The sequence below is a fragment of the Pelobates fuscus genome, chromosome 2 (assembly GCF_036172605.1).
Source record: "Pelobates fuscus isolate aPelFus1 chromosome 2, aPelFus1.pri, whole genome shotgun sequence".
Classification (NCBI taxonomy): domain Eukaryota; kingdom Metazoa; phylum Chordata; class Amphibia; order Anura; family Pelobatidae; genus Pelobates; species Pelobates fuscus.
This window is the reverse complement of record NC_086318.1, coordinates 79,622,543-79,910,900: the sequence shown is the minus strand read 5'-3', so window position 1 is coordinate 79,910,900 and position 288,358 is coordinate 79,622,543. Positions and strand designations below refer to the sequence as shown.

At 41.2% G+C, this 288,358-nt stretch overlaps 1 protein-coding gene across 1 annotated transcript; it reads left to right on the top strand.

Moving 5' to 3' along the window:
* Window positions 1-46,814: 46,814 nt before the first annotated feature.
* SPHKAP (SPHK1 interactor, AKAP domain containing) lies at window positions 46,815-287,590 on the top strand. Its single transcript, XM_063442305.1, has 11 exons — window positions 46,815-46,939; window positions 168,400-168,517; window positions 172,394-172,504; window positions 240,472-240,531; window positions 243,112-243,246; window positions 250,981-251,233; window positions 254,666-258,257; window positions 266,135-266,305; window positions 277,860-277,909; window positions 278,511-278,695; window positions 285,793-287,590. Exons 1-11 carry the CDS (start codon window positions 46,917-46,919, stop codon window positions 285,934-285,936), a joined length of 4,842 nt encoding a protein of 1,613 aa, XP_063298375.1. The 5' UTR covers window positions 46,815-46,916; the 3' UTR covers window positions 285,937-287,590.
* The last annotated feature ends 768 nt before the right edge of the window (window positions 287,591-288,358 follow it).

Sequence of the window (288,358 nt, the reverse complement as noted above, 5' to 3'; positions counted from 1 at the left end):
CATTTATCTGTGAGATTTATTCACTTTGCCCAAATGTATCCTGAAATTAATCCCCATACTGACACCACTGCTATTCAACTTCTACAGGCAATCTCAATGACATCTGCTCTCCGAAAACCAATGTCTGCTTTAGTTGATCCTCAATCTGCAACTTCTGTTCTACTAAGATCTAATTACTTCCCTTCACAGAATATGATTTTCCATCTGTCTTAAATAATTTCTAAAATTATCTTAAACTCTCTAACCACTAACTCCAAATTGTTTATAGTCCCAAACAGTAATTTCTCTGCATCCCCTCAAATTCTACGATCTTCTTACTAATGCTCTAGTTTCTTTCTATCCCGGTTATCTACCTTAAAAATCAGCAAATTATTAGTTATAAGCTCAAACTCTGTATTCTCAATGAGAGGGGTATTTCTTTTCTTTTATTGTACTGTTTGTGACTTGCTATCACTTATTTCTGTAAAGCAGTCTGGATAAGAGTACTGTTTAAGATATACAAGACAGACAGATAGATAGAGATAACAGTTATATAGTGTTATTGAAGGAAAACTCAAAGCACAATAACCTTCCAGAGTAATCTGTGAAACTGGTTTAGAACAGTTTGGCAACTTACTTGGGTCCCCAGCCACCCACAACACATCCGATCTTATCCTGCAGGAGAAGTAGGGTGTCTTCAATGAGCTAAATCTGGCCGATCTAGGACAACACTCACTAGCCAATAGGAGCTGCCCTGCTTGGCCGTGCTAAGCTCAGTGAAGCTAACCAGATCCTTCTGCGTGGTCTACAGTTGCCCAGTAGAAATCAAGTAAGTTGTCAATCTGGTCTAAAGTAGCTTGACTAATTACACTGGTACTGAGCCAGAACCAGTCTTGTTTTTTTTTTACTATACTAAAAGAAGGCATAGACCCATTACAGTACATTGAACTGAAGCAAATACCCTGACAAGATAGTATTCTTACATTACCTAAAACCAAGAGTTGCTATGGTGATAAATTGCACAATAAATACAGTTATAATGTAGAGTCTGTGGAAAAAGCTGAGGATTGATGAAGAAACAATGATCTAGAAAAGGAGAATACAGGAGAATTGGGTTATGTGTTTAAATTTGGATATTTTATACATGTGCCCATATGGGCAAAATTGTACAAAATACAGCCTTTTCTGTAGCACATGTTTTAGAGTAAACAATTAAGTAACCTTTAGCTAATTTGCTAAACTAGAAATTCAAGATACCTGGAAAGGAAGTGTAAATTTTATCCAGACTAGTCGAAGGGTAAAAACTCTCCATTACTATACGTATATATTTATACGTATAGCCTCTATGTACTGTGCTTTAGTCAAGACAAGTGTAACACTCACATGCATTTAAACTAAGCAGGTTGTGGGTTCTTCATCATATAAAAAGATTAAAAATTATCATTGATGTCTCCATCCCAAACACTATCTACATATTAAATAGTTATTAGCTCTTTAGCTTTGGAAGATTGATAGTGCTCAGTTTTATAGTCACCTGCTCATCTTTTCAAGCTACAACACAGATCAATGGTCCCAATCATTTAATGGTTTGCAACCAGAGAGAGAAACAAAAAAATAAATAAAGTGCCCATGGCTTTGTTGCAGCCTGTCCACGTGAAGCCATAAATTGTTTGCAGATTCCTAGACGTTTTCTGAGTTTTGATACCGTGACTGTCTTTGGCATCACATGCCTTTCTTTGCTCATATCTTCCATACTTCAAGAAAATGCCTACATTATATAATGTTATAATCCTGAAGCCATATTGGAGTCAGAAATAATAAGAACAATGTCAATGAGTGGATGCATATTAATAATAGTAACAATTTCTTTTATTTCTCCAGCAATTTTCCACAATATCATGTCTTTTAGGGTCTCTTTCTGTTTACATAATTATTGGGTACATTAGAACACTAGTAAAGTTTTTCCTAGTGCTGGTGCACGTTTGTTTAGTTTTACCTTCTACGCTCGTATGGATGATTTGATCATCTTCCAGTAAGAATTTTAGAACTGCAATTATTTGTCTGTGAATTCCATCCTATTAAGATGGATTGACTGCAAGTATATCTTAATTTTATAATTTTTGCGTAACAGCATTTATAATCTAAAGTGCACATGTCACACAAAAAAACTATCAGGCTGTCATTATTTTCAAGAAAATGCAATTTTGTTATACAAGCCAAACTGCTTGCAGATGTACACTGATCAGCTACAACATTAAAACCACTGACAGGTGAAGGGAATAGCATTGATTATATCATTACAATGGCACCATTCCAACAAAGCAATAAGGAACTGCACACAATCCCATCACTCTGGGCCAGTGTGCAAACAAACCAGGACCAAGCACCAGGTCCCAATAACAGTAAGCATGAAATACAAAACGGTTTAGGCACTCCAAGGTTCAGAAATGGAAAATGTATTGAAGCCCAATGTACCACAATGTTTCGACCTACACGGTCATTGTAAAGCTGGTGTAACACAACGTTTTGACCTACACCGTCTTTGTCCTGTCAAGGGTGGGATATACAAACAAACAGAATATGTGAACACAACCCCAGTGAAAAATAGTGATAGTTTGTAAACAAAACGGAACTTCCCTGTATAGGGTAAAGTATCCAGAAAAAGGTCCCCAAAGACTTCCTCTTGTCTTCAATACAAATACATAATAGAATAGGGGATCATCTGCTAAATACAGATCAAATGGAGAAACATAGCGTTTAACTGTGTGAGAGTAAATGAAGATGTATAATTTACAATTGGCCACTCACAAATTATCAGATGTAAAACAGCCTTGAGTGAAATCTTTTTCTTCAGAATCTTCACACTCCCATCAGTCAATCAGAATATTTGCTCAAAAGAGAAAATATATGGAGAAAATAAAGTGCAATTCCAGAGTAAAGTACAAAAAGATTTTAATAACTTACATATAAGTTAAAAACAATGAGCATATCACTACTGAGCGTCCTACGCGTTTCGTCCTAAAATGGGACTTCCTCAGGGACTTGGTGCATCAATAACAGCAGAAATGTGTATAAAAAACATTTCCCCCCGCCGGTTCTTATATATCCCCTCCCGGAGTTCATTATTCAATTATTCTCGGCCGGTGTTTCTTCTCTATTCGGGCGGCACTTCCTGCTTGGACGCGATGTCGTCATCACGCACGCCCCTTGCGTTCCAAACGTGCGTTCCAAATACCCGGAAGTGAATGACGGTCATGAGTCTTCAGTTCTCCCGGAGACATATGGGCAAATAAAGGCATATGAGGGGGAAAGAAGTTAACTTAATAAAGAAGTCACATAATTTATACAAGTTACAAACTTCTCCTCTGTGCCTGAGAGATAATTGAGTCAGGAACTGTACTAACTCAATTATCTCCAGGTACAGAAAACCAAACATTTTTCAGACACCCAAAAAGTACCCCCAAAACACATGAAAACCCAACAAAATTTACATCCCCTGATAGTCCCGATCTGGGTGACCAACATATCCAAAAATCACCCAGATCGGTTCAAAGGTTCAGGATTTCTATGGAAGTCATAATTTGACTGACTGTGCACATGGCCCTATGCCCAAAACAGTTAAATGAAATCACTGCTAACGGTCGGTCAAGTTCGGTAGTTTAAAAACGAAAAAACTCCCGAACGTAGTCAATATTCATACCATGGAGCTTGTTCCCCTCATCCAAACAAACAATTCCACTGAACAGTGCCCTTCCATGATGTACTGAACCAAATGCAGGCGGTGTTCGGGAGTTTGAGTGTCTGATTTCAGTTCCATGCACTCAACGTTCAAACACCGCTGTCTGCGTTCGTGGGAACAAGATGGCCATCACCACGTGTTCTGCCATATGAATGGCAGCCACCCAGACGAACAATTAGAGCACTGTGGATAGAATCCTTATGAGGTGATGATAAGGCTTAACAAGCTCCTGGGTGGTCCATAGTTCATGTGGCTGTTCGGTTGCCGAACCAAATATAAAATTCCACACACCAAGTCTGTTCACATAGTATTTTTAAAGGGCCCATGGTCTTTCGGCAGGAGGCTGTCCAGCAGGCCCCTCCAGGAGCACGTGGCAGAGTCATTTCTGCCACAATGGCTTTTCAGCAAACAATATAGAGCATAAAAGCATGCAGAGAGAGGTCAAACAACTTTTGGTTTTAGACATTAATGCAAGTATAAATACATTTACCCATAAATCAATATTGTATAAACAGAAAAATAATACTCCTTCTCTGCTATAATAAATATAAGAACAGAACTTTTACCTTTCCATGGATGAGGTTTTTTAGGGTTAGTTGCAGGACCTTTTTCTGGGTAAAATGTTGGACATACTGATATGACACTGAACACAGGACCGCTGGGGAGTCTGCGAGAAGAGCAGGGGAAGTCACGCCGACTCCTTCTGACATCATCAGGAGAGGTCGACTTCACTGGCTGCTGTATGCTGGCTGTTGTCTCCTGCTCCTTGCTCCAGGCTCCTGCCCACCCCTCCCTAGCCTAAGGTAAGACTCAGCGACTTTAGTTTTTTTTGTTGTTTTTTTATCCCCCTCCTCAGACCATGTCCCCTTCCTCAGCTCACTATCCCCTTCCTCAGCCCTGTCCCTTTCCTCAGCCCTGTCACCTTGCTCAGCCCTGTCCCTTTCCTCAACCCTGTCCCTTTCCTCAGCCCTGTCCCCTTGCTCAGCCCCTGTCCCTTTGCTCAGCCCTGTCCCTTTCCTCAACCCTGTCCCTTTCCTCAGCCCTGTCCCCTTGCTCAGCCTCTGTCCCCTTGCTCAGCCCCTGTCCCTTTGCTCAGCCCTGTCCTACTTCCCCTGTTCCTTTCCTCATCCACACCACAGCCCCTTCCCAAAATTGTAGCCATCAACCTACTTCAGCCCCTATCCCCCCACTACATTTCCTAACCCCACAAATTACAGCTCATACCCTCCACTACAGCCCCTGTCCCCCACTAAAGCTCTGTCCCCTTACTCAGCCCCTGTCTACTGGCTTTAAAAGTGTGTGCACCCCTTACAGACACGCACACTGCATCCCTTACATACACAGATACATACCTTCCATCCCTTACACATACAAACACAGATTCACACAATGCATCCCTTACACACAATCAGAAAACACAATACATCCCTTACACACAAACACACACACTGCTTTCTATCCCTTACACAAAAACACACTGCATTCACCACACACACACACACACACACACACACACACTGCATCACCTACATAAACTGGTATCCCTTTACACTACATTCCATAAGCACACACTTTAGATCCTCTACAATAACACATAACACATCCCCTACACACTCCACTCCCTGTGAGCGAACTCATGGGTGGAACATGTAGGTGGACTTATGGGTGGGCCTTATGGGCATACTCACTGTCAGGGGCCCAGACCTTGAGCTGTGTAAGGGGCCCCAAAAAATGGAGCTGCTTCCCGTTCCACTAGGACATTTGTTTTAGTGACCACAGTTACAAACAGCCTCCAGAGAGCCTGTTCTACACCAGACCAGTAGAGTCAGACTGCCATCAGAGCCCATCATCATCCTCATCTGGTTGTAAGTAGGCAATCCAGTATATTATTAGTGACACTAATCTCTAATTTACCTCACATTAAAGGGACACTATAGTCCCCAGAACCACTGCAGCTTAATGAAGTGGTTCTGGTGTCTATAGCCTCTCCCTGCAGGCATTTTAATGTAAACACACACTGTGTGCAGCACTGGTGTTGGTTCATATGGCAGATCATATGGGTGGAGCATTGTGATGTCACATGGGGGGAGCGACACATTTTTATTTTGCCTAGGGCAGGAAAAATCTGTCTAAACATAGATCAGACATTCACACTATGAAAACTGATAAACCAGTGTCAGCTCATTATTGCTCCTTTAATCATACACTACACTAACACAAATAAAATGGCAAGCTATAAATTATATACCCATAGAAACCAACCCAGGGGAAACGGGGGAAGTAAACAAATATGCTCAAAAAACATGAGGTGCTTTGGATCCATAGGTTGGATTGCTTGAAACCCAAAAGATTTAATAATGACTTTGATCTTTCCTTTTTTTTATGAGTTTGGGAATAATAGCATCATAGGTTTTTCTGTACAACATTTTTTGGTGGTGATAATCTTTTACTATTTTTCCTTTTTTCTCCTTAGAATACCATACCAACAAGAGACTCTGTTTTTTTATAAGGGTTTTCTCTTATGTAGCAACTATGTTGCACTGTGTACAATGTTACTAAAGCCAAAATGTGTTTTTGTACCTACGTTCCTTGTGTTGCCTGAGAATGTCATTTATCATGAGTGCTTCTGAGTATAACAAAATATTTGTCTTTTTTTAAAGAAGTCTTCTTGTTTAGACACATAATCGCTGTTGCTACTTTATAAATGTGGTTATGGTATACATGCTACCTTTTCTATGTTACGTCCTTTCTTGGCGTGGTATTATGTAGAGAGTTAACTTTTATATCTAATTGACTGACTATTAAGGGGCTGTCCTTGCACTGATTGATGTAATCAACTGGGTATTTAAACTGCATAGTGTTAATTGGATCTCTGGCTTGACAAAGACACTGTGTTTCGAAACGTTGCTGGTGGAATAAATCACCATTTGCAAACTTTGCAGTGTTGCTGCTCTACTTTTATTTATTTATTTTATTCTGCTGTAATGCTGTGGGTCTGCACCTCCAACAAGTGCAGGCAATGAGCAGCTGTATCCCGTGCTCCAGGCCAATCAGAACAATGCTGCGGGTTACAATGGCAATTTCTTACACTTGAGTGACAGTTCCTCATGGTCTGTACCCAGGGCTGGTGCAAGGATTTTTGCCACCCTAGGCAAACAAAAATTTGCTGCCCCCCATATGTTCTGCCCACCATGTTACATCATAAAGCCCCACCGATATGATCTGCCATATGGGCCAACGCCAGTGCTTCACACAGTGTCTTTTCTCTGAAAAGGCAGTGTGTTTACATTAAAAAACCTGCAGGGACAGGCTATAGACACCAGAACCACTACATTAAGGGATGCAGTGTGTGTGTAAGGGATGCATTATGTGTGTGTGAGGTTTGCATTGTGTGTGTGTAATGGATGCATTGTGTGTTTCTGTGTGTGTAAGCTAAGCATGGTGTGTTCTTGTGTGAGTGTAGGATGCATTGTATGTTTCGGTGTGTCTGTATGTGCATGTGTAGAGATGCATTGTGTGTTTCTGTGTATGTGTAAGGATGCATTGTGTGTGTGTGTGTGTGTGTAGTGTGAAAGAGAGGGTTTGTGGGGTAGTAGAGGGGCTGATAGGAGAGCAGCTCTCTGTTTTTTATTGTTATGTTTAATTTGTTAATATACTTTAAGTATTTTTAAGTTTTGTGTCTTACACCCCCCTTTAGTTTATCTCGTACAAGCCCCTTGTCTGTCTCCTACCTCCCCTCTTTCTATGTCTCTTACATCCTCCCAACCCCTTTATGTGTCTTACTCCTCAAACAACTTTGTGTCTTACTCTTCCAAGCTCCTTTGTGTGTCTCTTTTCCCCCCCCCAGTTACTATGTGTGTCTCCCTCACAAGTGACTGTGTGTGTCTTTCTCCTGAGCCCCTCTGCGTGTCTCTGTCTCCCCTACCAGCCCCTCTGTGCTTCTCTTTCACCCCTTCCTCAGCCTCTCTGCTTGTCTTACACTCCCCCGTCCCTTAATGATCTCTTTCACTCCCCCCCAACCCTTAGTGGTCTCATCTTCTCCCCCTGTAACTTAGAGGTCTCCCCTCCTGTCCCTTAGAACTCTCCCCTCCCCTCCGGTCCATTAGTGCTTTCCCCTCCTATCCCTTAGTGCTCTTTCCTCCACTCCTGTCCATCAGTGCTCTCCCCTCCCCTCCTGTCCCTTAGTGCTCTCACTTGCCCCCCTGTGCTTAGTGATATCCCCTCCAGTCCATTAGTGCTCTCCCCACCCGTCCCTTAGAGATTGCCCCTCCTGTCCCTTAGTGATCTCCCTTGTCCCTTAGTGTTCTCTCCTCCCCTCCCTAAGTGTTCCTCTCCTCCCCCCAGGTGGTCCTTTCCCCTCGTACTCCCTTAGTGGTCCTCTCTCTGCCCCCCCCCCCCATAGTGTTACTCCCTTTCCCCCATCACTTTATTGGTCCAGTCTCTCCCCCCCCTTAGTGTTTCTTCCCCTACCCCACCCCCTTTTAGTGGTCCTGTCTCTCCCCCAACTTCTTAGTGGCCCTCTCTCTCCATCCCTCTTAGTGGCCCTACCTCTCCCTCACCCCTTTAATGTTCCTCTCCCTACCCAACCCCCCTTTAGTGGTCCTCCCGCTCTCCCCCACCCCCCTCTTGGTGGTCCTTCCTCCCACCACCCCCCCCCCCTTTTAGCTGTCCTCCCTCTCTTCCACCTATCTTTGTAGAGTGGCCAGGTGGTGCGGACCGCTGTACAGGAGCTTCTGTTTCCTGTACCCTTGCCTGACTGACAGGAAGTGCTCTCTCAGTGAACACTTTCTGTCAGTCCGGCCGGGTACAGGAAACAGATGCTCCTATACTGCCCGTGCTGCCCTGCCACGCTACACTGATTGACTGGCAGGAGGGAGCACTGTGCTCTTCCCTCCTGCCGGGCCACTCAAATCTTGCACCCCCCGGGCCTTTGCGCCCTAGGCAACTGCCTAAGTCACCTATAGGATGCGCCCGCCCTGTCTGCACCCAGTAGCTAGCATTATTCAGCACACTAGCCAAGCAGAACACAGAATGTCCCTCTTCCTGCAAAATAACAACACAAAAAGGGAATCAATATTTTACTTAAAAATTTAATTAATATTAAATTAATAAAGCTCCTATATACATGCACACCAGACTGCACTATACATTCACACTAGACCCCCATATACACAGTGCACCTCTTATACACATAAAATACATCACACACACACACACACACACACACAATATATATACCCTATACACACATGCTACACCCACTGTACACATACTCTACATCCCAAAACACACAATACCACTATAAACACACTACACCCCCTATACACACAGTGCACCTCCTACACACATAAACTGTATCGCGCACACAATATACCGCCTATACACACAGTGCACCTCCTATACACATAAACTATAATACACACAATATACCCCCTATTCAAACAGTGCACCTCCTATACACATAAACCATATTACACACAATATACCCCCTATACACACAGTGCACCTCCTATAAACATGAACTATAATACACACATAGGCTACACATCCTATACACACAGTCTACACATCCTGTACACACACACACATACTACACCGCATAAACATACACACTAAACCCCTGGCAAGCACACAACACCCCTTATACATACACACGCACAGTACCTCCTTTAAACAAACATTACAGCCCCTGTGTGCAGCTCTCACACAGACAGTCTCAGGTCTGGGCAGCACGTCTACTATTTGTGTGCACAGAGGGAGAAAAGTGTGAGGTATGTGAAGGGAGGATCGGGGGTGACAAAATGCATCTTTACCTGTGGAACCAAAAATCCTGGGGTGGGGTACTTTGATCTCCCTTTGCGATTGTCGGTTTGTCACATTTTCTATGAGAAGCACTGAACTGGACCAAAGATCATCAGATAAGGAATGGCTGCCCAATGGAGTGCATCCTGGTGCTGAGTGTAAGTTTTTAAATATATATACATTATTATTAATTTTACAGTGTTCCTTTAAAATGTTCAGTTAGTCTCAGAAAGTCTTCAGTAAGATCATTTTTTCTTCCCCTCATTTAAAATCTCTGTCTGACAGGTACACGGATCACATGGTCTGCTTACACCCCTCCCATAATGCAACAGGGTTAGATATATTTGCGCTTAATGACTGACCCATCAATCCCTCCATCTGCACACTCATGGCTTTCTCTCCCTTGCTGTGCTCTGCTGCGGACTAGATGCCCAGTAAGCAAGCTCATTGCTGCTGATTCTCCAGAACAAACAAGTTCCTACCCAGCAGAATTTATTATAAATTTGCATTGTAAGGGGAATATATTCCTAGAGGTTGAGGATAGACTCAGCCAATCAGTAAGGAACAGGGAAGAAATCAATGCCAGCCTCGGCTAAACTTGTGTGAGCAAATGACTCACAGCTTATGGACGTGTGGAAGATTGATGGAGATGCAGGACAATTCAGAGCTGTGACATTTGGACCCCTGTCCTAAACCGCTATAAGAAAAATAGATCATTCATCACGTTTCTGTTACTGTGTTAAGGTTTATACCAGTTCTGACCCCTGCTTAGATCTTTATGTCCAGATCTTGGTTTACTGTTTGCCCCTTTGACCTGGTGTTACCTCTAAGTTGATTACTGCAGCACTGAGGAAATCTTTATAAAAACCAGTATATAAAGAAAAGAAACAATAAAAATTGTATTTTCTGTATCAGTCAATTTTTACTTGAAGCTTAGAAACTGTCCAATCCAATCAGCAGAGTCACAAAAAAAAATAATAATAATAATAATAATTAAAATATATACATATATTATTAATTCTTTCAGTGCTGATCATAGCTATTGTACTGAGATTAGACCGATCAGTACAATTGTACTGTTAAATACTTAAAGGAGGTTTTTCTTTTTTTTTTCTTTTTTTTTTTAACATTTCTTGAAGGTAAAAAAAAAAAATAGTTTTCTTTAAGATTGTATCCCTACTCTGTGTTTAATATTGCTTGTTGGTGATGTGTTTTAATTTAACCCTTTCAGTGTCTTTTAGACCTGCTCGCAACTTTTTTATCTTATCTGTTAAATTGTCCTGTTCTGATTTATTTTTGTTTAGGGGTAACCGTGGTGGGTGGAAGTGAGAATTCTGGGCCGTGTTGAGGAATTTGGTATCAGTTAAAAAAAAAAGGTGTAAGTGGGTGAACACAGCGCATTACTATAACATAGAAGATGCTCACACTATTCTTTCTAGTGATTCAGGGAGAGACACAATTCTCTGATACGGACCGGTGATTAGTGCCCCCTCTTTATCACTACATCAAAGGAGATGCTAATAGCCTACAGCTACCCTTGATTAAATATGGGCTCTTCCCAACTTGATGGTTCCTTAATATTTACAGCAACCTTGGAAAAAATGATCTAAACCTGTTTTGATAGACAGACATGTCTGATAATATACACACGTAAACACATTTATATGCTGGCCAATATCTGACAGCGAATCTGAATTCATACTACTGTTAGAAAAACATCTGGCATACAGTGACCCTGTAGACATTAAAGGTTATGTGCACTAACCATGGTAATTTTAGAAAAATAAAAATACCACGCATTATTATTGGAACAAGCACCCCATCCTAACTACCCCTCTGTTCTAGGATCTATGAACAGGTCTAGGTATCTGTGATTTCTTCATTTTAATAATGATGATCAAAGCCCCCTGTGATAGATTTTACATGATATGGCCCTTATGAAGCATTGGTCTATAAAGGTTTCTGAAAATAATACCCTGGAGCAGAACTTCTGTTAATTTCTTATGAGATTTAAGGGAAGAATGCTTTTTGAGCAGGATATTCCATCTGTGGATTCATGCTACGGAATTGTATAAATTATGTGACTCCACTACAGGCTGTACCTGAGCATTGGGAAGGGGGGGGGGGGGGGGGGGGTAGCCATCTGAACCATTGCCTGATACTGTGGGTACTAATGGCAAGATTTAAAAAATTGTGTGACTGCACTACAGGCTATTCCTGGGCATTTACAAAGGGAAAAATGGCCATCTGGACAACTGCTCTGATTGTATGGCAAGATTTTATGCAATCTCCTCCTACCTCTGCTGAACAAAAGCTATAAGGATAATGATATTCACATCAAAAATGCAATTATAATTTTGTGTTTGGATTAAAAAAAAAATCTTAATTTTTTAACATTATTTACATTTTATTCATATTAAATTCCAATATATATGTAAATATCTCCTGTCCTGTCCAGGAAGCCAAATAAAAAAAAAAAACAATACGTAAGATGCACTTAAAGGGACACTCCACTGGACAAATATTTTTTTAAATCACGGTTTAGTAGATATACCCCAAAACTTGCATGCATTTAATTATGCATTTTTCATTGGGCGTATATCTAAAATAGCTTGAAAAAGTTGCAGATCTCTTGTCTGAAGCGATTGCAAGCCCTCCCCCATTTGCAAACCACGTTCCAGACTTTATGTGGCTGTCCAATCACGGGCTTTCCCAATGCAGCTCAATCAGATGTCTTTGCCAGGCAGGTATTCTGGGCAATTATCTATCCACTGAGCTAACAAAACCAGGAAGTAACATAAAGTTGAAGTGCTTTAGGGGTCTACCGTGTCAGTTTGAATGTATCCTATGTGTTTGCTTAGGCTGAATCTGCCTCTCTTACTGAACTAATATTAAATAATATATCCAATAATTACCGTATTTTTCCATGTATAAGACGCCCCCATGTATAAGACGACCCCTAATTTTTAACCCCAAATAAAAAAATACACACTTTAAACATCTATAGCACTGAAGGCCAGGTTGGCTGATCAGGAACCCCCACCAGTCCCGGTCCCCCTCACCCTCTGGTAGGCTGGGTGTCCTCTGGACACTGGTTCCCTGCACCGCTGTCGTGCTGTTGGCGGCAATGATGCCCTCTACCCACAGTACCCTATAGGGGATGTCCGGGCACGGCCTCACCCTGTGCTGTCTATCTGTAGTCCAGAGCCTTGAGGTCTTGGCGTGGTCCAGAGTGATGCAAGGAAGCATGCGGTTACGCAAGATCTCCCAGTCCCGCGCAATTGCCCCCCAAGCCGTCCTAAGCTGCATTCTTAGTGAGAGGAAGGACAGTGTAGCTGCTGCTGATTTAATAGGGAAATCGATAGCTAGGCTAGTGTATTCAGTGTCCACTACAGTCCTGAAGGACTCATCTGATCTCTGCTGTAAGAACAGCACCCCAAAAAGCCCTTTTTAGGGCTAGAACATCAGTCTGCTTTTTTTTTTTTCTGTGTAATCGAATTGCAGTTGCCTGCCTGCCAGCGTGTGTGTCAGGCTCACAGCGTATACTGTGCCCACTTGCCCAGTGCCACCACTCATATCTGGAGTAACAGTAGTGTACATTAAAAAAAAAACTAGAAATTTGACTGTGAAATAATAGCAGTCAGTTTCCTTCACACGTGTGCGTTTCAGGGCCTGCCAGGGCACAGTATCGCACCAGTGCAACTCATATCTGGTGTAACAGTAGTGTACATTTAAAAAAAAAACAAAAAAACTTTTTTGACTGTGAAATAATAGCAGTCAGTTTCCTTCACACGTGTGCGTTTCAGGGCCTGCCAGGGCACAGTGTCACACCAGTGCAACTCATATCTGGTGTAACAGTAGTGTACATTTTAAAAAAACAACACTTTTTTGACTGTGAAATAATAGCAGTCAGTTTCCTTCACACGTGTGCGTTTCAGGGCCTGCCAGGGCACAGTGTCACACCAGTGCAACTCATATCTGGTGTAACAGTAGTGTACATTTAAAAAAAAAAACAACACTTTTTTGACTGTGAAATAATAGCAGTCAGTTTCCTTCACACGTGTGCGTTTCAGGGCCTGCCAGGGCACAGTGTCACACCAGTGCAACTCATATCTGGTGTAACAGTAGTGTACATTTAAAAAAACAACACTTTTTTGACTGTGAAATAATAGCAGTCAGTTTCTTTCCCGCGTGTGCGTTTCAGGGCCTGCCAGGGCACAGTGTCACACCAGTGCAACTCATATCTGGTGTAACAGTAGTGCACATTAAAAAAACAAAACTAGAAAAATGACTGTGAAATAATAGCAGTCAGTTTCCTTCACATGTGGATTATGACTTAATAGATTGAATAGCAGTTAGTTGTCTGCAAGCGTGTGTGTCAGGCCTACAGCGTCTCCTCTGCCAACTTCTGCCAGTGCAGAGTGCAACTCATATCTGTTGTCACAGTAGCTTGCACGCATAGTACCACTAATCGAAAAAAAAATGACAGGCAGAGGCAGGCCACCCCGCAGGGGCCGTCGTGGTCGTGGTGCTGTGATTCCCTTTGGCCCTAGAATAATGCCCAGTGTTCAGAGGCCACGTACCCTGAACTCGAAAAGTTCTGAGGACATAGTTGACTGGCTAACACAGGACACCCAATCTTCTACAGCTTCCGCTCAGAACCTTGATGCACCATCCTCCTCCAGCTTAGCTTCGGGCACCTCTCAAGCTACCACTCGCCCGCCTGCCGCCACCACCAACACTAGCACCACAGCCGCTTCACTTGATATGTCAGAGGAGTTATTTACACATCACTTGGTAGAAATGAGTGTTGCGCAAGCATTATTGCCAGAGGATGTAGATAACAGGGATATGTCTCAGTCAGGCAGCATTACACACATGGACGTACGGTGTGATGATGATGATGTTGTACCCGCTGCTGCTTCCTTTGCTGAGTTGTCAGTACTCGATTGTGCAAAAGGAAGTAATGGCATGTCTGGCACACAGTGTTGGGGTAAGGGTCCATCTGACCACTGATACCTGGTCTGCAAAGCATGGTCAGGGCAGGTATATCACCTACACTGCGCATTGGGTAAACCTGCTGACGGCTGCCAAGCATGGAATGCGTGGCTCTGCAGAGGAGTTGGTGACACCGCCACGACTTGTAGGCAGGCCTGCTGCCACCTCCTCTACTCTTCCTACTCCATCCTCTTCCATAACCTCCTTGGCTGAGTCCTCTTCTGCTGCTGCGTCTTGCTCCACATCAACGGCACCCCCCCAGCTCCCCAGGTACTATTCCACATACCAGATACGGCAGTGTCACGCCGTCTTGGGGTTGACTTGCCTGAAAGCAGAGAGTCACACCAGACCAGCAATCCTGTCCGCCCTGAACGCACAGGTGGATCAGTGGCTGACTCCGCATAAACTGGAGATCGGCAAAGTGGTGTGTGACAACGGAAGAAATTTGTTGGCGGCATTGAATTTGGGCAAGTTGACACATGTGCCGTGCATGGCACATGTGTGTAATCTGATTGTACAACGCTTTGTGCACAAGTACCCAGGCTTACAGGACATCCTGAAGCAGGCCAGGAAGGTGTGTGGCCATTTCAGGCATTCCTACACGGCCATGGCGCACTTTTCAGATATCCAGTGGCGAAACAACATGCCAGTGAGGCGCTTGATTTGCGACAGCCCGACACAATGGAATTCAACACTCCTAATGTTCGACCGCCTGCTCCAACAAGAAAAAGACGTTAACGACTATTTGTATGACCGGGGTGCTAGGACAGCCTCTGCGGAGCTGGGAATTTTTTTGCCACGTTACTGGACACTCATGCGCAATGCCTGTAGGCTCATGCGTCCATTTGAGGAGGTGACAAACCTAGTCAGTCACACCGAAGGCACCATCAGCGACATAATACCATTTGTTTTCTTCCTGGAGCATGCCCTGCGAAGAGTGCTGGATCAGGCCGTAGATGAGCGTGAAGAGGAAGAGTTGTGGTCACCATCACCACCAGAAACAGCCTTATCAGCATCGCTTGCTGGACCTGCGGCAATGCTGGAAGAGGATTGTGAGGAAGAGGAGTCAGAGGAGGAATGTGGCTTTGAGGAGGAGGAGGAAGACCAACCACAACAGGCATCCGAGGGTGCTCGTTGTCACCTATCTGGTACCCGTGGTGTTGTACGTGGCTGGGGGGAAGAACATACCTTCAGTGAGATCACTGAGGACGAGGAAATGGGACATGAGTAGCCAGGGCCGGTGCAAGGATTTTTGGGTACATAGGCGAAGATGAATTTTTCCGCCCCCCCCCCCCCTCTAAAATTAACATCTTCACCTATGTGCCTCCTAACCAGCCCCTCCCTCTTCCCCGTCCCTTAGTGTTCCTCTCCCCTCCCCCCTCTTTTCCCTGTCCCTTGGTTTTTCTCTCCCCTCCCCTCTCTGTCCCTTGGTGCACCCCCCAACCTCTTAGCGGTCACACTCCCCTTCCTGGTGTGCCTCCTACCTGTCTTGTAGTGTTGAGGAGCAGACCCTCTACAGGAGCTTCAGTTTTCTGTACCTGGCTGGACTGACAGGAAGTGCTCTCTCAGTGAGCACCTCCTCTCAGTCTGGCCGGGTACAGGAAACAGAAGCTCCTGTACTGCGCTCCGCTCCGCCACGCTACACTCAGTGGTGTATACACACTAACAGCCACACACACTCAATGATAAACACACAGACGTCACTGACAGACACAGACTCACTGATCTGACACACACTCATTCATTCATTGACAGACACACACTCAATCACAAACATACTCTCACTGATTTGACAGACACTCACAAACACACACACACACACAGACACAAACATTCATACATACAATCATTCACAGACACACACAGACACATACACACACTCACATACACAGACACACACACTCACAGACAAACACACACAAACACATACACAGACACACTCACAAACACATACACACACTCACAGACAAACACATACAGACACACACACAAAGACAAACACATACACACACTCACAGACACATACACACACACTCACAGACACATACACACACACTCACAGACACATACACACACACTCACAGACACACACTCACAGACAAACACACACTTACACATACACTTTCAGACACACACTCACAGACAAACACATACACAGACACACACATTTAGACAAACACACACTCACACATACACTTTCAGACACAGACACACACACAAACTCACATATACACTTTCAGACACACACTCACAGACAAACACATACACAGACACACACACATTTAGACAAACACACACTCACACATACACTTTCAGACACAGACACACACACTCACACACACACTTTCAGACACACACACTCACAGACACACACACACACTCACAGACACACACACACACACACACACACATACACTTTCAGACACACACACTTTCAGACACACACTCACACATACACTTTCAGACACAGACACTCACACATACACTTTCAGACACACACAATTAAATATTAATATCCACCCAGCCTCCCTACCTGGAGAGCTGGTGTGGATGTGTCCCTGGGGTCCAGTGGGGCTTCAGTGCGGCGGGCGGCAGCGTTCTAATGAGAGGCTGCGAGGGAGCTCTAACCTGTCTGCTCTGCTCCCTCGCGGGCTGTCTGCTGATGCCGGGAGCCGGAATATGACGTCATATTCCGGCTCCCGCAGCATCAGCACACGGCGCGCGAGGGAGCAGAGCAGACAGGTTAGAGCTCCCTCGCAGCCTCTCATTAGAACGCTGCTGCCCGCCGGGGGGTCCAGAAGGTGACCTGGCAGGAGGGAGCGCTTCCCTCCTGCCGGTCACTGAAATCTGGCGCCCCCAGAGCCGGTGCGCCCTAAGGCGGCCGCCTGTGCCGCCTTATGGACGCGCCGGCCCTGTGAGTAGCTCGGCATCCAACCTTGTGCAAATGGGGTCTTTCATCCTGTTGTGCCTGTTGAGGGACCCTCGTATAAAAAGGCTGAAGGAGAACGACCTGTACTGGGTGTCCACGCTACTAGCCCCCCGGTATAAGCAGAAAGTGCATGAAATGTTACCGAATTACCGCAAGTCGGAAAGGATGCAGCAGTTCCAAACTTAATTAAAAAGTATGCTTTACACAGCGTATAAGGGTGATGTCACAGCACAACGGGAATCCAACAGGGGAAGAGGTGAAAGTAATCCTCCTCCTCCCACGACCACGCCGGCAAGGACAGGACGCTTTACAGTTGTATTGTTGATGGAGGACATGCAGAGCTTTTTAAGTCCTACGCATCGCCACAGCCCTTCGGGGTCCACCCTCAGAGAACGACTCGACCGACAGGTAGCAGACTACCTCGCCTTAACTGCAGATATCGACACTCTGAGGAGCGATGAACCCCTTGACTACTGGGTGTGCAGGCTTCACCTGTGGCCTGAGCTATCCCAATTTGCGATAGAACTTCTGGCCTGCCCCGCGTCAAGTGTCCTGTCAGAAAGGACCTATAGTGCAGCAGTAGGTATTGTCACTGAGAAGAGAAGTCGCCTAGGTCAAAAAAGTCTAGATTACCTCACCTTTATTAAGATGAATAAGGGATGGATCCCGAAGGGACTGACAGTGGGCGATACATTCGACTTAAAAAGGCCTCATGAGGGGGACGTAACAGGGATTAAACTGATAAGAATAGTACTACTTAACACACCACTCCTATCTGGTGGCACATTAGATTGCACGCGCAGTGCCCCAAATTTGAAGTAGGAGGACCGACCAAGCATCTTTTTCCGTCTCCCAGTTCCTAAAACCGATGATATATACACGTCCCCTTTGAGGGGACGTAACATGGATTAAACTGATAAGAATAGTACTACTTAACACACCACTCCTATCTGGTGGCACATTAGATTGCACGCGCAGTGCCCCAAATTTGAAGTAGGAGGACCGACCAAGCATCTTTTTCCATCTCCCGGTTCCTAAAATCGATGCCATATACACATCCCCTGATAGGGGACGTAATAAGAATTAAACTGATAGGAATAGTACTACTTAACACACCTTATAATAACGCAGAGAGAGGCAACGCAGAGAAAGGAGTCTGAAGAAGAGGAGTCAGAGGAGGAAGGTGGCTTTGAGGAGGTGGAAGACCAAACACAGCAGGCGTCCCAGGGGGCTTGTTGTCACCTTTCGGGGACCCTTGGTGTTGTATGTGGCAGGGTGGAGGAATAGACCTTCAATGACATCAGTGAGGACAAGGAACGGGACATGGCTAGCTTGGTATCCAACCTTGTGCAAATGGGGAGTTTGCGGTTGTGTAAATGGACTGTTTGCGGTTGTTTGCGGTGCGTTTAACGGGAGTTTGGTCTGTCACTGTGAAGCGGGCGTAACCCTTACACTACCTGATCGATACAACATCATACCTGATGTTTTAAAGCACGTTATTCCAAACAATTTAGGAATGTTAGGTGATTTATGCCCTTTACGGATTAAAACCAGACTCTGCATCAACTATGTAATTTTCCATGGGAGTTTTGCCATGGATCCCCCTCCGGCATGCCACAGTCCAGGTGTTAGTCCCCTTGAAACAACTTTTCCATCACTATTGTGGCCAGAAAGAGTCCCTGTGGGTTTTAAAATTCGCCTGCCTATTGAAGTCTATGGCCGTTCGCCCGGTTCGCCCGTTCGCGAACATTTGCGGAAATTCGCGTTCGCCATTCGCGACCAGAATTTTTTTTATTTTATCTTTAATTCTTTATTTTTGTTGTGCAGGAGAGTACAAAGCGCATTTATACGCCACAACAGTGTGCATACATATTTATACATAGATAGATTAAACAGTGGCTTGGAAGATTTTGCACATTTTTTGTTTTTTAACCGTAATATGCTAAGCTGACATGTCTAGACAATATCTATTTGTTTGTGATCGAGCTTGCTTGCGGCATCCAGATATCGCTGACATGCAGAGTTTGTACATAAGAATAGAAATTTAAAATAAAACAAAATTAGTATAACTAGCTTGAGGCGTCGCGTGATATCAACATGCTTTTAACTTATGATAAAAAACTGCGAAATAGGATTCGCTTGCCGTGTTTTTACACCATGGTATAACATAGTAAAGTAAACAGCTATTTGCGACACTTTGCAAGTTGGATTGGTATAACCAATGTGTATAGTCGTGATGATGTATCCACCTGCATGTGTCTTTAAACAGTTATGCTTGTTCAAAGTGGTGTACTTGTAATTGTAAGTAGATTTAGCAGAATTAACAGAGACCCACAGACCAATGCACAAGTGTGAATATTCTTAATTTGCTGTGGAATGAATCAGAAAAGCTAGTGGCTGTAGTTAAAGGGGCCTAGCGTGTTTCAGCCGGTGCCCAGCATGTTTTGTACATTATCCCAATCCTGGGGGACCGCTGATAGAGAGAATAATAGAGGGTATCGGGTAAGCAACCAACAATCCTAGCTAGGCTCAGAGAGCAGGTAGGGTGGGAGGCAAAGGGAGACAATAAACATTATTTCCACGTCTAGCTAATTAAGGCTGATGAAACCTCCCGCAGTCCCCATACCTCAGTCCACAGTCACCCTATGCCTTGTATCGGCAGAGCATAGTCCCTGCCCGTGTTGGGGCATGCCAAACTTTGAGGTTCAAAAGAGAGGCAGTATGTTTCGGCAATCAGGGCTGAATCCTTTCCTGGCTTGTCAGGCTGGAGCTTGCACCGTGCTGCTGTTAATGTTGTTGATTGCTTCTGCGGCTTCTCTGGTGAGGTCTTCACCATGAGTGTGTGTTTCTGCGCGGTCTTGAGCTTGTGGGGTGTGCGGTGTATGGTTCGCCGCATGAACGGAGTTTCTGCCGCTGGTGCCTTTGAGGACCTTGTCTGGTGACCTCGGGGTAAGCGCTTACCCGATCGTGGGAGGGCGGTTGTGCATCGTGGGTCGGTTTGGGTTGGCATACCATGCATTGGACAGGTGAGGCTGTCTGGGGCTTTAAGGCTTCCCCTTGCTCCCCTTCTCTGCGGGGTCCGACAGGGCCCAGTCTGGCCTGGTCTCGGCGCCGTGGAGGCGTTGCTTTCATGGGAGGAGGCAGATCGTTGTGGTGCCGTTTCTTGTCCAGCTCCGAGTACCAGCTTCTCGTGCAGCCTCTTCCAAAAGTTTGCAAACAGTTGGTCGATGCGGGCTGGCAGGTCATCGCTTAGCAGTTGTGGGTCAGCGTGGCACCCTTGTTTCTTTCCCCTGCATGCAGCCGCCATTTTGAGTAGGTGATGTGACACTGTGCTTTCGGCTTGTGCTCCTGTGGGTCTGGAGCTGGACCGGGATAACCCCCTCTGGTCCGGGGGGGGGGGGAGGGCAGCTGTGTTGCAGCAGTTGCTCAGTGGCTCCGAGAGCTGAGAGAGCGTCCGTCTCTCTTAAGCACCATGCGGTGTAGGCCGCAAGCCTTGGTCCGGGGATTCCAGTGTCTTAAATGCTCATGTGGGGTATCCCCCGGTGCACAGATGCTTACTGAGCCGGGCCCTGCCGGTTCGGGTCCAAATCGCCAGGTTGGCCCGTGTTTATAACCCAATCAGCTTGTTTAGGCCCAGGAGTTCTTACAGTGTACGTCCGTTTAGCTCCACAGCCAGGCTCCGCCCCGCGAACGGAAAATTTTATGTTCGCGACATCTCTAGTACACAGCCCTATAAACCATATACATATTATCGTTACATCGATGATATTTTCAAAATATGGACAGAAGGAGAAGAAAGCCTTATAGACTTCCATAAATCATTCAATTCATTCCACCCATCAATAAACCTTAAAATTTACTTTTCAAATCATATTGTGAGTTTCTTGGACTGCACAATGTCACGATCCTGGGGAACCCAACACGCTAACACACACACAGACACACACACAGAAAGTGTGCTGTACCGGTCCTTAGAGTGGCCGGGCTAAGCACACAAAGAATAGTCAGGAGACAAGCCGAGTAAGGGGAACCAGAAAACAGAATAACGAGAAACAAGCCGAGGTCAAAGGGTAGGAGAAAGTCACAAAGTCAGTATAACAAGCCAGAGGGTACGTAACCAGAAAGCACACGTTCACAATCGATACTATAAAGCAAAGACCACAACAGGGCACAGATAGACAGGAAAGGTAAGTATTTAAATCCTAGCCTGAATCCTGATTGGCTAACCACCAATCAGTATTAATAAACACACGTGGGGGATATCTATACCCCCCACTGTGTTTGTTGCACTGTAGCTTTAACGCCGGGTCACGTGAGTGACCCCGGCGCTTAGATAATAGTGCCGGCTCCCAGCGTGCAGCGTTAGACATGCTGCCGCTGGGAGGAGGAGAGGAGGACGCGAGCGGCGTGTCAGGAGGAGAGGACGCCGCTCGCTTAACGGTAAGGGGAGAGGGGACCGCGGGCGGCGACGGACCGAGGGTGAGTGCTGCGAGAGGATTGCAGCCTCCCCTCACCGCCGCCCGCGGAGCCCTGACATAACCCCCCCCTCGAAGACCGCCCAGGGGGCGGGAAGCCGAAGGCTTCAAAGGAAACCGCGCATGAAAGGAGCGGATCAAGGAGGGGGCGTTCAAGTCAGAGACAGAAACCCACGACCGCTCCTCCGGGCCATAACCCTTCCAATCAACCAGATACTGCAACCGACCTCGAGAGAAACGAGAATCAAGGAGAGCAGCCACCTCATATACGTCACTAGAGACCGCGCGGAGGGCATCGGAACGCCTGAGAGAGCCAGAGAACCGATTACAGAGCAAGGGCTTCAAAAGGGAGGTGTGAAAGGTGTTAGGTATGCGCATGGAAGGGGGCAAGGCCAGGGAGTAGGATACAGGATTCACCCTACGCAACACCTTATAGGGACCAAGGAACTTGGGCGCGAACTTCATCGAGGGAACCCTAAGGCGGAGATTCCTAGAGGACAACCAAACCCTATCACCCGGAGCATAAGAAGGAGCCGCACACCTACGACGATCAGCAAACCTCTTTTGAGTAGCAGCAGAACGACAAAGAGCAGCATGGACCTGATCCCACATCTTCCGTAAGGAGGCGAGGTGCTCGTCCAAAGCGGGCATTCCCTTGTCGGAGAATACACCGGGAAGGACAGCGGGTTGGAACCCATAAGCCACCATAAAAGGACTTACGCCAGTAGAAGAATGAGACACAGTGTTCCTGGCAAACTCAGCCCAGGGAAGGAGACGGGACCAGTTGTCCTGGTGTGCATTCGTGAAACAGCGTAAATACAACTCCACAGACTGATTTGCTCGTTCGGCAGCTCCATTAGATTGCGGATGATAGGAGGAAGTAAACGATAAGGAGACCCCCATCTCAGCACAAAAGCCTCTCCAAAACCGAGAGACAAACTGAGGGCCCCTGTCAGATACGATATCTTGTGGTATACCATGCAAGCGGAACACTTCTTTGGCAAACACCTGAGCCAACTGAACCGCAGAAGGTAGCTTCTTAAGCGGAATGAAGTGCGCCATTTTGGAGAACCTATCCGTTACAGTCAAAATTACTGTCTGCCCATCAGATGAAGGAAGATCCACAATAAAGTCCATGGATAAGTGTGTCCACGGTTTCTTGGGTACAGATAGGGGCATAAGGAGTCCCAGGGGTTTAACATTAGGGGACTTACACTGTGTACAGACACGGCAAGCCTGCACGTAATCTACCACGTCTTTTTTGAGTGAGGGCCACCAAAACTGTTGGAGAAGACCCTTGTAAGTCTTGGTAACCCCTGGATGACCAGCCGTTTTGGCTGTGTGAAATAAAGTCAACAACTTCTTTCTGTCTTTTACTTTCACGTACAGCTTACCAGTAGGGGTCTCAGAGGGTGCTTGGGGTTGGTATGACTTGATACCATCAAGAAAAAGAGACGAGATAACCAAACGGGTAGTAGCTATTATATTAGTTGTGGGTACAATGGGCTCAGGAGTGGAGGTAATAGAATCTACAGGTTCGTACTGGCGGGAGATGGCATCAGCCTTGACATTTCGATAACCAGGTCTGTATGTGATTATCTACTGAAAACGTGAGAGAAATAAAGACCATCTAGCCTGACGAGAGGATAACCTCTTAGCATCTGCGATATAGGATAGATTTTTATGATCGGTTATAACCAAAATCTTGTGTCTAGCTCCCTCTAACAAGTACCTCCATTCTTTAAATGCCATCACTATAGCTAATAATTCCCTGTTCCCAACGTCGTAATTCTTTTCAGACTCTGACAAGCGTTTTGAAAAGTAACCACAGGGAAGGAGGGGTTCGTCATACGATTGTCTTTGTGACAACACTGCTCCTATACCTGATTCAGAGGCGTCTACTTCCAGTACAAAGGGAAGGGAAGGATCAGGATGGTGTAACACAGGGGCAGTGGCAAATGCCTTTTTTAGAGTCTCGAAGGCCACAATAGCATTAGGATTCCAAACCCTGGGGTGTAAACCCTTTTTTGTCAGTTTAGTGATAGGGGAAATAATGGACGAGAAGTTTTTAACAAACTTTCTATAATAATTGGCAAACCCTATAAATCGCTGTATTGCCTTAAGTCCTTGGGGAAGGGGCCAGGACAGTATAGCTTCCAATTTTGAAGGATCCATGCTGAATCCTTGTTCAGAAATAACATAACCCAGGAATTGTACAGAGGTTTGGTCGAATAAGCATTTCTCTAATTTACAATAAAGACCATTCTGCAACAACCTTTTAAGCACCATCCTAACATGAATATGATGTGTCTTCAAATCTGGAGAATATACAAGTATGTCATCTAGGTAGACTACAGCACAGACATGCAGTAGATCTCTAAGGACATCGTTTATGAGGTCCTGAAAAACGGCAGGAGCATTACACAATCCAAAAGGCATGACCAGATACTCGTAATGCCCACTACGCGTATTGAACGCCGTTTTCCATTCATCATTCTCCTTAATACGAACAAGGTTATAAGCCCCCCTGAGGTCTAGTTTAGTAAAATATCTAGAACCTTTGACACGATCAAACAATTCGGTAATGAGGGGAATCGGATAGGCATTTTTAATCGTTATATTGTTTAGGGCTCTGTAGTCTATACACGGTCTCAAATCGCCCTCCTTTTTTGCCACAAAAAAGAAACCAGCACCAGCAGGAGAGGAGGACCTTCTAATAAAACCTTTACTTAAGGCCTCTCGTATGTACTCCTCCATTACCTGGTTCTCTTTTTCAGAAAGAGGGTATACCTTACCCCTAGGCGGCATAGTACCAGGTAAGAGGTTTATGGCACAATCATATTCACGGTGCGGGGGTAGTTTATCTGCCTCCCTTTTTTCAAACACCTTAGCTAGGTCTGCATACACAGGAGGAACATAAACAGAAAGTGGCTTGGCTGTGGGTACATTAAGCAAGCCAACAGGACAAACACGAGTCATACATTCCCTTTGACAAGATTTCCCCCAGGAGAGAATCTCCAAACAACCCCAATCAATCATCGGATTGTGTTTAACCAACCAGGGAAAGCCCAAAACGACAGAGGCTGTAGGGGAGTTGATTATTTGAAAGGACAATCTTTCCTTGTGCAAGGCACCCACAGACATAACCAGTTCTTTGGTCTCATGGGTCACCAGAGGTTTCTCCAGTGGTCTACCGTCTATGGCCTCCACAGCCAAGGGAGTAACCTTTTGGATCAGAGTCAAAGATGCGGTTTTAGCAAAACTCTCATCCATAAGATTGTCAGCAGCCCCTGAATCTATCAAGGCTTTGGTAATCACGGTAGTATTACCAACAAAAAGGGTAACCGTAATAAACGGTCTAGTAATGGGGACGTGAGGGGTAAACGACATAACACCCGAGGTCGACCCCTCTTTAGGCCTTGGGTGCTGCAGTTTTCCCCGCAATTCAGGGCAGGTTCTTAGAAGATGTCCCCTTTTCCCACAGTAAAGGCATAACCCTTCCCTTCTTCGGTATGATTTTTCTACCTCAGTTAACCCAGTAACACCCAATTGCAAGGTTTCAGGGGGAGGTTGGCTAGAAGGGGGTAATGCCAGTAACGCAGTACTGGGTAAAGCAGGTAACATCTGTGTATACATACGCCTCTGACTACGTCTCTCTCTAATACGATTATCAATACGGATGATATAATCTATAAGATCATCCAGAAGGACAGGCAATTCCCTGGACGCTATTTCGTCCAGGATGTAAGCAGCCAAACCCTCCTGAAAGGCTGTAACGAGGGCATCATTATTCCAAACCACCTCAGCTGCTAGAGTGCGGAATTCGATAGTGTAATCCGCTACAGATCTGTTAACCTGTCGGACCCTAAGCAGAGCTTTGCCAGCAGAAGCAACCCTACCGGGTTGATCAAATGTGCGTTTGAATGCGGTCAAAAAGTCTGCAAAGGACATTGGGGAAGCATTCTCCCACATGGGATTAGCCCATGCTAAAGCTCTCCCTGACAAGTGGTTTATCAAAAAGGCAATTTTAGTTCTGTCAGTGGGATAGGAACGTGGATTCATTGCCAAATGGATGTCAATTTGATTGAGGAAACCACGACACAAAGCTGGGTCACCACTATAGCGCTGTGGCGGTGTCATATGGACTATATGAGCAGGAACGGGTACTGGAGTGGCAATGGGTTCGGACACAGCAGCAACCGCCTCCTGGACGGCAGGCTGCAGGTGTGCAGTACGAGCCAGTATGGTCTGCAAAGCTGGAGCAAACTGATCCATACGGTGGTCCAAGCCATCCATTCTAGCCTCCTGATTAACTAGGAGCTGTGGTATGTCAGCAGGTTCCATTATGGCCCTGTTGTAATGTCACGATCCCGGGGAACCCAACACGCTAACACACACACAGACACACACACAGAAAGTGTGCTGTACCGGTCCTTAGAGTGGCCGGGCTAAGCACACAAAGAATAGTCAGGAGACAAGCCGAGTAAGGGGAACCAGAAAACAGAATAACGAGAAACAAGCCGAGGTCAAAGGGTAGGAGAAAGTCACAAAGTCAGTATAACAAGCCAGAGGGTACGTAACCAGAAAGCACACGTTCACAATCGATACTATAAAGCAAAGACCACAACAGGGCACAGATAGACAGGAAAGGTAAGTATTTAAATCCTAGCCTGAATCCTGATTGGCTAACCACCAATCAGTATTAATAAACACACGTGGGGGATATCTATACCCCCCACTGTGTTTGTTGCACTGTAGCTTTAACGCCGGGTCACGTGAGTGACCCCGGCGCTTAGATAATAGTGCCGGCTCCCAGCGTGCAGCGTTAGACATGCTGCCGCTGGGAGGAGGAGAGGAGGACGCGAGCGGCGTGTCAGGAGGAGAGGACGCCGCTCGCTTAACGGTAAGGGGAGAGGGGACCGCGGGCGGCGACGGACCGAGGGTGAGTGCTGCGAGAGGATTGCAGCCTCCCCTCACCGCCGCCCGCGGAGCCCTGACACACAATAACTGTCACCAATGGCATTCTTCATTTGTCTGTATATAGGAAAACCACAGACAGGTACAGCTACCTCCAAAATTCCAGCTTCCATGTATAGCCAGGCTATCAGATATCACCGCATTTGCTCTGACACAAAAGACAATATTAGAGTCATTTAGGCAAAAGGGCTACAAGGAAAGGACAAATCTGCCCTAAAAACACCAAGGGAAAGGCTCCTACAATACAAAGATAAGGAAAACAAAAAAAATCCCTATAGTAGTTACTAACAATCAAATTCTAGAATGAGTAAGTAAAAGTATTAAAGAGCTACAACCATTAATATTTCCTGAGCCCCCCATACTAGCATTCAAACAACCACCTAACCTGAGACAGAGATTGGTCCGCATCAAATTTACCACAGAACAGGAGCTCACACAGAATAGCACTATACAATACAACAAATCACTCTGCAAACTGTGTCAACATATATGTGGCAATAACACAGCCAGACACAATAACAACTCATACAACATTAAGGGATTATTGTGACGAAAGTAACTTCGCCACTGGGTCTTGGAGGGGACTACTGGCCAGCCTTTGACCCTGTGACTATGGCCCCTTTCATTTATTTTGGCTGAGAGACCCTAATTGTGCCTATTGGCACTTTAAACATTGGTTCTTCGAACTCCCGAACATTCGAACACGTGGTGGCGGCCATCTTGTTCGCATGGACTAAAACCGCGAATAGACTTCAGGGTTCTTAGCCGCGAATGCCCTGGAACTATTTTCAGCATTAAAACCTCGCGGTTCCCGGTTGGTCCTCCAGCGGCACTTAGCCACGAATCTATGGAACTGCTTTGGGCATAAAATCTTGGGCAAAAATATGACTTTCATAAAATTTCTTAACCCCTGATCTGATCTGGGTGATTTTGGATATGTTGTTCACCCAGATCAGAGCTATCACAGGATGTAAGATTTATGGGGATATGTTATGTTTGGCGTGTTTTCTAGACTTTGTTTAAATGTGTGTTTTTTCTGCCTGTGGATAATTAGGTTTATGCATGAACTACCTTAATTATATCACAGGCAGAGGGGAGGGATTGTTTAATGTATGTGGAAGTGTCAGACATTGTTATACCATTCTTATTGGTCTGTACAGTTTGTAATGCGGTGTTCCATCAGGTCCAGGGGGTATGCCTCTGGCCTGAGGAATTGTATATAAGTCAACCTGTACCAATAAAGCTTCAGACTTGTTCTACTCTTCATGAAGTTTCGGCTCATGTTTGGGGGATTGGAGAACTACCTACACTCTGGGGATTGCTTTAATCACTTTACTCCCCAGAGTATAATCACTAAGCTCTTGTAAGAGCTTGTTCCTGTTCCTGCTCTCTGGATTAAGATAAGTCTACCTACTGGAAGCTGGATCCTGGTCTTGGGTCCAGAGTGGGTGGAAGACGGCGAGACCCCAAACAAGCTGCGGTGGTTTGTGGGGTCTGCCGTGGTTATGGTGTCTACTTAAGTGCTTGGATCCCTCGGAAAGTACTAGGAGCATCTGTCAACGGAGGTACCCAGTCGGGGTGCCAGGCGATCGGTTACAATCATATTCGTGCACATATGCGAATATGCTGTACATGATACAGTGTACAGTGTGTGACAAAGGCTGCTACATTGGAGAAACTTGCCTTAAGCTGCATCTCAGAATGAATCTACACAGACACTCAATCAAGAACCACAAGAAAAACGGATATTGTACCCCTGTTGGTCATCACTTCACCTAGACTGGTCACTCCATCCAAAACCGCAGGATTAAAGTTCTTAAAGGGAAACCTGTGCTAGAGCGTCGTTGGACATCCTCGTGCTGTGTGAGGACCTCCAACATCGCTCAATTCCCCATAGGAAAGCATTGAAAAGCCTTTTCAATGCTTTCCTATGGAGAGCTCTAATGCGCAGGCGCATTAGGTTTCCTCAGCCGGTGGGCGGGATCAATTTCGCCCACCGGCTGACGGAATCACTGGGAGGAGCGGTGGCGAGCAGAAACCACCACCGAGGGACATCGGCGGGGTCTCAGGTAAGTGACCTGAAGGGGTTTTCACCACGTCAGTTACCGGGGATGGGAGGTGGGAGGGAGAGGGGACCTGCAGTGCCAGGAAAACGGATTGTTTTCCTGGCACTGGAGTTTCCCTTTAAAGGGAATTTCAAAGACTCTCATGATCGAAAGACTTTTGAGATAAAAATGATCACACATTTCAACACCAGAGATGAAGGACTTAATGTAGATTCTGGCTTTCTCACACACTACCAAAACTTTATATAAACACACATCTTAATGTCTTATATAGTTCTTTTTCAATATTCTCGCTTCACCTTTATTGGATCAATTTATATACATACATATATGCAGCTATATACTTGCATGCTCTGCTCTGCTGGTTATTTTTGGGGGGTGTTTTTTTGTTGTTTGTTTTTTTTGGTTATTTTTTTCTTTTTAATTAGCTTATTGACTCTCCTCTTTTTATTTATGTTTTCTAGCTATTCTCAGCCAAACTGCACCTTTCACTTTCAGGCACATCTTCTGCTATTTATGAGACCCCACTCACCCCCCTCCATCCCCTTCTCTAACATCAGTTGGTTTACGTGTTAAACTCTATCAGATTGATCAGTATTGCTTCAGACCTGAGGAAGAGAGGAAAACTTGTCTTTGAAATATTATGTTAGTCCAATAAAAAAGGTATTATTGCATACTGCAATATTCTGGTATTTTGGCAATATACAGTTGCAAGAAAAAGTATGTGAACCTTTTAGAATGATATGGATTTCTGCACAAATTGGTCATAAAATGTGATCTGATCATCATCTAAGTCACAACAATAGACAATCACAGTCTGCTTAAACTAATAACACGCAAAGAATGAAATGTTGCCATGTTTTTATTGAACACACCATGTAAACATTCACAGTGCAGGTGGAAAAAGTATGTGAACCCTTTGTAACGGATCACCTGGCACCCCGACTGAGTACCTCCGTTAATGGATGCTCCTAGTGCTTCCTGAGGACTCCAAGCACTCTGGCAGACACCACAATCACCGAATCCGAGAAACCTTTTAAATTCTCCCAAGCATATGAATGCTGTAGACCATTGAATAGGAACCATACGAATAGGCTTGTACTCCTAGCAGTCAACTGGAACAGCATGCAATAAATCCTTCCCCCCAATAATGAGACGACACATCACTTTGAGGGTAAAACAGGAACTCTGGACTGGCTCATCCAGCCTGGCTTTTATTACAATAATCCACATACAGGCCACACCCAGGGGGAGGCATAAAATAACCAATCACATACATGGTTCAGCCCACACATCCCCTCCCCTCAGATAACATTAAACCCAATTATCCGGTACACTTTTCCAGCCAAGTTCTGGATGTACCCCAAAAACAGGGGGTACACCTTTAAATCCAGCATTGCTGGATAGCCCTTATTCAGGGGGGAAACATATCCAAAATTCAAGTCATTCGGATGAACAGTTCGGGAGATATGGGGTTCCAAAGATTTGACCGACCGCATGGGTAAAGTATCCGAAAACAGTTCCATGCATTTTGGCCCTGCGGTCGGTCACAGAAAAGGGAATGAAACAGACGAATTACTGGTGTTATAGAGACTAAGGGGGATTCGCATGAATCCCCTAGTTCGTGAGTTTCTTTCTACCGAACGGCGGGCCGTTCGGTAGTTTCCTCACGAAATCCTGGAAGTCTGGAGGTCTCAGCGGTGTTTGCCTAGTCGAGTGTCCGATTTCAGTTCCAGACACTCGACGGCAAAACACCGCTGTTCGGTAGTTTAAGATGGCCGCCGCCACGTGTTCGGCTCCCGAATGGCGGCCACCCAGAGGACACAGACCACACTGCACTGATTGCCAATTACCCGTTTGCAACATTGTTGCAAACGGTAATTGGAGGCACACTCATTCCTGGGTGGTCTGGTTGTTCGGTAGTTTCACTCAATATACTGAATGGAGTGATTCTACCGAACAATCAGATGCATGCTGCATACAAATCACCCAGGATAAACTTAACACACAAATACACATATAATATTACAGGCAGTACACTAGAATATGTATCACAGTCTTAAAGGGACAGTAGTCCCAAAAGTCCCAATGTGTCCATAGATGCTGTTAAAAGGGTCAGTAGCAGCAATATACAGTACAATATGCCCCAAATAACCCAGGGGCCATAGTCAGTAGGTAGGAGGCTAGCAAACAGGCTTCTCCAGGGCCCAGTGGCGAGGTTGGTTTCGCCACACCCTTGGATTTAATAACTGGTTGAACCTCCTTTGGCAGCAATAACTTCAACCAAACATTTCCTGTAGTTGCAGATCAGACGTGCACAACAGTCAGGAGTAATTCTTGACCATTCCTCTTTACAGAACTGTTTCAGTTCAGCAATATTCTTGGGATGTCTGGTGTGAATCGCTTTCTTGAGGTCATGCCACAACATCTTAATCGGGTTGAGGTCAGGACTCTGACTGGGCCACTTCAGAAGGCGTATTTTCTTCTGTTTAAGCCATTCTGTTGTTGATTTACTTCTATGCTTTGGGTCATTGTCCTGTTGCAACACCCATCTTCTGTTGAGCTTCAGCTGGTAGACAGATGGCCTTAAGTTCTCCTGCAAAATGTCTTGATAAACTTGGGAATTCATTTTTCCTTTGATGATAGCAATCCGTCCAGGCCCTGATGCAGCAAAGCAGCCCCAAACCATGATGCCCCCACCACCATACTTCACAGTTGGGATGAGGTTTTGATGCTGGTGTGCTGTGCCTCTTTTTCGCCACACATAGTGTTGTGTGTTTCTTCCAAACAACTCAACTTTGGTTTCATCTTTTTCATATTTTGCCAGTACTGCTGTGGAACATCCAGGTGCTCTTGTGCAAACTGTAAACGTGCAGCAATGTTTTATTTGGACAGCAGTGGCTTCCTCTGTGGTATCCTCCCATGAAATCCATTCTTGTTTAGTGGTTTACGTATTGTAGATTCGCTAACAGGGATGTTAGCATTTGCCAGTGACTTTTGTAAGTCTTAGCTGACACTCTAGGATTCTTATTCACCTCATTGAGCAGTCTGCGCTGTGCTCTTGCAGTCATCTTTACAGGACGGCCACTCCTAGGGAGAGTAGCAGCAGTGCTGAACTTTCTCCATTTATAGACAATTTGTCTTACCATGGACTGATGAACAGCAAGGCTTTTGGAGATACTTTTATAACCCTTTCCAGCTTTATGCAAGTCAACAATTCTTAATTGTAGGTCTTCTGAGAGCTCTTTTGTGGGAGGCATCGTTCACATCAGGCAATGCTTCTTGTGAAAAGCAAACCCAGAACTGGTGTGTGGTTTTTTATAGGGCAGGGCAGCTGTAACCAACACCTCCAATCTCATCTCATTGATTGGACTCCAGTTGGCTGACATCTCACTCCAATTAGCTCTTGGAGATGTCATTAGTCTAGGGGTTTACATACTTTTTCCACCTGCACCGTGAATGTTTACATGGTGTGTTCAATAAAAACATGGCAACATTTCATTCTTTGTGTGTTATTAGTTTAAGCAGACTGTGCTTGTCTATTGTTGTGACTTAGATGATGATCAGATCACATTTTATGACCAATTTGTGCAGAAATCCATATCATTCCAAAGGGTTCACATACTTTTTCTTGCAACTGTATATATATATATGTACAGGTAATACATTGCTAAATACAAACAAACACACCAGTCAAGCCATAAGACTTTATATCAATATATATTTTTTATAATAAAAAAACTATCAAGTTTTGAAAATAAATAGTTATTTTTTTATTTTATTTTTTTTATAAATCTTTATTAGACAAAACATTTTTTGATTTTTTTAACATACAACAAATATGCAAGAATTAATACTTAGCAGCATGAATGCACATCTATCAAATAAATACATAGATCTTTTATATTTAACATGCGTAACACGTATTCACAAATAGTAGTCACGTATTCACTTATAATCCAGCATATCAATACTAACATACATTGGAAAACAACAATAGGACACACAAAAAAAAAAAAAAAAAAAAGATCCACCGACTCAGAGCGCATAATCAAAATATGTTCTCTTCCACCTGTACTGGGGTTATTGACTTCTGTTTTCAGTTTAAGAGATCTTTCTCTATTTATACCGATGTCGATATGTCTCTTATAACTTAAATTGGGAGATAACCATCTATGGAGTAGTTATCCAAATAGTAAGCTGTATTTATCTAACCATTCACAATACCAATTGTTTTTCCTAGAAGTGAAAGTCGCATTTTTGATCATCTCATATTCCATTGATATTTGGTGCCTTACTTGTTCTATCAGTAGTCGTTTATTAAACGGCATAGATATTTTCCAATTTCTCGCAATAATAATTTTAGCGGCGACTAAACAATGGATGGCAAAACAAATCTCTTTTTGAGAATCAAAAGGCAAATTCAGATGTAAAAGGGCCGAAGCGGCATTCTCCGGAATTCTATCTACGGACATAGATGCAAAAATATTGAAGGCCCAGGACCAAAGAACTTTAACAACTGGACATGACCACCAAATATGTATGTAGGTGCCTAAATGGCTGCCACATCTCCAACAGGTTGGCTCGGCAGAGTGATACATTTTGGCTAATCTAACAGGAGTATAATACCATCTGTAGAGAACTTTGAAGTGGCATTCTGACAGATTCAAACAATGGATATATTTATTTACCCGAGTTAAAGAGGAGTTCCAGTCATCTAACGAAATTTGCAATTTCAAGTCTAGTTCCCACGTCTTGATCATTCTATAAGGCGACTCCTTAAGGGATTCCAACATTAATGAGGCAACGGACATGCTCTTTTTAATAGATTGAAACTTAAACATAACTTCCAGATTTTTAGCAAAAATAGAAGTCGATTTGAGCACGTTTTTGTGTATACAATTTTTTATCCGCAAATAAGTGAAAATTTCTCTAGATGGAATGTGAAAAATATCAATTAAGGTCTGAAATGACAAAATATTATCGCCTTGCATAATTTGTAATAACTTAATTTTATCTGCATTAGCCCAGTTCTTTAGAGACAAATCTTTTATAAGGATTTGCAGTATATCTAGTGTACATGTCTTGGGTATCTTATTCATTAGGCCTAATTTTTTCTTAATTATTATCCACTCTTCCAAAACTTGAAATAATATCGTGGAGTTCTTAAACGTATTGATTAAAGAATTGTTTGTGACTGTCCACATCGAAAATTGCAATGTGTCTGTTTGCACCATTTCAGACTCTAAAATATACCATGGTTCAAGGGCCTGCACTGGGTCCTGAAGGAGATAGATATGTCTAATAATATTTGCATAATAACTGTAGGTAATACTAGGGTAATTTAATCCACCATTGGACAGTTTTTTAGTTAAGATCTTTTGAGCAATTCTGGGTTTTTTATTATTCCAAATAAAATTGTTGAAGCTGGATTGGATCCTAGCCAACCAAGACCCCGGGACTTTGAGTGGCATCATAGAGAACATATATAGCCATTTAGGCAAAATATATGAATTAAAAATATTTATTTTACCTTGCCAGGAGGTTTCTAAATTTTTCCATCTTTTAAGTTTGAGATTCATATTTCTCATGAAAAACATTGTATTCCTCTCCATTATGTCTGTCACATTGGCAGTTATAAATAGTCCCAGATAGTTTAATTCTGCATCTGTCCATATAAATTTATAGGAGTGGGTTAAGGTATTTACCAGATCCTTGTTCAAATTCAAAAACATTACTGTGGTTTTAGTTACATTTAATTTAAAGTTCGACATATTGGAGTACCTTTTAATTTCAATCATTAGCGCTTTTAAGGAGGACTCTGGAGATGTAAGAGTGAGTAACGCATCATCCGCGTATAGTGATATCTTGATATCCATCATGTTCGTTTGGACACCTTGGATTAGGGGATTATTCCTAATATTAATTGCCAAAGGCTCTATAGACAGTATATACAGCAGGGGGGAAAGAGGACAACCTTGTCGTGTACCATTTTTGAGTGCAAACCACCCTGCTGTAATGTTGGACCCACCGTTCTAGCAGTGGGGGAGGAATATAGGGCCATAATGGCGTCATGTATCCAGCCAATGAACCCAAAAGCAATAAGAAGTTCGCTGAGGTAGCCCCACCCGACCCTGTCGAAAGCTTTTTCAGCATCTAATGACAGGGCCAGGAAGGGCTTCCTATTTCTATTAGCCCAGTCCAAAGTATCGATTATTCTCCTAATATTGTTGGACACTTGCCTACCCGGCACAAACCCTATCTGATCTGGATGGATCAGCGTCGCGACAATAGTCTTGATTCTATCAGCGATAATGGCCGCATAGATCTTCATGTCCACATTAATTAAGGCTATAGGTCTATAGTTACTAGGATTGTGGCTGGGTTTATCAGGTTTCAGTATCGGAATAATATTGGCCTGTAATAATTCAGTTGGAAAAGATTTGTTTAAAGCTATTTGATTAAACATATCTGTTAAAGGATTAATTAATAGGGACTGCATTTGTTTATAATATATATTCGTGAAGCCGTCAGGGCCCGGAGTTTTGTTAGTAGGAAGTCTATTAATTTGAAATTTGACTTCATCAACCGAGATGATCCTATTTAAGGTTAGTAGATCCTGAGGTGTGACTTTTGGGATCTGGATATCGGCTAGATAGTTTTGAATATCTTTTAGGTTGGGCGACAATTTAAGATTATACAGATCTTCATAGAATTGATTGAATCTGTCCCCTATTGCAGCAGGTGTCGAATAGATCTTTTGGTCATCAATCAGTTGTTCCACCCTGTTTTTTGCATAATGATTTAGAAGTCTTTTAGATAAGTTCTTATTGGCTCTATTACCAGTATAGTAATTTTTTAGTCTTAGTTTATGGATATTTAATTGAATTTTTTGTTCCACTTTGAAATTAATTTGTTTTTGTAACACATTTAACTTAGTTTTTGTTTCTGCAGATGGGTTTTGTTTATTTAATTTAGATAGATTATAAAACTCAATATACAAATCGGTTAGGGTCTTCCCATTTTTAGACCTCATTATATGTGCTAATTTAATTAAGTAGCCACGCATAACTGATTTGTGTGTACACCAATTATTTGCCGGCGAAGTATCGGAGGGATTGTTTTCTAACCAAAAAAATTTTAATAATTGGGTTATTTCTTCCTTATTCTTCGGGTCATTTATGAGAACGTCATTCAATCTCCAAGTATTGTAAACCCTTGGAGATTTATTACCAAAGTCTACTAAAATAAGGCTATGGTCGGACCATAGACTCTCTTTGATTTCAATTGAGTTGCATAAGGGTATCGCTTTAGCCTCTAATAAGCAGAAATCAATACGAGCGTATGAACCATGCACGCACGATTGATGGGAATAGTCTTTATCAGTTGGATGTAATAATCTCCATATGTCGTGAAGGTTATATTGTTTACAGATATTATTTAGTTTCTTAGATTGTTTGACAGTTCTTTTATCAATTGTAGTAGCAGAGATATGAGTCTTATCCATTTTGGGGTCTCCCACACAGTTAAAATCTCCCGCTATAATTAAATACCCCTTAGATACTTTATCCACTCTATCCATTATTGATGCAAATTTTGTCATAGGGTCGACATTCGGTAAATAAACATTTACTAAGGTATAGGTCTTTTTATCCATTACGCATACAATAATTATATATCTGGCTTCTGGGTCTAATTCAATATATTCGATTACCAATTCAATATTAGTATTGAAGACGACTGCAACTCCTCTTTTTTTCTTGTCTTTTAGAGAAGCATGGACAATATTGGTAAATTTATCCCTACCCCATCTTTGTTTAAGATCTTGCAACCAATGTGTTTCCTGTAAGAATGCCACTTGAATGTTATGTTCACTAAGGGTATCGTATAATCTACTCCTTTTTTTGTTCGTGTTTACACCTTGAACATTTAAAGATAATAATTTTAACATCTGTGACTATCAGAAAATTAATCGGGTATATTTATATTTAAACCCCCAGTCACCCCAGATGGGAGTACTATTATCCTTTTTTGCCATACTTTTGTCAATGAATTCATGTGCTCTGAGCGCGGAAAAACACACACAACATAAAAAGAAGAAAAACCAACAAAAAAACAAACTACAAAAAACTCTTTCACATTAAAATTGGATCGGAAAAGATCCAACATGGTCATCCAGCATACAGCTAGATTAGAGAGAAGGTGGTTCTTTCTACTCTATTATAACCGTAGATTTCCGGTAGTATTAGAAATCAACGGCAACAATGTAGTATCACTACACCAAGAGGGGCGAGCCTACCAAAGGGCCCAGAAAAAACGCCTTGGAGAAAACCACTATACCCGATCGAAGAAAAGAGGAAAAAAAAAAAAAAAAATACAAAAAAAAATAATAAATGGATAAATAAGATATATAATTATACATTTTCTATACATTCTTTGATGCCTACATTTATCACTTACTTAGGATGTTCCTTTATGAACCATTCATGTACATTATATATTAAACCTTGCTAGGAACACCTGTCTATTGGCATTATAAATCCAAACCATAATTTCCCCCCAAAAAGAGAGAGAAAAAAAAAAAAACCCTTTCCCCATTTTTCTCTATTCTCCTCTTACGGACATATATCGTCATATGTACAGAATTTAAACCAGATCCACTTTCTCAAGTTATTCTATTAATGAGACTATTGTATAGCGTCTATTTTGTTGGTAATAAACAGAAAATGTCAGTTAGCCTCACGAGTCTGACAAATCATATCATCTATCAAAATATATATGCACTGTATTTTTTTGTGTTATATCATTATTTCAGTGTGTGTCAAGTATACCCCTCCCTATTGGTCTACAGAAAATTGACCTACATAGTGTATGTATATGTAGTAACCACTTATGTAATATAAAACTATACAAGCAACTATTTCAAAAATTATCAATTAGTGTATGTATCCTATCCCAATTGCAGAATATTATATCCCCATGTGGAGTTATATTTTATCAATATGCCTCACTGAGGTCTTTCTTATTTCTCAATACTATATCTCTGTGTTGTATTAAGTTGTATCTTTATATCCGTGTATATCAATATATTTGTGTTACTCCCGAATTTGAATCAAACCTTACTGTGAAATAGTATCGTTCTAAATTAAATTAAAATATGATACAACAATTATTTACTTATACACACATGGTTGTCAAATTATTGTCAAATTATTTACCATCGCCTTAGTGTTAAAAACCCGTAGTGCAGGCTATTATTTACAGTAGCCCTTTCAATAGGAGCCCTTTCCATAAACTCCTCACAAAGTGAAAAAATCTTTGCTACTTAACAGTTATAATAACAAATAGTTATTTTTTTAAATGAAGTGTATGTAAAAATTTAAAAAATAAAAAAACTCATCCCATCCTTTGGAACATCACAGGATCCTAACCCTAGGTGCATGTATACGGCTGAAGGATCCTGTCATATACTAAAAGTAGGGATATGTTTTTTCTATTTTTTTTTTTGCATATACTTCATTTAAAATATATATATATATATTTATTTAAACAAATTTCCTTTCAATACTTGATGATAGGATCAGTATATTAAAAAATAGTTTTGAGGTGACAGTTGTCCTTTATAGAGAAATAGGAAAATTTAGTCTGAACAAATACACAGCATACATTCACCGATTTGTTTTGGTTCTGAAATTGTACAATTACCTTAGCTCCTTGGGGATTAACACTTTTATCCAATCTATTGATCTGGTTATCTTAGACAATATACTGCTTTCAAATCCTCAGTTAAAAGTCTTATCCTTCCAGAAAACACTGCTTCGATTCCCTCAACTGGACTGCTTGCCGTATAGAAAATGCTACTTTAACCCAATCAGCTAGACTTCTTCAACTAAAGAAAAAAATGCTTTAATTCCATCAACTTTCTTAATTTTCACCTGTGTGACTTTGAGGGCACCCATATAACCCACAGTATCAACTCACAGAGCTTGCTCACTAAGAGGATCTCTGTCAGTCTAGTTTTAACCCACAGAACGTAGAACAACCTTTTAACTTTTGCAATTGTTTTTCGTGGGGCAAGTATGAGTGTTAGCAAGATTGGAAATTTGACTAATCGCACAGTCTGCTGTATGCGTGCATGCCTAACAGAGTATTTTTCGGGGTACATACCTCTTTGGCAAATGTGGGCCAGTGGCTTTCTTAGAAGCTCAGAATGGAGATCTAAAGGAAATTGCAACACTCAGGAGGATTGACAACCTTGAAAATGACTTTCTGCTCGTTGAACAGAGATTAATGGAAAAAGGTAGTGGAGTGAGAGAAGATAAGCCAGCTGGGAACAAACAGGTAGCTGGGCGAGGTAGCAGAGGGACAGGGAAGAGGAAGGGTGTTGCTGTCCTGATTTTGTACACCCCAGCAGATTTGCCCACTTGAGTAACGATGTTGGGAGTATCAGCTCATGGGTGGCTGTGCTGGAAGCTGCTCCTTCTAACAATGGGGGGGGAAAGCTCCTCTAGTATGGATGGGATCTAGAATGGAGGATCCAGAATGACAAGACATTCTTGTTCATGGAAGCCTACCACCCAACTAACACATTCCACTTAACCAAAAAGGCCCTCATCTAACTCTGCACTAATATCATTCTCAACTTTGCAGTCCCTCCTATACATCTAGATTGTAAGTTCCACAGGAATAGGGCCTTCAACTCGTTTGCCGAATTTTGTATTTTCTCTTAGTTATATTGTACTGTGTCTTTTTACTTGTACTAATTGTACTCTAGTACAGCACTGAGGAGTGTGTTGGCACTTTATGAATAAAGTATTATTATAATTATATGAATTTCACACTTCATTTTGATAAGCAAAGACATGTTAATGTGATGTTAGCAAAACAACGGAGGGAGAGACGTAAAAGTGTAGAAAACAAAAAATGTATTCGGTAATTTACAAATAAAATTGTCAGAATGAGAGAAAACTGAATATTTTTAAGACGTGAGAGTGGTTTAAAAAGATGTGGAGATTTGGGGAAGGTTATGCTCAGTATTGCCTCAGATTCGATATTATCTTAATGTGTTTGGGGAATGCCCTTATTGAAACTAAACAGTAATTTCACTTACTTGAGTTGCTGTGGAGTAAACACTTTATTTTGTGTCGATCCACAAATGTATGTTCATTGCATGTTATATCAAAAACAATGTTTATTTTTATCTTATTTAGCAAAAATGTTATAATTTTTTTTTTAAAAATATTGTATGTCCACTAAAAGATCGGTACCCTGGTCGACAGCACAAAAAGACAAATCCCTTAGCCACTAGGCTACGGGGGAAAGATGCAAAAAAAAAAGCTCTGTTTCAATGTCAGTACTATGTGTGTCTGTTCCTAATGTGTTAACCAATAGGGACACTGTCTGCCTTCTAGAAATGTCTCCCTTGTGTCAGCTCTGTGTGTGCCTGATGTGTTCCATAAACACCAGCACTGTGTGCTATGTGGAAATGTTTCCCAAAGACTCACCACACTGTGTGGGTCTGTTGAAGCATGCTGCCATACTAACCGAGTTTCTACTCACAGTTTAATCATTGTCTCATATCCTGTATCCTCAATTATTATTCTTTTTTTTAAATTGGATTTTTCTAGGCTGACAATTGTTATAATTTATTTTTATAGCATCATTTATTGTATCAGAGCAGGAATGTTGTAACTCATTAACCTAAGCAATTCTCGGCATATTGAGTAATATATCATTATATTTGTTAACGTTCTCAGTGCCGGGGGTGTGCCATTCACATTTCTATGCCATGTGCTGGTGATATCTGCAGCAGTCAAAGGGTTAAAGGGACACTATTGGCACCAGACAAGACTTTGTGTCTTAGCTGACAGTAAGTGTATGAGTTATCATTGACCTTGACCTATCAACAGCACAGCACTCCTAAAAACACAGAGAAAATGATGAAAATAGTACCTCCATCAGGATTCCATGATATAAGAGAACACATTACTAAATGTCCAAAATGATGATCATGTAAGAAACTGGATCTTCCTCATCTGACTGTCTCTGTCTGCCTTGTCGATCCTCTGATTTCACAGAACGATTTTTCTTACAGACTGTTGGCTTTGGTCAGTGTCTAACCTGCCTAATTATTTTCATGGTATATTTATTAATGTTAATGTGATTATTGTTTCTCTGTAGTTTTCATATGTGTATGTATCATGCCTCAGTGCTGAATAAAATGTTTAATTACTAAGAAAAAAAGTAGTTGTAGGGGTGTTGCGTATAGACAGAAAGGAGTCTTGGCAGACACATTTGTATCTCAGCAGGGTGTAACACAGTTCTGGGGCAAATGACAGAGTCAATGATGCTGTGCTGATTAGATTTAAAGGAACACTATATTGTTAGGAAAACAAACCTGTATTCCAAAGAATATAGTTCCTGTGTGACTGTTTAGTTGACTGGCCACCCTTAGATTGCAATGAAAAGGTGAGTTTACTTATCTTTTCTGCTGTGACACACCGGCCTCGTCATTGCTGTCCCCTCCTACATGGCTGGGATCATCAATATTGATAATCTTATTCAATCCAATGCTGTCCCGTAGGAAAGAATTGGGAAGCTGTTGTGCATGCGCAGCAAAACCCTGCACTGCACCAATCAGCATCTCCTCAGAGATTAACTGAAACAACGCATCTCTATGGGGAAGTTCAATGTCTCCATTCAGAATGTAGTTGTTGCACACTGTGCAGCACTTAAAGAAATAATATAGTGCTAGAATACAAATCTTAAGTTCTAGCACTATACTTCCCTCTGACCTGCCCCCATTGTTGGCAGGAAAGTGGTTGTGGTGTGAATAGGATTGTTTTAGGTGGATAATAAAATCAACTTTATTTTTGTGAGTATGTGTTTAACCTCTTTAACTCACCTCTTGTTTATACCCAATTGCCACAGTATGTATTCATACCCCGCAATCATGTGTACATAATTTGCAAATTTGCTAATTAAATTAGTTCGATGCAAAAAATTTCATTTGCAAATTATGCCTTCAATAAGCCCTGAAAGTCACAGCTCAGCAGCACTAAAAGCCAACAAGCTGTGACCTTTACATAACTGAACACAGAGTAACTCTCTCGGTGTTAAGGTCAGTCCTCTAGCAGTCCAAGCAGCAGAAACACTGGAGGGGATGGGGGGAATGGGAATGTGGCCAGCAGCTCATTCTCCCCTGTCTGTTCTGCATTTACACAGAGAAAAGCGAGCATGAAATATGATGGCACAACCTCGCTGTGCTGTGTGAGACACAACAGGGGCAAAGCTGCTGGCAGATCCTGGAGAGACAGCCAATATCGCACTGAGCAAATGGAGGGTGGCTGAAGGAGAGAACTGAGAGAGAAAAGCATCACACCTCACCTACAAATAAAACAAGCAGCAATGTGTAAAGAAAATACAACCTACCCACATTAAATCTACTCCTTCGAACTCACACACACACACACACACACTCTCATGCTGTCACATCACCCTCCTCCATCACACACATTCATTCACCCTGTGATATCACACCTCCCTAACACACACTCTTTCATCCTATCACATTACCCCACCCTTTTTTTTATATTTTAATATTTTGCAAAAGTCATTTCAAAGTTTATCCAAAAATTTAAATCAATGTGTAAAATCAGCAGCCACTCATTTCAGAAAAATTCAGCAACTCTATTTCCTGTAATATGAATGATTTTAAGCAGATATATTTTCACAAGAAGCCAGTCAAATTACATGTCAGCTTGTGAATCTGTCAGGGGCCTAGAAATCCTCTCAATGCTTAAGTAATAGCCCTGTCTGGTTCTGAGAACCATTTGAATCTGAAAAGACTGTGTGACCGACCTGATGCCCAGATACCCATAGTCTGAGCCAAAACTTAACTTCAAAAACAGACACCTCAGTAGTATAAATGATGCAAAATAGAACAAAAAAAGGTTGCGCCTAAAATATACAGTAAAACATATAAGAGTGTATATAATAAATAATATAAAATAATACAATTTAATATTAAATATTAAATGAAATATAAATGGATAATTGGCAATAGTCCAAAGCACTTATCATAAGTCCATAATGGTAGATGCCGTGTATAAGAACAGGGATCCTGAGGCGTAAAATGGGGTGTGTCTTCGCAAAGGTGTCCTTGAAATCCAGTGAAGTAATATGTGAAGAAAAAAGCAAGAGGAACTCCAATGGCACAGTATATAGATGAGTAAAATGGTAAATAAAATAAAAGTAGTCTGACTCACACTTTTCAGAGCTAGAACCTAGCTCTGATATAACGCACGTGAAGTGGAATAATAATAATAATTCTAGATATTAATTTTATTACTTTACAATAAAGAAAATACTTTGGCATAAAACATTTTATAGCCATTTTGATTTCTTTTTCACCGGACTATACATATACTATCTACCTGACGAGAAGCCTAAATAATCCTTAGGTGGGGATGATACCACCCAAGCGCCTACATTGAGCAGTACAAGCCTGCTCTATATACTGTGAGTAGTATATTTATTCTCTTTTTATACCTTTTAATTACTATACAGAGAGCACTATATACTTTATTTTATCTCCCTGGGTCGAATAATACCAACTTGGACGTTGAATCTGAGCCAGATACTCGCCAATCAATATTACTCCGCATATCCTTGAGTGGGGATTATTCCACTTCACGTGCGTTATATCAGAGCTAGGTTCTAGCTCTGAAAAGTGTGAGTCAGACTACTTTTATTTTATTTACCATTTTACTCATCTATATACTGTGCCATTGGAGTTACTCTTGCTTTTTTCTTCACATATTACTTTACTGGATTTCAAGGACACCTTTGTGAAGACACATCCCATTTTACGCCTCAGGATCCCTGTTCTTATACACGGCATCTACCATTATGGACTTATGATAAGTGCTTTGGACTATTGCCAATTATCCATTTATATTTCATTTAATATTTAATATTAAATTGTATTATTTTATATTATTTATTATATACACTCTTATATGTTTTACTGTATATTTTAGGCGCAACCTTTTTTTGTTCTATTTTGCATCATTTCTTATCATTAGGGGATTATAGGGGACTCCCCTTTAAGGATTGCAGCCTTACTATTATTATTTTCTTGTGTGGCAATCTAGCGCTGATTTTTTCTCTTTCCATTTACCTCAGTAGTAGAGTTTTTATAACATGACAACACACAACATAAAAACACACAATTATCAACATAACTATAGCACTTTTCACTTAAACCATAAGCTACCAGAGATGGTTCTTATATATCCTGCCAGGATAACCAGCCTGCAGGAAGTGCTCACTGAGAGCAGCAAATAGCTTCCTGTGAGACCGGATAGGATACAGAAGATCATCTACCCACAGGGAAAGCATTGGATTGGCTAAAATCGGCAAGGAGGCCAGATGGGGGTGGGGCCAAAAGCCATTTTGGCCAATGAGCACCTCCTCATAGAGATGCATTGAATCAATGCATCTCTAAGAGGAAAATTTAGCGTCTCCATGCTGAGCGTGGAGACGCTGAACGGCAGTGCTGCCTACTGTGCAGCACTAAGCCAGGAAGCACCTCCAGTGGCCATCTGAGGAGTGGCCACTTGGAGGTGTCCCTAGGGGGCAATGTAAACACTGCCTTTTCTCTAAAAATGCAGTGTTTGCATGAAAATGCCTGCAGGTAATGATTATACTCACCAGAACAACTACATTAAGCTGTAATTGTTCTGGTGACATTAGTGTCCCTTTAACCCCTAAAGGACACATGACGTGTGACATGTCATGATTCCCTTTTATTCCAGAAGTTTGGTCCTTACGGGGTTAAACATCACCGTTTCTTAAAAAAAAAAAAAAGAAAAAAAGAAAGGCATATCTAAAAACATGGTATTTTACAGTTAAACAGATAGGGAATCTGCATCTAGACCACTTAACTAAGACAAAGTGGTCTGAGTGACTAACTATAGTCTTCCTTTATAGTGCACATAAAGGGGTCTGTTTCCTAAACTCTGAATGACAAGCTAGCTAGTAGTCAATTTGAAGTATTTTTCACAGCAGCTATTTTAGCCTAAATTTGGAATTCCGGTTATATTCACTTTTAGAATGCAGTGTTTATTGAATAACCCCTAATCCGTTATTACAAATTATTAAAGTGAATTCAAGCTGAATTTCTAAGTCTAGGTTAGAATAGCAAGAATTTGGCAATTTGTGCCTAAAATGTTAAATTTAATTTAAATTCACTATGGATTTCCAGCATTGCACACTTTGTTGTATAATTCTGAAGGTAACAAAGTTAGGATTTTTATTGCATAGAGTAAAACAGAATTCTGATATCAGACCATCTACAGTTCTATCAACAATAATCTAACTCATTACATGCTTGTATAAAGAAGCAATTCTATAAGAGTTATTTATTAAATAGAAATTTCAAAGGGAATTTAAATTTAACGGCAGAGTAGCCAAACTGAAAGCATAGCTGACAGAGATTTTTCCAGCTTGGCTACTTTGACAGAAATATAGAATTTGCTTTGAGTTCACCTTGAATTCTACTTTAAAAGGACACTCTAGACTTTAAACCGACGTTAGCTTAATAGAGCAGATTAAGTGTTTAGATCATACACCTGCAGTTTCACTGCTCAATTCTTTGCCATTTAGGAGTTAAACCACTTTGGTTTCTGTTTATGCAGTCCTAGTCACACCTCCCTTGACTCACACAGGCTGCATGAACATAAAAAATGGTTTCATTTTCAATCAAATGTTAACTCGTTTTAGAAGTTTTTATCTTTGTAAATTGAACATTAATCCCACACAGGAGGCTCCTGTAGGGTCTAGAAGGCTATTTAAGGAACAGGAGATGGGAAATTCTAAATTAAACAGAATGTGCAGAAAAGGAAGTTTAAACATCAGAACTCTCTTAACAGGAAATGTTTAGGAAGGCTGTGTAAGCCACATGCAGGGAGATGTGCCTAGGGCTGTATAAACAAAATGATTTAACTCCTAAATGGCAGAGAATTGAGCAGTGAGACAAGGTATTTTACTGGGATTTGCTGGGAGTTGCATTTACTGGAAGCCAGTCAAACTCACTCGAAAATTGACAATCAAAAAAAATCATCCCATTAAAGGAACAGACTGATAAAAAAAAACTAAAAAAAAAAAAAACATATCTTTATTTCATCGTATTCCATTATCCATCTAGATTTATGGCCCCCCTTAAAAATAAATAATTTAAAATCACAATGAACATTACCTGCATTCTAGTACCTACAAACTCCTCACTGCAGTCCCTCCTCTGTCCAATCAGATGTTTCGGACATGTGGCGTATGTGTGGCTATCGCCACGATCCACCAATCCACTAGTTCTAAATGAGAAGTACTGGACACGCATAGATTGCATTCTGATTCCTGATAGATTCAAATATATGTAATCATTGTATCTATTGTAGTTCGAAGTCTAGTGTGGACACTGCAAAAAAACACAATCAACTGTAACAGGGCAGGGGCAACATATATGTCTCAGATCATCAGTCTTAATTCAGATGAAGTGATTTTGCTGCTCAGACAGTCTCTGAGGAGGGAATGACTATACATCATCTTATCACAGCTAGTGCAAATGAATGTATGTTACAACCACTCAGGACAATATTATACTGTATGCATCCAATTGCCAGATCAGGGGAGGTATGCAGACTCCCTAACTGAACCTTTACTGTATTTCTAGTCTGTATGGTTAATAAGGGGTTAAATCAATGTGCCTCTCTGCCTTACATCTTCTCTGACTCATCTGTGTGTAGATAGGAGTGGCTTTGGTGGTGTAGCTGAGGATTGAATTTAGCAGCTAGCAGAGAGAGTGGTTTGATGTGATTCTGTCCCGTGTTCTCTGTACATTCCTGATACAGACTTAGCTGGAGGATAACCCCCATGCCGGACGGCACATAGACATGTGGCCCCATCTATCTCACAGGTAAGGCCTTTAGCTCACCTTTGTGACATTTCCCACTGCTATACACTCAGCTATGTAAATATTAACTCACTAAACTCCAAACACTACATAGTCCTACTTCACTTGCTCTGTTAGCTGTTCTCTATGTGTGTATTGTATGGCTGTATGTATTAATAATGTGATAGATAGATAGATAGATAGATAGATAGATAGATAGATAGATAGATAGATAGATAGATAGATAGATAGATAGATAGATAGTCTTGTTTCTTTTTAAGTAAAAAATTATTGTGGATAAATATACAGAAGAAATACCCTATGAGATGTTCCAATTCCCCCTGCTTATCAAATGGCATATTTAGTTTTTAGAATTGATTGATGTAATCTCAGCTAACTAGAACGAAAAGAAATTGAGCAATGAAATCAATTAGTGAGGCATACATTCACAATGACGGTTACTTTACATACATTGTTGGGAAGAGAAGCATGAACTGATTGAGGTGAATTTATTTGTGATCTTAATTAAACCTCTTGTGCTGTAAACTGATCTAGCATGCCTACAAATCTGAGAAAACCACTCAAAAACCTAAGCTGGTACTGTTCCTAATTTTGGTTTATTTTCATGTTTAGAATCCTTGTCCTATAACTGGCATATTGGGAAAAAAAAACTCAAAACAGATTTTTTTTTTTTTTTTTTAATGTTTCGTTGATGCTTAATTGAAATTAGAATGTGCTTTTGTTTAAAAAAAAAATCAGGCTTAAAAAAAAAAATTATTACCATGTACAGTATGTCTATATTAAACTATTTCCATGTTGGCTCATTCAAATGCAATGTTTAACCTCTTCAGTGCTATTGTAAATCTGTTACTGTAGCACTGAGGTGCTCACCCAATTTTCTTTTATACCTGAAATGGTTAACCATCTAGAAATTCAGGCATAGGCAACCTTCGGCACTGCAGATGGTTTGGACTACACCTCCCATGATGCTTAGCCAGCATTATGGGTGTAAGAGCATCATGGGGGATGTAGTCCACAACATCTGGAGTGCCGGAGGTTGCCTACCCCTGATTCTAGATCATGTATGTCTCTTTGCCTGGCACTAAAAGAGTTTGTCATTGAAGTTCCCATGAATAGCCCTATCCAGCTCTCAAAGAAATGATTTACTGCCATCTACCTGTGTGCTTTTCTTTTGATTAAGTATTTGAAACAGTTTCTCTCACTGTCCTATTTTAGTATTTCTGCAATTTACCTGCTGATAGCAGTAAATAGAATAGCGTGAGTCCTCGCTGACCTTCTTCTTTCGCATTAGATAATGAATGAAAATAATAATTTTGAATGTTTTATTAAACTGGTCAGCTATTTGCTGTTGCTCACCCGAATAGCAGTGTGCTTGCTGATTATTGCTATAATTGGACATTTTATGTAGCTGTGTTCTGCAAGCGTTGGAATTAAGAGGGTCATATCATGCACCAGGAACGACGGAACTCTGTGAACATGTAACTGTTAAATGGGGCTATTTATTCTCAGATTGGAAGATGTAAGAAAGAATTGGTAAATCCCTAATTAACCTATTTCCTTCCGACTGGCTAAAAATATATTGCCGAGGGGTGAAATGGGGTACTGAAGCATATTAAATCCCAAGTAAACATTCTCCACAATATTCAGTAAATATATATCTGTTCCCTCAGTGCCTGGTTCCATTTGGAAGGCGTGAAATGTGATTACATACCCAAAGGTAGCTGAGTCTGAAGGATGGATGAAAGAAATAGATGAATGTGCCATGAATCATTTATCCCAGGAGCTGATAGGAGCTCTAAGCAAAATATAAATAACTCTTTTTCATCTTGTGTTTTTTACTTTGAAAATTATTCCTTTGTTTTCCTGTTCAGGAAATGTCTTCAATGTACTGCAAATACCATTTAATTCCTCATATTATCATTGTTGTGGCACTTTCTATTACTTTTTATAATATCTCTTTTTGTATAACTCCTCCTATTACTCCATATAACCTCTCCCTATAACTCCTCCTATTACTCCATATAACCTCTCTCTATAACTCCTCCTATTACTCCATATAACCTCTCCCTATAACTCCTCATATTACTCCATATAACCTCTCCTTATAACTCCTCCTATTACTCCATATAACCTCTCCCTATAACTCCTCCTATTACTCCATATAACCTCTCCCTATAACTCCTCCTATTACTCCATATAACCTCTCACTATAACTCCTCCTATTACTTCATATAACCTCTCCCTATAACTCCTCATATTACTCCATATAACCTCTCCTTATAACTCCTCCTATTACTCCATATAGCCTCTCCCTATAACTCCTCCTATTACTCCATATAACCTCTCCCTATAACTCCTCCTATTACTCCATATAACCTCTCCCTATAACTCCTCCTATTACTCCATATAACCTCTCCCTATAACTCATCCTATTACTCCATATAACCTCTCCTTATAACTCCTCCTATTACTCCATATAACCTCTCTCTATAACTCTTCCTATTACTCCATATAACCTCTCCCTATAACTCCTCCTATTACTCCATATAACCTCTCTCTATAACTCCTCCTATTACTCCATATAACCTCTCCTTATAACTCCTCCTATTACTTCATATAACCTCTCCCTATAACTCCTCCTATTACCCCATATAACCTCTCCCTATAACTCCTCCTATTACTCCATATAACCTCTCCCTATAACGCCTCCTATTACTCCATATAACCTCTCCCTATAACTCCTCCTATTACTCCATATAACCTCTCCCTATTACTCCTCCTATTACTCCATATAACCTCTCCCTATAACACCTCCTATTACTCCATATAACCTCTCCCTATAACTCCTCCTATTACTCCATATAACCTCTCTCTATAACTCCTCCTATTACTCCATATAACCTCTCCCTATAACGCCTCCTATTACTCCATATAACCTCTCCCTATAACTCCTCCTATTACTCCATATAACCTCTCCCTATAACGCCTCCTATTACTCCATATAACCTCTCCCTATAACGCCTCCTATTACTCCATATAACCTCTCCCTATAACTCCTCCTATTACTCCATATAACCTCTCTCTATAACTCCTCCTATTACTCCATATAACCTCTCCCTATAACTCCTCCTATTACTCTATATAGCCTCTCCCTATAACTCCTCCTATTACTCTATATAACCTCTCTCTATAACTCCTCCTATTACTCCATATAACCTCTCCCTATAACTCCTCCTATTACTCTATATAGCCTCTCCCTATAACTCCTCCTATTACTCTATATAGCCTCTCCCTATAACTCCTCCTATTACTCTATATAGCCTCTCCCTATAACTCCTCCTATTACTCTATATAGCCTCTCCCTATAACTCCTCCTATTACTCCATATAACCTCTCCCTATAACTCCTCCTATTACTCCATATAACCTCTCCTTATAACTCCTCCTTTTACTCCATATAACCTCTCCTTATAACTCCTCCTATTACTCCATATAACCTCTCCCTATAACTCCTCCTATTACTCCATATAACCTCTCCCTATAACTCCTCCTATTACTCCATATAACCTCTCCCTATAACTCCAATTACTCTATATAAGCTCTCCCTATAACTCCTCCTATTACTCCATATAACCTCTCCCTATAACTCCTCCTATTACTCCATATAACCTCTCCTTATAACTCCTCCTATTACTCCATATAACCTCTCCTTATAACTCCTCCTATTACTCCATATAACCTCTCCTTATAACTCCTCCTATTACTCCATATAACCTCTCCCTATAACTCCTCCTATTACTCCATATAACCTCTCCCTATAACTCCTATTACTCTATATAAGCTCTCCCTATAACTCCTCCGATTACTCCATATAACCTCTCCATATAACTCCTGCCATCACATCCTGCTACCAATAATGACTATTGATTAATTTAACCTTTCTTTATAATTGTTGCTATTGCTTAATGTAACCTACCGTTTGTATCCAAGCTTTTATTGCTCCGTACAACCTTTCTGTATGATCTTAACTATAACAAGGTCACTGCGTTTCAGGATCTGAACCCTTTTAATTCTGCAGTCCCAGGATCCCATTTGTGGTTGAATAGAAGGAGTCGATATCAATATCTGCTACCTTGCGAGCCCCCTGAGAGCACTAGCCGATCCCACCAGATAAAGCAACCTTTTGCCCTCAGTCACTGCTCTAGCAGAGCCTGGGAAAGGATATACCGTATATACTCGAGTATAAGCCGAGTTTTTCAGCACATTTTTTCTGCTGAAAAACCCCAACTCGGCTTATACTCGAGTCAATTGTCTGTATTATGGCAATTAACATTGCCATAATACAGACAGGGGGCTGTGGGGGCTGCAGAGAGTTTACTTACCTCTCCTGCAGCTTCTGTCAGCTCCCTTCTCCTCCGCGCCGGTCCGTTCAGCACCTCTGTCAGCTCCCAGTGTAAATCTCGCGTGAGCCGCGGGGTCATAGTGCGTCTCTCGCAAAACTTACAGTGTGAGCTGACAGAGGTGCTGAACGGACCGGCGCGGAGGAGGAGGGAGCTGACAGGAGCTGCAGGAGAGGTAAGTAAGAGCTCCCTGCCAGCCCCCTCCTACACAGTGCCCATCCACTGGCCAGCTAGCAAGCAGGGAGGGGGGAAGGAAAAAAATAATAATAATAAAATAAAATAAAAAAATAATAATTAAATAAAATAAAAAATAATAATAGAAAATAATAATTTAAAAAAATTATTAAAATAATTTTAAAAAAATAATAATAAAATTGCCCACCCCCCACCAAGGCTCTGCAACACACACACACACACACTGCATTCATACACACACAGCACTCATACACACACTTCATTCATACACACACACTGCACTCATACACACACCGCATTCATACACACACTGCACTCATACACACACTGCACTCATACACACACTGCACTCATACACACACTGCATTCATACACACACACTGCATTCATACACACACTGCACTCATACACACACTGCACTCATATACACACACATACTGCACTCATACACACACTGCACTCATACACACACACTGCACTCATACACACACGCTGCACTCATACACACACGCTGCACTCATATACACACGCTGCACTCATACACACACTGCATTCATACACACACTGCACTCATACACACACGCTGCACTCATACACACAATTCACTCATACACACACTGCATTCATACACACACACTGCACTCATACACACACACTGCACTCATACACACACTGAATTCATACACACACACACTGCATTCATACACACACTGCATTCATACACACACTGCATTACACACTGCATTCATTATATACACACACTGTAAATAAATATTCAATTAATATAATTTTTTAGGATCTAATTTTATTTAGAAATTTACCAGTAGCTGCTGCATTTCCCACCCTAGTCTTATACTTGAGTCAATAAGTTTCCCAGTTTTTTGGGGTAAAATTAGGGGCCTCGGCTTATATTCGGGTCGGCTTATACTCGAGTATATACGGTATATAAAATTATCTTACAGTAGATCTCAGTAGCTCTACCCTGCCTAAAACTTTACTTGGAGCGTTATAACAGAAAAGCTCTGGATACTGAATATGCTAATATACAGCCATTAAGCTGTGTGCCACAGCAGGAACAAATACCCTGAATGTACATATATTAATTAGTGTTCTGCTAAAATCATCAGCAGTTATTCAATGCCATTAGTTAAGCTCCACTTTTTTGGATGAAAAGTGCTTAGCACATTATGTCAAAATAACGTTATATTTATAATCTAATTATGTACACAATCTTTATGGACCCTATTAAAGTACAAATATAATCACATTTCTACTTCTTGAATATTAAAAGATTATTATGTTTAAAGAAACAATGATTTTTGTAAATGATGTATATTGATTTTTTTTTTTTTTTTGGTTATCTGGCTGAGCAGCCATTTTAGGTTAGACTTAATGTTATTTGACCACCTGCTGTTCTACCTAACTTGCCTGCCGCTGTGATTGCTAGTTAGCTTGAGCAACAGGTGGTCAGATATCAGTATAATCTGACCCAACATGGCTGCTCAGCTCGATAAAAACAAAAGTGACCAATATACATCACTTACAAAAAAAAAATCATGAACGAAAAGTGAACATGTGATGATAGTTGTCCTTTAACCCCTTAAGGACCAAACTTTTGGAATAAAAGGGAATCATGCCATGTCACACATGTCATGTGTCCTTAAGGGGTTAAAGATGGGCTTTCACTTCCTAGGGTTTTTTGTTTTTTTTTACAATTCGTACTTTATCAAGTTTTCTGTTTACAATATTAATGCTAAGGGAAAAGTACCACAGTGCAAGTTTGTGCATACTTCAACCAGCACACCGCTAAGTGATGGTACCCAGAAAGTCAAATCACAGCATAACATAAGAATAAAAGATAACAGCACAGACTGAATCACATGCATTTGCACTGACAAAACACACGCAAAAAAGCACACTCACACTTCAATGCACACACAGAAACCCGTTCATGTTGACATGCACAGCTGTATTGACCAACAGGCCTACTGCTGGGGGACACGCTCGTTAATACATTCAATAGGCTCATCAAGGGCATACTTGTCCTCAGCTCAATTTGCTATAGAAAACATGAAACCAGGTGAATAAAAGTGAAGTAATTGTTGTTTCCTACTGGATTCTGGTACTTTCATCACAGGGGGTGAGAGCAGATTGAGCAGAAGCAGCTGTATTAGGACTGCTGGTGCTGCATGTAAATAATGTAATCATAAATTGAGTAAAACAAGCATCACAGAGACGGAATGTGGTCAAACAAGGCTCCTTCAATGTGACCTTTTTTCCTTACAGACTCTTTTCCCCACATTTCCCGCATATATACCATGTGCACTAAATAGATTTACTGCCTCGTATCTATGCATACATATACACAATAAGAGACATTTGTTTACAAATGAAGGAAACCTAATAAGACCCACTGTGTTTAAAGGAGCAGTCCTGCTTTTTTTTTTTTACTGGCTGAATAAATCATAAAGACATTTTTATACATGTCATTTATGAGAATAATGCAAAATAGTCCCTTGCTCCTAACATTAATGTGATCTACCACCTTAACCTGCCCATTACGTGTTTATTAGCACCCAGGCGACTGCAGCTTGTACTAATAGTTTATGTCTCTCCGTATTGTAATTTTTGAACAAACAATTTCTTTTAACACGCTATTGTTTGCAAGCAATATGTTCTGTTTGCATTTTTCTTCGGTATTTGTCAGGGTACATTAATTATATCCAATATGTATTTAGGCAGATAACACATACATATAAGGAAAACGATACCGAATAATCATTACTGCAACTATTTGTTCCGCACAACAGTTCATTATTTAGATTATGTATTCAAATGCGGCTAGTTAGTGCACGCCACCCTTATTAGCGTGACCACAAGGTAACAAAATCAGATTGAGAAAACTAAAAACAGAACCACAGCTGAAATCAGACATTTAATAATTGATAATGTCATATTTAGCTCTTTTATAAGAATGAGAGTGTTTTTTTTTTTTTTTTATTAAAGCAGTGTAACTCATTGCAATTATCTTGAAGCATGCCCATATTCAAAAGCGCCATCAAATGTAAGGTGTCTAGGAAAAGATAAGTATAGCAATATTTTTACTTTTGACTCATAAGAACAATCGATGGCCACTTAATTAACTAGATCTATTTAGTACCAAGTTTGATCCTCTTTTAACGCTTTTTTTATACCAGGGATTTAACAAGAAACTGGAAACATTCCTTAGGGATTTTGATCAGCAATCAAGAACGTCACAGTTCCTGCAGACCTTTCCGCCACATATTCGTACTACAAGCCCTCCCTATATTCAAGTGTATTATAAAAGCATTCCGTTTATTTAGCATACCTCCCAAGATTGTCTCCAACTGGAATTAGAAAGAGGGATGGACCTTCCAAGGGGGCGTGACCAGTGAAACAACTTGTATCAAACAATGCTTAGCTGTTATTATGGTGTCAAATGTGTGCCACGAAAACATTCCCCATATCATTTTACCATCACCACCACCACCACCACCAGTATGGCTACATTTACTTGCATGTATTTTGCTTATCAAAACCAATTTTAGCAAACATTATAGGCTGAAGGTCTATAATGTGAGATACCACAAGAAATAAGCAAAATACTAAAATGCTGTATCGACCAAATACGTAGAAGTTACTTAGAACACATATAGATGATAATCTATATGGACATCTGCTTTATAGAAAAACTGTCCTAATCTTGTTATTATTGAAAACAAAACATTGCACGTGTTATAACCTCTTTGTTTATATTGCTTTAATGCATATGTATAGCTTACTTTTCAGTGCATCTAATAACCTTTGCTGTTAGAGAGCAGCCATCTTTAATGTTTCTTTGGTCAGAAATACTTGTTATATATCAAGAAAATGTTAAATTTGACAGGCTTAAACCATCCTTGAGTACATTTTTGAGAAGCTTGGCACTTCCATGTGATTCTGGATGATTTATTTCTTGCATGGTCTTGGGTCAGATAAGCAGTCCTTTTGACCAAAGTGACTTAAAGATGTCAGCTCCAATGGACCAACTATAATCCAGGCGATACATTTACTTATACGTGTGCATTCTAGAATTATGCACACAGAGATTAGAACACGTCATTTTTTTTTATTATTTTAAAAGATGGAAACAATTAATGACAGTTTTCCTTGTGTATGTCTGCTTGGTTTATATTGTCCTCAAATATTTGTCGAGCCTTACTTAGAAATAATGCACAATATTTCCCCATTATTTAAACATAGAAGCAATCTCAAATGACCTGTAACATTAAGTGCGGCTACTTAATTAAAAGCTTGAATACATCACTTAGCTTAAACAGAAATGAATATATTATAGAAATGATGGAATGCCTCATTTAAGCGCTTGTTGCTGGCTTGTAGGCTGTTTTGGTCCTCAGGCTACATGACAAACAAAGTGTAAGAGGCATTCACTGCAAACAGGCAAAAGCTTAATTACTTGTCCTATGGGTAATCGCCCACTCAAGAGATTTCAAATGAGTTTTATCTCACATGTGTAAATACAACGAGAACATATACTATTAGTTTATCCAATGGGGCAGTCTGTTCTGAGCCGACATTCCAGGCAAGTGTCCACAATATGAGAGATTGAGACATCACCAAGGCAGAGTCAACCTTAATGGATTGCTGTTTTAGACTTGGGAAGATCCTACAATTATAATAAGCCTCATAAGTGCTTATAAAACAAAATCAGATGTTCCTCGCTGATAAATACGTGTGCAGAGCAGGCGTTTTATTATTTAAATATATTGCATGCTGGCAATTGATGACCAGTGGCGGCACAGTACCCCCACCCTGGGATGTCACTCCCCATGCAGTAAAAAAGGGTGGCATCAAACAGGCAAATGTTTGTTTATTTTCTTTAAGAGGGGAGGAACAAGGCCAGCAAAGGTTACTCTTACCAAAAACAGGATTTTATTAATACATGATTTTTAGTTGGAGTAACGCTTTAATGATTTTTATTATTCTCCATACTTTCATAATGGGAATTTTACTCTGTATTATGAAACAAATGTGGAATAGCACTGTCATTTATCCTGATTCTGCCTAGCAATCAGTGTGATAGGTACACACGCTCTGACAGCCTGCTGCGTTGCTCCACGGAAGCTGATGTTTGGTTTTTTTTTTTGCAATGAGAGTTCTTTGCGCTAAATAACAGAATCTAACAGTGTTCAGGGCAGCTTGGTCAAACCTGTCTTAGTCCTATAGACTGTAATGAGCTTCATTCTTGGGTATATATATGCCTTGTTAATTATAGAGACGTGCATGACAATTAGTGAAATGTTGCATTTCATAAAAAACATAAAAAACAAGATTTCATTGACTCTGAAATTACCTGTCACAAAAGAAGATTGGATTTGTTTTTCATTAATCATAAAAACAAGAATAATTGATTTCAATTTATGAATATGAAGGGTTTTAGTGGGTCTCCAGATCTGCTTCCTGATGCACCATCTGTCAATCTCTTGCTGGCTAAAATGTATGTTTCGCGTGTGGCCTAAATCTCACTCTACCTTGTCATGATTTAATTCATTTGAATCCACATCAGAAATTATTCCAGTCTCTTAGAAAAAAAAAACTTTTTAAATTATTTACTTATAAAAATTCTCGTAGACTTTAATGGTGACTTCTATAGATAAAATCATTTGAAAAGTTTTTTTTTTTTTTAAAATAACATAGAAACATAGAAACATAGAATGTGACGGCAGATAAGAACCATTCTGCCCATCTAGTCTGCCCAATTTTCGAAATACTTTCATTAGTCCCTGGCCTTATCTTATAGATAGGATAGCCTTATGCCTATCCCACGCATGCTTAAACTCCTTTACTGTGTTAACCTCTACCACTTCAGCTGGAAGGCCATTCCATGCATCCACTACCCTCTCAGTAAAGTAATACTTCCTGGTATTATTTTTAAACCTTTGCCCCTCTAATTTAAGACTTTGTCCTCAAAATGTAATAATTTCTAATGCTAATTCAAAGAAATGAAATCAAGCCCGAAAATGGAGTGTTGCTATATGAGACTAACATCATGATGTACTATTAAAATTAAAAAATGTGTTATACACACAGAACACATTACACTAGCTATTTGTGCAGAGAAACTAAACTGAAAGCTTGTTTGTGCAGAGCCTTTACCACTTTCTGCTTCTGTACATCCAACTTGTTTTGTTCCAACTATTTGTGTGTTAATTCACCTGTTATACAGCATTGGGGAATATGTCTGACTTAATCGCTAACAGTTATAATAAAAATATGCAGTCTTAGAATGCTGCAACAAAGGTACCATTAATATACAAAAGATGAACTTCTCAATTGCACAATAGTTATTTTTTAGTACCATTTATAAGGGTCTTTTCTCAGCTCAGTATTCTGCATGGTTGTTAGTTACTATCAGTATAAATACTTTACCTTATGCTTTTTGTTTCATCCTCTCAAGTTTGCACTTTCTCTCTATTCTTTTGTCATTTTTGTGGATCATCTGTCTGTTTTCATTTCTCCTCCTCTTCCTGTCTATCTATCTTCTCTATGTCCATTTTCCTTGCCTCAGCTGACCCTTTTATGGTCCCCCCCTTTTCTTCCTATCCCTTTGCAACTTTTCTTTGCTACCCTCTTCCAATCAGTTGCATTCTCCTGTGTGCTTTTAATAAGACCGAATATTGTCCCCTGCGTAGTTCATGAATTTTCTTACTCCATCTAGCCTTACGCTGTGTTCCTTTTCCTATCTTTGCTATCTTCCCATAGGTCTCTCCCCGCCAACCTCAAATAGGTGTATTTTGGCCTGAAAATTATAGTCCTTTTCACTAACATACCTTACATCATTTATATGTTCTAAGTAGATATCATCTCATGTAAAAAGCAGGGCATTGCTGTACATTTTATCTTGCTACTTAAGAGTGCGAGGAAGATTAATTATGTCTAGAGCGGTGATATAATTAAACCACATTCTCTCTGAAGCCACTATCTGATATTCAAAACCACCACACTAGAAGAATATGTTTGTTGGTACTAAGGTGTGCAGCGCACAAGGAGTGCGCAATTGTGTTCACGCCCATTGGAACCATCCTTGTGTGCTTTGACAATCTCCAGATACTAACTGTTTCTAAGACTTCAAGAGAGGCTTGCCATTTCTCATCTATTTATTAATGCCAATGTACAATGAAGAAACTTGTCCAATCATTTATCCTCAACCTCCATAGACTTCCATAACCATTGGCTGCCTTCGCATACTGGGAGTCCTAGTCTACACTTGTTAAAGTGACAGAGAGTGCCCATCTCTGCTGATGTGATATATATTGTCAGAACAATAACTGTTCGGTTCAAGAATAGCAAAGACAATATTTTCACATGACTTCCATGTTGCACGAACTCCAGCTCATCCCATTCGTCATTTTTGACAAGTTGAAGGATTTGTGTACAATGAATTATGCAACGAGGGGCGACCCAAGTCAATAAAAATGGTAATAAAACCTAAAGAGGGACAGAACGTGCTGAGCAGAATTATGTTGTGAATATGTGAGTGAAATAATCAGCGCTTTCTGTATATTCCCTGACCTTTTCATGCCGAAAAGGATTATTTCTGTTTATCTGCTACAGGGTGAATTTACCCATGTGTCAGCTCTTAGTACTAATAAAAATATCTGTTTTGTCAGGGGAAAATAAACAGGTGAATTGAGTAGCTTTATATTACGTTAAACTGTCGTCTCTGAAGAACATCAGTGGTTTGTAACATAGCCTGGAACTTGGTTTCTCTAGTTGGTTTTTCACAGGCTTCAGAAAAGCCTGCAGCTCCCGCTCACGGCCCGTTTGAAATCTAGAACTTGTATAATGCATTGTGACATGCTTATTTTTCAGTAGCCTTATATCTTATCCTGCCAGAGAGCAAGGATGAAACACTGCATCCTCTACTCAGGTGCAAGGTGAAGGTAAATGGTCCAACTTGAGAAGATACCAGTAGTCTAGTTTTGATAGATAAACATTTTTCCCATAATTGTTCAATCTATTTTTTTTTTTTTCGTAGATGAATATTTGTTTCCAACATCACAAACATTGCCTTATACAGGCCCCTCAGATGACTGAGAATTCTAGAATATTAACTGTATTACTAAATTCATTAATTGTCTCTGCACTTTTAGAATTTAAAACATAGGAAATCCATATATTAAAGGGAAAGGAAACTTCACAGTTTAAAGGGAACTAGTATGAAAATAGAACTTTGATATTTTGTAACAAATATTAAACAAATATTAAATACTATTTGGCAAATTTGCAATGGCTGTAACCATTTGGTTTAAAATACATTGAGGTTTTTGCTGATTATTTCTCCTCCCTCCAATGTGAGTTGCTGCGGTCCCTGATTATTCTACAAAGAGCAATCAGCCTGGCTAACTTATTGGAACACTAGTAGCAGGCTGATGTATACAGTGCGGAGGAGGCTTAGTGACCATTGCTGACTGATGGGTTTTCCTTTAGTGATGTTATCAATAGAAACTGGAGAAGGGCATAAAAATATATGTTTTTTAAACTAAAGGACTATTGTAATTAGAACATCACATAGTAATCTATATTATTAAGTAATTTATAACACCAAAGTTATTCTTTTATGATAGTTTCCATTTAAGGCATGGAAACATGGTATTACTGCTTAGAAATGTGCTCTGAAATGTGTCCAACTGAAAGGATAACTATAGGGTCAGGAACACAAACATGTATTCCTGACCCTATAGGGATAAAACCACCCTCTAGCCCCCTGGTCCCCTCATGCCTCCATAAATATAGTAAAAATCTTACTGTATTCAAACCTGAAGCTTTGACTCTGCATGCTGTTAGATTCAGAAAAACAAGCAGTCTGCTGACATCATCAGAAGTGGTACCCTGATCAAATCACAGTGCTTCCCCATAGGATTGGCTGAGACTGACAAGGAGGCAGATCAGGGGCAGATCCAGCATGATTCAAACACAGCCCTGGCCAATCAGCATCTTCTCATAGAGATGAATTGAATCAATGATTCCATATGAGGAAAGTTCAGTGTCTGTATGCAGAGAGAGGAGACACCGAATGTTTGGATGCATTTTAGGCAGCCATGACCCAGGAAGGATCTCTAACAGCCATCTAAGGAGTGACCAGTGAAGTTATCACTAGGCTGTAATGTAAACACTGCATTTTCTCTGAAAAGACAGTGTTTACAGCAAAAAGCCTGAAGGTAATGATTCTACTCACCAGAACAAATTCAATAAGCTGTAGTTGTTCTGGCGACTATAGTGTCCTTTTAAAATCAAGAATAAAATAAAATAACAAAAAGCAACATTGGCCAAATACTAAGGAAGGTTGAAGGCAAATACGATAGCACAAAATGTCTAGTTCTGGAACTGTAAGTTCAGGAATACTCAACTCACTGGAAACTTTGATTCTCTGTTCAATGCATGACACACAGCAATTGGTTATCGCAAATCATAATCATCTAACAGCTGCATGTCTTTGCATTTTTGGCTAGAAGGTTAGCATATTCTTTTTATATTAAATTGGGAAATATTTCTACTGTAGTGATATAAAGTCTAGATTTTATTAAATACATCTAAATCCATTTATTGAACAGCCCAAACACCTTTACGAACGCCCAAACAGCAAAATCAAACACAATTGAATAAACATAAATCACGGAGAAGAGCCTATTGATAGAATGTTCATTATCAACAAATCATATTTAATCAGAGTCTATAACATCTCTCTTGTGGGATAGATATGTGACACTTAAAAAGGAAGCAGTATATTTCATTGAACAGAAGATAGGCAACAACGAGGAAGATATATGAAAGTGTTCTGTTCTAAAAAATTTATCTAAAGTAATAATTGTAATGCAACCTTATCATTTTAACCAGAGGGAACTAAAACACCAGAGCAGGTGATGATAGGGAAGTAGTTCTATGATTATATAATTCTTGCATCAGGTCTTCAAAGAGACAAGCCCTCTGATTTAACTGCTCATGTGATAATGAACCATTCTCCTTCTTATTAACCATCCAAATATTTGAATGGCCCAGGCACACAATGCAGTCACAGACTCTGAACACTAGGGCATAATATAGATACACAGAGTCACATTAGTCCAACTGAGCTGCAGATGTGCCATTGGTTTTCGAAAGGTCAGGAGATTTTGTGGGGCAGGAAAGGCTTCCATAATGAAATTAAATGGAATGCATGCTTATTCCATCCAAATATTTGGATTGTTAATTACATAGTTACATAGTTACATAGTTAGATAGCTGAAAAGAGACTTGCGTCCATCAAGTTCAGCCTTCCTCACACCTGTTTTTTGCTGTTGATCCAAAAGGCAAAAAAAAAAAAAAACCCCGTTTGAAGCACAATTTTGCAACAAGCTAGGACAAAAAATTCCTTCTTGACCCCAGAATGGCAGTCAGATTTATCCTTGAATCAAGCAGTTATTACCCTACATTGAAAGATTATATCCTTGAATATTCTGTCTTTGCAAGTATGCATCTAGTAGCTGTTTGAACATCTGTATGGACTCTGATAAAACCACTTCTTCAGGCAGAGAATTCCACATCCTGATTGTTCTTACAGTAAAAAAACCTTTCCTTTGCCTTAGACGAAATCTTCTTTCTTCCAGTCTAAACGCATGGCCTCGTGTCCTATGTAAAGTCCGGTTTGTGAATAGATTTCCACACAATGGTTTGTATTGGCCCCGAATATATTTGTATAATGTTATCATATCCCCTCTCAGGCGACGTTTTTCTAAACTAAATAGGTTTAAATTTGTTAACCTTTCTTCATAGCTGATATGTTCCATTCCTTTTATTAATTTTGTAGCCCGCCTCTGCACTTTTTCTAGTGCCATGATATCCTTCTTTAGAACAGGTGCCCAAAATTGCACAGCATATTCAATATGTGGTCTTACCAGTGATTTATAGAGAGGCAAAATTATATTCTCGTCCCGAGAATGAATGCCCTTTTTCATGCATGACAATACCTTACTGGCCTTGGCCACTGCTGATTGACATTGCACATTGTTGCATAGTTTGTTGTCTATAACAATTCCTAAGTCCTTTTCGTGTGTTGTTATCCCTAATTCACTTCCATTAAGGGTATACGTTGCTTGTGTATTCTTTACGCCGAAGTGCATAACTTTGCATTTTTCAACATTAAATTTCATCTGCCATTTGAGTGCCCAGTCCTCCAGTCTATCTAAATCCTTCTGCAGCAAAGTAATATCTTGCTCACATTGTATTATTTTACAAAGTTTTGTGTCATCTGCAAACACTGAAACATGACTTTCAATGCTGTCTTCAAGATCATTTATAAAAATGTTAAATAGAAGGGGTCCCAGAACAGACCCCTGAGGGACACCACTTGCCACCTCTGTCCAGCTTGAAAATTTACCATTAACGACAACTCTTTGTATTCTGTTTTTAAGCCAATGTTCTACCCAAGAACAAGCATTTTCATCGAGACCGATTTCCTTGAGTTTGAACACTAATCTTTTGTGTGGAACTGGATCAAATGCCTTGGCAAAATCCAAATAGATCACATCCACTGCAACACCCTGATCTATACTTCTACTTACTTCTTCGTAGAATGCAATCAAGTTAGTTTGACATGACCTGTTAATGAGGAAGTTATATTCTTAATTATCAATATGGGTGGAGCAGTGAGTAGGACTGCAGGCACTATAATAATAAGGTGACGTTGTTAAAGTGCCTACAGTGTTCCTTTAATTGTGGATTACACTTTTGCTTCATATTTGATCTTTTTCAGTCTTTTTACTAGATTAATTTTTGGAATGTGTGTTTAAAATTCCAGAAGATAAAAGGACAAGCGTTAAGCTGCCACTGTTGGGTAGCATGTACATGTTGTGATTTCATTTGTAAGATATCCCTCAATGTCGCTGAGAATACCACTGCTATTGTAGCTCAAACTTTAAAACTTCAGTAACTGTCAAGTTAAATTAGACTCAAAGAGGTCTACACCAACGGTCCATAATTTTTCTGAAAATGTCAGAAAAAAAACATGTTAATCTTGTTTCCAGTCTCTCTGTAAACTGCTATATACCTTGAATTCTAATCCCCTACTGGGTTGGAAAAATCGGGAAGTTACTCTGTTTTCTCAGTTATATCACAATCCACTGCCAGAAAAACTTGCTGTTAGTTTTTTAATTTTTCCCTTGGCAGTTGATGTATCAAAGTGTTGAAATATTTTCCATTGCAGAGAAAATGCTACAATTTATTTTCTTTTGCTGAGAAATTTAAAACAAATAATCCTGCTTGTAACTCCAGAAAAATGGTGTGAAGTTTGGTCTGTAGATCATTTCCCTCTCGTGGTCTTGCACCCATTTCAGACATCCCACACTACATGACTTGCACCTGAGTCTATGACCCCATCTGAAACTGATCCCAAAAATGGATTTCTCATTCCAAACATGGATGTGCTCCAGCAACCAAAGATAACTTTCTTGTTCATCCAACAAAAAAGGGATAACATCGGAAGAATTTGACTTTCTTATTTTATTTGTGAACATTTTTATCATGGAAACAATAAACATACATTTACTAAACCAAACAGTTAAACAAACAATAGTGGGAGAACTTTGTAAAACCCATGGTGTCAAGGACAAGCTGAATGGAAGTCATGTGTCGTTTATGCATCTATTCACTCTCACGGTGTCATCCAATTGGCTAGTATTCGAAGATTTCATAGACAATGTATCCTTCCTTCTTGACTTTTTTGCATTGACATTTTTTTTAGTGTACAGTCTTTCTTGGACGCAACAATAATATTGATGAGTAAATTATCTTAATTTTTTTAGGATTTAAATGTTCACCTCTTTTAATAACTCTTTTATTTCTTGATCTATTAACATGATCTCTTCCTTTGTAAACTGGAATTTGGTTGGCAAAGATATCCGTGTTGGGGTATTATGCACAGCAATAACATTTGATAGTGTTGTATTGGTATTCAGTATGCATTGATGTGATGAGAGTGAGTGTGAGTTTGACACAGATTTTGGCAAGGGGTGAAAAACGAGTCGTTATACCAAAAGTGATCTAGAACAAAATGCTACTTGACTTCTTGGTCTTTCACTTCTTAATTTTAATGGAAGAGAGGGTACTGGGTTATGAAGGCCAGAGATAGTCAACCTCTGTAAGAAAAAAATGAACTTTTGTTGAATGTTTGCATATGTTTGTTTTTTAATGCAATCTATGTTTTCATTGTATCAGATGATACATAATTTGCAATGTTAATACAATAGCTATACACACTGCATTTTTGAGCTCAGTAGAACAACAATAAGCATACCATGCATATAATTTCAATTAGGGTTAAACAGATACTGTGTGTTAATTTTAATCTTCTTGTCGTAAAAATTATAACAAAAGCAACATAGGGAAAGGTGGGACCACAACTTAAATTGGAGATGAGAGGCATAACAATATCACCATGGGCCTAGACTAAAGGCCTCAAGGTGGCTGTAGGTTAGCTGCCTGCTGGGTGGAAAGGCTGGACCATATCCATGTACCAGTGTGTTCTGCGAGGGCTCTTGCCATGCTCTGGAACTGACAGGTCAGGTAGCGAAAGATTCAGTCCTGAGACAAAAGTATTGACTTTTAAAGAATTGGTAAGCTGTAGTTGTTTTCCTTCATGTTGCACACTTAGCCTGTGCCCTGGTCTCTGACATTGCCATGCAAATGGTCATGGTGATGGGTCCCAGATGACAGTAGAACAGAAAACGTCACAATAAAAAGCAAGGGTTCCTTTCTCAAGAGTATGGGTAGGAAATGTGCTAGAAACAGCCATTATTGTAGCTTTGTCCGCCTCAGTGTGACACCAGACCAAAATGTCCCAGGGGATATCAGGTGGTGCTCTAGTGAATCTTGCCACTCTGGTGTGTAAGACAACAGCAATGGCCTTAGCCTTAGAAGATGACAGTAGGGCAGTCCATAAACATCTCAACATATGAGGCATTTTCTTTGAGGGTATAGACTCTACCTCTAATCCTATGTAAACCCATGTTAGTCAATTTTGTCTCAAACAGATGTCTCTTCTGTAACTATGCTATGACAATAGCCACAGCATCTTGTTTGCCACTGTAGGCACCCACATCTTCCTCTACCACCCGTATGCAGCCTTTAAATGTAGCCATTTCTTCTCTCACCACAGAGATGTCCACAAATAAAAAGCTAATTGGTACCAGAGAATGAATAGACCATTGTGCCCCTACCCCAAATATAAGAGGAAATCAAAAAATGGATAATTACTCACTTTATCTGTACTATCTTATATGCAAAGTATAAAATTTTGCAAGTATTTACGAAAAGTAAGCCTTTAGCCCATAAGATTTGTGTCAATTGTGAATTAATTGTTTTTAGGATAATTTTTCTTCTCTCCCAGTCGCTAGAACTTTAATGGCATTGCCTAACAAACACAACACTCGTTAAAATAATTATATCTACAGGGGAGTCAATATCTCCAGCTTCTTAGACTAAATTAAAAAGTTTGAGAGCTTCATTTAATAAGGAACATGTAGAAACATGCAAGTAAAAAGAAATAAATTCAATGAAAGAAAAACAAATTTAATAAGCAAGTGCAGAGATAAGAGAACTATCCTGTACACATTAAAAAGGAAAATGTGTTTAAGCAGGAAAAAGTATCCGTAATAAATAAAACAATTACACAAAAATCAAATCAAAACTTGTTTAGAGAAGCAATTAAATAACAAGGAAAAAAATAAATAAAACAGAAGCGATAAAAGTAAGGACAATTAAATATATTTGTTTAGACTATTTAAAGAAGTTATTTCAACAAACAATTGTGGGTTTTGGTTTGGGTTTTTTTTTAGTAAAAATGTTCAGCACATAGTTGTTCACTCCTATCACTCCTAGTCATACAACATCGAGCTAAGAAACCATGCATGGGCGTAAGATGATCCTGAGGATAAACCAAACACATCACTGTACCAATGTGTCAGGGTGAGCGATGGCTAAAGTAACTTTGCCAGTGTCCATGCGATATCTTTGTTAAATATTTAAATGATTTGAGATTCCTGTTTAACCTATCTGTAGGGGATATCATATAACACAATCAAGATCTTTTTTAGAGGATATGCTTTCAAAGCAGAGAGGGTTTATACTGGCCTTCGTCTCCAGAAGACCATCAACTTTATTTCCGAAAATCCTAGAAATCTGAAAAAGGCAAAGAATGTAAGGTTTATTTACTAAAGTGATAATTCAAGGTGATTCAAATTTAAGGTCAGAGTAGCCGATCTGGGAGCATAGCTGACTTAGAGAATATTTTCAATTCAGCTAGTTTGACCTTAAATGTGAAATTCACTTTGAATCCACCTTGAATTCTCACTTTTAATAAATACCCTGCTAATGACAAGATAGCTTTCCCATAGCATTCCTTGCTGATGCTGCAGGCTCTGCTTTCTGTGGAGCTTAGCTTGCCCTTTTGCTAGCTGAGCATTGTGGTAAATGTAGTCTTCAGCAGCTGCAGTGCTAAAAATTATCCTTCATGGTTCTAGAGGTGTTCTTAATCTCTGTGATGCTACCAGTCAGTGGAAAATATAGGGCCTGTCCTGTCACACACTACATGACCTTGGTTTGATCGATTTGTCATGGTGATATATACCAATAAAAGAGAACAGACTATAGCGCACATTTCCTTGGTCGGTGAACCGGTTCAGTTTTGCTGGTCATAATATTACTCAGTTTCAAGGTCCGTCGTAGCATACACAACTGAACTGCGTCTGAGTTAAATTAGCCCAATTAAAGGAAACATTTTTTGGTTCGTTATCTCATTGATGACGCCAGCTTTTGCCATTCCCTGGGGCAATTTACCTGGCATAGTGTGCACATTTGGATGCTAATTCCTGGAGCTGTCACTGCATGTACAGTATAGGTCCTATTATAATAATAAAACCGCATCTCTACAGCCAGGTCTGCTATATCTAGCTGAGGTGTCAGATTTTTCTTTCTACATAGGATGTCAGCATAATTTAAAGGTGCAAGATACCATTCAAATCCATGATAACTACAGAGCCAGGGAGTCTCACAGTTTGTCATGTCTAAAAGAGAATTTAAGATTCTGGTGCTTGCTTACAAGTCCCTACATAATGCTGCTCCAACCTACCTATTCTCCCTAATACACAAGTATGTCCCGTCGAGGCCCCTGCGCTCTGCCAAAGACTTATGCCTATCCTCTGTCCGTACTCCCACATCTGATGCTCGCCTCCAAGACTTCTCCAGAGCTGCACCTTTTCTGTGGAACTCCCTTCCCTTTTCCTTTAGACTTTCACCCAGTCTCCACTCCTTCAAAAAATCTTTGAAAACAAACTTCTTCAGGAAAGCACATCATCTAAACTGTTAGCGGGTTTTCATCCCCCCTCCTCCCCATGACTCCTCTCCTGCAACTGTCAAAAATAACCTACTAAGTTTTCAGTGATTACATTTCTAGCAACCTATTGCATTACCCCTACTTCTCAGTGATTACTTTTCTAGCAACCTGTTTCATTACCCCTACTTATACCCTTTGTGTCACTATACCCCACTCCCTCTAGTCTGTAAGCTCATTGAGCATGGCCCTCAACCCCTCTGTTCCTGTTGCAATTACGTGTCTGTTAGTCCACCCATTGTACAGCGCTACGGAATTTGCTGGCGCTATATAAGTAATAAAATAATAATGATAATAATATATCACTTTTAAACCATTGAATAACACTTAAACAATGATTGACTGGGAGCTAAGATGGTGGCGCACAGATTTAAGATAACGATGTGTGTAATCTACATTAAATTTTATTTTTGACACCTCAGAAATACATAGTTGTTTAATAGAGGGATAAGTAAACAAAATATTACAACACATGAGTAGTGACAGTTCCCCTTTAAGAGTTTTAGGCATATTTACTGGACAACAATAAACTAAGCATGTAATGTCTTATAGAGCCTAACTCTGAGTGACTGGTGTGTGATCACTTGGCAAACTCAAGTATGTTGCTGTATGGATTGGTGTGTTAAATTAATTTAAAAACCACGTTTTCCAATGGAGTATACATAAATTGTGCTAATAAAATATAAACAGTGCATTGAAAAAAATCTAAAAATATCATGAAATAAGACAATTTGTGCAAAGTAACTGTATGTTCATGGACTCAAATGACAAAACAAATTACCTGCTATAGTGTAATATATTTTAATAATGTAAAAAAAATGTAAATAAATAAAATAAAAATCCACTAAAAGTGCAGAAATTATGTACTATATTCACTTTGACCTATATTGCTGTCGGGATCCCATCCTGACAACAAAGATATTGTTTTATTTTTATTGCTGCAATACCTGTTTCTCGCCTCTAGTCAATCCTCAGTTGCTCTCACCTGCCTCATATGATCTTTCAAGTCTGCTATAAAAGGCCACACCCAACTCTTCTCATGGCCTTTACATTGAAGTCAGTGTTCTGACGTAAAACCATCCTGTATCCTGGTTCCTGAAAACATTCTGATCCTCTATGGAGACTTCATGTGTCCCGTCACCGGAATCCTCCTGAAACTCTTATCTTCAACTACTGAAACCATCCTGTATCCTGGCTCCTGAAAACATCCTGATCCTCTATTGAGATTCCGTGTGTCCTGTTGCCAGAATCCTCCTGAACTCTTATCTTCAACTACTGAAACCATCCTTTATGCTGGCTCCTGAAAACATCCTGATCCTCTATTGAGATTCCGTATGTCCTGTTGCCGGAATCCTCCTGAACTCTTATCTTCAACTACTGAAACCATCCTGTATGCTGGCTCCTGAAAACATCCTGATCCTCTATTGAGATTCCGTGTGTCCTGTTGCCGGAATCCTCCTGAACTCTTATCTTCAACTACTGAAACCATCCTTTATGCTGGCTCCTGAAAACATCCTGATCCTCTATTGAGATTCCGTGTGTCCTGTTGCCGGAATCCTCCTGAACTCTTATCTTCAACTACTGAAACCATCCTGTATCCTGGCTCCTGAAAACATCCTGATCCTCTATTGAGATTCCATGTGTCCCGTCGCCAGAATCCTCCTGAACTCTTATCTTCAACTACTACATCTCTGCAAGATCCTGTAAGCAACCTGTATTACATTATACTGGAATCTACTTACCTGTCTCAACTGCTGCAACACTGCATGATCATGTGAGCAACCTGTACTATATTATACTGAAAGTACTTACCTGTCTCGACTACTGCTACTCTGCATAATCCTGTAAGCAACCTGTACTATATTATACTGAAAGTACTTACCAGCTTTAACCATTTCAACCCTGTATGATCCTGAACCTGGCTGCAGTGTGACATTCCACAAACGATTAATCTACTTGGAAATAACTTCAAACCTACTTGTATATAAAAGACTTTATTAATCTACTTCAAGATATCCTGTTTGGGGCATATTCCCTTTATTCTGTTTTAACTCTCAAAGTATCCTTTTAGTGGCATATTGCCTTAATTCTTGCTTTCAAGTAAATTGTTATGTCTAAAAAGAAAGATAAAGTTTCAACCAATAACCCTGGCAATTGTCTCCTCTTTGACCTGATCCTGAGAAACATGACAATTGCCCTCAAACCTTGCACAGTGGGGCTTAGCTCAGACAGAGATTCCATGTCTCCATTATCAGTAATAGAAGCAGGAAGTGGCTTGATGCAGATCCCAGGTAAGATGTTAAACCATTCTGAAACGGTATGATTACCTACAATGAGGGGAGGGAGCACCAAGGCACTCCTGGCAACATAACCACTACAGCTTCCATCTTGAATCCATCTTGAATTCTCACTTTTAATAAATAACCCTGCTAATGATGAGATAGCTTTCCCATAGCATTCCTTGCTGATGCTGCAGGCTCTGCTTTCTATGGAGCTTAGCCTGCCCTTTTGCTAGCTGAGCATTGTGGTAAATGTAGTCTTCAGCAGCTGCAGTGCTAAAAAATATCCTTCATGGTTCTAGAGGTGTTCTTAATCTCTGTGATGCTACCAGTCAGTGGGAAATATAGGGCCTGTCCTGTCACACACTACATGACCTTGGTTTGATCGATTTGTCATGGTGATATATACCAATAAAAGAGAACAGACTATAGCGCACATTTCCTTGGTCGGTGATCCGGTTCAGTTTTGCTGGTCATAATATTACTCAGTTTCAAGGTCCGTCGTAGCATACACAATTGAACTGCGTCTGAGTTAAATTAGCCCAATTAAAGGAAACATTTTTTGGTTCGTTATCTCATTGATGACGCCAGCTTTTGCCATTCCCTGGGGTAATTTACCTGGCATAGTGTGCACTTTGGATGCTAATTCCTGGAGCTGTCACTGCATGTACAGTATAGGTCCTATTATAATAATAAAACCGCATCTCTACAGCCAGGTCTGCTATATCTAGCTGAGGTGTCAGATTTTTCTTTCTACATAGGATGTCAGCATAATTTAAAGGTGCAAGATACCATTCAAATCCATGATAACTACAGAGCCAGGGAGTCTCACAGTTTGTCATGTCTAAAAGAGAATTTAAGATTCTGGTGCTTGCTTACAAGTCCCTACATAATGCTGCTCCAACCTACCTATCCTCCCTAATACACAAGTATGTCCCGTCGAGGCCCCTGCGCTCTGCCAAAGACTTATGCCTATCCTCTGTCCGTACTCCCACATCTGATGCTCGCCTCCAAGACTTCTCCAGAGCTGCACCTTTTCTGTGGAACTCCCTTCCCTTTTCCTTTAGACTTTCACCCAGTCTCCACTCCTTCAAAAAATCTTTGAAAACAAACTTCTTCAGGAAAGCACATCATCTAAACTGTTAGCGGGTTTTCATCCCCCCTCCTCCCCATGACTCCTCTCCTGCAACTGTCAAAAATAACCTACTAAGTTTTCAGTGATTACATTTCTAGCAACCTATTGCATTACCCCTACTTCTCAGTGATTACTTTTCTAGCAACCTGTTTCATTACCCCTACTTATACCCTTTGTGTCACTATACCCCACTCCCTCTAGTCTGTAAGCTCATTGAGCAGGGCCCTCAACCCCTCTGTTCCTGTTACAATTACGTGTCTGTTAGTCCACCCATTGTACAGCGCTACAGAATTTTCTGGCGCTATATAAGTAATAAAATAATAATGATAATAATATATCACTTTTAAACCATTGAATAACACTTAAACAATGATTGACTGGGAGCTAAGATGGTGGTGCACAGATTTAAGATAACGATGTGTGTAATCTACATTTAATTTTATTTTTGACACCTCAGAAATACATAGTTGTTTAATAGAGGGATAAGTAAACAAAATATTACAATACATGAGTAGTGACAGTTCCCCTTTAAGAGTTTTAGACATATTTACTGGACAGCAATAAACTAAGCATGTAATGTCTTATAGAGCCTAACTCTGAGTGACTGGTGTGTGATCACTTGGCAAACTCAAGTATGTTGCTGTATGGATTGGTGTGTTAAATTAATTTAAAAACCATGTTTTCCAAGGGGTATACATAAATTGTGCTAATAAAATATAAACAGTGCATTGAAAAAAAATCTAAAAATATCATAAAATAAGACAATTTGGGCAAAGTAACTGTATGTTCACGGACTCAAATGACAAAACAAATGACCTGCTATAGTGTAATGTATTTTAATAATGTAAAAAAAATGTAGAAAAATAAATTATGTACTATATTCACTTTGACCTATATTGCTGTCAGGATCCTATCCTGACAACAAAGATATTGTTTTATTTTTATTGCTGCAATACCTGTTTCTCGCCTCTAGTCAATCCTCAGTTGCTCTCACCTGCCTCATATGATCTTTCAAGTCTGCTATAAAAGGCCACACCCAACTCTTCTCATGGCCTTTACATTGAAGTCAGTGTTCTGACATAAAACCATCCTGTTTCCTGGTTCCTGAAAACATTCTGATCCTCTATGGAGACTCCATGTGTCCCGTCGCCGGAATCCTCCTGAAACTCTTATCTTCAACTACTGAAACCATCCTGTATCCTGGCTCCTGAAAACATCCTGATCCTCTATTGAGATTCCATGTGTCCCGTCGCCAGAATCCTCCTGAACTCTTATCTTCAACTACTGAAACAATCCTGTATCCTGGCTCCTGAAAACATCCTGATCCTCTATTGAGATTCCATGTGTCCCGTCGCCAGAATCCTCCTGAACTCTTATCTTCAACTACTTAATCTCTGCAAGATCCTGTAAGCAACCTGTATTACATTATACTGGAATCTACTTACCTGTCTCAACTGCTGCAACACTGCATGATCATGTGAGCAACCTGTACTATATTATACTGAAAGTACTTACCTGTCTCGACTACTGCTACTCTGCATAATCCTGTAAGCAACCTGTACTATATTATACTGAAAGTACTCACCAGCTTTAACCATTTCAACCCTGTATGATCCTGGACCTGGCTGCAGTGTGACATTCCACAAACGATTAATCTACTTCGAAATAACTTCAAACCTACTTGTATATAAAAGACTTTATTAATTTACTTCAAGATATCCTGTTTGGGGCATATTACCTTTATTCTGTTTTACCTCTCAAAGAATCCTTTTTGTGGCCTATTGCCTTAATTCTTGCTTTCAAGTAAATTGTTATGTCTAAAAAGAAAGATAAAGTTTCAACCAATAACCCTGGCAATTGTCTCCTCTTTGACCTGATCCTGAGGAACATGACAATTGCCCTCAAACCTTGCACAGTGGGGCTTAGCTCAGACAGAGATTCTATGTCTCCATTAACAGTAATAGAGGCAGGAAGTGGCTCGATGCAGATCCCAGGTAAGATGTTAAACCATTCTGAAACGGTATGATTACCTACAATGAGGGGAGGGGGCACCAAGGCACTACTGGCCACATAACCACTACAGCTTACTGTAGTGGTTATGGTGCAAGGAGTTTTCCAACTAATTTCAATTAGTTAGTAAGTTAAGATCCTATGCCAATTTGATGGTTTACAGGTAGTTAATGTTGCCGCAATAAAGCAGCATATTCATAACTAGGCCTTGTTAACCTCCTGTCTTGTATAGTGGACAACACAATCGTCTTGGATTGACTGTGAATTAGTATAAAGAAGCATGGCATATGAAACAGTTGTTGTAGATGAATATCTGAAAATAGTGTTGTAGTCTGGCTCTGTGAAAAAACGATAGGGACTGATCCTGTCAATGACAAGTCTATATAAATCAGCAAGACTAAAATCTCTTAAGAAAAATTTAGTCCTCAATTCTTTTGAATTTGACCAAGATTGATGAGCAAGAGACTTATCTTTATAAAACTTTAACAAAGTTGCATCCCTTTTGCTGAGTGAAATAGGTAATAGGAATGATATAACAACGTAGGACAACTATTCATTTGTTATACATTTGCTCTATCTAGAGATGTCTTATTAGCTATTTTTTTGTTATCCTTTCACATGACAATTTTACATCACTAGGAATTGGCATTTTATCTATATCAGGGGTGCCCAAAAGATAGATCCCCAGATGTTTTAGATCTACAGCTTCCGTGATGCTTTGCCATTCTAAAAGGCATTCTGTCATCATGCAAAGCATCATGAGAGTTGTAGTTTCCGCAACATCTAGTGATCTGCCTTTTGGGCACCCCTGATCTATATTATGACCAAGTTATAAAGTAAATTAGAGGCTCATGTCCAATATTTATTAACAGGTTAATGGATGATATTGATTAATTCATGGATACAGTGAATTTAACACCTAAAAACACCTAATTAATAATTATCAGACACGACAAAATATTTTTGGCACATGTGGTGAAAACAAAGACCTGTTTAGCAACTTAACTATGACTATAAGTCAGACAATGTTATCAATGATGCTAGATTGACATTATCTCATCAAACGTTATCAGATATGGGGTTTCTGTGTTTACTAACTTCCAAACCTCTCTGGAAAAGTAATTTGTCACAGTCAGCGGTTTATGAGGACGCTCTGAACCTGCCTTAAATGGCCTATTCTAAAATTAAGCATTTTGGTAGAACCATACTTATTTTATTTCAATTTTTTCTAAAAGAACATAACATTATGTTATTGTCTATATTTGAATGTTCCCTTACTTGAGTGTATTAAATTGAGTGTATTAAATTGTTACTTATTAGCAGTTCCATACAGGCTTCTGTTCTAGTTGTGACTACTAAATGAACCACAAATCTGTAATATATTAGGTTTGTACTGATCCCCACTATGTTATCATTATATACCTCCCCCTTTTCTTTTTCTGTACCCCATTCACGCTTCATGCTTGAAAATGAAAAAAACAGTTATTAAACAAAAAAAAAAGGTTTGAAAAAAATCTCAATCAATGTCAGTTTAGTTTAATTCCCCCCCCCCCCCCCCCCCCAAAAAAAAAGAAAAAAGAAAAATCCTGGCCTTACCTGGTTATTAAGAAAGGCTAAACTAAGTTGCTGTATGCTATGCCACCTAGCTATAAAATTATTGTATAGCTAGGATATCATCATGTACAACTTGCGATATGAAATTAATGTACTATTATGCTAACCCCACCCTCCCCCACTACTTCATTCCTTCTTTACTCCTTCCCCCTTCTTAAACGTTAATAAAAAAATAATACATGGGGGGAAAAGAATGGCTAAACTAGTCGTTTATCCTAGAAATAGCTAGGCCATAAGGTGAAAACAACAAAAAGCAAAGACAGATAAACTAAGTTTTATATATTAACTGGACATCAGGCATAAGACCTCTAAAAATATATGTATATTCATATCTGTCCAATTGCATATGTCTATATGTATATGCATATTATTGCTTGTCATTTATTGTGTTTGAAAGTGTGATTACATTGAGTGTATGCCGCTGTGTGAAAGCATGCTGGGTCAAAAATAATGTTAGAAGTTTTCTGTTTCTGTAATGTTTCCTGTTTGAGAGAGTGTTAGTGGGCAGATGGGAAGTGATCCCTTGAATGCTGGTTGCAAAAAGTCTGCTTCATGCTATTAAGTTTTATTTTTTTATTTTATCAGAAAATATGTTGTTGTTTTTTTTTTATTAAGTGTAGAGACTGGGGGTGGACCCGAGCCCATAAGAGCTCAGGGGCACCAAGAAAGATTATATGAGTCTACTCTTTGTGGACTGAAAATAAAAAACACCTTTATTATAGGGTACAAATTCCCCAAAAGAAGTAAAGGAAACTTATAAATAATGCTAACACATCTAATAAATCAGTGGGAGGTGGTAATATGTACATCAGAGAAAGGAGTGAGCAATTGAATCTTACACAATCCACTACTTGAAACCATATAGTCAGGGCTTTCTTTTAAGTATATATGTGGTTAGTGTAGAAGATAGACAATAATCACTGCTTTAGCGGACTGCAAGGCCTTTAGAAGAGATAAGAAAAAAATAGTATCCCTTATGAGTAGACCTGTCACTAGTAGGATTGATACAGATAGACATTGAAGCCTTAGACAAAGTATCAATTATATCCAGAACTTGCAAGTCTTATGTGATAGATCGCTATTACTTCTAATTATTGAGCTTCACCACAGTGCCTGAGATGAGCTTGTCTATGTAAGGGGTTAAATGCCCCAAAATGGCTTAGTATATTGCTTTACAGACAAGTATATAATAATAAAGTTATGCAGAGCTTTGGAACTTGTGATCTCTCCAAGTGATTCTGTAGCATAGCTTAAGAAAACTGATATTCATGCTATTGCTTCTATTGAAAGGCCACTAAGTTTCACCATAGTGTCTAAGTTAAGCTATCCATATAAGGAGCTAAATGCCCCCAAATTGTTAGTATATCGCTTATATAGACCCTAGAAAGCTCATTCAGAAATTAAAGAACTAATGATCTCTCGAGAAAGATCCTGTAGCACAGCCTAAAGGAGCAAGTATTAACACTGTTACCCCTATTAAAGAGTTACTAAATGAAACATCACGGCCATTAGCTATGAGAAGCACCAAATTGCTCTAATCTGATATCGACATCAGTCTCCTATATTCTCATCCACCTCCCTCCACCTAGTGAACACACACAAAGTGCTGGTGATCGTTAAAAAAGCATAACCTAACGCACGTTTCGGCGCTATGCAAGCGCCTTTCTCAAAGGTAAATGTGACACTGCCGCCAGCTCGTTTTTATATCTCTTTACTTTTGGCCGGTAGCCAATCACAGGGCGCATCTATTCGGATTCACTCGCGCCAGAATTAGGATGGGCGGTCTATGCGTCATAGCTCCGCCCATCCACGTCATTGGGGGCGTGTATAGATGCTGCCGTCCATGTGATGCAGTTTATGTCATGACCTAAAAAGGTATGGGGTTACGGGGCATCCTTCTTGCGCTTAATGCATCTATTCTGACGAACGGATTTCATCCCAAATATGGGATTACAAAGTATCCTTGTTGCACATGATGCACTTATTCGGAGGAGCAATACAGGACACCATTTCGATCCCTGAGATATAGAGGGCGTCTGCATATATATATAACTAGCACTCCCAATTGTATGTCAACTTATTCATATCTTGAAAACCCAGTATTTTACCGGGAATAAGCAAAGAGGACAATCACATAATTGTTGTCCTAGGGATATGATATTATATAAGTGGTTAATTGAGGTGCAGTATGACTAGGGTGTGATTACATTTTTTAAGGGTACAGTCACTTGAAAGAATCATAGTGACTGTACAGTAACTTAAAGGAATCATGGAGACCTATAGTTGTTAGCCCTTTGTGATATCAGAATCACAAAGGGTTATGGCCATAAGGAGAGATATTCTTCTAAAGAAGGAATGTATAGAGGTAACAGAGAATAACATAGGATACCAGTATATATATTAATTATTATTAATGTTATAAACGGTTTTGTTATCCTCATATCTATCTGTCCTTATCTTGTTATGGTGCATCTCTGTCATATGGTCTAGAAATAAAAATATACACTTAATGTAGGTCCCCATTAAGCTCATATACTGCCCTATTAGATAATTGGGAGTGTAATTAATATGCTAAGAAAGTGTCACAATATGAGTTAGCTTGTGTTAAGTATTGTAACCCTAATATATCTTTGGTGTAAAGTTATGTCACGAGTAAACAAACTCTTTATAAAATTATACATATTTACATATTTACAAATTTACAATTATGGATATCCTTAAGGTACACTCTACATTTATTATATATTCAAGGGTTATCCCCTATCTAAGATTCTGTGGACACACTATAGATCCTGTTCATCAGGCGTCTCATTACTTTATAGTTTTTTTTTATTAAGGCCTCAATTTAATATTGTTGGATAAGCATACCAAATTATTTAATATTTTTGGATCACTGACAGATGGCGAAGTAAAAAAAATGTGTAAATCAACTATTTTTAAAACAAATGTTTTAGTTAATTGCAAAAAAAAAATACTAACCTTAGCTATAGTTAAACAAAATTGGTCAAAATGGATGAATTTGCCAAGCAATATTTTTATTAACACGCAATATAAATACCAGCACTACTATCAGTACTCATGTAATATGCCAACCTTTTTCACTTGGGTTTTTCTGTTTGTCCAGTTAGCTGACTCCCTTTATTTGAGTGATAAGTACAATGTCAGTAGCTCACATTTTTAAGCTTTATAAATTGGTATAGCTGAAGAGTCTGTCTGCCAGACATTTATTGACAGATAGTACTTGATGGACTAGCTCTGTAAAGACAAGAATTCCGACACATCCTCTATGCATATAGCCATTTAGACATTTCTTCTGCTCTAGTTTGTGGCAAATATCATTCTAAATTACTGCAAAGCATCAAGATAAGAAACAACTTGCTTTCATTTCAACTTGTGATGTTGCAACCCATTGTATGTGGTGGTCAGTTCAGTTCCTGAGGTTCTTCAGATTCCTAAACTATATATTTTACTTCAATTAACTATTTAATGAAGGGGAGTTTACAATTGTATCAGTTGCATTAGATCAATGGCACCTAAAGTCATTTTCTTAAATTTTACAATCAAATCTATTTAAGTTATTCTTGTGGCATACTCGGCTAAGTCCAAAAAGAGGGGACAACCTGCAGAAATGCTCAAGAACATGTGGGTTCAAAGTTATACTGATCATACTGATCTAGTGCAGATATGACCAATGTTTTTACATGTATAATGTGGATCGTCCCGAGTAATCACTGGTCACACTTGGAATTTGGTCAGTATTGTTCTTCTCTAACTGAATAGCAGACCTCAAAGAGCCATATGATATTACGTAACATTATTGGCATATATCCATAGCCTTGGTCAGAAGGAGAAATCAATAACCCTCTTAGATCTAAATTTTGTTGTTTGTCAATGTTTTATATAATATTTAAAGTAGGGTGTTCCTACGTGTCCCCAAAGTAGGAGTTCTGTCTATGCAGTCTAGAATCTTATGTGTAGAGGGGTTGTCTATTGTCCCCTACGACTGAGCTTTATTGACTTTTGTCTAGATTTTCTAGTAGCTTCATAATAGCATGGAAGGAGGAGGAAATATTGCAACATCTAAAACATCATAGGCTTGATAACTATTTATTGAGTTGGAGTCACTGTTTGATATTATTCTAAGACCATTGTCTTTAACTAGTGACGGTGAAAGGCTTTGAAATAATTTGGGTAATGTATTTGTCCTGCAGAAGATATGTTGTAGATATTGTTTAAGTTCAATCTGCAGCTTCAGCAGGACAGCAGAATACTGTAGCTTCAAGCTCAACAAGATTAGTCTCACTTATTGAAAAACTCAAATATGTACCTGGCTTGTTAATGGTTAATGCCGGGAAACTCTTCCTCATTATGTTAAAGAAATATCCAGGGAGTTGATGCATTCAGTACATCCCTTCATTATGAAGGTGGCAATTAAGTATCTCTGTCTGTCACATTGTATTGCACAGCATTCAAAACTCTAAGAGTGTCTTGAATCTGAACTTTTAACCAGCAATATCTTACATGCATCAAGGACAGCATTATATATGGGTCTTCCAAAACATATGAGATCAAAATTGTTTGGCAATATAACAATTTATCGGTGCTCCAATCCAGAAACACTGGGTTTCAAACACAATCAAAGATAAATCAGCTTTCTGTGATCTAAAGGAGCCTACATAAAGAGATGCCAAAAATAACTGTAGTTATAATATTACATATACAAAATAACACACATTAAGAGACATCACAGTAATGAAGTGTTCAAACTAGAAAACAATCTTAAGTGGTATACTTAAAGACAATACAACATGAAAATCAAAATCGATATTTAGATTTGAAGACTATTCAAGTCAGCAAATAGTTGAATCACAAAGATATGTCAAATTCCATCAACAAAACTTAATTATAGATAAATGCAGAAAAGATAAAATAAAACACATGTAAAAGGAACATAAATGGAAATTAACTAAAAATATATACTCAGTGGCCACTCTTTAAGTACACATTTCCAACACTGGGTAGAATCCCTCTTTGCCCCAGAACAGATACTTGTGACATGTATTCAACAAGGTGTTGGAACCATTCCTTAGAAATTCTGGTCCCTATGGACATGATAGTCTCATTCACTTGCTGTAGGTTTGTAGACTGGATTTTCAAACCTTCCATTACATTAAATTCCAAAAATGCTATACTGGGTTGAGATCTGATGATTGCTGTGTTCATGGGAGAAAATTGTGATGACTTGAGCATTGTGACAAGGTGTGTTATGCTGATGGAAGAAACAACCACACATACCATTCTACACTCAGAATCACTTAAATCACATTTCTTCCCAAATCTGATATTTGGTTTGAACGTTTTGATCCTGTCTGCATGCTTCTGTTTATTGAGTTGCTGTCACACAATTTGCTGATTTGATATTTGCATTAACAAGCAATAAATAGCCCACCGTACATACAGGGAGTGCAGAATTATTAGGCAAATTAGTATTTTGACCACATCATCCTCTTTATGCATGTTGTCTTACTCCAAGCTGTATAGGCTCGAAAGCCTACTACCAATTAAGCATATTAGGTGATGTGCATCTCTGTAAAATGAAGGGGTGTGGTCTAATGACATCAACACCCTATATCAGGTGTGCATAATTATTAGGCAACTTCCTTTCCTTTGGCAAAATGGGTCAAAAAAAGGACTTGACAGGCTCAGAAAAGTCAAAAATAGTGAGATATCTTGCAGCACTCTTAAAATTGCAAAGCTTCTGAAGCGTGATCATCGAACAATCAAGCGTTTCATTCAAAATAGTCAACAGGGTCGCAAGAAGCATGTGGAGAAACCAAGGCGCAAAATAACTGCCCATGAACTGAGAAAAGTCAAGCGTGCAGCTGCCAAGATGCCACTTGCCACCAGTTTGGCCATATTTCAGAGCTGCAACATCACTGGAGTGCCCAAAAGCACAAGGTGTGCAATACTCAGAGACATGGCCAAGGTAAGAAAGGCTGAAAGACGACCACCACTGAACAAGGCACTCAAGCTGAAACGTCAAGACTGGGCCAAGAAATATCTCAAGACTGATTTTTCTAAGGTTTTATGGACTGATGAAATGAGAGTGAGTCTTGATGGGCCAGAGGGATGGGCCCGTGGCTGGATTGGTAAAGGGCAGAGAGCTCCAGTCCGACTCAGACGCCAGCAAGGTGGAGGTGGAGTACTGGTTTGGGCTGGTATCATCAAAGATGAGCTTGTGGGGCCTTTTCGGGTTGAGGATGGAGTCAAGCTCAACTCCCAGTCCTACTGCCAGTTTATGGAAGACACCTTCTTCAAGCAGTGGTACAGGAAGAAGTCTGCATCCTTCAAGAAAAACATGATTTTCATGCAGGACAATGCTCCATCACACGCGTCCAAGTACTCCACAGCGTGGCTGGCAAGAAAGGGTATAAAAGAAGAAAATCTAATGACATGGCCTCCTTGTTCACCTGATCTGAACCCCATTGAGAACCTGTGGTCCATCATCAAATGTGAGATTTACAAGGAGGGAAAACAGTACACCTCTCTGAACAGTGTCTGGGAGGCTGTGGTTGCTGCTGCACGCAATGTTGATGGTGAACAGATCAAAACACTGACAGAATGCATGGATGGCAGGCTTTTGAGTGTCCTTGCAAAGAAAGGTGGCTATATTGGTCACTGATTTGTTTTTGTTATGTTTTTGAATGTCAGAAATGTATATTTGTGAATGTTGAGATGTTATATTGGTTTCACTGGTAAAAATAAATAATTGAAATGGGTATATATTTGTTTTTTGTTAAGTTGCCTAATAATTATGCACAGTAATAGTCACCTGCACACACAGATATCCCCCTAAAATAGCTATAACTAAAAACAAACTAAAAACTACTTCCAAAAATATTCAGTTTTGATATTAATGAGTTTTTTGGGTTCATTGAGAACATGGTTGTTGTTCAATAATAACATTAATCCTCAAAAATACAACTTGCCTAATAATTCTGCACTCCCTGTATCAAGTAAACGAGGTACAAGTAGAGCATTCATTAAATAAGTAGGCACACCAGTACCCACCAACCTCTTAGTAACCTTTTAGCAAATACTGACTTCATCAAGGGAGTTTCAGACCTTGAGAAAGACCCACACCTGCGATCGAAATATTGGCTTTATTTTTTTTGCATGATAAAATTATATTTAGATACAATATGAGGAGTGCTGAGCTTATATTCTATCGAGAACTAAAACAGACAGACAGCAGGATACTGAGAGGAGTGTTTACATATCTTTTGTAAAGTATCAAAGCTTTGTGACACAGCAATAGCTCTGTGATGGTATCTCGCTAGGCTTTATTACAATTACAGCTCGGAAATTCGACAGTGTAGACTCGGCTGGTGCTTTATGCATAGTTTAGATTGTTTATGAAGATAAGCTCATAATCCTTCCACCAAACAAGGGAATATTTACATTCTCCTGGGTCTGTTCTTTTATTTGTTTTCAAACAGAACAAATACTAATGTATGCACACGACTGATGAAAAAAACTACCTTCTACTGACAATAGACAGCAGCAGAACCAAATGTTAGATTGTAACATTGCTTCTGCATACAACTGACTGAGTTTTAATTCTGATACAGTGAAAATTGATACAGCTACGCTCAGGGCCGGCCTTAGGCATTTGGGCGCCCTGTGCAAAAAATCTTCACCGCGCCCCCCCTCCCCCACACCCTGTCACACACACACAGCCATACACATACAGGCAATCATACACAGACAGCCACACACACAGACATAGAATGTGACGGCAGATAAGAACCATTCGGCCCATCTAGTCTGCCCAGACAGTCACACATAGGCAGTCACACACACAAACACAGGCAGACAGCCACACACACAGGCAGACAGCCACACACAGGCAGACAGCCACACACACACAGACAGTCACACACACAGACAAACAGGCAAACACACACTGGCAGACAGCCACACACACGCAGACAGCCACACACACACAGGCAGACAGCCACACACACACACATGCAGACAGTCACACACACATAGGCAAACAGTCACACACACACAGGCAGACAGCCACACACACACTAACAGAAACACACTAACAGACACACACACTAACAGACACACACACTAACAGACACACACACTAACAGAAACACACTAACAGACACACACACTAACAGACACATACACACACTAACAGACACAGACACACACTAACAGACACACACACTAACAGACACAGACACCCACACACACACTAGCACACACACACACACACACTCACTGTCATGACAGTCACCGTGACATCCAGACCGCCAGACGAGGTCGCCCCAGAAATACCCGATGAGGGATTTGAACCCAGGTACCTTGCTATCCTGAACCTGCTATTTTGCCTCTGAGCCACCATATCAGCTCTAGAGATAGCCAGAAGTACATCTTGCCTTGTATCCAGCACTGGGGGCTGGCCATTATCTGTGGCTGCTCCAATACTCTTGCACACCTGAAGCTGATGGCCGTTAGCCAGGTATTTAACCCTGCCTCTCCCAGAAGGCAGGGTCAGTTCATTGACTCTGGTTCCTGCTATTTCGAGTTCCTGTTGTCTTGTTGGTTTTCGGCTTCTGACCTTGGCTTTGTTCCTGTTTATCCTGTATTCTGGCATCCCCTGACCTCCGGCTTACCCACGACGATTCTCCTGCTCTTGTCCTTGTCTGTACTTCGACCTGGTTATCCTGAAATCAGCCCCCGTGCACAGACTCACAGGCCAGGTGAGTTCTTCCCTGACCACCTCGGCCTGTGTTTAATTGCAAGGGTAAGCACATCTCTGCAAACTGGACTCCCACCAAGGTAAGCCGTGACAGAATGAACTGACCACAATGGAGTCTGCAGAGATGTCTCAATTGCTTACCCAGCAAGTATCCAGTCTGGCCCAGACTGTCTTGGAGCTGCAGCGAGAAGTCAGTTTTCTTAAAGGCACGGTACGCCCAGCCCTGGAACCTGGTTATCCTGAACCATTTACCGTTATGCCGGAGAAATTTGATGGTAACCGTGCTTCCTTCCTGTGCTTTAAAACAGATTGTGAATTGGTGTTTTCCCTGAAGTCTCGGACTTATGCTAATGACTTCATAAAGGTCCGAGCAGCTATTAACCTGCTGTCGGGAGAAATCAAACAATGGGCACATGAAAGGTTGCAGTCTCAGAGTCCTGTCCTTGCTGGATGGGATGCTTTCATGACTGCCATGGAGGCACAGTGCAAGATTTCTAGCAAGGCCGCTGTACCTAAACCAGCACCACGTCCCAGAGGATCCCAGATTCCAAGAAACAAAGGGAACCTATACCATTACCACAATCCCGTGCTGCCTCATTATGCTCCTGTTCCTAGGGAGGCCCCAGAACAATCCTACCTTCCTCTTGATTCTGATGAACCTATGGAAATAGGATTGGTCCAGCGCAAGGTGACTACTGAAGAAAAAGACCGGCGGAGAAATCATGGCCTTTGTTTTTATTGTGGTGAAAGAGGGCACCTTATCTCACACTGCCCAATTCGCCCACATCGGCCAGAAACCGTTCAAGTTGGGGTTGTGCATACCCATCCGGCCAAGTCTGCACCTCTGCCTGAGACACGCCAAAGTCACTGTCAGTCTGGTCCACGCTCCGTGACACATATGAGTACTCAGACCACGGTAGTTAATACTACCTGTGTTTCACTAAAATCGGCTACCAGTGCCTCTGAAGTATCTCTGCCTCCAGTCCCGGAGACTTCTGTACCTCTTCTTGAAGAAACTGCTGTTCAAGCAAGCACCACTTCCTACCTGCCCAGAGGAGAATTACCTACCAATGCACATAAGGAAAAAGGTACAGAGAGACTGACTCCTGGGATCAAGGTACTTACAGCATCCTCCAAGTCTGGTACCATAAAATCCCAGGATGTAAAAGGACTCTGCTCTGGATACCTGAATGATAAAGACTACCTGAGTGACATTGAGACCAATGATGAATACGATTTCCAAGAAGAGCCTGTTCACGCCCGGAGGGCGTTCTTGAGGGGAGGGTACTGTCATGACAGTCACCGTGACATCCAGACCGCCAGACGAGGTCGCCCCAGAAATACCCGATGAGGGATTTGAACCCAGGTACCTTGCTATCCTGAACCTGCTATTTTGCCTCTGAGCCACCATATCAGCTCTAGAGATAGCCAGAAGTACATCTTGCCTTGTATCCAGCACTGGGGGCTGGCCATTATCTGTGGCTGCTCCAATACTCTTGCACACCTGAAGCTGATGGCCGTTAGCCAGGTATTTAACCCTGCCTCTCCCAGAAGGCAGGGTCAGTTCATTGACTCTGGTTCCTGCTATTTCGAGTTCCTGTTGTCTTGTTGGTTTTCGGCTTCTGACCTTGGCTTTGTTCCTGTTTATCCTGTATTCTGGCATCCCCTGACCTCCGGCTTACCCACGACGATTCTCCTGCTCTTGTCCTTGTCTGTACTTCGACCTGGTTATCCTGAAATCAGCCCCCGTGCACAGACTCACAGGCCAGGTGAGTTCTTCCCTGACCACCTCGGCCTGTGTTTAATTGCAAGGGTAAGCACATCTCTGCAAACTGGACTCCCACCAAGGTAAGCCGTGACACTCACCCACATTAACACATTTTTTAAAATGTATTTAAACACCCCCCCCCCCAGCCTCCTTACCTTTGGGAATTCCTCCCTGGTGGTCCAGTGGCTGCTGGGCGAGTGGCACTGGCTGGCGGGCGGCTGGCGAGGGAGCACTTCCTCTGAGCTGTCTGCTCAGCTCCCTCGCGCGCCTCAGAGTGAGGCTGGGAGCCGGAATATGACGTCATCTTCCGGCTCCCAGCCTCACTCTGCGGCGCGCGAGGGAGCTGAGCAGACAGCTCAGAGGAAGTGCTCCCTCGCCAGCCGCCCACCAGCGCCGCCCAACCACCCAGCATGCCTGTTAGCCGCAAGGCTAACAAGACATTTGCCTTGGGCATTTGGGGGCGGCTTTTTTTGCCGCCCCCTGGAAAATGCCGCCCAAGGGGCTAATACGCCCCTGCTGTGTGAGCTATGCGGCCGCAGGGCTCGCACACCCCTAAGGCCGGCCCTGGCTACGCTACAGATCTGGTACAGAAGAAATGCCAATTTCATCAATTTCACAATTCAGTAGCTATGGTAATGGCCTGCATGTGGACCCAATGGGAATCTATCATTCTAGTCCCTGTCATTGCTTGTGTAAATGCCATTTGACACAGAAAGCTGCAGGACAGGCTTTTATTTAGACAGCCACCCCCATTAACTTAAGTACCTCGATCAGCATAGTCATAAGAACAACTACAGCTTAATGTAGTTATTCTGGTGAGTAACACTATAGTCATAAGAACAACTACAGCTTAATGTAGTTATTGTAGTAACTATAGTCAGTCCCTGCAGCCTTTTTGCTGTTAACAAATGCAGTGTTTACATTAAAGCCTAGTAATACCTCCAGTGGCCACTCCTCAGATGGCTGCTAGAGGTGCTTCCTGGATGAGAGCTGCACAGTGTGCAGCACTGCCATTCAGTGTCTCCAACTTCTGCTTGAGATTCAGTACATCTCTATGAGGAGATGCTGATTGGTCAGGCCAATGTTTGGCCCCGTCCCCGCCTCGCCTCCTTGACATTCTCAGACCATCCAATGTTTTTTCTATGGGAACACATTGGATTGGCTGACATCATATCTGATTATGTCATCCAAGGAGGTGGATCTGGGGCGGGGGCAGTGCCAATAGTCTGGAAATAAGGTATGTTTTCTTACCTGTTAACGGGGTTAAAGGGGGCAAGCCACCTAAATGGTGGTTTTAACACTATAGGGTCATAAATACACATTTGTGTTCCTGACCCTATAGTGTTCCTTTAAGTTCCTTGCACTGAAGCCATTATTTTATTTTGGTTGCCCTTCCTTACCCCTCAGCTCCCTTTTCCTGCTCTTTGTTTGCATGGGCTTATGGCACATACTATGAAGATGGTCCAGCGGTGGAGAGAAGCTGTGTAACAACTCAGAGTGGGTGGGAGATTACATGTTGATGCTCAGAATATAGAGTAGCCGCTGTGGCCTCTGTGGAATGCTTTAACAGAATTCAGCATCTTTTTTCCAAATATTATGGATGGTCCAGAAAAGTAATCAGAACCTCCCTAAATTTTTAACAGCCAAAAATCCCCCTCTCCATCTACATTACCGGATACCTATTCATAATACCTCTCCCATTTTTTCTTTATTTGTATTCCTACCTTTTTAATCACTTCACATTATTTACCCTAATCATGTCATCTCCTCATCATAATACCCATCGGAGGGATTTGTATATATTTATATATTTTATAGCTGTGCTCACTGTTCTATCACTTAAGGAGTTATTGCACATTGTTTGAGGACCAACACTTTATGGCAACAACAAATTGGGAAATGTGGAAGAACATTAACATTAACATTATGGAAGAACATTAAGCCATTACTCCTGACACAGACTTCACACAAACACAGGCTCACACAAACTTATAAACACACAGATTCATGTACACACATACATTTAATTTTAATTTGATTTAATTTAGGGGTGGTCCACCCAGCCTCCCTTTTCTTATATTGAAAGGTAGATGAGGAGTGGATCAGTTTCTGTTGATTTATTACCCAGCTCCCTTTTTTACTGATGCCAGAGCTGGGGTGACATCATATCCCGGCTCCAGCATCACTACAATGAGCACAAGAGAGCCAGGTAATCAGTGTAGTAGAAAGATCCCTGCAGCCACATCTCTGTGCCCACTCCACAGCCAATGACAATACAGCGGCACAGAAGACACTTTTTACAGTATTTATTCTACATAATAATTTTTATTTCACTTGTGTTCAATATTTTAGTACTGTTAATTATTGCAGAGGTTTGCGCAATATTAATGTTCAAAGTCAAGTTTAGAATGTTCAGCTTACAGTCAGTTATAGCAGAACACTGTGGAGTACATCATTTGAAATTGTGCAATGCTGTTTGCTGTTTTAAGGTGAGAAGTATCATAAATATATATATACTGCTAATATTGGTGATCATTCACACTCCCCTGAGGCAGAGAGTGCAGACTCATGAAATGCATAGGAGCAGAATGACCACCTACTTGCTAAAGTCTGTCCCACTTGAAGCTTGCTACGTAAATGTATTTTGAGTATTATAAGCATTTAATGCACTGAACAATGATTTGCAGGGTTATTTCACTAAAGTAAATTTCAAATATAAGGTCAAAATAGTTGAACTGCTAAAAATTCTCTAAGTCAGCAATGATCTGGCCTTAAATTTAGATTTGATTTGAACCTCTTAATTTGATTGTGTTTATGCTTGACAAAGATGGGATGGATCTTACTGTGCTATCCAGAAAAGATATCATAACAGTGTTGCAAAGATGATAATTGTATTGGCTAACTGAGAGGTTGGCGATATGTAAGGTCCCTTCTTCAGGCGAGGCTTCTAAAATAAATTTTATTATAACTAATTCTTTCATCCCGTTTGCACGTTGAGTGCACATTGGGCTAGGTAAAATGGATCAGTTTACAGTGAAGAATGCAGACATTAACCAAATACTCTACTTATTATATAAACAAGAGAGAACGTATATCAGTCGCTGGCTCCAGATTGGTATGCAGCAAATACTCACATCTGGAACAGGCAGGAAATATCCTCAAGACATAAGAAGGTGCAACAGAGAAAATCTAAAATAAACCGTTTATTTGAGATTGTTCCATTGCTTTCCTAGTTTGTGCAAGAACAGATCTCTATTCAGGACACAGTCCGTTAAACATATCGGGCCTCCAGTTTTAAAAATAATCAAGTTTTAAGGCTGGTTTCAACTCTACCATGTTACAAATAAAGTTTGAAGCCTACATTCTCTGTTCACTAAGCAAATTACTATAAATCTTCAACAGATTGTGAGGTTTTTTATTTTTTTTTCCTGTTGGCGCTGTCCTAACTGGCAATACAGATTACTGAATTCTACATCAACGGAGAACTTCTCTCCTGTCTCAGCAAAGTCTGGCAAGGAACAATACTCAGAGAATGACATACACTAATGCCCACATAATGACAAGTAACAAGTGTATCGAAAGACTGTATATTACTAAACTGTCTTCCTCAATGCAGTACAGACCCCTCTGGCATTGGGAGAGTCTAATGAAGGCGGTTTGCAGAATTAATTTAGTTTCATTTCACGTAACATAAAAATAAGTCAGAGGCAATTTTAGAAAGAGCTAATGCCATATCTGTTATTTTGTTTACCTGTCAAAAACTGCGTAGAACCCCTGTTCTTCCAAAACAATTCATTCTTTTTGTTGCCGTCTGATATTTGTGATTAGTTATTTTAAAATCTTTATAAAACATTTTCTTTTTTCTTTTTTTTAAATAGCTATATGTGTCCTTGTGAATTCCTTGTACAATGGTGTTCTTTGCACATTTTTTATAAAAAAGACGTATAATTGTGGATAAATGCTGGTTCTGGAACACATAATACAACATGTTAAGAGCTTTGTCCTTGACTTTGTTCATAATTAGTGTAAATGCTGCTCTGTCTCATCTGTTGACCCAAACGCTATTCTTCTTCTGTAATTCTGTGATTTTCTTGAATACTATTTACTTATTACTGCATTCGTGGCATGATCTGGTAAATAAAACCAATTTGTATGATTCTGTGATATGTGGATTGTCTGTAGACTCACCTTGGGTCAGTTGCTACTTCTGCCTACTCACTACTATATCTGCAGATTGTCTGCTCTTGTTGAAGATGTGACACAGTTCTCCATAGACTTGATTTATCCAGCAAAGGAATAGTCTCCTGTCTGCAATCACTACGCCTCTGATTAAGTGATTTATTCTAATGGTTTGTGAGCCAAGGGATACTGATACATGTGAAGGAATTTTCAAAGCCATACATTTCTGTAGCTGAATTGTATCCTTTCCACATCTCATTCCTCTCTCTTTATACATCTGCTCCTTTTATATGTCCCACTCCTTTATCTTTACGTAGCCTGAAAATGAGTCAATTTTAAAAATGAAGAACCGGTCACAGAGCTAATGACAAATCTGTTATTTTGTTTACCTGTCAAAAGAGGTTAAGAACCAGTGTTCTTACAAAACAATTCATAGTTTGTGTAGCCTTCTGATACTTGTGATTAGTTGTTTTAAGAGATCTTTAAAAAAAAAATTTTTATTTGTGCAGCAAATGTCCTTGTAAATTCCTTGTACAATGGTGTTATTTGCACATTTTGCAATTTATAATTTCTGGTTATTAATGATGATAGTTAACCATAGTACTACAGATGTTAGTGAAACAAACTTTCCATCCTAAGCAAGCCCAAGGTGCAGATTCCGTATAAATGTGTGCAATGTGTATGATGTGTGTATGTACCTGAACATAATGTATATTGGAAATGCTTGGTGGGTAGGTGAATTTGACCATGTTGATGGATAAATACAGGTTGTTGGGTACAGAGAGCAGTGTGATTTGGTGGGTTGGTTGGTGTTGGTGTTGGTGACTAGATGACTAACAGTATATTAAGATGGTGGTGGAATATGGGTAAGATATGACAGGGGAATGAGTGTGACTGTGGGCAGGCGAGTGACTAGGAGAGGGAATTGGACTGGTTGCTAAATATATATATATTTGATTGGATGAACGCAATAAGGTGAATGGCTGTATGTAACTGTATGGGGTGTGTCTGAGTGAATTTGATTGGGTGACAGTGTGCGACAGGCAAGTCATAAATATATTACAGGTTCATATGCTATTAAGCTTGTAGGGTGGGACACTGTAAAGATAATCAACCTTAGTTGCTGACAGAGTAAACACGATTTCAAAAGTGAGAGCCCAGCTTTACTGCACCTAGTACAGCCCCCTTCAATAAGCCATAGGCACATGCGTAACATTTACCACACTCCACTCCCTGCTCAAACAAGGTTACATTCTAGAAGTATTCTATGAGGAGGGAGTTGGGTAAAGGGGCACACGAGGTAAGAAAAGGATGTATTCCATGTATGGGAAAAATAGGTTACTAGAATAGTTTACAACGAAGGGTTGCTTTTTTTGGATGACATTAGCTGCATTAGAGAGTAATCAATGTGGTTTACCAAGGTGCAGGGAGGGAAAGCTATTTATAGTCTATAACAAATAATGGATGTGTTTGACATGATCATGATAATGCCGAATGTGAAAACCTTCAGAAATTGAAGATGTTCATCGAGGAAGTGTCTCTAGTGGTTGTCAGTCACAAAAGACTTGGTTTGGGGAAATTTAAACATTGCCATTTCTCAAAAACAGCAATGTTTACACTGTCAAAGATTAGTATTGAATCCAGTGCATTAAGGTGATGTGAGTTGGCTACTTAGAGCATCCCTTTAATATGATTTTGTTTTGCCTAAATTTTTCACTTTGGTTTTCAATTCACACCCTTTGATGTTTAGTAAATGATCTCCTAATGACCTGAAAGGTAAGTGGAGAGGTTCTATACATTAGCTTTATTTCACCATTTACAATGTTAAACTCGCCAGGGTTATGAAAATCCATTGTTATCATGACGACTTCTGACTTTTGACCACGTCTTAAAGAGTTAGGCAAGGCATAGCAACCTGCAATATTTCCTTTGTATTAGACAATGGGAAACAGTTAATCAAATTATTGCTTTACAATTAGCAACAGTATACTGTGTTACTGCATTATAATTAGCATTCTTTGCTTGCTGAATGAACCAGCAGTGGAGAGGTTAATTTCACTATACAAGAAGCTAATTACAGGTGTTGCTAGTTAAAACACTACCTGTCTCACTGAGCTTAGTCTGCTAGACAAAGTGTTCTCTGAGTAAGTAATCTCCCGCAGAGCCGGAATACTAGGTGAACTCAGAATTGCTGTTCTCCTTCAGGTTAAAAATAATGGTGTTTTTTTTTGTTTGTTTTTTTCTTATTTCACCCCCCAAAGATTTGAAAATAAATCTGTCTACTCCCTTCAGAAAAACTGTACATGCGGCCTTTTTAAATCTTGTGTTTGAAATATACAGGATAAATAGGGTAAATGTATTAGTGTAGCTCATGCAGTAAGGCAAGAGGCATCCCTAGGGGCACTTTAGGAGGACCTAGGGTTATGGAAATGTTAGCATTTGTAAAATTTGAAGTAACATTTCTACCCCAGAACTAGTTACGTTTAATTTATTATTATTATTTTTTTTTTTTATGGAAGCAGGAGTGTCTGGGCGCCTTATTGCCTAAATCACTGGTCAAGGGTTATGCTCTCTGCCTATCAATGGATGCCCAGTGAACCCTTTCTCATACTGCAGCACAGGAAGGAAAGAAGCTGGAGGGTAGAGGGGCTTCTACTACTACTACCTCCAACTTGAATGAGCCTACAATATTATATGGGTGAGATTGTTCTTTTAAGATTAAGAAGTAGGTGCCGTCAAGGTGCTATCGACTGAAACCTAGATCACACCTACCCAAGCTTCAACTGACTGTTAGTAATGGGAGTTATAGCCCACCAGACTATAACTCTTGCTGTTCCTGTGAGTGTGAGGTGCTATCTGGGAGTTGTGGGAGGTTCTGCCGGATGTTAATTGCTAACATTGTCATTACTTATCACGCCCCTGGTTCCCCTCTCCTCTTCCTTGATCACTTTGCTGCCTGGCTACCCTACTTCCTCTCCTCTAACATACCATCCCTAATTCTTAGGGACTTAAATATGCCCATAAACCCACCCCTGATCTCAGCAGCCTCTATGCTACTTTGAATTACTTCCTCCCTTGAGCTATCGCAGTGGGCTACTTCTCCCACCCATATAGCTGGCAGTACTCTCAACCTCATTTTCTCTTATGTATGTACAGTGTCTAATATCTCCAACACTCCATTTCCTCTCTCTGACCACCACCTCTTATCATTTGCTCTTGAGTTACCTCTCACCCAACAACCTCAGCCTAACCCCCCTCAACTCAGGAGGAAACTTAATTCTATTGACCTCCAGCAGCTGTCAGCTGATATTGATTCACAACTCCTATCCATCCCTTCCCTCTCCTCTCCCTCACTGGCCATCTCAACATATAACACTACCCTCACATCTGCCTTGAACACTGCAGCCCCGCTCCAAACATGCACCTCATGCCTCCAACCATGGCATGCTAAATCAACACGCTACCTGCAAAGATGCTCCCATTGTGCTGAACGCTCCTGGAGGAAGTCTCGCACCCAGTCAGACTTTTTTCCATTATAGATTCATATTATGTTCATACAGCGCAGCGCTTGCCCTCGCCAAACAGTCATACCTTTTCTCTCTCATTAGTTAATGCTCCCACAATCCCAGGCATCTCTTTGACACTTTTAACTCTCTTCTTCGCCCTGCTGTGGCCACCCCCCAAACTAACCTTACAGCCGATTTGCATGCTACTTTACTGACAATATTGAACAGCTAAGGAAAGAATCCTCACCACCTTGCCATTCTCTTTCTCAACTACACGTAGATCATGCCTTTCCTACCCTTCAGACTTTCTCCCAGGCTACTGAACAAGAGGTGGCTGTGCTTCTCCTTTCCATCTCACCTTCTCAGATTTCTCTCCCCTTGTCTTGTGCCTCCCTTAACACACATATTGAACTACTATCTGTCTTCTGGCATTGTCCCAGCTGACCTTAAGCATGCCACTGTAGTACCTATCCTGAAAAAAACATCTATTGACCTGTTCTCCCCCCCTAACTATCGTCCCATATCCCTTCTTCCTTTCTCCTCAAAGCTTTTGGAAAGACTTGTCTCACTTCCTCAATTCCAACTTTCTTCTTGATCCTCTTTAATCTGGCTTCCACCCCCTCCAGTCTACTCAGACTGCTCTTATCAAAGTTACTAAAGATCACTACTCTATACTAATTCTTCTTGAACTCTCTGCTGCCTTTGACACAGTTGATCATGCTCTCCTTCTTCAAACTCTTCAATCACTTGATCTCTGTGACTCTGTCCTCTCATGGTTTTCCTCTTCTCTCCCAATGCTCATTCAGTGTCTCCTTTTCTAATGATACCTCCTACCCTCGTCCTGTCTCGGTTGGTATCCCCCAAGGCTCTGTCCTTAATCCCCTTCTATTTTCTCTTTATACTACCTCTCTCTGCAAACTTATTACCTCATTTTGATTCCACTACCACCTGTACCCAGATATATCTCTCCTCCCTGGACCCCTCCCCTGCCGTCCTGCAACATGTTATTGCTTGCCTTTCTCCCATCTCTGACTGGATGTCCTCCTGCTTTCTGAAACTAAATCTCTCTAAAACCGAGCTCCTTGTCTTTCCTTCTCCTAATACTGATCCTCCTCTTTTGCTCTCCCTTCAAGTTAGTGGTATCCATATCAGTCCATGCTTGCAAGCGCGCTTCTTGGTGTCATACTTGATTCTGGCTTCACCTTTGAGCCTCACATCCAGCATGTTACCAAATCCTATAGATTCCATCTTAAAAACATACCCTGCATCCGCCCCTTTCTTACGCAAGATGCTACTAAGGAGCTTGTCCATGCTCTAGTTATTTCCTTCATGGGTTATTGTAACCCTCTCTTAATTGGTTTTCCCAAAAACCGTATTGCCCCACAACAGTCTGTAATGAATGCTGCCGCCAGACTGATTTTCCTCTCTAGTCGGTCCTCTCACCCCTCTGTCTGTCCTTACATTGACTTCCTGTATCCTATAAGAGTCCATTCAAAGTACTAACTAACCCAGACCAATTCTAGCCCATCTTATATTTGTTCACAGATCCATACGTATGCCACCTTATTTGATTGCTATTTCCTGTCCTATTGTGTTTTACACCCCACCTCCTATAGACTGTAAGCTTGTTTGAGCAGGGTCCTCTTCAACCTATCGTTCCTGTATGTTTTCCTGTAATTGTCTTATTTATAGTTAAATCCCCCCTCTTATAATATTGTAAAGCGCTACGGAATATGTTGGCACTATATAAATGGTAATAATAATAATAATAATAATAATAATAATAATCTTGGAGAATATAGATGAGAGGTGCCTGTATTCCACGTATGGTGGGACATTGACCTGGTCATAAATGCTTTTCAGCTGGTATGAATGAATCAAATTTCTGTTAATCTGTACCTAAAGAAATCGCCTCTTTCTGGGATTTACCTCTGGAGTTTTTATTTATTGAGTTAGACTTCATCGTAAATGACCTATAGTCTTCCTTGATGGTAAGTCAGCTGGCAGTTCATACAGCAATAAGATGTTTCTATATCTGACTGTCAAAAAGGGCTGATCTGTCGATGTCTAGCTTTCTGCCAATGGCCTACAAACTCGGTGCACAGTATATTAAGGCAGGTGCAGGGATCACTAAGCAAAACAAAAATTTTACATTCAAAGAATATGATTAAAAACAAAAAGTCTGCTCTGTGAGGTGGATTTTACTGTTTGTTCTAATAAAGTTTGATGGAAGCCAGTTCCTTCTTAAAGATAAAGATATTAAAGATATCCTACTACCACTCTAATTCCTTTTGCATATGTTTTGCAAGAAGGTCCGCTTTAATCCTAAATGCTGAAACTTAGACCTGAGGTGATTTGCAAAACTGTTTGTATTTGTACCGTCTGTAATATAGATTGTATCTGATGCATTACATTGGTGATCAGCCCCACCCTGGAGTGTCCCCTTAATCACGATCACCTCACCTTTTTAAATGGTCAGGTTTTTCCAACTGGTAAGCATTTCTGGGGTTAAATAATGGAGGTCAGTGAAATAATACTCATGGGGATTTTATTTCATCCCTTTTGTTTAGACACATTGCCATTTTAACACTTGTTTGTAAAAGCAGAGATCAGTCCTGCCTTATCTATAATGACTGGATGAAAATGATAGCTTTTTATAATAGAAATCCATTGACTGGAAATCACTCTGTTTAGAAAGTCATTTTCAATTACGTTCTAGTGAATAGGAGCTCACATCTTTTGTTTATGCATAGTGAAATTTAACTTCCTACCTCACTACCTCAAATATCAATAGGCTTTGTGTGATACTGAAACACATTACAAATAAATTCAAACATTGTACATAAATTCAAATAAAGTAAATTAAAGGAACACTCGAAGCACCATAACCACTAAAGTCCACGGACATCAAACTTTTTAAATGGATAGTGTGGGTTCTAATGATACAAATTGTGTGAAAAATGCACAATAATGTACAATGTCTAATTTTCCTTATTTGCACTTATATGTCGAAAACCATTAGAGTGAAAACATTTTTTATGCTACTGTGATGAATATTCAATTAAATGCAGACAGTAAAATCACTCGCAAAATTGTGCTTAAAAAACAAATTAGTATGTATTGTTTATGTGTGCTCTGTCAACATGCTAAAATAGTTCTAATGTTTGAGTATATTTGTGCATTGAATGTATTTCGGTTTGATTATTAAATGAATTGCTAATTGTGAATTACAAAGAAACAGTAATCATTTCTGATATATATTATATACATAGGGCTTTTGCAGTTTATTCGTTCAGTTCTCTAGATATACAGACAAACGTGGTTGGTCACATGGCTTATCACATCTGACAATGTTCCCAACTTTAGTCTATCAATGTTATTCAGTAAGCCCAGAAGAAAATAGGAAATGTCATAGTTTATGTCAAACAGAAAAAAATCTTCCAGTGTATTTATTTAGCTTGATTACTTTGGCGTAAAAAGTGGAATTCCTTGGTCAGTTCGTAAAAATCCCTTTAATGAATAACCAGAGGGATTTTTCCATTGCCATATCTTTAAATACACACACCTCATTTAAGGAACTTGGTTTAAAAGCAGAGTCATTTCATTTTGTCACCAGTCAGGGATTCAGCACCATGGAGAGTGCTCCCAGCTCTGATAAGCAAGTTTCAGAGAGCAGCACAGTGTGTAATTACAGGGTTCTAGAGCTGTCAGGCTCGGAAGTTCTATTGCCAAATCTATCTGACACATACGTTTGGAAATGGACTACTATGTAACATAGAAGAGTATTGAAAGCAGCTATTGGCAGATAAGCAGGGCTGCGTTTGGAGATTCTCAAATCCCAAAGCAAATCAGAGAGATAAGAATATTTGTTGCTTTAAAAAAAAAGTAATTTCCAAGGATTTAAAATGTTAGAGGTAGATTTATTAACAAAGCCCGCTAAATCCTGTAAAAGAAAGTCTAAGGGCTGGAATATACTTGATTACAGAGGGGAACCAGACAGCCATATTAATGTCTCCTGTAAACCTGTAACCTATTGAGTGCCATGGGGATATATACCACACATTTACTCATGTTTTGGGCACACCATGGACATCCTTGATTACTCCACCTGCAGTATAATATTTTGTTTGACATATTAGTCAAATTGGTGCAAGGGCTGTAGGCTAACACCATAACTATTCGATACGCTGAAGTTGTTATGGTATCTAGTTTGGTATACACTGCTCCACACAGGGCAGGATTGGCCATTAGGTAGAGTAAGCAACTGTTTGCAGACCCACAACTTCTTAGGGTGACTTGCCTGATTGTGTTTCGTTTTATAGTTTGATATACTTTTCCAGTTGTCAGTAACGAAAATGCATGTTTTAGTTGAGGAGGGAGAAAGTGAGAGTCTGTGCTTCCTCCAAATCGTGGTGGAAGCAACACAGATCTGATTTTTTTTTGGCTGAGAGATGGGAATGCCTATATATTCCATGCCTACAAATAATTCAGTCTCACACCAACAACATAGAATTAGTTATTGTATGGATACTAAGGGTAGACTAAGGAGGAAGTTGTGTGATCAACAAGTTTCTTTGAAGTCCTTCTAGCTTAATGTGCGGTTGGATTTTCTTTTCCCCTTTGAGAATACAGTTTAAGCACTGTTTAAGTGATAGTGTACTTATAATATAGTTTAATGACTGTCACTTGCTAAACATCACAGAGGTAGTTGACTAAGCTACTTCAGAAAAATATTAATTTTGCAGTCCTCTCAATTAGCAAGCTTGTCTCATTTCTCTACGGATTATATTTGCTGAACATCAATCCAGCATTTTCAGCAGATAAAAAGGATGCAATAATAATTATTGGCTCATCTGAGTCCTTTTAATTAACTCAGCTAATGGTAAACAGGAAAAGGATTTTGGCGTAGAAAAATCTTCCATAAAGAATGTACTCTCAGAGTCCATTCCACATCACAGAAAGAATGTCTGCATTTATGAACCTCTTAACTGATCATTTTTTGCTCTTCAGATAAAGCATTCGTCTACCTTATCTTGGTATTACTATATATCAGATGGCTGTCATTATGTATGTTTAGTTCATATCATTGATATAGTGCAGGGGTAGGCAACCAAGTACATGGAAGCCTGCAATGAACAACACGACACATCTGTACATGCACCTAAAACTTAAATCTCAAACCCAGCCAGACCAGTTATAAGCTACACTGTTAACGCTTGGTTCAGCAGTACCTACCCAGATCATTGTTGGTCGTAGGTAGACCCCAGTTATCCTAGCTTTCTGAGGTATTCAACATCTTGGAGGAACATGACCAGCACAGATCTACATATACACTATATGGACAATTTCCATTACAGTTCATCCCAGTTCAATGGTATTAAGGTCAGGGTTTTGCGGGCAAGTTCTTCCACACCAAACTCATCTCTTTATGGATGTTGCTTTGCACACTGGGGTGCAGTCGTGCTGAAATAGAAAAGGGCCACAAAGTTGAAAGCATAACATTGTCCAAAATGTCTTGATATGCTGAAGCTTTAAGATTTACCTTCACTGGAAGTAAGGTGTCTAGCTTAAGCCCTGAAAAATAGCCGCGTACCTCCATCAAATTTTACAGTTGGTACAATGCAGTACCAAGGCAGGAACTGATGTCCTGGCATTTGGCAAACCCAGACTCCCCCATCAGACTCCCAAAGAGAGAAATGGGATTCGTCACTCCACAGAGCACATTACCACTGCTCCAGAGTCCAGTGGCGGCATGCTTTACACCGCTCGATGAGGCGCTTTGTACTTGGAGTTGGGGGGCTTGCAGGCAGCTGCTCAGCCATGGATACCCATTCCATGAAGCTCCCACCACATAGGCTTATACTGATATTAATGCCGGTGGAAGTTTGGAACTCTTCGGCTATAGAATCAGCAGAGCGTTGGTGACTTTTATGCACCATGCACCTCAGCACTCAGTGACCCCAAGTGGTTTTCACTTCGTGGTTGAGTTGCTGCTGTTTCTAAATGCTTCTACTTTCCAATAATACCACTTACAGTTGACAGTGGAATATCAAGCAGGGATGAAGTTCACAAATTGTCTTATTGCATAGATAGCATCCTATCACAGTAACATGCTTAAATTCGCAGAGCTCTTTAGTGTTTGTAAATGCAGACTGCACGGCAAGGTGCATGATTTTTTTTTTTTTAAGATTTTTTTTTTTTTTTTTTTTTTTAATTCTTTATTTTTATTGTGCGTAAGTGAACAAGTCGTCCCGCACCGTCACAATAACGAATGCAAGAACAGGTATAAAACACAGTGAAACAGATTACATAGGGTATTGAACATCATGAGTTTTCGCTGGTTTCATTTCGCTTCTTCAGCACATTTTTATATTTAGGTGTACAGCTGCTTAGCTTGTATAGATTGACATTTATACTAGATATGTTTACAAAACGCAAAACAGAGAGCTTATTTCGCCTTGTAGACAGACGCTAGGGTCCTATTGATGCTTAAAACAAATATTAAAACATAGTTTAAGCAAGATGGTAGCTAGTAAGCTGTTAAGTAGCATTTAGGAGGCATGCACATGTATACATATAGTGAGAGTAACTAAATCAAGCTGGGTACATGCTGGTTGGTCATAAGGGGTTCTTCAGTCGTTTATCAACAATAGCGTTAGGTTAGTCAGTGTGTTATATGTCGTCGCTTTAGCCTCAGGCCCTAGGATTAGTCGCGCTTTATCATGCTCGAGTGTGGCATAAGTACTCCGAGCATTAACAGGCTGTCTAACCAGTCATGTGTCAAGCATTGTGTCTGTCGCTAGTTAAGTCACATTGGTACGAGAGATTAAGTGAGTTTATGTAAATCCTGCGTTTGTCGGGTTAATCTACCATACTTTAGGTATCCAGTAAATAACTTATATTATATATAACTTATAATAGTTATCTAAAGAAACAAAAACACATATATAAAAAAAAAAAAAAAAAAAAACACATCAGAAAAAAAAATGACTGGTTAGGTTAACAAGCTGTGTGCCCGTGTGTACAGTGTGGACCATAGGTGAGTATGTTGATGGAGGATATCTCCAGGCATCGGATCTCATGTGGTGGTGGTACATAGTTCCAGTGGAAAAGATGGAGGCAAGATAGTGTCAGATTTAAAAAGTCCTGCTTTAGATGAATAAGAGGTGTCCCCTGCAGCTGCTGATCTTTGGTGTCAGGGAGCATGGTCTGTGGCTGGTTGCTGAGTGCTTGTCAAGCCCTCTGCTATGCCCCTTCCGCCCGTGAGCTTTTCTCCGACAACAGGGGTGTGGATGATCGATTTTAGCTTCTCCACTTGTCAGGTAAGCCCCTTAGTGCAGCGGTGGTTGTGGGGCACAGAAGTCCCTGTGGGGCGATTCGGTTCTCTGTAATGAGGGTATACAGGGATCTTGTGGGGGCTGTCTGAGGGTCCTGTCTCAGTGAGGGTGGGAGGCTTCCCAGGGTTCAAGGGAGTTTGCAGTTGGATGGTTGCTGTATGGGTCTGTACCTGCGATGTATGCATTCCGCTCTATATACTGCTGCAGTGGTTAAGCAGCTCAGCGCCATCCCGCATGGCCTCCGCCATTTTGGAGTCACTGCCTGGAGCGTGGGTCCTAGCGGTCCTGCTGCTTCGCCTGAAGTACTTGTAGGCGATCAGGTCTCGAGGGCGTAGACCGGGATCACCCCCCCGGTCCAGAGGGGGGGAACGGGACCGGTATCCCAGCGGGCCCGACTTTGAGCCCCGAACAGCAAGCGGCAAGGCAGCGGCCGTCCGCCCCGCCCGCCTCCGGAGTAGGCCTGTAGAACGTCGGGTAGGATTCCTCCTCCAGGGGACTGTAGCCTGTTGGGCCAGCCTCACCCTGGATCCTAGGGCTCTCTGCCCGGCGAGGGCCACCGGTGCCGGTAGGTTTTGTGCCCAAATTAGTGGTTGTAAATCTGCGTTTAAGCTTATGCTGCAGGAGCTGGTCCTGCATGCGACCAGCCAGCTCGGCGGTCCGGCCCCGCCCCCCGGCAAGGTGCATGATTTGATACACCTGTGGCAATGGGTCTGATTGGAACAATTGAATTAAATAATTAAGAATACTTTAAGAATACTTGTATCCATATAGTGCATTATGAGATGACCAATTGTATTGTTCCATTGCAGTTCCTATTTGTTTAAATTACCGTCTATACTCGAGTATAAGCCGAGTTTTTCCAGCACATTTTTTGTGCTGAAAAACCCCAACTCGGCTTATACTCGAGTCAATTGTCTGTATTATGGCAATTTACATTGCCATAATACACACAATGGGGCTGTGTAGGAGGGGGGCTGGCAGAGCTGTTACTTACCTCTCCTGCAGCTCCTGTCAGCTCCCTCCGCCTCCGCGCCAGTCCGTTCAGCACCTCTGTCAGCTCCCAGTGTAAGTCTCGCGAGAGCCGCGGGGTCATAGTGCGGCCGTGAGACTTACACTGGGACTTACACTGGGAGCTGCACGGACCGGCACGGAGGAGAAGGGAGCTGACAGGAGCTGCAGGAGAGGTAAGTAACAGCTCTGCCAGCCCCCCTCCTTCACAGCCCATCCACTGGACGGACCACCAGGGAGTGAGAGCCCCCCTCCCTGCCATGTATCAAGCAGGGAGGGGGGACGAAAAAAAAAAAATAATAAAAAATAAAATATAATTAAATAAAATAAAAAAAAATGTAAAAAAAATAAAAAAATAAAAAATAATAATAAAATTGCCCAACCCCCACCAAGGCTCTGCAACACACACACACACACACTGCACTCATACACACACACTGCACTCATATACACACACTGCATTCATACACACACACTGCATTCATTATATACACACACACTGCATTCATACACACACTGCACTCACACACACGCTGCACTCATACACACACGCTGCACTCATACACACACGCTGCACTCATACACACACTGCATTCATACACACACACTGCATTCATTATATACACACACTGTAAATAAATATTCAATTAATATAATTTTTTTAGGATCTAATTTTATTTAGAAATTTACCAGTAGCTGCTGCATTTCCCACCCTAGTCTTATACTTGAGTCAATAAGTTTTCCCAGTTTTTTGGGGTAAAATTAGGGGCCTCGGCTTATATTCGGGTCGGCTTATACTCGAGTATATATGGTACTATTCAATAGCTGATTCAGTTTATGGTAGTTTTCTATTTTCTGTGGTTTTAAATAATGTGCTGACTTCTTTTTATATCTCAACTGTGCATGCTGATGACACTATAACCTAAAAAAACGTTCACAGCTTGAGGCAATATTGTAACAGGAGATCTCTGAGATAGAAAGATAGCTCTCCAAAAAATAAATAAATCTGTTCCGATATATGGACAGATCGTTCTCAGTATTGCATAGAAAAAAATACACAAACAATCTCAAAGTATCTTTCCAAATTACAGCTTAGCCCAGGTATACTAAACCTTACAGTTTGAGTTTAACATTCATAACGATCATCTAACAGAGTATAAACAAATCCTGTTTCAATTATCTAGTAAGAGAAATTGTGCAACATATGCCAATACCAGTAATTGACTCTGGGGATGTTATACATGCATGAACACTAAAAATACATCTCCATACGCTCTGCACGCCTAATGACCCATCATTTCACTTTGTTCTTAAATGTTACTGCATATTGTACAGCACAAACCCCAGGAACATGTGGACATAAATCTCACTGTTTAACAGATATACCCCAAATGAAAACATGGATGCATTTAATTATGTATCCTTTTCATTGGGATACATCTAAAAAAAAAAAAAAGCTTGCAAAAGCCGCAGATCTCTTGTTTGAAACCTTTGCAAGCCCTCCCATTCTAACCCCGCCCAGACCTTCCATGGTTGCTCAATCACAGATATTCTCTGTGCTATTTCTGCCTCTTGTATTCAGCTCCACTGAGCTGACCAAACCAGGAAGTAACAAGACCAGCTGTCTGACAGCCAGGTGGGTGTAACAAGGGTAATTTATAAATGTTCCAGTTTCCGTTAAAATCTGCAATTGTTGCAAGGTAAAAAAACAAACACACTCTTCACGTATAGAGCACTTCAGCAAGCTACAGTGATTTTGGGGTCTGGAGTGTCCCTTTAAGCCCTGCCTTGTGTTGCAGAGGGAATACAGTATTAGCTTTATATCAACCTTCCCAGCTCTCCAAATCTAACTAATATCTGCTAGAATATCTTATGAAAGGTTTAAGTCAGAACTTGTGACATCCTCTCAAACTTGTATTAACTAACTTCTACCTTATCTGGCAATTCTAAGGCAAGAAGAGAAACTCAGAGGAGATAACTGAATTACAAAAACATGTGAATTGTGACTGTATGGCTTATGTTTCTGAAAAACTCTGTTGCAAATGCAAGGACATGCATTGACTTTTCATGGTATTTCTGGTAGCAGAGTTAAGACACAAATTATTTTTCCTATAATAAAGGAATAAGCTATGTGCCAGCATTGTCTCCTATTAACCCTTGCTTAACTATTGTTGCTTCCCTCTGTGTCCTATTAACACTCTTCAGATGGCTAATAGAGGTGCTTCCTGGGGTAGTGCTGCACAGTGTTGCTGATATTCAGGGTCTCCACCCTCTGCACAGAGACACTGAACTTTCCTCATAGAGATGCATTGATTAAAAATAAATAAATAAATAAATACAATTAAAAACAATCTAGGTACAGCATTAAAAAAAAAATCATACATTTTCATGAAATCTAATAAACTTCAAAAATGAGAAGTGTAAATCTGATGCTGGTTGTCCTTAAATTCAGTCTCTTTCACATTACAGATTTTTCCTGGGCAGAATATATTATAATGCCAATTGTGTGTTAAGAATAACACCGTGTAAATTGCACAGCAGTTTCTTCTTGCATCATGTTAGTTACATTATTTGGCTCTCAATCACAGTCACTCTCATCCACCATTATATGATGTTTTTATTTTAATCTTCCCATTCTACAGGAGGCCCAGCTGGAGTATTTAAGTTTACTTAACATGATTAATCTTAAACTTGTTAAAGGCTTCAAGCCACCGCTAGACCAGGGTTAATAAAGATGCTATAAACAGGCATTTACTGTGCAGCTGATGAGATTTGTAGAATGGATTCTGTCACCAAATCCCCAGTATCTAATTTCTTGATAGCATTCTAAATCTGTTCTTTTCTTTCATATTTTCTCGCATCCAAGACAATTCTCTTTTTAACATCAAGTTTACATTCTTTTTAACATTCAAAAAATTCCACTTTTTTACACTTAATTTTCATGTTGCCCTCTTTTTTTTCTTCTAATTTCTATTGTTATTTCTTTTATTTAAAAAAATAAAATCCCAGTACTCTACTATCACATTCTGTATCTCGACTGTGTCATTAGTGTTCTTGTACCACGTCCTCAATCACTATCTGTAGAGCAATGATGTTTTAGAACCCACATGGAATTTAAAAGTGCCCTGAGCATCATGTATAGCTAAACCTCAAAAAAATTGCTTGCATCCGACCCTACTTAACGCCAGATGCGACTAAGGTGCTGGTCCCTTCCACTGTCCTTTCTCACCTTGACTACTGTAATCCGCTTCTCAGTGGTCTTACGTGCTCCCAACTTGCGCCGTTACAGTCCATAATGAATGCGGTGGCAAGGCTCATCTTCCTGTCCGCCCGCACCTCCCATGCCTCACCCTTCTGTCAGTCCCTACATTGGCTTCCTGTTAGATATAGGGCTCAATTTAAAATTCTGGTTCTTGCCTTTTAAATCTCTACATAATGCTGCTCCCACCTATCCTCCCTAATACACAAGTATGTCCCGTCTAGGCCCTTGCGCTCTGCTGAAGATTTATGTCTATCTTCTGTCCGTACTCCCACCTCTGATGCTCACCTTAAAGACTTCTTGAGGGCTGCACCGTTCCTGTGGAACTCACTTCCCTCCTCCATTAGATGCTCACCCAGTCTCCACTCCTTCAAAAAATCATTAAAAACCGACTTCTTCATAAAAGCGTATCAATTAAACTGTTAATAGCTCCCAACTGATTCCTCTCTTGCAACTGTCATTAGTCTTATACTATCCTTACCTTTTTGTGTCACTTTACCCCACTCCCTCTAGCATGTAAACTCATTGAGCAGGGCCCTCAACCCCTCTGTTCCTGTGTGTCCAACTGGTCTGGTTACAACTACATGTCTGTTCGTCCACCCATTGTAAAGCGCTGCGGAATTTGTTGGCGCTATATAAATAATAACATAATAATAATAATAATAATTTATAAAACTCACTTTAAAAGTCAAGAGGAGATCAGCCCCTTTTGAATGGCATCTCCTCTGGGACCATGTTATCATCACTGGATGTAATTTTCTTCAGGATACTAAAGTATTTAAAAGTAATTCTCCTTAAATCCTCATTGATACAGAGTTTATCTTGACTATATGTCTTATTATATAAAGTCCAACAAGCGTAATATTTTAGAAATAGATGAGGTGGGTTCCTGTATGAGGTTTCCCAGCAATATAATACCTTCTAATGACGCCATTTGCAGGATGTGTTTCATGTGCTAGAACATTGGTCTATGTGTCCTTTTAGCAGCTCCGTGAATGTAAATTGCAAGGGTGTCAAAGATGACAGCTGTCTCGCTATATTGATAAAAAAACCAAACCTTAGAATAGTCGGATTCAGTGGAATTCTAGTGAAATTTATTTAGACTTTATGATTTACCTATAGTTATCATTGTTCATTAAACTACCATTCAGTAGTGATCCTTATGCCCTATCTGTATATCTATGTTGCCCCTATTTGCATTCTTCTTGTTGCTTCCTCCTAGTCTTTGTCTTTCAGTTCTTAATTTTGGTATCCTCTCTCCTGGTCACACTGGCAGTCTCCTCTCTCTCCTTTTCAAATGCCCTGTGTCCTATCTCTGTTACCTCCCAGACTCCTCTCTGCTTTTCACATACCCGGTTTCATCTTTCTAGCTAAAGCCCAGTCTACTCTCTTTAACTAATTCACAGTCTCTCTCTCTATTTAATGCGCAGATTACTCACTCTAATAAATGCACAGTGTGTCTCTCTATTTATTGCCCAGTTTACTCTCTCTAATTAATGCCCAGATTACTCTCTCTATTTAATGCCCAGATTACTCTCTCTAATTAATGCACAGTGTGTCTCTCTATTTAATATCCAGTTTACTCTCTCTAATGAATGCCCAGTTTACTCTCTCTAATTAATGCCCAGTTTACTCTCTCTAATTAATGCCCAGTGTCTCGTTCTATTTATTGCCCAGTTTACTCTCTCTATTTAATGCCCAGTTTACTCTCTCTAATTATTGCCCAGTTTACTCTCTCTATTTATTGCCCAGTTTACTCTCTAATTAATGCCCAGTTTACTCTCTCTAATTATTGCCCAGTTTACTCTCCCTTTTGCCTGCCCAGCCTTTTCTCTTGCCTACGCCCATTTTCTCATTTTCAAATACACATTTCCACTTTATTTTTTAAAGCTTAGTTTTATTTCAGTCATCCTGTTTCTTCTCTCTCTCTGTCTGTCTAACATGTCCCCGTATCCTTGTTATTTCAAACTAACTTATTATTTCCTCACTGCTTCATATTTCATCATTTATCTTGCATTCTTATTTTGTGTATATAATACTTGTGCCTTTTAATTTTATTTTTTATCAGATTCCCTCTTGGCTGTTTGCTATTTTCTCACTGTTCCTCTCCTATTTATGTTTGCTTTGCTTTCTTCCATCCCCAATAGAAAATAAATGGAAATTCTCGTACATCCATTCCACATTAACAATAACCCTGCTCCCGTCACTGCATAGCATCTAGCTGTATCACATTAGCCCCATTCTATGCCATCCCATCACAATATCTCACATTCAATGGACTTTTTATTCTAATGGTCTTTTCCAAGATGCTCCGGCGTGTTGCCCCCCGCCTCTCCCTCCTTAGAAACCACTGTAATCTCCCCAATAAATGACTCTAAAGAACACAATATGCAGCATACTCCTCATCATTATGTTCCAGCACATATCACGGCATTAATATTTAAAGTGTTTTAATTAAGATTTATTTATATTTAAACTCTTCGTAAATTGATAGGCAAAGCAGGCACATTGTTTAGGGAATTTGTAACCATAGAGAGAACTAGTGCCATAACTCTGGAGGGGTCATAGAAGGTGTGACTGTCCAAATTTATAAATAGTAGTAGTAATAGAAATGTGTAGTCGTGCTTGCTATAAAAATGAAATTGACTCTTTTACTGCCAGAAGCAGACTAAATATTAAAGATAAAGCTCTCATACCATAAAGTTCGGGAAGAATCAGATTTTCTATCATTTAGTATGATAAGTCAATCCTTTTTGAAACGACTCCAATGGATTTTCTGTTTCACGCGCTAGAGGTTAGTCACTTCTAAGAACTGTATAATTTTCCTAGTCGTAAAAATGGATTTTCGACTAGCTACTCCCATAAATTCTATCGAGAAGAAATCTGCATTATTAATTGATGTCTTCTATCCCAGGGAGAATTTTAATAAGTATTGGCAAACATGGTACTTTACGGTATTCACTGCTCAGCAAACTTATTACCTAGATGAGATTACTCTCTCTAATTAATGCACAGTGTGTCTCTCTATTTAATATCCAGTTTACTCTCTCTAATGAATGCCCAGTTTACTCTCTCTAATTAATGCCCAGTTTACTCTCTCTAATTAATGCCCAGTGTCTCGTTCTATTTATTGCCCAGTTTACTCTCTCTATTTAATGCCCAGTTTACTCTCTCTAATTATTGCCCAGTTTACTCTCTCTATTTATTGCCCAGTTTACTCTCTAATTAATGCCCAGTTTACTCTCTCTAATTATTGCCCAGTTTACTCTCCCTTTTGCCTGCCCAGCCTTTTCTCTTGCCTACGCCCATTTTCTCATTTTCAAATACACATTTCCACTTTATTTTTTAAAGCTTAGTTTTATTTCAGTCATCCTGTTTCTTCTCTCTCTCTGTCTGTCTAACATGTCCCCGTATCCTTGTTATTTCAAACTAACTTATTATTTCCTCACTGCTTCATATTTCATCATTTATCTTGCATTCTTATTTTGTGTATATAATACTTGTGCCTTTTAATTTTATTTTTTATCAGATTCCCTCTTGGCTGTTTGCTATTTTCTCACTGTTCCTCTCCTATTTATGTTTGCTTTGCTTTCTTCCATCCCCAATAGAAAATAAATGGAAATTCTCGTACATCCATTCCACATTAACAATAACCCTGCTCCCGTCACTGCATAGCATCTAGCTGTATCACATTAGCCCCATTCTATGCCATCCCATCACAATATCTCACATTCAATGGACTTTTTATTCTAATGGTCTTTTCCAAGATGCTCCGGCGTGTTGCCCCCCGCCTCTCCCTCCTTAGAAACCACTGTAATCTCCCCAATAAATGACTCTAAAGAACACAATATGCAGCATACTCCTCATCATTATGTTCCAGCACATATCACGGCATTAATATTTAAAGTGTTTTAATTAAGATTTATTTATATTTAAACTCTTCGTAAATTGATAGGCAAAGCAGGCACATTGTTTAGGGAATTTGTAACCATAGAGAGAACTAGTGCCATAACTCTGGAGGGGTCATAGAAGGTGTGACTGTCCAAATTTATAAATAGTAGTAGTAATAGAAATGTGTAGTCGTGCTTGCTATAAAAATGAAATTGACTCTTTTACTGCCAGAAGCAGACTAAATATTAAAGATAAAGCTCTCATACCATAAAGTTCGGGAAGAATCAGATTTTCTATCATTTAGTATGATAAGTCAATCCTTTTTGAAACGACTCCAATGGATTTTCTGTTTCACGCGCTAGAGGTTAGTCACTTCTAAGAACTGTATAATTTTCCTAGTCGTAAAAATGGATTTTCGACTAGCTACTCCCATAAATTCTATCGAGAAGAAATCTGCATTATTAATTGATGTCTTCTATCCCAGGGAGAATTTTAATAAGTATTGGCAAACATGGTACTTTACGGTATTCACTGCTCAGCAAACTTATTACCTAGATGAGGAATCTGGGGGGTGTTTAAGAAATCAAGTTTTTGTATTACTTTAAATCTAAAAAGGGGGCAGTAAATGGGAATAAAGTACAAAAGACAGTGCAGGCTAGCCACTCCAAAATAGGGATCACTCCCAATCCCAAATGCAATGCAAATAAATATATAGTATAGTTAAAAAAACATATATCGTGGCGCCCCCATTGGTATATGTTTTTTAACTATACTATATATTTATTTGTATAACTTTATCCTTATCTGTGAACTATTTTTGTTTTTGAATGTTAAACTTTACTGAAATAAAAGCAAAACGTCCAAATATATCAGTAGTGAAAACAATCTAAACATATTTATAGCTGTGACCACCTTTAGTGGAGTAATAGGGAATTTTAAGGTCAATATATCATTTCATTGGGAGCAGTGTGCTTCCTGCTGATCAGTGTCATATGGTAATAGATTTTCTGATTTTATTTTAAAAGATTGCAGCGTTTATACATTTTTCTTCCCACAAACAAGGAGAAAGACACTAGCAAGAATAGAAAAATAGTGACGGCATAATTGCTATGTATAATTAGTAAAAGAACACTCAAAGAACCATTACAAATGAAGCCCATTGCAGCCATCATTGTGGCGCTGACCTCCCCACCCCCACACCCCACCCACACACACGCAGTGTAAGTAGGCCAATAATCTAAGAAGAGATTGGCAAAGTATCTGGCTCCTCAGGGGAGTTTATCACTGTTCCCCCTTCTGACACATTTCCGTTAGCTCTCCTGAGCAAAACCCTCTCATTGGTTGATGGCGTCTGCAGAGTTTTCTGAGCCAAAAAGCACGTCCATTTCAGACCAAAGTAAACTGAGTACGCAGAAATTCTGGCTGCAGGCGAACCGCGGTGGGAAACACAGGTTAGTTGATGTTGTTCCACAATGACTTGTTTGTTCTAAATGTTGCAACTATGTTACTAGTAAAATGCAGATAGCAAAATGTTTGATGATTAGACTTTAACACTGATTCCGTTTTGTATTTAAGCAAATCTGGGATGTGTATAACAATCCATATGAAATTTAAGTCATTCTGAATGGTTAGGCTGAATAGCCCATAGTCCTCAATCAATTAAACAAAAATAAACCAAAGATTGCTTCTGTCTGAGGTCAATGGGTGTTGTTCAACAACAGTTGGGGGTTCCACATCTTGCTAAGCTCTGAAGTAGAGCCTTATGCTATGTGTGGAGAGAGGCAGATTGAATATGTTCTCCTGTTGGATCCCACTGGCAGTGACTCCAGTTTACAAGAGGAAATTGGCAGATCTGCCTTTTCTCCTCATATAACATATGGTCCCCTCAATATTTTATGATGGAGATATGATTTCATTGTGGAAATGACTAGAATTAGATTAACTAGTACATCAGAATGGAGTGAGCCAGACATCACATAAATCTACTCTGAAATATGAAGTACACAAAATTATTATGCTATAAAGAATGCTAAATTAACAATTTGAAGAGAAAGTAAATTATGACAAACATCTACCCAAACCAATCAAAGGTTATTTGGGGGGAGGGAAGAGGGTTGTATCCAGTGACCAGATGACAAATGTCTGGAGTATTCAGTTTGTGTAATGCAGTTAGACATCATGCATGAGCTAAAACAAAAATATGAACTACATCAGATTGGAGGAGGATAATTCTTGAGTTGATGTGAACTATACCCTAAAAATAATTATTTCTGATTTTGAGTTAATAAATAAATTCAAACATTTACAATTCCTCAAGGATACATGTAAAAAAAAATAAAGAGAAAAGAGATTTAAAACATTTGAAATTGAACAGATTTCTTTGTTGTGAGAGCTGTACACTCACATGGTTTTGAGCAGATGACCCTGCTCTAGTAAATCAGTGTTAGAAACTTTAATCATCATGTAGGAGAGTCAGAAGGATGTAGGTTCCAATCCAGTAATGCCAAGTCTGCTTGTGAAATATATATATATATACAAAGTTATCAAGAAACTTGGAAAATGTTCACAAGGATAGAGAATAGACAGGCTTAAAGCTTTGGAAAAGGTGAATACACTTTAGCCTTCAAGCATGGTAACATGGTCAAAACAGGACAAAAACCAGAGGTCAACATGGACCTTAGCCATGGTCAGGATTCCAGAAACCAGAATGGATTAAACACTTGCCAAGGTTAAAAGAGAAAAATCAGCCCATCATTACTTTAGCCAAGGTCTGCATCACACTAATACAGAAACTCAACTCACTTGCTGGCAAACAAAAATTATGATACCACCACTTCTGATAAGCCAGAACGGCAAGTGACCTGTCTATAGAGACCCCAACAACAAAATTGAGATGGGCATTCTCTTCATTTTATTATCCCCATCTACCTCCACAAATGGTTTGAGGGAAATGGAGGAAAGACATTCCAGGTAGACATGTGCAATTCGTTTCGTTCCAAATGTAAATTCTGGCGAATTTCGTCAACTCGTACATTCGGATGCTTCCAAATTCCTGAAGTACTGAATTTCGGAAGTGCTGAACCTAACTGAAGTACCGAATTTCAGAATTGCCGAAGTGCTTCGGATTTCTGAAAAGTGGCAAAACAAGAGAGGAAGAGAAAATTACGTGAATGATGACAGGAATTTAACCCTAACCCGAAGGTAGAGGTAGGGGTAGGGTTAGGGGTAGGGTTAGGCTTAGGGTTAGGGGTAAGGTTAGGGGTTATACTATACAGGACACGTGCAAACCCAAGAATATAACAGTTTAACCGAAGTGTACTAAGCAACTACAGCATTTTACCCGTCCCATTGTTGTACACAAATGTGCAAATCTGGCAGCATATTCAGCTTTTAGAAAGTAAATCACGCCCCAAAAATTTTATAAAATCACATAAATTGTTAGCCAATCAAGTCAACACGGGATAGTGAGGGTATGGATGGATGCTTAGAGATGTCCATTATAGAGAACCCCATTTAACGACTTCCTTCCATAGCCCTTGTGTACATACTGTAAAATTAATTTTGTATACCACAGCAGTGTAAACACCTTTTAGCACAACAAGCTTACTTTTCCCTCTGCTTCAGACATGGCAATCACCCAGCATAGACATAAATTCCTCTGCCAGGAACCTGATCATAGGCTCTGACTAGTAGAGACAGCTTCAGAGCCACTGCAAGGCTTCCGCGCTGTACTAGAAGTCTGTAATACCCTGTATTGTATTGTATTCACACTTGTTTTTAGCTCAGAGACTATGCATACTGTATGAGGGTATTATGTGTACTTTCTGAATATATTTAAATAAGTTTTTTTTAGGTATCAGTAAATAGCAATCTGTACACTCAACTTCTCAGCTATTCTTTCCATGTTTTACATAAAAGTTATGATATTTTTGTTTAACTTGTTTTCTAATTTGAACCCACCAGATTATGTGATCTAATTACCCCAGGAAGTATGTAATCATATCTGCCATTTTTTCCGTGCACTGTATACATCTCAAGATAGCCCCAATCAAGTCATGTGAAATCACCTACACATGGGTTGTCCCAGATCACTAAACGTTAGACCTGTCTGCCCAGACTATGAAATTATTTAAATATCACACTAAAAGGAGATAGCAAGGTTTCTCAATTTTTAATGAAATATTTTATCCTAGATTATAAGCACACGCCTATTACAGGCCTATGTATTGATTTTCATTTATATGGAACCTGTCATGCTATCGTTTATATGTGTTCCAATATACTTTCATGGTTTTCTAAAATTTAGAAAAGTATGCATCAGAAAACTAGTGCAGGGGTAGGCAATCTTTGAACTCCAGATGTTGTGGTATCCCATAATTATTAGACAGGCAACAGAGGGTTGTAGTCAATGGAGTATATTCGAAGCTTGGGCTTGTCACCAGTGGGGTACCTCAGGGATCTGTACTTGGACCCATTCTCTTTAATATTTTTATTAGTGATATTGCAGATGGTCTTGATGGTAAGGCATGTCTTTTTGCTGATGATACTTAGATATGTAGCAGGGTTGATGTTCCAGGAGGGATAAGCCAAATGGCTAATGATTTAGGTAAACTAGAAAAATGGTCAGAGTTGTGGCAACTGACATTTAATGTGGATAAGTGCAAGATAATGCATCTTGGACGTAAAAACCCAAGGGCAGAGTACATAATATTTGATAGAGTCCTAACCTCAACATCTGAGGAAAGGGATTTAGGGGTGATTATTTCTGATGACTTAAAGGTAGGCAGACAATGTAATAGAGCAGCAGGAAATGCTAGCAGAATGCTTGGTTGTATAGGGAGAGGTATTAGCAGTAGAAAGAGGGAAGTGCTCATGCCATTGTACAGAACACTGGTGAGACCTCACTTGGAGTATTGTACGCAGTACTGGAGACCGTATCTTCAGACGGATATTGATACCTTAGAGAGAGTTCAGAGAAGGGCTACTAAACTGGTTCATGGATTGCAGGATAAAACTTACCAGGAAAGGTTAAAGGATCTTAACATGTATAGCTTGGAGGAAAGACAGGAGGAAGAGATATGATAGAAACATTTAAATACATAAAGGGAATCAACACAGTAAAGGAGGAGACTATATTTAAAAGAAGAAAAACTACCACAACAAGAGGACATAGTCTTAAATTAGAGGGACAAAGGTTTAAAAATAATATCAGGAAGTATTACTTTACTGAGAGGGTAGTGGATGCACGGAATAGCCTTCCAGCTGAAGTGGTAGAGGTTAACACAGTAAATGAGTTTAAGCATGCGTGGGATAGGCATAAGGCTATCCTAACTATAAGATAAGGCCAGATACTAATAAAAGCATTTAGAAAGTTGGGCAGACTAGATGGGCCGAACGGTTCTTATCTGCTGTCACATTCTTTGTTTCTATGTTTCTATAATGCTCTCACAGCAATAATGTTGCCAAATCATCAGGACTGGTGAAGGCTGCCTAGCCTTGGACTATTGCATGAAACATTCCACTTTAGAAGATCTTACTTGTCTCCATGTCATGGTAAATATCCTAAATCTTTCAGTTGTGTTCTCTCTGCAGCCCTTTGGTGCATATACATTTCTCTCGTGATTTCAAGAAGACTGTTCTCCGAAATTGAATATTGATCACTGAGATGTACTATATAATCAGCCTTTTAGATAGGAAATCTATTAATGGCTGATCATCTAAACAAAACCTCAAGAGGCCAAAGCAATTGTTTAACAGAAGCAAATCAATGATGCTATTAATTCCCTAGCTCAAGACAAAATCATTCACGGGTCTGTCAATATCCTGAGATAATACTAGTGATCTCCTGTGTTCATATAAATGACAGATTTTGGCAGTGGTCGGTTTAACCATGTCAGGGCCAAAGAACTGTGCAGAGCAATGAAAATGTTGGCTTATTCTTTTGGAAACAAAGTGGCTGGCTTGCTTGAGTATTGGTGTTGCTGTGATAGGAACTACTTCTATGAGAGTAGTTGGTGACTCTGTGGATTACTGTGGAATACGCATTCGTAAAGTTAATTGGCTTTAAAACTACTTAAAGTATACTTTGCAAAAATAAAGTAGAGGAGAGCAACTGATGAATAGTTTATCATGTTGTTTAATGACAACTCGAAAGTGCCCAAAACAAGTTTGCTTAGCTACATATTCTAATACAGTGTGTCCAAAGGGAGAGCCCCAGATGTTGTGAAACAATAACCCATAAAATTGGCAAAGCATTGCAGAAGGTGTCATTTTCCAAGACTCAATATATTATGTTTTACATACTCACCAGGGCTGAATTTCTACACACTATGGTAAATTTTCATTTGCTGATAGCTAGTTGGTGGAAATTTTGAGCCCTGATTTTACAATTGCTGGGTGTCTCTCACTGCATCTTATTTCTAAGAGCTTTTTCCAATTGTTAAGGGTAAATCCGAGGCAGTGGCACAACTACAGTTGGTGCAACCAGATAGGCTGCACCAGGGCTTTCAAGCTCAAAAGGTCTATGCAATTAGGGTCACCCGATGGTCATCTTTGACCAGGGGCCCGGTCATGCGCCCTTTAATAGAGCAGCCAGGCCCAATGCTCAGTGTGAAGATGCAGTGCTGGAAGGAAGTTAGTTTAAGTCACTTCCTCACAGCTTACCAACAAACCGTGCAGGAGTGTGAGAGAGGGGATGACCAGAGAGAGGAGAAAGAGCCAGTAACAGAGAGGAGGGAGAGCCTAGACCAGACTCCCATCAGTCTCAACCAGATGCCACTGGACCCCAGGTAAGCCACCCCTGCACCACAAATGTACTGAAGCAGGGGTGGCTTAAAATATGTAAGTTGTGATCTGTGTGTGCGTGTGTTATCCTTGTGTATTGTACATGTATATGTGTGTGTTTCTGTTATCCATGTATGTATGTGTTATCTCTGTGTGTATATGTGTTATCACTGTGATGTGGAATTATTAAAAATTATTATTGTACTTGTATTGAATTATTGTACTAACTCCATTTTAACTTTATACTGTGACTTCTTCCTCCATTTTGTCCTCCTAACCTGACTTCTTCAATCCTCCATTTTGTCCTCATGACTTAACTTGTTCATTTTAAAACTACCTTACGTGACTGAACTTCTCAACCCAATTAGTATAGTAGACAAAGACTGTGTTTCCTGCAAGGACAAGCACCAGGAGGTGCTGGCTACTCCTTAAACCTTGCTGGCTACTCCTTAGAACTTGTAAGATAATGTAGTTTGAAGGCCACGAGAACACAGTAGTAATGAAATGTTCTATTCATAAGAGACCTTGCACCTGGACATGAAGCCTGATATCATTGACCGTGTAAAATGACGCTCAAGACCCCCTTATCCCCACCCGTGTCCAGAATAATCCCACCTCTGATGGGTGGGCACGGGACTAACCTCTTAATTTTTCGAACCAATAGGTAAGACACTAACCCCGACACTTAACAATTAATCCAATTGATGATGTTTATTTGCTGATATTCTAATAATCAATGATGACGCAAAATGCCTCTTAAAAGGGCCTGCGCGCCCGCTTTTACTTCACTTGCCAATAAACTTTCTCGAAGTTATTTTAACCTGAACCTTGTGTGTCAGACTTAATTACTTCAGCGTATATACGCAATTTAATTTTATTGATTTGGACAGGAACAGATTGACATTTGAACATTTTGGTTTACTTTCAAAAAGTACCATAACAACTTGGCGCCCAACGTGGGGCATCGGGCTATGTCCGGCCGGTGAGCCGTCCTAAGGAAGACAAGGGTGGACGGAGGAATCCGGGGGGAAGGAAAGGAGATTGATCACCTCCAGGTACACGGTAGAGACTTCTGCAGAGCCACCGGTATGTTCCGGCCCCTTTGATTGACCCGTCCACGTGTCTGTGACTGCTTCCCGGGAGGACATCAAAGACAGGTAATATCTTGCCCGGTGCCTCGTTACTCACTTGTTTACCTGCATTTTAGTCTATCTGTTGCCTGGGTGTGTCTGAATTGTTTGCCTGTTTCCCCATTTTGGGATAAAGGGGGGCGGACCTGAGGGGACTTGCCTGGGTCTTCAGTATATCTGTCTATCTGTTTGTATTTTACCCCTTTTGGGATAAAGGGGGGGGACCTGAGGGGATTTGCCTGGGTCTTCTGTTGCCTGTTTTACTCCTTTTAGGAACCACGGTGCTGTGGTTGTAGGGAAAAAGGGGGGTTGACCTGTGGATGTGTTCCTGGGGGTCTTCTTTGCCTGTTTACTTCTTTTAGGAGCCTCGTGGCTGTGGCTGTATGGAAAAAGAAGTTTGTGGAACTGTGGGATCTGTGTAGAATCATAGTTTCCTGTGATCCAATTTTGTGTCACTTTGATAGCCTAGCTAGCTTCACTGTGCGCTTTCGGACCATCCAGCTCTAGTTGAGTTGGGGACGTCCTGACCCGGACCATCCAGCTCTAGTTGAGTTGGGGACGTCCTGACCCGGACCATCCAGCTCTAGTTGAGTTGGGGACGTCCTGACCCGGACCCTTCGGCTCTAGTTGAGTTGAAGGTCCACTGATTATTTAATTGTGGTAGGAGACTTAGCCTTGTGGCAGGGGACTCAGTTTCCTGGGGGGATTCAGGCAGGCATTGCTTGTTTTCCGCATCACGTGGTAGTGAGACTTATAAAGTGGGTTTTATAGGGGCACTACGGGAGTGAGGGTGGCGCGGCCACTTTAAGTGGACTGCTGTAACGAGGGAGGCTAGAAAGGATTTCGGACCGGTGTTAGCTGTTATCCTTGGCCGCTGGTAGTGAGACTTGAGGAAGTCATTCTCCGAGCGGGGACACTACGAGGTTGAGGGAGGTGACTTTGGAGTAAGCACATGTAGAAGGAAAGGGATTATTGTTGATTTCATTCGAACTGTAATGCATGCATTGTATTTCAACTGTATTGTTGTCCTGTTTGTTTAATAGGAGTCTTATGAACTCCTGTGTCTGTCTCTAAGGATTTTCCTTGCCTTTCATCTTTTCTGTACTTCCTATATTATTATACTATCCACTCCCATTCCTCTTAAAAGAGAAGTGATTGGTCACACACTTCTCACCTCGCTCCAATCCGTGTCTACCACCCCGGGTAGGCGGATTCAGTGACTAGTCTACGTTTTGGGAAGACGCATCTGAGAAAGTCCTACGGTCTCAGGTGGCAGTCGAGCATTGTAGACGTTCTTGTTCAGTTTTCTCTCTCTCTCTCTATATCTAGGACGCTGGTATAGGGGTAGGGGGATTATGGGGCAGGATTTAGGTAAGCCCAGTAAGGGCTGGTTAGCATATGATTTGGTAGAAAACAGAGAGGGTGAGGAGATGGTTAAAGGTGTTGTAAAGATTGCAAAAGTATGTAAAATTACTGTACCAACGGGTGGAAGATTGCAACCAGAAAGTTGGCATAAGTTACTGGCAGAAATGAAAGGCAAGCTTACAGATAATGGTTTATTAAAGACTGCTGAAGCATGGTACAGAGTAGCGAAGGCTATTCAGCTAGAAGGTTGGGTTGAGGAAGAAATAAATCACAAAGGTGTGAAATTGTTTGTGTATCATAATAATTGTGTTACTGGGGTTTACCCTCAGCCAGCGCCCCAAAATGGCGCCCAGGGGATATCTATCCCCAAGGTTCAATCAGCTATAAGTGATAGTCAGCTGACTATGTTCCCCACTCCCAATCCTCCCAATACCCTTCCCATCACCTCCCCTGTCTGCCCGGTCCTGAATTCTGACGGATCTTTCTTTTCCCCTTCCCCGTCTCTAACATTCCCATCATCCTCATCCATCCCTACGCTACCTACTGTACCTTCCCCTAACATTTCATCTGCCATTCCTTCCCTACGCTCCCTCTCCGTTCATGATCCCCTCCCCTCCTCATCCGCCCAGCTAACCACCTCTTCCACCCTCGCCCCGGCTCCTCCCTCTACACCCACCCCTACCAATCCCTCTCCGTCCCCTCCCATCTCCACCCCAGTCCAATACCCCACCTCCTTCCCCTCCCCAGCCTGGCCCTACCCCTTCCCGTATCCCATGGCCCTGCCCTATCCCGGATATCCACTACCCCTTCCCCAAGCCACTCCCCAGGTTCCGGTCATGCCCAGTCCGGCACAGTCTGCTCCGGATGTGCCCACATCCAACATGGCCGCCACTTCTTCCCTTAACCCTAATACAGTACCTTTTCCGGCCACCAATATGGCGGCCCCCAGTACAGCCCTGATGCCGGTAATTCCCGGTGACTACCTATCCCCCGGTTATGACTCGCTAGCCACCCCCGCATCTGGGACCCCCGCTCATCCTCCGGTCCTGTCACCTTACCCGGGCCCTGCACGAAAGAAAGCTCAGATCATAGAATTAGATGAGAGAGATGAGGATAGTTCATCCCAGGACTCGTCGGAGGCTGCAGGAGCCGCTGCAGGAGCCGCTGCAGGAGCCTCAACTCATCGTTCCATCGATGATCCCTTTGGACACAAGGGCCGGGGTGAACGGACCCCTCCTAAATATGTTGCCTTTAACCCCACTCAAGCTAGCGCATTAATGAAATCGCTCCCTGACCCAGAAAAACAGCCTATGCCTTTTTACCGAGGGATAGTTCAAATTCAAAAGACCTATTCCGCCGCATGGCGTGATTTGCTGAGCATTTGTGCTATTAAAGCAGGGGATGCATACTGGCCGAGCATGGCCCGTCACCTCAGTACAGATCTGCTTTCCAGTGATGTTGATTACCCCTCCGGGGTAACCTTTTGCACCCAATTAAGAGAATGGGCTAAAGACAAACTTGCAGATCAGGCTGCTGGCCTTACTGATGTTATTCAAGATAAAGGAGAATCAGTAGAAAGGTTCCATGCAAGACTGTATCAAATGTTTACAGATTTAGGATTTGATCTTACTGACAAAATTCATTCACAAATGCTGTCAGGTGCGTTTGTCCAAGGTGTTAAAGACTCTATACGTAAGGGAATCATTGCTGCACGCCCTGAATATAAGGTTGTTCCCCTGGATACCCTGCTTTTAGTTGCTAGAGGTTTGGAATCTGTTCAGACCCCAAGGAGACCCAATCCAGCTCCCCTCATGGTGGCCCGCGCTACCCCCATCACCTCTGGCACCAAGGGAGTCAAGTTAGAGGATGTAATTTGTTTTAATTGTGGGGCTCAGGGACACTACAGAAGTGACTGTCCGGAACCTAAAAGGGAACCAGGGGCACCCAAAAAGTTCTCCAAGCCTGCCCCAGGCCCCAAGACCGAGAAAAAGGTTCCAATTGTTGAAGAACCAGATGATTAGGAAGCTGGCAAGCCTGTGTCTGTAACCCCTGTAATGGCAGTGTCTACAGGGGATAAAGGGGGGCCACTTGCCACAGTGACTTTGCCCATTGAAGGCCACCCTACCACATTCCTTGTTGACACAGGTGCAGCCCGTAGTGTTCTGCGAGAACAAGACCTGCCAGACCCATCTTTTCTGTCAAATATTGATGTCTCTTGTGTTGGAGTGGATGGCCAGCCGAGACATAGCCCTCTAACAACTCCACTACGAGTTGGTTCTAGCCTGCTCGCTCGCTTTGTAGTATCCTCCACATGCCCAATTAACCTGTTAGGTGCTGATGTTCTCTCACGCCTGCAAGCATCCATCACCTTTACCCCGGATGGGCAGGTAGAAATGTTTACACCTCTATCTGTATCAGACACTTCAGCCCTGTGCTCCTTGCCTCTGATGCTGCATTTAGAAAAGCCCCGTGAGGAAGCAGCAGAATTAAGGTCTAATTTCTCAGAGGAATTAAAAACACAGGTGCCCGCCAAGTTATGGTCCTCAGGCCCAGAGGACATAGGTCACCTAAATGTTCCCCCTGTGGTGGTAAAGCTCATTCCAGGAGCTAAGCTACCAAGAAAACCACAATATCCCTTAAAACCAGCACAGTCTGCTGCCATTTCTATCCACATCAAGGCACTCTTAGAGAAGGGTGCCCTGGTAAAATGTAAATCTGAATGCAACACCCCATTATTTCCTGTGAAAAAGAAAACTCCAAAGGGTGAGCCAGAGAAGTACAGGATGGTCCAGGATCTCTGTGCTGTCAATGAAGCTACCGTCCTGGATACCCCTCTTGTACCAAATCCCCATACTCTGCTCTCTGGAGTCCCACCATCTGCAAAATTCTTCACAGTCATTGACCTGGCCAATGCCTTTTTCAGTGTCCCACTGGACCCTTCCTGTCAATACCTGTTTGCTTTCACTCATGAGATGCAACAGTATACCTGGACTGTCATGCCCCAAGGGGCACAAAATTCTCCAAGTCAATTTGCAAAGGCCATGGGTACCATCCTTGATCCATGGCAAGCTGAGCACCCAGAAGTTGTTCTGCTCCAGTATGTGGATGATTTGTTACTCTGTGGAGATGATATACCCACTACTGAAAATTGCTCAATTAGTCTCCTTTGCTATTTGGCAGAACAAGGATGCAAAGCTTCGCTCATCAAGCTACAATTCTGCCAACCTTCAGTAATTTTCCTCGGACATTGCCTATCTCAAGGTACCAGACATCTTACTCGGGACCGGGTGAGAGCTGTGCTGGACATTCCGCCTCCAAGGACTTCAAAGTCTCTTCATGCCTTCCTAGGCCTCATTTCCTACTGCAGAGCATGGATCCCAGAAGCCTCTCTGCTTATGCAACCTCTCTATGATGCTCTTAAGTCTGACCCATTCTGTCTGACCAATGCAGCTCTGGACAATTTCAATGCTCTCAAACGTGCCATTGCTTCTGCTCCTGCCTTGGGCCTACCTGACTACTCCAAACCTTTCAAATTATTTGTCTCTGAAAGACAAGGCCATGCAACAGGAGTTCTCACCCAAACTAATGACTTAAGAGGCCGCCAGAGGCCTATTGGATATTTCTCATGTCAACTGGACATTGTGGCCAGAGGGACTCCTTCCTGTCTCAGGGCTGTTTTTGCCGCGAGAGAACTCATCGAAAGAACTTCAGACCTGGTCCTTGGCCACCCTCTGGTTGTTTTGGCCCCTCATGACATTTCTGCTATTATCAACCAAGTCCAGCTTAAGCACGTGTCTCCAGCCAGACACCTGCGCCTACAGTGTCATCTTCTTTTGCCTGACAACATTTCCATCCAAAGATGTCAAGTGCTTAATCCGTCCACTCTTCTTCCACTCCCTGAGGGGGGTATCTATTATGGGTTTATCACGGATGAAACCTACATCTACCTGCTCTGTGGATGTATCAAGAAAGTCATGCATCCACATTTGTCATTTTATGAAGATGAGACACCTCTTTGTGAAGGCCCGGATTACGCCTTCTGCACCATGTGGTACAAGCCGAACATTACTCCTGAACCTTGCTATGAAGATGAGCTTTACCACTGGACCAATGTAAAGCTCACTGCACAAGACTTCTATTGTGACTCTGAAGGCAATAGCATGGTCTTGGTCCAGCTACCTCAACAACTTAACTACCTTTACCGTCATTGGGATACCGCTATCCCACATATTCCTGTTACCAAGTTGAAGACAAGGTCATGGAATGATCTTGGGCCCATGGCAAAACTATGGGCCACCATGAATGAAGAACAGCTACAGGAAAATGGTATTGTCAAATACCCAACAACTGACCTTCTAGAAGCATGGCCACGCCATTTCCTGGAAAAGGAATTTCAAGATCTGGTCATAAAGAATGATTATGACCCAGAAACACCTCATGACTGTTTTGAACAGATGAAAATGGAAACAGTGCACTTACCAACTGTGCATGAGAATCCATTACCAGATCCGGATTTTACCCTGTTTGTGGACGGTTCAAGATATGCTGATGAAGAAGGAAGATACCATACAGGATATGCCGTAACCACAACAGATGAAGTTATCAAATCATCATCCTTACCGCCAGCAATGTCTGCGCAAGAAGCTGAATTACAGGCTCTGACTTCAGCATGCAAAATTTCCGAAGGAAAACGTGCCAACGTCTATACAGATTCAAGATATGCTCTGGGTGTGGCACACGACTTCGGCCTAATTTGGAAGACAAGAGGATTCCTTACCACCGCCGGTACACCAGTCAAGCACAGTACTGCAATCAAGGAGCTAATGGATGCCCTCCTACTCCCCAAAGAGGTGGCCGTTTTAAATGTCAAGGCCCATGGGAAATTGGATACAGATGAAGCAAAGGGCAACCATTTGGCTGATCAGGCTGCTAAGCTAGCGGCCAGGGATCTGCAGGAAGTGGACGAAGAAGTGTCCGGACAAGAAGAAGAAGAAGTTCCTATTTTTGCTCTGCAAACTCTTCCTACTGATTTACGAATTTTGCGAGAACAGCAAGCTGCAGTCACTCCTGAGGAAATCCAGAAATGGAAAAAGAAAGGAGCTGTCCAAAAGGACGGAATATATTACAACAACTCCAAATTTTGTCTTCCCAGAAATTTATACCCAGCAGTGGTCCAATGGGCACATGGGCCTGCACACCTGTCAAAAGAACTGATGGCCGCCCTCATACAGAAGTATTATGAAGCACCTGGAATCACAACATTGATCAGCAACTTCTGTAAAGCCTGTGTCATTTGTGCAAAATGCAATCCAGGAAGACCAGTCAAGGTGCCTGCAAAACACCTGGCAAAGCCCATGTACCCCTTCCAGCGAATTCAAATTGACCACATCCAAATGCCCAAGAGTGGGCCCCATGAATATGCACTAGTCATAGTGGACATGTTCTCAGGATGGCCAGAGGCATACCCAGTGGCCAATATCACTGCAAAAACAACCGCAAGACGCCTACTTACCGAGATAGTATGTAGGTTCGGACTTCCAGAAGTCATTGAAAGTGACCAAGGCCCAGCCTTTACAGCAACAGTGACTAAAGAAATTTGGACTGCTCTAGGGGTGACTCTAGCCTTCCACACCCCTTACCACCCACAAAGTAGTGGTAAAGTGGAGCGCATGAATGGCACTCTAAAAACCAGAATGTTAAAAATGTCACAAGAAACAAAGATGCCCTGGCCAGAAAGCCTGCCAATAGCTTTATTTAGCGTTAGGCACACACCTAGAGGGAAGCATTCACTGTCCCCATATGAAGTTCTATTTGGGACAGCACCCAGACTAGGTTGTTATTATCCGCAACAGTTGCAGCTCCAATCAGATGTTTTAGTAGATTATGTAACTGAACTTGCAAGTGCCTTAAACAAAATACATGCCCAAGTTTTCTCTTCAATTCCAGATCCCGAATTGGATACAGGTTCCCATAACCTGCTTCCCGGAGATTGGGTCCTGGTCAAGAAGTTTGTGCGGAAAAATACCCTGGAACCAAGATTTGACGGTCCATTCCAAGTTCTCCTGATTACCGCAACCTCCGTCAAATTGGCCGGTAGGCCAAATTGGATCCACGCTTCCCACTGCAAGAAATCTCCTGCCCCAGAGGAAGCGAATATCGCACAAACATGTATCTCTGGTACATCTTCTCCTTAATTAGCCTTATGAAGGCCCAGCAAGTAGCCATTACCAAAGATATTAGTGGGTACACCTTCTGGTATAATTCATCGTGCACCCAGGTGGCTACTTATACCTTTGATTACTGTGATATTGTAGAATGCCCATTTCCCACACCACAAATCCAGAGCATCTATAGAGATATCCCTCATTCGAAAGACCCATATGTTTGTGTAGTTGACAAGCAATGGGGGCACAATTGTGACCATTGGGGGGCGGCGGGATGGAATGCCGGGCCTGCCTGGGGTTACAAACCAAAAAGTGCCGTAGCTAAAGTAGATGATCATGGTAGATCTCTTCTCCAGAGAATGACTTTAAGAAAGCCTGGGGGGAGTACACCAATGAAATTAATCCTTAACATTGAACATCCAAGCCCAACAGATGCAGACCAATATGTGATGGGAATGTATTGGAAAAAGGGTTCCTACCAAAAATTAGGGCATTTCTACCTCAAAGATATGTGCAACTCTTCTGAGTGGCAAGGGGCCACCCATATGGTCCCTAACCCATTAAAACCTTATATCCAGACCTTTCAAGACATGATGGCCATTGCTAACCCCACCTTTGAAGATACCATGGCCGCTGAAACAGGTTTTAATGATGTAAATCTATGGTTAGAATGGATGAAATATAATGCTAATAAGCATAATAGAACTGCATGTTATGTGTGTGGCGGTGCCCGGCCTCACCTGGGTACTGTGCCTTTAATCCTGCCAGTAGATATAGAAGAATGTGTTTTAAGCCTTTTTGCCTATCACCATAATTTTAACAGGTCCATATGTATTGCATGGACAAAAGAGTATCCTCTCCTAACCCAGGATGTCAAACCCCCAGATGGTATTACTGTGTATAAAGGTAACTACACTTGTTATGCTAATTACGATGGAATAGGTAAATTCTTGGGTAACTTCTCCAAGGGGTATTGTGCTACCTACAGAAATGTCTCTATGGACTTGTTGCAGTTTCACACCAGGTCATTAGGGGATATTTACTGGTTGTGTGGGGATTTACAGCTAAGATCCAGAATGGACAAACAGTGGTGGGGGGAGTGTACTCTAGCTAAAGCTATTATGCCTATACATATCATCTCTGACACACACCTCGTCACCCATGGGTCCAAACACACTAAGGTTAAACGTGACGCCCCAGTGAAAGGAAGTTTTGATCCTCATGTGTATATTGATGCCATTGGAGTGCCTAGGGGGGTGCCCAATGAGTTTAAAGCAAGGGATGAAGTTGCTGCAGGATTTGAATCAATTTTTACCATAGTTACCGCAAACAAGAATTTAAATTGGATAAATTACATTTATTATAACCAACAGCGTTTTGTTAATTACACTAGAGACGCCCTCCAGGGGTTGGCCGAACAGTTGCAGGCCACATCCCAAATGGCCTTCCAGAATAGAATGGCCCTAGATATGATCTTAGCCGAAAAAGGAGGGGTTTGTAAAATTTTGCCCGACACCATGACATGTTGTACCTACATCCCAGAAAACACAGGCCCTAATGGTAAAGTCACATTAGCCATAGAAAAATTAAATGACCTGTCTGAAGAGTTAAAAAGGAATTCTGGGATAAAAGATCCCTGGGAAAGATGGTTTGGTTGGATGACAGGATGGCAAAAGGCTTTAATGCAGATTGGTATGGCTATACTAATTTTCCTTTTTATTTTTGCTCTTCTCTTTTGCTGTATCCTCCCATGTCTGAGAAAATCCCTCATGAAGACTGTTGACCAAGCGGCACCCACTTTCACCCATCTCGAAGTTGATGACCAAGATTTCCAAGACGTCAACTCACCCTGTCTGCCGCTGCAAACAATCCCTTTTGTTGATAAAGTGCAGGAATTCTAGGAAGGGACTAGCTTAGGGATAGCATCTGTCAGTGAATGGTAAAGGCCCCGTGTGGAGAAGTGGTGGGTTAGCTGCCATGGGACACCCATGGGTGTGAAGTGTTCGAGAGCCATACTGACGGATGAGTTAGCCTATTAGGGTCAGCTCTAGGGACAGACTTGCACTTTGCATTAACACCTAGCTAGCGGCCACGGGGTTTCTGTGCCTTTGGGTTAACACGTCTTCTGATACTAACATAATAAAGTTTTATCTCTTAGAATCTAACATTTCATAGGGGGGACTGATGTGGAATTATTAAAAATTATTATTGTACTTGTATTGAATTATTGTACTAACTCCATTTTAACTTTATACTGTGACTTCTTCCTCCATTTTGTCCTCCTAACCTGACTTCTTCAATCCTCCATTTTGTCCTCATGACTTAACTTGTTCATTTTAAAACTACCTTACGTGACTGAACTTCTCAACCCAATTAGTATAGTAGACAAAGACTGTGTTTCCTGCAAGGACAAGCACCAGGAGGTGCTGGCTACTCCTTAAACCTTGCTGGCTACTCCTTAGAACTTGTAAGATAATGTAGTTTGAAGGCCACGAGAACACAGTAGTAATGAAATGTTCTATTCATAAGAGACCTTGCACCTGGACATGAAGCCTGATATCATTGACCGTGTAAAATGACGCTCAAGACCCCCTTATCCCCACCCGTGTCCAGAATAATCCCACCTCTGATGGGTGGGCACGGGACTAACCTCTTAATTTTTCGAACCAATAGGTAAGACACTAACCCCGACACTTAACAATTAATCCAATTGATGATGTTTATTTGCTGATATTCTAATAATCAATGATGATGCAAAATGCCTCTTAAAAGGGCCTGCGCGCCCGCTTTTACTTCACTTGCCAATAAACTTTCTCGAAGTTATTTTAACCTGAACCTTGTGTGTCAGACTTAATTACTTCAGCGTATATACGCAATTTAATTTTATTGATTTGGACAGGAACAGATAGACATTTGAACATTTTGGTTTACTTTCAAAAAGTACCATAACAACTGTGTGTGTATATGTGTGTATGTGTCAGTGTGTACATGTGTTATCTGTGTATGCATGTGTGTCATTGTATGTACATTTATGTGTGTATGTATCTGTGTGTATGTGTCAGTGTGTACCTGTGTGTGAGTGTGTGTGTCTCTGTGTACGCATCAGTATATGTGTATCTATGTGTATATCTCTGTTTCAGTGTATATGTGCAGGGCAGTTTATATGCACATGCATGTACATCCCAGCAATCAAACGCCAAGTCTACAAACAAACACATTGAAACACTAAACACAAAACACAACACAACACTGCTTTCAAATAACAACAGAATATACAAACAAACAACTGCATTTAAATGCCAACACTACACACAGATAAATACATGCTTACATTCAAACACTGCTCACAAATACAACTCTTCAACGATGGACAGATTCCCAGTGAAAAAGCCTTGTGGGAGTTGTGCGACAGTTAGGGATCTAACTTTTGGCCATGCTTGGCTAGAGGGAGCACCAGGGCCTCTCTACATTCGTTTTGCCACTGTTCGGAGGGAGGCACTCTTAATGTTTTCCCTAGAACGAGAGCAAACATACTTCAATAACAAGACCTCTAAATGGCTGGAGTCGCTGTGTCTTTTGTGAAAATGTTTGTTGAAACTTAAGGATCTGTACTACCTTTACGTGTGAGACCAGTCTAATGTGTTAATGGGACTGCTAACTCTGTAGTAATATAAAAAACAGTTAATATGTTGCATGATGGATATCATCTATATTTATTTGCATATTTGAAAACAGAAGGATTCTACTCTGGTTATAGTGCATATCACAGATCATTCACTGTGGGCAGAAAATAACATTTGATTATCCACGTGGCAATTATTAACATTTAGTTTGTAGCTTTGGATTCTAATGAATGTAAATGAATAAAATATGGGTTGATGTAGAAACATCCCTTTAATGCGGCGGATCCATCTACTGACAGCACTATAGTTCTTTCACTGACACCTGTTTTTGGCTTATTGTGTTTGTCACAGATTATTTTGTACTTTATTGAAATGAATCTATACAGAAGCACTCATTAGTGGCCCAAATGAAAAGATTGATTTTATTATTAGGCCTATTGTTCTTCAGACAACAGCTGATTATAGCTATGTTTAGATGTAATTCAGGAATGAAGATCTGTGGTTTGAAACATTCATGGCTATGGGTTAAAAAAGAAAAGATTTTTAGTCGGTAATAGGTGACAGAAATTATGTAAGGGAGCTTTCTGATTCTGTATAATTATTTTCACTTCATCAGACTGCAAATTGTATTGCTTGTCCATGATTATCATAGATTATTATGTATGTGTTACCACTTTGGTGACAACTCTAAAAGGAAATAGTTTAGATGCAATGCTTTAATTTCAGTTAAACTAGAATTCCAAAATTCCAGAACTATATATAGCTATCGCCCTTCGGTGCTTTTTAATTGAGCACTTTGCCATGCTGTTATGTTCTTGCCAGTAAACTATAAACCTTCCAAAGCCATAGAAGAAAAATGAAATCGAGACACAGAAATGTTATATCGACATTTGAAATTATCTTCCTGTATTGCTTTATGTATTGCTGATACATAAGAAACAAAATCAGGAAAAGCAGTGGGTTAGGTTTTTTTGTGTGTTTTGTTTTTTCCTTTTTGAAATCATGAAAACAGACATGTAAACAGGGCCGGTGCAAGGATTTTTGCCGCCCTAGGCAAAAGAAAAATTTGCCGCCCCCCCATGTGACATCACAATGCCCCACCCATATGATCTGCCAAATGAACTAACGCCAGTGCTGCACACTGTGTTTACATTAAAAAGCCTGCAGGGACACGCTATAGACAACGGAACCACTTCATTAAGCTGCAGTGGTTCTGGGGACTATAGTGTCCCTTTAACGTGAGGTTAATTATAGATTAGTGTCACTAATATACTAGATTGCCTACTTACAACCAGATGAAGATGGTGATGGGCACTCGCTGCAGCTTCGCTCCACTGGTCTGGTGTAGAACCGGATCTCTGGAGGCTGTTTGTAACTGTGGTCACAAAATTCAATGTTCTGGGAGAACAGGAAGCATCTCAAGGTCTGGGCCCCAGGGCCTGACGGTAAGAATTCAGATAAGGCCCACCCATAAGTCCACTTATAGGTTCCACCCATTAAATTCGCTCACAGGGAGTGTAGTGTGTAGGGGATGTGTTATGTGTTATTGTAGAGGATCTAATGTGTGTGCTTATGGAATGTAGTGTATAGGCATACCAGTTTGTGTAGGTGATGCAGTGTGTTTGTGTGTAGTGGAAGCAGTGTGTGTTTGTGGTTGTGTGCAGGGCCGCCATCAGGGGGTGACAACCATGACGGTTGTCACGGGCCCGGCGGTCCTGGGGGGCCCGGACTGCTTTGGCAGTCCAGGGCCCCACAATTACTCTCTGCACCTATATATAGCGATGATCGCTATATATGGGTGCAGCCGCGGGCCCCCCGGCTCCCTGTATCTGCAGAGGGGGCCCAGCGAGCTGCAGCTATACTTTCCAGCATTTCCTCGCTCTAACTCCCGCAAGACGTACGGCCGTTAGAACGTTGCCATGGGTTACCACGTCTCGCGGGAGTTAGAGCGAGGAAATGCTGGAAAGTATAAATGCAGCTCGCTGGGCCCCCTCTGCGGGGGGCCCCAAATGGCAGCGGACCGGACCACCAGGGATCAAATAATCTTCCCCCCTCCCTGAACCAGGTAAGAAACAGGGAGGGGGGAATAACTTTCATTACATTTACATGCATCCACAACACTAACACACACTGCATCCACAACACTAACACATACACTGCATCCACAACACTAACACACACTGCATCCACAACACTAACACACACACTGCATCCACAACACTAACACATAGACTGCATCCACAACACTAACACACACTGCATTCACTACACTGACAAAAACACACACTGCATCCACTACACTGACAAAAACACACTGCATTCACTACACTGACACACACACTGCATCCACTACACTGACAAAAACACACACTGCATTCACACACACTGCAATTATTACACTAACACACTGCATTCATTGCGGGGGAGGCCGGCCGGGCATGGGGGGGGGAGGGGCCCAGACCTTGTGCTTTGTCAGGGGCCCCAACATTTCTGGTGGCGGCCCTGGTTGTGTGTAAGGGATCCATTGTGTGAATCTGTGTTTGTATGCATAAGGAATGCAAGGTGAGTGTCTGTAAGTGTGTGCATTGAGTGTGTGTAAGAAATGCATTGTTTCTGTGTGTATGTAAGAGAAGCAGTGTGTGTGTGTTTGCATGTGTGTGTTTGCATGTGTGTGTAAGGGATGCATTGTATGTTTCTGTGTATGTATAGGGATGCATTGTGTGTGTGTGTGTGCGTGTCAGGGCCGGACTGGCCCACTGGGATACCGGGAAATTTCCCGGTGGGCCGCGGCACCTGGGGCTGGGCATGTATGTGCCACCGGGTGGCCGGTCAGGTGGCACACACTCTAAGGGGGCCAGTCGGCGGCCGCATTCCACGCTGGAGCCGCCGGACCGGGTGGCAGCCTCGCCGGTCCGGCGGCACTCCTGTCAGGCTGTCTGTCACTAATGCAGACTCGCTGGGGGCTGATGGAGGAGGGAGGAGCATGGCTCTCTCTACCATGCTCCCTCGCGGTTCCTGTGCTGGGAATTGTGGGAACCGCTCCTCCCTCCTCCATCAGCCCCCAGCGAGTCTGCATTAGTGACAGACAGCCTGATAGGAGTGCCGCCGGACCGGCGAGGCTGCCACCCGGTCCGGCGGCTCTAGCGTGGAATGCGGCTGGCCCCACTCACTCGTCTCAGGTAAATGGGAGGGGAGGGGGGAAATAAAACAGAGGGGCACAGGGATAGGATGGGGGAAAGAGACAGAGAGGGGAGAGAGAGAGACAGAGGGAAAAAAGGGGCAATAGAAAGATGGTGAAGGGAGGAAAAAGAGACACAGGGGGAGAGAGAGACACAGAGGAAGAAAAGGGGCAATAGAAAGATGGTGGAGGGAGGAAAAAGAGACAGAGGGGGAGAGAGAGAGGAAGGGGGAGAGAGATGTGGGGGAGAGAGAGACAGAGGGGAAGAGAGATGTGGGGGAGAGAGAGAGACAGAGGGGAAGAGAGATGTGGGGGAGAGAGAGAAACACAGGGAAAGGGGGAGAAAGAGAGAGAGGGGGAGAGAGAGACAGAGGGGAAGACAGAATTGGGGGAGAGAGAGACACAGGGGAAGAGAGATGTGGGGGGAGAGAGAGACACAGGGAAAGGGGGAGAAAGAGACAGAATGGAAGAGAGATGTGGGGGAGAGAGATACAGAGGTGAAGAGAGATGTGGAGGAGAGAGAAACACAGGGAATGGGTGGAGAAAGAGACAGAGGGGAAGAGAGATGTGGGCAGGGCCGGACTGGCCCACCGGGAAATTTCCCGGTGGGCCGCGGCACCTGGGGCTGGGCATGTATATTTCACCGGGTGGCCGGTCCGGTGGCACACACTCTAAGGGGGGCGGCCAACGGCCGCATTCCACGCTGGAGCTGCCGGACCGGGTGGCAGCCTCGCCGGTCCGGCGGCACTCCTGTCAGGCTGTCTGTCACTAACGCAGACTCGCTGGGGGCTGATGGAGGAGGGAGGAGCATGTCTCTCTCTACCGTGCTCCCTCGCGGTTCCTGTGCTGGGAATTGTGGGAACCGCGAGGTCATTAATACGTACCATACGTACCATATGTAATGAGCAGATATTGTCCGAGTCTTGTTGCTAGGTGCATACTCCAGCACAATAACATATTTAAAGTAAAGAGCGCACCCACAGGACTTCAAAATAAACAAGATAACGTAAATTTTTTACAATTTTGCCCTACATACATTCACCATTTCAGTCCCATTACCAAGCTTTTCTTAATATGTTAAGGTAGTTGGACTGAAACATTGATTACATGCAAAGGCACGTCTGTTTAAAATAAATCAGCACTTTTGTTTATTTTGAAGCCTATGAGTGCTTTTTTTTACGTTGGAGTAATAATTTTTAATTTTAAGTTCTCTTTTCTAACTCTGTATCTGCACACTATGCTGGCGCGACGCATTATGGGGCTGGTAAATATTTTTTTCCAGGGCTGATTTTAATTCCCAGTCCAGCCCTGGTGCGTGTAGTGTGAAAGAGCTCTCCCTTCTGTCCCTTAGAGCTCTCCCCTGCCCTTTAGTGGTCTCTCCTCTCCCCCCACCCTCCCCTGGGGGTCTCTTCTCACACCCACCCACCCTCCCTGTGTTTTCCTCACCTCCCCTTCTCCTCATCTCCACTTCTCCTCACCCCCTCTCCTGTGTTCTTCTCACCTCCCCCCGTGTTCTCCTCACCTCCCTTTCTCCTCACCCCCTCTCCCTGTGTTCTTCTCACTCCCCCTCCCTGTGTTCCTCTCGCCTCCCCCTCTCCTCACCCCCCTCCCTGTGTTCATCTTACTCCCTCTTCTTCTTACCATCCCCTCCCCCCTTTCTTCTTACTCCCCCCTCCCCCTTTCTTCTTACTCCCCTCCTACCCTCTTCTTCTTACTCCCCCTCCCCTCTTTTTCTTACTCCCCCCTCCCCTCGTCTTCTTCTTACTCCCCTTCCCCCTTTCTTCTTACTCCCCCTCCCCCTTTCTTCTTACTCCCCCCTCCCCTCTTCCTCCCCCTCCCCTCTTCTTCTTACTCCCCCCCTCCACTTGTCTTCTTCTTACTCCCCCTTTCTTCTTACTCCCCCCACCCCTCTTCTTACTCCCTTCACCCCTCTTCATACTCCCCCTCCCCCCTTCTTAGCCCCTCCCTTGTATTCTTCTTACTCCCCACCCCTTGTTTTCTTCTTACTCCCCCTCCCTTGTTTCCTTCTTACTCCCCCACCTTCCCTCTTCTTCTTACCCCCCTCCCCTCATTCTTCTTACCCCCCCCCCCCAGTTCTTCTTATCTCCCTCCCTTCCCCTAGTTCTTCTAACCCCCCCTCCACCAGTTCTCCTCCTCACCTCACCTCACCTTCCTGTAGCGTGGCCGAGCTCCTCTCCGGTCCGCGGTACAGGAGTTTCTGTTTCCTGTACCCGGCCGGACTGATAGAAAGTGCACACTAAGTGTGCACTTCCTGTCAGTCCGGCCGGGTCGCGGACTGTTGATGAGCTCGGCCACGATACAGGGGAGGTGAGGCAGTGCGGCAGTGGCTGCCTAGTTCGCCTTATAGGAAGCGCCGGCCCTGCATGTAAACAATAAACAATATCAGTGGGTGTCATCTTATGAATATGTTAAAATGCCCCCAAAACAGTCCCGATTTCACCAGGACAGTCACGGTTTTTGGGTCTTGTTCCGCCTTCCCCACTTGTTACCTTGTGTTCTTCTGTTGCGGACACCAGGGAACTGTCCCCAAAATGTGAAGCAGGAGCGCATCATTAGAGACACCCGTGCTGCATTCAGGGCACTAAGGCACTGCAGAGAACACTGAAACAGCTCTCTGTATGGTCGGCCCCCCAGTGGGATACTTTATTGGCAGGCATTACTGCCAGACTGACTTGCCAGTAATTCGGGCAGACCCCAAACAGAGCCAGTGACACAATCCTAACACTGCCATCTTACCACTGCCTGCTTATGGGGACGCCATTGTTGGGTGTGTATGAGAAGTCCGGAGCACTCACTATATGTGACATATAGAAAGCTTATTCAAACATTGCTGGACTCAGGAAAGTTAAATGTCTGTCCTTTGTCTTTAGAAAAGAAAGATCCCTTGTGGGATCAAAACGTTGCACTTGTATCCAATAAATATGCTGATGAATTGAATCCTGAGTGCCTGGACCATACTATTGTTCAAAACAGTTGCAGTGGGGACAGCCAACCCCAGGTCTGACAGCACCTGGATCTCAACAAGAGTGCGATATTCCTCCTCGTATTCCAATATGCTGCCCTTTGTCTTTATTGACTTATGTGATGTTTATCTTGCTTACTTGAAACATGAGTTTATTACGAGTAATAAGGTAAACTGGCTTGGCTCAACTTTGATCCAAAAATGCCCAAATCAGCCTCTGGAAATATTTACATAGAAGAAATATATCAAATAGAAATTAGCTTTACGTGTTTAAAGTCAACACCCTGAAACAAAGAAACTCATATAAAAGCACAGCTGGAACTATAATGCTAATAGAAAATGAATTATTTAAAAAAGATACAGGATGCAGAATATCAAGGACTTTCTTTATCTAGACTTTAGAAAACAATTGGAAAATATATTGTAATTTTATTTAACTGAAACAAAGAAGAAAAACGTACAAGAAGAGGGGAAAAAAGAGAGAGATATCTAACAAGAAACCCCCTGGAAATTCTAGTACTATAACAGCAATTCGGGTGTTGTTCTCATAATGAGGAATAAAAATGTAACTTTTAATTCTAATAGTTAAAATAACTGAAAGTCAGAAGTAAATAAATAAATAAAAAACTGAGAGGAAACAAATGATAGTTAGCCCGTGATGCCCCTGTCTGATTAGCAAGCACTAGTGGCACAGGGGAAAAAAGAGGTATAGTCAAAAATCATGTATGATATATAGTATCTATCTTTCAATTAACTACCCCCCAAACTCCCATCATTCTGTGCCACCTTAACGGCAAAATCAAATTGCCCTCTGCAGTAGAACAGCAGCCGAGCTGTCCACACGGCTACCTAACTAAACATAATAAGATCATCAAGTAGTGTGGCTAGACCGGAGGAAAATAATAAAATTCAGCGTCTGCAGCATGGTCCCCTGTCCACCCCCTCCACCCTCTTGTTAGTAAGCAGTCCCGACGTGCGTTTCGACGAGTATCGGCTCTTCAAGGGAGTATATTGTAATTTTATTTACTCCCATTATCCACAATTCAAATCCACAATGTTTTAGACAGTACAAATAGTTGATCTCTGTCTTCTTTAAGCAATATAGTAAGGCTAAGGTCCATATTTATATATATTCATTTTATATCTTTTAGTAGAATAAGGAATGTGTGGCCACATTTAATGTCACTGAACATCAGGCAAATAACCAGTCTGTGTCAAAGGGCCAAGTAAACATGTTAACTATATATAATATAAAGCAATACTTACAATGTGTCTTCTTAAATGGGAGTGTGTGAATGAGTTACCTAGGAGCTTGCGACTATGGAACGACTGATGCATTAATCAATAATCACATCCATTATAGCAGTATTCGGTGAATGATTTACTGTAACACTTAGTTGGGTGTGAGGTTCAGGGCCGGACTGGGGATTCCAAAGCAGCCCTGGAAAAAAAATCTATGCCAGCCCCATAAGTCATTGCGCCATATATTGTCGCATGTAATATGTAAGGCTATGTCTTGCCACCTTAGATGATTGATTATATATATATATATATATATATATATATATATATATTTATTTATTTTGCTTATTCCAATATAAAATATTGGTCCTTCCTGTGTCAGTGCGGATTGGCTGAGATCATCAAGCTTGATGATCTTAGCCAATCCGCACTGACACAGGAAGGACCAATATTTTATATTGGAATAAGCTATATATATATATATATATATATATATATATATATATATAATCAATCATCTAAGGTGGCAAGACATAGCCTTACATATTACATGCGACAATATATGGCGCAATGACTTATGGGGCGGGCATAGATTTTTTTCCAGGGCAGGGCCAGTTGAGGGGAGACCAGCACGACGTGGGGGGAAAAAAAGGTGAGTAAAAACACACATATACACACACACACATAGCATGACAGACACACACCATGACACAGACAGACCGTGACACAGACACACACACACCGTGACACAGACAGAAACACACACACCATGACAGACAGACACAACATTACACAGACACACACACCATGACAGAGATACACACATACCATGACAGACACACACCTTAAAAAAGACACACACACACACCATAACACAGACAGACCATGACACAAACACACACACACTATGACAGACACACATTACATGACACATGCAGACACACACACACACACACACACACACCACAACACAGAGAGACCGTGACACAGACACACACACATACATGACACAGACAGACACACACACATTACATGACACAGACAGACACACACACATGCCATGACAAACACACACACACACCGTGACAGACAGACACACTATGACACAGACACACACACCATGACAGAGACACACACATACCATGACAGACACACACCTTAAAACAGACACACACACACCTTGACACACACACACACACACACACCATAACACACACAGCCACACATTACATGACAGACACACACACACACAATGACACAGAGACACACACACACACCCCATGACACAGACAGACACACCATGACAGACAGAGACAGACACACACAATAACACAGACAGACACACACAATGACACAGACAGACACACACATACCATGATACAAACAGACACACATACCATGACACAGACAGACACACACACACACAATGACACAGGCAGACACACACACACACCATTACACACACACATACACTCACACTGACACACATAATTTTTACCTTTGTGCTGGCGGCTGCATGGGGAGCTCAGTTTGATGGTGGCTGCATGGGGGAGCTCAGCTTGCTCTTCTGGCTGCCGCAGAGGGAGCCGTTCTGGCGGCCGCTGGCTGGGGGAGCTCTTTTGGGGGCCGCAGGGGGAGCAGGCTGTTCTGTCTCTGCTCCCTCGCCCTCGCGCGCAGCTTAATGAGACCGCGGCCGGAATATGACGTCATATTCCGGCCGCGGTCTCATTAAGCGGCGCGCTGTGTCGGGGGAGCAGAGACAGAACAGCCTGCTCCCCCTGCGGCCGCCAAAAGAGCTCCCCCAGCCAGCGGCCGCCAGAACGGCTGCCCCAGCCAGCGGCCGCCAGAACGGCTCCCCCAGCCAGCAGCCGCAGGTCAGCCAGCTGCCTGCCCGGCCCCAGGTGCCAACGGCCCACCGGGAAATTTCCCGGTATCCCGGTGGGCCAGTCCGGCCCTGGTGAGGTTGTCAGCATATCTTCTAAATTGCTGAGCTTGCATTCACTCATCGAAGGGTAGGAAATGGCGTTGACAGTAATCAGTCCAATAATATCTTAATGTAATAATTGAAAAATATTTCATCGTAACGAGCACATCTAGCATTTCACTAGTTTCTAATTGTTGTTATCATCCAGTTTAAATTTTTAGTTAAAATGACAAAATGATTTTATTTTCCAAAGTGTGAAGTATCAAAAAATGTAATATATTATATAAAAAAATAAAAACAATAAATAGCTCAATTTTTAAATATTAAACATTTTTTTATTTGTCATAATATTAAATCATTTTACACATTTATCCAAAACTATTAAATAATTAGAAAATCTTATCCTGAGTATGTTTTTTTCTCAAAAAAGACAGTGTTTACAGCAAAAATCCTTAAGGGAATGATTCTACTTACCATACCAAATTCAGTAAGCTGTAGTTGTTGTGGTGACTATAGTGTCCCTTTAATGCATTATGTACATAATGTTTATGGCCCTAATGCATTAACATATCGGGGGTCACTATTACCCCTTGGTTTCTCTTTAATACCAGATGACTTCCAAAATGTGTAATGAATCAGTTTGCTAGATCCTTTGTTATGAAAGGGTTAATCAACCTAGTTGTCAGTTTGGGTTTTGTATAGTTTCCCAATGAGGTTGTAAACTGCTCATGTCGAAATTACCCTTTCACTACTTTAGTTACTATTTTATTAAGCTGCATTGATTTTAATTTGTTTCTTTTATATTTGTTTGCTGGGAGTGTTTATGGATTTTTAAGCCAGTTTGAATAACATAGATTAATCTTCAGTGCTCTATTCTCCTCCAAAATTGTAATCCTAGTGAGCAGCAAAGATACCCCAGAATGTTGTCTTTGTAAAATTAAAATAATGTTTTACATAATGTTTGTATCTTTATAGCATGCACTAGTCCTGGCACAATGTTTAAATTTACTTTTGTTTTTTACTCACATACATTTCTTGTTGTGAAAATGTAACACGAGAATGGATGCTATTAAATAGGTAAATATGTGTTGATATTACTTAACGTTGCAAGAAAAAGTATGTGAACCCTTTGGAATGATATGGATTTCTGCACAAATTGGTCATAAAATGTGATCTGATTATCATCTAAGTCACAACAATAGACAATCACAGTCTGCTTAAACTAATAACACACAAAGAATGAAATGTTGCCATGTTTTTATTGAACACACCATGTAAACATTCACAGTGCAGGTGGAAAAAGTATGTGAACCCTTAGACTAATGACATCTCCAAGAGCTAATTGGAGTGAGATGTCAGCCAACTGGAGTCCAATCAATGAGATAAGATTGGAGGTGTTGGTTACAGCTGCCCTGCCCTATAAAAAAACACACACCAGTTCTGGGTTTGCTTTTCACAAGAAGCATTGCCTGATGTGAATGATGCCTTGCACAAAAGAGCTCTCAGAAGACCTACGATTAAGAATTGTTAACTTGCATAAAGCTGGAAAGGGTTATAAAAGTATCTCCAAAAGCCTTGCTGTTCATCAGTCCACGGTAAGACAAATTGTCTATAAATGGAGAAAGTTCAGCACTGGTGCTACTCTCCCTAGGAGTGGCTGTCCTGTAAAGATAACTGCAAGAGCACAGCGCAGACTGCTCAATGAGGTGAAGAAGAATCCTAGAGTGTCAGCTAAAGACTTACAAAAGTCACTGGCAAATGCTAACATTCCTGTTAGCGAATCTACAATACTTAAAACACTAAACAAGAATGGATTTCATGGGAGGATACCACAGAGGAAGCCACTGCTGTCCAAACAAAACATTGCTGCACGTTTACAGTTTACACAAGAGCACCTGGATGTTCCACAGCAGTACTGGCAAAATATTCTGTGGACAGATGAAACCAAAGTTGAGTTGTTTGGAAGAAACACACAACACTATGTGTGGCGAAAAAGAGGCACAACACACCAACATCAAAACCTCATCCCAACTGTGAAGTATGGTGGTGGGGGCATCATGGTTTGGGGATGCTTTGCAGGGCCTGGACGGATTGCTATCATTAAAGGAAAAATGAATTCCCAAGTTTATCAAGACATTTTGCAGGAGAACTTAAGGCCATCTGTCTACCAGCTGAAGCTCAACAGAAGATGGGTGTTGCAACAGGACAATGACCCAAAGCATATAAGTAAATCAACAACAGAATGGCTTAAACAGAAGAAAATACGCCTTCTGAAGTGGCCCAGTCAGAGTCCTGACCTCAACCCCAATGAGATGCTGTGACATGACCTCAAGAAAGCGATTCACACCAGACATCCCAAGAATATTGCTGAACTGAAACAGTTCTGTAAAGAGGAATGGTCAAGAATTACTCCTGACCGTTGTGCACGTCTGATCTGCAACTACAGGAAACGTTTGGTTGAAGTTATTGCTGCCAAAGGAGGTTCAACCAGTTATTAAATCCAAGGGTTCACATACTTTTACCACCTGCACTGTGAATGTTTACATGGTGTGTTCTTACTTCCCTTAGCTTTCCCCATCAGCCAGCCTCCGATTGCTCTCTCTGAGGCAGAGTGGCAGCCAACTGCTCCACTACTTGTTTCACACATAGCATGGAGGAGATATCATATTACATCCCCCTCTGTGATCTGTGTGAGTATAGCACAGGCAGCCAGGGGAGAAAGAATACTGATCACATTTTTCCTCCTCTCCTTGAGATGCAGCAACTACGGCCAGAGGAGAGAGATGAATACAGACATAAATACATGATTACCAAAAGCCAAATGCTGCATCCAATGGCTGAGACATAGAGGTTATGTTACAGAGGCATGCTCGGCATAAACCAGTTCCTGAGGAGGACCAGCCTGTAATTGATAAAGCTCCTACATCGAAATGCAAGGGACCGGAGACATTGATAAAGTGTCAGGCACCACAACTCCCACCTTCCAAACCCTCAGGCGATTTAGTTCCTACCACCAAACGCGATCTGAAAGTCTTTCTAGCTGACATCGACAAGCTACTGGAGGCTGATTCCTCCATTCCTAAAAAAAAAGTGCAAACCATCACGGATTGGGTAAGGGCTTGGAGGTCACTAACCTGACCACTCTCAGCGACTCAGTGCAACAATTCCAGACTCACCAAAGGGCCGTCAAATTCATGGACATCAAAATTCGGGGCATCCCTGCAACTGTGATGGTGGAGGAGCTGCCACACTACTTCAGATGCCTTCTGGCCACCATACTACTCCATGCTGTAGCAAGGAAACTACCTATTGACGGAGTCTACTGTGTCTCTAGCACTATCCACTCAAAGCCAAACATGGTCCGAAATATTATACTTCGCTGCATCACAGTACAGGACAAGATCCAAATAATGATTGTCCTGAAAGGCAAGAGGCAAGACACGTGTGTCATTTGAGGATTCTACCTATTTTGGTTTATTTCAGTTAGTATTAGTTATATTATATTGTTTGGTTTCACCCGCTGAGTATCGCACACCTTGCTTTGTTTGAGGAGCACACAGTTTAATTCAGGAACATTTCTAATAGGTATACTGCAGCTTTTAAGGGAGTGCTAGACCGGAATTAAAAAAAAAAAAAAAATAAATTTGCGGCGGGGGCAGGGCTTAGCGTGCGGTGGGGCGGGGCTTAGCATGCGGCGGGGCTTAGCGTGTGCCGGGGCGGAGCTAAAATGCCGTCTAACTGCTGCAGGGGAAGCAGGAAGGAGTCCCTGCTTCCCCCAACAACCAGAATCCAGGAGCTGCACTGCCTGTCTACCGCCACAAGGAACAGAGGTAACTATGTGATTGTCTGCTTGTGTGTTTGTGTGTCTGTGTGTTTGACTGTCTGCCTGTGTGTCTGTGTGTGTGACTGTGTGTGTGACTGTCTGTGTGTGTGACTGTCTTCCTGTGTGTGTGTGACTGTCTGCCTGTGTGTGTGTGACTGTCTGCCTGTGTGTGTGTGTGTGTGTGTGTGTGTGTGTGTGTGTGTGTGACTGTCTGTGTGTGTGTGTGTGTGTGAGACTGTCTGTGTGTGTGTGTGTGTGTGTGTGTGTGACTGTCTGTGTGTGTGTGTGTGTGTGTGTGTGTGACTGTATGTGTGTGTGTGTGTGTGTGTGTGACTGTGTGTGTGACTGTGTGACTGTGTGTGTGACTGTCTGCCTGTGTGTGTGTGTGTGTGTGTGTGTGACTGTATGTGTGTGTGTGTGTGTGTGTGTCTGTGTGACTGTGTGTGTGTGACTGTCTGCCTGTGTGTGTGTGTGGCTGTCTGTGTGTGTGGCTGTCTGCCTGTGTGTGTGTGTGGCTGTCTGTGTGTGTGGCTGTCTGCCTGTGTGTGTGTGTGGCTGTCTGCCTGTCTGTGTGTGTGGCTGTCTGCCTGTCTGTGTGTGTGTGTGTGTGTCACTGCCTATGTGTGTGTGTGTGTGTGGCTGTCTGCCTGTGTGTTTGTGTGTGGCTGTCTGTGTGTGACTGCCTGCCTGTGTGTGTGTGTAGCTGCCAGCCTGTGTGTGTGTGTGTGTGTGTGTGTTTGTGTGTGTGTGTGTGTGGCTGTCTGCCTGTGTGTGTGTGTGTGACTGCCTATGTGTGACTGACTGGGCAGACTAGATGGGCCGAATGGTTCTTATCTGCCGTCACATTCTATGTCTGTGTGTGTGTTTGTGTGTGGCTGTCTGTGTGTGACTGCCTGTGTGTGTTTGTGTGTGTAGGAAGGGGGAAGGAGTGGGGGAGGGGGGTTAAGGAGGAGGGGACGGGGGGAAAAGAAGGGGGGGCGCTGAGAAGATTTCTCGCACAGGATGCCCAAAGGCCTAAGGCCGGCCCTGCTCCCGCCTCTAATATATTGCACAAAACACACTCTCCACTGCTCCCCCCTTGCACGGTCCCCTACTTACTATTTCTTAGTGGTGAAACTCTTACTCATACAAATACTTTGCCCTAGCCCAATAGAATAACTACCCATCTTGCTTACCTGTTTTAAGCATCCTAGGTTTTTAACTTGCCTTATCATGTCCCCACACTCATATATACTCTATTGAGCATCTTGCTTACCTTGTACAATTCAGGGTTGCCTGACAGGGGGTATGTACCTCCCTACAACTGGGGATTAATCAGTACATTATTTTTTTCGTTCATACTCTCTAGTGACTTGTATAACATTCTGATATCATTAGTTTACAGTTACCTTGTTTCTTTAGAAAAATGGTGCATGATTTCTGCTATATACAACATATGTCTTTATTCTTGTTTATATTACTCAACTTTGTGATTGCAATGCACTGCAAAAATAAATATAAAAAATTTAAAAAAAATTAATTGTAAAATTTAGCACAAAACAGCCAAGTTAGGAACAGTTTTCCAAATGAGCTATTTTGCCATAGAATGTTCAATTGTTTTGTTTGTTTTTTTCCATATTTCATTTTTATTGAAGAATTTTTGTTTTCAAAACTTGTACAGCGTATGACATATTGACAGTATCGTAAGAATAGCCCTGCCAAGGGCAACCATATACAGCGCACAATATATAACACAATACATCAGAACATTGTGGTATTCCACATGTAGGCACATTAAAGGTCAACATGACCCAATTTCCAATTTCCAAAGTAAAGTATAAGAGCAAGCCCAAAACTGTACAAAATATTAAAGCATTTAACAATATGTGACAACTATAGTATGTGCTTTGAATCAACCATAGTAATCGCAACTTGGTTTAGTGTGCTTCAACCCCTATTTAACAGGGGGGAGTGGGGAGGGAAGACGAGGCGGGAAAGTGTCAATTAAAAATTATACATTTCATTTTTATTTATTTTTATGAAATACACACATTGTATATTTGCTCGCTGTCTAAATAAGCTCTTAATTTTACAATATTCATTAGTATAACTATTTAATAATCATTCCAAAGGTCCCCCCCTTATTGGCCACTCAGGGGTGGGGGTCAGGGGGCAGGACAATAGGTCCCCCTTTTCAATTTTAGGGCCCCCACCCGCCTCTCAGGGATGTGGGCCGGGCCAGGGGAGAGGACAACAGGTCCCCTCCATATTGGTGTTTAAGGCCCGCACCCGCCACTGTTTAAGGTCCACCCCCTTAAGGTCCACCCCCCTTATTCTGATTAAGGGCCCCCACCTGCCGCTTTACTAGTACTAGTAATTTTGACTGAAAGACCAATTTAGGTCTTTCAACCTTTTGGTAGATAGCTCCCTAATACCGTGGGAATTAGGGAGTTATCTACTAAGCGGCTGCAAGAGAACATCCGAAGTTCCAAAGTTGCCAAAGTGCCGAACCGAAGTGCCGAAGTTCAAAAATGCAGAAGTCCCGAATTTCAGAATGCCGAAATTAACCGAATATTTTCCTCATGCACATCCCTATCAAATATGTTACAGTGTGCTAGTATGATAGTATTACAATTAAGTTGGTTGATGGTGGTTTAGTTATGTATATAAAATTATTAAACTTTTTAAATTTAAAGGAACACTATAGTCACCAGAACAACTACAGCTTAATGTAGTTGTTCTGGTGAGTATAATAGCTCTCTTCAGGCATTTTAATGCAAACACTGTCTTTTCAGAGAAAAGGCAGTGTTTACATTGCCCGTAGGGACAACTCAAGTGGCCACTCCTTAGATGGCCACTGGAGGTGCTTCCTGGTTCAGTGCTGTATAGGGAGATGCTGCATGGGGATGCTGACACTCTGCATGGGGATGCTGAATTTTCCTCATAGAGATGCATTGAATCAGTGCATCTCTATGAGCTGGTGCTGATTGGCCAAAATGGTGTTTGACCCCGCCTCTTGACGATTTTAGCTAATCCAATGCTTTCCCCATGGGAAAGCATTGGATTGGTGAAAAATCTTAAATTTTGATTATGTCACCAAGGGAGCGGGGCCAGCACTGGGAGACCCGTGAAGATCTGAAAATGAGGTGAGTTTTAACCCATGCTGAGAGAGCTAAGGGGGGGAGGGGGAAGCCACCTAAATGGTGGTTTTTCACTATAGGGTCAGGAATACATGTTTGATTTGATTTCCCACCACATAAAAAAATAAATAAATAATGGGAAGCTGCATTCAGATAAATTAATATACAAAACAAATAGGATATTCCTTAAAAATATCCATAAGCAGGTAATTTTATCATTCTTATTGATCTAATTTTGTCAATACTTTCTGTGACAATTCTATTCCTGCTTCCATACTACTATTCAAAGCTAAGGGATACCATAAAAAATATAAAACGTTTTTATCTTCACCAATATTTCTATAAGAGATCAGAGGAAAAAAAGAAAAATTGAGATTATGTAAATCACATCATGTATTGTTTTTCTTGATATTCATGAGCAGCAATCTGCAAATTAAATAGCTGTTTTATCCTAAGATTGTGCTAAGCATTCATCCCAGGTTTACATATTGTAAATATGCAACTTGGTTTTTTTTTTAAATTCTTTATTTTTTTTGTGCACAAGATAACAAAAGAGCTCAAGATGCCACGACAGCATTAGCAAGCAATAATAACAATGTAGTACATATACATGGCATGAGAAAGTGGCACAATTCTGTAGGTATATTGGTAAGCATAAGGTACAAACAAAACAGCAGGATTGTCTAGTGCTGCATCAGGTTATGTCAAAGGTGAAGTTGTTAGGGAGTGCTAGACATATGTATTAGAGGTAGTGAGTGCGACTAAGGTAATATAGTAGACAGTGTAGGTGCAGAATAATAACGAGTGGGTCTTTGTGCCTGTGGTGGCTAATAGATTGAGTCGCGCTCAGCATTAGAAGAGTTACCACTAGATATGTGTTAGTCATCAATAATAGTATACCGCCAGCCTCAAAAGTAAAGTGTAAGACAACAGGTCAAAAGCAAATATAAAAATAATGTCAGCATTACGGTGGCCCTGAATGTGTCAAAGTGGTAGGCCATGCTCCATTGCGATTCCTCTTTCATCCTATGCCCAATATTGGGAACCTGTAGGTCCATGTTGAAGGGCTGATGTTCCTTTTCCCTGTTGTCAGGCTTAATAGATGTTGCAGGACTCCATGAAGAAAGTCACTGGGGTGGTGGGCAAGGCCCAAGCTAGCCGCGGTTTCTCCTTGACCTCCTCTGTTTAGCTGGGAGGGTGTCTTGGATGCTTGATAGGAGTTGGAAACAGTCCCCTGCACCGCTGCCTCCCGTCTTCCCTAAACCGGGCCTTAGCGGGAGCTGTTCCCTACTGTCCACAGGTCCATTTGTGCCGGTTAGCAGACGCGCAATCTTTCCAGAGCCCTGGGTCGTGGAGAGCCCTGAGGGCTAGTGGACGATTGGTTGGGTGAAGCTTCGAGTGGGTTCCCTGCCCAGAAGGGGGTTTAGAAGCCTGAGCCGCGGGGCTGCTGTGGCGGACCTTTCATAGTGGGAGGAATTCAGGGTCGCTTCTCGATCCAGAGCCAGAATGCTTGGCAGATGAGGCTGAATTTGCTTTCAAAGCTCTCCCTCCATGTCAAGTCTCTCTGTGTCTCTTGACTTCATGGGAGTTGCAGCTTGGCGGCCATCTTAGCTCCACCTCGTGGCCTTCTGAAGGACTGAAGTGTAGGTTAGTGCTGCCTGGTAAGTATCTTTCCCAGTGGGGACTGGGATATCCCCCGCCGGTACAGAGGAGAAGGTGACAGGGCTGTGTGCCGATATGATTTTGACAGGCTGCGCTAACCAAACGAGCGTCCGTCTCTCCCCACTGCAGGTCCACAGTCTGCCCGCCCTCAGCGTCTTAGTGACCGGACCAGACCACCCTGGGAGTGTACCGTTCGGGCTCTTAGGTCGCAGACCACTGCGTGAGATAGGTCTGTTCAGCAGGTTTATAGCTTAAAATGCCAGGATTTTGCTGTTTGTGCAGGAGCTACTGGGATACACGTCCAGCTATCTTGGACGTCAGGCCCTGACCCCTAAATATGCAACTTTTGCAAGCAGATACAAACTTGGTAGTGAAGGTATAAGTCAGTCTTACTTGATGTAATGGATACAATTATTGTTCTGCACGGTTCTAAGTATTGTTTTAATTCTCTTGGTTAATTTTTTCAAGCATTTCTGCTTCTGCAAAGATTCCCAACTTTCAGGGATTTTCGTGTCAGTTAGTTCCAACATTTCCAGGTATTTGTATTTAACGTCTAGAGTTTGTTAGTTCCATATGTTCTCTGTCTTCTAGGGGGTTTTCAGCCACTGGTGAAGTTGCAGTGGTTGTTTGTATTCATCTTGGGATAGAGCCTGATATTATTCCATTTTGTTACCGTGTAGTTACCTTTACTACATCTTACTTGCCTTTTTGTTCGTTGTAAGCAAAACAATGAGGTTCTTCTCTATGCGCCATGCAGTAGCAAGTTAAAAAAGAAAATTTGGTTGCAATTCCATTACCACCCAGTTACAATTTAACGTTATGAAATTAGTGAAATTAAAACTGAATTAATGTGTTGCAAACTTTTCATACATCTTCTAAAGAGGCTATTTTGGCCAATCAGCAACTCCTCATAGAGATGTGTTTAATCAATGCATCTCTATGAGGAAAGTTCAGAGGGTGGAGACACTGAACTGTGCAGCACTGCTCTAGGAAGCACCTCTAGCAGCCATCTGAGTGGCCAGTGGAGTTATCCCTGGGCTGTAATGTAAACACTGCATTTTCTCTGAAAATACACCATTTACAGCAAAAACCTTGAAGGGACGGATTCTACGCACAAGAACAAATACAATAAGCTGGAGATGTTCTGGTGACTATAGTGTCCCTTTAAGTACATGGAGAAAATGTCAGTAAATCCTCTACACAGGCTATGCTTAATGTTTTTTATCCCTCTAAAGTTCCCCATTACTGAATGTTTCCATCTTCTGTCTTGCTGTTTTGCTTTGCCTCCTCCACCATACTGTTATCCACGTGCTCTGCTTCAAATGTTTAATTTTCCCTTTTTATGTTTGTCTACAGAACATTCCTAATGCTTTCGTACAGAAAACGGGGGTGGGGGACGAAGGGTGGATTATTCATGTTCGAAAGGCACTTACAATTATAAATTAGTGATTATTAGTGAAGTACCGAACTGTTCGCTGGCGAATAGTTCCTGGCGAACATAGCGTGTTCGCGTTCGCCACGGCGGGCGAACACATGCGCGGTTCGATCCACCCCCTATTCGTCATCATTGACTAAACTTTGACCCTGTGCCTCACAGTCAGCATTCACATTCCAGCCAATCAGCAGCAGACCCTCCCTTCCAGACCCTCCCACCTCCTGTACAGCATCCATTTTAGATTTATTCTGAAGCTGCATTCTTAGATAGAGGAGGGAAAGTGTAGCTGCTGCTCATTTGATAGGGAAATGTATAGCTGGGCTAGTGTATTCAGTGTCCACTACAGTCCTGAAGGACTCATCTGATCTCTGCTGTAAGGACAGCACCCCAAAAGGCCCTTTTTAGGGCTAGAACATCAGTCTGCTTTTTTTTTTGTGTGTGTGTAATCTAATTGCACTTGCCCAGTGCCACCACTCATATCTGGTGTCACAATAGCTTGCATTTAAAAACAAAAACATGTTTTTCACTGTAATAGATGAATTAGCAGTTAGTTGCCTGCAAGCGTCTGTGTGTCAGGCCAACAGCGTGTACTCTGCCAGTGCACAGTGCCACTCATATCTGGTGGCACAATAGCGTGCATTTAAAAAACCCAAAACCTTTTTTTTCACTGTAATAGATTGAATAGCAGTTAGTTGCCTGCAATCGTCTATGCGTCAGGCTCACAGTGGATACTGTGCCCACTTGCCCAGTGCCACCACTCATATCTGGTGTCACAATAGCTTACATTTACAAACAAAAAATTTTTTTTCACTGTATTAGACTAATTAGCAGTTAGTTGTCTGCAAGCATCTGTGTGTCAGGCCAACAGCGTGTACTCTGCCAGTGCACAGTGCCACTTATATCTGGTGGCACAATAGCGTACATTTAAAAACAAAAAACTTTTTTCACTGTTATAGATTGAATAGCAGTTAGTTGTCTGCAAGCGTCTGTGTGTCAGGCCAACAGCGTGTACTCTGCCAGTGCACAGTGCCACTCATATCTGGTGGCACAATAGCGTGCATTTAAAAACCCAAAAACTTTTTTTTCACTGTAATAGATTGAATAGCAGTTAGTTGTCTGCAAGTGTCTGTGTGTCAGGCCAACAGCGTGTACTCTGCCAACCTCTGCCAGTGCACAGTGCCACTCATATCTGGTGTCACAATAGCGTGCATTTAAAAACAAAAAACTTTTTTCACTGTTATAGATTGAATAGCAGTTAGTTGTCTGCAAGCGTCTGTGTGTCAGGCCAACAGCGTGTACTCTGCCAGTGCACAGTGCAACTCATATCTGGTGGCACAATAGCGTGCATTTAAAAACCCCAAAACTTTTTTTTCACTGTAATAGATTGAATAGCAGTTAGTTGTCTGCAAGCGTCTGTGTGTCAGGCCAACCTCTGCCAGTGCACAGTGCCACTCATATCTGGTGTCACAATAGCGTGCATTTAAAAACAAAAAACTTTTTTCACTGTTATAGATTGAATAGCAGTTAGTTGTCTTCAAGCGGGTGTGTCAGGCCTACAGTGTGTACTCTGCCAACCTCTGCCAGTGCACATTGCCACTAATGTCTGGTGTCACAATAGCGTGCATTTAAAACCAAAAAACTTTTTTCACTGTTATAGATTGAATAGCAGTTAGTTGTCTTCAAGCGGGTGTGTCAGGCCTACAGCGTTTACTCTGCCAACCTCTGCCACTGCACAGTGCCACTCATATCTGGTCTCACAGTAGCTTGCACGCATAGTACCACTAATCCAAAAAAAAATGACAGGCAGAGGCAGGCCACCCCGCAGGGGCCATCGTGGTCGTGGTGCTGTGATTCCCTTTTTCCCTAGAATAATGCCCAGTTTTCAGAGGCCACGTACGCTGAACTTGAAAAGTTCTGAGGACATAGTTGACTGGCTAACACAGGACACCCAATCTTCTACAGCTTCCGCTCGGAACCTTGACGCACCATCCTCCTCCAGCTTAGCTTCGGGCACCTCTCAAGATACCACTCACCCGCCTGCCACCACCACCAACACTAGCAACACAGCCGCTTCAATTGGTATGTCAGAAGAGTTATTTACACATCCGTTTGAAGAAATGAGTGATGCGCAACCATTATTGCCAGAGGATGTAGATAACAGGGATATGTCTCAGGCAGGCAGCATTACACACATGGACGTACGGTGTGATGATGATGATGTTGTACCCGCTGCTGCTTCCTTTGCTGAGTTGTCAGATACAAGTGAAGCGGTTGATGATGACTATGCGTGCATGGATGTCACGTGGGTGCCCGCTCGGCAAGAAGAACAGGGCGAAAGTTCAGATGGGGAGACAGAGAGGAGGAGGAGGAGACGAGTTGGAAGCAGGGGGAGGTCGTCGCAAGGAGCTAGTGGCACAGTCAGACAGCATGCATCGGCACCCGGGGTCAGCCTGACAGCACATACTGTGTTCACCACCAGTGCCATCATTGCAGAGCTCAGCAGTGTGGAATTTTTTTTGTGTGTCAGCCTCTGACAACAGCGATGCCATTTGCAACCTGTGCCAAAAGGTACAACTGCTTTGCGTAGGCACATGATCGCACATCACAAACGCCTATGGGATCCAACACACGAGTACAAGCAGCACACAAACTCAAAGCCGCCATCCTCCTCCTGGTCCAGCATCTTCAGCCACATCAACCACTGCTGTCCTCCTTGCCCCCTCTCAACCATCCGCCACTCCGTCTCTTGCCTTGAGCAGTTCCTGCTCATCTGCCCACAGTTCGGTGTTTGTCAAGGACATGTTTGAGCGTAAGAAGCCAATGTCAGAAAGTCAACCCTTGCCCAGCGTCTGACAGCTGGCTTGTCTGAACTATTAGCCCGCCAGCTTTTACCATACAAGCTGGTGGAGTCTGAGGCATTCAAAAAATTTGTAGCTATTGGGACACCGCAGTGGAAGGTACCCGGACGAAATTTCTGTTCACAAAAGGCAATCCCCAACCTGTACTCGATTGTGCAAAAGGAAGTAATGGCATGTCTGGCACACAGTGTTGGGGCAAGTGTCCATCTGACCACTGATCCCTGGTCTGCAAAGCATGGTCAGGGCAGGTATATCACCTACACTGCGCATTGGGTAAACCTGCTGACGGCTGCCAAGCATGGAATGCGTGGCTCTGCAGAGGAGTTGGTGACACCACCACAACTTGCAGGCAGGCCTGCTGCCACCTCCTCTACTCCTCCTACTCCATCCTCTTCCATAACCTCCTCGGCTGAGTCCTCTTCTGCTGCTGCATCTTGCACATCTCCACATCAACGGCACCCCCCCAGCTCCCCAGGTACTATTCCACATCCCGGATATGGCAGTGTCATGCCGTCTTGGGTTTGACTTGCTTGAAAGCAGAGAGTCCCACCGGACAAGCACTCCTGTCCGCCCTGAACGCACAGGTGGAAAAGTGGCTGACTCCGCAGCAACTGGATATCGGCAAAGTGGTTTGTGACAACGGAACAAATTTGTTGGCGGCATTGAAGTTGGGCAAGTTGACACATGTGCCGTGCATGGCACATGTGTGTAATCTGATCGTACAACGCTTTGTGCATAAGTACCCAGGCTTACAGGACGTCCTGAAGCAGGCCAGGAAGGTGTGTGGCCATTTCAGGCATTCCTACACGGCCATTGCACACTTTGCAGATATCCAGCGGCGAAACAACATGCCAGGCGCTTGATTTGCGACAGCCCGACACGTTGGAATTCAACACTCCTAATGTTCGACCGCCTGCTCCAACGAGAAAAAGCCATTAATGAATATTTGTATGACCGGGGTGTTAGGACAGCCTCTGGGGAGCTGGGAATTTTTTTGCCACTTTACTGGACGCTCATGCGCAATGCCTGTAGGTTCATGCGTCCTTTTGAGGAGGTGACAAACCTAGTCAGTCGCACCGAAGGCACCATCAGCGACATCATACCATTTGTTTTCTTCCTGGAGCGTGCCCTGCGAAGAGTGCTGGATCAGGCCGTAGATGAGCGTGAAGAGGAAGAGGAAGAGTTGTGGTCACCATCACCACCAGAAACAGCCTTATCAGCATCGCTTGCAGGACCTGCAACAACGCTGGAAGAGGATTGTGAGGAAGAGGAGTCAGAGGAGGAATGTGGCTTTGAGGAGGAGGAGGAAGGCCAACCACAACAGGCATCCCAGGGTGCTCGTTGTCACCTATCTGGTACCCGTGGTGTTGTACGTGGCTGGGGGGAAGAACATACCTTCATTGAGATCACTGAGGAGGAGGAACAGGAAATGAGTAGCTCGGCATCCAACCTTGTGCAAATGGGGTCTTTCATGCTGTCATGCCTGTTGAGGGACCTTCGTATAAAAAGGCTGAAGGAGAACGACCTGTACTGGGTGTCCACGCTTCTAGACCCCCGGTATAAGCAGAAAATGGCTGAAATTTTACCAAATTACAACAAGTCGGAAAGGATGCAGCATTTGCAAAATAAATTAAAATGTATGCTTTACACAGTGTATAAGGGTGATGTCAAAGCACAACGGGAATCTAACAGGGGAAGAGGTGAAAGTAATCCTCCTCCTCCCACGACCACGCCGGCAAGGACAGGACGCTTTAAAGACGTGTTGTTGATGGAGGACATGCAGAGCTTTTTAAGTCCTACGCATCGCCTCAGCCCTTTGGGATCCACCCTCAGAGAACGACTTGACCGACAGGTAGCAGACTACCTCGCCTTAACTGCAGATATCGACACTCTGAGGAGCGATGAACCCCTTGACTACTGGGTGTGCAGGCTTGACCTGTGGCCTGAGCTATCCCAATTTGTGATAGAACTTCTGGCCTGCCCCGCTTCAAGTGTCCTGTCAGAAAGGACCTTCAGTGCAGCAGGAGGTATTGTCACTGAGAAGAGAAGTCGCCTAGGTCAAAAAAGTCTATATTACCTCACCTTTATTAAGATGAATGAGGGATGGATCCCGAAGGGACTGACAGTGGGTGATACATTCGACTAAAAAAGGCCTGATGAGATGAGCTGCCTTGGGTTAAAAATGGTCCACACGCTGCTGTATTTTAACTCTGAATGCCGGTTGACTTGCGTGACTTATCCGCCACCAACTAGGGTTCAAGCCGCAATGTTTTAGGGCACTTTCTGCCAGGGAAACAAACATCAATTTTTCTGGCCGCTGCTACAGCAGCGGCTGCAACAATACCTAATTTTTCAGGCATGTGTACATGCCTAATTTTTCGGGCCTCTGTTGCTGCACTGTGGCTTCAAAAACCAAACCAAAAAAAGGCACATAACAGGGATTAAACTGATAGGAATAGTACTACTTAACACACCACTCCTATCTGGTGGCACATTAGACTGCACGCGCAGTGCCCCAAATTTGAAGTAGGAGGACCGACCAAGCATCTTTTTCCATCTCCCGGTTCCTAAAATCGATGCCATATACACGTCCCCTGATAGGGCGCCAGCTCGTTATTCTCTTGGGTGCCAGCTCGTTATTCTCTTTTTCACTTCACTAGGGACACTTTACTGCACTATGGGCACTTAGACCCACTCTTTGTCTTGCACAGTGTTATTCCTAGCCAGCATCTGTGATGGGAAATTAGGCAGTCATTTAAACGTTTAGTTTGAGCTTTAGCTTAGAACACCCTTGAAGGTGTTTAAGGAGATTAGGGATAGTTTAGAGGATTCTTCTTAGACCTCTCTGAGTCTTTATAGCCCTTCTACCTATCCAGCATTTCTGGAAACTAGCTAAGAGAAAGGGTGTCTGTGTGTCGGTGATACATTTAACTTTATATCACCTTATTGACACTTTTTATGACAGCGTCACTCTGGTCTCCATACTCTCTGCCTATACCCATCTATTTAGAGGGAATTTCCTTGCCTCTGGCAGTATTATATAATAGGTAATAGTATTACCATTATTACACAATTAGCCACTATAGGGGAATGAGTATAGTATCCCTTTGTTATTTATAAATGATACAATAAAGACTTTTGTCCATTACTCAATTTACTTTAACAAAGGGTACTAACCACGGTATTAGGAAGCATTACTCTGCTTTCCCTTTCTCCCTCTATTATACACCTATGCTCACTAGGATTTGTAGGTATCACTTTATTATAGTTGTCTAACCTTTTCCTATGCCAGTTTTAGATTTCCTTCTTGGGAGATTTTTTCTTTTTTCATTTTATTAGCATACCTGGGTAAAAGCCCTCAGTGGGGCTGGCACCACCACCTGACCACATTTCCTCTTTTCATCCACTCATACCGCTTTTTCCATCTTTGAAGGGGTTTGGCGAAACAAGGAAATAGTCCTCTACTCGTAACAGGGATTAAACTGATAAGAATAGTACTACTTAACACACCTTATAATAATGCAGAGAGAGGAGTCTGAAGAAGAGGAGTCAGAGGAGGAAGGTGGCTTTGAGGAGGTGGAAGACCAAACACAGCAGGCGTCCCAGGGGGCTTGTTGTCACCTTTCGGGGACCCTTGGTGTTGTACGTGGCTGGGTGGAGGAAGAGACCTTCAATGACATCAGTGAGGACAAGGAACGGACATGGCTAGCTTGGTATCCAACCTTGTGCAAATGGGGAGTTTGCGGTTGTGCAAATGGACTGTTTGCGGTTGTTTGCGGTGTGTTAAACGGGGAGTTTGGTCTGTCACTGTGAAGCGGGCGTAACCCTTACACTACCTGATCGATACAACATTATACAGTAGGTCCCCCCCCTCATTATTTTTATGGCCCCCACCCACCGCTCACGGGTGGGGGCGGGCAGGAGGACATTAGGTCCCCCCCCCCCTTATCCTTATTTACTGAATATTCCCCTGTATAACAATGTTTGGCATTTAGTGAATATTCCCTATTCTGCTCTTTGTCAGTGTGTATCAGGGTCTCTGAGGACAGGTGTCAATCCATATCTGCCAAGTGACCCTATGTAGGAGGAACAGTCCCTATTCTGCTCTGTGTCAGTGTGTATCAGGGTCCCTGAGGACAGGTGTCAATACATATCTGCCAAGTGACCCTATGTAGGGGGAACAGTCCCTATTCTGCTCTGTGTCAGTGTGTATCAGGGTCTCTGAGGACAGGTGTCAATACATATCTGCCAAGTGACCCTATGTAGGGGGAACAGTCCCTATTCTGCTCTGTGTCAGTGTGTATCAGGGTCTCTGAGGACAGGTGTCAATACATATCTGCCAAGTGACCCTATGTAGGAGGAACAGTCCCTATTCTGCTCTGTGTCAGTGTGTGTCAGGGTCCCTGAGGACAGGTGTCAATCCATATCTGCCAAATGACCCTATGTAGGGGGAACAGTCCCTATTCTGCTCTGTGTTAGTGTGTATCAGGGTCTCTGAGGACAGGTGTCAATCCATATCTGCCAAGTAACCCTATGTAGGGGGAACAGACCCTATTCTGCTCTGTGTCAGTGTGTATCAGGGTCCCTGATGACAGGTGTCAATCCATATCTACCAAGTGACCCTATGTAGGAGGAACAGTCCCTATTCTGCTCTGTGTCAGTGTGTATCAGGGTCCCTGAGGACAGGTGTCAATCCATATCTGCCAAGTGACCCTATGTAGGGGGAACAGTCCCTATTCTGCTCTGTGTCAGTGTGTATCAGGGTCTCTGAGGACAGGTGTCAATCCATATGTCAAGGTGTCAATATGTCATATGTCAGGTGTCAATCCACATCCATTGTGATTTAGGAATGTTAGGTGATTTATGCCCTTTATGGATTAAAACCAGACTCTGCATCAACTGTGTAATTTTCCATGGGAGTTTTGCCATGGATCCCCCTCCAGCATGCCACAGTCCAGGTTAGTCCCCTTGAAACAACTTTTCCATCACTATTGTGGCCAGAAAGAGTCCCTGTGGGTTTTAAAATTTGCCTGCCCATTGAAGTCTATGGCGGTTCGCCCGGTTCGCCGGTTCGCGAACGTTTGCGGAAGTTCGCGTTCGCCGTTCTTGAACCGAAAATTTTATGTTCGCGACATCACTAGTAATTATGTTAACTATGATTTTGATTAGCTTCTCAAACACCCTAACGTTATTCCTCTAGTAACTTCAAATCAGTAAACCTCTCTTATTTGGTAGCACTTTAAACAGCTCAAGATTACAATATAAATATTGTTTAGAAATTGATTATTGAATTGCACGATGATTGAAAATACTTTGAGTATATTTGCACAAATTTGCATGAATAAGCTATGTTTGTTTGGAAGATTTATTAATCTTTATTACGATAAGTCACACTAAGCAGTCCACCAACCTGACACATACATTCCTAATGCTGTACGTATTATTTTTAATCCTCCCTCTTTTTCTTTTCTTTTCATTTTTTCTATCCTCATAAAAATGTACACCACAAATAATTATATTTGATGAAATGCTTGAGATTCCCAAATTCCTCTTGCACTGTACCCCAAATTTAACTCCCCAGGACAGTACTCAAAGTAAAGACACGTGTTATTCATCTCTGTTGCATATGATGTGACCTTGTCATGCGATACTTGTCCTAAGCATAGGCGTGCGCACGGGGTGTGCCGGGTGTGCCTGGGCACACCCTAATCCCCGCGGCACGCCTATGTATTGAGACCGGCAGGGGAGATCTCAGGATCCCCCCTGCCGGCTCATGCAGAGCCGGCGCTATCCGAGCGCCGGCTCTGCTCTCAGCCTCCCCTCCCCGGCTCACATGCAGGGAGGGAGGCAGGAGAGGACCGGCGGAGCTATTGCCAGCAGCTCCGCCGGGTTCCTCTCGCGAGATCTGAGCGTTGCCGCGGCAACGCTCAGATCTCGCGTGAGTGAACTCTAGCCCTGCGGGGCTAGAGTTCACTCTCCACTGGACCACCAGGGAAGGTTGGCAGCAGCAGCAGGATCCCCCCTCCCAGGCATAAGGTAAGAAGGGAGGGGGGATAACTGATCTGCCTCCACCTCCACTGGACCACCAGGGACAAGGAACAAGAATCCCCCCTCCCCACATAAAGTAAGAAGGGAGGGGGGATATTAAATAATGTACCCCCACCTCCACCCCCCACAATCACCCACACACATACACAGCACACAAACACACATACACAGCACACACACACACATACACAGCACCCACAGACATACACAGCACCAACACACATACACAGCACCCACAGACATACACAGCACCCACACACAGCACCCACAGACATACACAGCACCCGCACACCCACAGACATACACAGCACACCCACACACATACACAGCACACCCACAGACATACACAGCACACCCACAGACATACACAGCACACCCACAGACATACACAGCACCCACAGACATACAGAGCACCCACAGACATACACAGCACCCACAGACATACACAGCACCCACACACATACAGCACCTACACACATACAGCACCCACAGACACACAGCACCCACAGACACACAGCACCCACAGACACACAGCACCCACACACATACAGCACCCACAGACACACAGCACCCACAGACACACAGCACCCACACACATACAGCACCCACACACATACAGCACCCACACACATACAGCACCCACACACACATACAGCACCCACACACACATACAGCACCCACACACACAGCACCCTCACAAACACAAACAGGACCCTAACACACACACACAAAACACTACCAGTACCCTCACACACAAACAGCACCCTGACACACAGTACATTTACAGCACCCTCACAAGTGCACACACACACACACACAAACAGCACCCTGACACACAGTACATTCACAGCACCCTCACAAGCACGCACACACAAACACCCTCACCCACATAGTACACTACCAGCACACACACATCACACTAACAGCACCCTCACACAGCACACACACAGCTTTGTGTGTGTGTGTATATATGTGTATATATATACATACATATACATATACATATACATATATATATATATATATATATATATATATATATATATATATATATACACGCCGCGTGTGCTTGTGCTTGAGGGTGCACACCCTAATGCAATAGGCTGCGCACGCCTATGGTCCTAAGATGGACTTTTTTTTATCATCCTTAGGAAATAAAATCCAGCTATAAATTTGAATTAATATAAGCAGATGAGTCGGTTTCAGATGATTGATTCTCTTCAACATTTGCTGCATTCAGAAGCTCCAGCATTTAAACAATATGTATATATCCACACGCTAATCAGTCACACCGCAGTGCCTCACTAGATGGTCCTTCTAACAACGGACAGAAATGGAGCCCCAGAGAAAATAATAGACGACTGAAAATCTGCAGAATGATAAATGAATGTCACAGACAGCAACGTAAATTAACCCTTTCTGAGATTGGCGTTTAGTTCACCCCCTCCATCGTAGAGAGACAATTTAGTTTTGGATTGCTACACCATTTAAAGGGACACTGTCAATATCCCTGAATTTTAGTATAATGTTCAATTATCGCCTGTATTTAGCAAATATATATTTGTGAGGTCAGAAAAATAAAATTAAATGTAGAATTCATACGGTTGTGTTAACCTCTTTCCTGATACTGAGCGCTGCCATTTGGCCCCCGGTCAATGATTGTTTGAAAGACCGAAAAGAGAGACAATTACTGTTTCTATTTCTTCTCCCTCCATACAAAGTGTGCCCTGGACCGAACTGGCTTGTGATGTTAATTGTGAAATGTGTATTATACAAGTGATAGAAAATGACATGAAAAAGATTAACACTAGCTATAGGTGATTTTCAATGTTTTAATCAATGGCGCAGTTTTCAGAAAATTGACAGTTCCCCCTTTAACTACCGGGATAAATAATAGGGCTGGAAGATAATAAGACATTTTGAACTTGAACTAAAGACTGACCAGGATAACTCAGGACTATTGTTATCGATGGCTACAATTATGATTTAGGCTCATGGTGTACAGATTTTCTGCCTTCTCCTGCAGCGAATACATCTTTTGGCATCAGGTTTTACTGTATTTCTTATGGATAATTATAGATATTTTACTACCCCTGTGTTTCACTCACCAGCTGTGTTCTTGTCATTGGCTTAAAATGCTTTCGCAAGCCCACAGTTCTGGGATTTTGCAGATCAGTGATGGTGAACGCTATAAAAAAGATTCTAGTACTGGGATTTTTGAGTCCTTTAATTTCCCCAGTAAGATGTAATGTGCTCTCCTTAACGAATGCCAATCTAAAATTATACTATATATATCCATTGGGGTTTCTGACAAAAGATGAGTGAATCACTTGCATCACAACTGAGTTATTTCTATATTGTTACTTACGAGGACTCGATCTAGCTCATTAGCCAGTCTACCTAGCAATGTGATTGGCTGTGACAGGCTACATATCACCTTAAATAGATTCTCCTGTATAAAGATTAACCCATTTTTACCCATGCATGGTGGAAGTAATATATACAAATAGATATATAAAAATTTATGTAAAAATAGGAAGGGTCTATGATTCTCGACCAATCACGTTCCTCTGAATCCATGAAGCCATACCCACCAGGGTGAGAAGTAAAAATAAAATAGGAGTAATGTTCGATAGGCATGTGCAATGACACCAAGTTACGGGTGTCGGGATTGCTGCATTTTAAATCCATTAGAGATGAGATCGTTCATAGCAATACTCCTCAAACAGTTTTTTAATGACCACCAAGACTCTAGATTTAGGTATACTATAGTGCCAGGAATACAAAGCTGGAAACCCCCTGCCTCCCACCTCCCTTGCACCCCCCCCTCCCCCTTCCCATGTTAGATAGAGGGTTAAAACCTTTTATTTACTTACCTGATCCCAGCATGGATGTCTCTCGGGGCTGGGTTGACGCTCCACTCCCTTCGACATCCCTCAACGAGCAAACGCTAATGCACAAGTGCTCAGTGTTTAAAAACACTGTCTGTAAAATGTACCATTGTTAAAGGGTTACTCCAACACCATAGGGCACAATTATCTAGTCTGGCAATGGGGGGGGGGGGGGAGAATTTCAATAGAATGCTGTTAATAAACGTCAGTGGAGGTATAGGAACATAATATATAATAACAATCAATGTAGTATAGCTCAGTTCCAGCAATTTGCAGCAGAAACAGACCAAATGGCTGAGCAAACTATGCCTCAGAGTTCCAAAAGGCTGAGGTTAATCCTGTACAAATTTGGAACTGACCTGCATCCACAGCATGTTGGCACCAGGCAGCCAATGGCAGGATGCCCCCCTCCATGCCACCCAGGTCCTCCGATCAGCCCACCCTCCCTGACCCCTATCCCTCTCCAGAGAGGGGTGGTATTGGTGGAAGTAGTTCAGGCTGCAGGGAGAACATGGCCTTGGTGCTGGAATAGAGGTATGTTTTAAGATATTTTAATTTTGGGGGGCGGGGGACCCATTTGCCAGAGTTACTCAGGTTTTTTTAAATGTATTTATTTTATTTTGCAGTGCAGTGGAAGATACAATAAAGACATATATTTGATACGTAATCATCACAAGTTTGCATGGCGATAAAATATAGAATGATAATATTCCTCCTGATGACCTGCACAATTTTAGTTTTTGTTTTTTTTAGATAACTGAACATAAACAGTATATATAGATAGTACATGTGTCAGGCTTATAAACAATAGAGAACAAATAAATGAAGAAAATATAATGGACATCTCTCTTATGGGGAGTTAAACAACCTATATGAGATACAAGAAACCCTTAAGGGGATGGCCCAGGTAGTGTGGTTTGGGTTGATCAGCAGATATAACAACCAAACCGCTAGGGAGAGATTAATATATAGATATATACGCCCCTAACCTATGGGGCAACAGGCGGGTGGGGGGTAATGGACTGTAAGGTTGCGATTAACAATTACGCCTACATAAGGCATGAGTGCCACCTTATATTTTCAAAATACAACCATGTCTGTCATCAGCATCTTATAAGCAGCGCTAGGAGTAAAAAGAAATTTGGCAAAACAAATTAACATAATAATAATAATAATAATAATCACAATGTTCAGAGGTCAAAAGGAGTAGGGGGTAACTGAACTAGGTAAAAATGGTAGACTCACATGCAATCAAGTCACAGAGTACCGTTCCCTTCCCGGATTGAATGGTGTGATGTGGTATACATCCCAGACAGGGCAGCTCAGACAGTCCCGAAGCCTACAGGATGCTCGGAGCCTCGGAGCATGCCAAAACTAAAAACGGCAGAGAACATGTCCTGAAAATGCTGTAGCAGGTCATGTATGTAATGTTTGGTAGCTGGTTCCCTGGTTCAGGTTGCAGCTGGCTCCTCTAACACAGGAGGCTCTTCCACGGGCTGGTTGCGGGGGTTTCATTCGGGATGAGGATGCCTGCATCTGGCCTATGTAATCTGTGTTTTTTAAACACTTTTTTTTGTTTGGACTAACCCTCTAAGATAAGATATATATTTTACTTTTATTACTTTATCATTGGGTCCCTGACGAAGTCCTAACAGAGGACAAGACATGCAGGACCAATTTTGTATTTTATTTTTTTATTTGATTTATCATTTTGTGGAATTTTATAAATTTTCTACAATCTACTTTGATTGTTAAAAAAAAAAAAGCAATTATTTACCCTTCCTTGGATTCCTGATTGTGGTTTCTGTTACCTAGTTCAAGCAAGGTTACATCCAGAGAGGGAAACAAGGTACTATCGGGGGAGGCACCCTTAAGGTAACATTAATTCCATCACATTGTGAGTGTTACCAGTAAAAGTGTTATTTGGACATATTACACTATGTATCCCTATTTCGTGTGATATATTGCAGGGAGAACTTGGCCTTGGTGCTGGAATAGAGGTACATCTTAAGCTGTTTTCATTGGGGGGGGGGGGGTGCCAGGGTTACTTTGTGTTTTTTTGAAAACCCAGTCCTCAAGTACCCTCTACCAGTTCAGGATTTAGGGATTACCCTGTTGTGTCTAAAGTGTTTTGTTTTGTTTTTTTCTTCTAAAAACACATTAGACACAACTGGGTAATTCCTAAATCCTGGACTGGTAGAGGGTACTTGAGGACTGGGTTGGGAACTACTGCTCTAAGAACCACAGCAGAGGTTCTCTGAAAGCACTTTTCTTCTCCCCATGACTTTATCATAATTGTGTAATAAAGAGAAGGGCTGCATAAAAACTGTGCCAGGAAAACAGACTCATTCTGTAAAGACATATTAATAAATATTAATAGCAGACTGTTTTAATATAAAAGGGATTAGATTGGCGTTATGTTATTAATATCATTTTCATTTCATGCTTTAATAGAATCAGTGGCTCTCGTGTAGCCATTTTTCTGTACGTTAATGACTTGTATATGCAAGTATTCAAAAACATTGAAACAATGAGCATAAAAATGAATGTTTCAATGTAGACAACAAAATACTGTTTAGAATGTTGATATATATCTCCAATATTCAGCATCACTGTGTAGGAGGTTGTATATCTCTATCATTAGAATGTATGAGTGATTGTACATGCTAGGTATTAGGCTGAATTGTGACAATGAAAAAGAGCCAGACCTTTCCATACATCTTTGTAATGACTTAGAGAGCACAAATTATATATTTATTGTCCTATTTCTTCACTGACCCTCAGACCTCCTGCAGTGAGATGAATTCCAGGCTGGAAAATAAGTGGTTTGATAAAATGTCAATATTGTTGTGTCTTACCAATTATCTGATCGTAGCTGCTATGGTCTTTATAACATGTTCCCAAACAATTCTCACATGCGCTCTTGGAAACTTCCATAGTTTGACCTGAACTCTCTTGGCTTGACAGCTGGTAATTTGGGTACAAGTAATCCCCTCTTTCTCCAGATAGGTAAAATTACCACTTTCTTCAGCCACACCTACCTTAAAAAAAAAATAATAAAAAAATACACCACACATTTTAGAAGTGAGACCTTCACTTCCCAGCTTCACACTCTACATCAATAGATGATATGACCCTCTATGTCCAGTGGGCGGGCATTCCTTTGGTCAAAGTAACCCTGTCATTACCAGAGCAGAGAACAGTGTGATGCACTTCTGTTTTATTTGTCAAGAACATTTTATTAAATAAAAACACATGGGACTTTCATGGGACTACAACACTGACCTCGAGAGAACCGATTACCCTGGTTCTAAAAAGTTTAAAATACCCTTCTGGTTTCTACAGGTTTCTGGTTTCTATTGATATTGTTGGTTTGAAGAAACATTTACTCATATATAGTCTTGTTCAGTCCCTCATGCAGCACTCCATCCCAGTGGTAGAAGAAATTATAAAGGAGTCACTTTAGAACATATGTGCACACTGCAATAACATCCTGCAATGTCCTTTGAACTATAAAAGCAGCCTGGTTCTTGGCAAGTTCCTGTTTTGCTATGTGTTGTAATAATTCATCTGGAGCCACTCTTTATATAATCTATCAGAATCCTCTCACAAATGCATTAAAATTGATAGCCCTTTTACACTATGTATGATAAATTATTATATATATATATATATATATATTAATGCTGTATTATCCTTTTCCTTTCCCATAATGTCAGCACTGACATTACTTTCTAGATGTGCATATTCCAGAGTTATTGATGCACTTAATACACTTGCTGTTAGAACCTTAAGGGATTTTTTTTCCTTTTTTTGAATATTCATAGGGGCTACTTATTACCCGCAGCTGATCAGGTAGTTTGTCATTTATAATGTGATTTGTGAATGTAAAATTTATTATTTCAGGCTCTCTGGAGGCTTATGAGTAGTAGACCTTGGAAAGACTTTTTTGTCTTCCAACCCTGCTTGTTGCTTGTTTTTCTTTTTTCGGAAATTGTATTTGAATTAAAGCTCAGTACGGTGAGATGAGACCTTGATCACAAGTAGATGAAACCTTTTTTTTTCCCTCTTTCGATTGTTTTTTTGTTGTGTTAATAGTTCCTGTTTGCATATTTAATATTTGATATTGTATCTTTCTGGTAACGTTTTAGCAGTGTTTAATTTGTGCATATGGATCCACATCAGATCCACATGTTTATGTCTTACAGCAGTGGTCCCCAACCCAGTCCTCAAGTTACCCCCCAAACAGTCCATGATTTAGGGATTCCCCAGTTGTGTTGAATGTGTTTTTAGAAAGAAAGAAAAAAGCACTTTAGACACAACAGGGTAATCCCTAAATCCTAGACTGTTACTTGAGGACTGGGTTTGGATCCCCTGTCTTACATCATCAATGATCCTATTCCCTATTTATGTGAAAAAGACTATGACTTGGATATACTAAACAGCAGCAGTTGAATGCTGCTGACTATCCTTAAAATGTGTGAAGTGGAAGTAAAGGCACTGCAGTGATAAACAGTGAAATATTGTGCAGAAAACAAATCACTAGCAAAAGTACACCGTACACTATATTTTTAAGATGATGCCATCAAATATACAAAATTATTTATAATTTGTGAATATATGTGTTTAAATATGAAATCTACTTATTAGAGTTAATAAATATTTGTGTTAAACACAAAAAAGAGCTGTTATTGTTTTTAGTCCGTACATAAATGTTACGTAAGCCTTGAAATATAAAAATGGTACATTTGGTGTGTGTGTGTGTGTGTGTGTGTGTGTGTGTGTACTAATCCCATGTATTTTCTTGGACGTGCTTCTCATTTTCTGTTTGTTCCAGGTTTTTTGTTTTTCTTTATATATTTACTTAAACGTTGTGATATGAAGACCCAATACACCACAGATGAGCAAATCCAGGAATGGAATAATTTTATCCTACTGAATTGCTCTGCTAGATTAATGCAGTTTCTATTCAAACTTGAATCAGGAAACTTAGAGACTGTCAACCAAAATCTAGAAAATGAACTGTCCAATATAAAGGAGTTTAAGGACAAAACCAAATCCCCCCTTCTAGAAAGTAAGTTACAAAAAAATCTTGAGAATTTAAAAAACATGTAAAAGAAAAGAAACATGATAAGTTTCTAAGAGACTATAGGGACTTCAAAGAAGGCAATATCTTTAATATAAAAAGGAAATACAGGACATGTGCAAATAGTAGAAGTAGTTCCACATCTGCGAATACCGTCTGGTCTGACTCTGACTGCAGTATTTCTAGACCTTCCAGAAATTACCGAAATAAAGACTATCCAAACCCCCCAAAGGGGAAGAAGTATTCTCAAAACCAGAAACGTTACCTTCCCAGACACTCCAGTAATAGCCACCACTGAAACCAACAATACCACTGACAGAACCACTGAGCTTCCTTTTTTAGAGGAGGACTGGCCTCTCCCACAGAGAGGCAAACTAGAGACAGAAGGAGATGGGGGTACAAAACAGACAGAAGAATAAATCAGACCAAATAGGCGACATTCAAAATCAGATTGTTAACCTGTCCAATTTCACCCTTCAACAGCACCACATTTCACTCTTAAGTAAAGGGCTATCCTTTGTACCTACCCCTAACACCAACACATTTGATTGGATTAAGGATACAAACTTTTTTGGCCGAAACTGGCTCTCAATGTGGTACACAAAAGGAGAAACCAGAAATTGGCTAAAGAAGCTGGCTTCTCCTATAAAGACTTTACTGTCTCTACTGAATGAGCAAGATGTAGAATCACCACTTACCAACTTAAAACTAGAAAGCTGGTTCACTCCAAATCTGAAAGAGGTATCAAGTGTGGACCTCTTTATAAAAATGACTACAGAGGAGATTGAATCCCTTGATCTCAATATAAAATCTTCTGACAAATGTGGTAATACAGTTCTTTTAGATAGAGACAAGTATATTGAGATGTGTACAGAACATTTGAGAGATCCAGAGGCATATAGCCCACTACTTAAAGACCCCACAACACAGCACCTGACAGAATTGAAATCCATCTTGGAACCAGCAGTAGAGCATGACATTTTAACTAGGGAAGAATATAAATTCATATTACCTCATCTAACCCCGACCATTGCCACCTTCTACTGCCTCCCCAAGATTCATAAAGATACTAAGAACCCCCCAGGAAGACCAATAGTGTCTGGTAATGGCTCCATCAAAGAGAGAAACACGGACATAAGTTTATTAAACATTTTAGCTATTAAACATTTAATTTATTTTATCTTCACAATCTTAGGTGACTACCTGGTCTTTAATTGACCATGACATTCTTGCCCTTTCTGATTCAAGTTTGTCTTAATCTGCATCTGTTGTACATCTTTTAAAAATAAAATTACCCTAAGGCAGTGGTTCTCAAAACAGTCCTCAAGACCCACCAACAGTCCAGGTTTTGTTAGTATCCCCATTGGAATAAAACAGGGAGATACATAAATCCTGGACTGTTGGTAGGCCATGAGGACTGGTTTGAGAACCAATGCCCTAAGGAGTTAATCCCCTAGGAAATTCACCTCATAAAGGAGGAGCTTTATGACACGTACGGACACATTCCAAATCAACCAATAAGATCAACTCATTACAAGCCAATCAGAATCTTTCTCCTCCTTTTTAAACTCCATGCTCAGTACCGGCCGGTTCCCCTCTGACGAGCCAGGTCAGCGAAACGCGCATGTCAGGGGTCCATATGGTGCTGTATTTCACTACCATATGACAGCACACGGACTTCATATTATGTTTTTGTTTGTCCCACTCTATTAGTCATTCGGCTTTCCAGCAAGCTCTAGCTACCTAGCTTTTCAAGAGATTATGTGTAAATAGCGCAGTACGGGGATAACTTTAGGTGCCCACGAAGGCACGGGGGAAGAAGTGCATTTGGCTACCTTGATAGTCCAAGGCTATCTTTATTACAGTACCTATACAATCGTGAAGATATCTATCTATGCTAACTTTGAACACAGCAATTGACAAGGGAGATCGCTCGCACATCTATACCTGCCATTCTGCCATAGACCTTGTTCTGGCACGTGATACCATAGGATCTACGGAGTGCTAATTCTGGCATTAAGGCATTAGGTACTATCAGCCATAATCTTGCCATTCTCCCTCTGAACACAGAAACACTACAGCGATAGGTACTTTTTACCAGCATGAGGGGATTGGTCAGTCAGTACATTATTACAACTGTCTAACCTTCTCCATGTACCTCTATTTTGATAGACCAATTCAATAGCCCATACTTCTCTCACAGCAATAGGCAGTGTACCGTGTTTGAATATATATGTCTATAAGTAATGGGAGTTTGACCCTGTACCAATATTCATACGTACATTATCCTGTGACACGCTACACTCTGGTGTCCAATTAGTACCTATTCCCAAGTTATAGATAGTATGTCTAGATAGGCAGTGAATCTTATCTGAATGTCTATACCTGCGAGCAATGAGAGTTTGACTCTGTGCCAGTATCCATATGCACATCATCCTGTGACACGTTATACTTCAGTGTCCACTTAGTACATATTTTCCCAAGTTATAGACAGGGAGCCTTACCTCTGCACCACTGGCTACCATTAATGGGAGTTGAACGTGTAGCTATTATCCAGCTGCTAATTATCCAGTAACTTTGTTACGTTGTTATATTTAGCATTCTTTCTGTCACCAAGGGCTATTCCATATTAATTCACACTTTCAAGTATTTTTTTTTAACTATCTTGGCACAGACGTGTGTGTAGAAGTTTACACTCTTTAGTAGTGATACACACTATCTTGATCCCCCAATAGGCAGTACGATACTAATACCATGCATTGAAAAAACATACTAGTTGGTGTTTACTTATTTACACCTATTGTATTCCTATTTTTGATATATCGCTTTGATCATTTTTTACTTTTTCACTTTTGGGTTTGTTCACAGTACATGAGCACCATTGTATTTGTCTTGCCGTTCAGCAATTTTTAAAGTTTTTGCAATAAAATGTATTTGTTTTTCATATATGATACTTCTCCCTGTCTGGACCAATAAAGATTTCCTCTATATTTGACATTTATTCCAGCCCTCTCCTTGGTACACTACTTCTCTTGGTTATTAATTATTGGCATACCTTTACTAATCTGTATTTACATGCACATACATGTAGAATACATCAAATAATCTAACATGATTACACTGCTTCTCTTTGGAACTGGATTTATCACAGTCCCTAGTGTCTTGTTCCCTGAATAAATGATTCCCAACATTTTAAATGTCCATAGATGCCCACATTTGTTTTCGAGGCAGTGAATGGAGCAGTGCTAGGGGTGAATTGCTATTAGCATACTAACTAAATTATCCATAATTATGTATTTAATTGAATGAAAACAAGACCAGAATGCGTAATTTACGGTACACAGATTAATTAACAAACACATTTACAGTTTAAAACCATATAACCACTATTTGTATTGCTGGGAAACACCTTGATACAAAGACAACTCCAAGGCATGTTTTGAGTTCCTAGCCAAAATGGGACACCATAGGAAAAGAAAGTAACATATGGAATATGCTGTCAATGAGGGACTCCTAAATACGCTACTATATTGATTATCTGATTTTTAGCAAAGGTTATTGGTTACATGAGATCTTAAGTTAGGTTGGGTTAGAATAGGATGCAAAAAAGCAGAATAAACTGCAGCTTTGACCAAGTTTTGGTCTTTGAGGTGAAGATAAAATATAGGGATGTAAGAATGAGAGATCTCATTGATGCAGCATGAGCAAGAGTCTGGTTTTATTAGGTTTACTTATCCTTGTAGGGGCAGATAATACCAAACTAAAACTATGAAATTTGTCTGTGTCTCAAGGCCTCTCGTTACTGTCTGCTAATTTGCTGGTAAATTGTTGCTACTTTGCAAACTGTGGGAGACAAGTAAATGTTAAAAAAAAATTTAATTGTTTCCTCTGCGGTCAAACACTTTTATCTTTCAGTCAGGAATTTTGCTTTGCTTTTAAGTCATGTGTCCTTAAGGGGTTAAATAAAATAAAAATTGATAATATAGTGCTATAAAGTATATTTATATATGATAAAAAAAATACATAATAAAGTAAAGATTTTTATTATCTGTTAACTTCACTATTATACATATAGTAACCATAAAGTAACCATACAATATTGCATTTATTTATTTTATATTAATATCATTTATTTTGAGTGTGGGGGATTAAAGGACAAATACAACAAAAATGTAAGAAAGCTTAACTTAATAAATGAAAAAATGAACACAGAGACTTTATATGCTTATGTTGGCTCTATGTTGATGTGATTAAACTATAATAATGTATTACATTTATGGCAACTATGTTGCCTCTTGTTTATTCATATTGAGCAGTATTAAGCTAACCCTCTGCTTTTCATTCAGTAACCTCGAGCTGGCTGTGATGTACGGCGCCTCGGACAATCATGGGGGCAGTGGTGGAAGTAGTATTGTGGACACCCCCACTAGTAACTTGGGGAGCTCTATCACAGCTTGTAAGAAGGTAAGCGGGCCATTCAATTTACCAAGCCCAATATATTTGCAGTTAAGTGTTTGTTTATGTCACGATTATGTTTTTCATAAACTCCCACTGGTTGTTTTTACAATTGGTGGCTTCCTACATCACCATGTATACAATATGCTTAATGTGTATAGTGAACCTTAGCTGTGTTACGTATCACTTAGAACACCACTAATTAATTCATTTTAAATGAATTAATGAATTTCACCTTATTAGAGAAATCTGTTCTGCTTTGAGCTAATTATACTGTTTCCTAAAATGTTTCTACTTTATTTACTTTTACTTTTTCCCAATTCATTTCAGTAGATACTTTTCATAATTCCAATTTTATAGCTACAGATATATTATTTGATATTGCTGTATAATATTTGTTCTGAGTGCTCAAAAACACCCACGCAATCTACAGTATACCTGCTTCCTGTGCATCCATATTCAGCGTACAACACCACTTATCTAGAATCTGAGAGTTATAGAACCTGCGAGCAGCTAGAGTGATTCTCGTTTTCACAAACCTCCTCCATCTCTTAAATGTCTGTATCAATAGCTTGAATTTCGATGGTGGGTCCTTTTACTAAACAGTGACTCGCGGCGAGTTGAAAGCCAGATTGCAAAATACAGACAGCGATCTCAAAGTGGGAAGAAAATAATCTCCAATTTTCATGAAATTAAGAATTTTCTAGACTTGCTAATTTAGCTTTAATTTTGCAAGTCAGTTGTCGCTTACCCACAACTTGCTGTTTAGTTAATAAACCCTTAAGTCTCTCGTCTGTTCCCACTCTGCTGCAGTGCATCCATCCCTAACTTGTTTTCCTTTTAATAACCTCTAATTAAGCTGGGTAATTCAATCATCCAAGGTTTCGTGTCTGAGTAGGCAGAGGCCTTATTTGCAAGGGAAGCAACAATTATTTATTTCTATTAAATATGCATGAGCTTCTGGGTGTTCTTTCTTCTATTAACCCTTTTCTTTAACCCTTCTATTAACCCTTAACTAATCAAAGGCACATAGGACTAAATTTATGAGGCCAAATCATGCAAAATGCTAAATATGGAACAATTGCTACATAAACATAATTTCCTGCCAACGATCTTACAGTGAGGACATGGCTAACCCCAACCCCTGCAAGGCATCATTTTTCATATTCAACCCAACAGCACAAACAAATGATACGTGTACCAGAAACATATCATCGGTTTGGTAAACTGAATCGAAAACCACTAATCGACAGAACTGTTTCTTCCACCTCTTGAGCGTCAACTTCATTTTTTTTCCCACTTCTACTGAAGAAGAGGCATCTAACCTCTTTTACTAGTAACCTAACAACTTGCCCTGCTGATCATATCGCTTCTGATCTCACAAACTGGGATTATAATACATCATTAAATAAAACATTGATAGCTGCTATTATTTGTTTTTCCTACGAAACTCTGTTTTCTTATAAATGTGTATTAAATGCATGGTAACTGACATCACAACCCATTTTAGCCCTGGCACGGTCAAGGCTCACATTGCATTGGAAGAGGAAACTTTCTGTTTATTCTGATGGGTGTCAATTTCTACATTTAATTTTAGTTTTCTGAACTCACACACATATATTTGTTAAAATAAAAAAGTTACCTGCGCTCTCTCCTCATTCCCTATGTATATTTAGACAAATGGAGGTCATTTAGTTGCTCCAATGGCCATTGGAGGGAATGCCCGCCTGCCAACGTCAAGGCAGACCCCCCTAAGCGGGTCCTAACACTGACCCTTCAGCCTGCTTCCTTGAGCTTCTGGAAAAGGTATCTCTAATGAGACAGAGGGGTATTTTCTATATACACCCCTATATACTTATATAACCCTTAATAGAGAACACATGGGATGGGCGACAGCATTGTAACCAGGCTGTGTGATACAAAGTAAATTCAAATACAAAAAGATAAGTCCTGCGCTCACTCCCATCACTACTGGGACGGCAGCAATGACTACATAGGGATTAAGGAGAGAGCGCATGTATCTTTTTTTCTTTTCTTTGGTTTTTACTATATTGGGGCTGATGTGTACTGTAGTCATTGCTGCCGGCCCAGTAGTGATGGGAGTGAGCGCAGGACTTATCTTTTTGTATATATATTTGTTAAAATCCTGGTAAGTATTGCTTGACGTTTCATTTTCTCCTCTTCAGACTAGGCACACTACATGTATGTATATTAATAACCTTCCTCTGTTCATCAAATTAGTTCCATTTTTATTTAAACATTCTCAACATCCATTCTAAAACGAAAAACCTTATCGTTAATACCATAGTCATTTGTGGGGGAGGCTTTGGGGATTAGCCCTAGATTTCTACACTTTTTTTTTCCAATTAATTTCACATCAGACAGCTGCTTTTCAAAGGAGCTACCTGTTATAGAGAGAAAGATCAGTATTGCAGTGCACAGTCAAGCTACTTCGGGTAAGGACGTGTTGTCACGAGAGGCTGCTAGGTAATGGAACTGCACACCCTCTATTAGTTAGGCAGCATGGTAGGATCAAATGGAATATCTTGCTGTGCCACATGTGTTTCCAGCTATGCTTTTATTGAGATCCTGGAGAGATTCAGTAGTAAAGGTAAGACCTTGATCACAAGTAGATAAAACCTTTTTTTTCCCTCTTTCGATTGTTTTTTTGTTGTGTTAATAGTTCCTGTTTGCATATTTAATATTTGATATTGTATCTTTCTGGTAACGTTTTAGCAGTGTTTCATTTGTGCATATGGAATTGGTACAGGCTGGTCTTTTTGTGCCTGTATCAGTAGCCTCCGCAACACCAGATCCACATGTTTATGTCTTACAGCAGTGGCCCCAACCCAGTCCTCAAGTTACCCCCCAAACAGTCCATGATTTAGGGATTCCCCAGTTGTGTTGAATGTGTTTTTAGAAAGAAAGAAAAAAACACTTTAGACACAACAGGGTAATCCCTAAATCTTAGACTGGTAGGGGGTACTTGAGGACTGGGTTTGGATCCCCTGTCTTACATCATCAATGATCCTATTCCCTATTTATGTGAAAAAGACTATAGACTGACAGAGAGACATATACTCCCTCTCTGTCAGTGAAGGGTTTATCAAGATTGTCTTTGGGATTAAGCCACAGGTTTTCTGGAATTTAACAACCCCCCCTTTTCTGTATAACTGCTGTTCCATTTTGCATATTTGATTTGTTTTTTAGAGTTCGGAGGTCTAATGACTTTAATGACCATTTCAAGTCTTGGTTTTAAATTCTTCATCCACTGAGAGAGTCTAAAAATGAATTGAACAACGTAATATTTTACAAACACGAAAAGTCCTTTCTAGGCTAATAATACTTCTTCTTTTTCTTTTCCACTCTTTTTATGTCAGAAAACGATCATGTCTGGGTTCTTTCTTTTAATATGTACCTCTTGGCAACTTGTAGCATCACTTCCCGCCACTCTCTCATTTTCTAAATTTGTCTTGTTATATTAACTTGTGTGTCTCATCTAGCCATTGTCAATCTCTGCGGAATGTATTGGCTTCTTATAAGCAATAACACCAGCATGCAATGCATATAAATGATTCACTTTAAACCAGTGGTTGCTGATCAGAACCATTTCGAAGATAAATACATTTCGATACATTTAATTTAATGCCAGAACTGTGGGCATCGTGATTCTCCCATACATAGAAGAGAAATCATGAAAACTTCACTTTAATGCCATATTTTTTGATCCACTGACACTGTCATTATGAAATAAAAAGATGAAGAAATAAGGTGCCAGGTTGCTTGTCATAAAGAATCATAGATAGTTACTTCCCTCGAGCTGTGTTACTCATTGTGTCCATGTCAAGAAGATCTGACAGCTAATAGCCCTTTTTGCTTGTTCAGGTTTTATGCACAAATCGACCTTCAGAGTCATTGGAATATTGGCTCCAGAACTCCAAGAATCTGTGTAGAATCGGATTGGTCGAGGACGGGACAGAAACAAACTGCACATCTGTAAGTACAGCATCTAAAAATACACTTTTTTTGCTGCTTAAAAAATATATTGTTTGTTGAGATAACAATGCTCTTTGGTGGGATATTCCACAGTAATTTGGTGAAAGCCAGTGTGTTTTTGGACTGTCAATCAAATCCCATGAAAACAGAGAATGGACTTTTTTTTCCTCTTTCTTTCTCCATTCTTTAGTTGAAGCATGATATTTTTATTTTTTGTATTCTACTCTGCCAAAATTTTAAGCTTACATCTACACTTCCTTTAAATTCTGAATGTGATGACTTTCTAATTTTGAGCTCAAATGTTTGGGCTTAGATTGAGTGAAGACTGAGTCTGTACACCTCATACATTTTTTAAATTTTTTTTTTAAATTACAATGGCCAAAAGAATGGCATTCAATTCATTTGTAAATGTAATCAAATATATATTTATTTCCATGTCTAGTTAACCCTTTAAGGACCATTGGTTATAAAAATAATTATTTATCTCAGAGAAGATTTATCTGTGGTAAACACTGTTCTTGTAAGCAAATAATTTAATTTGCACTTTAAACATAATTAGCAATCGCCTACAAATTAGTTTTTTTTAACTGTTAGTGTGCTTAGAATCATTTTGCCACAAAGAATGCATAAGACTGCACACATTCTAAATGCTTGATTTATTGCATGTAAGCAAAAAACAAAAACAAAAAAGATCCGTGAGATTTCCTACTTTAAGAAAAAAAAAAAAAAAAAAAAAAAGAGATACACAATTTCTTTTAGAAGATCCGTGAGATTTACTAGTCTGACTCCCGGGATGAGGAAGTAATGTAATTGTACAGCTCCTGCATAATAATTTTCCTGGTGTAACACTGTCAGAGTAGCATCGTTATTAGATACGTCAGGCCAGCCCTATGTTCATCAAAGGGAAATTGGCAGTCTGCCATTGTTCCTTTACAAATAACAAGATTGCACACACGTCATCAGTTAGTCAATATGGAAGCTTAGTGGCAGCCGGTAAAGGTAGCTCCAGAGTTGGAACCAGTCATTAAATGCTTCCCATAGAGAATAATGGGAGTTGTTTGCAGATACGTTTGTTAGACAATCGCATGAATACAATTCTTTGTCTCTAATTCTGTGTTTCTCTGTAGGAGCTTTTTTTTTGTCAATCTCTGTTTTATTGAGGCAAATGTTAATCACATCGCACAAAGTTAGGAGTCAGAACAAACTTTTACACGTGCCGTGCATAGAAAACAGGATTATCACAAGTTAGGTAAACTGTAGAGAATAAACTCCTATTAGATGCTGCCTCCTCTTTTTTAAGTTATATAGATTAAGTAATTAATATCAAGCAAAAATAAGGTAGAGGAGCCATAAATGATAGTAAAACGTTCACAATCCTCAGTTAAAACACGTTATGTCATATCACTTGAGAACATCTCGTGAATCGCAATTGCACAGTAAAGTGATTCTAGATAAGTAAGCTCACTCAGAGAGGTTTTTATGTCAGCCTAATTGATTCGATGTGCACACGAGCAAATGCAATTTACACATAATTTATACACAGAGCTAAAATAATTTATGGGGTTGCTCCAACCAAAAATCAGTGTTTTAAGAAAATCCTTCCAATATTGGTACGCCCAATGGGCGGCATGAAGGGAGGGAGCTGCGCCATCATTGTCTGTCTGTTACCAGCATGCTGTGCGTGATGACGACAGACGCCAAACATGCACAGAACTGACACTAACGCCAGCCCGGAACTCTGCTTGATGTTCCAGTGATGCTGTCAGAGGTTGAACTTTCTGTGGGCAATATATCACACTGAAGTGCTGCACATACAATCCTCAAGCACCTTAACCAAATCAGATTAGTAAAGTGGTCATGTTGCTTGGAGTAACTTTTAATAAATTGAGGGGTAAAGGAATAAATGATAAAATGATGTGTCTGCTTCATGTCCGGAAGGCAGTTCAGATGCCCATCCTTTTTGTTATTTTTGGTACCAAAGGTTAATCATGCCTATAAATTAAAGTAACCTTTGTTCTATATAAAGTGAAGGTAGAGATGACAATAACATTCTGGAAAGATAGAAAGTAAACTGGCAGCGTTTCCTAGGCCCCATGGGCTCTGAATCCAGCGCTGCCGTAGACCAATAATAAAATGTATTCCTGCTGCTGTGCTTTTCATTTTGTTGCCTTGTTTTTTCCGATAATCTTTTTTTATACTACCTAGGGATCTATATGACGATGGAGAGCTGTAAAGTGCGCTGATAAAGAATTTGTTTATTTTCAAAGCGAGCAGAATGGATTGAATATAAATGATTGATAGAGTATGTTTTATTTTACCCAAGAACAAATGAAACATAAATATTAAATGGGGGATCCGTTTTTTTGTTGTTTTTTTTTTAACAATGCAGAACAAAATATTTTGTATTAATCATGATAAGTAATGATCTATCAAAGGTCTATGAAAACAACTGTTCAATATCAGATTAATGGAAACTAAATTGAGATTTGGAACTTTCCATAAACCTGCTCAAAGGGAGGCCTAAAATAAATTGCCTCAACAAAATGAATGCAGTTCATTGCTGTTCACTCTAATTGCTGTTCACCCAAGTGTCTCAAAGTCATAGGAAAGGGATTTTATAGTGTTAGGAATACAAAGTTGTATTCCTAACACTATAGTGTTCTCTGGTCCCCCATCCCTCACTGCCCCCATCCAGCTGGTAAACAGGGCCGGCGCCACCGTTGGGTGAACTAGGCATTCGCTTAAGGCACCGGCCTGCTGGGGGCGCCCATCGGGATGTTTCCTGGTTGGCTGCCTGCCCTTGTCTGGGACCACAGTGCTGCAAGAGCAGCTCTTGAGCGCCCCTAGCACCGGGCAGATCCTCAAGGATCTTGCAGCCTCTCACTCCTCCCTTGCGCGCGGTCTGTGATGCTGGGAGCCGGAACATGACGCCATTCCGGCCCCGGCATATTAAACAGCGAGCGGACCCCAGGGACCCCAGGGAGGTGAGTGTTTGACTGTCAGTGAGTGTGTGTGTATGTGTGTCAGTCAGTGAGTGTCTGCCTGTGTGTGTGTGTGTGTGTCTGTCAGTGAGTGATTGTATGTATGTCAGTGAGTGGCTGCGTGTATGTGTGTAGGTGTGTGTGTGTGTCAGTGAGTGTGTGAGTGTTTGACTGTCAGTGTGTATGTCTTTCAGTGAATGTCTGTCAGTGAGTGAGTGTATGTCTATCAGTAAGTGTCTGTGTGTGTATGTCTGTCAGTAAGTGTGTGTCAGTGAGTGAGTGTATGTCTGTCAGTGAGTTTCTGTGTGTCAGTAAGTGAGTGTGTGTGTGTGTGTGTGTCTGTCAGTGAGTGTGTGTGTCTGTGTGTCTGAGTGTGAGTGTGTGTATGCCAGTGTGTGTCTGTCAGTGAGTGAATGACATGAGGGGGCCGCAAAATGGATCTTTGACTAGGGCGGCAGAAATACTTGCACCGGCCCTGCATGTAAAGGGTTAAAGAACCAATTAATCACTTACCCAATTCCAGCACCAATGTCTGTGCTGGGATGGCCATCTCCCTCCTCTGATGGCATACGAAGGTGGAACTAATGCGCATGTGCACATGGGGCGAAACATTCAGCCCTCCCTATAGGAAAGCATTGAATCAATGCTTTCCTACAGAGATTTCACTGATGCTGGATGTCCTCATGCAGTGCATGAGGATGTCCGGCATCAGTTAGGCGACCTGAAGTCCATTAATATCTAGGAAGTGCCACTACTTGCTTCTGATTGACAGCCACTAGAGGCAGTCTTAGTCCTGCAAGGTAATTTCTCTAAAACTGCAATGATTTACATTGCAGGACTAAGTGGGACAGTGAACTGAAGTGGTCAGGGTACCTAAAGTGTCTCTTTAACATAGGGACATTTAATGACCCATAACCGGTCTAGTCATATTAACTACATCTTCTTTTTTGATAATAGAGGTACATCCCAAAAGTATGAATCCAGGAATCTAAAGTGAATTCAAAATGTAAAATTTTAGGTCAATATTGCTTGATTGTAAAAAAAAAAAAAATCTCCAAGTCCGCTATGAATCCATTTTAAAAAACAGAAAAACCTACGGTGTCCCAATGTTTAAAACGCAACAAGATTTATTATCTTCGTAGAGATTTAAAGGACCAAACAAACTTCCAACTATACAAACAATGAAGTGCCATGTCTTGTACAAGTAGATTTGATAATAACATGATCTAAGTTTCGTATAACACTTTATAGTGAGTGTTTATAGTAGTTGTGGCTAGGGCTGCATAAACAGAAACAAAAGCGATTTAACTCCTAAATTGCAAAGAAGTGAACAATAGGACTGCAGGAGCATAATCTATACACCAAAACCACTTCATTAAACTAAAGTTGTTTTGAAGCTTATAGTATCCCTTTAACAAACTGGATGGGCTTCTCATTGTGGGGTGGTCTAAAATTTAAAATTCACTTTGAATTCAAAACAATTTAGACTTTAGGAAATAATCCTGTGTCAGTCCATTGGCGAATTTATTTTATGTAATATTGTTGGATAATGAAATAAAGCATTAAGGCAATTGTGCTTCCCTATTTACAATCTGTTTAGACCATTTTCCCTCTGCTTGCCACTTCCTGCAAATGGCAAAAATAGTACTTTTAATCCAAAGCTCTGTAGAAACACCAATTTATTGCGGAGTCAAAATCCTGGGTTTTTCTACTGAACACACAACTAACTAAAACCATATTTTCTTCCCGTCTGTATAATTTGTATTACCATTACTGTAGCAAAATCCTTAATGTACATGTTTGTATTGCGTCTTACCACCTTAAATGGCAAACTTCCCCCATGCAGACGCCTGTATAACACAGCTCAGCACAAAATGTTTAATAGAAAGATACAGCAAGAACAGTCATTATCATTTCAATATTGTCATTGTCAAGGAAAATGTCACGTTTAATAGTAGTGCTATTTTGAAGTTTTGCTTCTGGTTAGATTCCGAGTATATCCTGCCTCATTAAAATTGCTCATCAAGTGGCCGAGTGGATGGCACATTTTAAAACATACACATAACATTACAGACTATTTTTATACAGAGGATTTTGTGATGTTAATGAGGCACCGACTTCTTTTTTTTTTTTTAACCTTTGCTGGTTTCAATAGAAGAAAAAAAAAAGATTGTAGTGTGTCCAATGATAAATCAGCATGAATTCAGTTTTATTCTATAATGAAAGTGTCTGTATTTTAGGGTAAAGCTTTCAGGCTGCTAGAGTCACTAACAGTGACCTACTGAAGCCTTATGTGATTGTAACAGAATAAATAGAAGGAAGGGGTCACAGGAGGTTCTTAGGGATGAACAGTTTTCTATGGATGCATTTAACAAGCATATCTCCAAAAAAATTCTCCACCCTGATTGAACTGTGGATCCCTAACACTAAACCTTTATCTAAATGTATTTCCCAACATTAGTGGTAACTCTAATTCTCTCTATCAAAAACATTTTCATTGATCAAAAAAATTGTCGATTTCTAATTGATTGATCACTCTCAATCCTATAACCATAACTATCGTTATTCAGCCATAACATTCTATAAGCCAATATTATTGTGTATTACCTGTCATTATTATCACTATGTGAGATCATCCATTAATACTGAATAGAAGCCTATCTCTGATACTTATTGGAATGTGCAATCATTCCAGAACCCTAGCTCTTCTTATCATTACCTCCATGAGAACTAGAAAGGGGGGAAGCATCACATACATCGCTGAAGGGTTTGCAAAATTCCATATGGTGAAAAATGAAATGTATAATCAGTAGCTAAAAATTGGAAGATAGCTGTAGCTCTGGACACCATGGAAACTGCTCCTTATTTTTTATATCAAGAAAAGTGACACTTGCTATTAAAAAAAGAAGGTGCATCATGTTTCTCTGCCATTCCATGTGTTGCAGAGACTCATGTAATGTTTGCGCTTTTCAAAAGATTGGCTACATGAAGAAAGGTGTAGGTACATAGCAATGTGGCGCAGAAAGAGAAAAGTTTGTAGTATTTGTTTCTCCCTCATTAATACTTTAATTCATTCATTAAAAGGCACGTCATTAATTCAAATTTTTACATAAAAATCATTAAAATAAAGCTTTGGTTATTGTACACGTTGTTCACCTACAGCAAAATTAATGTAAATTGTACTTTTTTTTATAGTACTTATTATTAAGGGGGTGGGGTGGGGTACAAACAGCTTAAGCGAAACAAATGTCTGTGATGGAGTTTATTTTCAATACCATGATCAGAAGAGTGGTGCTAAGTTGTTAAGGTGCATTAAACACTAATGGAATGTGTCTGTGGATGCTGTTGGTTTCCATGGTGATAGTGGGGCTTTTAGAACTGTGCATGACTTTTCCGATTATGGCACTTTGAATACTTCTCCTTGTATGGTAACGTGTTTAAACAACAGTCTTCAGTATATATATGACAGTACATGTCAACCTATCTGTTGAGAGAGTTAAAGCATCTTAGTTATAGGTGTTATTTTTTGGGATGATGTCCTTGGCCATCAGCAGCTGTCATTTAGAGTATTGTTTAGAATATTTCATGTTGGTGTATTATGCAATTATAACACAGATTACAGTGATTTACAGAGGTGGATAAGAAGTAGACAATCAAGAGGTCAGTTTCAAAAGGATAGCTCTCTCTCCGATTGTAGTGCTCTGGATTTCCATTTACAGCTTCAGAAAGTTTAATTCATGTTTCTGTTGGCTTATTTGTGTGCCTAAGTGGTTTCTAGGGTTCATATACCGTGTGACCGAAGTGACAAGACTAATTGCAGTAACCAGGAAACGTCAGCTTTCACCCTGCGGTCTCCAGACTGTGAAACACCTGCCTGACATGGCTGACCCCTTCTGAGGCAGATCTGCCCAGTGGACATGGCGTCAGTCACCAAGTGAGTTATGAGAGGTGACAGGCAGAAGTTCCGTGTTTGGGCACAGAGCTGGAACAATTTGACATGAACAGGAGATAGGAGAGTGATGGTTGAGCATAGAAACTGGAGGTCTATAGCTAAACATTTTGGTTAGTGGTTAAAGGAGGATTCTAAAAAAAATAATTCATTGGGATGCAGAGATACATTTCTAAAGATTGACATTTTTCTACAAATTGTTGAAAACCACAAAAATTATCAAACTGTCAAGTGTTTGGTTCAGAAGACTTCTTTCCCAGACTGCATTTAAATTGGCTTAGTATAGGTGGGTGATTGTATAGTGCCATCCACAGTTCCTACGATATATGTGGTGCCGTGTTATAGGATTGGCTGTCATTAACGTTTCAATGTGATGTAATCTAAAAGCATGGAAAATCACCATTTTATTTCTCAGTAACCTCGCACTCCTACTATATCAATAATGAGATCATGTAATTAATGAACACAACATAAGTTAAGCCCAATTTTAAATTGATAACACTCGCTGTTTTTTCTGATGAAGACCTTTATGACATTAATGGTTTGTGGTCATGATGATACAAAAAAACAATACCAGTCAAAAATCTGAAACTATTACTAATTAAAACCAGGCATTGGATTGTGATCAATATTATAAAAAATAATACAGTGATAAAGGATATTAATTAATACTATATTTTGTATAGACCGTTGCTGAACTTGGCAGTAGGAAGATGTCATCACCATTTCAAATAAATGTTAAGATGACCTGGCTACTTTAAACATTTTTTTTATTTTTTTTTTAGGGATACTATAATCACCAAAATAACTTTAGCTTAGTAAAGCAGTTTTGGTGTATAGATCATGCCTTGTGATGTTTCACAGTTAAATCCACTGCCATTTAGGAGTTAAATTACCTTTGTTTATTTTTATGCAGCCCTAGTCACACCTCCCCTGGGTGTGACTGACACAGTCTGCATGAAAACAAAATAGTTTCATTTTCACTCAGATGTTAACTTACTTTAAAAGTTTTTATCTCCTGCTCTGTAAATATAACTTTAATCAAATGAATCTCCTGCAGGGTCTAGCATGCTGTAGTGGTTTTTGTGCTTGAAGTACTCCTTTAAGGTTAATGCCATGAAAGGAGAAGTGAGACTGGACTATGGACTAATAATTTATAGCACTTTTAAACAAATTTCTATGTAAAATAGCATGTGAGTTTACAATCTAAAAGGAACATATTCCTTAATACAAAAGGTTGCATAGGATTAAACCACTGAGTAATATAGAAAAAACCTAGTTCGGGTTTACAGTCAAAGAGTCAAGTGGTTAGGAGTGACATTGTTAGTTTGTAATTGGTAGTTTCATTGATTAATTATGACCTAGAAATAAGAATGAGACCTTCTAGATGTTATTCTGAATGAGAGAAGAGTTGATGTAGCCCCAGGGAAAGGTGAAGGAATGCAGTTAGAGACACCGGACACATCTGGCACATTTTAGGGCCAAGTGTCTAAGGTGGGGGAGGGTGATATGATCTTAAAGTCTTTTTTTTTTTTTTACTTAAAGTGTTTTACAGTTACTATAAGCCATGTAATTAATCAGTAAAGCTAGTGAGTATATAGCACTTAAGGTAAAGATGAGTTAGCAGCTCTACCAACACTCGTGTGGGAATACCTCCTCCCCACACGTAAAGTCGTGATAAATAAAAAAATATACTAAATCTATATTAGAGTGGAGCGCTAGGTGGAAAGTGAACCATGCATAGATAATAATGCTTACCCCTCAAGGTATGTAGGGGAAAAAGTGGCATCAGACAAAATATATGAGATAAAAACACATAGAGGATATAGTGCAGATGGTATAAAGTGCCAATAGTTCAATATACTTGTGGTATGTCTCAACTCACATGTACTTGAGCCTGTATAGTAACTGGCTCAGAAGAAGGAACTTTTATGCTCTTAGGGCAGCATCACACCTCTGGTAGATATTAGGTCAATATTCTCCAGACATGAAAAAGGAATAGAAAATATACAATAGTGCAGAGAGTTTTCAACAATAGTGACTTAACATATAAATAAGGATGTTAAGCTCACCTTGTTGAGAGCCTGATAAGCCTGGCTCTGAGGTGGAAAAGTGAGGCGTCAAGTTATGGGATGACACTACCCCTATTGGAGTGCAGCAGTCTCAAGGTCAGGTCTGGACACCAGATGGATCCAACAATGATTTATTAATAATAAAAATATATATGTATAAAAACATATATAAAAACAAATAAACCAATTTAAAAACAAATGTTGGGAATAGTCCAATAAGTGCAGATCCTGTTGCTAAAACGCATCTCGCTTAGAAAAAAGCTTCCTCACCTAATATTCACCTAATATCTACCAGAGGTGTGATGTTGCCCTAAGAGCATGCCAGTTCCTTCTACTGAGCCAGTTACTATACAGGCTCAAGTCCAGGTGAGTTAATACATACCACAAGTATATTGAACTATTAGCACTTTATACCATCTGCACTATATTCTTTATGTGTTTTTATTTCATATATTCCGTCTGACACCACTTTTTCCCCTGCATACCTTGAGGGGTAAGCATTATTATCTATGCATGGTTCACTTTCCACCTTGCGCTCCAATCTAATATAGATTTAGCATCTGTAGCAAAATCCACCTGGCTTCACTGTACGAACACAAACTACCGAACACAGGACCACCTTGATGCATAAGTGTGACTTCAATTAACCTCCCTGTTCGCTTCATTGAATTCCCCATTGAAAAGCACGAATTCGTTGTTAAAGTTACGTCTAAAAAGGCAACGTCTACAGGTAGTGGCTGTCCGAAAACGTACTTGTCCACCAACCCGTAGAGGGTAACACCTATTGAGACACTCCAGAAGTGTCCTGGGGCATATAACCCCTGTAAAGTTAAGAACTAAAAAGAGATCTCCAAAAAAACGGATAAAAAATCCAGGATTAAGGGTCTCAAATGGAAAAATGATGATGTCATGGAGAGATGACACACTTAAAGGTTCACTGATACCCTGAAAACCTTGGTGGGGTTGGGAGTACAGAGTACTCATCCACAAGTAATTAAAAAACTGGATAGTATACGTAATAATTCTAAACAACGTCTATCCAAATGTTATTAAGTTACTTCAAAAGGGAATAACTTTATAGCATACTCATGAATAAGTGTGAAGAGAATTTGGATGCTAGTGGGAGGGGGTAAAAGAGGGTGTGCCGATGACGTGATAACATCGCTGGCTCCACCCAAGAGGTTGCAGTTCCACCCCTTTACTGGCAGTCCGGCGTGAATGCACGTCAAGCTGACTGCCTATGTTTTAGCCCCAGCCCACGTTTTCAGTGCTCCTGATAAGGCCATAGTGCCATGAACATAGTGAGCATGCATCTAATGATTGATTCTTCTTGTCAACCAGCCACATAATTAATTATTCTTTTCTGTTTTATTTTTCTTAAAATACATCAGGAAAAGTAGTGACTTATTTTCTTTATATAGTTTTCTCCATTTATTTAACAAAACTGAGAAAGGGCAGATGTAAAGTTAAGCTCCCCTTCATTTGTCAAGACAAATTTTCCCAGAATTCTTACATGCTCATTGCATCCCTCAAGCTCACATCTTGTGAGTCTTTAATGGCACCACATGACTATTGGAGTAGAGGGACAAGTGTTCATGCAGGAGATCAGACACGCATGAATGAGTAAGGAAAAAAGAAGGCACAACATCACTACCAGGCAGAGAAAGATGGCGGCAGCTGAAAAAATCCAGGACGAAAATAATTGGAAAATTAAAGGTGAAAAGGAGGGGCCAAAAGCATACAAAATGCATTGCTGCCACATGGAGCCCATGAGATAGCCTCTTTAATAAGAGTGAGTACCAAATTACAGTTTGACAGGGATCTGGGAATAATGAGTTTGGCATCACGTCACAGCCCAAATTATCGGCTATCGTAAAATCGCAGCCATAATACTTATCTAGTACCATCCTTCTGAGGTCTGAACTCTTTTGCTACCCACACAACACACTAAGCCCCATTTAAAATTAAGCATCAGAATCCTAAATCATGCAGCAATAAATATAATAAAAATCTATTACAAATCTAACCGTTGATTTATGTCACAGCTCCCACCATTCCAATTACCAGGCTCTTACAACATAAATGCAGGGGGCAGCTGGGTTCTTTTGTAAGACAAACAAGCTGAGATGTAATATCAAGGCATTATATACATTATTATATTTACATTGCTGCTAAATGAGAGCATATTTCAAACACATGTTTTTATGGCATCATTTAGATTTATAAAATCACAGATCTGCTTAATGACTTTATTCATGTATGAGAACAGTAACTATGTGGGATTTAGTTACAAAACAGTGAAATATGATTAATTGAATGCTACATTTTATTTTACTTCTACTTTTGACAGTTTTTTGACAGTTTTCACCTCACACAATTAATTGATTAATGGGCTTGGGATTATCAGAGATGACTGTTTTGTTATTGTGTTATAAATGTAATACATGTAATGTATTAAAAACTATGTAAAAATAATAAAGTACAATATACTGATATATATGTTTATTCAGTTTACTGCAAATCCCCAGGCTTGATAACTTCTTCTACATTAGCTTCTACTACCTCTACTAGAAGAATATTGCTTGCATCTGCAGCTTGTTCTACAAGTAGTTTACATTCTGTACCACAAGACGTCATTTTGTGTTTAAAAAAAAAAAAAACACAGAGAAAAATAAGCTTGTAGCAGAGCTTTTGTATATATAGTTTAATCACTACTACCAGGGGACTTTGGAGCACTTCAGACCAAGTCGCTGAAGCTTGACTGGGATCTCTAAGAACCTCTTCCACCAGACCAGGCTTCAGCTCTCTCCTTTCAGGCAGAAATTATCCCCTCTGCCTTTTCTGTTCCTCTCCCATGCAGGTATCAATTCCTCTATTGGCACTGCCTCCAACTATTGCCTTTGCAAAGGCACTTGTGGTGCTCAGTCCACGGGATCAGGGACCAGTGCAACCAACTAACAGGTCAAGCAGTGTTTTATTTTTCACTCAGGATTAGCCCCTATACACATTTCATTAAACTTGTGGCAACACACTCAATCCAATACATATAACAAAAAATATGGGAATCATACGGACACTCATAATAATACAATATTATATTTTTTAAGGGATGGGGAAGACAGAGACTAAGAAGAAATATGTCCTCTGCCTGTATAAATCACAATATGCAAATCTACCCAAATATGCTAATTAACTAGCCTTTGAAATTCAAGAAGTGCACATAACTGTTGCAACCAACAGGTGGCGCTGCACAGGCTCCACAGCCAAATCCATCTAGTTGGTACAGAACACTAGCAGGACAGGATAGCACACAAGACATTTGACATATGACATTACAATAAAACACACTCTGCACCTATAATGGGTACAGGATGACTTAAACATGAGTCATCCAGGAGCCTACATGAAGTGTCAGACTTATTCTCCCACTGATGGTGAGGACTGTCACAAACCTTTCCTCATCATTATTAAAGGGCAAACCTGTTTAATGTTTGAGCATCAAAAATACACACATCAGGATTCAAAGTACTTGAATCGGTACAGTCAAATTGTTGATGATAAAATTTGGATTACTTGTACCTGAGATAGCAATCAGCTATTTAACACATGTTATCTACGCAGCATTATACTCATGATATTACCTGTCAATTTATCATTTTTTGCATGTACTTAACCATGACTGATAGTCATAACTGGTTTTATATGCAGCATTTAACTATAAAGAGCAGGGGTAGGCAACCTTCGGCACTCCAGATGTTGTGGACTACATCTCCCATAATGCTCTGACACCCATATTGCTGGCAAAGCATCATGGGAGGTGTAATCCAAAACATATGGGGTGCCAAAGGTTGCCTATGCCTGATATAGAGAGACGATGTGGGGACTTCACACTCTGCGCCCCAGATGATGATGGCCTACATGGGAGTTGTAGTTCAGCAACATCTGGGGTAACAGAGTTTGAGTTGCTTGGAGTTTGTGATTTAACATCCACATTCAGACCAATATCTGCACATTCACCGGCATTGTCTGAAAATCTGATTTAAAACACCAATGTGCAGATTTTTCTGTAAAACCTATGAGCAGTTTATGTATCTTGTTTTTTAGATGTCATGCTGCCATAGTTACTGTGTGCTGAAATGTATCCTTTTGCACAAAATATTCGGAATCTTTTGTAAGAAATGTGAGCCAATGAATATGTGCAATTAGTGATCATTTATAGCCCTACAATATGTCTGTAGCTGATTAACCGATAAATACAATCCAGTGTTTATGTTCTTTTTGTTGCTGAATGCCATTCTATGGACTTAGACTGCTCTCTCGTTTGCTACCAGCTAGCTAGCTATGGAACGATGTTAAAAATACATTTTACATTGTACTTTCCATGACCTCGACAAACACAGATTCAGGTGTTCTTTTATTCTGAGCAGTTGATTCTGGAAGGGCATTGTCCAGCGCATTCTTTAGAATTCCATTTACCCGTGTGCATAGGATTTCTCTGTGCTATAAAGCAGAATGAAGCAAAACTGTATTTTCATAACTTTGAGTCCTATTGAAAATGTTTTATGCATGCACATGGTCCCTCTTATTACAAGGACACTCCAAGCACCATAACCATTATCGTTGTCTGTAGTGGTTATGGTGCCAGGAGCACCCCTTATAGTCAGTATTCAAACCGTTTTAGAAGCTTCATGTCTTACTTGAGGTCTGCCAGGCGCTGTTACCCACCTCCACTAGGAGCTTCCATTAGCTCACCTGAGCAAAGTCCTGCAAGTCTGCCAGGCGCTGTTACCCACCTCCACTAGGAGCTTCCATTAGCTCACCTGAGCAAAGTCCTGCAAGTCTGCCAGGCGCTGTTACCCACCTCCACTAGGAGCTTCCATTAGCTCACCTGAGCAAAGTCCTGCAAGTCGGCCGGGCGCTGTTACCCACCTCCACTAGGAGCTTTCATTAGCTCACCTGAGCAAAGTCCTGCAAGTCTGCCAGGCGCTGTTACCCACCTCCACTAGGAGCTTTCATTAGCTCACCTGAGCAAAGTCCTGCAAGTCTGCCAGGCGCTGTTACCCACCTCCACTAGGAGCTTTCATTAGCTCACCTGAGCAAAGGCCTGCAATGCTGGCTAGCTCATTGGATAACAGCATCAGCTGATTGCTCACAGCCAATGAGCTAGGACCTACACTGCAGGACTTAGCTCAGGTGGGGGGCTTTTAGCTCTCCATCATCAGTTATGGAGGGGAGGAGTGGTGCCTGGCACATATGAATTGTAGTTGTTATGGTTCTTGGAGTATTTCTGAAACTTTATACGGCACCCATACTTGCCAATACCTCTAGGTATACATGGATGTAAACATACTAAACCATAGCATTATGCTGTTTTGTAAAAAAAACTTTAAAGAAATACTAGAAGCACCCCACCCAAGGCTACTTCATCTCAATGAAGTGGTCTGGGTTCCATGCGCCCTCACACCCGCCCCTTTTAACCTTTGCAGGGTTAAAATAGCAGAGTAAAACGTTGCAATTTTAGTCAGATGGTCATACTGGTTTTTTGTTGGCATCTTAAGCAGTCATGCAGCTCAGGGATTCATCTAAGTTTAGCTGGGGAGCCTAGTGATTTACATTCTATTTATTTCTCTTAACCTATCTGTCTGTTGCCAAGTACAGAGCTGATTACAAAGTAGCTGATAAAAAGAAAAATAATAATAATAATCTTATTTCTAACAAATGACCAGCAGCACAAGGTATGTTATAAATTGTTCTTGCAGTGCTAAAGAAGTAAATAAGAAAGTTGAGATAAACATACAATTTGGGGCCAACAGAGACGTGAATTGAATTTTACGAAGAGATCCTTGTGTGTAAAAGAGACAGCATGGATGGTAGAAATTAATATTCTTTTATTTCACTCAGGAGATTGTTTATATATAATTAGTTTGTTGGTTACATGGAAATAAAATGCAGCATAGAGAGGACTAGTAGGATTCCTTTGTGTAGATGCTCAGCGCTGTTTTTTTTTAAATTGTTTACTTTAACTTTCAGGCCAAATATTGGCTGCCAGCATTAGTTATGTTTCCTGAGAGATCTTGAGCACGATTAAACTGAATGCAGGACATTACATTGTCGTGGTAAATAGGAAATAATACAGATATCACGAGTTGGATGTAAAGAGTCAATTGATCATAGAGACATATAGAGCACATGGACAAATTATACTTCATTCCATAACTATGAATAGCTCCACCTAGTGTCCATTTCATTAACATACACATACAATGATTGATGTCACCTTCCAACAGTCCATTATTAATATTCTTAGAGAAACACTCCAGGCACCATAGCCAGTACAGCTCGCTGTAGTCGTTATGGTGTCAGGAATGCCCTGGCACCACCTTTCCTCATTGTAAGAAGTCAAACTGTTTTTGAACTGAAGTTAACAAGCGTCGCTCCCTGCCTCCACTACCTTGGCTGGAGGAATGGAAACTCCTCAGCAGGAGATTTCGCCAGCTCCCCTAAGCTAAGCTGAGCTCACTGGCTGAGAGCAGTCAGCTTGCACTGTGAGTCAATGAACTAAGGGCTTAAATCAGGGAGGCTAACAGAAGCTCCCGCTGAGGAACTTCCATTTCTGTGGCATGGAGGCAGGGAGCAGCACCTAGCAGAACACAGGTAAAAACTGAAACCATTTGAACACAGCTTGTTCCTTACGATTTGAGAGCTGTAGTGGTTATGGTGCACGGTGTACTCCTTTTAGGATGGAATTTCGGTCTTCTAAATATTTCTGTGTATGTGCTGTTAATAGATGGCAAAACTCATCCGAGATGGAAATATTTCTTCTATTCCTTAACAGTGAATAGAGTATCTACTATATATAACAGTTCCACCAAGGTACAGTTTGAGTACATGTAGAGAATCGACCTGTTTCTGAGCACAGTGCATTATACATGTCTTGCATATAGCTACTCATCTCATGATTGTGATAAGGTTATTTCGAGATTAATAATCAGTGACATATCGTCTGTGGTCCATCTGGTTTAGAACCCCTTTAACTGAACTTAATATTTACAGAAACAAGTAGCACGCTGAGCTAATGCCTTACTGTGATAAAGCACAATACATCCAGGTAGATATAATAAGTTACAAACATATCGCGATGAGGGAAATAATATGTTTATGTAGAAATCATCTTGTCTTAAGTAACTCTGCGTGGGAGGGACATTAAAACACCTTTCTGTGTACTGCCACAAGGTTAACCTATTTCCATTCTGCTAAGTAGAGGAACATGCTTGTTATGCTCAATAAACACAGATTCCTGAATTGATGCAGTAATCTTGTGTGTTTTGTATCAATTTGACTGCCAACTCACACTTCTTTAGCATAATCTCATACATGATAAATAGAAACCCACTGCAAATTACATAGTACCTTCACTATAACAATATATGATGCTGTAGAATTGGCTCCATATGAAATAATGTGGATTCCCAACAGAGAGAGAAAGATTTTGATGTGATGTCAATGCATGAATGCAGTGGGACATTGTCTGTAGTGTGTGAATGAATAAATATAGTAGATCAATTCATGTAAGAAACCTAATAATGCATACATTACATGTGTCAGTGTAGTTGATGGTGCATGCATGTGGTGTGTGCATTCACATTTAATAGTATTCATTTTATTCTCTTTGCAAGCCCTTTTTATATGCTCCCTACCCACGACTCATGTTGCCCTTTTACATAACATTAAATGCTAAACTTGCTGTTTCGATAATATTATTAACCAACATTTCCAGGCTACAAAATTTTACATTTAGTGCCTAGTAACCAGCAGCTGCCATATGTTTTAATGTCTCCCAGAGAGATAAATATGAGACTGTAAACACTAAAATTATACCTACCTCATCTAGATGTAAGGAGGAAACTCCGATACTTCCTAATGTTTACAAATACATTTATATGGATGCATTGGGTAGCCGGTTAGCATTGGCACCGAGTTTACTTCTTCAGATACACAATTTGTTACATTCTTATAGGTTGTAAGACTGTTGTTGGGCAATGCATCCAGAGGAACGAAACTATACGTTCTTCTCTAGCCCGAATTCCACATTCAATTATTTCCCCCCCCCCCTACTATTACATGCCCGAACTGCTACACTCTAACATTGGCATGGCGATGTGATCAGACACTTTCAGACATTACAAAAAGAGAAGTCCTGCGCTCACTCCCATCACTTCTGGGAGGCAGCAACGACCACAGTACACACCAGCTCCAATAAATATAGTAAGAACCAAAGGAAAAAAGTTACCTGCGCTCTCTCCTTAATCCCTATGTATATTTAAACAAATGGAGGTCATTTCGTTACTCCAATGGCCACTGGAGAGAATGTCCGCCTGCCAACGTCAAGGCAGACCCCCCCTAGACAGGTCCTACTCTGACCCTTCACCTTGCTTCCTTGAGCTTCTGGCAAAGATATCTCTAATGAGACAGAAAGGGGTATTTTTTGATATACACCCCTATTTACGTATTAACCCTTAATAGGGAACACATGGATTTGTTTAAATATACTTAGGGATTAAGGAGAGAGCGCAGGTAACTTTTTTTATTTGGTTTTTACTATATGTGTTGGAGCTGGTGTGTACTGTGGTCGTTGCTGCCGCCCAGGAGTGATGGGAGTGAGCACATGACTTCTCTTTTTGTATTTGTATTCACTTTTTGTATCACACAGCTAGGTTACAATGCTGCCGCCCATCCCATGTGTTTCCGATGGATTGTCAGGGGGCCCGGTCAGAGCTGGGCGCTTTAACAGCACGACCGGGCCCCCTGTGATGAGATCATCACTGCTGGGAGGAAGTGACTGCACGTCACTCCTCCCAGCTAACCCACAGAGCCCGCGCTGGAGGAAGAACAAGGAGTCAGAGTGGGAACTCTGACTCCCATCAACCTGAGCCACCACTGGACCCCAGGGAAAGTTATCCTCCTGCACCTAAAAGGTAGGAAACAGGAGGGTGACTTAAATATTATGTGTGTGTGTGTTTGTTTGTATGTATGTGTGCCTGTCTGTTTGTATGTATGTGTTCTTGTATGTATATCTTGTGTGTGTGTCTGTCTGTGTATGTCTGTCTGTATGTATGTTTATTTGTATGTATGTGTGTCTTGTGTGTGTGTGTGTGTGTGTTTGTCTGTCTGTATGTGTCTGTGTCTATCTGTATGTATGCCTGTCTGGTTTTATGTATGTATGTGTCTTTTTATGTATGTGCGTGTGTCTGTCTGCATGTGTGTATGTGTTTGTCTGTATGTATGTGTGTGCCTGTCTGTCTGTATGTATGTGTACATGTCTGTCTGTTTGTATGTATGTGTGTCTTGTCTGTATGTATGTGTGCCTGTCTGTTTGTATGTGTCTTTGAATGTATGTTTGTCGTGTGTGTGTCTGTGTCTGTCTGTATGTATGTGTGTGTTCCTGTCTATTTTTATGTATGTTATGTGTCTTTGTATGTGTGTCTTGTGTGTGTGTGTTTGTCTGTATGTGTCTCTGTCTGTCTGTTTGTATGTATGTGTCTCTGTATGTATGTGTCGTGTCTGTATGTATCTGTCTGTCTGTGTATCTCTGCATGTATGTGTGTGTGTCTCTATATGTATGTGTGTGTGTGTGTTTGTCGGGGGGGAGAGTTAGGGGGAGCGTAGGGGAGGGGCCCGTGGATCAGTTTCGCACCGGGGCCCCATGGGTTCTGTGTATGCCACTGATCATAGAGCTCATCTTGCCTCTGAAACTTATTTCCAGAACAACAGCAACAAATGTGGAGCCTTGTTAGCGCAAATTATTATTAAGAAAAGATCCGTTACCTACATTGCAAAGATACAGGATAAGCACAACAAACTTCACTACCTTGCTAATGAGATCATTTAGAGAATCGTAAAGTGGTACGATTTTATTATTAGAAATACTACAACATACAGCGGGCAGGCCCCTTGCCTGGGGGTGGCACAGACTTTCAGGGATCCAGGGCTACCTTTCAAAACATATACATCAATGGATAGATACAGAGGATGCCACTAACTTAGAAGATGAGCAGGTGAGGACTGTTAAATGCAGTAAGGTCGGTAAAGTCCTGGCCTTGATGGCCTTTTAATTCAATATTACCCAAATCCTATGTCCACATTACCTGAAGGCATTTAACTATATACCAGAGGGAGAGGGCATTCCAGCCAAAACCCTCTCCACCAACATTACTATATCACCAAAAGAGGGCAAGGACGCAGAGCAGTGTGCCAATTACAGACCCATTTCACTTCTCAACTGTGACCTTAAATTATTTGTGAAAATCATAGCAATGAGATATCAACCTTTCCTCCCTAAACTGGTTTATAAAGATCAAGTGGGTTTAATTCCACACAAAGAAGCCCGAGATAACACAACATGGACTTAACACAAGTCGTATTGCCCCGCTACAGTCTGTAATGAATGCTGCAGCTAGACTGATTTTCCTCTCCTGTCGCCCCTCTTACACCTCTCCCCTCTCTCAGTCCTTACATTGGCTACCTGTCCCCATAGGACAGTTAATCCTACCAAAGTGTAGGGGTTGTTTGGCAGTAAAAATGTTGAATTTTGAATTCTACTACCTAGCCTGTCACCTCCTGAGGGTGGTTGAGTGGGCGAATGAAGTGACTGAGGCACAATGAAAGAAGATAGATGGGGTGCTGATGGCAGACCCATGCAGGGATGTCTATGGTTGGACAAGCTAGATGCCTAGGAACATTTGTAGTGGCAACGTTATTCATGTACTACTCTCTTGCGCAGAAATGGATTTGTCCTTCTTCACCTCACCATTTACTCCACTGATTTTTATAACTTTCTTCCCTCCTGGGTTGGAACCCAGAATTTTTTTTAATCAGAAGGTGCCTCAAATCTGCCATGTCTTTACGATAGAGGGCTGGACACCATAATGATCCTAGTACAGTTATCAACTTTTATGCAACAGTTCAGACTATGGCAGATCGCTGCCTTTGTACAGGGTTACCCCTGCCTCACAGGGAAATTGACAAGCTTTGTGGAGCGATACCTTGGGGCAGATCCTCTCTAGTATAGGATCTCTTTTCTCTACAGTACTCTTCAGTGCCAAAGTAAATTCACACCCCTATCTTTCTTTGGCTGGTGGCAAACAGCCTTACAAATTACATTCTTAGAACGACAATAAGAGAAAATCCTTGATCTGACACACCATTGCTACCCCTCCAACAGAACACAAGAGTCTGCATTCAAATTATTATCTGTGTGGTACAGAACCCTGCAGATTCTTGGTTATTTGATCCCTCACAATATGGTGAATGCTGGAAGTGCCATCAAGCGTTGGGCACTTATCGCACAGATCTGGTGGGATTGCCCATGGATAATTCCATTCTGGAAACAGATATATGACATCATTAAACAATTCACAGATCAACCACCACCATTTCAGTTGGCATTGTTCCTCCTCCAACATTCTGCTATGATGATTTCAACCTACAATAACTAACCATCCACATCCTTAACACCACTAAACATGTAAATCCCCTAATGCGGTGCAAACCCTTAATACATTTCTGGTTCTCGATAGAAGAAGTCACATTTAGTGCTTCAGGAACGTTCACACACATACATGTCCATCTGGACAGAGTGGATTATGACCAATGTGACTGCCGCGTTTCAAACACTTCTCTGGGATAATAGTCACCATATGGGACAGACGCAGGAATTAAGTGATCTAGGGAGGAGTGGGATGATTGTGTGACTTCTCTTTTCTTTCTACTTTCTTTCTTCATACTAATTGTTTTCTTCTTTTCCTCTTATTAACACACATGTAGATGTTTATGTTCTTATACAGACCACTACCTAAAGTATGTCCTGCTGAAGTTGCTATAGCAATTAATTGAAATATGCACCATTTTTTCAACACACATCTAATATGTATAACAGTAAGTACTAAGTGGTGGTCGGTATCAATGGAAGCTGGTATGTTTCATGTATAGGTCAAACACAGGGGTGGACCACTTGGTTTTGTTTTATCAAATCTGCCAGATGTTGGTATGTTGGTGTTAGCAATGCTAAATGTATGTTTTTGTTTGTTTTTAACAAGCATGTCTGTGATCCCACAGTTATTATCAGGTGCAAAATAATTTCTGGAAATGTATAAGTGCAGTTAAACTTTACTTCTATGATCTATGTACAGTCATGGGAAAGAGAAAGTACACCCTCCTTGGATTCTATGGTTTTACTTATCAGGACGTATTAGCATTCATCTGTTCTTTAGCAGGTCTAAAAATTAGATACAAACTCAGATAAACAACAACAAAAGACATATTTAACAAAAATAAAGCCAAAATGGAAAAGTCATATGAAAAACAAAGTACACACTTACTGCTTCCGTAGGATTTAAGAGTGTAAGTAGCACATAGGTGCTGCTAATCAGCTGCTCTCGATTGATTGATCATCAGCAAGAGTGAACACCTCTATAAAAGTTTTAGCAGTTTGCTTGTCTGGAGCATGTAGGTGTGTGGTTACACAATGCCAAGGAGGAGAGTAGTCAGCAATGATCTTAGAAAAGCAGTGTTGCTACCCATCAAACTGGGAAGGGTTATAAGGCCATTTCCAAACAATTTAAAGTCCATCATTCTACAGTAAGAAAGATTATTCAAAAGTGGAAAACATTCAAGACAGATGCCAATCTTCTCAGGGGTGGATGTCCCAGAAAATTCACCACAAGGTCAGACCATGCAATGCACAGAGAAATTGCAAAATAAAACAGGTTACATCTCAGACTTTTCAGGCCTCAGTGGGAATGCTAAATGTTAAAGTTCATGACAGAATTAGAAAGTATGGTTTGATTGGAAATGGTTGCCAGAACATGGCAGCACAGCTTAGGTTTGCAATGTTGAATCTGAACAAACAACAAGACTTCAGGATCAATGTCCTTTGGACAGATGAGACCAAAGTGGAGATGTTTGGCCACCTCATACCAAACGTCAAGTACGGTGGTGGAGAGATGATGTTTTGGGCTTGTTTTGCAGCCACAGGACCTTGCAGTCATTGAGTCGACCATGAACATCCTCTGTATACCAAAGTATTTTAGAGTCAAATGTGAGGCCATCTGTCCGACAGCTAAAGCTTGGTTGAAATTGGGCCATGCAACAGGACAATGAACCCAAGCACACCAGCAAATCTACAGCAGAATGGCTGAAAAGGAAAAGAATTAAGGTGTTGCAATGGACCAGTCAAAGTGCAATGGACCAGTCCAGACATCAACCTGATTGAAATGCTGTGGCAGGACCTTAAGTGAGCTGTGCATAAACAAATGCCAGTAAACCTCAATGAACTGAAGCAACATTGTAAAGAAGAGAGGGCCAACATTCCTACACAACTATGTGAGAGACCGATAAAGTCATACAGAAAACCATTAATTTACGTTATTGCTGCTAAAGGTGGTTCTACAAACTATTGAATCATAAGGTGTACCAAGTTTTTCTCACATGGCTTCTCCATTTTGGCATTATTATTGTTAAATGATGACACTGTGTAATATGTCATGTGTTGTTTTTCATCTGAGGTTGTAGTTACCTAATTTTAAGACCTGCTGAGGAATAGCGGATTGTTATTATGCCCTGATATGTAAAACAATATATTTCAAAGAGGGTGTACGTTCTTTGATTGATAAAACTATAGTACGCCTGTTAATTCCAGCATAATCTTTTTTTTAAAGCCCGGACTGACGTTATTATTGGAATTTTCATTCAACATTTTTCCTCTGTCGTAAAAACACAATGCAAAACCAATTAGAATTTCTGGCTGTGTGGTTCATTTTAACATGGCTCATTCCCAGATCTTCTTGGTTTCCTTCACATGTAGAGTGTCAAAGTGCCAGACTCGTGATTGATGATTTTTCCTAAACACATTTCAATCTTCTGGAGTAAATGTAGACATAAGGAATAACAGAATGACAGGCAAAGAAAAAGGGGGGAAAAAAACACAGAAAAAAAGAACAGATCCTAAAAATGCACATTTCTAAAAGAGGGAAAATTGACTTTTAAATGGTTTTTCAAACATGAAAATGCAGATCAGAGGTTAACGACAGCCTATCATACAAATTTTATCCTTGCAACAAATTTCACAGCTGACGTCAACATTGCTGTAGTTTACAAATGATCTGCACAGCTGCTATTAATGTTTTGCAGGCTGTACTCTAAGGGGGACATACGAGACAACTAAACAAATAAGGCATTTCATGGGGACAGTGTGGTATGTCTGCTTGTGTAATTACACAGATGTTTCTCTCTAAGAATCACAATCAAATTTACCATAATTTGCACAGAAAACTGAACATTGTTCGGAGGGATCGTTAAAAAGACCAGACTTGAAACATAATTCAACATGTTTGTAATTCAATTCATAGCAGTAAAAAATGTTGCATTGCTAGCGCGTTGCGATATCAGTTTAGGATAGACGGCTGTGTGGTTCATTTTAACATGGTTTATTCCCAGATCTTCTTGGTTTTCTTCACATGAAGGATTAAGAAGTATGTCCTTTTGGATCAAAGATTTATTTTGGTAAGGGGCACTTGTCTGTAAAATAAATAAATAAAAAATAGGACTGTTTTTTCCCTTTACAAAATTCTCTTTTTTTACTTTGTCTAAACCACTTGTCAATCAAGATGGCTATCTACAATTTCAGAGGAATTGGGTTGTAGAGCGTATAAACTAGTTAGGTTTCAATGGAGACAAGGAACTGCGTGCTAGATAGCAAGAGCACTTGCAAGAGCACATTTTTTGCCTTTCTCTTGTATATTTAAATTAATTTCAATCCTTTCATTTTTCTTTTGCACTACAAAGGATTGAAATGTTCCGCGCAGTTTTAAGAAAAAGGTAGATTTTTTTTTTTTTTTTAGTAACACACTAAGTATTGTTTTGTTGATCCTTGCTAATGCCATGACTCCTTAAATTCTATATATCTCCCAAGTAGCAATGGTTCAGGGGGGGGTAATTCCAGTTTGGAACCTCAATAATCTCTTCTGTGCTGCCCAATTTCAGCCACTACTAGGGAGGCAATCCCCGTTAGCCAAACCTGCATAGTTGCCTTTGTATATTTGTATAGATGTAAAATAACAGATGAAATGTGTATCTTGCAATACCTTTTCTATTGGACTAACATAATTTTGTCATGACAAGTTTTCGGAGATCCTGCCTTAGTAAAAGATGCTAAAGCATCTCTAATCCAACAATTTATTTTTATATGTATATAGCTATATATGTATGTATCTATCTTGTATATTTTACAGAATATATATAAACAATACTTGTCCTTTATAGTGCTCACATTGCGTATGATTCCAAGGCGATGCGGTCAATGATGGTATTTTCTGTTCTGCATCTCTTTGCAGTTAATTTGTGGCAGCTGAAGAAAACCCTGGCATGAATATTTAGTGCCCAATTTTTCTGTGCCTGAATGTGTGCTCTGCCAATTAATATGAGTATAAGCAGGTGCTGTAAGGATTTTTTATGCAAAGAAGGGATTTCACAGTTCACCATTAGATTGAGAGGAAAATACTTCAGGCTTTCTGTTTTATTAAATGTCTCTGATTGATGTTTTAATTAGCTATTCATGTTATCTGTTATCGAACATGGACTGAATTTTTTTTTTTTTGGTGCCCCAAAGCACAAATTCTACATACACTAACTGTTTGCCCTCTCCAAATAACATCAGGGAAATATCACTACTTCAAAATTATATATATTATATATATTGGATGATTTACTTAAAAGTACCTATGCATAATATAATTAATAACAAAAAGGCCAAAAACCAAATTGATTTATGGACAAAGTTCAAACGTGCAATTGATTTATTAGTTTTTTCCTTATTTTAAATGTATAGAGGGAAAGCAGACCTCCCTCATTGTAGGGGAGCTTCAGACAGCAGCACTTCTGACCTCTTTATCCCACGTACCTTCTCTGTACTTTGTGGTGGGAGGATTTTATTATATGGGGGGACTGGTATAGGGTCCTCCCAATGCCTCTCACCCATTGCTGGCAGGTGAGGAAGGAAATATGGAAGAGCTGGGAGTAGAACTCTCTGCCACTTCTTATTCCCGGCCACTGGCCTCTGGGCAGAGATTATATGTTAAATTGTGGGGACTTGACCAAATATTGCCCAACATAGGAGCGAGATAACACAGTGTAATCTTTTTCCTAGTTCCCATCCTTTAACAGCCAAAAGGTGCGTTAAATTGTAAATGTTTCTTTCTACCCTCCCATACCCTTATGTTTTGTAATGGAAGGTTACATTATATGGGGGCACCTGCAGGGGAGTGGGAGTGGAAAGAGCCTGTCACTCTTTTCCACATAAAATTAAAATGCCCTATCCCACCAATAATTACATTCGCTGGCAATGGGTGAGGTGTAAAAGTATATTTAGTTTTTTGTTAATGAACAAAATTTGACAAAATTCAGATGAACCAAACTGATTTAGTAACACGATTTGGTTTCTCTGATACACCGAATCAGACAAACATTTTGTTTACCATGAACATAAACAATTAGATAAATGTTCTCAGATACATAACAATATATTAGTTCCACGCAGCCCCTGGGTCTCATGTTCCTGTTTTGCTGGCCCTTTCTCTTACATGTAAAGTGTTGTAGTAACAACTCTGTGTGTGAAGAAGCATTTTTTTGTCTGTTCTCCGCACCACTGACTTTTGTTTTCACTGTAGGCCTTGTTGACCCCTTTTCAAACATAGCGCTTATAGTTGTGACCATAAAGCTCTATCGTGGTCTCGTCACTCCAAATTACAGTGTGCCAGAAGCTGTGAAGAGTGTCAAGGTGTTGTTGGGCATATTGTAACCAGGCTTTTTTTATGGCATTGGCGCAGTAAAGATTTCTTTCTGAAAACGCAACCATGCAGGTAATTTTTGTTCAAGTATAGTTGTATTGTGCTCCTTGAAACAATCACACCGTCTTTTTCCAGAGGTTACCTGTAAGTTTTTCGATGTATCCCAAATAATTCTTCTGGCATTTGTGGCTGAAATCTTTCTTGGTCTACCTGACCTTAGCTTGGTATCAAGAGATCCCCGAATTTGAGTGAGTGAGTGAACCGTACTAACTGGAATTTTCAAGGCTTTGGATATCTTTTTATATCCTTTTCCATCTTTATGTAGTTCCCTTACCTTGTTACGCAGGTCTTTTGACAGGTCTTTTCTTCCTTCCCCCCCCCCAAGGCACAGTATCTAGCCTGCTCCATGCATCCACGTGGGATGTAATAAATTCATCGACTATTTATACACAGACACTAATTGCAATTTAAAAAGCCACAGGTGTGGGAAATTAACCTTTAATTGACATTTTAGCTGGTGTGTGCCACCTTGTGTGTCTGTAACATGGACAAACATTCTGGGGTATGTAAATTTTTGTTCAGGGCCTTTTGAGTGATTTCTGTTATCATTATGATTTAAAAAGGAGCAAAACAACTTTGTGATAATAAATGGCTTTTTATCATCACTATCCTACAATAAAATAATTTGTTTGCACGATCGGTCATAGTTTCAAAATCAATGGCAAAATTTCACAATTTCTGCCAGAGTATGCAAACTTTTGAGCACAAGTGTACATTTTGGAGTTGTGGTTTCCGAACGTGATTTTGGAGAGCATGGAAGGAGCAACAATGTTCAAAGCAAAGAAAAACAAACAAAAACATTTGCAATATGACAAGATAAATAAACAAAATAGTTATAACTTAAAAAGGAATTATTTGGGCAATACATGTGTTATTTTGGGAATCTACTCCATCCCCTAGTAGCTGAAACCCATAATCCAACCTCATAAAAATTATAAAGATTAATTGAATATGATATCCCTCCAACCCCCAATGTTATCCATATACATATTTTAAAACATGAACACCTTGCTGGTCTTGTTGGAGCAGGTATGACTCTCCTTTCTTTTTATTACAGTTGGACCACTATACCAGGATATAGAATGTAGAAACTCTATCCCAGCCAAAGCAATCACAAAATTAGCAAAATAAAGGTAAAGTTCTGAACGTTCTAGTGCAGGCAGACCAAAGACAACAAACAATGAATCTGGTGACCCCTCTAAGCCCCAACAAGAAGAAAACAAATAGTACAAAAAACAGGCTGTGCCAATATAAAAAAAGACTAATTAAACAATTTACTGGATAAAAAAGGGAACAAAATGGAGATGCTATACAATATATAAAATGAAATTAGAAAAATAAGGTATAAAACAAAGTCCTGAAATGCTTCTGCTGTTTCCAGCCAAAGTAATGTTTTTTTTATATACAGTACATAGAAAACATAACACTTTATATTCCCATTTGATTAATTACCTCAGCTAACTTCTACAAAACAAACTAATTATTGTAAATTCCCTTTTGAATCCATATCGACTGTGCAATATAATGACTAGATTTTGATATTTTGGATTGCTATACATCATAGCTTTTCAATGACAACTTATTATCTCACAGAATCCAATGTTGAGGATTTATAGGAAGGCCTTAATAAATCACTGATTTAGTACAGTAGAACTGGTGGGATTCATGTGATGCAATCATCCAGTAATTGTCTACGTGTAAGCTGGAGTACATTAATGCTAGTCAGGTCTCAGCTACTATGTAGAGAGCAAAGCCTAACACATTAGTAAAAGTATAACATAGAAGACTTATTATTTTAGGTAACTAAATCCATTCCTCCATTAGATATTGGTAGCTAAAGTCAGAGCGCAGTTGAGTTACACATAGTGATCTGTCATTTTTTTAAAAAAAAGGCCACAGCTCTTTGTAAGGGTTTCGATGCTATATGTCCTTGGGTACTATCTGCTGGCTTTCTCTTAAGCCATTTCAGGGAGTTTAACAAAAGCTGGGCCTCTCTAGCCACCTCACCTGCCAATCGGATACATTTAGAACCTGCTGCAACCCGCCCCCATTGCTCATAGCCTATTATTACTATCAGAAGTTGGACAACTCTGAACAAATAAACCAGAAGTGTAATGTTTGCTTTATTAGTGTGGCTGCAAGGGGGCTGGACTTTGGGTGCTGAAGAAACCCTTTTTCTTTTCTGTAAAAAATATTTTGTTGATGCTGGCTCCCCAAGTATAAAAGAAATAAGACTAGGTAGGACACATGAGTAATGTCAGTCAATTCAGTGCATTTGGCGGTTCGGTTGATACTGTATTCAGTGTGGCAGTCAGTGTTTGCTTGTAGACGGTCAATCAGTCTGCACAGTACAATGCATGTAATGGCCCAGCTGTTTACGCAGTGTAAATTATTAAAGGGACACTATAGTCACCTGAACAACTTTAGCTTAATGAAGCAGTTTTGGTGTATAGAACATGCCCCTCCAGCCTCACTGCTCAATCCTCTGCCATTTAGGAGTTAAATCCCTTTGTTTATGAACCCTAGTCACACCTCCCTGCATGTGACTTGCACAGCCTTCCATAAACACTTCCTGTAAAGAGAGCCCTATTTAGGCTTTCTTTATTGCAAGTTCTGTTTAATTAAGATTGTCTTATCCCCTGCTATGTTAATAGCTTGCTAGACCCTGCAAGAGCCTCCTGTATGTGATTAAAGTTCAATTTAGAGATTGAGATACAATTAAGGTAAATTACATCTGTTTGAAAGTGAAACCAGTTTTTTGTTTTTTTAAGTTCAATTTAGAGATTGAAATACAATTATTTAAGGTAAATTACATCTGTTTGAAAGTGAAACCAGTTTTTTTTTTTTCATGCAGGCTCTGTCAATCATAGCCAGAAGAGGTGTGGCTAGGGCTGCATAAACAGAAACAAAGTGATTTAACTCCTAAATGACAGTGAATTGAGCAGTGAAATTGCAGGGGAATGATCTATACACTAAAACTGCATTATTTAGCTAAAGTAATTTAGGTGACTATAGTGTTCCTTTAATCCACAGAAATCTGGAAAGTTGCTGGACTTGCCCCAGAGGCTCCTGGTTTTGACAGATCATTAGCGAGCCTCGGGGTAACTGAGTGTATGTTGTGACCAATCGGTCTACAGACCGTGATTGTATGTGGATAAGATAAGGAAACTTGTGTGGGCAAAGCTATGGGTGGGGGTAGGGAGTTACGGCTTAGGGTATCATAAAACCTATGTATGTCTGATGAAGAAAGGAGAGCTGTACAGATGATGATTTTTTTTCAGGATGATATATCACCATCTATCATACATCTTATGAGCACATGATGTATATTTGGTTGGACACTCATGCTTGGAGAGTTGAGAGTTGTTAATAAAGGGGGTCACCAGGACATCAAATTCCTTAAAGGCCAGATATTCCAGCCAAGACAGTGTCTGTAAATCCAGTGCAGTTTTCTGTTTCTAATTTTGTACTAATTGATGTGTGTAGTAATATGCAATCTGTTATTAATATTATATTTATATATATGGTGGTTACTGGCTTGGAGTATTATACTATACTCCATGTAATTTAAAACAATTAGTGCATTTTAAAAGAGTTATTTTTGAAGACTGGAAAATGAATAATTTTTTGAATTTTTCAATGTGTAACACTCCACAGGTTATATTAATCTGCTTGTGTTCCAGTTATTCTGTTTCTTTTCTGCTTATATAGCAGTTTGCTGTTTTAATGAGATGTATAAAAAAAACTTTTTTTTTTATCTGCTCTTAATTCCCAGTCTGGCATTGCCTTTAGGCTTATTTTATACGTAGATTTTTTTTAAATATATATATATATATATAGGTTTTGTTGTTTTTTTTACTTAATTGCTCAGTTCTGTCAACAGGAAAGGAATGGTTATGTAAATGTCTTTTAAGGCAATTATTTTATCCACCCTAGTCAGTGATAATTTACTACGTTAATGGTTTGGTTGTTTTGGTTATGTAAAAACTTTGCGTGAAATATTACCGTTTATGGGGGAGGTGGGGAGGGGATTTAGACTGTTTGTCAGTAGCTTCAGGGATCAGATCAGCTCAGTTAGCCTCCGGGTGACTCAATTAGTGCAAGCATTAGCAAGCAATATATATATATATATATATATACACTGAACAAATTTATAAATGCAATACTTTTGTTTTTGCCCCCATTTTCATAAACTGAACTCAAATATCTAATACTTTTTCTATGTACACAAAAGGCCTATTTCTCTCAAATATTGTTCACAAATCTGTCTAAATCTGTGTCAGTGAGCACTTCTCCTTTGCCGAGGTAATCCATCCACCTCACAGGTGTGGCATATCAAGATGCTGATTAGACAGCATGATTATTGCACAGGTGTGCCTTAGGCTGGCCACAATAAAAGGCAACTCTAAAATGTGCAGTTTTACTGTATTGGGAGGATCCAGGGGAGTCTGGGGGGAGAGGGGAGTCTAGGGGAGGGGGTCCAAAAACCAGTCAGTATCTGGTGTGACCACCATTTGCCTCACGCAGTGCAACACATCCCCTTCGCATAGAGTTAGGGCAAAAACAAAAGTGTTGCATTTATAATTTCATTCAGTTTATATACATTGCATGAATAAAGGAAATTCTAATTGGCCCATTTTTACTATTGCTTTGTTCTCTTTTGGAGAATGTGGTTTCAGTTAAACTGCTACCTATACATAAGTAGGTCTTGAAGGGGTTGGGGCAGTGTGAGCCTAAAGGCATGAGTGCAGGTCATTGTAATTAGAGCTAACTAAACAGTTGGAGAGCCAGTTGAAGAGCTCTCAGTCCAAATAATGGTATTATAGCATAATACTCAATGCTGTTCCTCCTGCACAATCAGTACAGGGCTTGGTCTACATGAGAATAGTGCAGGATACATTACTTTTACAAACTCCAGTTTTTTTCAGATTATTGAAGGATCAACTAGGATTTTCCAGAATACTTCAAAATGCTCCATGATACTTATAATAATTTGACATGCAGGATGTGCTGGGCCCTATTTTTCTAATTTTTCCTCCTTCCTTTCTACTGCTACTTCAGCTCTCATCTTCTCCTGCTTAATTTTCTCTAACTTCTGGCTTTACCCTTCTGGCCATATGCATCACCTTACTCCAGTGAGGGCAGACCAAATCCTACCCATGGCTACTATACTCACAAACCCCAGTACATTCTTTACAACCACTCATACATAAAAGAATGATCAGATCCATGAAGAAGTAGTGATAGTATTTCACAATGTGAAAACCTCAAGGCTCCATCTAGTACCGTCTATATTTGTAAAGTTAACAAAAAAATTGTAATCGGAGGACCCTGAGCCTTGAAGTTTCAATTGAAATGCATATTTAATTACTGAACACTTTATATTATTTGTTTTTTATTTAAAAGAGCCTAAAAATGTGTGGACATGTTTGGAAGCTGATGTAGAACTGTTAAAATAGAAAAAGACAATCCAAAAAGATGTAATATAAAATATAATTCTCCTGCTAAACCATAAGTGTACGTGTTTAACTAGTTACAGTTTTATCTTTGTGTGCTTGAACCACTTTCCTGGAATAGATTTGACCAAACATCTGCAAACTCCTTTTGAAATTGTGCAACTTGATTATGCATTGGATGAATTTACGGAAGCTCTTTCTTTGAAACCTCAGCTCAGCATGTTTGACTGCAAGTGCCACTTTCTGAGGCACATCATTTGCTCAATTGGGAAAAAAAAAACAAAATAATTTAGCTTGTTTCTGGTCATTGCTTCATTTGTCTATTTCAGTTACCAGCCTTTATAATTGACTTCCTCTGCATGCTTCAACTCATCCTGAACTTTACTATTTGAATCTAGCCATGCAATGTCTAGTTACAGTTACAGTCTTATTTTTTTTTTTATGTACGGAGTCGAAGACAAGGCTGAAAATTGCAAAACCTTAACTGACCCAAGAAGATGTAAAAAAAAGTGGATGGTGACATTCTGATGGTTATTGTTTCAGAATCAAGGGGAATATCTGTATATAACAGAGATACTGTATTTAACAGAGATTTGTCAAATAGTATCTTTTGTTCACATGTTGGAAACCTTCAGCCAGTTCCAATCAGAAATGGCCAGTAGGCAAATCCAGATAAATAAAACTAGCATGTCTGCTACCATGATGCATGATGAGCTCCAACAGCACACAACATTCATTTGAATGAATCTTGAATAAAGCACTCACAGCAATTGAAAACTACAGATGTCGCGAACGTGAACGGCGAACGCGAATTTCTGCAAATGTTCGCGAACGAGCGAACCGCCGTAGACTTCAATAGGCAGGCGAAATTTAAAACCCACAGGGACTCTTTCTGGCCACAATAGTGATGGAAAAGTTGTTTCAAGGGGACTAACACCTGGACTGTGGCATGCCGGAGGGGGATCCATGGCAAAACTCCCATGGAAAATTACATAGTTGATGCAGAGTCTGGTTTTAATCCATAAAGGGCATAAATCACCTAACATACCTAACATTCCTAAATTGTTTGGAATGACGTGCTTTAAAACATCAGGTATGATGTTGTATCGATCAGGTAGTGTAAGGGTTATGCCCGCTTCACAGTGACAGACCAAACTCCCCGTTTAACGCACCGCAAACAACCGCAAACAGTCCGTTTGCACAACCGCCAACTCCCCATTTGCACAAGGTTGGATACCAAGCTAGCCATGTCCCGTTCCTTGTCCTCACTGATGTCATTCAAGGTCTCTTCCTCCACCCAGTCACGTACAACACCAAGGGTCCCCGAAAGGTGACAACAAGCCCCCTGGGATGCCTGCTGTGTTTGGTCTTCCACCTCCTCAAAGCCACCTTCCTCCTCTGACTCCTCTTCTTCAGACTACTCTATCTGCATTGCCTCTCTCTGCATTATTATAAGGTGTGTTAAGTAGTACTATTCCTTTCAGTTTAATCCCTGTTACGTCCCCTATCAGAGGACGTATATATGGCATCGATTTTAGGAACCGAGAGATGGAAAAAGATGCTTGGTTGGTCCTCCTACTTCAAATTTGGGGCACTGCGCGTGTAATCTAATGTGCCACCAGATAGGAGTGGTGTGTTAAGTAGTACTATTCCTATCAGTTTAATCCCTGTTACGTTCCCTATCAGGGGACGTGTATATGGCATCGATTTTAGGAACCGGGAGATGGAAAAAGATGCTTGGTTGGTCCTCCTACTTCAAATTTGGGGCATTGCGCGTGTAATCTAATGTGCCACCAGATAGGAGTGGTGTGTTAAGTAGTGCTATTCTTATCAGTTTAATCCCTGTTACGTCCCCTATCATGGGACATGTATATGGCATCGATTTTAGGAACCGGGAGATGGAAAAAGATGCTTGGTTGGTCCTCCTACTTCAAATTTGGGGCACTGCGCGTGTAATCTAATGTGCCACCAGATAGGAGTGGTGTGTTAAGTAGTACTATTCTTATCAGTTTAATCCCTGTTAGGTCCCCTATCAGGGGATGTGTATATGGCATCGATTTTAGGAACCGGGAGATAGAAAAAGATGCTTGGTTGGTCCTTCTACTTTAAATTTGGGGCACTGCGCGTGTAATCTAATGTGCCACCATATGGGAGTGGTGTGTTAAGTAGTACTATTCTTATCAGTTTAATCCCTGTTACGTCCCCTATCAGGCCTTTTTTTAGTCGAATGTATCGCCCAGTGTCAGTCCCTTCGGGATCCATCCCTGATTCATCTTAATAAAGGTGAGGTAATGTAGACTTTTTTGACCTAGGCGACTTCTCTTCTCAGTGACAATACCTCCTGCTGCACTGAAGGTCCTTTCTGACAGGACACTTGAAGCGGGGCAGGCCAGAAGTTCTATCGCAAATTGGGATAGCTCAGGCCACAGGTCAAGCCTGCACGCCCAGTAGTCAAGGGGTTCATCGCTCCTCAGAGTGTCGATATCTATAGTTAAGGTGAGGTAGTCTGCTACCTGTCGGTCGAGTTGTTCTCTGAGGGTGGACCCTGAAGGGCTGTGGCGAGCTTAAAAAGCTCTGCATGTCCTCCATCAACCACACGTCTGTAAAGCGTCCTTTCCTTGCCGGCGTGGTCGTGGGAGGAGGAGGATTACTTTCACCTCTTCCCCTGTTAGATTCCCATTGTGCTGTGACATCACCCTTATACGCTGTGTAAAGCATACTTTTTAATTTATTTTGGAACTGCTGCATCCTTTCTGACTTGCGGTAATTCGGTAACATTTCAGGCACTTTCTGCTTATACCTGGGGTCTAGTAGCGTGGACACCCAGTACAGGTCGTTCTCCTTCAGCCTTTTTATATGAGGGTCCCTCAACAGGCACGACAGCATGAAAGACCCCATTTGCACAAGGTTGGATGCCGAGCTACTCATGTCCCGTTCCTCGTCCTCAGTGAACTCACTGAAGGTATGTTCTTCCCCCCAGGCATGTACAACACCACGGGTACCAGATAGGTGACAACGAGCACCCTGGGATGCCTGTTGTGGTTGGTCTTCCTCCTCCTCCTCAAAGCCACATTCCTCCTCTGACTCCTCTTCCTCACAATCCTCTTCCAGCGTTGCCGCAGGTCCAGCAAGCGATGCTGATAAGGCTGTTTCTGGTGGTGATGGTGACCACAACTCTTCCTCTTCCTCTTCACGCTCATCTATGGCCTGATCCAGCACTCTTTGCAGGGCACGCTCCAGGAAGAAAACAAATGGTATGATGTCGCTGATGGTGCCATCGGTGCGACTGACTAGGTTTGTCACCTCCTCAAAATGACGCATGAGCCTACAGGCATTGCGCATGAGCGTCCAGTAATGTAGCAAAACAATTCACAGCTCCGCAGAGGCTGTCCTAGCACCCCGGTCATACAAATAGTCGTTAATGGCTTTTTCTTGTTGGGGCAGGCGGTTGAACATTAGGAGTGTTGAATTCGGGCTGTCGCAAATCAAGCACCTCACTGGCATGTTGAAGCGGCTGTGGTGCTAGTGTTGGTGGTGGCGGCAGGCGGGCGAGTGGTAACTAGAGAGGTGCCCGAAGCTAAGCTGGAGGAGGATGGTGTGTCAAGGTTCCGAGCGAAAGCTGTAGAAGATTGGGTGCCCTGTGTTAGCCAGTCAACTATGTCCTCAGAACTTTTCGAGTTCAGGGTACGTGGCCTCTGAACACTGGGCATTATTCTAGGACCAAAGGGAATCACAGCACCACGACCACGATGGCCCCTGCGGGGTGGCCTGCCTCTGCTTGTCATTTTATTTTCGATTAGTGGTACTATGCGTGCAAGCTACTGTGACAACAGATATGAGTGGCATTGTGCACTGGCAGAAGTTGGCAGAGTAGACGCTGTAGGCCTGACACACACGCTTGCAGACAACTAACTGCTATTCAATCTATTACAGTCAAAATTGTATTTTTTTTAAAAATGTACACTACTGTTACACCAGATATGAGTTGCACTGGTCTGACACTGTGCCCTGGCAGGCCCTGAAACGCACACGTGTGAAGGAAACTGACTTCTATTATTTCACAGTCAAATTTCTAGGTTTTTTTTTTATGTACATTACTGTTACACCAGATATGAGTTGCACTGGTGTGACACTGTGCCCTGGCAGGCCCTGAAACACACACGTGTGAAGGAAACTGACTGCTATTATATTACAGTCAAAAAAGTTTTTTTGTTTTTTTTAAATGCAAGCTATTGTGACACCAGATATGAGTGGTGGCACTGGGCAAGTGGGCACAGTATACGCTGTGAGCCTGACACACACGCTGGCAGGCCGGCAACTGCAATTAGATTACACAGGAAAAAAAAAAAAGCAGACTGATGTTCTAGCCCTAAAAAGGGCTTTTTGGGGTGCTGTCCTTACAGCAGAGATCAGATGAGTCCTTCAGGACTGTAGTGGACACTGAATACACTAGCCTAGCTATCGATTTCCCTATTAAATCAGCAGCAGCTACACTGTCCCTCCTCTCACTAATAATGCAGCTTCCGGGGGGCGGGGCCTAGCTTTCATGGAGGAAAGATGCACTTCGTGTGAGCTCCCTCAATATCTCACTTTAAGCAGCTAAATCAACAAGCGAATTTCACCCCAGAAGGGGATGACCCAGCAATGTTGCTCCTACCTGACCGACCCGACATGCTTAATAACGGTCAGCAACTCGACATAGTCTTACTTACCTCCGCGTGGCAAGTGTGGCCTGGTGCTCACCGGGCGGGAGAGGCGGCCGATCTCCCGATCCTGGGATGCCCAGGAGCAGCTACTTCCCGGCAGGAGCTCCGTTATCCCCCCCCCCCCTCGGACCAGTGGGGGTTATCCCGGTCCACCCCTGAGAGGCTGTCTGGAGCTAATGGACGGACAGAGCACAGCCGCCCAGGCTGACATACTCATCTGTGACTCTCCCAATATGGCGGCAGCCGCGTGTCCTCCTGGTACCAGCAAAGCATGGCAAGATATTGAGTCTAAGCTGGACAGTCTATTGAGTCTAAGCTGGACTTTTGGAAGCAAATAACAAGCAGGAAGCCCCAACAAACTCCACCACAGCTAAGCGAAGCAGTCCCCATTAAAATCCACAAACGCAAAAGGCGTCGAAGACGGGACCGGAGGCACAAACAGAAATGCAGAGCCTGCCCCACGTCAAGCACTCGCCTCCACCTTAAGCCACCACAATCCCGCACCGGACGTGAAGCACCACCGGGACAGATCCGACCACCCGACAAAACAAGCTTCCACCACCTCAAGCCGCGAACCCGGCACTCTGCCAGAGACTTGCCTTTGTTGTTCCAGGTATCAGGGACTCCCAGGGTCTGCACCTTGCGCCCAGAAGGGATCGGATGAGCACAAGCAGTAAACAGCAGCCTGCCAAGCATGTCCCACTATAGCCAATCCTCCACACCATGCCTTTGATCACATGAACTGCTCTCTGCACATTAACTAATCGTAAAGTAGCAAGCGTTTAAACATGTCATTATTTCACCTCCTAAAGAGTTTATTGTCGTAGTTCCTTACATGCCTTTACCTTAACCGTTCATGTATTATGTTATTCACTAGTCTCATCTCATAGGGCGACTCACACTTGATTTATAACTAGTGGTGAAGCTGCTGATATAAATACACAGTTAATAACGTGCAAGCTACACCCTAAACATGACAGCCATCTTTCACAACAATGTACTGCTATATACTCATACCCTCAGTGCAACTAGCCATGATATACGCACGTTCAGCCTAGCATGCTCAAATATAACACACTTCTGTCTAAAAAAAAAAAAAAAAAAAAGAATGCAGCTTCTGAATGAATCTAAAATGGATGCTGTCCAGGAGGTGGGAGGGTCTGCTGCTGATTGGCTGGAATGTGTCTGCTGACTGTGAGGTACAGGGTCAAAGTTTACTCAATGATGACGAATAGGGGGCGGACCGAACATCGCATATGTTCGCCGTCCGTGGCGAACGCGAACAAGCTATGTTTGCCAGGAACTATTCGCCAGCGAACTATTCGGGACATCTCTATTGAAAACTTATTGTGAAACAGTGAGAAAACAATGAGGAGGGAAGGCAGAAAAGCTGATTAATGCACTTGCTTCAGAGTTAGTACTTCATCCCATAACGTTCAGCACCATAACCATTACAGCCTGCTGTAGACATAATGGTGCTAGCAATGCCACGGCACCATGCAAACCTTTTTAGCACTCGAAAGAGCAAAGCAGGACCATACAACACTGTGCTCATTGGGTGAGAGTGTCGCCTGGCTTCTACTGCAGGAGAGTACTGAATGCAGCACTTTTAAAACCGTGCTAAAATGGTTTGACATCTTCCCATGGGACAACGCCAGGCGAGTGTGCATGCGCGGCAAAATGTTGTGCTGCACCAATGTAATGCCTTGTTTATTCACCCGGAGTACCTCTACTTACTGTATTCCTGACAGCCGCTAGAGCTGTGTTAACCCTGCAATGATAACATGCCGTATGTACTAAACACCAAAGTGTTAGAATGCAGGGTTAAAAGTTAAGGGCCGCTGCACCCGGATCACTTCATTGAGATGAAGTGATCTGGGTGCCTTCATGCCTTCAGTGGTCCTTGACGCTAAAATGTTCTTTTGGTGCTTAGTGTATCCTTTTAAAAAAAAATTATTAGTTCAAACAGCAGGGATATCCAGTTAACATTCAGTTACAATGCAACACGGTTTAGTTTCGTTATTTATTTTTTTTTTACATAAGACAGCAAAGTAAATCATGGGCTGCTGTACCATGTAATACGTTTGGAATTTTATGTAAGGTTTCTTAAAGGTAAGAGGTTGTCCCTAGTTGGCCAAGGCTGCACCCAAAAGAAATATACAGGTAAAACTGTAAGAACACACAACGCTTTAATTAATTTTCTTTTTGACATTTTGTTTCAGCCTGCCCATATTGCTGGACATTCTGTTCTAGCTTTTACGAATAACATGGCCATTTATTTAGGACATTGTTGTACATTATGAATATTAAAAGCGTTCAAGTTTATTAAAAATGTCTTAAAATTATAAAACTTAACAAATTATATACAGAAAATCAGAACTGGGAATAGTTTAATGCAGTTCATTAAGAATAGGAGAACACGCCATTCCCCCATAAATTATTGTAATATAATATTAAATGATCTACCATAGGCAGCTAAACAAATTAAACAACTTAAACAAAATACCTGTCAGAGTATCCAGACTCACATTTGTGAATATGTTACCATATCACACTGACTGATCTTAGGCTATAGTCACCAAGTTGTAATTATATATTATATATACATTCCTCAAAAGATGGTCAGCACTTTCACTAAAAGGGGCTTTCGCTAAAACTCAACTTTTATTTGTCACATTGTTGATGTTTCAGTTTAAAATCGTAAACGTTCATCAGTTTATTAGTTTATCATTTTAAACTGAAACGTCAAAATTTTACAAATAAAAGTTGAATTTTTTGGAAGTGTTGACCATCTTTTGAAGAATATTGAATATATTTAATATATATATTGAATATTGAATTTTGAAGAATATCTAACTTAAATGAGAACCGTCACCTCAAAATATTTTTTTTATATTATAATCAAGTATTGAAAGGAAATAGATTTATTTTTTAAATCAAGTAAATGTAAAATAAAAATACAAAAAGTAATCCCTACTTTTAGTATATGATAGTATCCTTCAGCCATATATATGCCCCTTGGGTCAGACAGTGTTTGAGTGCCGACAGTTATTGGGTCTGATGATGTCACTGCGCTGTGCAGGGAGTGAAGCAGGGAAGACCATAGACACTACATAGAGGTTTTCAAACACTGTCTGACCCAAGATGAATGTATATGGCTGAAGCATCCTGTTATATTGAATGTGGCCCTGTCACTGCAAGGGGACTTTGCAGAATTTGCAAACAGCCCACGATGGTGAGAAGGCCGTTTGAAGTCTGGTGGCCGGGGGGGGGGGCAGGAATAGGTGAGGTCTACCTACCTGAACTTGTTCCTCGTGGGCACCGCCATCTTCCTCCAGCGGGTCCTCTTAAGCACTAAGAGCTGACGTCACTGCTGTACTCTTGCGCATGAGACGAGTAAGCGATTGGGAAAAGGTAAGTACGGCGTGACAGTACCACTTTAAGGCAGGGTATACGTTTGTAAATTTTTTTGACATATACTGCATTTAACAAAGAATCCTTGTTTCCTTACAAAACTTGATTAATGGATTATTATGTAAAAAAAATTATGTTGAGTTCTCAATTGTCCTTTAACGGCTAGCTACAAACACCACCGACTAATAATAATTTTTTAACCCATGAGCGCATGCGCCCTGTGGAGTACATATTTATACATATATAAAAATATCATTTGGATGTCAGTTCACTATAATCTGGAGTTTAGTGGATAGCACGGGGACATTCTTATAAGCAGGTATTTTTAGAGATATGAACCTTCTCTACAGGCCATTCAATCTCTGGCCTCCAAATACCTATGGATAGGAAAATATGTTCCCATGCCTGCATGCATGATAAATAATTTCCCAAATTTTCCATCAGAGGGATGTCCCCTGGGTACATCCAATAAAATATTTTATTTACTTGAAAAATAATAAATACAATTAATTAACATTAATGAAAAGTTGTGGGGTGTGGGTTCCATTAATCTGCGCAAATTTTGTTCATTATTTTGTAATGATTGAGATGCTTTTCATGGCTGCATTGCACACAGCATGTGACTATTTTAAATCTAACGTGTAATGAAGACAGTCAGCAGCTTAATGTTTGTGATAATAGGTCTGACAAGCGGCTCGGTGTTAGCACGCAATATGTAGTGATACTTTGGGATGGCAGCATTAAGGTTTGCATAAGAATTGAGTTCTTGCACGCATGGCACGAAGTGAACTTTCCCTTGGAATTCAATAAAAGGCAATCTGCAATCAAATGATTTCTGTGCCAAAAGCTTTCAGTGTATTTTCATCTTCTTTTAGTGCTGGTCACACCTGCTCTGTGAAGGTTTACATCCCAGCAAAGTAAGCCAGCCAGCTTTCTACCCACACACACTCACATGTTCCATTGCCAAGTGACAGGCAAATAAAAACATGTTCAACCCCATCAGTGCCAGAACAGGTTTTGTCCAGTAAACTGCGCAGAGAGTGGGGTACTAAGTCAACATTACGAGTGGGTAAAGCTTTTCAAACTACAGTCTGGACCTACAGTAATACATTAATTGAAGGAATATTAAAAAAAACATTAATTAAAGCATTAAAAAGACACAATAGACACCAGAGCAACTACAGGTTAATGTAGTTGTTCTGGTGTCTATAGCATGTCCCTGCAGTCTTAGCACTGAAAAAAAAATGCCTTTTCTTGTGCCAGCCCTGAGCTTCAGCATCTCTATGCTCTGCATAGAGGTGCTGAACATTCTCCATAGAGATGCATTGATTCAATGCATCTCTATCAGGAGATGCCGATTGACAGAGCATGGCATTTTGCCGCACATGCACAATAGCCTCCCAATGCTTTGCTACGGGAAACATTAGATAGGCTGAGATTATCGCGATTAAAGATCTCGGCCATAGAGGCGGGTCCAGCGTAGCAGTGGAGAAAAGGTAAGTTAAAAGCCTTTTACCTCCATAGAGAGGAGGGCAAGGGAGCTAAACATGTATTCATGACTCTATAGTGTTCCTTTAAAAAAGTGGACTAAGGCGGAGTCAGCAGCCATACTGTCCAGACGTGCTCCAGGAGAGCTCCGCAACCAAACTACAAATAATTACTAAAATTTGAGGGCTACACTGACCTTTACACAACCAGCTGTCCAGAAAATACATACCCAAGCCATGGGCAAGAAAAGGAAACGGTAGAAGGCTGATAAAATGCCAACAACCGTGGATATTGGGGACCTACTACGGAGGCCACAACACAATCTATCTTGGCGTCGCCAGCAGGGCCTTCCCGCTCTTCCAGTGAAGACTCGCTTACAGATACTGCAGCTGTGGACAGGCATGAGGCGAGGTTAGGCAAGACCCCGCCAACTACACCTTCCGGGAATACTCCGGTGACAGAAAATGCCTTACGGGGCCTCCTTGACGAGCTTCTACGGAATATCACGGCCGACATAGGCTCACTTTTACTACGTTACCAAATGGAATGCGATGTATTGCTAGTAGTATTAGTACCTAACACTTACTCCACGACGGCACCCACTGCCCATTGTACCCCAATATGTTTCCAACCACTGCAGGCCAAGTGTCTTTGCATTACCCCTCTTACCATCCCGGGATACCGGCTTGCTGCTTGTTATACCTCAGTGGCTTTTGAACTTCTTTGTTATTATTACACTGTTTTCTCATCTACAACATAAGCAACCTATTTTAATATGTAAAAATGTGCTATGATCTTGCATGCCAGACTAATGTTTCTTTTGTGTGGTTCGCATGACTGGCTCTAGCTATTGTGGCATTGCCGGCCTGTCTGTAATACCTGGCACAAGTAAAATAAAGAATTAATTAAAAAAAAGTGGACTAAATATACATAAGAAATAGGCATTATATGATACCTTCTTTGATTTGCCCATGTGCCTAGTCTTTAGTTATTGTCCCATATATAAGAATTACTAAATTGGGTAATTCAAGTAGAAGAATACCTTTGGCAGATAAAGGACCTCTACTGCTTTGCAGAGCTCACCCACATCAGTCTTGCGTCTTCAGAGAGACATTCATTAGGGTCTGAATCGTATCATTTGATAATTATTGACTTGTTTACAGCTGTCCAGTAGCTCCTAATGATGTCAACACAATAACAATCTCACCATTTTCATATTCTTTGGTAACACCTTTGAAATGATTGATTTGTGAAAAAAGGCAATATATGTTACGTTGAACAGTCAATATTAAGTTGTTATTATTATTATCTGCATTTATATAGGTTATTATAAAAGGGGAAAATTTACCAATAAATGAGACAATTACAAAATGTTACAGGAACAATAGGTTGATGCAGACCCAGCTCGAAAGAGCTTACAATCCTTGCAATCAAATACCTTGCATTAGGAGTAAGTAACGACCCATGTTAACAAGGGTGTTCTCCTATGTCTCATTCCCTATATTAAAAATGACTCCATAGGTCAAGGGCAGCAAGAAGTCAGATACGCAGTTAGGAGAACAAGTACCATCTGGGACATCACAGATAAAGACACAAATTATAATAGCACCTTCACCAAGAAGTGCCAGCTCTATATATCTAAATAAATCAGATTTACATTTATTTAATGATATTTGCACACCAGTGATATCCTCCTTACTAAGTGATTTGTTACATTCATTATTCAATTCATTCTCTGTAATGATTCACATGATATATGGCTCTGTATGGAAATATGAAATCCATGGGCGGACGGGTTACCTGAAAATAACAAAGTATAATAGTATATCATCAAGGAGAGAGACAAATAGTAATGTGTTTATTCTTAATTATGGTATATTGAAATCTGAATGGCAAAATAGTTTCTAAATCAACTGTAATTGGCGATTCTTGCCTGTATTTTGCTATTCATATTTAAATTTACTACAATTTGTAGTTTAGTGAATAAACTGCAATATAGGGAAGGTGGTGAGAAAGCATTAAAGAAGAGCTAATTTTGCCTGTGTCTCAATCACATGCCTTTATATGTTTTCCAACATAGGGGGGAAGTAAGTTGTGCGATGGGTAGCAGGAAAACATAGAACTGAGACAGTTCTGTATAACAGTTCACAGTTATTACAGGTCATCATACCCACATCAGGACTTTAAATACTTTGTTCCACTAAATAAAAAAAGACAACATATCAATCCATATGGAAGTCAAGAGGCTTGATAAAATGCATTTTTTCTAATGTGCTGGAATGTTGTCCTACCAGATGTCTAAGAATCTTGCTATACCAGACTTACTGTAAATGGTACGTGAAGACAAATGAGAAATACCATACATCAGTTAAAGGGGCATGCTTAGCACCAAAACTACACCATCTTAATGTAGTGGTTATGGTGCATAGAACCTGTACTGGCAGTCTGACAAAAGTAAACATTGCTGTTTCTGAGAAATGTTTTCAGAGCATAATATTGGATTCAGTGACTGAGCGCACCTATTGCCTTGCATGCCCAATATGTCCCCAATAGTAACTCTATCGGCATGTACCAGTTCACAGAAGTACAAGCCAGTGATTTCAGTGAGTAATAATCATGATATCAAAAGAGGAAGAGTGTGTGTCCAATAGAGACTGCCCAGCACTGGTGAAAAGTGAGTTACGGGTTACGACAGGCCTGGTGTTATAATTACGAGAAACACAATCATTAAAAATAAAGCTATTTTGTTTTAATGTTAGTGTGTTCATTTAATGTAAGAAGAGTAGAATCAGTTCTAGGCTGGAGTTGATTCAGTGCTGTCTTCCATCCCTCCAGAGTTAGCAAAATGTTAACCAAATTCAGTTTGGTATAGGTAATATCTATTTATTGCCTGATGAGTCAATTAAGTTCCAGAGTATAAACTAAGCTCCCTGGAACTAACAGCCATTATATTAGAGGATGACAATCACAGTCATCATTACAAAGGTTTACAATAACAACATGAGGAATAAATATGTGCATAACTAACATCCAATAAATATGCTCCTGATTAGAAAATCTCAAGAACATCCACGTTAAGAATTGCAAATTCTCCATCCCAGCTTCCTGTGTCTGAATAATAAATATTAACCTATTGCATTGCAATTACCAGCCAGCAATAGGTTAGATCAAAATTAACATACTGAGTTAGCAAACAAGAGCATTCATAAAAACATAACATTATATATCTTCATGAATACACAATGTACTCATACCATGCAGAAATAAACTTTGTAGATTGGTATCCCAGTGCATTCCATAAACAAGCTACAAAATATTTCCCAAAAAAGCACAAAGTCAAATATTCGTTGTACGTTCAAAAGTAAATGTACGCTTGCATTTCAAACATTCTATTTAAATTAACATTTATATGGAGATGGTTACCCCCAGCACCACTGTTTAATACCCTCTACTGTTCTGGGAAGGCTTCACACTTCACAGATAAGGTGAAAAGGATTGTTTACCAGTACAGTTGCCCCTCAATGATGTCAGCAAGCTATTTTCTGCCTGTGCATAGAGCTAGGTTTCCTTGCAATTTGCTAAAATTGTGGAAGCTACACAAAATTATCGATCTGTCAATGTTTGGCTTCTATGGCAGTAAAGGGCCCTGTCTATCTGTCTGTCTCTGTCTTTCAGTCATTCTTTAACCCCTTAAGGACACATGACATGTGTGACATGTCATGATTCCCTTTTATTCCAGAAGTTTGGTCCTTAAGGGGTTAAAGGACCACTATAGTGCCAGGAAAACAAACTCGTTTTCCTGCCACTATACTGTTAATAGGTCCCCCCCCCCCCCCCTTCATGGCCCCCCTCCTGCTGTGCTGGAGTAAGGGGTTAAGTTCTTACCTTTCTCCAGCGCCGGGCTCCCTCGGCGCTGGGGACTCCTCCTCCTTCCAATGTCAATGCTTTCCTATGGATGCTGGCATCTTCTCACTGTGAAAATCACAGTGAGAAGCGCGGAAGCGCCTCTAGCGGCTGTTAATGAGAAAGCCACTAGAGGCGGGATTAACCCATATGTAAACATAGCCGTTTCTCTAAAACTGCTATGTTTACAGCAGGTAGGGTTAACCCTAGATGGACTTGGCACCCAGACCACTTCATTAAGCCGAAGTGGCCTGGGTGCCCATAGTGGTCCTTTAATAGCGGTAACTGAGTTATTTTAGTTCAGCACCACGGACAGGTCCAATACTAGCTGAAATCATTGGCTTACACTTCTGTGAACTGATAAATGCTGATACAGTAATTATTGCTGGAGTATTTTACTGTAATTATATTGAATATGATTATCTCCCTCCTTTCATTCCCAGTTCTTATGCTGCTGCTAGTGGTGTATCTTGGATTTGTGCTGCCCACTGCACGACTAAATTCAGACACCCCCCCAATCTAAATTTGCACCACCACATCGTGTCACTTGCCACTTTTTTTGACTGACAGACGCATGCCTTCATTGACACATGCACTGACATACACTCGCTGACAGATACACACACACTGACATACCCACTCACTGACGGGCACACACTCTCAGATACCCATACACTGACACACACTCACTGAAAGACACAAACTGACACAAACATCCTCACTGATTTGACACACTCTGACAGGCAAACACATTCACTCACTCACAGACACACACTGACAGCTACATACACTAACATATACACACTCACTGACAGACACACACACACACACACTCCCTGACAGACAGACACACACACACACTGAAAGACAGACAGCCACAGTGACAGAAACAGACATACTCACTGACTGACACATACACACTAACTGACAGACACAGGTATACTTACTAAAAGACACACACACACTGACAGACACAGACACACTCACTGACAGATGCATACATTTGCTCACTGACAGACACACTCACTAACAGAAAGACACAGTTACACTGACAGACATAGACACTCACTGAAAGACACAGACATACTCACTGGCAGACACAGACATACTCACTGATAGATACAAACATACTCACTGACAGACACACACACACACACTTTCTCATTCACTCACCGTTGCTGGGCTCCTTGCTAGGGCTGGGGCTGTTGGCTGGGCGGACAGACTCCTGGGGCTGCTGGCTTCTGCGGGCTCGGCTGGCTGGGTGGGTGGTCGATTGGGCAAGCGCTTAATAGAGGTGACGAGGGAACTGAGGTCTTCCTGCTCTGCTCCCTTGCGCACTGCTGGGACCGGAGTGACATCATATTCCATCTCCCAGCATCATAGACGGGCGCGCGAGGGCACTTAGGGCGATGTTTTTTGCCACCGCCCTAAAAGTGCCGCCCTAGTTAAATGCTTTGTTTGCCTTGAGGAAAATACAGCCCTGGCTGGTGCCAGGATGCTGTAAAGATGAGACATTCATGAGATTTTAACCCATTGAGCATCTCCATCATTGTTCAAATCGCAGAATGTTTGCATATAATTATGTTAATTAACATAATCAATGTCTTTGTAAGTCAAACAAGAAAGCTTTGAGTGACAGAAGAGGCACAGCACAATGATGGGTCACAATTCATCACCGAACAGCGTGACAAATGTCCTGAAAGGCGGGCTGGCAATTGGTAATAGAACACAGCAGTTTTATAGCGGCTCAAAGTTCATGCATTCTGGATGACATGATGTCATAGAGAATAAATTTCAAGTCCTATGCTACTAGCCAGGCCTTGTTTTCTCACTGCAACCTTGTTGGATTCATGGCACGTTTGCCACGGGGGAATTTTTACTCACCAGTCCTGAATTTAAACTCATCAGTGACTAGTGGCGAGCGGCTCAAAGTTCATGCATTCTGGATGACATGATGTCATAGAGAATAAATTTCAAGTCCTATGCTACTAGCCAGGCCTTGTTTTCTCACTGCAACCTTGTTGGATTCATGGCACGTTTGCCACGGGGGAATTTTTACTCACCAGTCCTGAATTTAAACTCATCAGTGACTAGTGGCGAGTGCAATTTTACCCACCAATCCTCATAATTAACCCTTTTTAGAAGGTGGACCCTCTTTTATTCAGGTCTACCCGTTTGACAGTTTCAGCAATTTATCTGCATGCACTTGTAAACCCTCTATGCATAGATGAAGTATAATTAATTATTTTATCATTTTAGAGTGTTCCATGCAGCTTTTACTAACACTAATTTAATATGCGTGAATATGTAATGTAGGCAATTTGTCACCCAGATGGGTTAAATGGTTGGTTATATAATTTCTTAGTTGGTAACAGATTTTTGTTCATTTATTGTATGGTGCCAGAACGTCAGTCATCTCCCTGTGTGTCCCTGTACCTTGCTCTCAGAAGATGTGTTTTGAAATCTCCCCATCTGTTATTACCAAGGACAGAATATGTCTGTATTGCCTGCATCCTCTTTCTTTAGAAACATAAAGAGGAGTCGCAAGGTTTGTCTGTCCTGATACTTTTAGAAATTAGGTTATCATTGTAATCCCACAATTTTCTGAAATGTGCTATGTAGTTTCATTGACTTGAGGGAACATGATTTAAATGTGTTGGTTCACTGGATATAATAAATGATGGCTTATCCCTAAACCTTGACTCCTTCATCCTGAGATGATATCATGTTGAACACCTTTTGTAGAGATGTCGCGAACATAAAATTTTCCGTTCCGAAACGGCGAACGCAAATTTCCGCAAATGTTCGCGAACGGGCGAACCGGGCGAACCGCCATAGACTTCAATAGGCAGGCGAATTTTAAAACCCACAGGGTTGTTTCAAATTTGTTTCAAGGGGACTAACACCTGGACTGTGGCATGCCGGAGGGGGATCCATGGCAAAACTCCCATGGAAAATGACATAGTTGATGCAGAGTCTGGTTTTAATCCATAAAGGGCATAAATCACCTAACATTCCTAAATTGTTTGGAATAACGTGCTTTAAAACATCAGGTATGATGTTGTATCGATCAGGTAGTGTAAGGGTTACGCCCGCTTCACAGTGACAGACCAAACTCCCCCCGTTTAATGCACCGCAAACAACCGCAAACAGTCCATTTGCACAACCGCAAACTCCCCATTTGCACAAGGTTGGATACCAAGCTAGCCATGTCCCGTTCCTTGTCCTCACTGATATCATTGAAGGTCTCTTCCTCCACCCAGCCACGTACAACACCAAGGGTCCCCGAAAGGTGACAACAAGCCCCCTGGGACGCCTGCTGTGTTTGGTTTTCCACCTCCTCAAAGCCACCTTCCTCCTCTGACTCCTCTTCTTCAGACTCCTCTCTCTGCGTTGCCTCTCTCTGCGTTATTATAAGGTGTGTTAAGTAGTACTATTCCTATCAGTTTAATCCCTGTTACGTCCCCTATCAGGGGACGTGTATATGGCATCGATTTTAGGAACCGGGAGATGGAAAAAGATGCTTGGTCGGTCCTCCTACTTCAAATTTGCACTGCGCGTGTAGTCTAATGTGCCACCAGATAGGAGTGGTGGCACTGGGCAAGTGGGCACAGTATACGCTGTGAGCCTGACACACACGCTGGCAGGCAGGCAACTGCAATTAGATTACACAGGGGAAAAAAAAGCAGACTGATGTTCTAGCCCTAAAAATGGCTTTTTGGGGTGCTGTCCTTACAGCAGAGATCAGATGAGTCCTTCAGGACTGTAGTGGACACTGAATACACTAGCCTAGCTATCTATTTCCCCATTATATCAGCAGCAACTACACTGTCCCTCCTCTCACTAAGAATGAAGTTTCCGGGGGGCGGGGCCTAGCTGTCATGGAGGAAAGACGCACTTCGTGTAAGCTCCCTCAATATCTCACTTTAAGCAGCTATCAACAAGCGAATTTCACCCCAGAAGGGGATGACCCAGCAATGTTGCTCCTACCTGACCGACCCGACATGCTTAATAGCGCTCAGCAACTCGACAGAGTCTTACTTGCCTCCGCGTAGCAAGTGTGGCCTGGTGCTCACCGGGCGGGAGAGGCGGATGATCTCCCGTTCCTGGGATGCCCAGGAGCAGCTACTTCCTGGCAGGAGCTCCGTAACCCCCCCCCCCCCCTCGGACCGGTGGGGGTTATCCCAGTCCACCCCTTAAAGGCTGTCTGGAGCTAATGGACGCACAGAGCACAGCCGCCCAGGCTGACATACTCATCTGCGACTCTCCCAATATGGCGGCAGCCGCGTGTCCTCCTGGTACCAGCAAAGCATGGCAGTATATTGAGTCTAAGCTGGACAGACTCGTTAATCAATTTTGGAAGCAAATAACAAGCAGGAAGCCCCAACAAGCTCCACCACAGCTAAGCGAAGCAGTCCCCATTAAAATCCACCAACGCAAAAGGCGTCAAAGACGGGACCGGAGGCACAAACAGAAATGCAGAGCCTGCCCCACGTCAAGCACTCGCCTCCACCTTAAGCCACCACAATCCCGCACCGGACGTGAAGCACCACCGGGACAGATCCGACCACCCGACAAAACAAGCTTCCACCACCTCAAGCCACGAACCCGGCACTCAGCCAGAGACTTGCCTTTGTTGTTCCAGGTATCAGGGACTCTCATGGTCTGCACCTGGCGCCCAGAAGGGATCGGATGAGCACAAGCAGTAAACAGCAGCCTGCCAAGCATGTCCCACTATAGCCGATCCTCCACACCATGCCTTTGATCACATGAACTGCTCTCTGCACATTAACTAATCGTAAAGTAGCAAGCATTTAAACATGTCATTATTTCACCTCCTAAAGAGTTTATTGTCGTAGTTCCTTACATGCCTTTACCTTAACGTTCATGTATTATGTTATTCACTAGTCTCATCTCATAGGGCGACTCACACTTGATTTATAACTAGTGGTGAAGCTGCTGATATAAATACACAGTTGATAACGTGCAAGCTACACCCTAAACATGACAGCCATCTTTCACAACAATGTACTGCTATATACTCATACCCTCAGTGCAACTAGCCATGATATACGCACGTTCAGCCTAGCATGCTCAAATATAACACACTTCTGTCTAAAAAAAAAAAAAAAGAATGCAGCTTCCGAATGAATCTAAAATGGATGCTGTCCAGGAGGTGGAAGGGTCTGGGAGGGAGGGTCTGCTGCTGATTGGCTGGAATGTGTCTGCTGACTGTGAGGTACAGTCATCATTACTCAATGATGACGAATAGGGGGCGGACCGAACATCGCATATGTTCGCCATCCGTGGCGAACGCGAACAAGCTATGTTCGCCAGGAACTATTCGCCAGCGAACTATTCGGGACATCTCTAACCTTTTGTTTCAGACTAAGACCTAAATTGCATTCCACCACCAGTAACCAATCAATAATGTTTTCTGAACTCCAGCCAATATTATGTGACAGTTATCATAAGCAATCACAATTCACATTTCATGAACTTGATTTGAAGTGAAAAAACCTTTTCGTCTTAAAGCTGGACATAATTAATTTGTGAATAAAATATACAGGACAAGTATGAATAAGCGCTCGATATCAATTGGAGGGTAGCAGCAAGTCACCAACAATAGGTTCCCTCACCCTTGTGAAATAAATGGAAAAATAAAGTGCAGGAGGTGATCAGCGCTTAAACTAGATATACATGTTTCTAGTATACAAATCTATGAATCTAAGACAAGATACAAATAATGGTGCAGTACAATTGGTATATTGGAAGGAGTATAGATAGGCAAATTGCACACCCACACTTTTTAGAGCTGCTTCAGCTCTATTAAGAACGCCTGGACGGAATAGTCCCCGTCTATGGATATAAGTGGAGGGTCTTTAGGGCTTGGGTTCAGAGTTTTGCAGGCATCATGTAAAAGAAGCACAAGAGACAGATAATGGTGCAGTACAATTAGTGATATTAGAAGGAGTATAGATGGACAAAATACACACTCACTCTATTTAGAGCTGTCTCAGCTCTATTAGGAAAGACTGGACAGAATAATCGGAATAGTCAGACACATCTGATTCACAGCCAAAAATCAACTCTGATGTTTGCTCTTGACAGAACGTTTTCCAAACCATAGTTTCTCTGTATGATTTCCACTTTGTATTTGATGAGTGTAATGAGCACAAAAAATAAGAAGATAGAAATCACCATCAAGTATCCATCATGATTGAAAAACTTCACACATCATTCTTTCCTCTTCCTATGTGCTTTAATTCACTTCTCCCTGGTGTTAAGCCTGGCTGCAATATCATATTAAAATGTACTATCTTCAAAAGAAAATACAGTACAGTGAAAAATATGTTTCTTCTAAGCAATGAGTTGGTACCAGTCTGCCTCAGGTCTGATTTGAGGATTTCTAAAAAAAATATATAAAAAGTCAGATTTGTTGCATTATTGAGTTTTGGCTACTTTATCTTTTATATTGTGTCTATTTTTATCAAATCTTTGATTTTTGAACTTTGATAAAGGACTTTGAATAATATAACACAACTCCTTTATTCTAACGTAGTCGAAACATAGGATTACACCTACAATTGAAAATGTATTATAAAAATAAAAGAACATAAATATAATAGCTTGTACAAGATACTTAAAAAAAACTACTAAAGGTGACTTTATCAAATTGAAACTATTTTAGAAACATGCTTTTCACACACATGAATGACATCTTACCCTTACCTCGTGTGTCATTTTACCCCACTCCTTAGTATGTAACCTCGTTAAAACCTCCAGCACCATTTGTTTCTGTACATCCAACTAGTGTTAGCAATTATTTGTTTCCAGCTGTTAGTCGAGCTAGTGTACAAAACTGCACAATATACAGGTACGTTATCAATAACACAAATAATAGTTGTAACCTGTATTTGTTTAGAGTGGTGCACATTCTCTATGGTGTTACCCTGAAAAGACACCAAGTGGGCATGCAAACACAAAATACTATAAATAATCAAAATTATTAACCCACAATGTTTTAAAAAAAATTGCACTCTTTCCACGCAGTATCTAAAAACATCAGTTGTGTTTATTAAATATCAGTAAAATTAAAAAAAGTGCCAATATGCCGGTTACTACTGTTTGATACATTTTAGGAGCATAGCGGGTTAATAATTCTGCCCATTTTACACTATTTTATGTTGCATGAGATAAAAATAAAGAGGTTTTCACAGGAGGTAGGCCTAAAGCTATTAGTAAATATATCTAAAAAATGCTGATCCATTTAAAAAACAGGTATAAAAATGATAATGCTCTAGTGAATAATGTAAAGAGGTGTTTTGTTTTTTTTCTAATGATTAATGATCTGCTTTAATTAAACTTACCGGCTCATCATATGCCAGCTCTATACCATGTGTTGTGAGATTAACTGATGGCAAGGGCTCCATCCAGCTCCTATCATCATTGGAACTGCAATCACTGTTTCCCCACGAGATTTTAAATCAGTTATATGTCTGTTATGTGCCAGGGTCAGCGTATTCTTGGGGAAATCATTATTGCATCAAGTACAAATACATTTTCACTGAGCTGGTTTTGAAGTCACATACATTCAGACATTTCCTGGAACAAAGTAGCAAAAAAACTACCTTGGAGGTCTGTTCACTACACTATAAACTGCAGTGAGGTGAAATTGAATATAAAGAAAGTAGGCCAAACCAACCACGATGAGAAAAAAACGGCTCTCGCAAGATTTTCTAGAGCTGCTATTTTGTTTCAAGAAAATCGGAATCCAGAATTCACATCACTGCAAATCATTCCATGTTTAGGGCTGTCCTAAACAAACTCTGTCATCGTTAGCTTTTACAAACATTACAAAATGTGTACTGCATATTCTGTTTGAAGTATTCTGTGTGATTACTGATAAATCATCAAACAACTTAATAATGTTTGTCATTTTGCTTATGTTCGTGTTTTTTGCTTTGTGTATGTTATGTTTGCTTTCTCATGTATCGCTTCCCCCTGGGTCGGAGCAGATTAGATAATGACAATATCATATCCTGCCCTGGTTTTTTTTCACAAGACATAGACTAGGGGAATTTATTATACTGGACCACTAGGGTACAGCCTCTCTTCACATAATCCACCAAGAAGCATAAAGGGCTTCAATGCTGCCTAATTCAGTGGAGACACTGGGAATGTGGGAAGTAGAAGAGGCTGTTGGAGAATTGAAGTAAAAAGCTATAGTTGGCAGACAGAAATTCGAAAGCCCGGAGGAAAGGCAGGTAATATAACTGGGTAAAGGATAGTAATAAGGATGAATGATGCAGAATATGTGGCAAATACCTACAGAGAAAATCTGCTCAGTCATAATAGTTATATTAAATATTACATAGTATGTGTCGACGTCATATTCCTTTTTCTATTCCTGTACTGCTGCTGTAATTGTTGGTGCCCGATGCCTTAAGGAAATAAAAAATAATAGAGGACTGAAACGTTGACGCGAATTTGGTGTATCAGAATTGCACAATAAAAGATTGAAAATTCATCTAACAGAGTCCTGTGAGTGCACTTTTCTTGAATTACATATTTTGGCTGAAGTAAGCACCGAGGCAAACACAAGACACAAGTTAGAGTGAGTGCTGGACCCACGTGGATATATATATATAATATATAATATTTGTATGTCTGTAGAGGCATACTTAGCACATCCCAGGTTACATTGATGTAGTTAGGAGAAAGGCAAGTACTGTGATTAAAATATAGGTTATCATGCATATAATAAATCATTGGGATACGGGTTCCCTGCATTGTAGTTCTTACAGTCTAATTCAGAATACAATTATTCATAATTGGATATATAAAAAAAATACAATTTGACAGTTCGGATAAACAGAACCTAAATTGATTTTATTAATAAAATACATAATAGAAGTTGATGTGTTGGGTTTTGTGGAATAGTCATGTTTGTAGGAATCTATACAGCTTGGCATTGGTACAGAGACTCTTTCTAAGAAAACTATGTAGTTTGTTTGCTTGTTTTTGAAAGTGTTTTCCATGTTACTTATATAATGTTTAATTAATGCTTAACATTGTATTCTCTAATAAGAACTGGATATTAAAAGCTTACTGATTATAGAGCAGATAAGGCAATTCTGCTGAAATCTTCAATTATCTACAATTAATTCTGGCTCTGTTTCAATGATATTCTATTTTTTTTTTTTGAGCTTACTCTGTTTTAATGCTGTAAGAAAACTGGAGAATGGAAAATTCAGTTTTTTTGTGTTTTTGATTTTTTATAAAAGTGGGTCATTATGTTTTTTGACTGCTCAACATAAACAAACAGCACAAAATGTGGCATGATTCAATCTTGGGTGCCGGCATGACTGTTTCAGTTTGATTAGTTTAGTTTTTTAGTTTTTTTTTTTTTTTAATTAAACGTGTTATCAGTGTTTTGTATAGTACAGAGAATAGAGGAGTTGTAGAAAGTAGAAAAAAAAAGAAATAGAGGTTATATGAGGATAAACACAACAAAGATATGCAACTTGAAATGCATTGTCGACTGTTTGTATAATTTAAATTATGTGATGAAAGTTAAACTGTAAAAAAGAAAAAAGTCTTAACTTTTTTTTTTCCTTGCAATTTTTTTTTTATTATTATGTTTTAGCAGTTTTTTTTGTACTGTACAGAGAATGGAGGAATTGTAGAAAATAGAAAAAAGAGAGAAAGAGGTTGTATAAGGATAAACACAACAAAGACTTACAAGTTAAAATGCATTGTCGCCTATTCAGAGAATTTAAAATACGTGATGAAAGTTAAACTGAAGGGGGAAAAAAGTGAAAAGAAGTGTACTGTAAGAAAGTAAGACAAACATCCAAGATATGACTATAGACTGGGAGAAGAACTATAGAAATAGATTTAAAATGAGTAAAAAAAAAAAAAATGGAATAGAATGTTGGATTAACACTGGGGAAATTAGGGCTTTCAATACAAAGAGGAAACCATCAACAAAATTATGCAGTTTTGTGGTTGAATATTAAAAGCAACCCCTCCGTTTTCAGGTCCTTTAGAAAATTTCACAAATTACTTAGAATATGATTAGCTGCCCCATTGAAGGAAATAAAGGCCAGAGAGTTGAGAAATATTCTGTGCTATAAAGTGGCCTTGTGGTCTGAAATCAGAGTGGATTAAAATATGAAGTAAACCCCCCGCCCCATTAAGCCCGAGTCGATATGCACCCCATTAACGCTACGCATAGCATAAGGACTGAAAATTTTTTATGTATTACCGAACAAGAATTGTCATGTGTGATATAATGGTAATGTAACGTACCCTCTTGGTTATGTACCCGCCCCTCCCTTTTTTCTTTTCTGTACCCAACTGCCTTTTCGCAGACTCAATAAAAATTGTCAAATTGGAAAAAAAAATATGAAGTAAACCCACTTAAGAGGAAATATGACTCCAGATTGTTTCAAATGGGGGCATTTCTACCACATGTGTAAATCGTATTCTTCCTCACCACTTTCTCAAAAGCAAAGTTACATATATTGCCATTGGGTGTGGATATAAGAGTATAAAGCCTTGTATCCACTTCCCTTGTCTAAGTGCCAGCTATACTCCGGTCCCTCTTTGACAGAATCTGACGTTTTTGGTATTTAAATGGGAAGAAGCAGTAAATAGACGGCATGACACCCATTCATTTAGATATATGTAGTTATAGTCCACTCTGTCATTTGCCTGACTAGTGTATCGTCGCCATATGGGCATCTGGAACCTAGGACCAACCCCCCACGTAACTACCCCAATAAAACACAGACACTAGGGTATATGGGTAAAAAACCTAACATAACATCACTTAAAGTGCCAACCATTTATTATAATTTAACCATGGTAGGGGTATGCCCGGATACCCGTACTCCACCAAGTTCTGAGCCACCGACAGGATTTGAAACCTACCAAACATACCAATAACCATTAACATAACCTTACTACTGGGGAGCCTAATTCCTCTATAAGAGCTCCCTATCCCGCCGCTGTGACAAAACGGGAACCCCACTATGGCCAAAACCCAGGGAGGGAGGGTGGGACAAACTCAGCCAGGTAGGCAAGTCAAAAGTGAATTTTCCAAGATGTCTGCCTACTTATATAGTCCAGCCCCTTAACCCTCCATTTACCAATCCCATTAGCTTCCTCCTATGCCCGCCTCCTAACCCCTGTCAAGGCCCCTTTCCACTAAGCTGTGCTTTTGTTACATGGGGCTACATTCTCAGCATTCAGTGATAACATCACCCATGTTATAATCACCTGCAAACATATAGATTAAAAAATACATGCTGATTATATACTTGGATGAAGCTCTAGTGATCACCATGCAGTGCACAGGTTTTTCTTGTGTTAAAACATTTGCCACCTCGACACAGGAAGTATACTTGTATATATTTGCTTGCCATTTGGTTTAACCCTTTAAGACCGGAGGGCGTACTATTACGCCCTATTTTAAGCGTCTGTAAACGCCGCCAGGCGTAATAGTGTGCCCTCCGGTCTTTTGTTACTTACGCGTTCGCCGGTGATCCCACGTCGGCGATCGCGGTTGGAGGGACTCCCAGGGAGCCCCCCGCGGCACGTCCGTCCTCCTTCAGCTCCCCCGGGCCATGTGAGAGTGAGGTCCTTGCGAGGACCTCACAATCACATCGCCGGGTTAGCTGGCTCAGGCATTGCCAGCAGGGGTACTGCCTGTAATGACAGTTAGTCCCCCTGCTGGCTGGAAATAAAATCAAATTAAATGAAATAAGTGTAAAAAAAATATATATATATATACTTAGATCATATATATATATATATTATAGATATATGATCTAAGTGTATATATACACATATACATACACACACATACACTGTCTAGGTGTATTTTACTATTAATATATATATATAATTATATATATATTAATATCAAATTACACGTAGACTGATACTGATTAAATATATATATATATATTATTATTGATATATATATTTATATATAATATAAAAAAATGTAAATACGTTAAAAAATTAAATTAAAAAAATAATTAAAAATAAATAATTAAAAAAATATATAGATGTGTGTTATTTTGTTCTAACTGTATTGTAATATTAATATATATATATATATATATATATATATTTATATCAAAATACACATAGAACGAAATAATATATATATATATATATATATATATATATATCTATATACATAAATATATACGTATATATCACTATATATATACCTATATATAAATAAAAATATTTTTAAAAAATTATATATATATATATATATATATATATATACACATACGTATATATATACATATATTAATTCTACAGATATATTTATGTAATATTTTTACATAATTAGGTATCTTAATTAATTACAATTAGCGGGACCTGCCTGACAACCCATGCCAAAAGTAAAGGGAATTTAATTTGCTAGCACTATATTTAACCCTATAACATTCCAAGACACCATAAAACCTGTACATGGGGGGTACTGTTCTACTCGGGAGACTTCGCTGAACACAAATATTAGTGTTTCAAAACAGTAAAATGTTATATAACGATGATATTGCCAGTAAAAGTGACGTTTTTTGCATTTTTCACGCACACACAGCACTTACACGGACGATATTATTGCTGCAATACTTTTTACTGTTTTGAAACACAAATATTTGTGTTCAGCGAAGTCTCCCGAGTACAACTGTACCCCTCATGTACAGGTTTTATGGTGTTTTCAAAAGTTACAGTGTCAAATATAAGGCTTGTGTTTTATTTTGTTCACATTTAAATTTGCCAGATTGGTTAAGTTACCTCTGAGACCCTATGGTAGCCCAAGAATGAAAATTACCCCTATGATGGCATGCCATTTGCAATAGTAGACAACCCAAGGTATTGCAAACGGGGTATGTCCAGTCTTTTTTAGTAGCCACTTAGTCACAAACACTGGCCAAAATTGGCGTTTTTTGCATTTTTCTCACACAAACAAATACTAACGCTAACTTTGGCCAGTGTTTGTGACCAAATGGCTATTAAAAAAGACTGGACATACCCCATTTGCAATACCTTGGGTTGTCTACTATTGCAAATGGTATGCCATTATGGGTGTAAATTTTATTCCTGGGCTACTATACAGTCCCAAAGGCAACGTAACCAATCTGGCGAAATTTAATTTCAAATGAAACACGCTATATTTGACCCTGAAACTTCCCAAAACACCATAAAACCTGTACATAGGGGGCACTGTTTTACACGTGAGACTTTGCTGAATACAAATATGTGTATTTTATTGCCGTAAAAGCAAACAGTATTATGACATTGACAGTTAAAATATCACGTAGAACTAAAAAAAAACATAATTTCTTATTTTCTCCCATTTTTTTCATATTAAATTATGTTTCATAGCTAAATATTTTATATTAAATGAAAGCCCTGTTTCCCCTGAATAAAATGATATATAATAAGGGGGGGTGCATTTAATATGAAAGAGGTGAATTACGATTGGACAGACATATAGCGCAAATGCCAGGTTTTGTTTACGTTTTGTTTTGTTCACAACGTGTACATTTGGCTCAGTCCTTAAGGGGTTAAGCAATATATGGATTATATTTTCAGCACTATCAAATGGAAAGTTATAGAATGCACACAAGGCTGCCAAGTGCTGTGACTTTGTTCATTCTTGGAAAAACCTGGCCACATTACAGCATCGGAAAGCCCCTTTATTATTTTTATTATTTTCTGTTCTGTGTTCTCACCGCTGGGTTTCCTTTTTTCTTCAATGTGCTATACGTATGGTACAGAAATGCAGATAAATGTGGTTTATTTACATGATAGATGCTTAGGTTGTGTGAATAACATCATTATCTGCGTATACAGGTCAGATAGGCTGTACTGTTCCTGTAAATGTCTAATAGAATATCGTTAGTGCTCTATCCATGCGTGTGAAAATGTCCATATTAATGTGTGTGCTCATATTATTGTGTGTGTAAGTGTATTAGTTATAATTATTAGCATTTATATAGTGCCAACATTCTCTACAGTGCCTTACAATTATACAGTGAGGTTAATTTAATGAGTAATTGACAGACAAAAATAATTGACAGGCACAGGAGTTAAAGAAGGCCTTGCTCAACAATTTAGGAATAGTTTGTGTATGTGTCCACAAATATGTACGAATTGATCAAATTAGTACTTTTAATCTACACCCAAACAAATCAATTCATCTGAGATTTACCTGTGAAGTCTTATTTATGGATTTCATTCAGATATAATTTAAAAGGAACTTTATTTGTCTTTACCAACTGAAAATAATTTGTACACAAGTCTAGTCTGTTTTAATGTGAGTGTGCCTTAACATGTGTGCGCGAATGTTCATATTGTGCTTTCAAACCTCTACATAATACTGCTCCCACCTATCTACAGGGCCAGACTGGGGATACAAAGCAGCCCTGGAAAAAAAAATCTATGCCAGCCCCATAAGTCATTGCGCCATATATTGTCGCATGTAATATGTAAGGCTATGTCTTGCCACCCCAGATGATTGAGTAATATATATATATATATATATATCTTTTTCTAATATAAAATATTGGTCCTTTCAGAGTAAAACATTTAATTATACAGTAAGCATACTCACATGCAGACACAGACAATCTCACTGACACACACAAGCTCATTGATACACAGCCTCATAGACAAACAATTTCACTAATATACATAAGCTCATTGACATGAAAACACAAGCTCACTCACTAGCAGGCACACAAACACATGCAAGCAAGCTCACTCACTAGCAGGCGCACACACACACAGCTTACTGTAGTGGTTCTGGTGTCTATAGCCTGTCCCTGCAGGCTTTTGAATGTAAACACTGACTTTTCAGAGAAAAGGCAGTGTTTACATTGCTCCCTAGTGACACCTCTAGTGACAGACACTCAGACGGTCACTAGAGGTGCTTCCTGTGTCAGTGCAGATTGGCTGAGATCATCAAGCTTGATGATCTCAGTCATAGAGGCAGGGACCAGCACGACGTTGGAAAAAAAAGGTGAGTAAAACACTATTTTTAAAAACACACACAGACACCACGACTGACACACACACCACAACAGACACACACACACCATGACAGACACACACACACCATGACGGACACACACACACCATGACAGACACACCATGACACAGACCATGACACAGACAGACACACACCATGACAGACACACACACACACACCGTGACACAGACAGACACACACACACCATGATACAGGCACACCGTGACACAGACACACACACGACACAGACACACACCATGACACAGACAGACACACACACACACACCATGACCCAGACAGACACACACAGCATGACACAGACAGACACACACACACACAGCATGACACAGACAGACACACACAGCATGACACACACACCATGACAGACAGACACACACAGCATGACACACACAGCATGACACAGACAGACACACACAGCATGACACACACACACACTCCCACTGACATACATACTTTTTGGTACCTGTGGGTGGGTAGACTGATAGCTGTGCTGGCGGCCACATGGAGAGCTTGGATGTCGGCCGCAGGGGAAGCTCTTCTTGCGGCCGCTGGGGGAGCAGGCTGTTCTGTCTCTGCTCCCCCTCTCTCGCGTGCTAGAAAGAGACCGGGGCCGGAATATGACGTCATATTCCGGCCCCGGTCTCATTAAGCTGCACGCGAGGGAGGGGGAGCAGAGACAGAACAGCCTGCTCCCCCAGCGGCCGCAAGAAGAGCTTCCCCTGCGGCCGACATCCAAGCTCTCCATGCGGCCGCAGGACACCCACATGTCTCCCCGGCCCCAGGTGCCGACGGCCCACCGGGAAATTTCCCGGTATCCCGGTGGGCCAGTCCGGCCCTGCCTATCTATCCTCACTAATACACAAGTATGTCCTGTATAGGCCATTATGCTCTGCTGAAGACTTACGTCTATCTTCTGTCCATACTCCCCCCTCTGATGCTCGCCTTCAAGACTTCTTGAGGGCTGCACCGTTCCCTTGGAACTCACTTTCCTCCTCCATTAGATGCTCACCCAGTCTCCACTCCTTCAAAAATTCATTAAAAACCCACTTCTTCATAAAAGCGTATCAATTAAACTGTTAATAGCTTCGGACTGATTCCTCTCTTGCAACTGTCATTAGTCTAATACTATCCTTACATTTTGTGTCACTTTATCCCACTCCCTCTAGCATGTAAGCTCATTGAGAAGGGCCCTAAACCCCTTTGTTCCTGTGTGTCCAACTTGTCTGGTTACAACTAAATGTTTGTTCGTCCACCCACTGTAAAGCGCTGCGTATTTGTTGGCGCTATATATATAATAACATAATAATAATAATAATAATAATAATAATATTCATGTGTGTGTGAGTGTACCTGTATTAATATATACTGAAGATGTCTTGGCACTCACCCTTTGTAGTTTTGATCAATAAAGCTTGCCTTGGTGCAACCCGCATATAATCCAAAGAAAAGGGTGCACTTTCAGGTCTTTTCAACGTGATTTATTTAAATATTTTACATAAAGTTTGTCCCGATCGACATTTCGACACTTGCTGGTCTTCCTCAAGATCAAATATACAGTGCAAGTGATACTGTTATATAGTAAAGTGTGTAAATGAACTTACGAATTACAAGGTGCGTGCTGCCCAATCCCCCTCAAACTCAGAAGTGCACAGACGGGAAACGTGGCTTGCGTGCATAAAGTGGTTGCTAGGCAATATAAGAAAACAGTGAATACGTGTTGTGCCCGATCCTGTGTTCTTTTGTGTATGAATTAAACAAATAAAGTACATAACTTATGGAGGTTTTAATTGAAAAGTATTGTTGCTATAATCACATATTAGTTCTTAAAGGGATTACTAAGGGCAGAATGTGAATGGGGTTTGCAAAGTGAATAAGTGTTGTAAGTGATGAGATCAAAAAAATATACTGTGAGTGAACAATCGATGGATTGAAGTGATGAGTGTGAGTGTGTATTAATATATATATAACATATATATATATATTAATGTATGTGTGTTTGGAAATGCTACAAAGTGTTTGTTTGTTTGTTTTGTCATGTAAAACGCTCCCTGTCTAGGATGTTGTGAGTTTTCAGAAACTCAGTGTGTCCCAGCTAATCCTCTCCATGTTACTCCCAGCAGTAACAAGGCAATAAGTGTGAGGGTCACGCAGAGCTATATTGCGATGTCTAGATTACCATATGCTGGCAGAGCCCCTGCAGTGAGGACAGGATCTAGCGGATGCTCTCAATGTTATAACAGATGGTCCATCTCTGTACGCAGACGTTAGCAAAAATGGAGAAAGTGCCTATTTGCAAAATGAAAATCATTATCATCTGAAATAAAGTACCTTGCTTTTGCTGCTCACACTTATAGCTAAGACAGCATTTAACTTAATTCAGGGATTATTCCACAAAGTCAAGATTGAAATAAAGTGCTTAAGAAAAAGAAAAGTTAATTGTTCTCTCTTTCTTCTAAAAAGATAGTTACTTCACAAGCAGCCATAGGCAATCTCTGACACACAGAAGTAGTGACCTAAAATTCTCCCCTTATTTTACCAATTGCCAACTGTGAGTGATGGTCCATGGAGAGTTGTAGTCCATAGTGTAGACTGTAAATCTGTCGGTTTCTCCACCCTTGGAAGGTAAAGATAAGTGGAAGGTTTTTGGGGTGTGGAAGATGTCCCAGGGAGACAATTACCAGGTCTGGTGGAAATAGGATTGCGAAAAATTACGTAAAGTAGATTAGCAGAGGATGAATACAATGATAGCGGCTTGGAAGGTATATTTGATACTGTTTTTACCATTTGTAGTTTTTCCTTGGTTCACATGCTCAGCTTAGGATACACTGGGTGATATTAAATATAGATTAGGAAGAGGAATGAACTACAAAGTGCAGGGAGAAGGTAATCAAAGCCTCAATCCTGGTATAAGGGGGTTACCCACATGAATATAGGACCAGAAGCAGAAAAAGAAAAACAAGAAACACCCTACTCAGGGTAAAGTCTGGATAGTAGGAAGAAAAGAGGCTCAAAAATACAGAAATCTTTATTAAGACAACATGTATATTTTAAATGTACACAATCAGACATACAAGACTAGCTCACACTAAGCCCCCCCCCCCCCCCCCCCCAAAAAAAATGTGCTAAACAAAATTCCAAAACAAAACGTCTGTCTCAATGAGACTAATAAAACTATGCAGGATATAGAGTCTAACATAGAATATCCAGACAGACATCATAGGGAAGCATAGTAAACAGCATAATCTCCACAAAAAGAATTTGTGGGGGTATATTAACTAGATGTTTAGCCCCCTAAATCAGTTAATGTTCTGTATATAGTTACACCTTCGTAAGGGGCGAAAAATGATGGGTCTCCTACTTACGGAATATGTAACAAGCATGTTAATTAGCCATGTGTGTACTGGCCAATCAACGCCCTAGTGACATCCTTGTGCAACGATTGAGGTATACCAGGATTGAGGTCTTGAAGTATGCCAGGATTGAGGCCTCGAGGAAAACTAGGATTGAGGCCTTGAGGTATACCAGGATTGAGGTCTTGAGGTATACCAGGATTGAGGCCTTGAGGTATACCAGGGTTGAGGTCTTAAAGTATGCCAGGATTGAGGCCTCGAGGAAAACTAGGATTGAGGCCTTGAGGTATACCAGGATTGAGGTCTTGAGGTATACCAGGATTGAGGCCTTGAGGTATACCAGGATTGAGGTCTTAAAGTATGCCAGGATCGAGACCTTAAGGTATACTAGGATTGAGGCCTTGAGGTATGCCAGGATTGATGCCTTGAGCAGTGGCGTACACATGACCTATGGGGCCCCGGTGCGAAAATTGATCCGTGGGCCCCCCCCGCACGCTTACTCTGCGCAGGCCGGGGCAGCAACACATGGCGGCGGGCACCTGGTCGCAGGGGTTGCAGGATTGCGACCCCTGCGACCGCGGTATGTACACCAGTGCATGCAGATGCACACACACTTAATTAAAGGACCACTACAGACACCCAGATCACATCAGCTCAATGAAGTGGTCTGGGTGTCAGGTCCCTCTAGTTTTAACCCTGCAGCTAAAAGCATAGCAGTTTCAGAGAAACTGCTATGTTTCACTGAGGTTTAATCCCGCCTCTAGCGGCTGTCTTACTGACAGCCGCTAGAGGAGCTTCCGCGATTCTAAGACACTGAACGTCCATAGGAAAGCATTGAGTAATGCTTTCCTATGGGCGGTTTGAATGCGCGCACGGCTCTTGCCGTGCATGCGCATTCGGAGCTGAGCGGCGGAGGGATCCCCAGCGCCAAGGGAGTCCGGCGCTGGAGAAAGGTAAGTGCTGAAGACACACACACACTCTCACGAACAGATGCATACACACTAGCTAACAGACACACACATTTACTGACAGAGACACACTCAGCGACAGACATACATACACACTCACTTACAAAACATGCACTCTCACTGACAAACACACACTCACTAACAGACATCAAACAGACTCACTAACACAAACACACTCAGTAACAGACACACCCAGTAACACACTCACTGACACTCACTAGCAGACACACACTCACTGACACTCACACTAACACACTCACTGACACTCACACTAACACACACACTAACACTCACAGTAACACTAACACTCACAGTAACACTAACACACACACACACTAACACTCACAGTAACACTAACACTCACAGTAACACTAACACTAACACACACACACACTAACACTCACAGTAACACTAACACACACACACTAACACTCACAGTAACACTAACACACATACTAACACTCACAGTAACACTAACACTCACAGTAACACTAACACACATACTAACACTCACAGTAACACTAACACTCACAGTAACACTAACACAAACACACTAACACTCACAGTAACACTAACACAAACACACTAACACTCACAGTAACACTAACAAACACACTAACACTCACAGTAACACTAACACACACACTAACACTCACAGTAACACTAACACTCACAGTAACACTAACACACATACTAACACTCACAGTAACACTAACACTCACAGTAACACTAACACAAACACACTAACACTCACAGTAACACTAACACAAACACACTAACACTCACAGTAACACTAACACAAACACACTAACACTCACAGTAACACTAACACAAACACACTAACACTCACAGTAACACTAACACAAACACACTAACACTCACAGTAACACTAACACACACAGTAACACTAACACACACACTAACACTCACAGTAACACTAACACTCACAGTAACACTAACACAAACACACTAACACACACAGTAACACTAACACAAACACACTAACACTCACAGTAACACTAACACACACACTAACACTCACAGTAACACTAACACTCACAGTAACACTAACACAAACACACTAACACTCACAGTAACACTAACACAAACACACTAACACTCACAGTAACACTAACACAAACACACTAACACTCACAGTAACACTAACACAAACACACTAACACTCACAGTAACACTAACACACACAGTAACACTAACACACACACTAACACTCACAGTAACACTAACACACACAGTAACACTAACACAAACACACTAACACTCACAGTAACACTAACACACACACTAACACTCACAGTAACACTAACACTCACAGTAACACTAACACACACACTAACACTCACAGTAACACTAACACTCACAGTAACACAAACACACTAACACTCACAGTAACACTAACACACACACTAACACTCACAGTAACACTAACACTCACAGTAACACTAACACACATACTAACACTCACAGTAACACTAACACTCACAGTAACACTAACACAAACACACTAACACTCACAGTAACACTAACACAAACACACTAACACTCACAGTAACACTAACACAAACACACTAACACTCACAGTAACACTAACACAAACACACTAACACTCACACTAACACTCACAGTAACACTAACACTCACAGTAACACTAACACACACACTAACACTCACAGTAACACTAACACTCACAGTAACACTAACACACACACACACTAAGACACACTAACACATTTTTTTTTTATTTAATCCCCCCAGCCTCCCTACCTTTTGGAGTGCTGAGGGGATTCCCTGGGGTCCAGTGGTGCTGCTGGGCCCCTGGGGGGCAGGTCACCCGGCGGGCAGTCAGGCTGGCCGGTGCGCGAGGGAGCACTCTCCCCTGAGTGCTTCCTCTTCAGCTCCCTCGCGCGCCGCGTACTGATACCGGCGCCGGAAGATGACGTCATCTTCCGGCTCCGGTATCATTGCGGTGCGCGAGGGAGCTGAAGAGGAAGCACTCAGGGGAGAGTGCTCCCTCGCGCACCGGCCAGCCTGACTGCCCGCCGGGTGTAAGCAGGGCCAGCCTCGGGGGGCCCGGAGGTGGCCGACTCCTGGGCCCCCCAGGAGAAGAGGCTGGCCCATTGCGTACATACCGGGTCGCAGGGGCGGCCGGGCCCCCTGGTGGGCCGGGCCCGGTCGCAGCCGCGACCCCTGCGACCCTGGTATGTACGCCACTGGCCTTGAGGTATAGCGGGATTGAGGCCTTGAGGTATACCAGGATTGAGGCCTTGAGGTATACCAGGATTGAGGTCTTGAGGTATACCAGGATTAAGGTCTTGAGGTATACCAGGATTGAGGTCTTGAAGTATGCCCGGATTGAGACCTCGAGGTATACTAGGATTGAGGCCTTGAGGTATACCAGGATTGAGGCCTTGAGGTATACCAGGATTGAGGTCTTAAAGTATGCCAGGATCGAGGCCTTAAGGTATACTAGGATTGAGGCCTTGAGGTATACCAGGATTGAGGCCTTGAGGTATACCAGGATTGAGGTCTTGAGGTATATCAGGATTGAGGTCTTAAAGTATGCCAGGATCGAGGCCTTAAGGTATACTAGGATTGAGGCCTTGAGGTATACCAGGATTGAGGCCTTGAGGTATACCGGGATTGAGGCCTTGAGGTATACCAGGATTGAGGCCTTGAGGTATACCAGGATTGAGGTCTTGAGGTATACCAGGATTAAGGCATTGAGGTATACCGGGATTAAGGCCTTGAGGTATACCGGGATTAAGGCCTTGAGGTATATCAGGATTGAGGCTTTGATTACCTTCTCCCTGCATTTTCTAGTGCCTTCCTCTTCCAAACCTACATTTGATATCACCCAGCAGACCCTAAGCTAAGCATGTGAGCCAATTGAAAACTAGAAATAGTTCGATCAAAGTGGTCTCATGAATGAGTACAACATTTGAAATATCTGTGAATATTTATTAATATCTGTTGGTTGTTAGGTAGACGATGACATCTTCTACCATCATGGCTTTCTATAACCCAGTGTTTAATGTCCAGCATAGTTGGATTCATGATTGTCTTTTCAATAGAAAAAGTCCTGATCTATATTACAATCATTTAGAACTGGCACCTTATTATATTTGCTGCTGCCACCCCTCCTTGCAGACCAGGCCTTGAATCTGACACAAATTTTCTTTCATAGCACATCCTGTTCTGTCTGTGAATATTGAAAATTGAACTCCACTGAAACAGCTGAAACTGTGCTTTGAAGTTAACGTAAAAAAAATATAGATATCTCCATAATTACCGAGCTGTGGAGAATACGGAGCACCTTACAGAAGACATGACATTTAGGCAGGCTTTCAGCCCGCAACAATAGCGCTCTTTATAAATGACAGAAAAAAGGATTTACAACACATCAAGTGCTTCATGCCTGTGTTTAAACAATCCACTCACAGCTACAGGGGCATGCATTTCACTAAATACCATTATATAAATTATAATGCAAGAGAAATTCCCAGCGACAAACAGACCAGCATGTGAGCTAACACTTTCTTCCTGATTCCAAACACAATTTGAGTTCCATCAAACATTCTCTCAGTAGGTGAAACTCTCACCCCCCATCGATCATTCAAATTGTAAAACGAATGGTGTGTTCACAGTCTAACTTGTTATCTGCTTCATTTTCCAGATTTGTTTTGTGAATCTAAATATTACCGATGAAGAGTCAAGCCATGCAACCTTACAGAAGGTAAAGAATAAACCGTTCTATGCTGCAATGATAGCTCACCGCCTTCATCACCATACAGCGGGAATTTGGAAAAAGACAGTTTGTATTAAGGGCAATTTTATCTGTCCATAAAAACATTTTTTTAAAGACATGCTTCCATGTCTTAGGGGTCAGTACAAAATAAAAGAAACCTGGAACAATTATACACTAAGATAGTCTTCAGGAAAAAAAATGTGGTTACCTGATTGTTTTGCATGACATCTGTACAATACTTTCCATCCAGTCTTCATTTTGTTTGGAGAATGAATGTATCATGTTCACTTAGCTAGTGATAGGTGATATACCTAGGCAGAAATATACTTTTTCTAATTCTATTCTTGTGGGCCACTGTCTGGTAACAAACCGATGTATACCATAGTACTTAATAGGCTAGTAAAATTAATATCAAATAGTAACAAGAGGATGTTTGATTTATAGCAGAATACAAAAGGTCTAATGCTGATCACGGGTCCTCTGCCAGCATCTTCTGGGACATAGGGACACTGACCTTTTAGCGTTCAAAGTTACTATAAAAGCTGCAAGTGTGTATGTTTTTCTGCCAATAAATAGCTCGCAGATTCAGTTCAAACATTATGTGGGATCCAATCCTGACAGAATGAGCATTGAAGTGTTTTTGAGGTTGATAAAATAAGTAAAATGTATCTGGATCATTTAGATATTCTCCAGGACTTCTTTGAAAATGAAATAAATCTCAACATGTTCTTCGTGTAAAACCAACTGATGATGATGATGTTGATTACTAAAATAATACATTATAACATTATCTAAATATATTATTATATTTAGTATTATGTGTTGTTATTGAAGGGTTTCATGTTAAAAGTCCTTTTTTCTCTGCTTTCCATTTCTTGTTAATATCATTTGATGTATTCTCTGTGCAACTGTGAGTAATGGATCATTACTAGCATACCGAGATAAACAGAATATTATCATCTTTACCATGATCCGCATTCATTGTGATAGCAGTAAACTGTTTTTTTTATACAGAGAGAATATTGTACAGTTGAGAATGTTGATGAATGTAGGGAAAAAAGAGCAATGGGAATACCATTTAAAAAATTTTTTTAAAAGAGAACTATAAACATTTATGCAAATCACCCATTTATAGATCAAGAAAAACGCTAATTTAATTAAGTGTGTTTATGTATATATTTTTTAATCTTTATGGTTTAAAACTGCCATTCACGGCAGTCCACAAGTATTTGGACTAATGCAATTGTTTCATTGTTTTGGCTCTATAGACCAGTGCTTTGGGCTTTAATTAATTAATGAATGAATGACTAAAATGCACACAAAATTCTTTACTTTAACATTGAAATCTATCGGAATCATAGTCCTTTTTATACATTTCCTTCTGTTAAGTGTACCAAACGTAATTCAACAAATTAAAATGATCCTAAAAGTTTACATACCAAATACGTTCTTAAAGGGACACTCCTTTTTACTCACCTCGTTCCAGCGCCGGGAGCCTCGTGAAGCCGAGCCCCCTATTTCGTCAAAATGCCGTCACACGTATTTTAATACGTCTGACGTGTACATGGCCTTTTTAGGGCCATACATATTAGGAAGTCCCTCTGGTGGCCGTCTGAGTGACGGCCACTGGAGGTATTCCTATCAATCAAGGTAAACACTCTATTTTCTCTGAAAATACAGTGTTTACATTAGATTGCCTGCAGGGAGCTATAGATCTCACCTGAACAACTACATTAACACTATAGTGTCCCTTTAATGTTTAGGTGAAAAATAAAACGGTGTCAGTGAAGCACTGCTATTATAAAATGGCACTTACTCCTAAAATACACTGGGATGTAATGAATTTATGTGAAAAAATAAAAATAAAATTGCAATATTGTATAAAATGTTTATAGACATGTGTTGAAAATAATGATCAGTATAGATCTCAAGTTGAGTTTTGGGTTCTCTTTTGCCAGTCCTGGGTTAGTCATTAAGCTAGATATAATGTAGCTGTCCTTGATCAACTTACAAGATAACATGTACACCAGTCAACTGTTTTGTAATTCTCAAAGGCCCTCTGTGCACATTATGGAAACCTTGGCTGAAGAGTGGACAACAATGAAAATGACAAGGATAACTTATTGTTACATTCAAACTAAGGCCTCAGTTTCATGTTTTTGCATAAGCTTTTCAAATGCCTTCATATTGCTGGATAACTATTTTAAAAATATTTTTTTAAAATATTAAAATAAAAAATCTGATATAAAAAAAAGCAAATCAATACAGCTAAAATATCAAAATATTACAACATTTACATAAATTATTTTTAAGTGTATCCAAATATATGAAATCGTTTGAAAAGCTTATCCAACAACATTAAATCAAGGCCTAAGGCACTAAATCTGTAGTTAAAATACCTTTGTTAATGCTTTGAGTGCTAAGTCAATGTGTCACGCGCCACTTTGACAGGAATACCGGGGATACCAGGCTTATAAGCAAACGGTTTCCTATATAGTTGCATTGAATTAATAACTGGTTCTGGACAACAACAAAATTCACTCTAAGCTTGAAACCATTTACTTTCAGAAACTGGTAGATGTGTCCCCGGAGCTCCCAAAATTTATGAAATCTGTAAGAGCCCAAGAACTGAAGGAGAATGAGATTGTGCTGCTGAGTGGGTTAACATCAGGAAGACTTCGACCTACAATCGAGAACCAACAGGTAGATAGAGATTTCTCAGAAATTCAATAACTATTACTAAACAATGTACTCTTCTTGATTTTCCAAGTTTAAATACATGTAACCATGTAACACAAGTAACAGGTGACACATAATGTTTCATAATCATATAGAATATTAATATAACTCTCCTTGATATGTGAAACAAACTCCAAATTATGCTACCAACATTTTTGGGACATTTTTTCTTTCTTTGCATCATTCAGCCTATTCAGTGTGTACATATAGGTGACAAAGTGTGTGTAGGGGTTGTAGATAGTGTGTGTTTAGAGAATGTTGTATGTGTTTGCTTACAAGGAATTTAGTGTGTACATGGGGGATCCAGAGTTTGTATGTCAGGAATGTAGTGTGTGTAGGTGGTGCAGTGTGTGTGTGTAGGAGATCTAGTGTGTAAAGGACCCAGCGTGTGTAGAGGATTCAGAGTGTATATTTTATGTTTGGACATATTGGGTGTATGTGTGAAGGGTGCAGCATGTGTGTGAGGGGTGCAGTGTGTGTGTAAGTGTGTGAGGGTGTTCTTATCTGATGTCACATTCTATGTTTCTAATTGTCTTTGCCTGTTAACGCACTGAGGGTTAATTTATATTATATATATATATATATATATATATATATATGTATATATATATATGTGTGTGTTTGTGCTGTATAAGTGTCAGAGTGTGCTGTGTGTGTATGGGTGCTGTGTGTATGAGGGTGCTGTGTGTGTAAGGGTGCTGTGTGTATGAGGGTGCTGCGTGTATGAGGGTGCTGTGTGTGTGTGTGTGTGTGTGTGTGTGTGTGTGTGTGCAGTGTGTGTCTGAGTGTACTGTGAGTGAATGTCTATTTAAATGTCTTTTTAAATTTTATTAGAAAAAAAAGTTATATCCCCCCTCCCTTCTTACCTTTAGCCTGGGAGGGGTGGGTGGAGCCGGGTTTCCATAGCCATGCTGCCTTCCCTGGTGGTCTCAGTGGTGAGAGTGAGAGTGAACTCTAGCCTGCAGGGCTAGAGTTCACTCTCGCGAGATCTGAGCTTTGCCGTGGGAGATCCTGTGATCTCCCCTGCCGTCCTCGGCCCACGGCCATCGCGGCCCACCGGGCATTTGCCCGGTATGCCCGATGGCCAGTCAGGGCTTGTTCCTAATTCATCCTTTTTATTCTCCATGTTAGAATGTGCCCCTCTTCCTGTTTTATCCATTTTATTCTCCATGTTAGAATCTGTCCGCTTCCTGATACATCCATTCTATTCTCCATGTTAGAATCTGTCCGCTTCCTGATACATCCATTCTATTCTGCATGTTACAATCTTCCTCTCTTCCTGATCCATCCATTCTATTCTCTATGTTACAATCTGTCCGCTTCCTGATCCATCCATTCTATTCTCCATGTTAGAATCTGCCCCTCTTCCTGATCCATCCATTCTAATCTCCATGTTCGAATCTGCCCCTCTTCCTGATCCATCCATTATAATCTCCATGTTAGAATCTGCCCCTCTTCCTGATCCATCCATTATAATCTCCATGTTAGAATCTGCCCCTCTTCCTGATCCATTCCTCCTAATCTCCCTGTCATTATTTGACCCCTTACTTATCCACCCATCCACTCCTCTCAATCTCCAGTTTTTCTTCCTTCATTATGTGAGTCTCTCAACCAGTCTCTCTAATAAGTTCCTTCCATACCCGTCTCTGACTCTCACTTTTACCATGATTACTTGCCCTGCCTTTCTTTCACTCTCTCTTATGTTTGTACTCTATCTTTGCCTTTGTTTATCTTACGGATATTTACAATGTTCAAGAAAATTCAGAGAGGTTTGTATTCTACCAGTTGTTTCTTGTACGATTATTGAGAAAACTTTGCCACAGAACATACAAACGGTTTAAAAAAAATACACAAAAATACCCACAGCTGTATGCACCAATGAGCAGTACTTTGAATTATTATGTTTACCTTTGCTTTGCTGTTTTAGCCAATCAGCAAGCATATTTTATATATTGCAAACATCGTCACCTAGATTTAATAAATTCTACTGTTCCATGTCGGCTTAATCTATTCTTTATGCTTTGAAAATGAGCATCATTAAATACCATTATATATTTTTTGGGATGCCAGAAACCATTACAGCTCATTTACACGACCCACACCACTCGAACGCCATCACATCAAACAAAAGTGAATTCCCTAAATAGCTTCTACTAAATATTGGCACATTATACTTCACAGCTATTTATCTACCGGTAAAGTGAAACGTTCTATTCATATTCCCATAATGTTTACAGGGGGGCACATTTACTTGTGTATCTTTTGATTAAAATAAAAAAGGAGTATGCACATGGGAACAAATCTTACATAAAGTGGCAATTTTTAATATATTTTCGTGATAAACAAAGACAATTGTTTTGCTCTCTCTGTGGGAAGCTTCAAATAATAGCCTGTGCGTTTCCTCTATTTATTCTATAAGGAATATATTTGTATATCTGCATAATAAGACATGTTCCATCAACTGCAGCTATTCTAAAGAAGACTCATGTATGTACTTGGGAACACCGGGGGTTCCACCCAATACTCAGAATTTATATTCACTCTCTGTGTGACCCCAGGAATCTTCTCATATGTCATGCTCATTCTATATTGATTCTGCTTAAAGTGACATTGCCACTTTTGTTTTTTTTTGTCAATCTCTTTTTTTATTGAGGCAAAAAATCATGAGGGTACAGAATGAGAGAGGGGAGACGATAAGGTTTCATACAAGACGGGTAAAAGACAACGCAGGTTATATCATCTCTGAGTATTTGTTAGCCTCATTTTTTGTTACTCTATGACTATACTGCAGGACTATTAAAGCAGTGCTGAGGCAGTGTTTATAACAGTATGAGTGGTATAGATACATTTTACTGATTGTTAATTCAAGTTAGGGCTAAACAATTATTTAATTGCTGATTATTTAAATGTAAGGTAAACTGTGGAACATGAGAATGAGTGTAAACAGGCTGAATACTAATTGCTAGCATCTGCTTTGCATATTGTAAAATATCTTTAACCCCTTAAGGACCAAACTTCTGGAATAAAAGGGAATCATGACGTGTCAGACATGTCATGTGTCCTTAAGGGGTTAAACATGAGTACTAGGCATGACCATTAACATAAAAAACAAGTGGTTGGCACAAACGATAAAACATAGAAATAGAAAAACAATAGCTTGTCAGCGTAGGCTGGTAGTTACATGTAGGGTGTGGTACATAGGTATATCATATGTTGGCTAAATGCAACCATTAGACGGCATCATTAAGCCACGTGGTAAGTGTGGTGGAAGTCCAGTAAGAGGAGTTCGTGCCTGCCAATCGGGCCAGGTCCCCAAAAGTCATTGGTAGTGCGTGTGATGAACTGGACTATCAGTCCGTGAGGCTGGTTTAGCCTATACCGCTACTGGGTAGGGCCACAGCGCGGTCCAGTAGTACGGGATAGATGGCACCTTCGTCTTGGGAAATCCTCAAGGCTGTGGCATGGCGCGGGTTGATAGTAGTCACCCTCCGGCCCCAGGTCTCCACGAAGGCCTGCACCTGTGATCCACCGACTCGGTTGCTCATAGAGGCCGGGTCGACCCGTGGTCGGGCGCCATGTGAGGCCAGGGTGTTCAGCCGCCGCCAGCGGCGGGCAGGCCTCCGGCGGTGTGGTTGGTGCTTCGGATTGTCACTCCCTGCGGCTTTCAACCTGGGAAGGCATTGTGGGCGGCCTACGGTGATGGCCTCCGGTAAACGGCGGAAGCTTTGGGTGGTGTGTCGTGGCAGTTTAGTACCGCATCCCTGCCGCTGCGTGTGTAGCTTTGGGCCCTTAGGCAGGCCTCTGGATGCGGCTGGGTGTTTGGGATCGGGCTTCGTTGCTTGGTCCAAGGTTGGGATGTCGCCTTATTCAGGCTTGTTTTACCCCTCTGGTATGCTGGGACTCGTCTTGTACTAGGTTGCTTGTTACCGCGTCGTGAGTCGGGCTGGCACTTATGTGGGAGGCTGGCTGTCACGTTGGTTTGGGCCGGGCGGTTTATCAATACCTCCAGTTTGCACCAGAGTTCATGAAAGTATCTCTCCAGCCTGGCCTCGAATCCCGTTTCAGCCTCTGCTTTGCCGAGCGTCCACGTGCCCTGCACTGCTTCCCTAGCGCTTTGGTTCTGGAAGTCGCCAGTGTGTAGATCGTGGCAAGTCTCTGGGTTCGTATGTTGGACCGGGATATCCCCCCCGGTCCGGTGGGGGGGTTGCGGAGCCTCGAGTGATCTCGGCGGCAGGGGAGACCAGGGACGGGAGGTCGGCCGCCTCCCCCACCCTAGGCCTCCGCTAGGCCGGACTTCGGTGGTCGGCATTCCGGCAGTCCACATGGGAACACTCCTGCATTCATCTACGGTAGGCGGAACCATATTTGGGTCACTTTGTGTGTGGCAGGAGTCCCAGGGAGTCGCTTGGGAGAGTAGATTGGTAGGGAGCTCCTGCAGAGTGCGACCATCCGCCATGCAAGTCCGGCCCCGCCCCCCACTTTTATGTTTTTGATAAAGATAGAATATGTATGGAAAAACTCATTGTTGGCAATGCCATAAAAATGTATGTTCCCAAATATGCTCATACGCCAGATATTTTCGATATCCATTTGGGATATTTGGAAAAATTATAGCTGCACTGTTAGAATCGATCAATCAAATGTGATCATTTTACACAAATATGCCATGCTCTTTAAGTAGTCAGGGAACTTATTACAAATTATTGGGGAGAAAAGTGTAGAGTTCTGTTTAAATGTAACATCTTTCAAATTAATATAAAAATAAAACAATAAATAAATAAGAGAAAAAAGTCTCCAGAACAACAACAGATTATTGTATTTGTTCTGGTGAGTGTAATCATTTCCTTCAGACTTTTTGCAGTAAACACAGTTTTTTTTAGAAAAGGCAGTGTTTACATTACAGCCACTGGCCACTTCTCAGATGGCTACAAGAGGTGCTTCCTGGGGCAGTGCTGCACACTGTGCAGTACTGACATCCAGTGTCTCCACCCTCTGTGTAGTGGACCCAGGGTAACCCAGGGTAACCTGTTACCTCCGCTAATTCCCTTCCTTCAGCCGGTCGGAAACCATTTAAAGTATGTAGAGACCCATTTCCTTCCCAGTAACTGGACGACACATAGTCCTGGAGGTACAACCACACTTTATTGGCCACACACGTTTGTTTGTTTATCATAACCCCATGCAAGGCAATCCTACGGGGTCACATCCCAAGATCCTCCCCCTCCCTGGTGTCCCAGCACTGAAAGGAACTCCGTTCCCTTTGTCCCCAAAGCCAGCCACTAAATCCACAGGGTCCCCCACACCAACCGCCAGGGGTCTTCTTCCTTAGAGCCTCTGTGCCTGGGAGTCTAGGCACAGGAAAAACTGTCCCTTTGTCTCCAAGGCACATAAAAGCCCATCTGGGGGAAAAGAGCTGGTCTCTTTGTCCTTCAGACTCAGGAGAGCCCGCCAAACTTGACAGTACCCCAAAAGTGCCCACACCAATCTCAGGGACCCTCGCCGCGGTCCCTCGATTGACTAGTCTCCGTTAGTGAGGTCCTGGTCCCAGACAAGGGAAGCGTCTCCTTTCGGGGTTTAAATGCTCCCCCTGGCTGGCGTTCGTCTAAACTCATTAATTACTCATTAATTACTTCCCTTGCAAGTGCGAACGTTCTGATTAATTGGTGTGAACATTCTAATGTGGCACTGGGAGGTCCTTGTTCAAGAGACAAACGAATCAGAAAACAATCCACAAATGCTCCCCCTGGTGGCGTTCGTCTGTTCAAATGTGGTCACCCAGGGAAGCACTCATTAATTGTTTCCCTTGCGGATTGCGGTTTTGACACTTATGTTGCGAGGTGTGAGCATTCTAACCTAACATTCTAAAGGAGGTATTGGGGTGGTCCCTGTTCGGGAGGTGAATGAATTCCTTTCGTGGAAGCACTCCAAGGCACAATAAACAGACAAACAGGGGAAACCCATGCAAAAGGAAGGCAGTTTTACAAACAGACAGCGGTTCTGCCACACTCTGCATGGAGACACCGAACTTTCCTCATAGAGATGCATTGATTCAAGTTTTTTAGTCAAAGAACCAATTGTTAAGTTTTAAGGCAAAGCATTATCTGTTCAAGATATAGTGGAACAAACGTATATGTTGGGGTTCTAGATCACTTGTTTCTTTTGCTAAATTTTACATCATGCAACATTATTTATTGATATGTTTGAAGAAAGACAGAGTCTATTTTCTATACTAATTGCTCCTGATAGGGAAAATATGAATAATTACCACTGAGTGACCAATCAGATAACCTTTTGCAGCTCAAGTTAATCACTTACTTTATTTTTTTTTTAACATTTTTTATTTTTGTAGTGCAGAGAGTAATACATGTAGTTTATAACATGAGAGAAAATTGCAAGAGTTATGCATGAATAATCGTGATAAGCTGCACTTTTTTTTGGTAACAAGAATAATAATAGAAGAAACAGATGCTGAATGACATGCTAAATATACATGTACATACCTGTCTAGTCCAAGCCGTTATTATAAGTTTGCAGTCTAATAGGATTGCCAGACATGGGGAGAACAATGAAGACATGCAAAATAGTATTAAGGAAAATGATCACATGAATTCAGATCCCAAGAATAAACATCTTTCAAATCTGACAAATCTGACAATTACTGACAACAGTACGGTAACTCAGCTTGACTCTCAAGCTTAAGCAAAGAGTAAATAAACATACAATAAAAAAAAAAAAATTAGGAATGATGGCCTAGCACAAGCAGTTAGATTAAGACATCAAATTATGGGTAACCTGGAATGGCATCAGAAACCCTTGCCCATTGAAAAAAAAATAGTCCCATAATGCTCCCCACGCTAATCCCACGCTGGGAGGTGCGGTGGTGCCATGGCTCGTGTGAGCGATAGTTGAGTATCCCGCAATTATTATGCCTAAAACCAAAAAGCCCACAGGTTGCCACACAAGTCAGCACTCCGTGCCTCACAGATCCATCGCTCCAGGCGTAGGGATCCGTCCCTGTGTTGTGCTTTCGGTTCCACTGGCTATGTGAGCTGCGCAGAGGGTGGGAGCCCTTTGTAGCCTGCTCCTGTAGAAGGTCATCGGGTCCGGTGCGCCCTTGGGAGGTTTTCCCGTGAGCTGGGTAAGAGATACCCCTTCGGGTCTGGGGCAGGTGAGTAGGTGGGCATAGGTGGTGGGTGCTGTATATCAGGAAAACCTTGTTCTTGTTGGCTCTTCCTAGCTTCAAGTTTCTGCCAAAATGCCATGCAGAGCTTGTTAAAGGCATCAAGAGAGTCCTGTATGGGTCTCTTAGTGTGCGCTTCATGCTTCAGCACGTGCTGGCTTATGTCGGTAGCCATTTTGTGTGTAGGACAGAGTTACAGTAGAGAGCTAGACAGCTAGTTTGTAGACACGGGAGTCCCCAGGCAGGTCAGTGGGGACCGGGATATCCCCTACCGGTCTAAAGTGGGGGTGACAGGGCTTTGAGAGTACCACAGACTACTTTGAAGCAGAACTTCGGCCGCCCCCTTGCAAATAAGGTCCCACCCCTTGCAGGTTTGGCCCCGCCCCAATCACTTACTTTTTAACAAATCGAATAAGTTAGTAAAAAATATAAAAAATGTCTATAAATTTGTTTGTTTTGTTTTTTTTTGTTGCCTTACTATAAAAGAGAATACGTCCTTATAATCTTAATTTTCACAGGCGTCCTGGCAGCCCGATGTGTGTTTGTTGCAGTTTGGGAAGGATCTTAAGAAGAGCTACACTGGCGGCATCATCTTGGAACTAAACAAATTTTTACTGGGTCTGGAATTAACACAGGAGAACCTCCTGCAACCTGACACCTCTCCGTTCCGAGCTGATGATGACACAAACTGTTCAGTGTCGTCCATAGAAGAAGATTTTCTGACCGCTTCCGAACAGCTAGAGGAAGACAGTGAGACGGAAAATAAAAGAGGTAGGTGACCTTGAACGCAAAGAGCTTATTCTGCCATCAGATAATAACTCTTGAAGGTTACTCCTTTTGAATGAGTCACATTTAATAAGTATACCCCCTATAATGCTAACCAAAAGGGTTATTCTCTAAAGGACAAACTGCAGTCAACTGGAAAAAAGAATTGCATAATGAAGCGTAAGCAGACAGGCTAAGGACCACTTTATCAGATACGCATGAATGTGAACATCAGAGATATTTCAAAGTCTAGCTGTTACTCTATCACACTGTTCCTTTGCGTATTTAGAACCAATATTCTGTAGCATCTTCAATGTAGGTGATACAATATTTATGAGTTTAGGAACTGATCTCACTGGCATAAAACCTTGAGAAAAGTTCAATAAATAAATCAAAGGTAAAAGTTAAAATGAAAGACAAGATGACGCTCATGTGGCAATTCATTACTTTCCCCCCAAAAAAACACAAAAAAATAGGTTTAACTAGTTCGCTCGCATTAAATGTTACTAGTACTGTTTGTTCAGACGTAATTACTGCATTGATGGCATAGCAGTTTTTAAAAAAATAAGCTAATTAGTGCATATATTCTGAAAAAAATAATAATTAGAAATGGAGAATTATCAGTTGGTCTGCACTATCCATAAACACACATTAACACAGAAAATAAGCCACTAAATATTGTAACCCTATAAACCTATGAGAATTAATTAAAAAGCCCATCTATAATGCACTGAAATAAGGATATAAAAACTCACGTACATTTCTTGCCTGCCTCTGGGTCCTAAAGCTCTTTACATCTTTTGAGGTTTGTAAAACACAGAACTAACTCACCATTTGAACATTAACAGTCTCAATGATCCTCTGAAAGAGAGAGCTTGTTTCCCACCTTGTTGGCAAGTAGCTGATGTAAGCTGTGACTATTAACAACAGCCAGTAGGTAGTTAATGCACCTGCTAATTACTGACTAGTTTAAGTATCAGTAGCCCACTTCCCCCCTATGCATCTTCATCTGTGTGTCTCATAACCACCTTTTGAATTTCTTACCCCCTTTAGTGTATTTTATCCCCCCTTGTGTGTCGTTTACAATCCCCTTGTGTATCTCTTTCTTTCCCCCAGCCCCTTTCTGCCTGTTTATTTCCCCCAGCCCCTTTCTGTGGCTCTTTCTTCCCTCCAGCCCCTTTCTGTGGCTCTTTCTTCCCTCCAACCCCTTTCTGTGGCTCTTTCTTTCCCCCAGCCCCATTCTGTGGCTCTCTCCCCATGGTTTAACATGCCATGATATTTGCTTTAGGTTTTCCATGTAATGTCATATTGCTAACATATCATTTTCCTGTAGGGTGTATAGGTAGTTAGCAGTTGTTAAAGAGATACAATAGGCTTCAAAACAACTTTATGAAGCAGTTTTAGTGTATAGATCATGCCCCTGCAGTCCCATTGCTACATGCTCTGCCATTTAGGAGTTAAATCACTTTTGTTTCTGTTTAAGCTGCCCTAACCATACCTTCCTTCTCAAGGACCCACAAAGCCTATATAAAAAAAAAAATTCAATCAGGTCTCAACTTACGTTAGATGTTTTTATCTCCTGCTCTATAAATTGAACTTTACTCACACACAGAAGGCTTGGAAATTTAGAAGAAGAATTTATTGACAGAGCAGGAAATAAGAAAGTTTAAATAAAACAGAATGTGCAATGAAGTGAAACATTAGTTGTTTCTTTACAGGAAGTGTTTAGGAAGGCTGTGTAAGTCGCGTGCAAGGAGGTGTGACTATGGCTGCATAATCAAAGATAGTTAACTCCTAAATGGCAGCTGCAGGGGCATGATCTATACACCAAAACTGCTTCTTTAAGCTAAAGTTGTTTTGGTGTCTATAGTGTCCCTTACCTATGACTTATTTGCATCAGACCAGAGGCCGGTGTTATGTTATGAGTGTTAGCAGCAAGTAACAGTAGCAACAGGGTTGTAAACCAGTCAGAAAGCATTGGGAACTGTTAGCCGCTACTTAGCAACTGGCTTTAAGAAGTGGCAGCCAGTAACTTCTTGCTTCTACTGGTGAAATTTTGTAGTGAGTAAACGTCTGGCTGGTAAAGAGTAATAACAAGACTTGAAATGAGCCGTTGTATCTATATTGCCAAGACACACATTACATACACAAAATGCACATTTACACGCCTATGGGGGCCTTTAATTAAAATAAACTGTTCCCAAAGAGCACACACTGTTAGAAACATTCCTGCATATACGAAGTACCACGCACACAGCAGGCAAATAGTCAACGCAATTGCAAAATGCATCTTTTTCCACATTGAGTTCCAGTTGATTTACAGGATCCGTGACACTTTGGGGACACGCCTCCTCATCCTAGCATAGTGTGGGGAATTCTAACTCTTTTTTTTTTTTTTTTTTACTTTTTTTATCACCAATGACTGCTGATTAAATTTTTTATCCTTTATTTATATTCTTTACTGTTAAACAGTTCAAGTATGTATGACAATAAGCATCTGTGGCAACGTATCTGCTATTAGATCACTGTCTACACAATATATTGGGATCCTACACTCTTCCCACTTCCATCACTGTATATGAAAGTACCTCTCACTCTTTCTACTGGCCTCCTCGATTTTTCCCAGTTCTAGCATTTATCCCAGATATAAGAATGTTTTCAATTGATAGAAGTGAAAATAATAGGTATCTGACACAAGAGCATTGATGCTCTAGATCACTGGTTCCAAACCCAGTCCTCAAGTACCAGTCCAGGACTTAGGGATTACCATGTTGTGTCTAAAGTGTTTTTTTTTTCTTTTTCTAAAAACACCTTAGCTACACCTTAGAGTAATCCCTAAACCCTGGACTGTTAGGGGGTACTTGAGGACTTTGTTGGGAACCACTGCTCTAGATTCTCCCAGCATTGCAAGACACTAATTATCTGTCACTTTATACTGACATTATAGATTATCCAAACTTCAAGCAATGCATAATGTCATCATTAAACATCTGTCATTCTCTATTGAAGGTCAAGTGCAGGGGTAGGCAACCTTCGGCACTCCAGATGTTGTGGACTACATCCCTCATAATGCTCTTACTCCCATAATGCTGCAAAGCATCATAGGAGGTGTAGTCCAAAACATCTGCAGTGCTGAAGGTTGCCTGTGCCTGGTCTAGTGGCTTCTCATTTCTCATTTTCTCATGATAAACATCTGTCACGCTTTGTACTTACCTTGTCGATCAGGGGTAGGCAATCTTTGGCATTCCAGATGTTGTGGACTACATCTCCCCTGATGCTTTGCCAGCATTATGGAGTAAGAGGTTTATGGGAGATGTAGCCCACTATATCTAAAGTGATGAATGTTGCTCACCCCTGTTCCAGATCCTTAATAAACAATAGATTATATACATATATACATATTTACATTATTCAGTTTATTTTTGTCTTTAATTTCAGAGCTTCCTGAGCATCCTGGTGAGAAAATTATCCAAAAAACAGGTGAAAGTCTGCAGAATAAAAAATGCAGAGTAGGGCATCACAGAAAGGCAAGCCATATTCAAAGAAGCCATGAAGTTACTGACAGCAATGCTTTCGTTGTGGAAGCTCAGATGAAGACCAGTGAAAGATTGCATTTAGCTGCAGAGAAGGACTGGCAAAGAACAGAATGGACAAGTGATTATCAGGGTAGAAGACCTTCATTGCAGAGTGGAAGCAGAGAGGAAATCATGAACTGTGGTAATGGACGGAGTAAAAGTGTTCCAGAACTGTTCAACAGCAGAGTTCTGGATGAAAAAAATAAATTCTGCAAAAACCAACAATCTAAGGTATGTACAGCTGGCAATGTCACGGACTCTTTTGATGACCCTGCAACAACAGGACAGTATGCAACAAACCTGGCTGAGTGTGTCTTGCAGGATGCATTTATCAGGCTGTCCCAAACTGACACTTCTTTCGCCAAGGAGGCAGCTGTCAGTATCTCAGCGAATAACTATAGGCTTTCTGGAGTCATACCAAACAAAGGTTCTCCTGTGACCTCTCATCCATGGAATGAGCTTCCTAAAATTGTGATCGTGCAGAGCCCAGACAGCTGTGATAATCCAACAGAGTGGGTGGATGAGTCTCACTGGCAGGAACAGGAGAATCTAAAAACTGATTTGGAACATTGGTCAAGTGAAGATGGTTCTAGTGGCTTCACGCAGAGCACATTGGAGATGGCCTTAGCTTGTGCTGCCTCAGTTATTGGAACCATCTCCAGCCCTCATACTGCAGATAAATTTAAAGTGGAACATGATATAAACATAAATACAGATGAAAAGAATGGCAGTGAACAAGACATTGCAGAAACTGCAGGATTTCCAAGTATTGTTCCAGTAGAAGAATATTCTGTTCCATCTGCGTTGTGCGGAATGACTCAAGTGGCAAGTGCAGTAGCTGTCTGTGGTTTAGGAGATCAGAAACAAGCAGTTTATCCTGCCACATCCAGTGTTCTGTTGGCTGCAGCTGACACATCTGCAGCAGTTACACTGCACTGTAGCCTAGCACTTGGTAGCAGTATGGAGAACCTCAAAGACTGCATCGCAAAGGTTCTGCTTAAGGAAGCAGCCGTGGTATTAACAAGCCCCAACACATACAAAAATGTTGGCGAGTTCATCGAATCTATGAAAGAAAGGCTACTGAGCAGTGTAAGCTCTTCAAAACTGACCCATGTGGATGATGTTATTAATCATGACCTGGCACACAATCTTTCAGATACAATTTTAAGGCATTCTGCGGAAGAAGCCAGCAAGAGATTACAGGGTACAGATAGCCATATCTGTGCCAAATCCCAATCTGCCTTTGTGACAAGCACCACTGAGCTATTGTTTAATGTGATGCATTTTACCTGCAAGAAAATGAGTGATCTTTTACAGTCAAGTGACTTACCGTTTGACCTGGAAGACAAAAGCAAAGGGGCAAACTCAAAGAATGAAGAGATGCACCTTCATGACCTGGTTGATTCATCACTGGTTCACACGACATTGGGCCAATGGCATCAGAGACAGTTAAATGAGGTCAAGAATGAACTTAATTCAAATAAACCCCCCCAGTCTGATGAGAATGATGTAAAAGCACCTCCAACAGAACAGGTTTGCAACAACAGCCAACTAGAAGTGCATGTGAAGACACCTTGCAGTAAACAATACCTAAAAAGGGAAAGTTACAGGCTTCACCATAATGAACACAGAGTTGCCAGAGAGAGCATTCTCACTGCCGACGAGTGCAAATATTCCATCTCCACTACTGTCCAAGGATGGATGGAAGGGTTTAATAATGGAAGCCAAGAAAAGCCAAGCTTTGAGGGTAGTGCGTCCAAAGACTTCCCATCAAATTTGAATGCACTGAGTAATTATATGTTGCACCCATCTCAAGCAGCTATTACACTTAAACAGTCTGCTAAAAATTACTGTTTGACAGATTTTGCAGATGATCTAGCAGAAACTGTTGTCTCAATGGCCACTGAAATGGCTGCTATTTGCCTGGAAAATTCTAATGGGAAGCAGCCATGGTTTTGCGCCTGGGCGAAGGGGAGTGAGTGCTTGATGACTTCATGTCGAACAATAAAAAGGAAAAAAGATGGGTCATCTGGTGGAGCTGTGGTGCGGCGACACAGGCCACCACGGCTCAGTGAAATAAAAAAGAAGACAGATGAACATCCTGAACTGAAAGAAAGATTAATGAACCGAGTGGTCGATGAGTCTATTAACCTTGAGGACACCTCAGATCCAGTCAGTGCATTTGCCAATGAAGTGGCCTCAAAAATTCTGACTCTGAAAGAGTCATCAGTTGTAGATCTGTGGCAAGGGCAAAATGTATCAAGAAACAGATTATACTGTGAAAGATTGAATAGAGGCAAAGCATCAAGCTATGAAAGTATCCCTGAGGAAGACATGGATGCGAAGAATCTTCTCAACACACTAGGCCCTGGAAGCTTTCTAGGACAACCATCTAGTAGGACAAGTTCTGTGTCTAAGCAGTCTAGCTGTGAGAGCATCACAGACGAGTTTTCAAGGTTTATGGTTAACCAAATGGAAAACGAGGGAAGGGAGTTTGAACTTTTATTGGACTATTATGCTGGAAAAAATGCAAACAATATCTTAAACTCTGCATTGCAACAGGTCTCCAGGAGAAACAGCCACTTGAATGTGAAATCAACCTGCCTTTCCAAGCAGTCAAGTACAGAAAGCATCACAGAGGAGTTCTATCGATATATGCTAAAGGAAATAGACAAGGAAAGCAGGGATGTAAAAAACAGGAATACAGCAGAATGGACAAGCAGTCTAATGCCTCCCCCATCACGCACACCATTTTGCTTCCGCCAGTCTTCAATGCCTTGTAACAGATCTTCAAGTGCACGCTTAACTGTAAACACTCCTGTGAAAGCAAACTCTCTAGATGGGTTTGCAAGAAGTGGTTCACAAGATTTCCTCCATCTACAGCCGGTCAATAGCATTTCTTCAACAAACCTCTGCAAGTCAGACTCATGCTTGTACCAAAGGGGCCATACTGATCAAGCCACCGACATGTTAATACATGAGACATGGTCAAGTTCTATTGAGGCGTTAATGCGCAAGAACAAAATCATAGCAGACAGCGTAGATGACGAAGAAGCAGAACCTTCACCCAAGGGTTCACCAGCACATGTGGACAGTTACGCCAACAAACTGGCTGCTGACATTGTTCAGAGTGGTAAATCTATAATTGTTCTACAAGATTCCTTTGAAAGCACAAGTAATGGAAACTCTAGCTGTAAAAGTTTACCCTTGAGTCCATGCAAACATGCAGATAGAAGCAGCTTTGAGACAGACACTTTAATACCAAACAAATCTCGTCCTGTTTGCCAGCCTGGTCTCTCCACTGGTTCAAGGGAGGTACCTGTCATACAGATAGAAACAGATCAAAGAGAAGAGTCAGAAGAAGAGGGGAAGGGAAATAAAAGGGACAATCTTCTTTCCAAAGACTCTTTAAAGCAAAGTGTTGAGAGATGTATCTCCTCATCAGCAGGAGTCAGGTATGTGATTACATCAAGGCAGATGTCAGTACAACCTTTTACCACAATAGTTTATTATTAATATTTAACTTGTTTAATTTCACAAATAAACTAGCGTATTCAGACAAGTATATTTTGACAATGGGCACCTTTATATATGATTCATATTGTTACTTTGCAATCTAGCATTCTTTGCAAGTGACTTATTTCTCAAAAGGTAGCAGACAGTGTCTGATCACTCTACCAATATCTGACAACAACGATATTTCACAAGTGCTTATAAATGAGTGCTTCTTTTCTGCGACCTAATGTAAGCTTAAATTACATAGACGCTAAGATGAATTAACTTCAAAATTACCCTATGTGTAATGGCTTAAAAAAGGACACAAAAAGACAGGTTCGTGATCAGTATACAAAGAGGAAGGAAAGCCAGTAAGGAATTAACAGAAATTGTAGAGAGTGACACAGGATGCTGCTATCCTTGAAATGTGTGCCAGTGTGTGTGAAGGTGCTGGAAAAATGAGTTCAGGTCTAGAATTTGTGAAGTACAATGAATCACCTAGTTACCTGTTCTGAAGCGTCTACAATTGGTCTACAATTGGTAGAATAAGCAGGAGGTAGGAGATATTGTTGCAATGAATACAAATCTGTTGCCAGGACCCTGAATAACAAACTGTCCGCTGTTTCCCTGGTACTTGTATTACACATTTCTTGGACCTGGGACTTGGACTTGGGTTTTAAATTTAGACTAAAAGCAGCGCTTTGTTAGGGAAATTGAGTGAAGAGAGGAAGGGAATGAGATTAAAACATGTGTATTGTGTCATGTATGTAAGATAGCAACCTTAAGGGGAAACTGTCACTTCTTACATCTTTGAATAAAACAGCTAAATTGTCTACAACTTGTGTCATCTTTTTAAATGAGATGCATCAATTTATTTTAAATTTATATTAAAACTTTAACAAATTACAACATAATCTAGTTCAGACAAGGCAAGGTCAGGGCAAACAATGCAAATGAGAAGTTGAAATAGAAACATTGTTTCATTTCCCCACCTCCCCAGGACAGAGCTTATAACAATAGCTGGAAGATGGAGGTACCCAGTTGCAGGATAAACAGGTGTGAATTAGACTTGTGCAAAAAATGGTTTGGGACATTTTGTCCAAATCAGATTCACTCATATTTGTTAAATATAGGGATAAGTAAGTATAATATTAAAAATACAAGGACATGTCTGCGTCCCTTTAAATGTCTGATTCTAAGAGCAACGAGAGTTGTATTGATTGAAAAATGAAGAATGACATTTAATTGGCATAACTGAATCTTTGTGGGGTAATATTGGTGACTTTGCAGTTAATTTAGTTGGTTTCAAAGGGCGTAGTATGCTTATAAACATTTATAAATAATAAATTGAGTTTATGACTGATTTTGCAACTCTTCTTGGCCATTTTACAGATAGAACTAAAGCTGGATATATTATCACAGCTGACTGCATTGTAAATAAAATCTTATATCTGACTATTTTTAGGGAAACAAACTGCACACACCACAAGAGCAGGTGCAACTATCTGGATCCCTTAGTAACTGAACATTAATTACAGATGCTTTGGATGTGACAGCTTAGTTGTAGGCTTTATTCCCAGATATGAGCCACATTCAGACACCTCATGGTGAGAGCTAGACAGATCCTTTATTTAGACATCTTTAGATCAGGTTTTTGTTTTCTTCATCGTTCTCCTAGAAACCTATTTTGTCTGAATCATTTGTCTGTGTGGATACAACTCTTGATAGCACTAGTGTTCAATCAAAACTGGTGGAGAACAGGTTGAGAAGGTACTTTTCACATTTTAGAAGTCATAGCAAAAATCGAAATATTCTGGAGCATTGATGTCCAGGAAAAGCTAGAATTATTTTGGCTGCAGAAGCTCAGTCCAATTATTTTGCTAATTCAGGAACTGTTAAAGCAAACAATTCCTAGATTTTACTAGTAACATGACGTAAAGTCATGATTTTATTAAAGACACGGAGGCGAGTATTATGCAATATCTCTTTCTTTATTTCCTCAGCAGCAAAGATAGAGGAATATAAATATTATCAAAATGAAAGAAAAAACTGTACAGGCATAACGAGTAGCCAATCACATAACAGAGGAAGTAGCTATATAAGTCCTGTGTCTCCCACAATCCCCCTCTTTCTTGCGCAACCGAAGACCAGGTAAGATAAACGATGTCCCACTTGATCCAAACAGGAAACGGGAAACAAAACGAGAACTTCAAGCTAAAAAAGATAGAAAAATATGGTAATTTCCAAACTCAAACTGTAGACTTACCAAACATAAACGTGAGGGATCAACATGAAACATGATTCTGAAATAGAATATATACATGATTTAGAAATCAATATAAAACTGTCAAATCATCTAAGCATGATAAAAACTACACAGTACAAAAAACATGAACTCAATACAGACCCAATTGCCCACGTACTTGTATTGTATTGAAGCATCTCCAATCCCAAATCCACACCGGGAGGGTGGGAGGGAATAATACTCGCCTCCGTGTCTTTAATAAAATCATGACTTTACGTCATGTTACTAGTAAAATCTAGGAATTTTATTAAAGACACGGAGGCTCCTATTATGCAAGTTCAAAGCTGTGCTATCACCTGAGATGCGACGTGTTCAATTGGTCTGAAATAGAAGTCTCTGAAGGTCGACTCTCGGGACCAGTCCGCTGCGCGCATGATGTCCTCTAGGCGGCAACCAACTGTGGATGCCTTCGAGGCCATAGCACCCCTTACAGAATGAGGCGTAAAGACAGATGTGTCTATACCCGCTAGGGATAAAAGCCAACGAATCCAACGCGCCAGCGTCGGAGTCGATACTGGGCGATGAGGAGCCTTAAACGAAATGAATAGGGGATGGCGTTCAGATGAGCGCACCGCACGTGTAGCCTCTAGATAGGCCTTCAAACAATCCACCGGGCAGAGCGCCGGACACAACGGGAATCTAGGATATACGAAGGATTTGGACGCCGACTTAGTTCTCCTAGATATGGTGAAAGTAACGCCATCCGGCGTAAACACAAAGGCACCCCAGTCAAGAGCCCTAACATCGGAGACTCTCTTACAAGAGACCAGGCAAAACAGCATAACCATCTTGGAGGATAGTTGTTTAAGAGTCAAGTCCTGGTTAGGGTACCAATCCGACAGAAAACGCAACACAATGTTGACGTCCCAAAATGTCGAAAACCGCGACCTAGGCGGACGGACGAAGCGAATACCCTTGAGAAGACGGCATACAAAAGGATGTTTGCCGATGGGTACACCTTCCAAACCACCATGACCGGCCGATATGGCCGATCGAAAAACATTGATAGTCCTGTACGCCTTGCCTGAGTCGAACAGGGCTGTAAGAAACCCCAGTATCAAATGGAGAGGGGCAGATATGGGATCCACTGCCCGTTCCATGCACCAATCAGACCAAGACTTCCATGCAGCTCGGTAAGCTGATCGTGTGCCCGGAGCCCAGGCGTTATCGAGGAGCAAGAGAGTCGACTGTGGAACGTCAGGGACAAGCCAGCGTCCCCTGAAAGGAACCATGCTACCAGGGGCAACTGGTGCTGGAGCACCAATTCGTGCGAGTTCCCATCCGGATCCAGAAGGAGGTCCTGGAAGTTCGGCAACAGACGAGGGAAGTCTATGGACAACTCCATCAGACGAGGGAACCACGGCCGTGATCTCCACAGAGGGGTGATCAGGGTCAGACGACAGTCGTGACGAACCAGCTTCGAGATCGTACGAGCGATCATGTTGAATGGGGGAAAGGCATACAGGTGGCCTGGAGGCCATTCTTGAAGAAAGGAATCCGTCGCCACTGCCGCCGGGTCCGGTCTCCAACTGAAGAACCTCGGTAACTGAGTGTTCAGTCGAGATGCGAACAGGTCCATCTCGAACCGACCCCACAGCCTGTTTAAGCTTTGGAAGACCGAGGCGTGCAAATGCCAGTCTCCCGAGTCTCTCAAATGTCTGGAGTTCCAATCCGCACCTGAATTGTCCAGACCCGGAATGTGTTCCGCCGTCACCGAGACGTTGTTTAGGAGGCAGAACTGCCAAAAGTCCTTCGCCAGCAGAGCCAACATTTTGGACTTGGTTCCGCCCAAGTGATTTATGTATCGGACTGCCGATACGTTGTCCAATTTGAGGAGAACACAACAGTTCGCCTTTCCAGGGGTAAGGCTGCGAATCGCAAAGGCCCCCGCCAGGAGTTCCAGGCAGTTGATGTGTAACGACTTCTCTGCGTCGGACCATCTGCCCCCCGTGGAGATGTCGCCACAACGAGCCCCCCAGCCGTGCAAGCTGGCATCTGATTCTATGACCACGTCCGGAACGGAACCGAAAATTGCTTTTCCGTTCCAGGCTTCCATGTGTGCCAACCACCATACCAGCTCGTCTCTGGACTCCTCGTCCAGACAAAGTCGGGATTCGTACGATCGACCCGAACGTAGGTGTGACCCCTTGAGCCGTTGGAGAGCCCGGTAATGTAAGGGGCCTGGGAATATCGCCTGAATGGAGGAGGCCAGTAGGCCGATGATCCTCGCCAACTGCCGGACTGACAAGTCCGAAGCGCGAAGAGCTCGACGGAGCTCCTTCTGGATGGCTTTTATCTTGGATTCTGGTAAGTACAGGAACTGCCGCACGGAATCCACCTGGAACCCCAGGAACTCCATAGACTGGGCGGGTGTCAGGACCGACTTGTCCCAGTTTACCAGAAAACCTAGGTTCTGTAAGAGGTTGATCGTCCAGTCTAAATGCAACTTCAGGCATTCCAACGACTGTGACATGATCAGGATGTCGTCCAGGTAAATAATTAGTCGAACCCCTCGGGTACGGAGGAACGACACCACCGGCTTCATAACCTTGGTGAAACACCAAGGAGCCGAGGAGAGGCCGAACGGAAGGCATGTAAAACGCCAACGCCGTCCGTGCCAGGTGAAGTGCAAGTAGTCCCTGGATTCTATCGCTATTGGAACCGTGAAGTACGCATCCTTCAGGTCCAATTTGGCCATCCAATCCGACTGTCTCAGAAGGTCTCTGAGACAATGGATGCCTTCCATCTGGAAATGTTGGTAGCGTAGGAAGGCGTTGAGAGGGCGAAGGTTTATCACTGGGCGGACACCGCCCCCTTTCTTGGGTACAAGGAAGAGATTGCTCGTAAAGCCTGGAGTGGCGAACGGCAATTCTTCGATGGCGCCCTTTGAGAACATCTCCGCGACTTCCGCGGAGATCATCGCGTCCTGCTCCCGTGGGAGGGACAATTCCCTGGGGGTATACGTTTGGACCGGCAGGGAAACAAAATCTAGTTGGTAACCCTTTACGCATTGCAGAACCCAAGCATCTGAGGTAATAACTGCCCACCTTGGGTAAAATAAGGCTAGCCTCCCCGCCACCCGAACCTGATCGAGAAGGGAAGAAGGGGTACTCACCATAAGGGCGTCTGCCCGACGACCCACCACGGGGGTATCTAGAGCCCCACGATCTCCCTCTAGCCGGGAAGAAAGGAGGCGTTTTCGGGTCCTGGAGCCCTCGAGAGGGGAAAAAGGAACCTCTGTTGGCCCTGAATGAGCCTCGGAAACCACGGCCGGGAGGACGGTTCCTGCTACGCCCGGCCCCACCGAAAACCTTGGGCGCGAAGACGCGCTTCATATTAGCTTGCGCCTTGTCAATAGCCGTAAAGGTTTTTACATAGGACCCCATGTCCTTCACAAAGGATGTGCCGAACAACATCCCCTCATCGGCTGAGTCAGGTTCAGCTACGGTCATAGCAGCCAGTTTAGGGTCTATTTTCAAGAGAATAGCCTTGCGTCTCTCGGAAGACATAGCCGTGTTGGCATTCCCCACAAGGCATATAGCTCGCTGGACCCACCCGATGGCCACATCCGTATCTAGGACTGAGTCGCCATTACGGGCTGCCTCAAGGAGCTCGTACAGCTTAGACAGGGGGCCCAGCGTATCCAGAATTTTATCCTGGCACCCTTTTAGGGAGTGATCAAGACCCTTTTTAGGCTTCCACCCAGACTTATTAAGAAATTGGGCAATCTGAGGGTCCACTTCAGGGGTCTTACAGGCAGCGCCAGGGAGGGAAGGTCGTGGGCATTCGGCACGCAATTTATTGCGGCCTTCCTTTGACAGAGGTGTGCGAATCCTCTTAGCCACATACTGGGCGATATGGTCCGGAGGGACCCATTCGGCAGACCGCGGGTGACGCAGGTCGTCCGGGTCAAACAGGGGGTTCCCCTGTGGGTCTAAAAGCCCTTTTTCATTATCCCCAGCGGGGTCTGGCACTTTTCTACGGGGGACGGCAGAGGACCCAGAAGGGGTGACACCCGTAAGGGGTTGATCCTCGCCAGACTCGTCCTCCCCATAGGAGTCATATTCCATAACATCGGAATCATTGTCCACACTCCGGTCGGTATCCGACCCATCATCCAGGGCTCTAGCCCGTTTCCACAATCTAGCCTTTTTAGCCCGGCCAGGGGCTCTTGTGCGCGTGGGATGCGCGCTATCTGCGACCGCCAGAGGCGTGTCAGTCATGACAGGCAAAGCCTGCATCGAGGAGTGGGACCTGAGATGTCTAGCCTTTGCCTTCGCCTTACGGGCACCCGGCACAGTTAGGGCAGGGGAAGGGGACCCCGCACCCAGGGGGTTAGGGGCAGCCATAGAAGGCAAGAGCACAGCCTGAAGTGACTGGGCAAAGGAGGATGAGACAGTCCCCATAGCGGAGGCAATAGCCTTTTCAAGGGAAGAAGCCATAGTAGCTTCTAACAAGGCCTGGAGTTCCTGAGAGGCCATAGCGCCCTCGGGATTATCTATCGAAAAATCCCCAGAGGGGACAGTAGGCCCATCTTTGCTATCCTGCATAGTGAGGTACAAGAGAACCAAAACTGAATACTAGAAAAATGGGTTGATTAACCCAGTAGAACAGAAAAAAGGGCTAAACCTGATCGTTGGTGTAGCGAGGGGACCCGTAGGAAAGGGACCGACCGCACGGCACAGCAGGGTGAAACGAAAGCTCGCCCAAAATGGCCGCCGCACGTGTCAGGGTGTGCCCGTGGACCGGCTCCAGGCGGGGGAAGGGGCGCGTGCACCTACCCGCGTGGGCAGCCCGCGAGAGGGGAAAACGAGCACACTCAGTCGCGTTCACAGGGAAAGGGCCACGCGGCTGAGATAGCGCCGAGAAGCGGCAACAGGGGCGGTAGGAGGGGAAAACCAGCCCGCGGCGGCGGGCAAAGCCTTTAGGGGAACCCCCAAATACACCAACGATGTAGGTACTAGTTAGTAATCAACGATAAATAAAAACGACAATAATGAAACAAAGCATAAGCAGAACATGAATTACAAGTAAATAAAATGCAATGAGTAGGAGAGCTCAAGTAAAATACTTAGCTGTCTGAGGAAGCAGCAAAGAAAGAGGGGGATTGTGGGAGACACAGGACTTATATAGCTACTTCCTCTGTTATGTGATTGGCTACTCGTTATGCCTGTACAGTTTTTTCTTTCATTTTGATAATATTTATATTCCTCTATCTTTGCTGCTGAGGAAATAAAGAAAGAGATATTGCATAATAGGAGCCTCCGTGTCTTTAATAAAATCCCCATGCATGCAGAAAAGAGTATGAAATTAAAGGCATCTTGTAGATATGTCCTCGGACTTGTACTCCTCAGACTTGAAAGAGTTCTTCAGATTGCTTCCTTCATGCGAAAATTAAACCAGTATGGGTTTTCTCATTTTCATAAATAAATTATGATAATAATGATTATCCACTTGTATCTGCATATGTGTATGTTTATGATGATTAATTTGTGCTCTATTCATGTTCCATGCTGTTTTTGTTTATTGCAGGGCTCACTACGGAAGAAATACTCCAGTTTTACCAGAAACAACAAGGTCGGAGGCCCTTACTCTGCTCAGCAGCAGTGAGGATAGCACGGGCAGCTGGTCACAGCTTGCAACCGAAGAGGAAATTCTGGAGGACACTAGCAGCTACCTGCAGCTGAGTGAAAGATCTGCGAGGTGAGCAACAGCGATCAGGAGATAACCTCCAACTATGGTTTGCTGCATGGGAAACCTATCCAGCAGAACTCAAATTAATGAGCAACCACCCATAGGTTGGAATGGAAACAGGACAGTTGGGAAGCTTCTTGTTGGCTGCCACTGGATTCCAGAATGGTCTTGTTAGTAATAGAAGAATGCTGTTGAGTTGGTTTGTCTAGTCAACCTCTGTCTAGCTGTGTAATAATTTAACAGAGCATATATATATATATATATATATATATATATATACATATATATACAGTTGCAAGAAAAAGTATGTGAACCCTTTGGAATTATATGGATTTCTGCACAAATTGGTCATAAAATGTGATCTGGTCATCATCTAAGTCACAACAATAGACAATCACAGTCTGCTTAAACTAATAACACACAAATAATTAAATTTTGCCATGTTTTTATTGAACACACCATGTAAACATTCACAGTGCAGGTGGAAAAAGTATGTGAACCCTTGGATTTAATAACTGGTTAAACCTCCTTTGGCAGCAAAAACTTCAACCAAACGTTTCCTGTAGTTGCAGATCAGACGTGCACAACGGTCCGGAGTAATTCTTGACCATTCCTCTTTACAGAACTGTTTCAGTTCAGCAATATTCTTGGGATGTCTGGTGTGAATCGCTTTCTTGAGGTCATGCCACAGCATCTCAATTGGGTTGAGGTCAGGACTCTGACTGGGCCACTTCAGAAGGCGTATTTTCTTCTGTTTATGCCATTCTGTTGTTGATTTACTTCTATGCTTTGGGTCATTGTCCTGTTGCAACACTCATCTTCTGTTGAGCTTCAGCTGGTAGGCAGATGGCCTTAAGTTCTCCTGCAAAATGTCTTGATAAACTTGGGAATTCATTATTCCTTCGATGATAGCAATCCGTCCAGGCCCTGACGCAGCAAAGCAGCCACAAACCATGATGCCCCCACCACCATACTTCACAGTTGGGATGAGGTTTTGATGTTGGTGTGCTGTGCCTCTTTTTCGCCACACCTAGTGTTGTGTGTTTCTTCCAAACAACTCAACTTTGGTTTCGTCTGTCGACAGAATATTTTGCCAGTACTGCTGTGGAACATCCAGGTGCTCTTGTGCAAACTGTAAACGTGCAGCAATGTTTTGTTTGGACAGCAGTGGCTTCCTCTGTGGTATCCACCCATGAAATCCATTCTTGTTTAGTGTTTTACGTATTGTAGATTCGCTAACAGGGATGTTAGCATTTGCCAGTGACTTTTGTAAGTCTTTAGCTGACACTCTAGGATTCTTCTTCACCTCATTGAGCAGTCTGCGCTGTGCTCTTGCAGTCATCTTTACAGGACGGCCACTCCTAGGGAGAGTAGCAGCAGTGCTGAACTTTCTCCATTTATAGACAATTTGTCTTACCGTGGACTGATGATGAACAGCAAGGCTTTTGGAGATACTTTTATAACCCTTTCCAGCTTTATGCAAGTCAACAATTCTTAATCGTAGGTCTTCTGAGAGCTCTTTTGTGCGAGGCATCATTCACATCAGGCAATGCTTCTTGTGAAAAGCAAACCCAGAACTGGTGTGTGTTTTTTATAGGGCAGGGCAGCTGTAACCAACACCTCCAATCTCATCTCATTGATTGGACTCCAGTTGGCTGACATCTCACTCCAATTAGCTCTTGGAGATGTCATTAGTCTAGCGGTTCACATACTTTTTCCACCTGCACTGTGAATGTTTACATGGTGTGTTCAATAAAAACATGGCAACATTTCATTCTTTGTGTGTTATTAGTTTAAGCACACTGTGATTGTCTATTGTTGTGACTTAGATGATGATCAGATCACATTTTATGACCAATTTGTGCAGAAATCCATATAATTCCAAAGGGTTCACATACTTTTTCTTGCAACTGTATATATATAAGGACCTAATATGCTTTTTATCTACATTGTTGTAAAGCCATCCCCTCAGAGAGTGGTTGTGACAGAGCTGAAAGTAGATGGCTAAATAGAGGAAAGGGAATTCACCCTCCAAGGAGATAATTATTTTTAAAAAAAATAGTATTTTAAGGGGGTCAAATGATGTTGTTTTGAAGCAAACATTTCTTATGCGTAGGGTCTGCAATGGAGACAGTTCTCTAAATGCCACAAAGGGTCTAACATCACCAAATATTGCTCACACAAAAGTTCATCCGATCTGCATGAGATTACCCATAAAAACTCACAAAAACGTGTCTTCTGCTAACAGCAATGGTAACAGCAGCACAGCCAGCAATGTGGGTGCTATGGAATTGGAGCTTTATTTGTAGGTTCCCTCACCGAGTCATACTGTAGAATTGTAAGTACAAATTATTCATGTGGGTCACTTAATAAAAAAAAAAAACTAAATACCTTCTGTTTCATTCATCATAAACACACATCTTTAACATATAATTGTTAAAGGGATACTCTAAGTACCAAAACATCTTTAACCTAATGAAGCAGTTTCAGTGTATAGATCATGCCCCTACATTCTCACTAATAAATTCTACTTCTTCTAGCAGTTAAATATTTTAGTTTCTCTTTATGCAGCCCTAGCTCCCCTGGCTGTGGCACACACAGGTTGCATGAAAAATGTTTTTATGTTCAATCAGATCTGACCGTTCAGTGTGTTTACTTTAGAAGTTCATATCCCCTGCTCTGTTAATTGAACTTTAATCACACACAAGAGGCTTCTGCAGGTTCTAACAGGCTAAAGGGTTACGCCAACATCCATGACCACTTCTCCTTTTAGAAGTGGTCATGGAGGAAGGAATCTGGCTGTTTAGTGTTTCTGCTTGAAACACTGAATATCCAGACCTTTTTACACTTGTGTTAGTGCTAGTTACAATCCTGGAACTGCCAAATGTTAATTCAGTGCATATTTTATGTTTGTTGTGAGCGCGCACTGCCCACTGATAATGGACATAATATGATACGTCACTTGCAGGCAGTGCTGTAAGCGCACATACAAGTGAAGCCGATGGACCTTAGAATTTGATGTTATTAGCCCTTCCTCCCTTCACTGGTGTGTTGGCAAATTAAAATGTTTCCTCCCTCAGCATCCAACAGTGCCATCAATTATAATGTTTCTCCCACCCTCCCTTTTTTATATTCCCACCACTTGTCCACGTACCAAGCACCCAAGTGTTAGATTCCTACCACCTGCTACCCCCTCCTTTCCCTCTCTCCTTTATAGTTCTGAAATGAGTGTGCTCCCTGTTCATGCATCCATGCCCAATCAATACTCTTCTATGACAAGCATTTGAATGGGCAGAAAGCAGGAAAAAAATTAGTGGTACCACATCAGGAGTGGTGTGGAAGAGAACCAGGAGAACTTGGCCCGGTAATGGATTTCAGGTAAGTTTTAATCAGTTTAATAACTTTTTTAAAAATAAAATTAGGGAAGCACCTAAAGAAAATTATAGTAACAACTTAATTAAGCACAAATATACACTGAACAAAATTATAAACGCAACACTTTTGTTTTTGCCCCCATTTTTCATGAGCTGAACTCAAAGATCTAAGACTTTTTCTTTGTACACAAAATGTCTATTTCTCTCAAATATTGTTCACAAATCTGTCTAAATCTGTGTTAGTGAGCACTTCTCCTTTGCCGAGATAGTCCATCCACTGCACAGGTGTGGCATATCAAGATGCTGATTACAGCATGATTATTGCAAAGATGTGCCTTAGGTTGGCCACAATAAAAGGTCACTCTAAAATGTGCAATTTTATCACACAGCACAATGCCATAGACGTCGCAAGTTTTGAGGGAACGTACAATTGGCATGCGGACTGCAGGAATGTCCACCAGAGCTGTTGCCCGTGAATTGAATGTTTATTTCTCTACCATAAGCCGTCTCCAAAGGCGTTTCAGAGAATTTGGTAGTACATCTAACCGGCCTCACAACCGCAGACCACGTGTAACCACACCAGCCCACGACCTCCACATCCAGCATCTTCACCTCCAAGATCGTTGAAGGTCAGCCACCTGGACAGCTGCAACAATCAGTTTGCATAACCAAAGAATTTCTGCACAAACTTTCAGAAACCATCTCAGGAAAGCTCATCTGCATGCTCGTCGTCCTCATCAGGGTCTCTCCTGACTGCAGCTCGTCATCGTAACTGGCTTGAGTGGGCAAATGCTCACATTCGATGGCATCTGGCACTTTGGAGAGGTGTTCTCTTCACAGATGAATCCCGGTTTTCACTGTACAGGGCAGATGGCAGACAGCATGTATGGCATCATGTGGGTGAGCGGTTTGGTGATGTCAACGCTGTGGATCGTGTGGCCCATGGTGGCAGTGGGGTTATGGTATAGGCAGGCATATGTTATGAACAATGAACACAGGTGCATCTTATTAATGGCATTTTGAATGCACAGAGATACCATGACGAGATCCTGAGGCCCATTGTTGTGCCATTCATCGATGACCATCACTTCATGTTGCAGCATGATAAAAACATCCCAGTTCTTGCATGGCCAGCATACTCACCGGACATGTCACCCATTGAGCACGTTTGGCATGCTCTGGATCGGCGTATAGGACAGCGTGTTCCAGGTCCTGCCAATATCCAATATCCAACTTCACACAGCCATTGAAGAGGAGTGAACCAACATTACACAGGCCACAATCAACAACCTGATCATCTCTATGCGAAGGAGATGTGTTGCACTGCGTGAGACAAATGGTGGTCACACCAGATACTGACTGATTTTCAGACCCCCCCATAGGCCCACCAATACAGTAAAATTGCACATTTTCGAGTGGCCTTTTATTGTGGCCAGCTTAAGGCACACATTTGCAATAATCATGCTCTCTAATCAGCATCTTGATATGCCACACATGTGAGGTGGACGGATTACCTCGACAAAGGAGAAGTGCTCGCTAACACAGATTTAGACAGATTTGTGAACAATATTTGAGAGAAATAGGCCTTTTGCGTACATAGAAAAAGTCTTAGCTCTTTGAGTTCAACTCATGAAAAATGGGGGCAAAAACAAAAGTGTTGCGTTTATAATTTTGTTCAGTGTAGTTACTTCAATGATGTGAGATAAGACATTTTAAACAGACTGTGCAATAAAGGAAGCTTAAACATTAGATGACTCTTTACAGGAAGTGTTTAGGAAGGCTGTGTAAGTCACATGCAGCGAGGCGTGACTAGGGCTGCATAAACCAAGTGAATTAACTCCTGAATTACAGAAAATTGAGCAGTGGGACTGCAGGATCTATACACCAGAAATGATTCATTAAGTTAAAGTCGGTTTAGTGTTTAAAGTGTTTCTTTAAGCAGCAGAAACTGTAGTAAAGGAAAAATGCTCTTTACGTGTAGATGCCATTGATGTGCATTCTGTGTATGAAGAATGAAACATGAATAAAAAGCACTATCTCTGCATGTAATCCAAATAAAGAGAATGCATTATACATCCAGACATCCTCTATTTGTATTCAGGTTTGCCCATGTTCCTACGTAGCCATCTATCCTTCTATTTTATCGCTTAAACAGTTTTAGTGTTTTTATATATTTCTTCAAACCACCAGTTATCTAGACTGGTGATAAATTTCAGAATTCAGCATGATCATAATCCGGTTCGAGGTTTGACTATATGTGTGCTTTAACTATATGACAGGCTCTTTCAGCCATATACATACACCTTGGATCGGACAGTGTTTGAAAAATGACAGTTAGTCTCTATGGTCTTCCCTGCTTCACTCCCTGCACAGTGCAGTGACATCATCAGACCGACTAACTGTCAAATTCAAACACTGTCCGACACAAGGTACATGTATATGGTGGAAGGATTCTGTCCTAAACAAGAAGTGGGGAAAACCATTAGAAATTAGTCTCTATGGTCTTCCTCCTTCACTTCCTGCGAGAAAACCATAGAGACTAACTGTTGGTTCAAACACTGTCTGACACAAGGTACATGTATATGGCAGAAGGATCTTGTCCTATACAAGAAGTGGGGAAAACCATTAGAAATTAGTCTCTATGTTCTTCCTCCTTCACTTCCTGCGAGAAAACCATAGAGACTAACTGTTGGTTCAAACACTCTCTGACACAAGGTACATGTATGTAATAAACATTTAACTCGCAAGTTGGAATAAACTTGGAATTAATAATAACATAACTAAAAATAATAACTTAAAATAATAACTTAAAAAACGAGTGTAAAGTCAGAGTCCACACTCCTTGCTTTCGGCAATTCAATAATATTTATTAAGAGAGGCTAATTAAACAAATAAACAATACATATACATTTGAAATAGGCTAGTATATGTTGCTACTAAAACAAATCATTGACTGAATGGAAAGTAGGCTAAATTAACATAACAAAACAGGTATAGACACATGATACAGTTACCACTCCATCGATCAGCAGCTGAGAGTAAGAGAGAGAGGGTGTGTATAGTGGGAGAGGGGAGAGAGAGAGAAGGTGAAGAGGATGAATTCAAAGAGAGAGAAAATGTGCTATTCACAGGGCTTTAAACAGGTTAGCCCCTCCTTCTGCTGGACACACCTCCCTTAGTCAATCCCTTAGGATGTAACAGAACCAGAGTGCCTCCTGGGGGAAGGGGGATTGCACTAGAGGGAATGGAGGAGGGGTTTATCAACAACCCAACTGATATTGCTTGGTGAAAGGCCATGTGATTCCCAGAGGACTCTATTATTGCCTAAGGGTAGAATGGGGGCTTGAATCCCTGTATTAGAACACAATAACACTTCATTGGCATACAGTTTGGCTGTTAATCACATCCCCCCACTTATTACAATGTATATGGCCAGGGCCGGATCAACATAGGGGCTGATGGAACTGCAGCTCCAGGTCCAGGCCCATTGAATAGGCCCATTGACTTGAAGAAAAAAAAAATATATTTATATATTTTTTTTTTTTTACACATTACTCTCAGGGTTGTCACCTGGCTGGTATTTTATGGTATTCGAGGCTGCCTGGCTAGTGCCAGTATTGCAGTAAAACAGGCAATACAAATGCCGGCATATTTCTTAGTATTAACAGAGATTACTCTGTAATACCTGCGCCGGCCAGTCGGTGTCACTGTGTATGGAGAGAGGCAGGGATAAGAAGTTACAGCATATCCCTCCCTGCCTCTCTCTTTTCACTGATCCGTGGGGGAGCAGCTACACAGCGCAGAGAGTTCAGGCAGCAGCTCCCAACCTGCAGAGACAGCCTATAGCTCAGGGAAGTGAGGGATGGGGTAAAGGCTGCAGGGAGACATGGGGACACTGGGAGACACTAGGGGACACTGAACTGGGAACTCATACACTTGGGGACACTGGAAGATCAGGGGACACTGGAGACATGGGGACACTAAGAGACACTAGGCACTTAGGGACACTGGGAGACATGAGGACACTGAGACACTGTGTCCCTAGCATCTGTGTCCCCATGTCTCCCAATGTCCCTAAGTTCTCATTGTCTCCATATCTCCCAGCCAGTGTCCCTAGTGTCTCAGTGTCCGCATGTCTCCCAGTGTCCCTATGTCTCAGCGTCTCCTAGTGTCCCAATGTCTCACAGTGTTCCCATGTCTATTAAGTGTCCCCTAGTGTCCAAGTGACACTGGGCAACATGGGGACACAAGGGGACACTGGGAGACATGGGGCACTGAGACATTGTGATACTTAGGGACACTGTGATACATAGAAGCAGGGCCGGATTAACATAGGGGCTGATGGAGCTGCAGCTCCAGGCCCAGGCCCATGGAATAGGCCCATTGATTTAAAAAAAAAAAAAAAATTTTTTACATTTTTTTTTTAAAATTTTTTTTTTTTCCCCACACACTACTCTTAGGGATTCCACCTGGCTTTTATTTTATTGGCACAGCCAGTATTTGAGGCTGCCTGGCTGGTGCCAATATTACAGTGATACTGGCAATACAAATGCTGGTATTTTTCTCAGTATAAACAAGAGATTACTATGCAATACCAGCACTGGCCAGTAGGGGTCACTGTGTGTGGAAACAGGCAGGGATAGGAAGTTCCAGCATATCCCTCCCTGCCTATCTATACTCACTGATCTGCAGGGGTGCAGCTACAGAGAGTCCAGACAGCAACTCCCACCCTGCAGAGACAGCCTACAGCTCAGGGTAGTAAGGGATGGGGGAAAAGACTGCAAGGGGACATACACTGTGACACTAAGGGGCATTGGGAGACATTATGACACAGACACATGGGCACACAGTGTCCCCATGTCTCTCAGTGTACCCATGTCTCCCAGCCATTGTCCCTGGTGTCTCAGTGTCCCCATGTCTCCCAGTGCCCCTATGTCTCAATGTCCCCATGTCCCCCAGCCAGTGTCTCTAGTGTGTGTGTCCCTGGTGTCTTTGTCCCCATGTCTTCAAGTTTCCCCTATTTTCCCAGTGTCCCCATGTGTCCCAGCCAGAGTCCCCTAGTCTCCCAATGTCACTGGTGTCTCCATGTCCCTAGGTCTCCCCGTGTCCCCAAGTCTCCCCATCTTCCTAGTGTCCTAGTGACATGGGGACCCTGGGATACATGGGGACACATGGGGCATTGAGACACTGTGATACATAGGATAACTGGGAGACCTGGGGACATGTCTCCTAGGGGACCCTGGGAGACATGGGGCACTGACACACTGAGACTTGGAGTAATTGACACATGGGGGCACTGGGAGGAATCCATCTATACAGCAGAATCAAACTAAGTAGTTTTTTTGGTGATTTTACAGCATTTTCTCTTATGTCACTCCTTGTGATTTACATAATGTGATGTCTCCCATACATATTTAATTATGCAAATTAGCAAGGCCGGTATGTTTTTCCAAGAAAAGTGGCAACCCTAACTACTTTTCACATACTCTTACTTAAGTATGGAAACTTAAGAGGGATGGATGTGAACAAAACTTATGTGGACTGGCTGACAATGAATATAGTTAAAGGGACACTATAGTCACCAGAACAACTACATCTTATTGAATTTGTTCTGGTGAGTAGAATCATTAACGTCAGGCTTTTTGCTGTAAACACTGTCTTTTCAGAGAAATGGCAGTCTTTACATTACAGCCTAGTGATAACTTCACTGGCCACTCCTTGGATGGCTGTTAGAGATCCTTCCTGGGTCATGGCTGCCTAAAATGCATCCAAACATTCAGTGTCTCCTCCCTCTGCATGCAGACACTGAACTTTCCTTATAGAGATTAATTTATTCAATTCATCTCTATGATGAGATGCTGATTGGCCAGGGCTGTGTTTGAATCATGCTGGCTCTGCCCCTGATCTGCCTCTTTGTCAGTCTCAGCCAATCCTATGGGGAAGCACTGTGATTGGATCAGGCCACCACTTCTAATGATGTCAGCAGACTGCTTGTTTTTCTGAGTCTAACAGCATGCAGAGTTACAGCTTCAGGCTTGAAAACAGTAAGATGTTGCTATATTTATGGAGGCATGAGGGGCACAGGTGGGCCAGATGGTGGTGTTAACACTATAGGGTCATGAATTCATGTTTGTGTTCCTAACCCTATAGTGATCCTTTAAGGTAATGCTGACTTTGGTCTCTCTAACACTGTGGCATGTCCCCTTTCTTCTACACTCACTACATACAGCTTTTCTCTGTCCCAGACTATATACCAGGAGCTTCTACCTGCTAGTAAGAAGGTAAGGAGACAAGTGGACCAGCGAGTGCTAGGGGACAGTCCTTAGAAAGCGTTGAGTGAGCGCATCATTAGATGCATTTATGCCAAGCTCAGGGTGCTGTCTGCATAGTATGCCCTTAGTTGGCCAGCTGCATGATTGGCAGGCAGCCTGATATGGGCAGTCATATCCTCTTTTTGGGCATGTTCGCCCCTTTTGGCAGGTTACGTGATTTGTGTCAGTGGCCCACCCTTTTACCGTGCCCATTGACTTCCTGCTTCACTGGACACTGCTGTTAGGGGTTATGGATTTACTTGAAAGATGAAAACATAAATTAGTGAGAGATTAGCCTAGGGTATGTATTTTCTTATAGCTGCTGTTTTCTTTCTCTCCAGCACCATCTCCATCAGATACATGATGCTTGGGAGTGTTTTAGTGATTTTGGTCGATATGATTCTGTAATTAGGCCCGTCATAATTGTCAGCACCAGGCCCACTGGGCTCTTAATCTGGCCCTGCATAGAAGACACTGAGACATGGGGACATACTGGTACACATGGGACACATGGGGTACTGAAACACTGTGATACATAGGGGACACAGACACTAGGAGATACTGGAAGACTAGGGGACACTAAGACACTGGAAGACAGGGAGACACTGGGAACAATCCATCTTTTATTCAGCAGAATAACTGTAAGTAGTTTTTTGGGGATTTTACAGAATTTCCTCTAAGGTCACTCATAATTAATTAATTATGCAAATCAGTAAGGCTTGTATTTTTTTCCAAGAAAGGTGGCAACCCTAACTATCCTTCATATACTCTTGCTTAAGCATGGGAACTTTAGAGGGCTGTATGGGAACAAAACTTGTGTGGACTGGCTGACAATGAAATTAGTTAAGGTAAAGCTGACTTTGTGCACAATGCAAATACTCTTGCTGCTTCAGTCTCTCTAACACTGTGTCATGTTCCCTTTCTTCTACACTCACTACATACAGCTTTTCTCCATCTCAGACTATATACCAGGAACTTCTGCCTGCTAGTAAGAAGGTTAGGAGAGGAATGGGCCAGCGAGTGCTAGGGTATGGTCCTTAGAAAGCGTGGAGCAAACTCATCATTAGACGCATTTATGCCATGCTCAGGGTGCTGTCTGCATAGTATGTCCTTAGTTGGCCAGCCTGCATGATTGGCAGGCAGCCTGATGTGCATGCATACCAGACTGGCCTTCCAATTCTTTAGGCACAGGCCCCCTTTTTAAGGCATGTTCGCCTCTTTCGGCAGCTCTGATTACATGATTTGCATCAGTGGCCCACCCTTTTACCCCATCCATTAACTGCCTTCTTCACTGGACACTGCTGTTAGAGGGTATGGATTTACTTGAAAGATGAAAGCATAAATTAGAGAGAGATTAGCATAGAGTGTGTGTTTTCTCATAGCTGCATCCTATGGGTTTCCCTTCAGCACCACTTCCGCCAGATACATGACGATTGGTAGGTATGACTGTTTACGATTCTGTTATTAGGCCACCATAATTGTCAGCACCAGGCCTACTGGGCTCTTAATCTGGCCCTGTATATGGCAGAAGGATCCTGTCATTTACTAAAGGTAGGGATGGTTTATTTCTCATTTTTTTACATTTACTTTGTTTAAAAAAAGAATCTATTTCCTTTCAATACTTGATGAATAGATTAATATATTAAAAAAAGTTTTGAGGTGATAGTTGTCTTTTAACAAACAATATTAGCAACGTGTTCTTCAGTTTTGAAATGACATCAGTGACCCATTCATTAACTGTTATGCTATTTATAACAAATGTATTTCTACAAAACAACTTTATTAGACTCATCCCAATGTCGGAGGGGTCTCTAGACTAGCACTAGACTTTGCTTTCTATTGTGTCTCTTACTTACTGTCTCTGCTGTTGTTTTACAGGAAGCTGGAAGAAAAACATCCGACCAAAGAAACCCAGGAAAATCCAGATGGTGAGAAATCATTTGAAATTGTGAGATCCAAAGTTGTCTTATTTTATCACTGAATAAAATTCTCTTTTTATTTTTTTTTATAAAATGTTAGCTTTGTCTCATATACTTTCTCAATTAGCATACAGAGACATTTTATTTATTTATTTATTATTTATTTATAAAATATTTTACCAGGAAAGATACATTGTAGTTGTGCATTGTTTTCCTTAAAGCAAAATGTAATGATAATTATTGATGATTAATCCCCTACCTCACATAATACTGTCCTTATAACCCCTTATGTACAGTGATCGCCATATTTCTACACATGCAAGTAATGTGTGTGTGATGTGTGTGTAATGTGACCCAGGTTTCCTAGAGTTCTGGCATCACTACATGTAAAATATCATTCTCCTGGTGATGTAGTATTAGGAAGCAGTTGATCCCCTACTTCCTTTTGCCATGCCCTGATCAAGCCTCGTGATATATTATTTTTATTTTCTGGACCAATGAGATTAAAGGGTAAGTGGATTGAGATATGTGCTATCTTGGATCTCAAGCTACCTCAAACAAGACATCATGGTATAGGATTTATGTCCCATCCTGTGTTGGCTCTTTGCAGATTGTACATCAGGATTATCTGTGGGGACGGTTAGCTGTCAGTTTGAGGTCTGCATTCTAAACATTGATCTGGAGTCTGACTGTGCTGATTCTGAACTTCGATCGACGTTGCAGTGGATTGCAGCATCCGAGCTTGGAATACCTGCCATCTACTTTAAGAAATCCCAGGAGCACAGGGTTCAAAAGGTATGATACCTAGTACTGTTAGTGCACACTTGCCAGGTGTGATATGTGTAACTGGCTGTAATGATTGCAAGTGACCGTAGTGAATACTTAATTCTCTATAAACTTTTCAATTTGTCCAGATCAAAAGAAATTAAGTGTCTTGTGCTGTCTTGGACTCATTTTAAGAAAATAACTGTCATGGGCTAATTTCTATGCATGTCATTGTTAAAGGAGCACTATAAAACATGTTAAAGTTTTATGCTTTCTATTTAGATTCCCCCCCTACCTTCCCAATTAATAAAAAAGAAAACAGTTTACCTAACTTTCCTCACTCTCGCCATAGTCGCCCAGCCTCCGCTTCCCACAATAGGGAAGCATTGGGTGGGGGAAGTAGTACACAGATGTGGCAATTAACATCTCTATGGGTGTCAGGGTACCTGAGGTCTCTACCTCCGAGAGAGGTAGAGACTTAGACGTTTATCCGTCCGGACGCCATGTTTCTCCTGTTCCTCGCGGTCGACCCGTTCACATAAACGCCGGCCGCGAGGGACTTACTTCCTTATGTAGCATGGTGCCCGGAGACCGACGTCATGACGCCAATCCGGAACGACCTGTCACTCAATCCGTTGGAGACCAATCAGGACTCGTCGGAGGCGTGTCTATCCTCTCTAGCCAGGGTATTTAAACATACTTCGCCCTGTTGCTCATTGCCCTGTCGTGGTTCTAGCCTGTCTAGTCACACAGTGCTCTGGTGTTTTTCAGTTATCCTTTTGGTTTCGACCCGGCTTGTTTGACTTACTCTGTTTACCTCTGTTATCCTTGACCCGGCTTGTTACTCGCTTACCTGTCCTCTCGTTCCCTCGACCTCGGCTTGTCTCTGACCATTCTCTATACTCTCTGTACGTTAGTCCGGCCATTCTAAGGTCCAGTATACGTATCCTGTACCTGTTTGTACTTTGCGTGTTGGATCCCTGACCCGATCCTGACATTACGACAGGGCCAATGGATCCTGCAGGTACAAACAGTCAGGTTTGTCCCTCTGATTCCAGGTTTGATGCCATGGAACACAGAATGGACCAAATGGCCTTAGCACTACAGGCGTTATTATCTCGTGCTAATAACCCACCAGAGGAGACGCGTACTACTCCAATTTCCTCTGTAAATTCAGGCCTAGAGGTAGCCACTGTAGGTGCCTCTTCCCGTATTACCCCACCAGTACGTTATGGTGGTTCACCGGAGAAGTGTCGTGGTTTTTTAAACCAGATCAGTATTCATTTTGAATTGCAACCTCGCTCCTATCCTACCGATAGGGCAAAGGTTGGATTTATTATCACCTTACTCATTGAGAAAGCTCTGAGATGGGCCAACCCATTATGGGAGAACGATAACCCGTTGGTATATAATTATAATGCCTTTGTAGCTGCCTTTAGAAGAACTTTTGACCCGCCTGGTAGGAAGGTCAATGCAGCCAGATTACTGTTGCGCCTGAGACAGGAGAACCGAACTCTTGTGGATTATGCACTAGAGTTCAGGTCTCTGGCGGCAGAAGTCAAGTGGAACGAGCAGGCTTATATAGATGTATTTTTGAACGGGTTATCAGATGTTATCCTTGACGAAGTTGCTACTAGGGAGCTGCCTGAGAATTTAGAGGACTTAATTTCGTTCATTTCTCGCATTGATGAGCGTTTAAGAGAGAGACAGAACACTCGAGAGAGGAATCTTAGACCTACCTTTAAGTTAGCACCCGCATTTCAAAGTCCTGATTCCAATACCTCACTGTTTCCTGAACCTATGCAGATAGGCAATACTCGCCTTTCAGAGGAGGAGAAACAGTACAGGAGAAGGGAGGGATTATGTATGTATTGTGGAGTCAGAGGTCACTTGCGCCTGAATTGTCCTATTCGCTCGGGAAACGCCCGCACCTAAGTTTCTCTAGAGGACAGGCCTTGGGTGTTTCTATTTTGTCCTCTACTCATGATTATAAAAATCACAGGCTTCTGCTACCAGTTTCTTTAACGTGGGAGAAGGGAGTACTAAAGACCATGGCCTTGATAGATTCCGGTGCTGCTGAGAATTTTATCGACCAAGCCTTTGTTACTAAACACACTATCCCATCCCAGTTAAGAAAGATACCTTTGGCCGTTGAGGCCATAGATGGTAGACCGCTACTCGAGCCTGTTATCTCGCGTGAGACTATACCTATTAACTTAACTGTTGGTATCTTACACGAGGAGAACTTATCACTTATGCTAATTTCGTCTCCTTCTGTTCCCATAGTTCTGGGGTACCCATGGTTAAGGAGACATAATCCTATTATCGATTGGGAGTTAGGGGAAATACTCTCATGGGGTCAGGGTTGTCAGGAGAGGTGTCTACGCAGGGTATCCCCATTGGCTGTAATTAACACACCAGACAGTTCTACCCAGTCTAAGGGGATACAGATACCCTCTCTATACCTGGATTTAAAAGCAGTGTTCGACAAGAAGAACGCTGATACGCTACCCCCACACAGGACATTTGATTGTAAAATTAATCTATTGCCTGGTACCATGCCGCCCAGGGGCCATGTATACCCTCTATCCACTAAAGAGAATGCTGTTTTAGAGGAATATATTCAGGAGAATTTAGACAAGGGATTCATTAGGAGATCTTCCTCTCCTGCCGGGGCTGGATTTTTTTTTGTTAAAAAGAAGGATGGTTCACTCAGACCTTGCATCGATTACCGAGGTTTGAATAAAATAACCATCAGAAATGCCTATCCTATTCCCCTGATTACCGAGCTCTTTGACCGGCTAAAGGATTCTAAAATTTTCACCAAGTTGGATCTCAGAGGGGCATATAACTTGGTGAGAATTCAGCAAGGCCACGAGTGGAAGACAGCGTTTAATACCCGCTATGGTCATTATGAGTACACGGTCATGCCCTTTGGTCTTTGCAACGCACCTGCAGTTTTTCAAGATTTGATGAACGAAGTTCTTAGGGAATTCCAACATGATTGTGTTATTGTCTACCTGGATGACATACTCATACACTCCCTTGTGGATTCCTACATCCCTTAGAGGTTCCAGAGAAACCATGGTCCTGTTTGGCCATGGACTTTATTGTCGATCTACCTATCTCTAAAAAACAGACTGTTATTCTCACCGTGGTTGACAGATTCACTAAGATGGCTCACTTCATTCCTCTGCCTAAACTACCGTCTTCTCCCGAATTGGCAGAGATATTCGCTAGGGAGATTTTTCGTCTACATGGGATACCCTCCCAAATTGTATCTGACAGAGGCTCTCAATTTATTTCCCGATTTTGGAGGGCCTTCTGTTCACAACTAGGTATAAAGTTGAACTTTTCTTCTGCCTATCATCCTCAGTCTAACGGAGCTGCTGAACGTACCAACCAGAAAATTGAACAATATTTACGATGTTTTGTTTCCGAACACCAGGACGATTGGGTCGGTTTGATTCCTTGGGCGGAGTTTGCACACAACAATCTCGTCTGCGATTCTACTCATTCAAGCCCCTTCTTCATGAATTATGGCTTTCATCCGTCTATTCTTCCTTCGGCTTCTCCTTCCCAGGGGGTGCCGTCGGTTGATGTTCATGTGGCCAATTTGAGGAAGTTGTGGGACCAAACTCGACAAATCCTTATGCACAACTCTATGCTGGTTAAGAAACACCCTGATAAACGTAGAAGGGCAGCTCCGGTCTTTGTTCCAGGTGATAGGGTATGGCTGAGCACGAGGAACATCCGTTTAAAAGTGCCCTCCATGAAGTTCGCTCCCCGTTATATTGGTCCTTACAGGGTACTGACTCGAATCAACCCAGTTGCGTACCGTCTAGCTCTTCCTACTACCTTACACATCCCTAACTCGTTTCATGTTTCATTGCTGAAACCACTTATATGCAACAGATTTTCCTCCACAACAGCCCCTCCTCGCTCTGTTCAGGTGGAGGGTCAGGAGGAGTATGAGGTTAACTCTATTATTGATTCTCGAATCTCACGGGGGAAGGTTCAATATCTGGTCGATTGGAAGGGTTATGGTCCTGAAGAGAGGAGTTGGGTACCTCAAGAGGATGTCCATGCTCCTCGTCTCCGCAGGGCGTATCACTCCCGCTTCCCATCTCGTCCCGGTTCCTTCCGCCCGGTGGGCGTATCTGAGAGGGGGGGTACTGTCAGGGTACCTGAGGTCTCTACCTCCGAGAGAGGTAGAGACTTAGACGTTTATCCGTCCGGACGCCATGTTTCTCCTGTTCCTCGCGGTCGACCCGTTCACATAAACGCCGGCCGCGAGGGACTTACTTCCTTATGTAGCATGGTGCCCGGAGACCGACGTCATGACGCCAATCCGGAACGACCTGTCACTCAATCCGTTGAAGACCAATCAGGACTCGTCGGAGGCGTGTCTATCCTCTCTAGCCAGGGTATTTAAACATACTTCGCCCTGTTGCTCATTGCCCTGTCGTGGTTCTAGCCTGTCTAGTCACACAGTGCTCTGGTGTTTTTCAGTTATCCTTTTGGTTTCGACCCGGCTTGTTTGACTTACTCTGTTTACCTCTGTTATCCTTGACCCGGCTTGTTACTCGCTTACCTGTCCTCTCGTTCCCTCGACCTCGGCTTGTCTCTGACCATTCTCTATACTCTCTGTACGTTAGTCCGGCCATTCTAAGGTCCGGTATACGTATCCTGTACCTGTTTGTACTTTGCGTGTTGGATCCCTGACCCGATCCTGACATGGGGAGTGTTCAGCATCTCCATGCAGAGCATGGAGACACTGAACATAAATCCTGCAATCTTTGCAGGACCTTGTCTATTAAGTCACTTTTGTCGCTGTCTGATTGACTGTCACTAGAGGTGGTCATAAGAAGTGATGTAAACACTGCCTTTTCTCAGACGGCAGGGACAGGCTACTTGCCTCAGAACCACTATTTTAAGCTGTAATGATTCTGTTGTTTAAAGTGTCCCTTTAAGATGTTTGTGGTTACAAATTACTGGCAGGTGGAAGAGCAAACAGCCCTTGGTGTTTTCATATAGTTGACAAGCCAAATTTCAAAGGTGTTCATTGAAAACTAAATACACAATGCTTGTAAAAAGTCTGACATATGTAAATGTAGAATACATTTCTATTTTTCATGTAAGATATAGAGAGTTTACAGTCAATAACTAGTTTTTTTCCTCTGAAATAGTTATTTTAGACAGATAGTGACTGGTAGTTATTTTTAACGTATACCATGAAAACCAGATGCTTCTTTGTTTTTAGCATCTCCTACTAATGTCGATTTGAAGCATTGAAACATTTGGAAACTTGGTTGCTAATTACCAGTTCTTAAATGTTTTTGGAAACAGCCGTAATCGTTAAGGATTGCAACTACCTTATAGCAATTTCTAACTTGTCGGTAAATCATTGCGACAAGCAGGAGAAGAAGCCCGTTCAGTTCAGAATAGAATAAAACAGAATATTATCCAAACTTCATGTAATAAAATAGTAAATAATAATAATAATAATGTCATATTACATGGAAATATTTCCCAAGGTCATTCTGACCCCTAAACTCTCTGTTTAATGAATTTTAGACACCAAATCAATTTGTCTTAAAAAAAAAAAACCTTTTGCCCAGGGGAAAATAACCCAACAAATCACAAAAGCTAAAACATTGCATTCATTATAAAAAAAACTAATAGTAAGGTGTTTGTTTCAGATGAATTGATTTCTTGTCGGGCAAACTGATTCATCTAAAGACAAATGCAACAAATGCCTAGTAAATATCCCTTATCTTTCCCTGTTTGTATGAGAGATGGGTAAATGGCTGCATACTCATTACTCATGGAACAAAAGAGTGCAAAATTCCGGTGTAAATACTATTCATTAACAGAGTAGGTGATCCTCTATCTACCAATAGTAATCCAATATTAGTTATTAGGCAATTACTCCGATGAATGTAACAATTAACCACTCTCTGGCTAGTGACTGGCTTGACAATAGAATCCTGTGATACACTGCCACAGTTCATAGTATGCATCTGATGACTAAAAAGCCCAGTACCTATCACTAATCAAGTTAGGTATTATCACATGGTAATGACTCCATACAGCTGAACTCAAGGTTCTAATTCTAAGGAGTCTTACCCTTTTACCCTAAAAATGGAGGTCAGATCTGTAAAACACATTTGGTCATCACTCCCATCTGTACTGATACGTACGTCATAATATTACATTTGGAACCAGAGAGAACCAGGCATTACCAATCTCTTATTTGAATCCAGCATATCTCTACATTCAAATTACATGCATTGCATCCTGGGGTATCAAGACAACCGATTAAAGTGCAGCTAAACCAAAGAGGTCTTAAAAGTGCAGCTTTAAATTTATATTTATCATTGTAGCTGATTCTGTGCTTTCCGTAATCTATAGTTTAATATGGCACAATAAAGTTAGCTTAGCCCTGTACTGTATCTGTGCTACTGTCGTGACTTCAAATTAAAAGCTCCCACTATATCTTCTTATGTCTGGCTTTATTACATATGCAGCCACAAATTTACTTTTTCTTACCTACAACCTATGTTTCGAGATGTTTCCAACAAAGATAATTTATTAGATATACAACTTTTTGAAGAAGATTTCTTTGTTCCTATTCCTATCCTGCGAGAGATTCTTCAAGGGGGTTCAGCGATATTATATAAATGTTTGTTTTCACTTTAAAGTAAGTGGAATTAAAATACCACTTACGGTAACTTGTGTCACATTCTGCATATTAAACAAATATGTCTGTTTTCCAATGGTAGAAAAACTTTGTCTGAATTGTGTTTAACATATTTTCTGTTTTATATTATGTATATATTATGATTAACTTAATAAGACATTTAAGCTATTTTTTTGTTTTTGTTTCCTTCTTCTCTTCCGTTTCTACTTGCTTTGGATTTTGTCCTCATTACCCTTTTTTTCCTCTTGATTTATGGGTGTCCTCTACCCTTTATGTTTGTCCAACTGTATTCCAATTTCTATAACGTCTTAATTGTTTACATAATACCACTCATCTCTTGACCCTTCTTCAACCAATACCGCATCACTCCACGCACTTTTATTTTTGTCTGTTTTTCTTTTTGTCAATGCTCATCCACTTACAGTTCCTTCAAGTCATGCGCTTAGTTCAAGCAAAATCCTGGAAGGTGGGAGATATTTTCAGCGCGTTGATGCTTCATTGCAAGATGCAGGAACAAGGGAGCAAAGTGCCCCCGAGCTTTTTTGACTGGCTTTTGGAAAAGGGATAAGGAACCTTCAGGTCTGGCTCAAAGCATGGGACAGCTATGGGAACCTGTGTAACTCCTGAGTTTCTACAATTCATCGTCACAAAAAACTGACTGCTGCTTTTTTTTTTTCTTTTATTGTACAGTGACAGATATAGGATTGACAGATTGTATATTTAGAATGTATTAGACTACAGTTTTTTAGGCAAGTGGGCCGTGCTTAATATTTTTCTAGTATGTATAAATATATATGTATATATTCAATGGAATGCCCATATTAATGCAGTTTAGTTGGGGTTGTGGGCATATTTGAGCCTATCATAATGGAGCTTTGAACTAAATAACTTAATTAAAACGAAAATGGCACAAACCTGGCATTTAGCGGGTACACACTGTGAAGGACTGTGATGGATGGGCTTCTTGATGCATTGTCATCTATGAATCTTAATTTTTATCACTTAGAAATTTGAGTGTAAAGAGAATGGGATTTATTTATAAAGGGCATTTCTGTGCTAAATGTAGAAGAATCGGCAGAAATATCTCACTGTTTTTCATAATGATTGAACCACTTTTAGATCTTTGTCCCATAATTATTAATGTCACAACTTTTCATTGATAACACAAACTGAATTATGGGTATTGGATGTCCAGTATAACCAGGACAAAGAAAAATAAATATACAGAAAAAACTACACAACAAATTGGTGTGTGTTAACTATCTGCAATACACAGATTTATTTCATGTGCAATTACAGTATTTTATTATTTACTACGAAATAACCAAATTAAGGCCACATCTAGTCATCTATACATATATATATCTGTGATCTTGCACATGAAGAAAAAGTATAAATTTGGGCATAATTAATATGATGTTAATCTTTGAAGGAAATGACGATGGCTTTCGTTTTAAAATGAAGAAACAAATTTATGCTACTTCAGTGGTACTCTCATAAACAAAAATGGCTTCTCCACGAGTAACCCTATAAATTGAAGTTCAGTGACATAAAATGGGTCTGTCAAAATTATAGTCCTTCGTTAGATACTGAAAGTGGAAAGAGCAGTGAGAACACAGGTAATACAATTATATAAACTAATTAAATTAATAGAGTTTTAAAAATGTTAAATGGTGCCAACAAGTTTAAATAGCTAGCGAAGGGGAAAATGGAAGATAGGCGAAGCTGAAAGGGTTTAAAAAAAAAAAAAAAAGACAGAGGTTACACAATCTAATATCTGATATATTACCAAGTAATATAATAATATGGTTTTGCTGGAATGATATAGCAGGCATTATATGAAATGTTATAGTTTATAATAGAATGACTGAGTTACTGAGCACAGGTTATTGGGAGACTAGACTCATTACACTGGCAGAATGAATTTTTCCAGATAATTCCTTTGAAAAGATCATTCTGCAATTTGCTTCTGAACAAATTACTTTTGAACATCATGATTCACGAAACAGACCATTGGCACAATCCAGTTTACGGCCATGTTCACTAATTACTTGGATACTCTGCCTGAGCGAAATACATTTAACCCTTTTAGAGTAAGGGAGAAGAGCAATGAAACCAATGAGCACAATTTGTATATTAAGAATGATTTTTTTGTTGTTGGAAAAAAAAACCATTGGCAAAACAATTTCATGATGCAAGTCTATTAAAACTTATTCAACGTATTATTTGTTTCTTTCTTTAACCCTTGGCACTGCAAGAATAGCTGCCCGACAACAAAAATATAAAGCAGTCAAGATATAGTAGAATATGAAATAACCAAATTTAGATTCTGGTTTTCTATTTGACCATATCCTTCTTAACAGTGTGAGAGCATACATCACAAATGAATTTGCCTCACTGTACTCTGTATATCCTATTTTATTGTGTGCCATTTTGCCTTCATATAAACAAGCCATAGTTTGCTGTACGGATCCACCAAAGGGGCATATCAGCATTCAACTAACTAAAATTAATCTGGTATATATACTTTTCATTTTTTTTTGGGGGGGGGGGGGGGGGGGGAGGGGCGGAGGGATTTACACATTTTTTGAATTCGTAGAGAAACAAGAGGATATTTTTTCTATTATTATAATTATTAAATGTTATTCCCTGCAGCATTGAGAATTGAGAGTTAATTCCACTCATCTCTCTACTTGGGTAACAAGGCCTCCAAAAAAAAATGTCAAAAATAATTATGAAATATGTTTAGGTATGTGGGACTATATTGCTTAGACAACCAAGGCAGCGATTAAATTATTTTAGATAAACTTGTTAAGTGATCTGTGAGAAAAAAAAATTTCAAACAATTTATCTACAATAGTAACCAATAAAGTCTATGGGGATTTGTATAGATCAATCATTTGAAAAGGTATTGTGATAACGGATTGTGATAAATGGAAAAGCTTATCCAAAATAATTAAGTTGAGGTCCAAATTTGATTCATTCACTTT

Bases quoted from the DNA above. Each gene is read 5' to 3' on its own strand.
- SPHKAP (XM_063442305.1), top strand. From the start codon at position 46,917: ATGTGGCCCCATCTATCTCACAG. The intron at 251,234-254,665 runs GTAGGTGACCTT...CTTTAATTTCAG, and splicing joins TGAGACGGAAAATAAAAGAG to AGCTTCCTGAGCATCCTGGT. The intron at 266,306-277,859 runs GTGAGCAACAGC...GTTGTTTTACAG, and splicing joins CTGAGTGAAAGATCTGCGAG to GAAGCTGGAAGAAAAACATC.